Here is a 288358-nt window from a genome sequence, read left to right as displayed (position 1 = left end):
GACTCTTGGGTGGAGAGGACTGTCCTCTAGTGTAAGGCTGACGAAACTAGATCTCTGGCTACTGCCCACAAAATTGAAAAGTGAGCTCATTGAAACATTGAACATTGTGAAAGAGATTAACCAAATATTGGTCATTCTGATATAACACATCTCGTCAACATGAATTGGCTACGATTGACGAACTGTGGACACTGTTTGAATAACATGGTCTTTCCACTGAATCAGTCTAGCGATTTTCTACAGTGGTTTCCCATAACACAATTCTTTTATCGCATGAGATTGCAGAGGAATGCAACTGTTGTGTTATACCAGAATGTCCTGTAGAGAGAGGATTTTACAGCCAGCTGGGCAATTATCTGCAACACGGGGGTACAAACTCAGGATTGAGATAATGAACAATTTCATCACTTCATGGATTGTAAATGTTTGAAATCCCGGAGATCATTGGACTCTCAGGGAATCAAGGGATATGTAAAGTAGGCCATGAAAGGTCAACCACAATCATATTGATTAACAGAGCAACGTAAGAGTCAGCATGGTCTACTCTTGCTCTATTTATTATATTATTCACTTGTTTGTGTATGTTGGTTTTGGGGTGGGGAGTAGAGGCAGGGCAGTTATCTGGGCAGCTGGTTTGTAATGTAATGACAACATTGCAGATTCAATTCCCACTCTCATATTTGGAACACAATTTGCCACTACATGAGTGTGGTGACAGGAATGCATAACAAAGAACAATACAACACAAGAACAGGCCCTTTGGACCACCAAAACTAAGTCAACACATGATGCCTTTCCAAAGTAGAAAGCTTTTGCCTATTGTACATTAAGGGTGATGGACTTAGTGCCCATCTGCTTAATTCCAGATGGTGGAGTGCATTGAGGATTATTGAAGCTCTACTCGTGCAGGCAAGTGGGGGGAAATATTCCATCATACACCTGACTGTGCTGTGAAGGTGGACTAACATTGAAAGGCAGAAGGTGAGTGACATATCAATGAATTCTGAACCTCTGTGCTGCTCAGATAGCCAGTGTTTAAGGTTGTCGAAGTTCAGTTTCAGTTGACAATGGGAGAATTCACGATGGCAATGCTATTGAGTTTCAAGGGACTACTTAAACTCTCTCATTGGAAGAGGTTATTGCTAACCATTAGATGGCAAGCCTGAATGTTTTCCAGGTTATGCTGCAGCTGTTCACAGCCTGGTTTATCACATGAGTTGCAGCACAGTGGCTCAGTGGTTAGCACTGCTGCCTCACAGCAACAAGGAAGGGGGTTTGATTCTAGCCTCAGGCAACTGTCTGTGTGGAGTTTGCACATTCTCCCAGTGCCTGTTTGGGTTTCAGCGAATGCTCCGGTTTCCTCCCACAGTCCAAAGATGTGCAGATTAGGTGAATTGGCCATGCTAAATAGCCCATAGTGTTCAGGCATATGAAGGTTAGGTGAATTAGTCATGGGAAATGTAGAGTAATAGGGTAGGGGAATGGAATACTCCTCGGAGGGCCAGTATGGATCTGTTGGGATGAAGGGCCTGTTTCTGCAGCATAGGGATTCGATGAAAGAATACTGAACATTGATTGTGCAATGAATATCCCACTCCAACCTTATAACAGGATAGTCATTGAGGAAGCAGTTGAAGTGGGCCTAGTACACCCCCATGAAGAGTAGCTCCAACGATATCCAGGAACTTCCAACTAGCACTTTAGTGGCAGGTATGACTAACTAGTAGAGAGCTTTTCCTTTAATTCCTAATACTCAGAGTGGTAGAACGCGGGGGCCACATACTTGGTCAAATGGTGCTGTGATATCAAGGGCAGTCACTCTTACTTCTGGAATGTAGCTCTTAAAATTCATGTTTGACCAAGGCTGTGATGAGGCAAGGTGGTAAGCAGCTTTGGCAGACAAACACTGCTCATTACAGAGGAAGCATTGTGAGACAACACTGTTAATGACGCCTTGTATCACTTGGCTTGTGATCAAGAATAAACTGAGGATGCAGAATGGGCTGGGTTAGATTTATCTAACATTTCATGTACAGTACTGTGGAAAAGGATATGGAAGATATAGACTGTGGGGAAATAGATGGTGACATCGTACAACATGTCCATATTACAGAGGAAGAAGTGCTGGATGTCTTGAAATGGGTAAAGGTGGATAAATCCTCAGGCCCTGATCAGGTGTACCCTAGAACTCTGTGGGAAGCTAGGGAAGTGATTGCTGGGCCTCTTGCTGAGATATTTGTATCATCAATAGTCACAGGTGAGGTGCCGGAAGACTGGAGGTTGGCAAACGTGGTGCCACTGTTTAAAAAAAAAGATAGTAAGGACAAGCCAGGGAACTATAGACCAGTGAGCCGACGTCAGTGGTGGGCAAGTTGTTGGAGGGAATCCTGAGGGACAGGATGTACATGTATTTGGAAAGGCAAGGACTGATTAGGGATAGTCAACATGGCTTTGTATAGGGGAAATCACGTCTTAAAAACTTGATTGAGTTTTTTCACAAAGTAACAAAGAGGATTGATGAGGGCAGATGGTAGATATGATCGATATGGACTTCAGTATAGCGTTTGATTAGCAAGGTTAGATCTCATGGAATACAGGGAGAACTAGCCATTTGGATCCAGAACTGGCTCAAAGGTAGAAAAGAGAGGGTGGTAGTGGAGGGTTGTTTTTCCAGACTGGAGGCCTGTGACCAGTGGAGTGCCACAAGGTTCGGTGCTAGGTCCACTACTTTATGTCATTTATATAAATGATTTGGATGTGAGCATAAGAGGTACAGTTAGTAAGTTTGCAGATGACACCAAAATTGGAGGTGTAGTGGATAGCAAAGAGGGTTACCTCAGATTACAACAGGATCTTGACCAGATGGGCCAATGGGCTGAGAAGTGGCAGATGGAGTTTAATTCAGATAAATGAGAGGTGCTGCATTTTGGGAAAGCAAATCTTAGCAGTACTTATACACTAACTGGTAAGGTCCTAGGGAGTGTTGCTGAACAAAGAGACCTTGGAGTGCAGGTTCATAGCTCCATGAAAGTGGAGACGCATGTAGATAGGATAGCGAAGGTGACATTTGGTATGCTTTCCTTTATTGGTCAGAGTATTGAGTAGAGGAGTTGGAAGGTCATGTTGCGGCTGTACAGGACATTGGTTAGGCCACTGTTGGAATATTGCATGCAATTCTGGTCTCCTTCCTATTGGAAAGATGTTGTGAAACTTGAAAGGGTTCAGAAAAGATTTACAAGGATGTTGCCAGGGTTGGAGGATTTAAGCTATAGGGAGAGGCTGAACAGGCTGGGGCAGTTTTCCCTGGAGTTTCGGAGGCTGAGGGGTGATCTTATAAACGTTTACAACATTACAAGGGGCATGGATAGGGCAACTAGGCAAAGTCTTTGCTTTGGGGTCAGGGAGCCCAGAAGTAAAGGGCATAGGTATAGGGTGAGAGGGGAAAGATATAAAAGAGACCTAAGATGCAACATTTTAATTTAGAGGGTGGTACGTGTATGGAATGAGGTGCCAGAGAAAGTGGTAGAGGCTCGTACAATTGCAACATTTAACAGGCATTTGGATGGGTATATGAATAGGAAGGGTTTGGAGGGATATGGGCCCAGTGCTGGCAGGTGATACTAGATTGGGTTGGGATATCTGGTCGGCAAAGACTGGTTGGACCGAAGGATCTGTTTCCATGCTGTACATCTCTATGAATCTAGTACATACTTGGTAATTTTCCAGTGTACTGATGCCAGCGTTTAGTTATACTGGAACAGCTTCATTAAAGGCATGGTTTCATTTCTAGAACACAAGTCTACTGTACTATTGCTGTGATGTTATCTGGGTTCATATTGCTGTTGCAATTGTGCCAGCCTCCACCACTTTCTCTGGCACCTCACTCCATACACGTACCACCCTCTAAATGAAAACGTTTGCAGTAACCAGTGCTTTCAGCTGTTTCTTGATATCAGACAGTGAATTGAATCAGTTGAGAATGGCATCCAAGATAGTGGGGACAAGATGACTCCTCATTCAGCAAATAGATGCAAATAGTTCACTGATTTGTCTTTTGCACTGATTACTGAGCTTGCCACCATGTCAGCCAGTGATATTTAAGTTCAATTAATAAAACTGGAATGGAAAGGTACTGTCAGATATGCCAACCCTGACAATTACTGTAAAAACCCTAGTTCACAAGTGTCTTTTAGAAAATTTGCTATTTTTACAAATGCACAAGTAAAATCACATGTATACCATTCAGCCCCTGAAACCTGTTCCCTTGTTCAAATCCACAACCCTGCCTACTCCTGATAACTTTTCAACCCCTTGCTTATCAAGAATAAAATATATACAGTATAGTTCTACCACGTTTTCAGGATGACAGTTCCAAAGACATAAAACCTCTATTTTAAATCAGCAATTCTTGATTTTTGAACAGTGACCCCAAGCTGTAGATGCTGCTCCCTTAAGAGGAAACAATTTCTCAGTATCCACAGTCAAAAGCTTTCAGGATTTTGTATGTTTCCATCAAGCTGCCTTTTCCTCTTCCAAACTTCAATGATTACGAAAATAGATCACCCAACCATTCTTCATAACCAGTGCATTTGCAGCATTTCTGAAATAAGGCATCAATACTTCCTCTAATTCCTCGTGGCGTGTGAGTGTCAGAGAAAGGTGAGCAATGTGTTGCCCATTCCTAATTGCCCTTGACCTGAGTGGCCTTTCGGCCACTTCAGTGGACAATTAAGTCACTGCATTGCTGTGGGTCTTGCTTGCAGGCCAGATGAGGAAAAGACAGATTTTCATTCCCTAAAAGGATATTCATGAACCAGATAGATTTGTACAATGATTAACAACAGAAAAAGTTTTAAAAGTTCCAGATTTATTACATTTCAACACCTGCAATAGTGGAATTACTAGCCCAGTGGCATTATCACTATGCTAAAGCCTCTCTCAGACTACCATACTGTACACAGTATTCCAGATGTGTCCTCACTGTGTCCTGTAGAACTGAGGTATAATCTCTCTATATGTTTGGATTCAATTCCTCTCGAGATAATTAACATTCCACTAACTCTCCATAAATCTTTGCTGTACTTCTACTTTCAACCTTGTGATTCATGACAACCAGATCCTATTGCGACCTCTCACTGTTAAAAATTCATTTTTAATTTTCCCCTGACAAAATGGACAATTTGATTTTATCTATACCTACATACAATTCCAGACCATAGCAATGTCCTCTGAAGAGCCCTGAAAAGGTCCAGCAAGCGCCTTCATTAAAGGGTATTTGGGATGGGCAATGAATTCTGGCCTTGCCTGTGATGCCTACATTCCAGGAGAATGTAAATACTTATCTAGAAATCTGTTGATCTCTATCTAGAACATAGACCACAACTAAACTTCCACAGTTCTTTGGTGTAGACAATTTCAAAGATTCACCTTCCTGAGTGAAGAGGTTGCACATTTCCATCACTAATTCCATCTGATAACTTGGTTTGAAATGGGACAGGGATGGGAAATGAAGACAGGGAGCTGTTCACTTTCCTGGGAATCTATTCAGGAGGGGGGAACCCAATTCTGCTTTGGTCACACATTTTGAGTATGGGTCACATATTAAGATTCTTGTTCCTTACTCATTCTTGATGTCACCTACTGATGGTCACAGAAGCTGAAGTTTCTTTCAATAGATTTGAGAAATCATAGATAAAATTCATTTCTTTTCCCCTCAACATAGTCCATTCCCCACCTCGAACCACAGATCAGTAGGGTGCCAAGTTGACTTTCCCCCCATTATATATAACTAGAATTGACACCACCCCATCCATCTAACTTGCTCCAGTGGAGTATGTACATTGCAGGTACACGTTAAAGAGTTTGAGGATCAAACAAGTCAATTCAATAAGTTTGGTTGGGGATATGTGGGGAATGGGGTTGGGGGAACAAATGGATGTGGCATATTGGATTTTCAGAAGGCTCTTGACAGGGTCTTTGAAGGTTAGGAAGCAAAATTAGAAAACATGCAACCAGGAAGGGCCAATATATTTGGCATGGATTGAGGAAACAGTGGATATAAACTGATAACTTTCAGTTTGGCAGGTTGTGACAAGTGGGGTATAGTAAGGATCAATATTTAGGTCTCAGCCTTTTTACAATATACAATGATATTGGGGTTGAACAGAATATTTTAAACTTTGTGGATGACAAAACTGGTTGTAAGTATTGCTACGAGGAGGATGTGGAAAGATGAAAGGGATAAAAAGACTAAGTAGATAAGCACATGGCAGAGGCAATTTAATGTGGAAAAATATGAAGTTCTCACATTTGGTCAGAAAATCAGAAATACAGAGTATTTCTTAAATGGAAAATAGATTGGGAAGTATGAAGTCCAAAATAACATGGGTGTTCTTGTTCATAAGTTGCTGAAAGACAACACGTAGGTGTTGCAAGCAATTAGGAAGGCAAAGAGTATACAGGTATTGGTTTAAGTACAATAGCAAACAAGTCTCTGTAATGTGACACTACGCCTGGAATGTTGTGCAGCGTTTTGGGCTTCCAACCAGAGGAAGGTTATACTTAATGTACAGCAAGGTACAGAGGTTCATTAGGTTGATCCCTGGCACAACAATTAATCCATGAAAAGTGACTGAAGAGATGGAGCCTAAAATTTGGAGTTAGAAATGAGGGATGATCTCATTAAAGTACACAAAATTATTCCAAAGAGCATGCAAGCGCAGTCAAGAGCAAGTGGAGCCTGCCTGTCCAGAACAGGGGCACGGAACATGTTCTCAGAAATAAGGAGTCAGTCATTCAGAACTGAGATGAGCAAGTCTGACTTGATGAGTATAATTTTCTATCCCAGGAGGCTGTGAAACTCAGTCATTTCAGTATATTCAAGACAACAATCAATAACTTTTTAGATATTAGAGGGACATGGGTGCTAGGGGGAAAAAAAACAGTGCTGAGGTAGACTATCAGCAATGTTGAATGAGGCCTGAGGAGTTGAATAGCTGATTCCTGGTCCTATTTCTCATTACCTAGAGAAGGAATCAACAATTGCACAGCAACCACCACTAACATGCTTGAGAAATAAAATGGATCGAGAATACTGCCAAACTATGTAATTTTACCACATTCAAAAATCAACTAAAGAATTACTCCACTTTGTCAAGACAGCACAGCGACCTACAAGTACGAGTTACTACCATTTACAATTTAACGTTCAAGATTGATTTTCTAAGTCTCCATGCTCACTGCCACCATTTTATCTGAAGTGTGGTCGACCCCTTTGAGCATGAGGCTATAAGTTTCTGCTGGCTTTGGAATTACACTGGCAATGAACAACTTAAAAAATAGCATTTCAAATTTAATAAAAGCAAAATACAGTACAAAACAATCCATTTTAAGTAAAAAGCAAAGCCTTTTTGGAGATTGAGTTAAGGAGTTATATTACAACTTGTCTTTTTTGTAAAAATGTTACCAGTGCAGAATTCTGTAAAAAATATTTGTATGGATAATACTAGGCTGCCACTTGTTCCATTGACTTTGCTTTACATTGGTCCTGTGCAAGTTAATACAGTAAAAATATTAAACACCAATAACCGTAATTTAACTTACGGCCACCTTCCTTCAGTTCTGTTTCTACATTTCCATCCAGTTATCCATTCACTAATCAGAAAAGGTTACAGGAACTGACCAGCGGATGTTGGACTGAAACAATTTGGAATTGCACCAGTCAATCCGAAACAAAAAGCAGCAACATCCACTCTCTCTACCCTAAATTCCAGTTAGCCACATATTCCTGGTGCATCGATTCCTTCTCATTACCATCAGGAATGGAACAGAACTAGCTTCACGAAGTGGCATATGATGCCACAGGTCAGGCAAGCATCTTTAAATCAGGACTTTAGGCAAGTATTATAACGGAGCAAGACAGGGTTGCTCAAGGTGATCACCACCTCAATGTCTGTTCTCATCCTTTTTTGCTTGTAGTTTCCTTCTTCAAACAATCAATGTGCTTCAGGTTCCATTCTTTACCATCTCTAAACTGCTCCTGCCAAAGTGAGCAAGTGATCATTCCCGTCTGCTGGTGCACTGTTTCTGCCACTGGTTACAGTTATTAAGTATCAAAAAATGAGGTAAAACAGGTTTGGGAGGAAGAACAATACACTGAATTGTTCACATTAGTTTCCAATCCCTCCCCACCCCAAACCCCTCACTAGGCGTAGTTTTCCAGTCTGATTTTCCAGTTCCTTGCAGTGTAAGAGTGCAATTAATCAAAATGCAGAAAAGGCAGAGCATGTGACAACTGAGTACTACCCAATGAAAAGGGTGACACACAGGAACCGTCAATCAGATGGAAGAATGCACAGTATTTTCAACATGATAGAGGTCATTCAGACTTGTCGGGTGAGGGGCAGGGAAAGGAGAGGGGGGATGGAAGACATCAAACACCGTTGCTTCAAGCTTTCTTCAGTAAAGCAGTGCTTTAACGCAGAGCCAGCTTGCCTGGTTTCTGAATTTTTTTTTTAAAAAAAACAAGGTATTAAACACCAAACCATCCTGCCTTTGCAACAGCGATGCAACAAGGTGTGACCTCACAAAAAGTCGAAAGGGGGTGAAAGAAATTAAGGGAAAGAGCAAGGTCATGATGATAATCTAAAGCTGTAACAGTCCAAGAAACATCAGTTACTATTTAAAAGGTTTTTGTGACCATAAAATAAATTCTAATTGTTAATCAGCTGCTAAGCAAAGTTATTATAATCCTCAAGCTATTACCCACCGTATTGGCTGCAATCCCATGAGCAACTGCATTTAAGATTTAAAATTACTACAATTTTAACCCCAAAACCCGAATGAATAGAAATTTGTTTGACATCAGATAATAAAACATCCTCATACTTTAGCAATAGGGCTGCATATTACTAATTCAACTCAACCAAACAGGCTAAATATGTGTTTAAATCACTTTCCACCAACTTCCAAAACAAACATTACTTCAATAATATCAGAGTCATCAAGCTGGTTCATCGGAAAATAGTCAATATTTCACAGAGTTGGAGGGGAGAGAGAAAAAAAGGTGGGGGGGGGGGGGGGGGGGGGGGCGGGGGTAAAGGGTGGTGACTGGAGAGTTGTTTTGTGAGACCACACTTTCTTTTCCACACATTGACATTAAGCCTCGCTGTATAAGTTTGCGTTAAGCACTGTGCATCTCTTGAGCAATTCTGTAGCTCATAATCTTGTTCCAGTCGACCTTGGTGCGAGTAACTGGCAGGTTCCTCCTCAAGGCTTTGAACGTGGTGTCAGACATGGCGTTGTAATTTTCACAGATGGCAGTCTGAAACAACAAGACAATGCTGGCCAGAAAAATTTCAAACAAAGACAAATATCAACAAGGGAAGTTTAAAAGTGGTTTAATGACAACCAATTAACTTGTGTCAGAAATACACATCTGGTTCACTAATGTCCTTTAGGAAAGAAATAAACCATCCTACATGTAACTCTAGACGCACAGCAATGCAGTCATCTCTCAACTGTCCTCTGAAAAGACCTGACAAGTCTGATAGTTCAAGTGCGATTATGAATGGGAAATAAGTGCCAAAAACACCCATATCCCATCAACGAATAAAGAAATCATTGTACCAAGTTTGAAAAGGTAAAAAAAATCATTATTCGCAATCTTTAAATCATCTGTTCAGAGCAAAAAGAGCTGCGTTGCATTTTGGTATCATCTCCCAGACAGTCTGGTCAACACTTCCATCATGTTCCACACACATTAAATGAAAACTGTACTTCCACTCTCCCTGGGTCCCCCAGTTCAAAACTCTCTCGAGTTGCTGCTCCTCCAATATAAATGTTTGAGGTTTTAGTCTTGCAGCTTTCTGCCCTCCATACTCTTCAGAGAGGTTTTCTTGAGCTACAATGCACAGGATTACAGGGTCCTACTTTTGGGAAAAGGGATCAGCTATTTAAAGCTGAGGGAAAACTGTTTCATTCGTAATGTTGTGAATTTTGGAATGCTTAACCCAGAAAGCTGTGAATGGTTAGCTGATGAATATTCAGACAGAGGTTTTGACTTCATTTGTTCACAGATTGGTCACCTCATTTGAGAAAGGATGTACAGAACAACCTCTGTTATCCAAATGTCAATTATCCGAATTTCAGATTACCCAAAAAAGATCTCAAGGTCTCAAAGGTTGAGATCAGAAACTGGACTGTCATTACCTGCAGAAACTCTCTTTCCAAGACAGACTGCCCACCAGTGAACTCAGTAACTTCTCTCTCATGCTGTCTCTGTCATTTATTTTCTCTCTTTCTGCTTCTCGTTTTGAAATATAAAATGGTTGAGATAAATTTAACGGTAGAGGATATAGTTGTCTAGCTCCTGCAACGGGTTTCCAGAAGGGAGTCGAACTGTTGTGAGGGGAGCCGGAGATAGACGGCGTTGCACCTGCTTGGCCCTGGGAATGTTTGTGCAAGGCTGCAGTTTCCAACTGGTGGCAGTGAGGAAGCACAGGACTGGTGGTTGCTAAAGGGAGAGATTGGAAGGAGAAGGAACAAAGGAAAGGACAAGGTTGGAGACAGCAGCTCGGTGTGCACCCAAGCGTGGTCTTCCCACCAGATGAACTGTCTCTGTCCAGTCTAAGCATTTAAGTATTAAATTCATTCAACCTCCTGATCATTTTAACTTGATTTAAGATATTTACCTGATGCTGATCAGTTATCTGAACAATCAGTTATCCGAACAAAATACTCCCCACCCATCTCATTCGGATAATCAAGGTTATTCTGTACTGGCATTACAGGGGATGCAGAGATTACTAGATTGATTCCGGGGTTGAGAGGGTTGGCTGAAGAGAGGTTGAGTGGACTGGGTATAGTCATTAGAATTTAGAAGAATGGGAGTTTGGGGGATGTTATAGAAACATAAAATGAAGGGTGCAGATAAAATAGAACCAGGGAGGTTAGTTCCACTGGCCGGTGAAATACAACTAGGGACATAGCCTCAAAATAAAGAGGAGCAGATTTAAGACTGAGTTGAGGAGGAACTTCTTCATCCAAAGGGTTGTGAATCTGTGAAGGTCCCTCCCCAGTGAAGCAAGTTGAGGCTATCTTGTTGAATATTTTTAAAACAGATAATTCCTTTGCTGTTCATAAATCTAAGGGTTATGGTGAGCAAGCAAGTGGAACGCAGTCCACGAAAAGATCAGCCATGATCTTATTGAACGGCGGAGCAGGCTCAAAGAGCAAGATGGCATACTCCTACTCATATTTGTCATGTTCCTATTGAGGTCATTGCTGATCCCCAACTGTGGTCGCCAACTTCTTGAATCACTGCAGTCCAAATGGTGTAAGCACGCCCAGACAGTGAGGAAGGAAGTTCCAGGCTCTTTTAACACCAAGGCAATCAAGAGATGAGGTTGAAGGTGGACTTGGGACAGATCAGACATGGCCTTACTGAATGGCACTATGGGCTTGAGGGCAATATGGCTAATTCTTGCTTCTCTTTAACCCTCGTTAAAGAGAAGCAAGGATTGGCACTGACTGGAATTGCTCACAGTGATCCCAAACACATATAGGGTACATGATCAATAGAAAAATGTCTTTCATTCTTCTGGCTGTATACCAAGATTTTGTTTGCTTTTAAATTCATGTTCACTGAATAGATTTAACTGGCTAACCAAAATATCTCATTTGTGTTTCTCACATTAGTTCCTATTTGCTAACGCTAATCTTAAATTTCTAAAAATTAGCAGTTTGGATTTCCCCATATTAAAATAGCAGCTGAAATTGGATAGCCCATCACTCCAGACTTACTGTATTTGGTCTTCAATTTGTGGTCAGAGTTTTGTCTGACTAACAAAAGTGTCAATCGGAAGGGAGACAATATTAACCCTAACCAATGAGAGACACGTTTTCTACCTTCTATCATTGTGCAGCAGCTGAAAAACTTGTCTTTTCTGATTTAAACAAAATTCCCACACCAAACATCAACTGAACCAGTCTAACAGTAAGGGAAAGACAATCCACACAAAGACCATATCCCTACCTGGTAACTATGCTCTGCTGCTTCAATCAGTTTCACAAAGTCCTTTGCAGTCTGGGCTTCATTCTGAAGGGATGAAAGAAAGGTTGTGAATTTTAGAATTGTTTACCCAGAAAGCTGTGAATGCTTAGTTGATGAATATTGAGACAGAGGTTTTGACTTCATTTGTTCACAGATTTGGTCTCCTCATTTGAGAAAGGAGGTACTGGCATTCAAGGAATGCAGATAAAATTCACTAGATTGATTCCGGAGTTGGGAAGGTTAGTTGAGGTGAGTTTGAGTAGAGTGGTACAAACAGGCTAGTGCAAACTTTCTCAGCAATAAATAGATACCAACACATGTAGATTGAATATCTCACTGTCAGTCACGCAGTTACCGAGGTTATACCAGTGACTTCGTCAGTAATGAGCCATGAAGACCTGAAACGGCCCCAGAAAACACCTCTGATGTGCACAGTCACAATATTTTAGCTAAGTTCCAAAAATCATAGAATTTGTACAGTGTGGAAACAGGCCCTTCGGCTCAACAAGCCCACAATGACACTCTGAACACTATCCCACCCAGACCCAATTCCCTATCCCTATTACTCTACATTTACCTCTGACTAATGACCTAACCTTCACATCCCTGGACAGTATGGGCAATTACGCATGGCCAATCCACCTGACCTGCACATCTTTGGATTGGAGAAGGAAACCCACGCAGACATGGAGAGAACGTACAAACTCCACAGAGACAATCGTCCGAGGCCTGAATTGAACCCGGGTCTCTGGCGCAGCAAGGCAGCAGTACTAACCACTGAGCCACCGTGCCATTCTAAAAGCAGGAGACGAAGGCCAGGAACAGAGGTGGTGAGATTTGGGAGTTTACTGGTAAAAGTAGACTGAACTTATTTTTTAAAAAAATTAACGTCAGGCCAAAGTACAGCAAGAAATGTTTGACTAATAATCCAAGGAGTTCAGAGTTCACATCCCACTTGGGCAGTGTGAGCATCTGAATCAGTTTTTATACAAATCTTTGACATCGAACAAAAATTGGTCAAAGATGACCATGGAGCTGACTGTATATAAATACCAAATTAGTTCATGAGTGCTCTTTTGTGAAGGGAATCTGACGTCTGTTGCAAGTTCTGAAATGCATCCTGAAATGGTCACACTGATGTATCAAAATAATTGCCCAAAGTGTGCAAACTGGGTGGATTAACCATGGGATATGCATGGTTACAGGGATAGCATAGGGAGCGGTCTAGGTGGGATGGGCTTTGGAGCACTGGTATAAACCAAATGGCCTGATTCCATACTGTATGGATTCTATGAAAAAATGCCGACTTTGCTGGTGAAATCAATTCTTAAAGCAGAAAGAATGGACACCATCAAACTACTTCCAAAAAATCTCTCACCTGGAAGGACACATTTGAAAATACAAAGACAGAAGGGAAAATAAGTGGGGGCACAATGAGTCTGCAAAGGGATATAGATAGTCTAAGAAAGTGGTCAAAAATATGGCATATGGAGCAGAATGTGCTGAAGTGAGGTTATTCATTTCAATTGGAACAGTAGTAGTTTGGGAGGTCTCAGAGAATATAAACGCAGCTAAATCACCAGGACCTGATTTAATGTATTCCAGAACATTGTGGGAAGGAAGGAAGGAAATTGCGAAACCCCTTGCAGAAATGTTTGCATCATCTATAACTATGGATGGGGTGGGTGATTGTTTAAGAAAGGCTGTAAGGAGAAACCAAAGAACTATACACCTGAGTCTGACTTCAGTTGTGGGTAAATTGTTTGAGGCGATTATAAAAGATAGGGTTTATGGACATGTAGTGAGGCAAAAATTGATTAGGGATAGTCAGCAGGGTTTTGTGCCATGTAAGTCATGTCTCACAAACTTGATTCAGTAAGTTCCCAAAAAGATTGATGATGGCAGAGCAGTAGACATTGTTTATTTGGATTTGAGTAAAACCTTTGACAAGGTTTCACATGGTAGACTAATTAGTAAAGTTAGGTCACATGGGATTCAGAATGAGCTTGCCAACTGGATACATATTTGACTTTGATGGCAGGAGATAGAATGTTGGTGGAGGCATGCTTTTTGGACTGGAGACCTGTGACCAGCGGTGTTCCACAGGGATTGGTTCTCGGTCTTCTTTTGTTTGTCATTTGTCTCAATGATTTCAATAAGATGATAAAAGGCATGGTTATTAAATTTGCAGATGACACCAAAATTGGTGGCATAGTAGACAGTGAAGGAGGATTTCTAAGATCACAAAGGGATCTTGATCAAATGAGTCAAAGAGCTGAAAAATGGCAGATTGAGTTCAATCTGGATAAAAAGAAGGTATAGTTGGCAAGTTTGAAGATGACACCAAAATTAGAAGTGTAGCAGACAGCGAAGACAGAGTACAATGCGATCTTAATCAGATGGGACAATGGGCTGAGTGGTTGATGGAGTTTAATTTAGATAAATGAGAGGTGCTACATTTTGGGAAAGCAAATCTTAGCAGGACTTATACACTTAATGGTAAGGTCCTAGGGAGTGTTGCTGAACAAAGAGATCTTGGAGTGGAAGTTCATAGCTCCTTGAAAGTGGAGTCGCAGGTAGACAGGATAGTAAAGAAGGTGTTTGGTATGCTTGCCTTTATTGTTCACAGCATTGAATAAAGGAATTGGGAGGTCATGTTGCAGTTGTACAGGACATTAGTTAAGCCACTTTTGGAATAGTGTACACAATTCTGGTCTCCTTTCTATAAGAAGGATGTTGTGAAACTTGAAAGGGTTCAGAGAAGATTTTCAAGAATGCTGACAGTATTGAAAGGCTTGAGCAAGAGGGAGAGGCTGAATAGGCTGGGGCTATTTTCCCTGGAGTGTCAGAGGCTGAGGGGTGACCTTTAAGGATTTATAAAATCATGAGGGGCATGGATAGAACAAATAGACAAGGTCTTTTCCCTGAAATGGGGGAGTCCAGAACTGGGTGGCATAGGTTTAGGGCGAGTGGGGAAAGATTTAAAAGGGACCTAAGAGGCAACATTTTCACGCAGAGGGTGGTGCGTGCATGGAATGAACTGTCAGAGGAAGTGGTGGAGACTAGTACAATTATAACATTTAAAATGCAACTGGATGGGTATATGAATAGGAAGGGTTTAGAGGGATATGGGCCAACTGCTGGCAAATAGGACTGGATTAATTTAGGATATCTGGTCAGCATGGATGAGTTGGACCGAAGGATCTGTTTCTGTGTTGTACATCTCGGACTCCAAATGCAAGGTATTGCATTTTAGTGCAACAAACAGGGTCCGGCTTATACAGGTAAGGCCCTAGGTACAGAGGCATCTAAGAGTGCAGATACATAGTTCTTTGAAATTTGCATCACATATAGACAGGGTGGTTTAAAAAGACATGAGCCTTCATTGCTCAGTCCTTTGAGTATAGGAATTGGAAGTCATGTTGAAGTTGTACAGGACATTGGTAAGGCCTCTTATGGAATACTCTGTCCAGTTCTGGTCGCCAAATTATAGGAAGGACATTATCAAACTGGAGGGGGTTCAGAAGAGATTTATCAGGATGTTGCTTGGTCTGGAAATTTTGAGTTACAAAGAAAGGGTGGATGGGCTAGGACATTTTTCATTGGAATGTAAGAGGTTCAGAGGTTCAAAGGAGTTTATAAAATAATGAGAGGTATAGGTAGAGTTAAAGGCAGTTTTCCTCAGGATGAGGATTTCAAGACTAGGGGGATGTGAGGACAGAGATTTACAAAAGGTGAGACACAATTTTTTTTTCACACAGACGGTGATTCATGTGTGGAATGAACTTCCTGAGGAAGTGATGGATGAGATTACAATGCTTAAAAGACATTTGGATAGGTACATGAATTGGGAAGGTTTGGAAGGATATAGCCCAGGAGCACGCAGGTGGGACTAACTTTGTTTGGGATAATGTTTGGCATGGACTGGTTGGACTGAAGAGTATTTCCCTGTTAAATAACTCTATGACGATGACTCTAATAGAAAAACAATATTGTCTTTCATTGTTTAAATAATAGGGTGCAGTTGTGCAGAAGGATCTGGGTGTTCTTGTACATAAAAACAAACTTAATATGTAGTCACAACAAGCAATTAGGAGCTGAACAGTCATGCTGCCATTTTATGCAGGGTTTTGGAATATAAAGTTAATTAAATCTTTCCACAACTGTACATGACATTGGCAAGACTACAAGAATAGCTACACTTTCAAAAAAAAGTATTCACAGTTTGAGGGCATTGCTCCTGAAAGAATGCTCACAATCCAGATGGGTTTTTCCGATGGTCTGTAATGGATGCACTATTACACATTTCATTCCAAATTTTTATTAAATTCAAATGCCATCTGCTGAGGTGGGAATCAAACCAGGTCCCCAGGATATGACCTGGGTCTCTCGAATTATAGTCCAGCAAGAACACCATTCGGCCAATCCCTCCCCATGTCTAAAGACAGTTTTTGAGTTGAGATACATTCAGGGAAGGTTTACTTAATTCATTCCTGGGATGAAGGGGCTATCTTACGAGCAAAGGTGAGTAGGGTCAGCCCATTCACAGTTGTTTAGAAAATGGATGATTTTACTGAAATACAAGAGATTCTAAGGGGAACTGACAAGTAGCAACTGAGAGGATGCTCTCCCTCATGGAGGGATTTAAAATTATGAAACACTGGGTTAAAATATGGAATCACCTACTTAATCTAGGGATGAGTGGGAATTTCTTCAAAGACCTGTAAATTTTTGGAATTCTCTATCTCAGAGAGCTGCAGACACTGAATCATTGTGTATAGTCAAGGCTGAGATCAAGAGTTTTTTGAATTATACAGTGATCAAACAAGCAAAGTGAAATTGTGACCAAGATCAGATCAGCTGCAATCGTATTAATTAAGACAGATGACTCAGCTGTACAGAATAGAATCCCTATACTGTGGAAGGAGGCCATTCAGCCGGTGTCCATACTGACCCTCCGAAGAGCATCCCACCCAGACCCAACCCCCTTACCCTTTCCCTGTAATCCTGCATCTCCTCTGGCTAATCCATCTAGCCTGCATACCCAAGACATTATGGGCAACTTAGTAGGGCCAATTCACATAACCTGCACATCTTTGGATGTGAATCTGTGGGTGAGGAAGATGAAGCATATGATCTACCTTCGTCCTTATTCCCCATGGTGTTCTATTTATGTCCGATGACATAAACAGCATCAGTACAAGCAGGATAGAACCACTCTCTCACATGGAGAGAGAGAGGGGTGGGGTACTGGCAGAAAACTTGTTCTCGAGATTGTTTTAGCTTCAGTGTATCTAGAGGTAATGTCAGAAGTCAGGACGAAATGGACAGATAACGCAAACAACCTTTCCAATACATCTGACCTGACAGTGTTAGAAACACCTTGTAGATACAAAGCTCACTCCACACCACAGAACAAAATGCAACAGGTCCTCTTTGTACATTATGTTCCACTGCCATAATTTCAAACATTGTTCGTGTGGAAGTCTGTTCCAAACAACAAACTTTACACATCTTTTCTGCAAAATAACCAAATTACCATTTACAGATAGATTTGCTACCCACACCAGGACAGGTTTCAAAACAACCAGCTTGCTGACCTTCCCATATAAAATAATTTTTACTGATCTAAGCTACCTGATATTGTTCTCATACTTGGTCTCCAAATCATCTTGTGCCTGCCATGACCTTACTCTTCACTATGTTTACATCCAAATTCAATTACCTATCTCTTCTTGTAGACTTCATGAAATCTAACACCTCAAAAACTGGAATTTCCCTTCACCTCCCTCCACTTCTCTCTCTCTCTCCAGGTTTGTAGAACCTACATGCATGTAACCTCTACTTGACTTCAATTCACCGATTCCTGAATCTTGCTAGCACGTGCATTTCTTTTTTTAAGTTAAAACTTTTTAAAGTAGAACATGGGAGTATTAAATGAGACATCCGATTGTTTTGCCCTTATCATCTAGAAAGAAATAAGTTGAAGGATAAGTTGTGCCTCACCAACCTTATTGAGTTCTTTGATGTGGTGACCAAACAGGTGGATGAGGGAAAAGCAGTTGATGTGGTATAAATGGATTTCAGGAAGGCGTTTGATAAGGTTCCCCATGGTAGGCTTTTGCAGAAAATACAGAGGCATGGGATGGAGGGCTATTTAGCAGTGTGGGTCAGAAATTGGCTCGTTGAAAGAAGACAGAGGGTGGTGGTTGATGGGAAATGTTCATCCTGGAATTCAGTTACAAGGGGGGGTACTGCTAGGATCTGTTTTGGGGTCACTCCTGTTTGTCATTTTATAAATGACCTAGATGGAGGGCGTAGAAGGATGGGCGGTAAATTTGGAAGTAAATTTGTGGACGACACTAAGGTCAGTGGAGTTGTGGATAATGACGAAAGATGTTGCAGGATACAGAGGGACATAGATAAGCTGCAGAGCTGGGCTGAGAGGTGGCAAATGGAGTTTAATGTGGAAAAGTGCAAGGTGATTCACTTTGGAAGGAGCAACAGGAATGCAGAGTACTGGGCTAATGGTAAGATTGTTGGTAGTGTAGATGAGGAGAGAGATATCAGTGTACATGTACATAGATCCCTGAAAGTTGCCATGCAGGTTGATAGGGTTGTTAAGAAGGCATGCAGTGTGTTAGCATTTATTGGTAGAGGGACTGAGTTTTGGAGCCACAAGGGTCATGCGGCAGCTGTACAAAACTCTGGTGCGGCTGCATTGTGTACAATTCTGGTCATTGCATTATAGGAAGGATGTGGAAGTATTGGAAAGGTTCAGAGGAGATTTACCAGGATGGAGGGAAGGTCTTATGAGGAAAGGCTGAGAGACTTGAAGCTGTTTTCATTAGACAGAGGAAGGTTGAAAGGTGACTTAATTGAGGTATAAAATATTCAGAGGATTAAATAGGGTGGACAGTGAGAGCCATCCTCATCAGATGGTGATGGCTAGCATGAGGGGACATAGGACAGATGTCAGAGGTAGTTTCTTTACGCAGAGAGTAGTAGGGCTGTGGAACGCCGTGCCTGCAACAGTAGTAGACTTGCCAACTTTAAGAGCATTTAAATGGTAATTTGATAGACATATGGATGAAAATAGAATAGTGTAGATTAGATGGGTTTCAGATTGGTTTCACAGGTCGGCACAACACCAAGGACCGATATGCCTATACTGCACTGCAATGTTCTACGTTTCTTTACGCAGAAAAAAACAGATATTATTAGATATAATTTTGTCTTCCACAGGCCTCACTGTGTATATATAGTTCAGGGTATAGCAAGTAGAAAATGAACTTCATAGTGTCACCATGCTCGCCTGAGACTTTATGTCATTTAAGGTCAGTGGCTCCTTCACATGATTACATCAGTTTCTAACAATATTCAAGATTTTTCTAATAGCCAGTTAGGAATTTTTAATCCATTCAGACTTACTGTAATTGGCAAGGTTTCCTGAATGTCCTTCTGACTCATCAACTGAACATTACCGTCTTCATAATAATGGACCTTGAAAGACAGGACAATGTATTTAATGTGGATTGTGTTCTAGCGCTTTGTATGGAATTAGTCAAGTTACACAAGACAGCATGACACACCTGGATTTTCAGAACTCCAGTAAGCTGAGCTGATGATGAACCAATATTGAATTTCCACTCAGATCTCCAACGTCCATTCCTACAGAAAGTTGATAATTAGAAATAGATCAGTCGAAGTGCTTTTTGTTGACAAACTCACATAGCCTTGAAAATTGGTATGAGATGCTATGCAAAAGTTTTATTGATCAAATTGCTCTGTATCTTTCCCTTTCCTGTGATTGCTAAAATAACTTGACTCCCATCCCAGAGGTGTTGCAGTTAAAATGTGACATAAAACCACTAATGCTTCAATTGGCTGTAAGGCAATTCGGATGACCTGATATTGTGATGGATATGAGAGAACAGTAACTCATTCTTTCTTGCAACTGAGATTAAGTCCATGAGTATTAATTCTTGCAAAACAAAATCTAACAGATCATCATCTCAATGCAATTATGGAGTTTTAGAAACAGTAGGCACACTCATATTCCATAAGTGAATTATAAAAGTAGGTCATCTATCTGGCAGTCCATCGCCATTGCTCAAATATTGTGCATCTTACATGTAGAGAATGGTCTCAGAAGCAGAGGTAACAAGAGTTGATATAGAACATTCTAAATTGGCTGATAAACTAAATAGAACATAAATTGTGATGCAATAGCATCTAAACAACTAATTCTGTGTATGTAGTTTGATTTATCCTGTTGTGCAAACCTGAAATAATAACAACAGCTCCCAACACCTGCTAAAAACATAGGAACAGGAGGTAATTTTACCCCTTGAATGCCTCATTATTTCATACCTGTGGTTGACTAAAATCCGCCAATCTCAGTTTTAAAAGTGATTGATCAAATTCTTTTTAAAATGGCTGGTTTCCAACTCATACTACAGCATGTAGAAGTATTTTACAATTACACTCCTGAACAGTTTGACTTTGTCTTTTAGGACATTGGCCCTTAGTAGTGCACAGCCTAGAACGGAAAATTATTTTTCTATATACACTCGCCGTTCTGCTTAATATCTTGAAACCATTGATTAGATTAAATATTACTCTTTTAGCTTTATATTTCAAGAATTTAGTTTGTGTGATCACTCTCCATAAATAAACTCTTGGGAGTTCCAATATCAGTATATTTATCCTGCACTACCTATAATGCCAGTACATCCTTCTGGAGTTTTGCCCAGATCTACAGCTTACAGTACTTCATGTATCGTTTAAACAAAGCTTTGTATGGCTCAAGCAGATCTGAAGTTCAGTCATCAATGTAGGAAAATAAGACCGTCAATATGAATTCAGGAAATTCTCAAACAGAGCCTGTTGGTTATAAATGGTGTTGACAGGAATGCCTGGTAAAAGTTCTTTGCTCTTGGAAATTGTAATGTGGGATCCTTCTTGTCCACTGGAGAAAGCCAATGGAGCCTTGCATTAGCATCTAGTCTGCAAGACAGCACCACTGATGTCGTTCTCTCTTAATACCACATTTGTGTTACAGCCAGGGATTTTGTACTGGAAACTTGAGTCCATAATCATCTAATTCAGAAAGGCAGGCAAGCTACCCAACTAAGCAAAGGCTGACAACATTTGCTTCCTTCTTCTTAGCACCATTCAACTCATAAATCATTCTACTGGACCTCACTGTAAGTCAATTTGCTTGTTAAGCTTCAGTTGGTCATCCAACCACAACTGGCAATGGACACATTACCATCACTGAACAATAACTGGTCATGTGACTGATAATGACAGGGAACAACTGTAGACTGTGAATGTTAATGGATTGGTCAGATGGGCAGAAAAGTGGCAAAATGAATTCAGTTTGGAGAAGTGTGAGGATGTTTTTGAGGAAGTCAGATATGGCAAAGGAATACATAATTAATAGGAGGATATTGAGGGGTGTGAAGGAGTAAGGAAAGATTAGGGAGTAGATGAAGAATGTTTTGTTCACCCAAAGGGTGGCTAGATTCTGGAACTCACTGTCTGGGGCTAGTACAGGCAGAAACCCTTAAGTTATTAAAAAGCTGCCTGGAAATGCATTTCAAAAGTTGTAACCTGCAAGTCTATCAAATGAATGCCATGAAGTGGAATTAGGTAGAGTGGCTTATTTCTCAGGTGTTGCAGACACAAATGAGTTAAGTGACCACTTTGTAATAAACTATGATTCCATGATTAGGAGGACTGTGGGTTGATACTCCTTATTCGCTGACTTAGACATGAAAATCAATCACAGCACCATTACTGGTGGCTGACTAAGAGGTACCCAGTGCAGACCAAAGACCAAACACTTATGGGGATGAGGTTGTGATTAGGCCAACAGAATCAATTACATTTATAATGTTGGAAAGAATTGTAGTAGGCCTGAGAATTCAAGTGTTTTAGTAACTAGTACTGTGCAACCAAAAATAGTGGTATAAAAGGGACTGGGAGTAAATAAGTCAGGAATGCAAAACAGATTGCAAGAGCTTTTATAAATGTACAAAAAATGAAAGTGGCTGATTTAAACTTTGGTCTCTGAGACAGGACCAGGAGAAATAGGCTATGAAGGAATTGTTAAAGATATCGAACAAATATGGCGTCTACCTTGACAATAGAAGACGAATCGCAGAAGTTGCTGAGTGACATAATAAAAATGAAGAACTTAAAGTCATTAAAATCAGAAGATAAAAGAGGGACTAAAAATAAAAATGTGCAGAGCCTGATGGCCTAGCTCCTGGCACTCTAAAGGAGGTAGCTGCAAAGGCCACGATGTCTCCTGGTTCCAGCAGATGACAAGCTAGCTAATGTGACACCAAGATGAGGCAATGAGTCAATAGGGAACTACAGACCTATTAATCAAATATCAATGGTCAGGAAGGTACTCGAATATTACTGAGAAAGCTGCAACAGTACGGTTTTACGAAAAGGAAAATCGTATTTGCAAAAGTGGAGTTCTATGAAGCTATAAACAAGAGGATAAGTGGGAAGCTGATGTACTTTATTTTGGATTTCCAAACAAGCACGTGTTAAGGTGCCACACAAGTTTACTACAGTAGATGAGATTCCTTGGAGCAGGGGAAAAATAATAACATTATGTAAGAAGAATTGGTTCACAGACAGATAGCAGTAAGGATAAAGGGCTATTTTTAAATGACAGGATGGAACTAATGGAAGGTTGCAAAAATTAGAGCTGGAGAAAGGGAGATTGTGAGGCTCTTCACTTTGGCAGGGAGAACAGAACAGTAGAACACATTTCAAGGATATGAAAACATGTAAATGATGTTCAAAAAGACTTGTGTCTATTTGCACAAAACACAAGCTTAGAATGCAGGTATAGTAAGTAAATAGAAAGGTAAATTATCTGTTGGTCTTTAGTATAAGAACTAGGATACACAAGTAAGGATGTCTTGTTACAACTGAAGGCGTGTACTATACCTTTAAGAGAGTGAATGCTGTTCTGAATTGAGTGATTACAAGTACCTGTGTAAATAACTCTATGGCAGTCCCAGAGGGTACTGGAAAATTGAAAATATGTAACATTTGGCTATGAAATAGATACCTGCTGTTTTGACAAGAATTCAAATTTAACCAATCAGTTGAAATTATGTCCCTGGATACTAAAACTCAATTGAGTTTGAAATTATTGTTTTGCTAATATCGAACTAATGAGATGGCCTGATGTTGGGGAGATAAAAATGCAGACGTTTTGAAAATTGGAGAGACAGCAACTGTCAGATAGATCCAAGAAATTAGGAAACATTCTCAATCGAAGGGACCTTTTTGTATGAAACATACTCACAGTAAAAAGAAGGAAGACATCCCAGGGAGATCCTCAACTGGAATGGCTGATGGAATTCAACATGAACAAATGCGAGGTCTTGCACTTTGGCAAAAAGAATAAAAGCACAGACTACTTTCTAAACGGTGAGAAAATTTGTAAAGCCAAAGTACAAAGGGATCTGGGAGTGCTAGTCGAGGATTCTCTAAAGGTCAACATGCAGGTTGAGTCTGTGATTAAGAAAGTGAATGCGATGTTGTCACTTATCTCAAGGGGGTTGGAATATAAAAACACCGTTGTGCTACTGAGACTTTATAAAGCTCTGGTTAGGCCCCATTTGGAGTACTGTGTCCAGTTTTGGTCCCCACACCTCAGGAAGGACATAGTGGCACTGGAACGTGTCCAGCAGAGATTCACATGGATGATCCCTGGAATGGTAGGTCTAACATATGAGGAACGGCTGAGGATCTTGGGATTGTATTCATTGGAGTTTAGAAGATTAAGGGGAGACTTAATAGAGACGTACAAGATAATACATGGCTTGGAAAGGGTGGATGCTAGGAAATTGTTTCCGTTAGGTGAGGAGACTAGGACCCGTGGACACAGCCTTAGAATTAGAGGGAGTAAATTCAGAACAGAAACGCGGAGACATTTCTTCAGCCAGAGAGTGGTGGGTCTGTGGAATTCATTGCCGCAGAGTGCAGTGGAGGCCGGGACGCTGAATGTCTTCAAGGCAGAGATTGATAGATTCTTGTTGTCTCGGGAAATTAAGGGCTACGGGGAGAATGTGGGTAAGTGGAGTTGAAGTGCCCAGCAGCCATGATCGAATGGCGGAGTGGACTCGATGGGCCGAATGGCCTTACTTCCACTCCTATGTCTTATGGTCTTAAGAACGACACAGAAAGCGACATCGGCTGTGTGGTTTTGAAATTAAGTTGATGTAATTTTAGTATGTCTCTTATTGGAACAGCATATTGTTATAGAGTTGGAGGCAGGTAATAAGCAGTTAAGAGAAAGGGGCCTCAGAGTTGTGAATAGTTGTTGTCTAATGTTCACTTTTAGAGTGAAAAAAATAAATTGACTTTTTTTTAAGATTACTTGCAGTGTGGAAACAGGCCCTTCGACCCAATTAGTTCACACCAACCCTCCGAAGAGCAACCCAACCAGACCCATTCCCCTACATTTACCCCTTCACCTAACACTGCGGGCATTTAGCATGGCCAGTTCACCTAACCTGCACATTTTTGGACTATGGGAGGAAACCCACACAGACATGGGGAGAATGTGCAAACTCCACACAGACAGTTGCCTGAGGTGGGAATTGAACCTGGGTCTCTGGCGTTATGAGGCATCAGTGCTAACCACTGTGCCACCGTTAGTGGAAATTAGGAGTTCTCTGTCACTCATATTTTAACAGATTCCGAGGCAAGATGAGTTTTTCTTAGTGTTTAGTTTAATTAACAAAGGAGTTCACTTCCGTGTCATAACACAACAGTATAGGATATTGTTGAAAGCAAATATTGTATAGTTTTAGACTCCACATCTCAGATGACTATACATGATTTAGGACAGCAGAAGTTCATAACATTTTTTTTTCCCCTGGATAAGAAGCTTATTCCTTAAAGAGTGGCTGCATAAATGAGGTATTTATTCTCTGGACTCCAGAGATGATCTCACAAACAGATTATTTTGAAAAAGCTTGACGACGTGGACATTGGGAGGTTTCTTTCTCTGACTGAGGAGACTTGGGCACAGCTTCAGGATGAGAAGGTCAATCATTCAGGATTGATGTTAGGAGAAATTTTTTCACTTTAGGTTGTTTGTTTGGAATTGCATATCTCAAACTAATGAAGAGTGAGCAGAAAAATGAAAGAGCTAAAAGATCAGCCATAACCTTAAATGAATGGTAGAGCAAACCCAAGAGGTTACATAATCCACTTGCACTCTATTTATGTTCAACCAAGTTTAAAACACTAAATGAAGGGATGTCATTAAAAAGGCCAATATTGCAATATCTTTTCAACCAGACTGATTAACTAAAAAATGCATCAGGCTCTAGAGATGCTGCTCTGGCAGTTCAAATTGCATTTTAATTACCACTATGTACTCGGAGGCAAGCAAACACCTACCAAAAATTATGAGGCTGAAACTGATGGTTTTCAATACAAGCTATAATAGTTTGCTGTCCGTTGATAGTCTTACCATAGATCTACAAAATAAAAACTCAAATATTAGCACATAAAAAGAAAAACAGGTTTTTAATCATAATAACAACTTTTTAAAAATCTTTTACTCACATTGGTAAGTGCATAAAACTAAGCTACTATTGGCCTGGCAAATTCAATTAAAAATATCTCTATGTTTTAATACATCAAAAATTTGAGCAATGCTATTGCAGGAATACGAAACAAAAATTCTGGAAAAATGGTAGTTCACAGGGTGGACATAGTTAGGATATTTGGCTGTTGAGTATGCAACAGTGCTCCCTAAATTATGACCCCATTTCAAGGCTTGCACATTATCATGACCCTACAACTAAAAATCAAAAGAAGCTGAACTCTACTTATTCTCACTCTTCTTAACCTCAATAATACATTTCACACAACCTCGAAAGTGCAAGTCAGCAAGCCACTCAACTGAGACAATAACAGCCAAGTTAATTTTTGACCTTACCCGACATATGTAATGGTCAATGACCATTACTAGGAAGCTCTGGCCAATTATCATCCCATCAATACACAGCACAGCAGAGTCATCAGCTAATGATCTCAGATAAAACCCGTCACCAACAAAACTTGAACCATATAAAACAGAACAGGTCACAACAGCTTATCACAATACTTAACAGTGCAGATGCCATAGGGGTAGTGGTTTTTCACATACGCCCGCAGTGCATTATCACAGGCACTTCTCCAAGATTCTATCGCAGGCTCACCCTCCTGAGGGTGAACATCACTTCCTTCTTTCTTCACATGATCAAATTTGAATGACAGTTTATTCTTTGGATCCGTAAATCTTCCGTTACCCAGATTTCCATGCTCTGTAACCAAGACCTGTGCAAAAATGTCATAGCTTAACTCTTTCAACTGTAATTTATAGAAAAATGTACAAACATCTACATAATAAAAATGTAATTCTGCATGCACTTCTTGCCAACATTTCTCTTTAATTCCTCTGTCAGTTGTAACTGGACAACTCCTCTCACTGGAGTTTCTCTAAGTACACTCTCCTCCAGAGAGGGGAATAGGGGTTAATAATGAGAGAAGCAGAGGAAAGCAAGGTAAGGGCGCAGGAGTTCAGCAAGTAGTTCAAAGGAGAAGCTATTCGGAGTGATAATTGGATGGTAGGTACGTGAACAGGTAGCGATTAAAGTGACACAGTGGAACCGTCCAAGGGCGACATTCTTCTTGCAATCCTAAACTTGGTTGTTCTCTTCCTCATTCCAAAGGCAACTTGCAGAAGACAAAAACAGTGTGCACAAGCTCACCTGCAATTTTATATTGTCACCAAAAACTTTCATCAGAAGTTAAAAACTTCTGTGGAGCTTAAACCAGAGTTCCTTTACACTTGAAAATATTTCAGTTTTTTTCACTCAGCCAAGTAAATGAGACACTAGGTAGCGCCATGTTCAAAGAACTCCAAAATAATACAACTGAACTACATACCCTCAATATCATTTCTGTTTATCCAGTATGGGCGTTCTCTGTAGGGGTATACGATGGGTATTGCTTGATACGCCAGCATTTATTGCCTATCCCTAATTGGCCAGAGGTCAGATAAAAGTCAACATATTGTCTGTGTGTCAGGAGTCACATATAGGTCAGACCAGATAAGAATGGCATATTTTCTCCTCTAAAAGGAGATGGATAGACCAGATGAGTTTTTAAGCAGCATTAAGACAATCTTTATGTCCCTATGTTCCCAGAATGTTAGTCTGAGGTTCTGGATTGTTAACTAGTGACATTATCACTATGCCACTGCATCAAAAATATCACGGTTCAAGCTGACCTTTGAAGTTTAAGTCACAGAAACTGCAGAAATTGCCAGTCCTGTTTGCATCAGACACAATCCACAGGTACATCAGGCTGCAGATTTCTCTGCAGGCATGTGAAAGAATCCTAGTATTGTTAATAGATCTATTGCTCCAGAAGTACATTTGTGACCCATATTACCGGTCAACCATTAACAGGATGCTGAGGCATCATGGATCTCAGGCATCAGATTAGTCAATCTACCATTCTGGGTTGAACTGGTTCCAAGTGTCAATCGTCAGAGTCTTGGGACCACTGTCACAATTGATGAGATTCATCTATTGTTGTCAGACAACTACCATAAACACACTTGGGAAGGTTAGTTGCATGCCTGAAGCAAATTGAGTATGACGTGGCATGGCTTCCATCCTCCTGACCACAAAACATGCAGATTTTCTGCATCTTTGGGTGGGATACATTACTGCTATATTTTACTCCTCTTGATGGTGTTATTACCGATTCAGTGATATCAGTAACATACTGCTAACTTGTCTGTTATACCCAAAGCAGCTGCTAATTCACAGCTACAGCATCTTTAAAGCTTCCCCATAGCCCCAGTCCACTTAACAGATCCCAGGTTTCTTCCTTACCTGTTCATCATAGCCCTCTATCTTCACAGGAGTGAACTGGTCCATATTATACTGTGCAAATGCACTAAGGGAAGAAGAAGGTGAGTCAAGGTAAACATTACGCATACGAACTGCTGCACTTTGCTTCTCATCGCCTATCGGTTTCATCATACATCAACCTACCAATTGTATCATTAAACCTGGGGTCCAATGCCTTAATACTTTACTTACATACCAATCAACATCCTCCAAGCAATTTAGTTATGTTTCCAACTGACAGTACACTGTATTCACAGTAGCTGACTGGTTTGCTCCAGATGCTTTCAATGTATCTCATTTCCCTAAACCTCTAATCACAGAGAAGATTATATGTTCATTTTAAACATGAGCTTGAAAGATTGTTAATCAAAGGTATTAAGGGAAATAAGACGTTCAGCCACAGATTAACCATTATCTCAATGGAACAAGCTCAAGAGGCTGAATAGCTTCCTCCTATTCCTCTCCAATGTTGAGCTCCAAGGTCCTAGGGAAAGTTGCTGAACAAAGAGACCTTGGAGTGCAGGTTCATAGCTCCTTGAAAGTGAAGTTGCAGGGAGAGAGGATAGTGAAGGTGTTTGATATGCTTTCCTTTATTGGTCAGAGCACTGAGTACAGGAATTGAAAGGTCATGTTGCGGTTGTACAGGACATTGGTTAGGCCACTGTTGGAATATTGCGTGCAATTCCGGTCTCCTTCCTATCAGGAAGATGTTGTGAAACTTGAAAGGGTTCAGAAAAGATTTACAAGAATGTTGCCAGGGTTGGAGGATCTGAGCTACAGGGAGAGGCTGAACAGGCTGGGGCTGTTTTCCCTGGAGCATCGGAGGCTGAGGGGTGACGTTATAGAGGTTTACAAAATTATGAAGGGCATGGATAGGTCAGGGAGTCCAGAACTAGAGGGCATAGGTTTAGGGTGAGAGGGGAAAGATATAAAAGAGACTGAAAGGGCAACTTTTTCACGTAGAGGGTGGTACGTGTATGGAATGAGCTGCCAGAGGAAGTGGTGGGGGCTGATAAAATTGCAACATTCAAGAGGCATTTGGATGGGTATATGAATAGGAAGGGTTTGGAGGGATATGGGCCGGATGCTGGCAGGTGGGACTAGATTGGGTTGGGATATCTGGTCGGCATGGACGGGTTGGACTAAAGGGTCTGTTTCCATGCTGTACATGTCTATGACTCTATGGCTAGAAATTAATATTACATACACTGACAAATACTTCCTTGGAAAGCATCCCGTTTGAACTAAAATTAAACTTACTGTACAGTTGCATCCTTGAGGAGGGTATCATTATTCATTAATGAACGCACATCTGGAAATTAAGAACATTTACAAATCACAACAGTTGGTAATTTAAACCTGTAAACAAAAAATAAAGTTCAAAGAAAGATTTGTTATGTTAGTTAGGATTAATATGCAAATTATACATTGCCATTCACACCTGCTAATTCAAAGTGACTAGAATAATTGAATAGAATTTTTTTACTCCAAACTGGTGAACTAATGGATGATTCCACTGCTACCATCTTATAACTCATGGGCTCAGTGTAATTTGCTTGAAAACAATAAGAGAAATTGGGATATATCTCATACTGTCGATCACTGCTAAACACCCAACCCAAACAACTGAGTAAAGGATTGCTAAATGAACACCCATCAAATGGATATCAAGTTGTACAAGGATGATTTTTTTGTAGAATTACCTTAAGCAACTGTTTTCAGTACAGATGTGGTGTGTGCATGGACTGAGCTGCCAGAGGAAGTGGTGAAGGGCAGGTACAAATACAAAATTTAACAGGCATCTGGATGGGTATTTGAATAGGAAGGGTTGAGGGGGTTATGGGCCAAATGCTGGCAAATGGGACTAGATTAATTTAGGATACCTGGTCAGCATGGATCAAAGGACCTGTTCCAGTGCTGTACATCTCTATGACTCAAGTTAAAGATAATTGACTATTTTGACAACCACTAAAAAGCACAATTTGAATTTACAAAAAGCAGCTCACCATCTATAAAGTAAAAGGCATTTAAGTAACTTATTCTTGATAGTCAGTTCTGTCCAAAATAATTGTTCAAATATTTTAAAACAAACCTAATTAAACAGATCGTCTTTTAAGCTAAATTAAAATTACAATTGAGTAAGATACTATCCAAGGTCGATAGTGTGGTGCTGGAAAAGCACAGCAGTTCAGGCAGCATCCAAGAAGCAGGAGAAACAACGTTTCGTAAATAAGCCCTTCATCAGGAATGAGGCCTCATTTCTGACAAAGGGCTTATGTCTGACCTGCTGTGCTTTTCCAGCACCACACACTTGATTAAAAAGGCTGGCATGAGCAAACATTCAGGTAATGGAGCAGCAATTATTACACTCCATATTACCATACCAGAATGTGTGTGATGGCCTCTATCATTGCCAGGAGGTTACAGATAATACCAAAAGACTGGGCATCTTTCATTCACTTACCATTGAATACCTCGTTGAACTCTCCTGGTGGTGCATGCATGATGAAGTTGGTAGCTATATTCACCTAAAATGAAAGAAATAGACCTGTTTAGCAATACTGTACTATTCACACAATAGCTGAAAATGTGTTGCTGGAAAAGCGCAGCAGGTAAGGCAGCATCCAAGGAGCAGGAGAGTCAACGTTTCGGGCATGAGCCCTTCTTCAGGAATAAACAAGATGGCAAGCAGCTCATAAATCAGTTTACAACCACAGTGAAGACCTTCTGTGCCAGCAACCTTTCTGCATGCGCAGGTTGCTTTGAGGGAGAGGTTCCAGAATATAACCTTGTAAAAGAGCAGTTTTAAACTTTTTGCACGACGTGACTCCTCTCTCTCATAAACAGACAACTTTGTTCATCAGGATACAATCCCAAACTAAACCCACTCAACCTGCTATTCTTCCTCACAGAAAGCAAGGTAGTAAAATGTGGCATGAGAAAATGAGGACCAAACAGCAATTTTGCAAAAAGCAGCAATTACCAGTTGTTGATGATAATGATGCACATTTACATGGCTCCTTTCACATATTTAGGACATGCAAAAGCACATCACACCCAATTCATCACTGGAAACATCTAGTTTGGCAGGCGATTACAGTAAATTTACAAGTACAGAAAAAGAAACAGAATCCAAGACACTACTCAAAACCAGATTTTAAAAAAACTTGATGAACTTGCACTGCAGCTATCTCAGATCGAAAACTGTAGCACAGAAAATCTGGCACTCCCTCAATGGGGAGTACAATTGGTGAATGCAGGGTTTCAAAATGGGTTCATGAAAAATATTCTACAGCTATTTCCACTCATCTCAATTAGCTTGAGAAAGATTTGCTGTCATATGTGGAAGAGAACAATAGACTCCTGGATTGAGTCTGTTAAATTGAGCCAAGACACAAGGAAGCAATAGAAGTTATCTTGATCTGTGGCGTGGAAGAGGGGAAAATTACTTGCCAAATTAACACATAATAAGTAACATTTGCCAAAATGCTCACTGTTTAAAGGCAACATGAATGAGGCTGTCATTGGCTGCCAAGTCACTAAGTGGAAGTGGATCAGGTTTCAACAAAATAGGAATGGCTAGAGCTTATGATAAAAACAGCTGGTTAAATAAGTACTTCTCAAAAACTTAAACTATTTTTAACCAAAAAGCATCCCCTCCCACAAAGTGCTGGCAGGCAGGCAGGAACAGTAACTGATTTGCATTACATAAATTAAAATTAGTATTAGATTTATTGTCACTTGAGTGCAAGTTTACAAAGTTGCCACTTATGGTGCCATTTTAGGTACAAAATCTTAGGAATATATCAGAAAAATAAAGCAATAAAATGTTCAGCATTATAAACCTTCAAGTAGACCGTGCTGGGCCTCGCCTCCAAACTGTGTCAAACTCAACCTGGGGCTACCAACTCTCACCAACATACATGCCAAGTGGCTTCACTCACAGCCAGGTTGGGCTCACCAACCCTGCAATGGCTCGACTGTCGCACTGATCTTCTGTGTTACACAAATTCGCTCTCCAGGAGGCAAGTACATTAAAGACAAAAAGTGAAAGAGAAACAATTAAAAGCAGATGGAGTAGACAGACTCCGGGCAGGAGCCCACATGCTCCACTGCCATTTGATAGGTGGCGAGTTGGTAAACGGGAAGGAACTTGGGTATTGCAGAACTAAGAAAGCTTGTCTGGTGTCCACCTGATCATGAAGAGAAGGCTAAATGCAGGGCTGAGGAAAACAAAAGGGCAAAAGACTAGTAGAGTAGTTCTTGCACAGAGTTGGCACAATGATGGTGGCCTCCTTCTGTGCATTAACTATTCTATTCTAAACATTTCTTGAAAAGTGAGCAATGTTGCTTTATCCAAATTTAGCATCAATGTTTTAAAGTGAAAGTAATCAAAACTCAAATGCTGCAGATGCATGATCACAAGACACTTATGTGACATTTTGATGATTCCCAGGATGACCCAACTGTTTAAGAGGTAATGTAGTACACTTAGAGTCCAATCGATGGAGTAACATTGGAATTTGGGAAGCCGGTTTGCGCAAGAGGTCCTAGAAATAGCAATGTGACAATTACTAAATAGGGGTCTGAAAGGGTCAGCATGGAACAATGTCACAAGCACCACCCCCTATGATGTCTTATGGACAGATCAACTCAGGATCTTGAAAGAATATGACCCATCATCTGGTTGTCCTCAAAGACCCAGTAACAATGCCAATCATATAAATGTTTCCTGCCACTCGTTGCTGACATTCAATAACCTCAAGATCTAATGAAGAGAAACTCTTACTAGACCAGGAAATGTTTTTTTCTCAACTATACCTGCCTAAATAAGCCCTGTTGCGCCTCACGTTTTAAAGGGTTGATCAGCAACTTCCTCATGAACAGAAACTCAGTCAGGGTGGTGATCTGGTCTATCCATCTCATAGAAATAAACAGATAATCTATTTTGCACTACTGGATTACGGTTGAAGTTTGGTTTGGACAGAAAGGATAACATCGTTACTCTCTCAAATAGTGCCAATGGATGTTCTAGGGGCATGACTGAGTACTTTGTCTGAAGATTAGCACGCGAGGATCGAAATATATAATTTGGACTAACATTCCATGCTACACAATGAGGATATCATTTTCGTTTGAGATATTAATTCAAGTATTCAACAGCCTGCGCAAGATGCACAGAACAGCTCATACTGCAATACTCACCTTGACCAAGATTCCTCCTTCAGCCAGGCGAGAGGCTTTCAAACAATTCGTGTGGCACCATTTTAAACCTAACATGGTTGATGTGTTTGTCTACATAACACGAACTAGACTTAAAAATAATATATTGGCGTAGACCGTTTGGGACAGATGGGATTTTATCCGAATTCGAACCTACGTGCTCATTGCTGAAATCCATTCAACCCACTTCACTTTCATTTCATGGAAATGTTGACAAGGTATCATACAAAATAGCATAAAATGTTACCAGAAAATATTTGGTCTGCTAATTATTTAAATACAGCATTCTACTGTCAAAGTTACTTGTTGTTAAGGCCAGTGGTTGCCTTTGGCTACCTCATAGCGGTGATCATTGTACCTGTCCCACCAATACCGCCAAGCTGGGTGGCTGCTATAAAAGGCAGAACTCAAGATGATCTACTGTGAATACACATCCTGTTCACACAAGCCTAAACACACATCCATACTTAACAGTTATGCAGGAATGTGAATTCTTGGTATCGTCTTCTCATCCACCCCACAATCCCAGAGTTATCGCAGGCAAATATTACGTGGTCTATGCCTAGCCAGGTCATACTATATCATGCTTGTACTAACAGTAATTCAACACACCCTTTGAGATTTAAGGCAGTGTTTGAGGGATTATTTTTTGTAAATATGTTTATTAGCAATTTTTAACTTTACAAACATATAAAATTATTGAAAAAAATCACAAATATCAGTATAATAAAAAGAAAAAAAAAACACAAATTACAATACGAGTACTATCTACTAACTATTAACCTACTCTACAATACAAAGCAAACCCGAACACTGTGCAAAGCAACACCAAAAAAAAGCAAAAAAACACAATAAAAAACACAAAATACAAAACAGCTAAACTCGGCGCAAGGCTCCCAAACAAAGGAACAGGAGCATTGTATACATACCCGTATTAACTCGGGAGATCCCCTCCAGGTCCCAGAACTTGACAAGTCTAATCATGCTGGTTAAACAAACGCCCTAGTTAAGATAACTAATAAACCTATATTCAAATAACTCAAGTAGGGCTGCCAGGTCTTATAAAAATTGTCTGTTGGTGGTGCACCATGTTTGTGAAAAAGTCCAAGGGAATGTGCTCCATAATTAATTTCTGCCATCCCAGCAAGCCCGGCAGGTTCTCAGACACTCAGTTCATCAGACTCTCAGTTCATCAGACTATTCTTCTGTACGCAGTATGCAAGAATATTAAATAGTTTCTTCCCATGCCCATCAAAAGATGGTTAATTCAGCAGAACTAAGAGGAGCGAAATCGGGTTTACTTTGACCTTCCCTATCTCTCCCGCCACAGCGCTCCAATAAACATGGAGCCTATGGCACGTCCAGAAGCAATGGGTAAGAGTACCTACACTTATTTTACATTTGGGGCACACTGAAATTGCCCTTTATTTAAACTTTGCCAGACGGGCTGGTGCCGGATGAGTCTTGTGCAGAACTTTTAACGCATTGCACATATCCTGTTACAGATTGAGATCTTTCGAGCATTCTCCCATATGTTCTCCCATGTTTCAGAAGAGATCTTCACTCCCAGCTCCGGTTCCCAGACCCCACACAACCAGTCAACATCTTGCCAGGGCCTGCCACCCAGCAGGCGACAGAGGGCACCAACCGAAAGGGTGCTTGTGGAACGTAGCAACAACCTCTCTGCATCGGGCCCGGGCCCACAGGGCTTAGTGAGAAGCGCAGACCTCCTCTGGATGAAATCTCCAACCCGAGAAAAACGGAAAAGGTCCCCCGCTGGGTAACCCGTATTTGCGGCCCAGCCGCTCAAAAGACATCACAACCTCTTCCCCAAACAAGTCCCCCAAACTAGAAACTCCTCTCGCTGCCCATAGTTTGAATCCTGAGTCCATCATCCCTGGTCAGGACCCTGGCATGCCAACTATAGGTGTAAGTGGCAAAGTCTTGAATAAACAACCCTTACTGTGACGCATCGCCCTCCATGCCTTGACTGTCCTAATATCAATGGGGTTCCGGCAGTGGTCCATAACTGTCCTCATCTTATCCATGAACAATAGGTTAATAAGATGGCACTTTGCCTGGGAGGCCTCAATATCCAGCCATATTGAGTTTGGAACGTTATCTACCCAATCACAGACAAAGGACAGCAGGGAACTCAATTGATACCTCCTGATGTCTGGGAAATCAACTCCTCCCCCTCCCTGAGGCAACTGCAATTTAGTAAGTTTGATGAGGGGCCGCCCACGATGCCAGACAAAGGAACCAAACCACCCCATAAGCTTCCGCAGCGTTGACCTGGGAAACATTATAGGGAGCATACACATGGGATAAAGCAAATGAGGAAGAACATTCATCTTAATGAGAGATATTCGGCCCAGTCATGAAATTGGAAGAGCCTTCCATCTCTGGAGATCTTGCCTAATATTGTCGAGCAAGTGAGCAAAGTTAGTCCAAAATAACAATCAAACTTGGGGGTAATAAAAATGCCTAGGTACCGGAACGCTGCCCGTGACCACTTAAAAGGGATCTTGGAGCCACCTTCAACTTCTGGCACATCCTTAAGATTCCCCAAAGGCATAGCCTCCGATTTTACAAAGTTAATCTTATATCCTGAAATAGCCCCAAATGAATTGATACATTATATCAAATGGGGTACGGAGGTCATCGGGTTCGATAAAAACAGAAGGACATCATCCACATACAGCGTAATCTTGTGTGCCCTCGAACCCACTTCCGGAGCAGTTATGTGGACGTTCTGACAAATGGCCTCTGCCAGCGGCTCTATCACCAACATAAACAACAGCGGTGAGAGGGGGCAGCCTTGCCGACTACCCCGATCAATCATAAAATTCCCAGACTTCACCCCGTTGGTGATGACCGCGGCCAGAGTGGCGATATAAAATCTCCACCCACCTATCAAAGACTCCACCCAATCCGAACTGTTCTAAGACATAAAAAAGATACGGCCATTCCATCCTGTCAAATGCCTTCTCTGCATCTAAGGAAATCACAAACCCCAGGATCGATCATTGCTGACATACCTGGACTACATTCAGCAACCTTCTAATATTATTAGAGGACCTAAAGCCCCTTATAAAGCCTGTCTGGTCCTCCTTAATAATATGGGGCAACACCTTTTCCAATCTCAGCGCCAGGATCTTGGACAGAATATTGAAGTCTGAATTTAATACAGAGATGGGCCTGTATGAGGTACAATCCTTAGGAACATTCCCCTTCTTAAGAATTAAGGAAATATTAGCTTCTCTCAAAGATGATGGTAGGCATTCATGCATATAAGAGTGATTGTATCGACCCTGACAGAATCCCTATAAACTCCTTATAAAACTCACCCGGAAAACTGTCAGGGTCAGGTGCTTTCCCACTCTGAAGTTGCCTAACTGCCTCCTGTATTTCCTGAACTGTCAAGGGGGCATTAAGGAGAAAGGCTTATTCAAGGTTACCCCGGGAGGTCCAGGTTCTTAAAGAAAAGTCTCCATTTTAGCACTCCTGTCTTCGCAACCTTCAGACTGATACAATTCAGAATAAAAGCTCTGAAAAGCCTCATTAATCTTTTTAGCATTGTATGTAAGGACCCCAGCGCTGTCTCTGATTGCAGTAATGGATTGGGGAGCATGCTTTTTCCTAGTCAGGTACGCTAAATACTTCCGTGGCCTATCCCCATATTCAAACAGCCTTTGTCTAGCAAAAACAAGTTCTTTCTTTGCATTTTGTGTTAGTATTGAATTCAAGGCAGCATGGAGGGCAGTGATCCACTGCAGCTTAGTCACCGAAGGCTGAGCAAAATATGCTGCCTTTGCAGCTTTCAACCACGTCTCAAGTAGATGCTGCTGTTCCTCCTCCTGTCGTTTCTGGCTAGTTGAATAGGAAATAGCTAATCCCCTAGCAAAGGCCTTAGCAGTCTCCCATTGCATGGAGGGACTATTAGCTGTGCTTGAGTTGATAGTCAAGAATTCCTGAAACTCCTTCAAAAAGTATTCAAAAAATTTGGAATCCTTAAGGAGAAAAGGGTCCGAACGCCAGTGCCGCAAACCTAACCTTTCACTCTTGGCCTTAACCTCCAAATATACTGCGGCGTGATCAGAGATAGCTATATTTCCTATTTTACAACCCATAATCGAATCCAGAAGGGCAGAGGGAGCCAGAAAGAGGCCAATCCTCATGTGACATTTATGTGGGCTTGAAAAAAAGGTGAAGTCCCTGCCGGTAGGGTGAAGAAATCTCTAAATATCCACCAGCCCCAACTCCTCACATAAGTCAACCACCTGCTTGGCCTGCGAAGAAATCGCTGGGGGCCCACAAGGCATCCTGTCCACTGTCGGATGCAAAAGTTAATTAAAATCCCCCCCTATAATAATGAGCTGTGTTCCAAAAGCACTCAACTTAGAGAAAACACTAATCAAAAATTTGAGGGGATGCGCCGGAGGACAGTAGACATTTAAAATGCCATATTCCTCCCCATGTATCAGGGCCCCAAGTATCACAAACTGCCCCCGCTCATCTTTTACCTGCTCTAATAATGTGAATGGAAGATTTTTCTGGAAAAGTACCGCCACTCTCCTACTATTAGTTGTAAAGGATGAAAAGAATACCCAGTCATAACCCCCCTGTTGTAATTTCAGGTGTTCCCCATCATCAAGATGGGTTTCCTGCAACAGAGTGATATCGACCCCCTTCCTTCTTAAGGCTAGAAAGCACTTTTTTCCTTTTAATAGGCGAATGACTTCCCTCAATGTTCCAGGTGCACCATTTAATAAGACACTTAGCCATATCCCCTTTCAGACACCCTTGAACCCCTCGGAAGGAGAACCCTGCTTACAAAGCGCCAAGCATAATTAAATAAAGACTCAAAGAATCGAAAAACTATATATACAAAAACTACTCTATCATAACTATAAACAACTATTACTACCAAAAAACTACAAAGAAAACCAACTATAGAACTTTGAATGGAAGACTCTTCCCCCTGCCTATAGGAGACCTCTTCACTCTACCCATCCCCTCCTTGAAACCTCGACTGTGACCCAGTCTTAGGCCAAAAAAAAACAAGATGATCCTTAAATCAACAGAAAAACAGACAAAACCAGGATGAGCACTCCACCCATCCCTGGGTTCATGACACCCCTACTTGTTACTAAAAGAGCAGAACAAAAACAAAAAGGAGACAACCAAGAACATCCACAAATTTTCCCATCAGAACATCCAGCTATTAAAAAAAAGGAACAACTTATTCCAAAGTCTTTTCTTCCCTTTCCAAAAAGGAAATTATTACGGAGAAAGAAAGGAATAAAAAAAGGGAAGAAATAGGGAAAAATACAAAAAAGTACAAACATTAACCATATTCTTCAGGCCAATCTGTCAATTTTAAAGTGTCCACAAAGTTTTTAGCCTTATCCGCCGAGTCAAATGTATAAACTGAGTCCTCGTGGCGTGGGGTATCTCATGGAGTACTGGATGCCCAGGTTCCTCAGCCTCTTTTTAACTTCATCAAAGGACTTCCTCTTTCGGATTACAGCTGCAGAGAAATCCTGGAAAAACATGATTTTTGACTCATTGTACAGCAGCGCCTGCGGATGTTTTCCCAGGGATCTGGAAGCTTCTATGACTTTTTGCTTGTCCTTCCATGAGTGGAAGTGCACTAGGACCGAGCGGGGATGCTGCACCGGCCCTGACCTGTGCACTGTAACCCGATATGCCCTTTCAATCTGAAGCCTGCTGGACTCAATGTGAAGGCCCAAAAACTTTGGCAGCCAGTTTTCAAAGAAGCTGACTGGCTGCTCAGTTTCCTCACTTTCAGGGAGCCCGATAATTCAGAGATTTATCCCGAAGTCGTTGATATGGTTTTGCAAGGCCCGCACCTCTTGCTCCAGCACCTGGATCCGACTGGATGAGGACTGCATTGCAGCTTCGACCCTCCACCTCCTCCAGCCTCTCCCTGAGGCCCTGGATCTCCTGTTCATGCTTCTGTAGCATGGATGTGATAGGTTGGACCTGGGCACGAATCTCCCCACGGATCTCCGCAGCTGCAACTTTCTAGATAAGTCTCTCCATCGCCGCAGCCAATTTCTGAGAGTCGGTCAGTTCCCCAAGCAGTTCAGGAGAGGCTGCTGCGGCTGCAGTCTCTGGTGTTGTAGGTGCTGCAGGCGAGTGTCCTCCCTGCTGCTGTTTGCTTGCTCCTTTTCCCTTTGGCATCCTTCCCACTCCCAAATATTAACAGATATGTGTTCTGTAAGGGTTTAAACTAATATTTCCACCACATAAGTTGGCCAGGGATGGCAGGAAATGCAGGTATGCCTTGGCTGTTAGGCAGAGCTGTCCACAGCAGATCTGCAGAATCGCTGCCAACTTGCCGAGTCCCGAGGGAGTTTTTTTGAATAGGCTCCACTACAGTACCTTGCTGTGAAGACTTTGAATTAAGCGGCTTGCTGAAAATTGAGAAGTTACAATTTTTGCTGTTCTTGCAATAAAACTAACTACAAAAGCCACAGGAGTGGGGCTTGAACCAATAACATTTGGGATCAGATTCAGGGGACAGCTATTTAGTCTTGAGATGAAGACTTTTTTTTATATACAAGTCATATCCTAAACCTTTGGAGTTCCTATTCCAAAGGACTATAGATGTGTCATTGTTTAGTATGCTCAAATGATTGATATATTTTTATATAGTAAGGAAACTAATGGATTTAGTGATAGAACGAGAAGGTGCAACTGAATTTTGATTTTATTGAATGATGGAGATTGGAGACGACAAATGGCCTACTCTCAGCTCCTGTTTGAGTTTTTCTGACTCACAAGAGGAGTGTGCCACTAAATAAGTCAAAGTTAAGACCTCCAAGTAAGGCTTACAATGCAATGCAGTTGAGGTAAAGGACTCACTGCAAGATGCTGCACCCCCCACCAATAGGAGAGGAACTGGAAAGACTTCCCAACAATGGAGCAATCTGGTAACAGATTACCTGTACTCAGACTGGGATACCAGTCAATATTGTGACCACAGCCAAAACAAAATACTGGATTCCCAAATCTAAAAAAAAGTGCATGTTCCATCAATGAATCAGAAAGCAGGGGAACATTCACAGTTACAGAATTCTATCAGTCAAACAATTACGAAGTACTCTTCCATTTACAATAGAATACCTAAATTTATTGAAAATCAACATTAGATGTAATTGTAAATTAAGATGGTCAATATTCTACCATTTACAAATGAACAATTACAGAGGTCAAATTAACAATATCGTCTGGGGCTTTCTACCCACTGAAGTGAATGAATAGAGAGAAGTTAATAATCATTGGATGGAAGCTCAGCAGATGAAAAGGTCAGCCATCAAAGTACATTCAGGAATGAGAAGCTTTGGATAACCCAACTGTTTGTCAGTCTCTGTCTCACACACAGTTCCTATTGCCATAGGATGCCATATTCCTATTGCCATATCTCCCCAGGATGCTAATCGATGTGAACATCTTTATTTCAAAACCAAAACAGATCTTTCAATACTGAAGGTGGCATTTTGATTGAAATCCATTCCCATATTTCATCCACGCACCTGTAGTCTGAGCAGAGGTGGAACCAGTAGGAAAAGAAGACTATCAAAAGTTGGAGTAAGCACAAAACAAGCTAAACATTTTCACAAGGATCCAGACCCCCCTGCTACCAAATAAAAATTCAGTTAGAAAGTTTCAATTAGAGATGTTGAAGGGTGATTCACTAACTGTTTGTGTTTAGAATACCAAAATATCAAAGTTAACATTAGGCATCTTCAGCTGTGCAAAACTAGCACACTGGTCAGGGAATGCAATTACTAGGCTTAAGGCGGATTGTAATGAACCCTTCATTTTGGTGGCATTCTTTGTGCTAAGGCAGCTAGCATTCTGTGTAGATGAACATTCAGGGCATTCTTTTATTTCCAAGGGGTTATTGTTTTTGAATATTCAAAAACAAGTTCATTGAATGCATTTCTGCTTAGAAATTGTCACACCAGTAAAAGCATCCAATCTTGTTTCATCTGGGAGCTAAACAGACTAGAGCTTGGTTTGTTTTATGATTAGGGTGGAGTTAGTTACAGGGCTTTCAATGGGTCACTTCAGAGGAGCTCAAAGGTGAGAGATTGGAAGTCAGTTCACATAAGACAGAAATAGAAGCAAACTCTATGTTCTTAGTGCTGATATTAGCTGTTCTTCTGGGAAGAAATCTGAGCTATGTGGGTTTGTGCAGGAATGGCGCAGTGAGCAGTCAAATACAGTTGGATTACACTATGCAGAGGATAAAGTACGAGGTAAAAGTACTGTTGTCCCATTGCACCCCTCCTCGAAGCAAAACGCTCAGAGACTCAATAGTTTTACCTCCTTCATCTTTATTCTGGACCCTAGAGGGAGACAGAAAGATCACCCATGTGCACAGGGACATGACTTCATGGTCTTCTCTGGAAGAGCAGTTTCCTACTGAATTATATAGTCATTTCACAGGGAGGAGCATCCAGATACAGTAACATACATATTGATTGGACGACTGTTATAATCAGCGTGTGTGAATAGTAAAGGTTAGACCATCTGCTGTTACACAATGAATAACTGGCTTCACAATGAATACTTTTCACTTTGTTAAACTGACCTTACACACTGAAATATACCTCATCTTGTTAAATGGCTCTACATAATGAATGCTTTTCCACCTTGTTAACCTACTACCCTTGCCTCCAGCACTCTATTGTTAACTAAGTTTTTAACATGCTCAGCTGAATATCTCGTTTCACAAAACTCTGAACTTGACTCTTTCCCTGCTTGCTTATACTCTATCCACATTCTCATTCCCTCCTTTTATCATTTCATGATAACCACGTGGACGGCACTACCAGCTTTCATAAGACTCTGACAGCCAGTATTTAAGTTATTGATACACAGCATACAATGATTATAACAACAAAAAAACTAGTCTGTTATAGTAAATGGAATTTGAAGAATCCTCTCCAAGTGGGGGAAAAAATCTACCAGTAAAGTTCTTAAAACCACAGTCCTTCGTGACCACTCCAACCCCTCCAAGCAGAGTGGAAACGAGCCAGTTCTCCAAATGTTTAGTAAAGTCCAACCTGGAAACTAAATTCAGCCTGTCCTTGCATCACTCTTCAGAGAAATCTGAATTTTTGGATAAGGGCAGTTAAATGCTTCTCAAAACTGACGAGATTTCCATCCTTCCAGAAATGCTTGAGGTGGAGGATACCAGCACATCTGAGTGTGCAGTAGCTGCAGCAGCAGCATAGGTGAACGGAGCATTCTTTGCTGCTTCTGCTCGCGCTGTGTTAAACTGAACAAAGCCAACTGGCTGTTGTGATGTTAACTTGATCAGTGAACCTTCATATCACTTCAATGGTCGAAAGACAAGGTAAAGCTCACGTGGTTTAATGTCCAGAGGAAGGCCACTAACAGAAAGCATACTGACCTCCTCTTCACTGTTAACTTATTCACTTTTCATAGTCATGACAGGGGAGCTGATTGAATCCATTGGATCAGGTTGTGGAGGGATGGGCAGTGGTCCGAAGGCGTGCTTTACTTGTGAATGGAGAAATTCTAGAGAAGATGCTAGCTGCTGAAAGTATCTTTGCATTTCCTCTCTCATTCCTTCCTTGTCAATGTGGTTATCAGTATGAAGATAGTAACACATTTAACTACACTAAATTCTGCATGCCTATTTCAACATTCTTTGAATTCTTAAAGTCTGTTACTCTGGTCATTATTTATGACATTATCAAGTTTTATACAGGCCATAAACTTCTAACTTGTACTGCCTAAACAATTCAGTCAATTATAAACAACAATCAATGGTACTAAAATCAAACCCTCGGGTACCTCCATTCAGGTTATTCAAAAATTATTTTCCTTTGACAAATGAATACCAGGCTAATGTGAAAACTGTCAGGAAAAGTATTTAAAAAGTCTGGTACAGCAAGAAAAACAACAAAATGTTTTCCTATGCTTTAGCAATTGAAGAGGCAGCTGACAATTTTGGGAGAGATCAACATTCCTTGAATTTGCAATATGAATGGAGCCAATGAAGTCTTAACAATAATTAACAGAATTTAAGCAGCTCAGCCTCAAGTTATAGAGTCATAGTGTCATAGAGATGTACAGCATGGAAATGGACCCTTCGGTCCAACCTGTCCATGCCAACCAGATATCCCAACCCAATCTAGTCCCACCTGCCAGCACCTGGCCCATATCCCTCCCAACCCTTCCTATTCATATACCAATCCAAATGCCTCTTAAATGTCGCAATTATACCAGCCTCTACCATATCCTCTGGCAGCTCATTCCATACATGTACCACCCTCTGCGTGAAAAAGTTGCCCCTTAGGTCTCTTTTATATCTTTCCCCTCTCATCCTAAACCTATGCCCTCTAGTTCTGGACTCCCCGACCCCAGGGAAAAGTTCTGATATTCTCTAGAAAATCTTAACAAAACATCAAACTCAAAATGGACCCTTATTTTTGTAAACACTCTGTACAGCAGCAGCAGAGATATTTTAATACAAAACTCTCATCTGGCTAAAGCATGACCCAGCTGTTTTTTTTTCAAACAGGCATTGTAGAATTTCAAACAAATCAGGGGCTCAAGACACTCAATCAATTAGTTATAAGGTTACAAGCTTGATAATTTTAAAAGGACATAATGTTGTACAATTTCAATCTGAAAACAAAATCAGTCCCACTATACAGTCCACAAAATACACTGAATTGAGATCCTGATTCAAACAAGGCAAAACAATTACTTAAAAGGATTTTCTGAACCAGTATTTTAACAAACCAACATTTTTAAACATCAAACACTCTCAGCATGGCACAATTTACATTGAAGCTTTCCTTTTTCAACCCAAGTATAAGTACAACCTTAATTTCAGCTTTTTTTTGCATCTTCTCACTGAAACCACACTTATAAAAAGAGAAAGCCCTTGCAGTGGACCACATGGTGCACTCCAAGCCACTCTCCTCCCTCAGAACAAAGACTTGCAGAGTCTCAAATTTTGTCACGAGGGGATTTTAATCCCTTTCTCACTTTACTCCTCACTAGGGCTCAAACCCCACTTAAACACAGAGAGCTCAAACATCGCTTAAATACAGAGAGCTTGAACCCAAGTAACGCATAGAGGACTCTAACCTCAATCAGCAGCCCCACCCCCCCACCAAAGGGGACTCAAACTCCAGTACCGTGCAGAGGACTTGAACCTCAATCACACCCGCTCCCCCCTCCTTCCCCAATGCAGCGCGGAGGATTCAAATTTCTGCCTGCCAGCGCATTTGCAAAACTGTCTCTCTCGACTGAACTAATTACCAATCGAGGAATCCATAGAATAGAGAACAATTGAAGAAGCGGACTGTCTCCGGCATACAGGAATATTGAGAGGGATCAAGGTTTAAAACCTTATCTTGTGGGTCGGTCCATCTCAAGACACTAATATTCCGAGCACCCGCTAACACTGCCCGATCATAACTACCCATTTGGATCCTGCCGATTACACCAGCATTGCTGTCACGGGCATAAATCACAAAAGGTCTTACTAAAATGGAGGCACAAGTCAGACCATGACTGGAATACTGAAAGACTTTGGTCTCCTTATTTCAGGCAAGTTTTGTAGCAAACCTTTTATTAAATGGCACCTATGGGACCAGGAGGATGTGGGCTAATCAAATATTCTGGTTGATCAAGAAGTCTACATAATCAATGTAAAATCGCAAACACTAAGTAATAGAAACATAATGCAAGGAGTTTATACATCACTATAATACTTTATTTAATGCATAAATTACTTAAATAATAACGTAACTTTGCCTTAAATAAAAGTTACTGGTAGAGAATCTTCTCTCTTGGACCCTCAACTGACTAGTCTGTCAGTAAATGCAGTAAATTTCCTGTATTTGAAGAATATATTTTCCAGTTTATTGACTATAAATTCATATGGTGCCAGTTAGAGTTATAGAGATGAAGGAGGTAAAACTACACTATGTCTCTGAGCGTTTTGCTTCGAATGAGGGGGGAAGCAGGACGATAACATCCTCAGTTGAAGCAAAACGCTCAGAGACAGTGTGTAGTTTTACTTCCTTCATCTTTATTCTGAGCTCTGGAGGGAGTGAGAATGATTGCCCATGTGCACAGAAACATGATTTCTTGGTCTTCTCTGGAAGAGCAGTTTCTTAATGAATAATATAGTCGTTTTACTGGGATGAGCATCCAAATAAGGCAACATACTGTGGCTGTTACAATCAGCGAGTGTCAATAGCAAAGATTAAGCCATCTGTGTTACACAATGAATGTTTTTAATCTTAACTGGCTTCACATAATGAATACTTCTCACGTTGTTAAACTGACCTTACATACTGAATGTTTCCAAAGTTGTTAAATGGCTCTACATAATGATTGCTTCTCTACCTTGTTAACCTATTACCCTCACCTCCAGCACCCTATTGTTAACTACAAGTACTTATCTGATCTGAGTCATGCTCACCTGAACCTCTTGTTTTACAAAACTCAGAACTTGACTCTTTCCCTGCTTGCTTATGCACATCTCACATGGGGTCTCAAATCCCATTGTGCAGGCTTTCACCATTTAAACAACTCCTCTACTCTACCTGCCAAAATGCATAACTTCATTTTCCCATATTATATTGTCAAGTTTTCATGCATTACTTAACCTGTCTATATCCCTCTACAGTCAAGAGAAACTGAAGACTACAAATCAGAGATCAGAGTCAAAAAAATGTGGTGCTGGAAAAGCACAGCAGGTCAGGCAGCAGCTGAGAAGCAAGAGAATCTACATTTCAGACATAAGCCCTTGGGGGGAGGGGGGTGGCAGGTAAGTGGAAGGAAAATGGACAGGTAGGACATTTGAAGAGGGTGGTGCTGAGTTGGAGGGTTGGATCTGGGATGGAAGGGGAGGCGAGATGAGGAAACTGACTATATCCCTCGACAGATTCCTCACATCATGCTCACCATTTGTCTTTCCAAATATTTGTGTCATGTGCAAACGTGGTTATTGTACACTTTTCTTATCCAAGTCATTAAGACATACTTTAATGAATTATGGATCCAGCACTGATCCTTGTGGCAGTCTACTAGTTACAGGTTACCTTTCTGAAAATGACCCCTTATCCCAATTTTGAGTCTATTAAGTAGTTAATGCTCTGTCCATGCTGATACACTACCTCCAACACCATGGGTTCTGTTTTTCTGTTGCTTAATGTGAAACATTACTAAATTCCAGCCACTGCTACCCACTTATTTATCCTAGTTCTTACCTTAAAAGAATTTAATTTATTTGTCAATCATGATTTTCTCCTTGTGCTGACTCTGCTTGATCATTTACGTAATTCCAAATGCTCGGCTATTACATAATCTATAATAGATACCAACATTTTCCAAATAACAGACACAAAGTCTTCAAGATAACAGGAACACACAGGATAGATGAAGACAAACTACGCCTCAACCAGTGGAAATTCAGAAATTAAGAGGCGTATTCTGAGAATTTGGGACATACCATTCAGGAGAGATGTTAGGAAATAATTCTGCACGAAAGGTGGCAGGGGTTTGGAACTCTTCCACAAATGACAGTGGATTCTAGATCAATTGTTAGTTTTACATCTGAGAAAGATAATTTTGTAAGGGAAATGAGCCAAAGGCAGGTACATGGAGTTAGGCCACAGATCAGCCATTATTGCACAGAATGGCATAACAGGCTCTGAGGGACTGAATTCATATTCCTATGTTACTGTGTAATTGGCCTACTGTTATTTTTTTTTGTCTCGCTTTTAAAGTACAATGGTAGATTTCTAATTGTTTGGAACTTTGCCAGAATCTGAACATTCTTAGAGATTACTACAACTGTTTTTGTAGTTAATTCACTAAATATTCTAGGATGCCACCCAGCAGGCGGCCCAGAGACATCATAAATTTGGCAGTCAATATAACATCAACTTCATCATTATTACCATTTTGACCAGCTTTTATGACAAGTGAAACGTTGTGAAAATAATGTGAACAGTAGAGTGTCTTGGTATAGTTGGACACGTGCTGCACTTGAGAATCTTGCCCACTGCTTAGTTGCTGTCAGCCACTTTGGAGCTGAACTGTTTGAAGCCAGTGAGAAACAGTCTTATCTCAAAGTTAGGAAATGGAGGGTGATTTTTTCATTGCCACATAATCTGAAGCAGATTGAGCACAGGAAGTATCTGAAGGCATTCAAAACTAACAGCACATACAGACCACAGAGAGAGATGTGAGCAGCAAATTGACTCACTATTTGCTTTTTAATATATTTTTAAACTTCTTTCAAATCAAAAAGGGCTGAAGTACATAATCTAGTTTGACAAGTGAAAATGTTATTTAGTCCTTCACTGTCAGAGGTGCCATGTCAAAACAAAACCCCACCTGCTGTCTAGGCACATTTCAGACAGGAGCTGAGCAGATAATCTTGTGCAAACAATTCTCTTTCAATTGCTAAAGGAATACCACTGCCTGCAAGGTCCCCTCCAAACTACTCACCATCCTGACAGGGAAACCGCCATTCCTTTACTGTCATTGGATCAAAAATCCTGGAATTCTCTCATGGCAACTATAGGCCAAGGGAGCTCACCACCTTCAAGGGCAACTAAGGATGGGTAATAAATGCTGGCCAGCCAGCGACATCCATGACCCACGAATGAATTTTTAAAAAATTTACCAACGTGAACAGTCTATTCTCTCAGTCTGCTATTTACGAAGCTACACTCAAAGTTCATGGGTCAGGAAAGGATGAAGAAGATTGCCTCCAAAAGAGCCAGAATTGCCCATGAAAACTGAAACACAGGTAGGCAAAGAAATGCACTCCCGCACCTAATATCTGTGGAAGGCAGAACAGCTAAGTTACTGCTGCTCCTTTCAGAAACTCTCTTTCTCTTGCATAGGCTACTCCAGTTCAAAACCCATATTCTCCTCTCTTGTTCATGCTGCTCCTCAAGATACAAAATCTATGAAGGGCGGAGCTGCAAGAGCAGCAAAGAGGAACTGTCAACTGCCATGATGGTAATTAGCATACTGTCTGGAATACTTATCTGACATCCGAGTTACTAACCCACTAATTTAAGTACTCACTGCCCACAATCTACATATTTGTACTTTAAATGTTGAACTAGATGAAAGTACAGATACTGCTGACAGCTGCAATGCTGCTTCCCTAAATGGTGAATTTCATAATGCTGAGGTTCACTGAAGGCAACTTCAACCCGATGGCTAGATCTTGTCATTACAATACATTGCAAACATGGTTGTTTATTTGAACGATGGGAGTGCATGTTGGGGTAGAGCAGGGAGAATATGGGGAAAGAAGGTAATCGCATTGAGGGCAAGAAGAGCCCAGTGCAAATGTACAAGTGGCACATTCCAGTGCTTCTGTACACACAATGCACTTGTTTCTCACACAGGAAGTTTCACACAGTGTCACCAAAAACAGCCAGCAGTCAATATGAATTTACTGTGTTCTCTGCTCAACAATTTCTGTTCTTGCCTCAACTTGATTGATCACAGGCTTCAACTCCTAATGCTGAAAGTCAAAGTGGCTGTAAACACAATTTCAAACCTTTCAATTATACACTCACTCCTAGAGGGTCTGATCGATGAAGAAATTTGTTTCACAGAAATTTTACGACTCAACTGCCAGAAAAATACTTCTGCAGCTTGGTTCATGTTGTAAAGGTCAATCTGCTCATAACAATACCTCACAAATAAACATGATTTAGATCAGATAATTCGTTTAAAGGTTATTCTTTGAGTGATACATCTTGAACAGAATAGAATTTGTCTATTCTTCTTTCAAATAATCTCACTGGATGATTTAAGGTGATGCCTTGTGTTAAATATCATGTAAACACTATCCAATTTGTAAAATATCAGGTGAGAATATTGGTGGAAGATATACCATGTGCCCTACAATAACGAACATCTGGATGAGACAGACAAGGTAAAAACTAAAACAGCATAGAAGCAATGGACCCCTTTGGCTTGTTCAACATAATGGTGATATCTCCATTCTTGCCAGACCAACCAGTTCTTGAACAGAAAACGTCCCAGTGGCAGAGGGTGAAAATAGAAACTCATTTCTGCAATTCTAATTAAATTGTCACCATTGCCTTTAATAATCTAATGCAAAATCAGCAGTTCAACTTCCAGCTAGCATATGTTGTGAAAATTATATCGCTGTGTTTTTCTTTCTGACCTAGTCTTCTAACTGCATAGTGACAGCACACTGGATTATAGATTATATTGTATATTTACTTCAGAACAAGGTCTCTATTTTTTGTCTTCCTTTGAAGAACTTTGTTCAATACTTGCTAACTTTTAAGACAGCAGGAATAAATTTTGGGATTTAGAAAGTTAGGAATCGTACTTTAAAAAAACTAACCACCCCAATTCATAGTACTCATCAGCAACCCTGCCCAGGTGTGGAATTGTTTTTGAAGAAATCAAAGGATGTGGACATCACTGTCTTGGCCAGCATTCATTGCAAACACACACAACGCACTCTGGCTGGGGACTTTAATATTCACCAGCGAGTGCTTGGCAGCAGCATGACTGATTGAGCTGGTTGGGTCGTAAAAGACATTGCTGCTAGACTGGGTCTGCAGCAGGGGGTGAGAGAATCAAGAGGATAAAGCATATTTGACTACGTGGTTAGCAACCTGCCACCTGTAGATACATCTACCCATGACAGCTTCGATAAGAGTGACCACAGCACAGCCCACGTGGAGACGAAGTCTCACCATGACATTGAGAACACCCTCAATCGTGCTGTGTGGCACTAGCACTGTGCTAAATGGGACAGGCATTGAACAGATGTGGCAACTCAAGACTCTGCATCCACGAGCCACTGTGGGACATTAACAGCAGCAGATTTGTACTCCATCACAGTATGCAACCTCATGGCCTAGCATACCCCACACTCAACTATTACCATCAAGTCATGGGATCAATCCTGGTTCAATGGAGTGCCGGAGGGCATGACAGAATCAGCAGCAAGAATACCTAAAAATGAGATGTCAACCTGGAAACCAAACAGGACTACTCGCATGCCAAATAGCATAAATAGCAAATGATAGACAGAGCTGAGCATTCCACAACCAACAGATTGGAGCTCTGCAGCCTGCCACATCCAGTTGTGAGTGGTGGTGGACAGTTAAGCAATTCATTGGAGATGGCTCCACAAATATCCCCATCATCTTCAATGATGGTAGCCCAACACATCAGTCCAAAACATAAGCCTGAAGCATTTGCAGCAATCTTCAGCCAAGTGTCAAGAGGATGAGCCATCATAGCCTCCTCCAGTGGTCCTCAGCATTCCAGATACCAGGCTTCAGCCATTTGATTCACACCATGTGATACCAAGAAATGGTTGGAGGCACTGGATACTGCGAAGATTATGGGTTCTGAAAATTCTGGAAATAGTACTGAAGACTTGCACTCTGGAACTTGCCACTCCACGCAAAGCGTTCCAGTACATTTGCAACACTGGCATCTACAGTACTCAACGGTGGGGAAAACGTTCAGGTCATAGAGATGTACATCATGGAAAGACCCTTCAGTCCAACTCGTCCATGCCGACCAGATATCCTAAATTAATCTAGTCCCATTTGCCAGCACTTGGCCCATATCCCTCTAAAATCTTCATATTTGTATATCCATCCAGATGCCTTTTAAATGTTGTAATTGTACCAGCCTCCCCACTTCTGCTGGCATCTCATTCCATACATGCACCACCCTCTGCGTAAAGAAGTTGCCCCCGAGGTCCCTGTTAAATTTCTCCCCTCACCCTAAACCTATGCCCTCTAGTTCTGGACTGCCCCACCCCAGGGAAAACACCTTATCTATTTACCCTATCCACACCCCTCAGCCTCCAGTGCTACAGGAAAAACAGCCCCATCTATTCAGCCTCTCTACAGCTCAAACCCTCCAACCCTGGCAACATCCTTCTAAAACTTTTCTGAATTCTTTCAAGTTTCACAACATCCTTGCTCCAGCAGGGAGACCAGAGTTGCATGCTGTATTCCAACAGTGGCCTAACCAATGCCTTGTGCAGCCACGACATGACTTCCCAACTCCATTACTCAATGCACTGACCACTAAAGGCAAGGATACCAAACGACTTCTTTGTTATCCTATCTACCTGTGAGTCACTTTTAGGAAACAATGAACCTGTACTCCAAGGTCTCTTTGTATGCCCTGTACACACAAAACAGGACACTGTCCCAGTCTACTCGAGATCAATAACGTGATGTAAAGTGTCATCTACAGAGCTATCAAGCAGCACCTGCTCAGCATAACCTGCTCAGTGACTCTCAGTTCGGGTTCCAAGAGAGCTACTCAGTTCCTCACCTCATTATAGCCTTGGTTCAAACATGGACAAAAGAACTGAATTCCAGAGGGGAGGCGAGAGTGACAGCCCTTGGCGCTCGACCGAGTGTGGCAGCAAAGAGACCTTGCAAAACTGGAATCAATGGATATCAGGGAGTAAACTCTCCACTGGGTGTAGTCATACCTGGCATATAGGAAGGAGGTTGCGGGTGTTACAGGTCAGTCATCTCAGCTCCAGGACATCTCTGCACGAGTTTCTTAGTGTAGTGTCTTAGGCATAACCACCCTGAGCTGCTTCAATGACCTTCCCTCTATCAAAGTCTAAGTGGGGATGCCCACAACTGTTTGTGCAATGTTGCACTTTGGGGAAAGTTAGAAATCAGACAACAACAGGTTATAGTTCAACAGGTTTATTTGTAAGTACTAACTTTCAGATCGCTGCTCCTTCATCAGGTAGCTATGGAGCAGGATCATAAGACACAGAATTTATAACTGATGAAGGAACAGCGGTCTGAAAGCTAGTACTTCCAAATAAACTTGCTGGACTCTGACCTGGTGTTGTATGATTCTTTTAACTTTGCCCAGCCCAGTCCAACACCGGCATCTCCACACAACATGGCATTTTCGGGAGGCAACAGCTGAGTGGTATTATTGTTGAACTATTAATCCAGAGGTCATGTAATGACCTGATGTGAAGCCAGGTCCCAGGTCATAACAGGTAGTGGAATTTGCATTCAGTAAAATTGTGGAACGGAGAGTCTAAAGATGACAATGAATCCATGTCAATTATCTGGAAAAACCCATCTGGTTCACTAATACCCTTTTGGGAAGGAAATCTGCTGACCTTACCAGGTCTGGCTTACATGCAACTCAAGACCCACAGCAATGTGGTCAACTTTTAATTGCCCCCTAGGCAATTAGGCAAGGGCAATAAATGCTGATTTACGTGGCGATGCCCTCATCCTGTGAACGAATAGAAAAAGCATTCACAACTTCAGATACTCAATTAGCCCACGTTCAAATGCAACAAAACCTGGACAATGTGCTGACAAGTGGCAAGTAACTGCCTGGCATTTGTGTGCTGTGACTATGACATCTCAATAAAAGACAATCTAATCACTACTCCTTGACATGCAATGGTGTTACCATCACTGAATCCTCCACCCTACTTCCTAGGGGTTACCATTGACCAGAAACCTAACTGGACTCACCACATAAAAGAATGGCTGCAGGACCAAGTCAGAAGCTAGGAATACTGCAGCAAGTAACTCCTGACTCTCCAAAGATTGCCTAAGACTTGTAAGGCACAAGTCAGGAGAGTGATGGAATATTCCCCACTTGCCTGGATGGGTGCAGCTCCAACAACACGCAAGAAGCTTGACACCATCCAGGACAAAGCAGCCCACTTGACTGGTACCACATCAACAGACATTCATGCCATCCATCACCAACTATCAGGAGCATTAGTGTGTACCACCTACAAGACTCACCTTAAAAATGCAAAGATTCTTACAAAGCATCTTGCAAATCCAAGACCACTTCCACCTAGAAGAACAAAGGCAGCAGATACATGGGAATACCACTACTTTCAATTTCCCCTCGAAACCACTTGCCAACCTGATCTGGAAATAGATTTCCATTCCTTCACTGTTGCTGGGTCGAAATGCTGGAATTCCTTAACAGCTTTGTGGATCAACACAGCACGTAGACTGCAGTGGTTCAAGGCGGCAGTTCACCACCTTAGTCACCTTCTCAAAGACAACTTAGGTCAACAAATGCTGGCTCAACTAGTGATGCCCATATCCTACAAACGACAAAAAAAATGACAGCACGCAGCAAGAATTTGGTCTCCCAGTGCAAACTAACAAGAGTATGCAGCAAAACCCATGCTCCAGTTTAGAGTAAAGGGACAATACAGAGCAGCAGCTTCACTCCAATATTGACTAACAACAGCATGCAGCAATAACCCTGCTCCATTGCAGACTAACATACAGCATGGAGCAACAATCTTGCTTCAGTGCATAGAATAACTCTTATTAATATTATTCTATGTCATCTAGAATTGTAGCTTGCAAGTACAGTAGGTTTTAAGGAAGGCAAGTGGCATATTGTTTAATTCAAGGGGAGAGGAATATTATAGTTGGGATATTTTACTGTAGTTGTACAGGATATTTCTATTTCCTCAAGTTGTGGACTGAACAGCAACGTGACTATTTCTTTGGTAGCAAAATCATTTTCAGCGATATTAATAAAACTTGACTACAGCAATACTTTAATGCAAGGACAGCTGCATGAAACGACTTTGTTCTACAAGGCTGCCTGGCCATGCTTGTTCATGGAAGATAATACTTGAATCAATACTCAAATGAGTTTGAGCAACAACAATCGTAACTTCACTCAAAGCCTAACATAATTTCAAACATAATCTACATCAATACTGAGGTAGATTAGATCACCGATGAACAGACTTCCGGGAACACTTCAGTGAGACACACTTCTGCCTTGCATTACTGAGAATGTCTCATGGTACATGGATTCTAGTTCTCCTGTAGCTAAATCAGAAATTACATGACATTATTTTCAAAACCATCAATCAACCCACAGCCCAACAATCACTTCACAGATCATGATGCAGTCCACCTTGCACAAGGTAACGACCTGGGCAACATCCAAATTTGGGCTGAAAGTGGTGAATGATATTCAAATCAGATAAATGCCAGGCAGTAAATAACAAGAAAAATTGCTCATCATTGCCAGCATCACTGAATTCCCACCAAAGGCCATCACAAACCAGGAAATTTACTGGATCAGTCTCATAATTATTGGAAAGTCTCTGGGAGCCAGAGTATGGCAATCTGGCATAGTTCGAGAAAGTGCCAGTGCAGTCTCCACTTTTTGGAAAGGTACAATTGTAACTCAAGCTTGATGCAATCAAGGGCAAAATAAAGCACCTGTTTCTCATCCCCAACAGACACCTGGACGAGTGTTTCAAACTTTCCACTGCTATCTCCATAAAATTAGCTTTCAATCTTGATTTTATTCTATGTCCATTTTTATCTGATTATGCCACTTTGCAGTACTCTTGGAACTTCTAGGACAAGATGAACAGGAGGAAATTATTCACCCACCTGAGCCTGTTATGCTAGTGTACTGAATCATGACCAATCTGGCAGTCTCTGATTTGGAAGCCATTGGTAATCCTGTCTCAAAAGTCTCAGGTTTTACAAATGACTCAAAATACCAACAGCTTTTCAATGGCAAGGCCTCAGGCTCAATATCTTTGACACAAACAATTCAATTCTGATACCATTCTTGAAGCCCTAGCTTTAATTTTAATGCACACTATCCAATCCCTTAATGTTACAACGTGCAACCTTGTTTTTAAATCCATCTGTGGTCTGACTTCACCTAACTTTAATCTTCTATAGCCTTAATACTGTTCTCCAATTCTAGCCACTTGACCATCACTTTTTAAAAACTGCTCTTGCATTGGCAACCCAAAGTGTAACAATTGCAAGAGTGGGGATGATGGGGCTGAGGGACGAGGGGCCTGTTGGAGCAGGAATTCAGATATTATTGCCAAGGCCCCAATCCAAAGGATCTGTTTCCATGCTGTATGACTCTATGAATCTGGGATTATCTTCTTCAAATACCCCACTTCTTTCCTCTAAGTCACTTGAAACTTAGCTGACAGACCTTTTCAATATCGGTCTTAATATCTTGCATCTTCCTGCTAAATTTTATTTGTTAATCGTTCATAAACATCACTACAAGAAAAGTGTTATATAAATAAGTACAATCTGTTATTGCAGTACCAATGTGCCACGTTGTTCCTTCTGGTGGAGGCTCAGCACAGTTTGTGTCCCAGACTGCTTTCCACTGTGATCCCACAGAATTAAAAATTGTCACACCAACCTTTTCATGATGAGGGTGAGGATGGGCTGAGAGAACGAGCTTGTTAGAGCAGGAGTACAGATTTTAATCTGTTAGAGCCCACTCACATTCATTGCTGCCTCAGCCCTTACAATCTCAAAATTTCAGTTTGCAACATCACTTAAAGTTCTGACTCCCATTTTTGGAAGCTCTGAAACAGATGCTATGTACTCACTCATAGTAGACAAGCAAGAGGCTGGAAGGACACAGCAAGCCAGACAGCAACAGGTGGTGGTGAAGTCGATGTTTCGGGTGTAACCCTTCTTCAGGACTGAGTGTGGGTGGAGGGGGAGCTGCAGATAAAGGGGGTGGCAGGGGCAGTGTGGTGAAGTGGGGCGAGGTGAAGACAGGTAGAGGGTCTGACCTGTATGAGAGATATGAATCTGGTTGGTGGCAGGGAGGAGTGGAAGGAAAGGAGTGGGGCCGGGAAGGGAGTCGGGGATGGGAAGGGAGGTTATTTGAAATTGAAAAACTCAGTGTTGAGTTCTTTAGGCTGGAGGCTGTCCAGGCAGTAAATGACGTGCTGTTCCTCCAATTTACAGTTTGGTTTGTTGTGGCAATGGAGGCGGCCAAGGATGGTCATATCAGAAAGCGAGTGGAAAGGGGAATTAAAATGGGCAGTGATTGGGAGGTCCAGTCAGCCTCTGCAGGCCAGGCTGAGATGCTTGGCGAAATGTTCCCCGAGTTTACATTTGGTCTCCTCAATGTAGAGAAGACCACATCGGGAGCACTGGATACAGTAAACTAGGTTGCAGGAGAGTCAGGTGAACTGTTTGAAGGCCAGGATGTAAGTGAGGGGCGTGGTGTGCCAGCAGGTTTGCATCTTTCCTGGTTACAGGGGAAGGTACCTGGGGCTTGTGGGGGTCAGGGGGCAGCTCTTGGTAGTAGAGCTGGAGTTGGAGTTGGCAAAAATGTTTAAGGATGATGTGCTGGACACAGAGACTGGCAGGGTAGTAGGCGAGGACAAGGGGGCTTCTGTCTTTATTGCATTTGAGGGGGGGGGAATTTAGAGTAGTGGAACGGGGAATGGAGGTGCTGCAGTAGAGGAATGGCTGGATGACAGACGGAGGGAAAGCACGTTGTTCCAAATCGGTGAACATTTGGGCTGCTTGAGAATGGAATGTTCCTTCGTCCAAGCAGATGCAGTGGAGGCGGAGGAATTGGGAAAATGGGACAGAGTTCTTGCAAGGTACTAGGTGTAGTCCAAGTAGTAAACATTCATCTGGAGGCTGTCACTGGAGATGGAAACGGAGAGGTCAAAAAAGGAGAGGGGGGTATCTGAGATAGACAAAGTGAATTTGAGGGTGGAGTTGAAGTTATGGGCGAAGTCGATGAACTGCTCCAGTTCAGCCTGGTGGCAGGATGCTGCACCAATGCAGTCATCGATGTAACAGCAGAACAGTTGTGGCACAAAACTGTTCGACATGGCCAATAAAGAGGCAGATGTAGCTGGGGCCCATCCAGGTGCCCATGGCCAGCCCCTGGACTTGAAGGAAATGGGAGGAGTTAAAAGGAAGGGTGAGGACCAGTTCGGTGAGGAGGATATTGGTGTCGGGGGCCTGGATGGGTCTATTGAAGAGGAAGAAGCGGAGGGCCTGGAGGTCATCCTTGTGCACGTCCATAGTGAAGATAAAGCGCTTGGGGCTGGGGAACTGGAAGTTACTGAAGAGGTGGAGGGCATGGTTGGTGTCGCAGACGTAGGTGGAAGTGTCTGAACCAAGGGTGATAGGATGGAGTCGAGGTTGGTTGAGGTGTGTTCAGTGGGGCAGGAGCATCCTGAGATGATGGGTTGGCCAGGATAGTTGGGCTTGTAAATCTTGAGGATCAGGTAGGACCAGGCAGTGTGGGGCTGGATGACATGGTTTAGAGGCAGTGGGAGAGGAGATCACCAGAGGCAACGAGGGCACAGACAGTGCAAGTGATTTTGGCATGATGGGTCGCAGTGAGGTTGTGGGAGCTAGGATGTGGTGTCGGGGAGTTGGCATTCGGCCTCTGCGACAGAGATCTGTTCTCCAGACTACCACCGCCCCACCTCTGTCAGTGGGTTTAATGGTGAACCAGGGGTCGGTACGGAGAGAGTGAAGCACTGCATGTTCTGAGGGGGGTGAGTTGGAGTGGGTGAGGGGGTGGAGAAATCGAGGCAGCCGATGTTACGTCAGCAGTCTGCAATGAAGCATTTACCCGCTAATGTCCATTAAAAATAGAAACAGATCACATCTTGATAATCTTTGCAATGTTAGTTATAGAATTCTGCACCTCTGAGAACAAACCAGCTGCTACTAAGGGGTAATGCCATAGCTCCTTCAGCAGGTCTCGGAGGAGCATACAGAAGGGACAGGATCAGAAAAGTTTGAAAAATGCAGTTGCAATTTTCATTATTGCAGAATAAGCACATCTTCTAAGCTTTTCTTGCTTGAACACTTCTCGATCTGTACTTTTGGTTGTACTCAACTTCCTGCTATTGCCAGCGAGGCATTTGAATATTACCATTTCAGGTAAAAACATTGCATTTAGCAGAAACCAACTTCCTCTTGCTCACTGGTGCAGCTACTCACTAAAGCATCCGCATTACTTGACTGCAATTCACAATACACACACTACAAAAACCCACATCCAACAACTGTTGAAATGAATAATGAAACGATGCAGCATAGGAAATATCCATTTGGCTCATCATAACTTCACTGGCTCTATAAATGAGCTCTCAAATGAGTCCATTTCCTGTTTTCCTTTCCCACAGCTCTGAAAAAAGATAACCTCAAAGTTCCTACTTCATTATTATTTCAAAACCCTTCAATGATTGAATGCTTCTATAAACCAGGTGAACGATTACAAGTTTTAGAATGTCAGCCACAACTCAGTAGCCAACACTTGGACAAATCAAAAGGTAATGGGTTTGAGTCTGATTCCAGAGACAAGCATATAATCTACGCTGACACCACCTTTACACTATTGACAAGAGGCTGCAATGTTGAAAATGCTGTCAGTTTCAATAAGTTGACAAACTAAGGGGCCTATTTGGCTACATCAAACAGCCCACATGAATCCATCAACTGATAGGGTGAATTTGGTCACTACCTCTGTAGTGCAAACTGGCTGCTGTACTTCAAACACTGGAACAGTGACTACACTTCCAAAAAAATTTAGTTGAAAGGAACTTTGGGACGAATTGTGAAAGTTTCCACACAAGTGCATGTTCTTTGCAAAATTTATTTTAAAAACATTGTTCAATTAACCAACCATCTGACATCTGATCATCATGAAGCACTTCCTTCTAGGTTTTGGGATACTTGTTTTTACTGGCAGCAGCTAGTGACCCCAACATTACCAGTATCCACACAAAAAAATCAGATGATTTCGGATTTAATTTCAGTGCAAAGAAACAGAGGATCTGGAGTATATTGCCATTTTCTAAGCGGAAAAATACAGGCAATTTAACTGCAGCATCTTTATTAGTGTATGATGTAGTTTATTATGAAAATAGAGTGACAATGATTGCAGAGAAGACTTAGAGCAAGTACAATCAATTGAGTGTGCAATAGAAATTCCCTGCCTACTTGCAGAGAATTGTTATTCAAGTTTGTTCATGTGTCTCAACTTGAGAAAATACAACAGCAATTCTGCAGATAAGACACCTTTTGGAAAATCTTCTACTCCAACATGTTCTCATCTGAAATTCAAAGTATACAGAATCACAGAGATGTTCAGCACGGAAAGAGACCCTTCAGTCCAACTCGTCCTTGCGACCAGATATCCCAAATAAATCTAGTCCCATTTGCCAGCATTGGGCCCACATCCCTGTAAACTCTTCCTTTTGCCTTCTGATTCCCAAGCAGGTAATCATTTGGAATTCTCAAAATATTGTCCCATGACCTCCACTTAAAGAACTGAACTTGTCAGATAAATATTGTAATTACACCAGGTTAGAGGTTCAGAATCTCCTGAGTAAGTCACCTCCTGACTCCCCAAAGCCTAACCACCATCTCAATGTAGAAGTAAGACTATTCCCCAATTAACTGGATGACAGCATCTCCAACACTCAAGACACTTGGTACCCTCCAGGAGAAAGCAGCAATGTGTAACATCTACAGCTTCATCTTTTATCTGAAAGATAGCACCTCCAACACTGCATAATCTACTGGAAGGGGTGTTGCAATCAGGTCACAGAAGAGAGATTACTACCCTTGACCCGACTATGGACTTTGCTCGGTACCTAACTCATGCAGACTCAAGTCAGCCTGGGCTTGGACTCCAAATGGCCAAAGGTGACACTGAGATTGTAACATTTAACAAAATGACAGGTGATACTCAGTTCAACTGCTTGCAGACATTCCTGTTCAAGTTCATACATTGACAACTAAGATTTAGGCAATAGAGGGTAGCTGGTAACTAGTAATGAATCATGTAATAATGGGGGAAATTTAGTAATATGTTAAAGAGGAGATAAATCACCACATTTCTTTTTTTAAAAGTGCTCAAGCATCTGATATATCTACATGAAGTCCAAAGTAACGAGACAGATAACAGAAAAAGAGTTTTCCATTACGAGAGAAACTGGGATGAACGCTCTCATTTTTTTTCAAATTGAGATCCAGGACATTTCTGCAGGATTATTCTTTATATCCAGAACAGCTCATAAGCTCAACTCATGTTTTTTCCACCATCACCAAATCACTATAGATTTTTAAAAGTAAAATCAAGTAAATCATTGGTATTTTCCAAATAATTAATTGACATGCAAAGCCCACTAAGAGAAATGCTTCAGGATTGTGTCCTTGGCCTCATGATCTTGAGATGCTTCACTAATGACCTATCCTTCATCATTTGGTCAGGAATGAGGATGTTTCTGAATAAATTCACAACTCCTCAGATACTGAAGCAATCCAAGCCTAAATGGAACAAAACTAGACAATATACAGGTTTAGGCTGACAAGTCACAAGTAACATTCACAAGTGCCAGGCAATAACCATCTTTAAACAGGAAGATCTAACCATTGCCCCTTGACACGCGATAGCATATCCATCAGTGAACCGCCACCTCCCCCCCACTAAAAGTCTAGAGTTTACCAGTGACCAGAAACTGAATTGTCAGATAAATACCGTAACTGCACAAGGTCAGAGGTTAGGAATCTTTCAAGTAAGTTACCTCCTGACTCCCCACAGTCTAACTACCATCTACAAGGTTAAAGTCAAGAGTACTCCCCAATTAATTGGATGACAGCATCTCCAACACTCAAGAAGCTCGAAATCCTCCAGAAGAAAACAGTACACACAGCTGCTGAGTGGGTTATCTTCAAGACATACCGCCAAAAATTAACTAAGACTCCTTAGATAGCATCTTCCAAACCCATGACCATTTCCATCTACGAGGACAAGGACCATAAATACATGTGAACACCAAGTTCCCCTCCAAGCCACTCAGCATCCTGACGGAGAACTATATCAGCTGTTCCTTCAGTGCCACTGGGTCAAAATCCTCAAATTTCCACCCTATGGGTCTATATACACCAAATGGATCGCAGTGGTTGAAGAAAATGTTCCTTGACTGAAACACTTGGGATGAGCAATAAATTTTGGCCCAGCCAGCAGCAACCACATTCATGAATGAAATAATAACGTACACATCAGAATGATTGATGCAGAACTACTCAATTTTCAACTGGTATGCATATCACACATTCACATTTGAAATACCAGAAGGCATTCTAGGGCAGTTGAACAAAACTTATAAAGAGGGCAACACTGTGGGTCAGTGTTAGCACTGCTGCCTCACAAAACCAGAGATGTGGGTTCAATTCCAGCCTGGGTAACTGCATGGAGTTTGCATGTTCTCCCCAAATCTGCACAAGACCACCTCCAGGTGCTCCAGTTTACTCTTACAGTCCAAAGGCATGCAGGTTAGGTGGATTGGCTGTGTTAAGGTGCCCTGTCATGTCCAGGACAAATAGATTAAACACAGTAAAATGCAGAATAACTGGGGCAGGGGCTGGGTGGGATGCTGTTTGGACCATCTGCACAGGCTTGATGGACCAAATGGTCTCTATCTGTATTGTAGGGCTCTATGATTCCATTTGAGGAGAAGTACGTACAAAGGAAACGGAGTAAAAACCTGAGTAAAAGAGGGAAATGCTAGCTAGAGAATTGTCAGCTACTTCACTTTGTGACTTACAGTAATTATGATATCATACAACTAATCTTAAACTTAAATAAGGAAATCACTTCTGGCAACCAAGGCTATAAACATCCAGCTTTAATATGTACCAGACTCTTCAAATGAGAGCAGTAAAAAGGTGGTTTAAAACATTTCCAGCAAATTATATTTGAGCTGAAATACAAAGTGCACGTGCTATCAACAAACGTAAGCTAATTGGTCACCAAACAAGATCAACAGATGCTGTATTCATGGAGATGCCTTTAGCAGATCACAGCCATCAATGATATCATAATGTCCTTTAGCAAGACAGCATCAAGTCTCAGCTAAAGGAGCTCACTGGTAGCCAATAAACTGCAATAATATAGTGCCTTTAGTAGAACAAAAACATTCAAGGATCTTCAAAGGGCTACATGAAGGGAGCAGGTACAGGAGGAGATTCAAACTGGAAATGAGGCTAGAATTGGAGAATTGTAGAACTCACCAAGTCTTGTAATGCAGGAAGTGGCTAGTAACTTTTTTTTTGTTTTGGGGAGTAGGATACAGGTAGTGGGGGGATACGAAAGGGCAAAAATTTTTAAATGCAAGTGTTTCTAGAGGTTGGAGCCAATGCAGATATACAGAGATGATGGGCTCAAAGCTAGAATGCAAGCAGAGTATCAGTTAAACACATTAAATTAGAGAATAGATTGGAGGGTAGCCAGGAGATCATTGATCATAGACCTCTTTCAAATCGAAATTGGAAATTTTCAAGATGTAAAGAATATGGAACATGAGGGCACTTTACAACTGAAATCATTTCCTCTGAAAAACAGTAACGACAGCCACAGTAAAAATAAAGCCGATTCACTGACTGTGACAATAACTGAAACATTTCTCATTAACAAGCAAACAGTTGTGACTTCCTTTTAAAAAAGATGTACTTTCCACCTCAATTGTCAGCTATTCAATAATATTCTCAAAATTACTTTGAAGGCCTATTAATTGCAGTAGTGTGGAGTTAGCGGTCTACCATGGTCCTTGCATTGGAACATTTCATTTGCACTTTGATTTTTTTCAGTTTTCAAAGTGATTTTGCAAACCTTCTGCTGTTCATTTTCAAAAACCAAATGAATTAGACATGCTCACATGCCTCCTCTGTGCACCCCAATCTACACCACACCTACTGTTTGCAGTTTCAGTGTCATTGTTCTATTTTACAAGACAAGGAAGTAACCAAGTGCTAAATTTTAAGAATATGAAACTCCAAAATAATTCAAAGTCCACCACCCACAAGTTACAAGACCACAGATCACAAACAACTTGTGTCAATCTCTGGCTATACAGTTTACTGTGTTGAGTCAAAGCAGCTATAACCTGTGGAACTACAATCCATTTAAAAATTACATTTTGCCTCTATTGTTTATTGTTTCAATAAAAAAAAATGCTGTGTATATCTGGATCGTTTCATTACACTAACATTGAATAGGAGAAAGTGAGGACTGCAGATGCTGGAGATCAGAGCTGAAAATGTGTTGCTGGAAAAGCGCAGCAGGTCAGGCAGCATCCAAGGAACAGGAAAATCGACGTTTCAGGCATCAGCCCTTCTTCAGGAATTGAATAACCTGCATTTACTTCATGCCTTTAATGTAAAGCATACAATGTGGCTACAAGAATAGCCAAGAAAATCTCGAGGTAACAACATCAGTTTGTAAACAATATACACACAGCTCAAGTAAATGGACAATGTGAAACTCAGGAGAGACTTAGTAGAATGACTGCCACTGTAATATTGAAAGTTCACCTGGAAGGTGGCACTACATGGAACTTTCAAGTTTTGCTCCAGCCTCCTCAAGTGGTTAAGACTGTGATTGTTGGTCCTAGGAACTAACACAGCTCTCTACAAGTGAAAAGGAAACTACTGTATCTGCTGAAAATCAAGTAGAAACAAAATGCTGGAGAAACGCAGGTTTGCCACTGAGAGAGAGTAAAAGTTAACATTTCAAGTATGATATAACACTTGAGGAAGGGAGGGGCAGAGAAACTTTTCCCCCAGGGCACAAGCCCGGAGAAGCCCCCGTCAGCCTGAGGCAAGAGGAGACAAGCGATCCTCACCCAGCCTCAGGGAATCTGGTTACTACTCGAGCGGAGTTTACCACCTGTTCCTCCCCACCAAGCCTCGGAAGACTCGTGTTCTCACTTTCTTCTCAAATATGTCAGATTGGATTCTTAATCTTTGGCATGAAAGAGTTCATGATTTGTTTCCAAACTGAAGTTTGGAAGGGAAGTATGACATGACACTTCTTCATTACCTTACACTGAAAGACTGGAGCGACTGGGCTTGTATACCCTTGAGTTTAGAAGACTGAGAGGGGATATGATTGAGACATACAAGATTATTAAAGGATTGGACACGCTGGAACATGTTTCCGCTGATGGGTGAGTGCCGAACCAGAGGACACAGTTTAATGTGGATAAATGTATGGTCATCCACTTTGGTGGCAAGAACAGGAAGGCAGATTACTACCTAAATGGAATCAATTTAGGTAAAGGGGCAGTACAGAGAGATCTGGGAGTTCTTGTCCACCAGTCAATGAAGGTAAGCATGCAGGTACAACAAGTAGTGAAGAAAGCTAATAGCATGCTGGCCTTCATAACAAGAGGGATTGAGTACAGAAGCAAATAGGTTCTTTGGCAGCTGTACAGGGCCCTGGTGAGACCACACCTGGAGTACTGTGTGCAGTTCTGGTCTCCAAATTTGAGGAAAGACATTCTGGCTATTGAGGGAGTGCAGCGTAGGTTCACGAGGTCAATTCCCGGAATGGCGGGATTACCTTACACTGAAAGACTGGAGCGACTGGGCTTGTATACCCTTGAGTTTAGAAGACTGAGAGGGGATATGATTGAGACATACAAGATTATTAAAGGATTGGACACTCTGGAGGCAGGAAACATGTTTCCGCTGATGGGTGAGTGCTGAACCAGAGGACACAGCTTAAAAATACAGGGTAGACCATTTAGGACAGAGATCAGGAGAAACTTCTTCACCCAGAGAGCGGTGGGTGTGTGTAATGCTCTGCCCCAGAGGGCAGTGGAGGCCCAGTCTCTGGATTCATTTAAGAAAGAGTTGGATAGAGCTCTCAAGGATAGTGGAATCAAGGGTTATGGACATAAGGCAGGAACAGGATACCGATTAAAGGATGATGATCAGCCATGATCATATTGAATGGTGATGCAGGCTTGAAGGGCAGAATAGCCTACTCCTGCACCTACTGTAACTTCAGTTTGGAAACAAAACATGAGCTCTGTTTCTCTCTTCACACATACTGCCAAACCTGCTGAGTTGTCCCTGCACTTTGTTTTTATTTCATTTTGAATGTTGTTTGGGAATTCTAACCCTTCATACAGTCATTTGAAGTCACAAGCCAAGTTTGCCAAGTTACATAAAAAGTGACAAAATCAAAATTTCGTAGAAACTAACAGAGCAGGTGAGGGCATTAAAATAAACAAGCACCAAAAGCTAATCTCCAGGGCAATGACCAGTCCATTTACCAAACTTAGCTAATCATCTATATTTGCTGCACGTTTGGCTGCATCACAAAGTGTCAAATAGAACACTCCTTCAAAATGTCAATAAGGTTGCAAGCCCAGTCTTGCAAAAAGTTGCTCACAGACTGCAAACAAGGAAGAAGTTAATTAAGAGAATTCCACGCTCAAAAAAAAATCAAAACTGCAGCTTCATGTGCAACCAATAAGTAAAATCACAAACTTGATCAGGCTCCACGCTTTCCAATTGGAGTGGACAGGTTTGTATGTCGGGGGGGGGGGAGAGAGAAATAAGATGCAACAGTTAACATCGCCGACCTCTCTCATGATCCCAAAAAGGCTAACTTCCAACTCGTTACAACACGCCAAAAGATTAAGAATTCGATGTGACATATTTGAGAAGTGAGTGAGAACAGCAGTCTCCCGAGGCTTGTTGGGGACAACAGGTGGTAAACTCTGCTGGAGCAGTCACCGGATTCCCTGAGGCTGGGTGAGGATCGCTCAACCCCCCCCCATTGCCTCAGGCTGACGGGGGCTTCAGAGCCCGCGCCCCGGGGGGGGGGGGGGGGTCACTGTGTCCCTCCCATGGGGCTGGCCGTCCCTCGGTTTCTCCTCACTCCTCTGCGGGGAGAGGGGGAGGGAGTCTCTCGGTTACCCGAGGCCCGGGGGGGTGAGCTTGTCCCTGGGATGTTTTCCCCAGCCCGCGCCTCCGGTCCCCGGAACTGGCAGCAACGGCCCTGACAAATTCAGGCGTGAACTCCAGACCCGGGCCGGCCTTGGGGGAAACTCTGTCGCGTGATGGCGAGGTGAGACGGACGGACGGCCCGCCCTGTCAGTGAATGCCCGCTGCCAGGCCGCTCACCCTGTCGCGGTCCGAAAGCTGCTCCTCCGCCGCCGCCATCTTCAAGCGAGCGCCGTCCCCGCCTCGCGGCATCATGGGAGCTACCGGCTCACATGCGCCGCTCTACAGCCCAGCACCGGTACTGCAGGCACCAGGCTCTCAGAGGCGGGGAGGAGGACACTGCCCACTGTCAGCTCAGTGACCACTCCAATACTCCCTAGTGACCATTGCAACAACTCCCTCGGCCAGTGAGCAACGCAATAACCCCCAATGATCATTGCAGAAACTCCCCAAGCCAGTGAGCATTGCAACAAATCCCCTGGCCAGTGACCAGACCACTGCAATACTCCCCAATGATCATTCAGAAACTCCCCAATGAGCACTGCAACACTCCAATTTGATTATTGTAACAATTCCCCTACCAGAAAACACTGCCCAGTGAAGGGCAGTGCTTGTCACTGGCCACCTAGGTGTTTTTCATATCTTCCCGGTGGTGGAAGTTGAATAAAGATTCATGCACTTTGTGTCTTTCACTGTGTCTCACACCTGCACACACACCATGGGTGCTGGGGGAAAAAACAAGCACTACCGCAGTTAGGCAGTAGTGTGGGGGTTAAAAAAAAAGAAAAAAAAATATAAACAGTGCACTCACTGGTCACTCGGGTGTTTTGCCTGTCTTGGGAGTTGGGCACACGTGCAAGGACTCTCCAAGAAAAAGAAAAAAAAACACTGCCCAGTGAGCTTTGCCCATTGCTTACACAGAGCATATCATAAATAGCTAGTCGAGAGTGGGGTGCTGGAAAAGCACAGCAGGTCAGGCAGCATGCGAGGAGCAGGAGAATCGATGTTTCAATGAGGCCTTGGATATTGCCTGACCTGCTGTGCTTTTCCAGTACCCGACTCTCGACTTTGATCTCCGGCATCTGCTGTCCTCACTTTCTCCTATATTCCTGATGAAGGGCTTTTGCCCGAAACGTCGATTTTACTGCTCCTAGGATGCTGCCTGAACTGCTGTGCTCTTCCAGCACCACTATTCCAGAAACTATTGCAACACTGCCTATTGAGCACTTCAAGTCCCCCACCCCGTTCTTGGTAACATAACTGCTGACATATCCTACTAGCACTGTCCAACGGCCACTGAGTGCAGCAACACACTACCACATTGACAAGTCCAGAGAATCCTGGATGTCTCAGGATATTCAGGACTGGTTTGTAGATGGATCAAGGGTATGGGGACAGGGCAGGAGAATGTAGTTGAAAAAAATTTTGCCATAATCGAAGGGTGGAGCAGACTTGGTGGACTGAATAGTCAGAGTCATCGAGTGCTCCAATTTCTTATGGCTTTATGGAAAAGAAGGGCTTTTACAGGCACAAAAGGAGCAAATTAACAGATGCCCTTGTGAAGTATAGAAAGTGCAGAGGGAAACTTAAGAAAGCAAATCAAAGAGCAAAGTGTAAGTATCAGAAAACATTGGCCGGTAGAATCCCACAGATGAAGGGCTTTTGCCTGAAACGTCGATTTCGAAGCTACTTGGATGCTGCCTGAACTGCTGTGCTCTTCCAGCACCACTAATCCAGAAGGTAGAATCCCACGGCAATCAATGGGAACAGGGGTCAAGGAGACAACCTGTGCATGGAGCTGCAGGACATGGTTTAGGCATTAAACAAGTACCTTGCAGCTGTCTTCATTTTGGAGGAGGAAAATGTTGGTACAGAATTCAGGAAGTAGGACTGTGAGATTATTGAGCAGATTACTATCAGGTAGGAGGAGATATTGGGTGTTTTGGTGAGCTTAAGAGTGGACAGATCCCTTGGACCAGATAAATCGTATACCAGGCTGCTGTGAGAGAAGAGGGAGGAAGTTAGAGACTCCATAACAAATATTTGGCCATGGTGCTAGAGGACTGGGGGATGGCCAGTGTGGTTCCACATTTCAAGAAGGCAGGGGAGTAAATGAAGGAATTACAGATCACTGAGTCTGCAGAGGCATGATTTAATCAGGGAAAGTCAGTGGACCAAAATCACAGAGGGAAGTCATGCCGAACAAATTTGATTGACTATTTCAAACAAGTGCCCAGGTATGTAGGTGAGGGTAGTGAAGCCAATGTAATTTATATGGATTTCAATTGGCCTTTGACAAGTTTCCATATGGGAGACTGATAAAGAAGACAAAAACACACAGGATCCAGAGTAATTTGGTAAGTTGCATCCAAAATTGACTTCGAGGTAGAAGACAGAGGGTAGTGGTAGAAGGCGGTTTGTGTATATCTAATAATTACCAGTGTTGGGACCCTGACTGTTTGTGATATTTTTAGATGATAGAGAAGCCAGTTGGTGGGTTATGTGGGAGAGGTTGGAGGGAGAGTTAATAAGTAGGTTTGAAGATGACACGAAGGTTGGCCAGGAATTTAACAATGAGGAAGAAGATATTGTGTTACCTGTAGATATAGACAGTTTGGTCAGATGCTTGGATCAAAGCTGATGCATTCAATGGATGACAGGACACCAGGAAGCTCAGAGGACAAAGGGATCTTGGGATGCTTGAGTACAAATCCATGAAGGCAGCAAGACAGATTAATAGGGTAGTTAACAAGGCATTTGGGATACTTGTCTTTATCAGTCAAGACAGAGATTATAAGAGCAGGGAGGTTGTGTTGGAGCAGTACAGTGGTTCCCACTGCTCCCTCACAATGACAGGGTTCAATTCCAGCATTGGGTGACTATCTATATGGAGTTTGCTATGGTCTCTGATGTCTTCCTGGGTTTCTACTGGATGCTTCCTCCCACAGTCAAAAGATGTGCAAGTTAGATGAATTAGCCATGGTAAATGAAAGGTTATAAGGGTGCTGTGAGGAAGGTCAGTGCAGATTTGATGGGCCAAATGATCTCTATCTGCACTGTAGAGATTCTAGGAGCTATTTAAATCTTTGGTTCAGCCACAGCTGGAGTGCAGATCTCATCACCACACTAAAGGATGTGAATGCACTGAAGGGAGTGGAAGGAACTTCACCAGGATGTTGCCTGGGATAGCGCAGTTTAGCTATGAAGAGAGGCTGCATAATTGTGGATTGTTTTCTTTAGAGCAGAGAAGGCTGAGAGGGGACCTGATTTAGGCATATAATATTGAGGAGCATGGATTGGGTGGATACAAAAATAGCTGGTTCTCTTATTTGAATGGTCGATAACGAGTGGGCACTATTTTAAAGTTAAAGATAGGAGGTTTAAACAAGATTTGAAGAAATATTAGAGGGTGGTGGGAGTCTGGGCAACCTCTCAACCTCTGGAAAGTAAAGCTGGTGCAGATTTAGAGTAGTAATTTTCAATGCAGACTCAGTGGACCAGAGAGCCCCTGCTCTTCAGTAGCATTCTATGATTTAAATCCTGCAGCTTTGACAAAGGGTCAGTTAGACTTGAAATGTCAGCTCTTTTCTCTCCTTACAGATGCTGCCAGACCTGCTGAGATTTTCCAGCATTTTCTCTTTTGGTTTCAGATTCCAGCATCCACAGTAATTTGCTTTTGTCCAGGATATCAGCCAAAACTGACCGCAGTTCACCATTCAGTGCAGCAGCTCCTGCCATAAAACCTCCTAAGTAAAGGAAGGAATGGAGTTGCATTTATAAAGAGCTTTTCATGACCACCGGATGAGCCAAAGGTCATTACAGCCAATGAAGTAATTTTATGAAGTGCAATCACTGCTGCAATATAGGCAAAGTGGCAATCAATTTCTCCCCAAAAATCATGTGATAATGGCAGATGGTATGATTTTGTGGTAATGGTTGAACCAGAAACATGGACAGAACAAAGTGCAGGATATCACTGAGTGCTGCATCATTCAACCAAGAACTGGGAAATACTGAAACATTCCATTGAAGATAGCAGCATCCTTTTTAAACAAAGCATGACAGTAACTTACTGAAGAACTGACTACTCTAATCTTCACTAACATATACTAACAAGTACTGCTGCAAACACACAGTACAAAATCATCAAATCCAACCTCAAAGTTCAGTATGCTTTTGTCAGGAGAATGTATTTCACCTGGAGCTTCCTTGGACATGGCATGCCTGGCCAGCTCCCCGGGCAGCAGCAGGGGCACTATGGGCTGGATACCCTGGAGCTGATGGTGGTACATATGTAATGGGCCAGGCAGGAAACCTCCCCTGTGATGCGCTCAGAAGTATCGCTGAAGAGCGAGTTCATGACACTTATGACCTTGGAAGAGATGCCAGTGTTGGCGCCAACCTGCTTCATCACTTTGTAAATGTCAATGGAGTAACTTTCTTCCCTGATTTGCTCCCTTTTGCTGGTGCCCTCTTCACTGCTTTCTTAGCCCCCTTTTTGGCAACTTATCCTTTTTATTTCCTTAACCGTGGTCTTGGTCAGCTTTAGACACAGAATCATTATTGTCCTGAAATCTTATATGACAGCTCTACCAACCTATCTGCACAGTTAACTGTCACAATACCTAGCTGTACAAGTTTTCACAATGACAGTTAGAGATGGCTATCAATGTTAACCTTGCTGCAAATCTCACATTCTATGAAAGAAAAGGTACAACAGTATGACCCTACCAAATACAGTTTTTAAAAAATTTATTCACAGGATGAGACCGTTACTGACAAGGCCAGTGTTTATTGCCTAAAGAGCAGTTGAGAATTAACCACATTACTGTGGATCTGTAGTCACATGTAGGCCAGACCAGGTAAGGATGGCAGTTTCCTTCCCTAAAGGACATCTTCAAATCAAATGGGCTTTTATAACAGTTGACAACAGGTTCACAGTCATCATTACACTCTTTGTTTCCACATTTTTATTGAATTCAAATTCCACCATTTGTCATGGCAGGATTCCTGGGTCTCCACATTAACAGTAATGACAGCACTAGACTATTGTTCCCCCTATAGCTTGTAGAAAAGAACAATTAAAATGGCCAGACACATTGTCAAAGGAAATTAACGCAGAGAAATGTGAAGTGGTACGTTCTGGTTTGAAGAATCAAATGGTAGAATTTTAAATGGGGTTTAGAGAGCTGAGGCTGTATGCACTTGAAACTTTGAAAAAGCAGGATAGTGAGAAAGTTTATTGACAGGGAATAGAACACAAAGGAAGTTATGGTAAAGCATTAAAAAAACACTGGGTTTGGCCTCAGTTATGGTATTGTGTATAATCCAAGAAGCATGTCAAGGCCTTGGAGAGGATGCAGAGGAGATTTATTGGAATCATACTGAGGATTAGGGATTTTGCATCACGTAAGATGACTGGGGAAGTTGGTGCTGCTCTTCTTAGAGCACAGGAGGTTAAGAAGTTCAAAATCTGAGCTAAATCAAGAGAAAGCGGTTGCACTGACAGATGGTTTGGAAAGCAGAGATACAGATTTAAGGGGATTAGCAAAGAAAAAACAAGATGTGACACAAGGAAACATTCTTTGCACAGTGAGTTGTGACCTGAGATGCACTGTCTGAAAGGTTAGCAGAAGCAGGACCAATATCTACATTCAAAAGGGAATTTGCCAAATACTTGAAGGGAAGATAATTACAGCACTATAGGGAAATAGAAGGGACATCGGATAAATTAGGTCAACACAAGTATGACAGACTGAATAGTCTTCTAATATAGTATCAATCTGAGATATCAGGATAGACAGATAATTGATGAGATAGTGGACAATGAAGGTTATCTAAGATTACAAAGAAATCTTGATCAATTGTGTCAAAGGGCTGAGCAGTGACAGGTGAAATTTAATTTAGATAAATGTGACATATTGCATTTTGATAAAACAAAGAAGGGAAGGGCTTATACAGTTAATGATAGAGCCCTGGGTAGTGTGGTAGAACAGAGAGATCTATGTGTTCAGATATATAATTCTTTGAAATTTACATCCCAGGTAGACTGGGTGGTTAAGAAGGTATTTAGTATAGTACTTACCTTCATTGCTCTCAGCCCTTTGAGTATAGGTGTTGGGATGTCATGTTGAGATTGTACAGGATATTGGTGAGGCCTGTTCTGCAGCACGGTGTACAGTTCTGGCTGCCCTGTTATAAGAAGGATATTATTAAATTGCAGAACACTCAGAAAAGATTTAGAGGATATTGCTGGGAATGGAGAGTTTGAGTTATAAAAGTAGGCTGGGATTGTTTTCACGAGAGCATAGGAGGTTGACAGATAACCTTATAAAGGTATACAAAATCATGAGGTGTGTAGATAAGGTGAACGACAAGGGTCTTTTCCCTAGGGTGGGGGAGTATAAAAAAAGGGGGCATATTTTAAGATGAAAGGAGAAAGTTTTAAAAAGGACATGTGGGGCAACATTTCACACAGAGAGTGGTTTGTGTGTGGAATGAACTGCCAGAGGAAGTGGTGGACGCAGGTTCAGTTCCAATATTTACAAGACATTTGGATAAGTTCATGAGTAGAAAAGGTTTGGAAGGAAGTGGGCCAAGCACAGGCAGGTGGGACTAGTTGGGGAACATGGTCAGTGTGGACAAATTAGACCAAAAGGTCTGTTTCTGTGATGTATGATTCTATGACTCTATAAGTGAGGTAAAAACAATGACTGCAGATGCTAATTGAGCCCAATATACTATCCCTGAAACACACAGTTCTGTAGAGTTAAACCATACCAACCAGACCCATCCAAATCAAATACCCCTAACAACACAATACAGTCCAGACCCAACCAACGTCAACTGTTCATCACAACTCAATCCACAACTACACAGCAAAAAATCATTTTATACTTAACTATCAGATTTACAATGTCACCTAGCCAAATTACCTAGCACAACACAGTTGGGTGATAAACATAACATCGATGAAAACAATTAGTCATTACATTCCAATTCAGTGGTATTCAAAACTCCTACACAGCACAACCCAACTTCAGGCACACAGTTTAGATACACATGAAGGTGATAATTCAGTCAATGAAAGACAACTAAACGAGCCTAACCCCAGTTCAGCCTGGAGGCAAACCACATGTCCCAACACAGATATTTCTAGTCAAATTATAGAGATGTTCAGAGATAATATCCCTGAAGCAAGTGACCTTGAACCCATGCCTCCTGGTACTACAACAATCTTCACAACCCAATATATTCAATTTCAGTCACTCAAAGCACATAGCTCAGTTAATATGAAGATGTTCAGTCCCGATCCTAAAATCCCATAAACTAACCTAGCCCTTAATCCACACCACAGTTAGGCTCTCAGACACATGGCAGTTTCCAAAGGTTAGCCAGCTCATTTCAGTGTTGGTGTAAAAGTTTGGAAGAAATCGTGTTTTGTATTTATTTCACTGTTTTCATCACCAACAAATATTTCAAAGTCTTTTTAAATTCATTTGTGGGACGTGGGTGTTGCTGGCTGGGATTGCATTTATTGCCCATCCCTAGTTGCCCATTAAGTGGTGGTAGTGAGCTGCCTTCTTGAATCATTGCAGTCCACCTGTGATGGGTTGACCCACAATGCCCGTAGGGAGAGAATTCCGGGATTTTGATCCAGGGACAGTGATATATTTCCAGGCCAGGATAGTGAGTGACTTGGAGGGGAACTTGAAGGTGGTGGTGTTCTCGTACATCTGCTGTCCATGTTGTTCAAGATGGAAGTGGTCATGGATTTGGAAAGTGCTGTCTAAGCATCTTTGGTGAATGTTTGCAGTGCAACTTGTTGATAGTACACACTGCTGTTACTGAGTGTCAGTTGTGAAGGGACTGGATGCTTGTGGATGTATTGCCAATCAAGTGGGGGCTGCTTTATCCTGGATAGTATTAAGCTTCTTGAGTGTTGTTGGAGCCACACCCATCCAGGCAAGTGGGGAGTGTTCTATCACATTCTTGACTTGTGCCTTGTAGATGTTGGACAAGCTTTGGGAAATCAGGAGGTGAGTTACTTGCTGCAGTATTCCTACCATCTACACCCACTATGTTGATGTAGCAAGTCCAGTTGAGTTTCTGATCAATGATAACCCCCTAGGATGTTGTGAGTGGAGGATTCAGTGATGGTAACACCATTGAATGTCAAGGGATGGACATTAGATTGTCTCTTATTGGAGATGCTCATAGCCAGGCATTTGTGTGGCGTGAATGTTACTTGCCACTTGTCAGCCCAAGCCTAGATATTATCCAGACCTTGTTGCATTTGAACATCATCTGCTTCAGCATCTGATGAGTTGCAAATGATGCCGAATATTGTGAACCATTGGTGAATATATCCACTTCTGACGTTATGATGGAGGGAAGGCCATTGGTGAAGCAGCTCAAGATCGTTGGGCCCAGGACATTACCTGCAGAGACTCTTGGAGCTGAGCTGACTGACCTACAACAACTCGGAGAAAGTAAGGACTGCAGATGCTGGAGAGTCGGAATTGAAAAGTTGAGCACTGAAAAAGCACAGCAGGTCAGGCAGAATCCAAGGAGCAGGAGAGTTGACATAAGGGCTTATGCCCGAAAGATTGACTCTCCTGCTCCTTGGATGTTGCCTGACCTGCTTTGCTTTTCCAGCACCACACACTCGACTCTGACCTAATGACAACCACGACCAGCTTCCTATGTGCCAGGTATGACTCCAACCAGTGGAGATTTTGCCCCGATACTCATTGATTCCAGTTTTGCTGGGGCCCCTTGATGCCTCGCTGGTTGAATACAGCCTTGACGTCAAAGGCTGTCACTCTCTCACCTCACTAGACAGTTCAGTACTTTTGGAGTGGAGAACCTACTGTAATGTAGGAGTATGCTTGTTTGAATGTGTGTCTGTGTGTAGCAAATGCAACAAATGTCATCCTCAGCTGCAAATCCTTCTATTGCATCATCCATTTGACCCAAATAGAACCACCCCACTCGGACAGAGTTAAAATTAGCCCCCCAAGACGCAGTCACCTATTATCAAAATCTCAGTAATGCCTTCACTACATTGAATTCAAAGCACACATCCTCATTGATAAATCCATCTAAAGTGTCTCCATGTGCAGCCTTCACTAATCTCCTCTACCTCTATAATCCAGTCCCAGTTCATCTCCCTTGGGTTGCCTCCTCAGTAGCTATAGATGAATCCGCTTCCTGAACTGCTGATCTCAGCCCCATCCTGAAAATCCTTCTGATCATGAGGTCTGTTTCCATGCTGTATGACTCAATGACATGTCAGCTGTAATTGGTTGGTTGCATTCTTGTCTTTGAATGAGAAAACAGAGTTAAAGTTGTACTGCTGGGATTTGAACACAAACAGGAAGGCTGACATTTAAATGCAGGACTGAGAGAATGCTGTACTGCCAGAGGTACAGAGGGCAAAGCAATAAGCAGACGGCGCTTCTCGGCCTTTTGGCTTGGAATACGTGTAGTTCCTGAGGACCAGAAGAAGAGATTCTGCTCGAGTGTTGGAGGTTCGACGCAGCAGAAGCGTGCTGGCGGGGGAAGTACTGCGGGGGTCGTGTTGCGAGGCGTCGTAGCTGCTGGAGACCATCGCTGGATCGTGATTGGCCGTTGGAGGATCGTTTGGTTGTGCTGACCTGCTCTTGGTGGATCTTCATGCTGGCTTCGGCCTAACGCCAATTCAGGAACCAGCCAACCTCAGAGCTATGGCCTCAGCAGCCACTCGCCGCCCAGGCCAGGGCATTCGGAACACAGTCAGGGTGACTGTGAAGAAGGTGGAGGAGCACACACCGGTGGATCGGACGGTGTTTGTGAAGAAAGTTCTGCTGGAGTGTTGCGGCCTTGCAGCCGCAGACGTGTACTGCCTGCAGGATTTCCCTGGGGCAGGCTACTTCGATGTGACCTTCAGAAGCGTGAAGCAGTGCGAACAGCTCCTGAAGGTCTTCAAGGAGAAGGAAGGGGAGCCGCTGTTTTCCATCTTGTCGGCGACCCCATTGTGTGTGCTTCCTGCACAGAGGAACCGGGTTGTTACAATCCATATGTACAACCCCTACGTTCCAGCGGCTGATGTCCTGACCTTCCTGGGAAGGTACGTCCAAGTCGAGGGAGAAGCCACTGATGTGATCGACCCCTTTGGGATCTGGACCAGTAAGAGGCAGGTCAAGGTAACTCTGAGGGCCGATGACAGTGGGAACATCCTCCACCCACCCTCGAGCTTCGCAATCGGAGGGAGCAGAGGCTACCTGACATATGCAGGGCAGCCCAAAGTGTGCCGAACCTGCGGGAAGTCGGGACACGTGGCGGTGGATTGCAAAGTGACCATCTGCAGGAACTGCAAACAGGAGGGTCACTTGACAAAGGACTGTCGGGAGGAAAAGAGCTGCAACCTGTGCGGGGAGGCGGGCCACATGTACAAGGCCTGCCCAAGACGAGGAGCCGCCACCTACGCACAGATGGCCGGAGGTGGCAACACGAGCCGCGGACCGACAAAGTCCAACGAGGTACCGCGAATCAGCAAAGGAACGGTGCCTGGAGGCACCCAGAAGGAAGGGAAGGTTGTAGAGGAGCAGGCGGCAGACAGCGGGGAGATGCAGCAGCCGACCCAAGCTCCTGCAAGACAGACGGAGGAAATGGAAGAGGAGGGATCAAAGGAGGCAGAGCAGTGGATTATCGTTAAAAACAGGAAAAGGAAACCTCTCGAGGGCCCCAAAGCCACCAAGCGAAGGGGGAAGAGACACCTCCAAGAGGAGGATACAGGCAGCTCCTCCGAGGGTGAGGACGGGCGCAAGAAGGGTCGCCTCCGGAGGAAGAGGCAGAGCGCCGTGGGGAGAAAGGAGGGCAGCACCGCCCAAGAAGGAAAAGACGATCCCTCTGAGGGGATGGGTGAAGGCCTCCCCCTACCCGGTGAGAACCAAGGGGTACCCACCGGCCCACAGCTCCAGGGAACTGGGAGCAGTGTCCCAGTGACAGCCCTGCTGTCAGATGGAGAACGGGGCGATGCGGACCCTGGGTCTGACACGATGACACCAGAGCGGGGAAATGACTCCAGCGTGGAGCCGGACAACTACCTCAGCCCTGGGAAGGTCCAGCAGTTTGCTGTCACCACGGGGATGCACGCAGCTACCCCACTGGAGCAAGACCAGAAGAAAATGGACACTGGTAACCCCGTAAACTGTTAAAATGGGGTTTAAAATTGCCAGCATAAATGTGCGTAGCATTAAAGCGGCTACGCGATGTGTTTCAACGCTGGCCTTCCTGCCCAACGTCAAAGCCGATATCCTGTTTCTGCAGGAGTGTGGGATACCGCACCTCAGCAGTTACAGGAGATGGTCGAGCTTGTGGGCCCACGGGCCGTCAGTGTGGTCGGGGGGCAACGATAGCCGCGCCTCCGGCCTGGGTATCCTGTTGCGGGGAGGCAACTTCACCATCTCCGAGGTTAAGGAGGTGGTGGGCGGGCGCCTCCTCGTCGTGGACGTCAAATACAGAAACGCTCCCGTGAGACTAATCAACGTGTACGCCCCAGTGGGTAAGAGTGAACGGTTGGCCGTCCTGCAACAGCTTCCACTGCTGCTGGCTACGTCCAGGCCGGTCATTCTGGCTGGAGACTTCAACTGCATCATTGATGCTGATGGACGATCCGGCGGGGGGGACAGTAAACCGGACGCTACGTCCAGGGCCCTGATGGAAACGGTCAAAGACGCCAAGCTGCACGACGTCTTCAGCGCCCCTGCAGACGGAGCGCAGCGTAGATACACCTGGTCACGGGCAGACGGGTCTATCTGCTCAAGGATAGATTACCTGTTTGTGTCCCGAACGCTCTCGGTCAGATCCACCGACGTCAAGCCGGTGTTCTTCTCTGACCACTGCCTCCTGCTGGCCGACTGTCACCTACAGGACGAACAGCGGGCGGGCAAGGGAACGTGGAAACTGAACACTAAGCTGTTGACCCCGGGAAACATCGAAGAGCTCAAGAGGGATTACGCAGGTTGGAGAACCGTGAAGCCCCTCTTTGAGTCTCCAGCGGACTGGTGGGAAACGGTAAAAGGGAACATCAAGAGGTTCTTTATCCTCAAAGGGGTCCAGGAGGCGAGAGAGAGGCGGGGAAAACTGTCCCAGCTCCAGGAAAGTATGCAGAACCTGCTCCTGCTGCAGACGATGGGGGTCGATGTCACGGAGGACCTCAAGGAGGTGAAGGGCCAGCAAGCCTCGCTCTTTGCCTCGGAGGCCTCCAGGATAATCTTCCGGTCCAGGGTCCGCTCGGTGGAGCAGGACGAGACGTGCTCACGTTTCTTCTTCCAGAAGGTGCACAAAGAGAGCTCCGTGCTCAGCAGCCTGAAGAAAGAAGATGGCTCGGTAACGTCATCTCAGGCTGACGTCATGAGGATCAGCAAATCCTTCTACGCCAGCCTGTATGACTCGAAGCCGACCGACAGCGCGGCCTCCCAGTCGTTCCTGTCCTCTATCACGGAGGTCTTAGATGACGGAACACGAGAGAGGCTGGACCAGCCGCTATCTCTGGATGAACTGACCAAGGCCCTAGAGTCCTTCGAAAAGAATAAAACTCCCGGAAGCGACGGCTTACCGGTCGAGGTTTATTCCGCTCTTTGGGACTTGATCGGCCAGGACCTGCTGGAGGTGTATGTCAGTATGCTCCGGGCAGGTACCATGAGTGAATCCATGAGGAAAGGCATCATCACCCTCGTCTACAAGCGGAAGGGGGAGAGGGAGGAAATTAGAAATTGGAGACCGATCTCACTGTTAAATGCAGACTACAAAATCTTGTCAAAGGTCATCGCCAACCGGGTCAGGTCTGCTCTGGGATCGGTGATCCACCCGGACCAAACCTGTGCTGTACCGGGCAGGAAGATCTCTGAGAGTCTCGCACTCCTCAGGGATACGATCGCCTACGTGCAGGACAGGGGGGTGGACACATGCCTCATCAGCCTTGACCAGGAGAAAGCCTTTGACAGGATATCGCATACATATATGAGGGATGTCCTCTCCAAAATGGGCTTTGGGGAGGGAATCGGCAATTGGATCAGACTGCTCTACACCAACATTGTCAGTGCAGTCTCAGTCAATGGGTGGGAATCAGATAGCTTCCCTGTAAGATCTGGAGTCAGGCAGGGATGCCCCCTCTCACCCGCCTTGTTTGTGTGTTGCATAGAGCCATTTGCCGAATCCATCAGGAAGGATGCGAGCCTGAGAGGGGTGACTATTCCTGGCAGCGGGGGCCTGCAGGTTAAGGCCTCCCTGTACATGGATGACGTCGCTGTTTTCTGCTCGGATCCGCTGTCCGTGCACAGACTCGTGTGCATCTGCGACCAGTTCGAACGGGCCTCGGGGGCCAAGGTAAACCGAGGCAAGAGCGAGGCCATGCTCTTCGGGAACTGGGCCGACCAATCCTCTATCCCCTTCACCGTCAGGACTGACCACCTGAAGGTGCTGGGTATTTGGTTCGGGGGGGCTGGGGCGTGCGCCAAGACCTGGGAGGAGCGGATCAGGAAGATGAGACAGAAACTAGGCAGATGGGGGCAACGGTCGCTCTCCATCGCGGGAAAAAACCTGGTCATCAGGTGTGAGGTACTCTCAGTATTGCTATATGTGGCACAGGTCTGGCCTATTCCCAGGACCTGTGCCGCCGCAGTCACCCGGGCCATCTTCCAATTCATTTGGAGATCAAAGATGGACCGGGTCCGAAGAGACTCTATGTACAAAGACCGGTGCAATGGGGGAAAAAACACGCCCAATGCCACCCTCACCCTGATGGCCACCTTTGTGTGTTGCTGCATCAAGCTGTGCGTGGATCCCCGGTACGCAAACACCAAGTGTCACTACGTACTGAGGTTCTACCTGTCCCCGGTGTTGCGAAGGATGGGCCTGGCCTCGCTGCCGCGGAACGCTCCGAGTAGTTGGACCGTTCCGTATCACCTGTCCTTCGTGGAGAAATTTATGAGGAAAAACACCTTTGACCACAAGTCCATCAGGAAGTGGTCAGCACGTAGCGTCCTTGAGACCCTTCGGGAAAAGGAGAGGGCGGATCCTGTCGAGCGGTTCCCTGAGCAGACTGTCAAAGCCATTTGGCAGAATGCCTCATCGCCAGAACTTTCCAACAAGCACCAAGACGTGGCTTGGCTGGTGGTGAGAAGGGCTCTGCCTGTGAGATCCTTTATGCACGCCCGGACTCTCTGCCGCACCGCACGCTGCCCTCGAAGTGGCTGCGGGGGGGACGAGACTGTCACACACCTCCTTCTGGAATGTGCCTATGCAGAGGAAGTCTGGAGAGGAATGCAGTGGTGCTTGTCGAGGTTCGTCCCGAGCAGCGCCGTGACGCGGGACTCCGTGCTCTACGGCCTGTTCCCCGGGACTCACACCGAGACGAACATTAACTGCGCCTGGAGGATCATCAACTCGGTGAAGGACGCTCTCTGGGCGGTCCGAAACCTGTTGATCTTCCAGCTGAAGGAGTTGACCCCGACCGAGTGTTGCAGACTGGCACATTCCAAGATCCAAGACTACGTGTTGAGGGACGCGCTGAAGCTCGGGGCAGCTGCCGCCAAGGCGCGGTGGGGAAAGACCACCGTGTAAGATCGGCCTGCCTAAAGAACAACAGGGGGCCCATGCGGACGTTTTTTTGGGCTCTGCTGATGCCTCAGCCAAATAGATGTATATGTACAAGATTGAAAAATGCACAGGATTGTAAATGACATTGATAAATTCGAATCTGTGTTTGGAAATGTGGACATATGTATGGCATGATCAAATGTACAGACCATCAAATCCTTTTATGAATAAAGTATATTTTTGAAATAAAAAAAAAAGAATGTGGTGGCACCCAGAACTGGACAGTGAGGACCCTTGCCTTGGCTCAATGACACCAGAGTGGGTAAATGACCCCAGTGAGGAGCTGGATAGCTACCTCAGCCCAGCGAAGGTCCAGCAGTTCGTGCTTACCATGGGGATGTAGACAAGCTACCCCAGAGACAGGACAGTCAAATGGACAATGGTAACCCCATAAACTGGGGGTTAAAGAAGTTTCATTTGCTTTCATATAACAGGGCACCCACTCAGTAGGTGGGTTCCGCTGAAGTCACAGCCAAATACCAAGAGACTGGATAGTTAATAAAGGTAACTGTTAATAGGATAACTGTGAATTCGATTAATTCAATATGTTCTTTGTAACGTTAAGACATGCAATGTATATAACTATGAACAACATGGAAAATTGTACAAGTACCAGAGATTTATTTACATGAATAAAGTATATTTTGAAATAAAAAAAGAATGTGGTGGCAACCAGAAAGAATAACAGGCTGGAGTGGAGGAGGCGGCAGCCAGCGGAGAGACACAGCAGCTGATCCTAGCTCTAGCCGGGCAGATGGAAGAAATGGAGGAGGAGGTAATCGAGCAGGCAGCGGAGTGGATACCTGTTAAAAACAGGAAGAGGAAATCTTGCCAGGCTCCCAAAGCCTCCCAGCAAAAGGGGAAAAGACAGCTGCACGAGGGAGGGATGGCCAGCTCTTCGGAGGGTGAAGATGGACGCAGAGAAGGTCATCACCACCAGAAGAAGAGACAGAGCGCCGTCGGTAAAGAGGAGGGCATTTCCTCCCAACCAGGAAACAACGGACCCCCCGAAGTCCACCCTCCACCCAGTGAGAACCAGGAGGTACCCACTGGCCCACAACTACAGGCAACCGAGAGCTGTGATCCTCTGACAGTCCCATTGTCAGACACAGAACTGGACAGTGAGGACCCTTGCCTTGGCTCAATGACACCAGAGCGGGTAAATGACCCCAGTGAGGAGCTGGATAGCTACCTCAGCCCAGCGAAGGTCCAGCAGTTCGTGCTTACCATGGGGATGTAGACAGCCACCCCAGAGACAGGACAGTCAAATGGACAATGGTAACCCCATAAACTGGGGGTTAAAGAAGTTTCATTTGCTTTCATATAACAGGGCACCCACTCAGTAGGTGGGTTCCGCTGAAGCCACAACCAAATACCAAGAGACTGGATAGTTAATAAAGGTAACTGTTAATAGGATAACTATAAATTCGATGAATTCAATCTGTTCTTTGTAATGTTAAGACATGCAACGTATATAACTATGAACGACATGGAAAATTGTACAAGTACCAAAGATTTATTTATATGAATAAAGTATATTTTGAAATAAAAAAAAATGAATGTGTACAGCGCGGTCTCCCAGTCGTTCCTGTCCTCTATCACGGAGGTCCTAGATGACAGAACACGAGAAAGGCTGGACCAGCCGCTATCTCTGGATGAGCTGACCAAGGCCCTCGAGTTCTTCGAAAAGAATAAAACTCCCGGAAGCGACGGCTTACCGATCGAGATTTATTCCGCTCTTTGGGACTTGACCGGCCAGGACCTGCTGGAGGTGTATGTCAGTATGCTTCGGGTAGGTACCATGAGTGAATCCATGAGGAAAGGCATCATCACCCTCGTCTACAAGCGGAAGGGGGAGAGGGAGGAAATTAGAAATTGGAGACCGATTTCACTGTTAAACACAGACTACAAAATCTTGTCAAAGGCCATCGCCAACCGGGTCAGGTCTGCTCTGGGATCGGTGATCCACCCTGACCAAACCTGTGCTGTACCGGGCAGGAAGATCTCTGAGAGTCTTGCACTCCTCAGGGATACGATCGCCTACGTGCAGGACAGGGGGGTGGACACCTGCCTCATCAGCCTGGACCAGGAGAAAGCCTTTGACAGGATATCGCATACATATATGAGGGATGTCCTCTCCAAAATGGGCTTTGGGGAGAGAATCGGCAATTGGATCAGACTGCTCTACACCAACATTGTCAGTGCAGTCTCAATCAATGGGTGGGAATCAGATAGCTTCCCTGTAAGATCTGGAGTCAGGCAGGGCTGCCCTCTCTCACCCGCCTTGTTTGTGTGTTGCATAGAGCCATTTGCCGAGTCCATCAGGAAGGATGTGAGCCTGAGAGGGGTGACTATTCCTGGCAGCGGGGGCCTACAGGTTAAAGCCTCCCTGTACGTGGATGAAGTCGCCTTTTTCTGTTCGGATCAGCTGTCTGTGCACAGACTCATGTGCATCTGTGACCAGTTCGAACGGGCCTCGGGGGGCCAAGGTAAACCGAGGCAAGAGCGAGGCCATGCTCTTCGGGAACTGGGCCGACCAATCCTCTATCCCCGTCAGGACTGACCACCTGAAGGTGCTGGGTATTTGGTTCGAGGCGGCTGGGGCGTGCGCCAAGACCTGGGAGGAGCGGATCAGGAAGATGAGACAGAAACTAGGCAGATGGGGGCAACGGTCGCTCTCCATCGCGGGAAAAAAATTGGTCATCAGGTGTGAGGTACTCTCAGTATTACTATATGTGGCACAGGTCTGGCCTATTCCCAGAACCTGTGCCACCGCAGTCACCCGGGCCATTTTCCACTTCATGTGGAGATCAAAGATGGACCGGGTCCGTAGAGACACAATGTACAATGTGCAATGGGGGGAAAAAACACGCCCAATGCCACCCTCACCCTGATGGCCACCTTTGTGTGTGGCTGCATCAAGCTGTGCGTGGATCCCCAGTACGCAAACACCAAGTGTCACTATGTACTGAGGTTCTACCTGTCCCCGGTGTTGCGAAGGATGGGCCTGGCCTCGCTGCCACGGAATGCTCTGAGTCGTTGGACTGTTCCGTACCACCTGTCCTTCGTGGAGAAATTTATGAGGAAAAACACCTTTGACTACAAGTCCATCAGGAAGTGGTCAGCACGTAGTGTCCTTGAGACCCTTCGGGAAAAGGAGAGGGCGGATCCTGTCGAGCGGTTCCCTGAGCAGACTGTTAAAGCCATTTGGCAGAATGCCTCATCGCCAGAACTTTCCAACAAGCACCAAGACGTGGCTTGGCTGGTGGTGAGAAGGGCTCTGCCTGTGAGATCCTTCATGCAGACCCGGACTCTCAGCCGCACCACACGCTGCCCTCGAAGCAGCTGCGGGGGGGACGAGACTGTCACACACCTCCTTCTGGAATGTGCCTACGCAAGAAGTCTGGAGAGGAATGCAGTGGTGTTTGTTACGGTTCGTCCCGAGCAGCGCCCTGACGCGGGACTCCGTGCTCTACGGTCTGTTCCCCAGGAGGCACACCGAGACGAACATCAACTGCGCCTGGAGGATCATCAACTCGGTGAAGGACGCTCTCTGGGTGGTCCGAAACCTGTTGATCTTCCAGCTGAAGGAGTTGACCCCGACTGAGTGTTGCAGACTGGCACATTCCAAGGTCCAGGACTACGTGTTGAGGGATGCGCTGAAGCTTGGGGCAGCTGCCGCCAAGGCGCGGTGGGGAAAGACCACTGTGTAACATCTGCCTGCCTAAAGAAGAACAGGGGGCCCATGCAGTCATTTGGGCTCTGCTGACGCCTCAGCTAAATATATGGGCATATGATTGAAAAACGTACAGACCTGTATATAAAAATGATAAATTCTGATCTCTGTATGTAAATGTTTACGTATTTATGGCATGACCAATTGTACAGACCATCAAATTATTTTATGAATAAAGTAAATTTTTGAAATAAAGAAAAGTCCCTTCTGCTGTCTCAGGTATCTCACCGCACCATTTTGAAGGAAAGGGGAGCCCAATATTTATCCCTCAATCAATGCCGCAAAGATGGTGTTTTGAAGGAGCTTACTGTGTGTGAATTGATTGCTGTGTTTCCCATTCAGCAGCAGCCACACTTGAACTTCTTCAGTGATTGTAAAGCATTTTATAATGCCTTGAAATGTTATAGAAAGAAAGCTTTCTTTTCTTTATCTGTCCAGTTCTTCTGCTACCTCTCTCAGACTTATTTGCTGTGCCTGTCTCCTTGATCCATTTATATGTCAATGGTGCTACATTGGTCCTGTTGAATATTCTGCTGACATTGAATAGAAATGTTTTGTTGTGATGAATATTCAAGGAAAAGGCTCACGCTCCGAAGTTATGCTCCAGTGAACAGAGGAAGGAAATAAGGAAAGTATCATATTCATTTGCATGAAAGCAGCTAAATGAAGATTTCTTTGCATTATCTGCTGTTCTCCAGATGAAAAGGGGGCAGATTCAACAGGCAGAGTTTGACTATTCTCTCAGTTATTACACCTTTGCAGTCTGGAATTGCCAACTTTGGTTGGATATTTCATCACATGATATCCTGAATGACATTCACCACCATCAGTTGCCCAACAAATCCATCATGCCAGTGCCCCCTCTGACCATTTTCTCCACATTATACTTATAATTAATAAGTCAGTATTAAGGGGTGGCACGGTGGCTCAGTGGTTAGCACTGCTGCTTCACAGCGCCAGGAATCCGGATTCAACTCCAGCCTCAGGCGACTGTCTGTGTGGAGTTTGCACATTCTCCCCGTGTCTGCGTGGATTTCCTCTGGGTGCTCCGGTTTCCTCCCACATTCCAAAGATGTGCAGTTTAGGTGGATTGATCAAGCTAAATTGCCCATAGTGTTAGGTGCATTAGTCAGAGGGAAACGGGTCTGGGCGGATTATTCTTTGGAAGGTCAGTGTGGACTGGTTGGGCCAAAGTGTAGGGTAGCTAAGCTAATCTAAACTTTCAAAGAAAATAAAAGAAAGGTCGTGAATCTTTGGAACCCTCATTCTAAAAAGGCAGTGGAATCACATCTTGGAATATTTTAAAGAAAAGGTAGATAGATTCTTGTAAAGTAAGGGAGTGAAAGATTGTTGGCCTTTATGAAGGCTCAGTGTTGGAATGTAATTTGAGGTTCCAATCAGAGCAGCAAGTGGTAGAGCAAGTTCAAGGAACTGAATGATGTACTCCTGCTCTTTTTTTGGTATGTTGTTATCTGGGTTCTTTTTTGCAGGTATCAGTTAGAAATTAACCTTTACCTCCTGGACACACCAGGAAAATTCTGGATAGTTGGAAAGCACAATTCCATTCCCACACATACACACTTCTTGCTTACATTTGTTTCCCTGTCCTTGTTACTTCTGTGTTGGAACACAATAATAATAAATCATGCTGAACTCAGCATTATTTTGTTTTCCCTTTTGGAGGCTTGGGAGCCCCTCAGGCAGGAGGAGGATGGGAGAGAGAAAAGAAGCAAGTCTCTACAACACATTTAGTTCAAGCATTCTCAAGTTATGTTAGTTGAACACGTGTCAGAAACAGCTGTTGACAAAAGAATCCAAGGAGGTTTTTATTTTATGCAGCAAGTTGTTGAGATCATATATAGCTTGATAAGGCAACGGAAACAACTTTCAGAAGTGAATTGGCCAAATACTGAAAGGGGAACCATTGCAGAGTGAGCAAAGTGGGCAAAGTATGGGCAATGACCCTTACAGAGAGTAGATTTGGCAATGGTGGGCCAAACAGCCTGTTTCTGTGAAGTTTTAGTTTTATTCAGGCCTCACTAAGTATCCAGCAGTTAAAGCATTTTCTTTAACCAGTGCCTGTCTGTATGGGAGAGGAAGAAACAACACTCAGAGAAATAAGACTTCATCCATTTAAGTCATTTTTTCCACTTGTGCTGAATGTGGAGAGGCCGATCCTCCTTGTGGATGTCTTGGATCAGAAGGCATCAACTCAGAATCCCTGTCTGGACAGAAATTAGGAGGATTTTTTTTCTCTCAGTGAGGAATTTTTTACAACAAGGAGATGTAGGAGCTGGGTTGTTAAGGATAGTCAAGGCTGAGAGAGACACATTTTCAATTTGCAAGGGAATCAAGGGGACTCTGAAAGATTTTTTTATACTGAAGCTGTGTTTGTGCAAGTTGTATGTGCAATGACGCACTGATGAAATCGAGCTCAACAAACCATTTCTCAAATTGAATTTTGAAACATATTCATCATTATGTCAGTAGGCAGCTGGGGATATCTAGAAACACAATGCACAATATCTGTTTTACTTTGCAGTCTTGGTAAAGGGTGGGGCCCAAATAACAAACATATCAAGATTCCTTGATTTTTTTCTAGGAGAAAGGATGTGTCCAAACAGTGCATGAGGTAATGTGTGGGAGGTTTAAGTAAAAAAAAGGTTTCTTACTGAATTCTTATGTTCACTCAATTCCAAGATTACATTTATTTTTAGATATTAGCTGTGACCGTGAGTTCAAATGCCACACCAGAGACCTGGACACAGAACGATAGCGCGGGAGTGCTGCATTGTTCAAAGTGCTGTCTTTTAGGTGAGGCAGTCTCGCTCTACCTCCTCAGGTGAACATAAATAAAATCTCATGGCATATTTTTGAAGGAGGGCAGGGAAGTCATTTCTGGTGTTCTGGGCTAATATTTATCCCTCATACAGCACTCCCCAAAAATAAACAAGTTAGCAAGTCATTGTCATGTTGCTGCTTTGACAGACATGCTGCACTTCCTATATAATTAAAATGGCTACACTTCACAAGTACATTATTGCCTGAAACCAAGAGAACTGCTGTCAGCAATGGAAAAAATAAAATTGAAAACGTACAAGATGCTAGAACTGGGAGAAGAATGAGATTTGAATCAGAGATCAGAGGGGAGGGGAGGCCGAGAACGGAATCTCAAATTTTCTCCTTCACATTTAAAAGACATCTGTTTGGGTATATGAATAGGAAGGGTTTAGAGGGAGATGGGCCAAATGCTGGCATATAAGACGAGGAGAGATTAAATTGTCATAATATAACAGTAGAATTGGGCAAAATAAAAATTAATTAAAAGGAAACTGATTTTGAAAAACTCATTAATGAGTTTGATGACTTAACCAGCCAATTAGGTAAGGAGGGGGAACACTGGATATAACGTACTTGGGTTTTCAGAAAATTTTTGACAAGGTCTGCGCAGGTTAAGAAGCAAAATCAGAACACGTGAAATGGGGGCGGAGGGGCACAATATATGGGCATGGATTGAGGATTGGTTAACGGATATAAAACAGTGGATATAAACTGATTACTCTCAGATTGGCAGGTTGTGACAAGGGTTGTTACAAGTGGGGTATAGTAAGGATCAGTACTTGGGTCCCTGCCTTTTATAATATACAATGATCTTGGGGTTGAACGGAATATTTTAAACTTTGTGGATGATAAAACCAGGTGGAAGTATTGTTGAGGAGGATGTAGAAAGATTAAAAAGATTGAGTAGGTAAGAACATGGCAGATGTAGTATAATGTGGAAAAAAGTGAAGTTATCCAATTTGATAGGAAAATCAGTAATGCTCAGATTTTCCTTAAATGAGATTCCATTGAAAACCAACTTCAAAGGAGATGCTGGGAGTAGTGGTCAAAAGCTTGAAAGAAGAGGTGGGTCCTCTTGGATTTCCTAAAGGAATAGAGAGAGAGGTGGGAAAATGGATGGCTTTAGGAGTATACATTGAAGAGGCCAACAAAGCTGTAGTTGACAAAGCATAGGTTGTGGTATTGGCAATGGATAAACTGGGACAGATGAAGAAGTGGGTGTCATTACAGAGATGGAAGTAGTCAGTCTTTGTGCTGCATGTAGGATGGAGAACTGTGCACAGTGTGAACGAGAGGGCAGGTCATGCCAGCTGCACGGTTAGTTAGAGGCAGTGGCTAGAGAAGGGATTGGAATTTGCAGGATAGACAAAAGCTGAAGGTGGTATCAGTGGTTAACTAATGGAAATTGTGACCCGTTTTAGCCGAGGTTGACCGGGGTATACGGGGGAACTTGCAGCTGAACAGAAAGTTCAGATTAGCATGGGGTCAGGAAGGGTGACTAGGTGATTAGCAGTTTGCAGGGAATGAGGTAAAGAGCAGGAACTGGATCACATAAGCAAGTTGAAATGAGAAAGGATGGTTTGGTGTGATTCGAGAGAAACTAGAGAAAAATGCCAGCTCAGGGCGAGGGTGAGGTTAGGAAAGATGAACTTTAAGTGTGTGGGCTAGAAGGCTGAGAGGAAAACAGCAGGTACAACTAGATGGATGGTGTCAATCTTTGTCATGAAATAGTCCAGAAGCTCCTCATACCAACTTGTAGAAAAGAGGATGTTTAGGGCCAGGGGAAGGGGCCCTAAACAGGTTGTGACAAGGGTTGTTACAAGTGGGGTATAGTAAAGATCAGTACTTGGGTCCCAGCCTTTTATAATATACAATGATGTTGGGGTTGATCGGAATATTTTAAACTTTGTGGATGATAAAACCAGGTGGAAGTATTGTTGAGGAGGATGTAGAAAGATTAAAAAGATTGAGTAGGTAAGAACATGGCAGATGTAGTATAATGTGCCATCTTGGTAGTGAAGCAGAGAAATCAGGGGTTGTCTTTGCATTCCACGATCTCAGTGAGGGAGTGGAAGCTGGAATCTCACCACTTGTTAGATGCAAATACATGCCAGTGTTTAAATGATTCAGTAATTACATATTAACAGAAGACATTTCTTTGCAGAGAGGAGAATCAGAGTTTCTCTAACCAGTTCCCCTATGTACAGATTTGCTTTTGAAACCAGATGTTATCAGTGAGGTCAATCTCTCAAACAGGAGATTTAAGTACAAGGTCACGTTGTAGAAAAGGCACTCTGACTCCATTGAAGATTAATATATGTCCTGGCACCCTGGAACCGAAGGTACACCGGCTCTCAATAAGCCTGAAATTTTAAAGTATAACCAGACACTGGAATATTTGCAGTAAACATTCATCTAAAGCAGTATTTATGGTTATGTGTCATGACAATGGAATGTGTGCTCATGATCTCAATAGAGTTTTCAGCAACAGATCTACTTCCCAGGGGAAAAAACGCTATTTGATCCCCACAGGAATATGACACAATTTGCATTTATTTATAAACACCAAAAGACATTGGTGCAGACCCAGGCTATTTGGCCCATTGCATCTGCTCTGTCATTTAATGAGATCATGGCTGATCCGATAATCCTCAACTCCATTTTCATGCCTTTTTCTTAATTCCCTCAGTGATTAAAAATCTGTCAATCTCAGCTTTGAATATACTTAATGACTCAATCTCGAAGCCTTCGGTGCTCAAGAATGAACTACCCTCTGAGAGATAAAATTCCTCCTCATGGCTTTGTCAATAGGTGACCCATTACTCTGAGAATGAGGGTTCTGATATTTTCCTCTAGTCCTAGACTTTCCCACAAAGGGAACCTCTCCACATCAATTCCGTCAAGTCCCCTAAAAATCTTCTATGTTTCATAGAACATTACAGCATAGAACAGGCCCTTCGGCCCTTAATGTTGCACTGACCTGTGGAGGCATTCTGAACCTACACTATTCCATTCTCGTCCATATGCCTTTCCAAATGCCATTTCAAAGCCCTTAAATTTGCGAGTCTACTACTATCGCAGACAGTGCGCTCCACGCCCCTACTGCTCTCTGAGTAAAGAAACTACCTCTTACATCTATCACCTCTCGATTTAAAGCAATGTCCCCTCGTGCTAATCATCGCTATCCGAGGAAAAAGGCTCTCACTGTCCAACCCATCTAACCCTCTGATTATCTTATGTCTCAATTAAGTCATCTCTCAACCTTGTTCTAACAAAAACAGCCTCAAGTCCCTCGGCCTTTCCATGTAAGAGCAGAGGACTGGAGGATTGCAAATGTTGTGCCCTGGTTCAAGAAGGGCATAGAGATAACCCAGGTAATTATAGACCAGTGAGCCTTACGTCTGTTGTAGGAAAGGTTTTGGAAAGAATTATAAGAGATAGGATTTATAATCATTGAGCAAGCAACAATTTAATTGGAATTAGTCAACATAGATTCATCAAAAGCAGGTTGTGTCTCACAAACCCCATTGAGTTTTTGAGAAGGTGACCATGCATGTGAATGAGGGTAGGGAGGGCAGTTGACGTGGTGTCCATGGACTTCAGCAAAGCCTTTGATAAGGTTCCACATGGTAGGCTACTGGAGAAAATGCGGAGGCCTGGGATTGAAGGTGATTTTGCAGTTTGGATTAGAAACTGGCTTTATGTAAGAAGGCAATGAATGGTAGTTGATGGAAAATATTCAGCTTGGAACCAGTTACTAGTAGTGTGCCACAAGGATCTGTTTTGGGACCATTGCTGTTTGTTATTTTTATAAACTACTTGGACGCAGGCATAGGTGGATGGGTTAGTAAGTTTGCAGATGACACTAAAGTCGGTGGAGTGGTGGACAGTGTGGAAGAATTTTGCAGGTTGCAGGGAGACTTGGATAAACTGCAGGACTGAGCTGAAAGGTGGAAAATGGAGTTCAATGCAGATAAATGTGAGATGATTCAGTTTGGGAAGAATAACAGGAAGGCAGAATACTTTGTCAATGGAAAAATTCTTGGTAGTATGGATGTGCAGAGGGATTTTGGTGTCCATGTACATAGATCCCTGAAAGTTGTCATCCAGGTTGATAGTGCTGTTAAGGAGGCATACAGTGTGTTAGGTTTTATTGGTAAGGGGATTGAGTTCTGGAGCCAAGATATCATGGTGCAACTGTACAAAATACTAGTGCAGCTAGCATTGTGTGCAATTCTGGTCACCCTGTAAATCTAGACCGCCAGGAGGGGCCTCTCGGTTCTGTGATCAGTCAAATAAACACTCGCAGCTTGGTCTGATTTCAGCAAGATTTAACAATTTATTACGACGCTGGGCATAGGTTATCCAGCAATACTGGGGTTATGCACCTCTGTGTACTCTGGAAAAGTTGCTGCAATTAGCTTAAAACACAGACAACTTTTAGAGGTCTCTTAACAAACAGAGCAGCCTTAATTTCAAAGCTAATAAAGTGACAAATAGATATAAAGTTAAGCCAATGATATTTCCTGGGAGCTGACTTGTTTTGCATGCCCCTATCTCTGGCCACCTCTCTTCCAAAGCCAGTCTAGGATGCTTTAATAATGTCATATCTTACTTAGTTAATTTATACAATGAACAGGGCATTGTTTGCTAATTTCTTTCAATTAGTTCAAGGATGCGGTTTTCAGCAGAGTAGATGCCATTGCTCCTCGAAGCTATTTTCTTATGTTATTTTATGTTACTTGCATTAAGAAGCCATTTTGTAGTTAGTAAAAGCATGCATTAAATGGTTGCTCCTGACAACAGCCTAAATCCAGAATTTAGATCCTCAACCCCATTACAGGAAAGCTGTGAAAACATTGGAAACGGTGCAAAGGAGAATTACCAGGATATTGCCTGGTCTGAAGCAAATGTCTTATGAGGAAAGGCTGAGGGACTTGGGTCTGTTCTCATTAGAAAGAAGAAGACTAAGAAGCGATTTAATAGAGACACACAACATGATCAGAGGATAATATAGAATGGACAGTGAGAGTCTTTTTCCTAGGATGATGACACCCACTTGTATGAGGGGGCATAGCTGCAAATTGAAGGGTGATAGATTTAAGACAGATGTTAGAGGTAGGTTTTTCACTCAGAGTGGGAAGGGCATGGAATGCCCTGCCTGCCAATCTTCCTCTCCCAATATCCCCACCAGTACCTTTCCACTGACACTCTCATTTGTTTGGATGAACTGGTCCTCACCCTCAAAGATTTCTCCTTTGAATCCTCCCACTGCCTCCAGACAAAAGGGGTAACCAAGCCACCTGCAGGGGCCTCAGTTATGCTTGTATCTTTGTCGGTTACATGGAACAGTCCATCGTCCACAGTTACACCAACACCATTCCCTACCTTTTCCTCCGCTAGATTGATGACTGCATCGGCGCCACCTCATGCTCCCATGAGGACGTTGAACAGTTCATCAACATCACCAACACATTCCACCCCGACCTTATGTTCACCTGGACCATTTCAGACACCTCCCTCCACTTCCTGGACCTCTCCATCTCCATCAATGGTGACCAACTCAACACTGACATCTACTACAAACCCACCAACTCCCACAGCTACCTGGACTACACCTCCTCTGTTGCTTCTGATGCGGTCTCCTCTACACTGGGGAGACCGGGCTACTCGCAGAGTACTTCAGAGAACATCTCCGGGACATGCAACCCCACCGCCCCGTGGCCCAACATTTCAATTCCTCCTCCCACTCTGCCAAGGACATGCAGGTCCTAGGCCTCCTCCATCGCCACTCCCTAACCACCTGACGCCTGGAGAAAGGATGCCTTATCTTCCACCTTGGGACCCTCCAACCCCAGGGCATCAATGTGGATTTCACCAGTTTCCTCATTTCCCCTCCCTCAACATACTCCAGTTCCAACTTTCCAGCTCAGCACCATCCTCATGATCTGTTCCATCTGTCCATCTTCCTTCCCAACTATCTGCACCACCCTCCCCTCCGACCAATCACTCTTGTGGAATAATAGTAATGTCCCTGCCGCTGGAATGGGAGGACCAGAGATGAGATGGACCTAAGGGTCTGTTTCTATACGGTATAACTCTGTGACTCTACAAGTTCTACTCCAGAGTTGTGTGACAACATCTCTGAATAGTTTGATTAGTAAAATAGGTTAGGTTGACTGTACTATTGCAGGTTTCATGTAGGGTTCCACTGGGTGAGCTGAGACTGTTTGGTAGGGGAAAACAACTTAGTAGTCTAATGGGAATAAGCTCTTGTATTAAATATGAACATAGTTTAATGTATGTTAGGAACTACCGGTTACACTGGATATGGTAGACATCATTAATGAGAACATGAGGATGACCTGGATGTTAGGTCTCAGTCCTTTTAAACTCCTTTTAAACTATTAAACTCTGCTCCCACTAAGTCATCGTAGTCAGCAGTGCTAGAGGTACTTCATAGGATCAACTTTCAAACTCTCTCACAACAAAAGTACAGCCTGTCACAGGGGGTCAACGGTGCTGCATGTTGTCAGGGGGTCAATGTGTATTTTGACTACAAAGGAGTGGAATGTCCCAGGTTACTAAGAAATGCAAACTCACCTCTCCTTCCTTTGCTTGTATGTTTAGCATCCTCTCATGGGACATGGGTATCAGCTGTCAGAGGAAGTGGTGGAGGCTGGTACAATTACAACATTTGTTTCCCATCCTGAATTGCCCTTGAAATAAGTACTTGCCGTTTTGAGACTAGTTAACAGTTAACCACGGTGGTAAAGTCTAGAATCACATGTAGGGTAGGCTAGTGAGGACAGTTGATTTCCTGCCCTAGCGTCATAGAGATGTATACCACTGAAACAGACCCTTCGGTCCAACCCGTCCATGCCGATCGGATATCCCAACCCAATCTAGTTCCACCTGCCAGCACCTGGCCCATATCCCTCCAAACCCTTCCTAATCATATATCCATCCAAATGCCTTTTAATTGTTGAAATTGTACTAGCCTCCAGGTTTTTACATGAATTGTTGATAAGTTTCATGGTCTCTCACTAAGTAACTTGAGTTTCAGACTGGATGATCTACGTTTCCCCATGCTGATCTGCTATGTCTCGAATCCTCCCTCATTTTCAACTTAAAGCTAAAATTGTAATGTAGATGGTGAATTAAATCTGTGAGGACCTGAAAAGCAGATGCTAAAAGCAGTACTGAAAACTACATTGGATGTGTCAGACATGTTCTTACAAATTAAAAGATGGGAGCTTGGGTCTTGCGATAACACACTGGGCTCTAAATGAATTGTGGACATGAAACCTGTAGCACTGGGGAGGACCGAGTAATGAAAATCAGCAGCTTTGAAATGTAGTGCTTTAAAAGCATCTGAAGGGTAATTTGGGTGGAGAAAAGAACGAATGACAGACTAACAGAGGAAGAGCAAGAGGTTGACTGTGAAGGAAGCAACTAAACACAACCGCTGTTCCTATGATGGGAGAGATTGGAAGGCTGTGGCTGCCACTTGTCAAGGCACTTGGATGATAAGTTCCATGAGTTATAGAGATGTTACAGCCCAGAGGAAGGTTACAGCAAGTGTTTTTCTCATTCGGTTCCTCAGATTCAATGGGTGGGTTAAATGGATCAGGTCAGCTGAGATACCATGGTTAGGTTGGCTTTGTGCCCCTCTATCAGAAATAAAGCCTTCGGCCCATCAGATCAGTGTCAGCAAGAGCTCTTCAACCAGTTAATCATAGATTCTCTGTTCGTATTGTTTCCACTGTGTAAAGAATGTTAGGTGAGTGAATCCAGAGCTAGAGGGCATAGGTTTAAGCTGAGAGGGGAAAGATTTAAAGGGACCTAATGGGCAACTTTCTCATGCAGAGGATGGTGTGTATATGGAACGAGCTGCCAGAGGCTGGTACAATTACAACATTTAAAAGGCATCTGGATGGGTACACGAATAGGAAGGGTTGAGAGAGATATGGGCCAAATACTGGCAAATGGGACTAGATTTATATAGGATATCTGGTCAGCATGGATGAGTTGGACTGAAGAGCCTGTTTCCATGCCATATAGCTTTGACTGTATGACTTTCAAGTGCAGATTGTAACAATATGAACATTGTGCCCTCTAGTGGCTGGGAGATGTAGTGTTGGACATGGAGAATAATGGCTGCACTTCAGAGTAAAATAAATATCATTGGATGTTGAGCCCATGGACAACCCTTGATCACCTCTTGGGAACTGAATTTAATGATACAGCCTGTGAGCAGGACTTAACTCTGACTCTAGGACAGTTTCAAAATGACGATGTGGTTCTGAAGTGCATTATGCTATTTTTTTGTAGTTCTCTCCCACTTTCATATTGCTACCTTCTTCCCAGCCCAGTGGAGCGGATAGGTGGGAAGGGAGATTGGCAGGTAGGACAGGTCATGAGGATGGTGCTGAGCTGGAAGGTTGGAACTGGGGTAAGGTGGGGGGAGGGGAAATGAGGAAACTGGTGAAGTCTCGAACCTGCTCTGCCATTTAATGAGATTATGGTTGATTTCCTCCTTCAACGCCATTTTCCTGAACTCACTCTCTATCTGTCCCTTGACGTTGTCGATCTCAGACTTGAGCATCATCATCAATTGAGCCTCCACATCCCTCTGAGGTAAAGAATTCCCAAGATTCACCAGCCTGAGTGAAGAATACCTTGTCTGCAAATGTGCGTATTTAATAGTGTTTTTGACAAGGTTCTGCATGGTAGACTAATTAGTTTCTGGAGTACTGTGTGCAACTCTGGTCCCTGTTGCAGGGAAGATATTATTGGAGAGGGTCCAGAAAAGAATTACCAGGATGTTGCTGGGAATGGAGAGTTTGAGTGATAAGGAGAGGCTGGGACTTTTTTCAGTGGAGCATACGAGGTTGAAGGGTCATGTTATAGAGATTTATAAAATCATGAAGGGGATAGTTAAGGTGAATGGCGGGTGTCTTTTCACAAGGGTGGGGATGTCAAGACCAGAGGGTACATTTTTAAGATGAGAGGAGAAAGATTTAAAAACAACATGAGGGGCAATTTTTTTTACACAGAGTAGTTCATCTGTTGGATGAACTTCCAGAGGAAGTGGTGGATGCAGCTACAGTTACAATGCTTAAAAGACATGTGTGTAAGTACATGAATAAGAAATGGAAGAATATGGGCCAAGTACAGACAGACAGTTTGGGACTATGGTTAGCATAGAGTGTTTGGACCAAAGGGTCTGTTGTGTTCTGTATGACTCCATGATTGGAGACAAATGAAATTAAGGGATATGAAGATAGTTCAGGAAGTGGCATTGAGGAGATCATCAGCCATGGTTGAGAATGATGGGCAGGCTCGATGGCCTACTCCTGTTCCTGTGTTTCTTTTCTCAATCCTAAATGGCCGGCGCCTGTCATTTTTTTTGTCCCAGTCAAACACTGAATAGCAGGCAGTAGGAGCAGGAGAGAATCCTCTGTAGTCATGTAGTGGAAAGAAATTGCAGCCGAAAATCACAACTCAACTTACAAGTAAAAGTCTATATGGCCACACTAACTGTACTCTTTGGTGAGCCAGTTAGCTCAATTATCCCCAAGGGATCCTTCCATATCCGTCACAAATTCACCTGCACCTCCACACACATCATTTACTGCATCCGCTGTACCCGATGCGGCCTCCTCTATATTGGGGAGACAGACCGCCTACTTGCGGAATGTTTCAGAGAACACCTCTGGGACACCCGGACCAACCAACCCAACCGCCCCGTGGCTGAACACTTTAACTCCCCCTCCTACTCCTTCAAGGACATGCAGGTCCTCGTCCTCCTCCATCACCAGACCATGGCAACACGACGCCTGGAGGAAGAGCGTCTCATCTTCCGTCTAGGAACCCTCCAATCACAAGGGATGAATGCAGATTTCTCCAGCTTCCTCATTTCCCCTCCCCCCACCTTATCTCAGTCCCAACCCTCGGACTCAGCACTGCCTTCTTGACCTGCAATCTTTTTCCCGACCTCTCTGCCCCCACCTCGTCTCCGGCCTATCACCCTCACCTTAACCTCCTTCCACCTATCGCATTCCCAACTTTGCCCCCAATATCATGTGCCCTAATTTTGCTCACTAATATCCTATGTGGAACCTTATCAAAGGCTTTCTGAAAGTCCAAGTACACTACATCCACTGGCTCTCCCTTGTCTATCTTCATAGTTACATCATCAAAAAATTCCAGAAGATTAGTCAAGCATGATTTTCCCTTTGTAAATCCATGCTGACTCTGACCTAACCTTTTACTGCTATCCAAATGTGTCGTAATTTCATCTTTTATAATTGACTCCAGCATCTTTCCCACCATTAACGTCAGGCTAACTGATCTATAATTCCTTGTTTTCTCTCTCCCTCCCTTCTTGAAAAGTGGGACAACATTAGCCACCCTCCAATCCACAGGAACTGATCCTGAATCTATAGAACATTGGAAAATGATCACCAATGCATCCACGATTTCTAGAGCCACCTCCTTCAGTACCCTGGGATGCAGAACATCAGGTCCTGGGGACTTATCAGCCTTCAGACCTAACAGTCTCTCCAACACCATTTCCTGCCTAATATAAACTCCCTTCAGTTCATCCATTACCCTTGGTCCTTCAGTCACTATTACATCTGGGAGGTTGCTTGTGTCTTTCCCCGTGAAGTCAGATCCAAAGTACCTATTCAAATCTTCTGCTATTTCCTTGTTCCCCATAATAAATTCACTTATTTCTGTCTTCAAGGGCCCAATTTTAGCCTTAGCCTATTTTTTCTTTTCACATACCTAAAAAAGCCTTTACTATCCTCCTTTATACTTTTGGCCAGTTTGCCTTCGTACCTCATTTTCTTTCTCCGAGTATTGCCTTTTTAGTTATCCACTGTTGCTCTTTCCAAGTCCTCTGGCTTCCCCGCTCATCTTTGCTATGTCATACTTCTCTTTTATCTTTATACAGTCCTTAACTTCCCTCGTCAGCCAAGGACGCCCCTGCCTCCCCTTAGGATCTTTCTTCCTCTTTGGAATGAACTGATCCTGCACCTTCTGCATTATATCCAGAAATACCTGCCATCGTTGTTCCACTGCCATCCCTGCTAGGGTATTGAACCATTGAACTTTGGCCAGCTCCTCCCTCACAACTCCATAGTTCCCTTTGCTCAACTGCAATACTGACACTCCCGATTCTCCCTTCTTCTTCTCAAATTGCAGATTAAAACTGATCATATTATGGTCACTACCTCCTAATGGCTCCTTTATTTCGAGGTCCCTGATCAAATCCGGTTCGTTGCACAACACCAGATCCAGAATTGTCGTCTCCCTGATAGGCTCCAGTACAAACTGCTCTAAGAATCCATCTTTGAGGCAGTCCACAAACTCCCTTTCCTGGAGTCCAGTACCATCCTGATTCTTACAGTCTACCTGCATGTTGAAATCCCCCATAACAACTGCAGTAATACCTTTGCGACAGGTCAATTTCAAATCCTTATTCAACTTACACCCTACATCCAGACTACTGTTTGGGCGCCTGTAGATAACTCCCATTAGGGTCTTTCTACCCTTAGAATTTCTCAGCTCTATCCATACTGACTCTACATCTCCTGATTCTATGTCCCCCCGAGCAAGGGACTGAATATCATTCCTCAGCAACAGGGCCACCCCACCCCCTCTGCCCGTCAGTCTATCCTCTCGATAGCATGTATAGCCTTGAATATTCATTTCCCAGGCCCTGTCCACTTGAAGCCATGTCTCAGTTAGCCCCACAACATCGTACCTGCCAATTTCCAACTGAGCTTCAAGCTCATTACTTTATTTCTTGTTCATATATATTCTTAATTTGTTACTCCCCTCACCTTTCCTATCAACCCCTATTTTACTTGGCCATACGGTTTGATCCCTTCTTGAGTTTTCTGCTCCATTGATTCTGTTGTCTTTCTTAACTTCTCTTATTCTTACTTTCCCTTTAACTTCCTTCTTAAATTTCCAGTTTGACCCCTCCCTCCCCGCCACTACTTAGCTTAAACACACCTGTGTTGCAGTGGCAAACCTGCCTGCTAGAATGCTGGTCCCCCACCTATTAAGGTGCAACCCATCCCTCTTGTATAATTTATCCTTAACACAAAACATACCCCAGTGATCCAAACATCCTCATCAACTCCAACTTAATGTGACAGTCACTGTTTAGAACTGTGAGCAGAGGAGTGAAGAATGTCTACCCTCTCCAAACCAGACAGCTCCAAACATATAGAACTCATTAGCCTTGGTTGTCAGTTTGTCTAGCACTGGCCAATGAATGGCCCACAGCAGGTTGACAGTGTGGAAGAACACATAGCGCTAGTGGATCTAGGAGAAACAGAGTAAAAATCTGCACCCTTTCAGCTGCTGAATTTATGGTCGATATTGTACCAAAGAGAGAGGTTTTGCAAAACATCCTCACTCACTTAAACATATTCAACTTGCAGACTGATCAGCAAACATCAACCAACATATTACTGTGGAGATATACAACGTGAAGGGAGCCACACTAAATCAAACAGAGTCTTATCTTGAAGAAACAGCCACAGCTACACAATCTACAGGTTGACAAGTCCAAGACCGATCTTGAGAGTGAGGGCAGGCTTTCACTTTAAATCTAAGGTGGCATGCAAATTCCATTTATTTTCTAAAAATAATATTTTTAATGGGAATATTTCAATGAAACATTTTGAGATGTTTCAGGCACTTCAAGATAATTAGACAAAAGACATAGCAACAGAAGTAGGTTTTCAGTATATTGATTCTGTTCTCCCATTCAATGAGATAATGGCTGATCTGATAATGCTAAACTTTACTATTTTTGCTTTTTGGGCATAGAAAGTCGATTCCATTACTGATTAAAAACCTGATCAATGTTTTGATGAATTAACTTTTATGCAACGACAAATTTGGAGTGCAACGTATCTTGAGAAGATGTACGAGTATATATTTCAGAACCAAATTTCACATCTTTTGCTGCTAATTTCTGATTTCCAGCAACACTATTAACTTTTGGATGTAGGTTTGCTCACTGAGCTGGAAGGTTCATTTCCAGACATTTCGTTACCCTATTGGGTAACATCTTCAGTAGACCTGAAGCGAAGCAATGCTGAAACTTCCTGCTTTCTATTTATTTGTTTGGGTTTCTTTGGGTTGGTGATGTAATTTCCCGTGGTGATGTCACTTCCTGTTCCTTTTCTCAGGGGGGTGGTAGATGGGGTATAACTCGATGTATTTGTTGATAGAGTTCCAGTTGGACTGCTGTGCCTCTAGGAATTCTCGTGCATATCTTTGTTTGGCTTGTCCTAGGATGGATGCGTTGTCCCAGTTGAAGTGGTGTATTTCCTCATCCGTATGTGAGGATACTAGTGAGAGACGGTCATGTCTTTTTGTGGCTAGTTGGTGTTCATGTAACCTGGTGGCTAGTTTTCTGCCCGTTTTTCCAATGTAGTGTTTGTTACAGTCCCTGCACGGTATTTTGTAAATGATGTTAGTTTTGCTCGTTGTCTGTATCGGGTCTTTCAAGTTCATGAGCTGCTGTTTTAGTGTATTGGTGGGTGTGTGGGCTACCATGATGCCAAGGGATACGAGTAGTCTGCCAGCCATTTCAGAGATGTCTTTGATGTAGGGGAGAGTGGCTCGGGTTTCTGGACGTGTTTTGTTCACTTGTTTGGGTTTGTTGCTGAGGAATCAGTGGACTGTGTTCATTGGGTACCCATTCTTTTTGAATACATGGTATAGGTGATTTTCCTCTGCTCTGCGTAGTTCTTCTGTGCTGCAGTGTGTGTTGGCTCGTTGAAATAATGTTCTGATGCAGCTTAGTTTGTGGGTGTTCTAAATCTGATGCATCTCTGAAATGACTACCAGACTACTCTGAACTCCTGGCATCATGGTAGTCCACCAACACACTAAAACAGCGGCAAATGAACTTGAAAGACCCTGTACAGACAATGATTAAAACTAATGTTATTTACAAAATACCGTGCAAGGACTGTAACAAACACTACATTGGACAAACAGGCAGAAAACTAGCCACCAACTAGCCACAAAAAGACATGACCCTTTCTCACTAGTATCCTTACATATGGATGAGGAAGGACACTACTTCGACTGGGACAACACACCAATCCTAGGACAAGCCAAACAAAGACATGCACGGATATTCCTAGAAGCATGGCATTCCAACCGGAACTCTATCAACAAACACATCGAGTTAGATCCCATCTACCACCCCCTGAGAAAAGGTACCGGAAGTGACTTCACCACAGGAAATGACATCACCAACCCAAAGAAGCCCAAACATATAAATAGAAAGCAGGAATTTTCAGCACTGCTTCATCTGAGGCCCACTGAAGATGTTACCTAGTAAGGTAACAAAATATCTAGGAATGAACCTTCCAGCTCAGCGAGCAAACCTACATCCAAAGCCTCAACCTGAGCTACAAATCTTCTAAAAACTTGCTACTATTAACTTTCCAGTTCTGTGACCAGTCTCCTCTCTGCTGACTAACCTTCCTCCCTCAAGAGTGACTGCAACATTTTCATCATACCTTTTTATCCAATTGTTCATTTTGCCACAAGAATGCAGAATTTCTTAATCAGCCCGTTCAGAGGGACGTTGTTACACACCTCTGGAGCAGGTGGGACTTGAACCCATGCTCCTGGATAAGAGGTAGGGACCACCACATCACGAGAGTGCAGGTTTGAGGAACATGATTTGGAAATGCCAGTGTTGGACTGGGGTATACAAAGTTAAAAATCACATAACACCAGGTTATAGTCCAACAGGTTTAATTGGAAGCACTAGCTTTCAGAGCACCACTCCTTCATCAGGTGGTTGTGGAGAACACCATTATAAGACAGAATTTATAGCAAAAGTTTACAGTGTGATGTAACTGAAATTATACATTGAAAAATACCTTTGTTTGTTAAGTCTCTCACCTGTTAGTGACCATGTTACTTTCTTTCATATGTGAATCACAAAACTTTTTTTTTAAATTGGTGTCAACCCAGATAATATGTTAGCTCCCTGTGTGCTGTTTGATTAGATTAGATTCGCTACAGTGTAGAAACAGGCCCTTCGGCACAATGAGTCCACACGGACCCTCCAAAGAGTAACCCAATTTAGCATGGCCTATTCACCTGACCTGCACATCTTTGACTGTGGGAGGAAACTGGAGCACTGGGAGTGGGATCAGCTGGGAATGGGAAACCCGCGCAGACATGGGAAGAATGTGCAAACTCCATACTGTTTAGACTGATTCTAATCTTAAAAAAAAACGAGTTAACAATGTCTTACATGGATTCATGCAGTTTTTGGGCAAAGTAAAAATTCACCTCACAAATATATGTGTGTGTTTGTCTGAGGTGGGGAGTTGTGAGTATCTGTGTGATAGAGATTGTATGTATGAGTGAGTGTGAAAGGCTCCAAGTCTGTGAGAGTTTCTGTGCTGACAGCTGGGCTGATGGTTGAGTCTGCACCAGTCCCTGTGCCTGGAGGAGGACTCCTCCAGTATCCCACAATCCCTCAGACCGGCCGGCCGGGTAAACATGGCGGACGGCGGCTCGGCGGGAATTGTCGAGCGGTTAAAGCGGTGTGTCAGTTGGTCGTGGACCTACCTGTGGGCGCTCTGGTTCGTCCTCGTGCTGGGCCTCCTCTACATCCTGCGGGCGCCGCTCAAACTCCACGAGAACCTCAGCGCCGGTAAGAGGCAGCGGACAGCCCGGGTCCCGGTCAGTGTCCCTGCCGGCTCACTGTCACTCTCTCCCCGCCCACTCTCTCCTCTTCCCCCTCCCCCGGTGTCGGGCTCCGCGTTCACCACCTCCTGAGGGGGACGGCCGCGTACCTCCCCCCCCCGCCTCACCGACCGCCATCTTGGCTGGGCCAGTGACGTCAGCAAGACCCTTCCCATACCACTGGGTCTGGGACACACGGGGAATGGGATCCACTGGGTCTGGGACACACGGGGAATGGGATCCACTGGGACACACGGGGAATGGGATCCACTGGGTCTGGGACACACGGGGAATGGGATCCACTGGGTCTGGGACACACGGGGAATGGGATCCACTGGGACACACGGGGAATGGGATCCACTGGGTCTGGGACACACGGGGAATGGGATCCACTGGGTCTGGGACACACGGGGAATGGGATCCACTGGGACACACGGGGAATGGGATCCACTGGGTCTGGGACACACGGGGAATGGGATCCACTGGGTCTGGGACACACGGGGAATGGGATCCACTGGGACACACGGGGAATGGGATCCACTGGGTCTGGGACACACAGGGAATGGGATCCACTGGGTCTGGGACACACGGGGAATGGGATCCACTGGGACACACGGGGAATGGGATCCACTGGGTCTGGGACACACGGGGAATGGGATCCACTGGGACACACGGGGAATGGGATCCACTGGGTCTGGGACACACGGGGAATGGGATCCACTGGGTCTGGGACACACGGGGAATGGGATCCACTGGGACACACGGGGAATGGGATCCACTGGGTCTGGGACACACGGGGAATGGGATCCACTGGGTCTGGGACACACGGGGAATGGGATCCACTGGGACACACGGGGAATGGGATCCACTGGGTCTGGGACACACGGGGAATGGAATCCACTGGGACAGGGACTGCACAGGGAATGCGATCAGCTGGGAATGGGATCCACTGGGAGTGGGATCAGCTGGGAATGGGAACCACTGGGACCACACAGGGAATGGGACCCACTGGGTGTAGGACCACACACGGAATGGAATCCACTGGGTCTGGGACACACAGGGAATGGAATCCACTGGGACTGGGACTGCACAGGGAATGGGATCCACTGGGTGTGGGATCAGCCGGGAATGGGATCCTCTGGGACCACATGGGGAATGGGATCCACGGGGTCTGGGACCACATGGGGAATGGGATCCACGGGATCTGGGACACACGGGGAATGGAATCCACTGGGACTGGGACACACGGGGAATGGGATCCACTGGGACTGCGACACACAGGGAATGGAATCCACTTGGTCTGGGACACACAGGGAATGGAATCCACTGGGACTGGGACTGCACAGGGGATGGGATCAGCTGGGAATGGGAACTTCTGGGACCACACAGGGAATGGGACCCACTGGGTCTCGGACCACACTGGGAATGGGACCCACTGGGTCTAGGACCACACTGGGAATGGGACCCACTGGGTCTAGGATCACACAGGGAATGGAATCCACTGGGACTGGGATTGCACAGGGAATGGGATCCACTGGGAGTGGGATCAGCTGGGAATGGGATCCTCTGGGACCACATGGGGAATGGGATCCACTGCGAGTGGGATCAACTGGAAACGGGATCCACTGGGACCACACGGGGAATGGGATCCACTGGGTCTAGGACCACAGGGAATGGAATCCACTTGGACTGGGACTGCACAGGGAATGGTATCAATTGGGAGTGGGATCCACTGGGACTAGGACAACACAGGGAATGGAATCCATTGGGACTGGGACCACACGGGGAATGGGATCCACTGGCTCTGGGACCACACTGGGAATTGGATCCACTTGGACTTGGTCGACACAGGTAATGGGATCCACTGGGACTGGTACCACAAAGGGAATGGGATCCACTGGGACTGGGACCATACACAGAGAATGGGATCCACTGGGACTGGGACAACACAGGGAATGGGATCCAATGGCTCTGGGCCCACACAGGGAATGGAATTCGCTCGGACTGGGACCACACAGGGAATGGGACCCACTGGGACTGGGACCACATGGGGAATGGGATCCATTGGGACTAGGACCATATGAGAAATGGGATCCACTGGGACCATACGGGGAATGGGATCCACTTGGACCTCGTCGACACAGATAATGGGATCCACTGGGACTGGTACCACACAGGGAATGGGATCCACTGGGACTGGGACAACACAGGGAATGGGATACACTGGGACTGCACAGGGAATGGGATCCACTGGGACTGGGACCGCACAGAGAATGGGATCCACTGGGACTGGGACCGCACAGAGAATGGGATCCTCTGGGTCTGGGACCACACAGGGAATGGGATCCACTGGGACTGGGACCACACAGAGAATGGGATCCAGTAGGACTAGGACACAGAGTCGTAGAGTCATAGAAATGTACAGCACTGAAACAGACCCTTCAGTCGAACTTGTCCATTCCGACCAAATGATGAAGGGCTTTTGCCCGAAACATTGATTTTCCTGCTCCTCGGATGCTACCTGACCTGCTGTGCTTTTCCAGCACCACTGTAATCTTGACTCATTCCAACCAAATATCTGGACCTAATCTAGTCCTATTTGCCAGCACTTGGCCCATAGCTCTCTAAATCCTTCCTATTCATAAGCTCATCCAGATGCCTTTTAAATGCTGCAATTGTATCAGCCTCCACCACTTCCTTTGGCAGCTCATTCCATTTATGCACGACTCTCTGCGTGAAAAAGTTGCCCCTTAGGTCTCTTTTACATCTTTCCCCTCTCAGTCTAAACCTATTCACTATAGTTCTGGACTCTCCCATGCAAGTGAAAAGACTTTGTATGTTTATCCTATGCAAGCCCCATATGATTTCAAAAACCTCTATAAAGTCACCCCTTAGCCTCCAATACTCCAGGGAAAACAGCCCTGGCCTATTCAGCCTCTCCCCATAGCTCAAATCCTCCAACACTGGCAACATCCTTGTAAATCTTTTCTGAACCCTTTCACGTTTCACGACATCCTTCCGAGCAGAAGGAGACCAGAACTGTACACGATATTCCAAACTGGCCTAACCAATGTCCTCTACAGCCGTAACATGACCTCCCAATTCCTATACTCAATGCTGTGCCCAATAAAATAAAGCATACCAAATGCCTTCTTCACTATCCTATCCACCAACGACTCCACTTTCAAGGAACTATGAAACTGCACTCTAAGGTCTCTTTGTTCAGCAACATTCCCTAGGACTTTACCATTCAGTGTGTAAGTCCTGTTCTGATTTGCTATTCCAAAATGCAGCACCTCACATTTATCTAAATTAAACTCCATCTGCCACAGCTCAGCCCATTGGCTCATCTGATCAAGATCCCGTTGTAGTTTGAGGTAACCTTCTTCGCTGTCCACTACATCTCCCATTTTGGTGTCACCTGCAAACTTACTAACTATACCTCTTATGGTCACATCCAAATCATTTATATAAATGGCAAAAAGTAATAGATTCAGCGCTGGTGCATGTGGCACACCACTGTTCTCAGGCCTCCTATCTGAAAAGCAATCCTCCACCACCACCCTCTGTCTTCTACCTTTGAGCCAGTTCTGTATCCGGATGGCTAGTTCTCCCTGTATTCTGTGAGATCTAACCTTGCTAACCAGTCTCCCAAACGCCTTACTGAACTCCATATAAGTCACGTACACTGCTCTGCTTTCATCAATCCTCTTTGTTACTTTTTCAAAAAATTCAATCAAGTTTGTTTTCCCACCACAAAGCCATGCTGACTATCCCTAATCAGTCCTTGCCTTTCCAAATACTTGTAAATCCTGTCCCTCAGGATTCCCTCCAACAACTTGCCCATCACAGGTGTCAGGCTCACCGGTCTATGGTTCCCTGGCTTTTTCTTACCACCTTTCTTAAAAAGTGGTATCACATTAGCAGGCACACCTGATCAAGTCCTATATCCAGCATCTCCACCTCTGTAATATGGACATTTTTCATGGTGTCACCATCTATTTCCCCACATTCTATATCTTCCATGTCCTTCTTTCTCCTTTAATCCGTAAAATATCTGTCTCTTTGACTAACCTTTTGGTTATCTAGACGATAACATTGGAATCCACTGGGTTGGGACCACACAGGGAATGGGATCCACTGGGAGTGGGAACACAGAGAATGGGGAGCTCTGGGATTGGGACCACATAGAGAATGGGATCTACTAGGTCTGGGACCACTTGGGGAAATGGAATCCAATGGGAGTGCGGCCACACAGGGAATGGGATCCATTGGGACTGGGATAACACTACTGGTAGGATCCACTGGGACTGGGACCACACAGGGAGTGGGATCAAATGGGAGTGGGACCAGACCAGGAATGGGATCAAGTAGGACTGGGATCACATTAAGAGTAGTATCCACTCTTATGAATGGGGTCATTCTCCTGCCTTCTACCAGTAGCCTTTGATCCTCTTACTAATCAAGAACCTATCTATCTCTGTCTTGAATACACTCAATAACTTGCCCTCCACGTCCTTCTATGGCAGTAAGTTCCTCACATCAACCACCCTCTGGCTGAAGAAATTCCTCCTCATCTAGGGAAAAAGGGCCTTCCCTTTGCCCTGAGGTTGTGCCCTTGGGTTCTAGTCTCTCCTACTTGTGAAAACATCTTCTCCACACCAACTCTATCCAGGCCTCTCAGTAGGTTTCAATGAGATCACCCCTTATCCTTGTAAATTCCATTGAGTACACATTCAGAGTCCTCAACTGCCCCTCTTATGGCGAGCCCTTCATTCCTGGAATCATTTTTGCAAACCTCCTCTGTACCCTTTCTAAGGTCAGCACTTCCTTCCTTAAATATGGAGCTCAACTCTGCCCACTATTGGCATCTCCCCTCTCTGTCACACTGGGACACAGAGACTATACCTCCTGTCTTGCTTTCTCTTCATCCCATATACACATGGACAAAATGACTGAGCTGGGAGGCATTGAAGTGGGAGATAGTTGATGGGAGTTTGTGAGAAGATTTGTAGCTCGGGTGCTCGTTGTTGTGGTTCTGTTGACCGAGCTGGGAATTTGTGTTGCAGACGTTTTGTCCCCTGTCCAGGTGACATCCTCAGTGCTTGGGAGCCTCCTGTGAAGCGCTTCTGTGATGTTTCCTCTGGCATTTATAGTGGTTTGAATCTGCCGCTTCCTCTACAGCTGGAACTGACAACCGGAAGCAGCAGATACAAACCACTATAAATGCCGGAGGAAACATCACAGAAGCGCTTCACAGGAGGCTCCCAAGCACTGAGGATGTCACCTAGACAGGGGACGAAACGTCTGCAACACAAATTCCCAGCTCGGCGAACAGAACCACAACAATAGTTGATGGGATACAAAGACTTGGATTTAGTCATTCTGTTATATATAACTGGGAGACGATAACAGTGGAATTTTGCAACGTGGTGTGAGAATTGCTGTCAAACTTGACACTGGGATGTAGTTACACACTCATGCATTGTGATTTAGTTATTGGGATATCAGAAGTTTTGTTGTAATTCAGGAACTTGGATTTGGCAGCATCTCTTATGTACTCAGACTAGAGACAGGTTACACTAAGTTACAATCAGTATTCAAAGTTTGGGCGAAGATTTGTAGCTCGGGTGTTCATTGTTGTGGTTCTGTTCGCCAAGCTGGGAATTTGTGTTGCAGACGTTTCGTCCCCTGTCTAGGTGACATCCTCAGTGCTTGGGAGCCTCCTGTGAAGCGCTTCTGTGATGTTTCCTCCGGCATTTATAGTGATTTGTATCTGCTGCTTCCGGTTGTCAGTTCCAGCTGTCTGCTGCAGTGGTCGGTATATAGCCACACATTCAGATGACAAGCAACATGAGTTTGACTGGGACAACACTACTATCGTAGGACAAGCCAAACAGAGAACAGCCAGGGAATTCCTAGAGGCATGGCATTCATCCACAGATTCAATCAATAAGCACATCGACTTGGACCCAATATACTGGCCACTGCAGTGGACTGTTGGAATATTGCATGCAGTTCTGGTCTCCTTCCTATCGGAAAGATGTTGTGAAACTTGAAAGGGTTCACAAAAGATTTACAAGAATGTTGCCAGGGTTGGAGGATCTGAGCTACAGGGAGAGGCTGAACTGGCTGGGGCTGTTTTCCCTGGAGCGTCGGAGGCTGAGAGATGACTTTATAGAGGTTTACAAAATTATGAGGGGCATGGATAGGATAAATAGACAAAGTCTTTTCCCTGGGATCGGGGAGTCCAGAACTAGAGAGGGGAAAGATATAAAAGAGACCTAAGGGGCAACTTTTTCACACAGAGGATAGTATGTGTATGGAATGAGCTGCCAGAGGATGTGGTGGAGGCTGGTACAATTGCAACATTTAAGAGGCATTTGGATGGATATATGAATAGGAAGGGTTTGGAGGGATATGGGCTGGGTGCTGGCAGGTGGGACTAGATTGGGTTGGGATATCTGGTTGGCATGGACGAGTTGGACTGAAGGGTCTGTTTCCGTGCTGTACATCTCTATGACTCTATGAAGCAGAGTGTGAGAATGAATAGTCAAGGTAACTGTGGGAGTCACTGGATTTGTGGTGGATGTCGGTTGCTAGCCTATCCCCAGAAATGGAAACAGATGTCAAGGAAGGGAGGAGGCAGAGATGGGCCAGGTGAAGGTGAGAGTGGGGTCAAAATTAGAAACGAAATGATAAATGTTTCCAATTCTGAATGAGAGAGGGAAGCAGCATCAATGATATCATCAATATACTGGAGAAAGAATTGTATGTGGGACCCGAAATCGGACTGGAACATGGAATGTTCCAGGTATCCCACAGTGATACAGGCATGACTGGGGCCTGAGCAGATACCCACAGCCACCGCTTTGATCTGCAGAAAGTGAGAGGAGTTAAAAGAGAAATTGTTCAGTGTGTGGAGTGACTGATATACAGTCAATGCCTCGCAGTAGAATATAGACAGTGGCAATGTTGCACATCCTTTGAATATCTTTACTGGGATATAAATACTGGCACAAACACACTATTAGATGGATGCAGTCACTGCTGTCCACAATCAGTGGATTAACGGTACTGGCATACACATCCAAACACTTCAGTTCCTGGCCCATTGTAATATTCAGGGTTATGTGACTTTGAAATGATAGACAGGAAAGAAAGGGTGATGGAGATGTTTTGTAAGTAAGGGATAGAATAAATATGATATTAAGCAATGATCTTGGTTTGGAAGATATAGAATCCATATGAGTGGAGGTAAGAAATGACAAGAGAAGGAAGAAGCTGGTGGGAGTAGTCTAACGACCCCCTAATAGGGCCTATACAGTGGAATATAGAATAAATAAGAAGATAATGGCATGTAAAAAAGGCGAAATATTAATTATGGGTGACTCTCATCTTTATGCACATTGAAATAATCAAATTTGCAGAGGTTGCCAACAAGGAAGAATTAATTGTGTATTTGAGACAATTTCCTAGAACTATATGCCATGGCTTCAAGCAGGGCTTAGGTTATTTTGATCTTCTAGAATGTAACAAGACACGTTTAATTAATCATTTCTGATCAAAACTGTGACCACAACATGATAGAATTTAGAATTCGGTTTGAGAGTGAGAAACTTGGGTTGGAAACAACTGTGCTAAACTTAAATAAGTGGCATTAGAAAGAACTGAGGGCAGATCTAGCTGAAGTGGACTGGGAGAGGAAATTAACAAAGTGTTTGAGGAGCAATGGCAGACCGTTAAGAAAATAGATTCTGGATCAGTGGTGCTGGAAGAGCACAGCAATTCAGGCAGTATCCAACGAGCAGCGAAATCGACGTTTCGGGCAAAAGCCCTTCGTTGGATGCTGCCTGAATTGCTGTGTTCTTCCAGCACCACTGATCCAGAATTTGGTTTCCAGCATCTGCAGTTATTGTTTTTACCTCGTTAAGAAAATAGTACATGGCTGACAACAAAGGTCTATCCTAGTGAGTAAGAAGGAATCTCGGAAGGGGATAAACCTGTGATGGTTTATCAAACAAGTGAAGGATAGCTGAAACAAAAACAGAAATTATTGGAAAAGCTCAGCAGGTCTGGCAGCATCTGTGGAGAGAAATCAGAGTTAACATTTCCGGTCCAGTGACCCTTCAGTTCTGTGGAAGAGTCACTGCACCCAAAGTGTCAACTCTGATTTCTCTCCACAGAAGCTGACAGATCTGCTAAGCTTTTCCAGCCATTTCCGTTTTTGATTTCCAGCAGTTGCAGTTATTTCGATTCGTAAGTTAAGGATAGCTTCAAGTTGAAAGACAAATGTACAGTATGGTAAAGATTAATGGAAAAGCAGAGGATTGAGAAAGTTTTAATAACCAACATGAGATGACTAAATAAAATGGGAGTGCAGAATCAATGGGCCTGTTTCTGCTACTGCATTTTTTTAGTCTCGAACAAGTACTTATTGTGATTAAGTCATATTAAATGCTGGTTCAGGCAACAGTATTAATGCTGACAGATTATTTATGGTCCAGAATAATAAGATTATGCCTTATCTTGTGCTGTCAGTTCTACCTGTAACGGTGGATGTGATATGAAGTAGGGGTACTTTGGGAAGGTGAAGTGAAGGGTATGCATTGCCATCTTGTTCTCTTTTCTCTGCCAAACAACAAGAGATGATCAAAAAATAATGAAATGGGAGAAACCAACCTTAGTATGTGAACTTCCAAGTAATATCAAAATTGATAGCAAAACCTTTATTAAATGTGTGAAAAAGTAGAGAGAGGTAAAAATGAACATAGACCCCCTTAGGGAATGAGGCTTGGGAAATAATAATGGTGAATCAGGAAATGGCAAATGAATTGAATAAATACTTTGCATCAGTCTTCCGCATTGAAGATGCTAATAGCAATGTAATCAATGAGCAAAAGGGGGAGAGGAAATAAATACAGTAACTACCACTCCTGAAAATGTGCTGGGGAAACTAATGGGGCTGAAAGCCAATAAGTCTCCAAAACCTGATACAACAAAAAAATCACAAAAAGCTAGCATCCAGAAGGGAAATGTAATGTTGGTTTAATTTAAAATGGAATGGAGTATAAAAATACGGAAGTGTTGCTAAAGCCATACAAGGCATTAGTAAGACTACATATAGAAAATTGTGCACAGTTATGGTCTCCTAATCTAAAGAAAGATATACCTATATTGGAGGCAAGTTAGAGAAGATTCACTCGGTTGATCCTGGCTGTGGATTCATTACTGCAAAGGACTGTTGAGGCTCATTCGTTAAGTGTATTCAGGGCTGAGACAGACTGATTTTTAATAAGTGAGAGAATCATAGAGTCTGAGTACAAGGCAGTCAAGCAGGTGAGGATTATCACATCAGTCATGATCTCATTGAATGTTGGAGTTGATTCAAAGGCCCTATTTCTGTTCCTACATCCTATGTCCTCATTGCGAGCACATATATACTGTGATCTGGTGATATTAAATGCTGGTTGAGGCACCACTACTGATACTAAAAGATTATTTGTGGTCCGGAAAAGTGAGAAAAATAGTACCTTATCTTGTGATCTCAGCTCTGCCTCTGACTATGGACATGAAATGAAGGAAGGGTATTCTTGGAAGGTGGTCTGGAGGGTAGGCATTACCACCTGGGTGCTCTCATTTCTCTGCTTGTTTTAGCGCTGGATATTTTTTATACAAAATTTACCTTGGGATCTAATTGTTTTATACCTCCTGGCACTTATAAAGTATTCATCAGATAAATGCATAACTCGTTACATTACTCATTTAATACAGTGCTGCCTAGTTTTTTCATCTCTTGCGTATTGTGCCTAAATTGCTTTTTAATATTTAATTTCCCCACCAATTGCATGCAGTAGTTCCCAGGTGATTTGAGAACAGATGGAAATGAAACCGTTTCCTCTCCATTGCAGATGGGAATGGGTACAGTCAGCACAAAGGTTAACTTGGATCAAGTACTTATTATCCTGATGTGAACTCCATCTAATGAAATTTGTGTGCAATAAAGGTTGTGATGAACAAGTTGGAATGTTTTTACTCTGGTGGAGTGTGGGCTTTGCTGACTCAACCAGCATTTATTGCTTAAGTTCAATCAAGAACATTCCTGTGCTCACCCAGGTAGGGAAGGCAGATTTACTTCATAGAACATAGAACAGAACAGCACAGGAACAACAGCACAATGTTGTGCCAAACATCACGTCAAATTAAACTAATCCCTTCTGCATATCCTTGTCCCGATCCCTCCATTCCATGTTTATCTAAAAGGTCCTTAAGCTCCCCCATCATATCTGCCTTCACCACCACACCCGCCCAGTTTGTTCCAGACTCCTACCACTGTGTTTAAAAAAACTTGACCCTCACATCTCCTTTGAAATTTCTCCCTCTCACCTTAAATGTATGTCTCCTTTGCTCAAGGACATTAATGAACCTGATGACAATTGACAATAATTTCGAATGATCATTAGACTGTAATTCCAGATATTTTTTCCCCTAAACTTTGGTGAGATTTGAATACAAAGGTCCCCAGAGCATTACCTCAGTCTCTGATTATCCAGTGACAATACTGCTACACAATCTCCTCCCATTATTGACACACATACTTAGGTTTCACTTCTGCTGCTATTTTGTGATTTTTTTTTCATCCTGATTTGAATATCTGTTTGTTTGTATGCCAGGCTGTAGTCGTACAAACAGTGACACTGTATTGCAATATATTTTCTCAATTGTCAAAAGTTGATTTTTAAATCATTATCTTGATCTTTTACATATACATAGTTTTGGGACATGTAGTTTCAAACAAAAGTGTGTGTGTGTTGGTACACAACCAATATTCTGTCATGATGTGGATATCAAGTTCCTACGATGCTGAGATCATTGTCAGTGGTTTGCTAAGGCCAAGCTCTCTTGAGCATTGGTGGCCTTCTATTATCTGTTCAGAACTATTACTGCACTTGCATTGTGGTAGAAGTTCACTACTCTTATACGAGTAGTAGTTAATGCTCAGAATACTGTTAATTACAGTCTGAACCAGGTTTGCCAATATCTTTGAAAGCTTTTAAAAGATAAGGAAAAAAAATTTGGTATGTGGAGTTAGGTTGCCTTGATTATAGGAGTGGAATGGCCTGAATGCTCTTAACCTATCCCTGTGTCTTTTGGTGTTCAATTATTTTGTCTCCACACGTGATGCATAAATACCTGAAATTGTCAGTTGATTTCTATGTGGTGGTTTACTACTATGCAATATCTGATGAAGGGCTTATGCCTGAAACATTGATTTTCCTGCTCTTCGGAAGCTGCCTGACCTGCTGTGCTTTTCCAGCACCATATTCTTGACTATGCAATATCTGCCCTTCTTAATTTCCATCCATTGATCTGTGCATTCTTTTATTCCGGTCTAAAAGAGAGGCAAATTTTGAATGTGTTATTCTGGCGAGGGGCTAGAATAACACATTGGAAATCAAGTCCCACTATTTCCAATGTTATTACGGGAGTTGAAGATTTTTACAAGTAGGATTGTTTTGTTTTGTTTCTTTTCCATATTTAAGAGTAAATTAAGAGAGTGTTTTGGTGAGAAGGAATGAAAGAGCTGAGGACTGAAATCAAGAATTAGGGTGGAGATACAGCCGGGTCAGTAAGTTACAAGTGTATACCTCAGTCAAACAGAGTGCTGAATTGGTTGCCCTAGTTGAGTTAGATTAGTTAAGGCAGCACTAGCAGGTTGTATCTTGTAAAAGTGAGACAAACATTCTGATTCTCAGTCAAGAGAAAGATAATTTAGGATTTGTTTCTTTTTGAAATTTATTCATTCAAGGGGTGCAGTTGTCATTCACTTTGTTAACATCGATTGTTTGTGCCTAATTTATCTTGAGGTAGTGATGAGCCACTTTGTGAACTCCTGCAGTCTTTGAAATCTCGGGATACCCACAGTGCAATTGGCAGAGAATTCCACATTTTTAAGCCAATGACTGTAAGGGAATGATCACATACTGTGGTTCTAAGTCAGGATGGTGTGTGACTTGGAGGGGAACTTGTAGGAGGTGATGTTGAGGTTGTCGTTTTGAAAGTGCTTTCAAAGGAATCTTGGTGAGCTTCTGCAGTGTATCTTGCAGACGGTACATGATACTGTCATTGTGCATTGGTGATGAAAGGGATTAATATGGAAGGTGGCAAACATGAAGCTAATTAGGTGAGCTGCTTTGTTTTGGATGCTGTTAAGCTTCAAGTGTTGCTGGATCTGTGCCTATTTTACTGAATGAAGAATATTCCATTACATTCCTGATTTGTGTTTTGTAGATGGTGGACAGACATTGAGGAAGTAGGTAAGCTACTTACTACAGAATTTCTAACCTCTGACTTGAACCTGTTGCTGTTATAGAGAGGTCAGTCATCTCAGCTCCAGGTCATCTCTGCAGGTGTTCCTCAGGGTAGTGTCCTCATCCCAACTATCTTAAGCTGCTTTATCAATGACCTTTCCTCGATCATAAGGTCAGAAGTGGGGATGTTCGCTGATGGTTGCACAACGTTCAGCACAATTTGCGATTCCTCAGATACTGAAGCAGTCCATGTTCAAATGCACCAAACCTGGACACCTTTGCACCACAAAAATGCCAGGCTATGATCATCATGAATAGGAGACAATCTAACCACTGCCCCATGGCAATCACTGGTATTACCATCACTGAATCCCTCAACATCAATATCCTTGGGGTTATTATTGACTAGAAACTCAACTGGACTCACCACATAAATGAAGTAGCTACGAGAGCAGGTCAGAAGCTAGGAATACTGTGACAAGCAACTCACCTCCTGACTCCTCAAAGCCTGTCCACTATCTATAAGGCACAAATCAGGAGTGTGATGGAATACTCCCCACTTGTCTGGATGAGTGCAGCCCCAACAACATTCAAGGAGCTTGACACCATACACTTCCTCCTCCACCAACGCTCAGTAGCAGCAGTGTGTACTATCTACTGCAGAAATTCACCAAAGATCCTCAGACAGCACCTTCCAAACCCACGACCAGTTCCATCTAAAAGGACGAGGGCAGCAGACATATGAGACCACCACCACCTTCAACTTCCCCTCCAAGTCACTCACCATCCTGACTTGGAAATATATCGCCGTTCTTTCACTGTTGCTGGGTCAAAATCCTGGAATTCCCTCCCTAATGACATTGTTGGTCTATCTACAGCAAGTGGATTGCAGTGGTTAGAGATGTACAGCACGGAAACAGACTCTTGGGTCCAACCCTCCATGCTAACCAGACATCCCAACCCAATCTAGTCCCACCTGCCAGCATCCGGCCCACATCCCTCCAAACCCTATATATACCCATCATATACCCATCCAAATGCTTTTTAAATGTTGCAGTTGTACCAGACTTCAGCACTTCCTCTGGCAGCTCATTCCATATACGTACCACCCTCTGTGTGAAAAAGTTGCCCCTTAGGTCTCTTTTTTATATCTTTCCCCTCTCACCCTAAACCTATGCCCTCTAGTTCTGGACTCCCCAACCCAAGGGAAAAAACTTTGCCTATTTATCCTATCCATGCCTCTCATAATTTTGTAAACCTCTATAAGGTCACCCCTAAGCCTCCGACACTCCAGGGAAAACAGCCCCAGCCTGTTCAGCCTCTCCCTATAGCTCAAATTCCCCAACCCTGACAACATCCTTGTAAATCTTTTCTGAACCCTTTCAAGTTTCACAACATCTTGCCAATAGGAAGAAGACCAAAAGTGCAAGCAATATTCCAACAGTGGTCTAACCAATGTCCTGTACAGCCGCAACATGACCTCTCAACTCCTGTACTCAATACTCTGACCAATAAAGGAAAGCATACCAAACGCCTTCTTCACTATCCTATCTAACTGCGACTCCACTTTCAAGGAGCTATGAACCTGCACTCCAAAATCTTTGTTCAGCAACATTCCCTAGGACCTTACCATTAAGTGTACAAGTCCTGCTAAGATTTGCTTTCCGAAAATACAGCACCTCGCATTTATCTGAATTAAACTCCATCTGCCACTTCTCAGCCTATTGGCTCATCTGGTCCAGATCCTGTTGTACTCTAGGTAACCTTCTTCACTGTCCACTACACCTCCAATTTTGGTGTCATCTGCAAACTTACTGACTATACCTCTTATGCTCACATCCAAATCATTTATATAAATGACAAAAAGTAGTGGACCAAGCACCAATCCTTGTGGCACTCCACTGGTCACAGGCCTCCAGTCTGAAAAACAACCCTCTACCACCACCCTCTGTCTTCTACCTTTGAGCCAGTTCTGTATCCAAATGGCTAGTTCTCCCTGTATTCCGTGAGATCTAACCTTGCTAATCAGTCTCCCATGGGGAACCTTGTCGAACGCCTTACTGAAGTCCATATAGATTACATCTACCGCTCTGCCCTCGTCAATCCTCTGTGTTACTTCTTCAAAAAACTCAATCAAATTTGTGAGACATGATTTCCCACGCACAAAACCATGTTGACTATCCCTAATCAGTCCTTGCCTTTCCAAGTACATCTACATCCTGTCCCTCAGGATTCCCTCCAACAACTTGCCCATGACCGATGTCAGTAGTTCAAGAAAGCAGCTCACCATCACCTTCTCAAGGGCAGCGAGGGATGGACAATAAATTCTGGCCAGCCAGCCAATGACATTCACATCCCACTAAATGAATAAAAAAACTTTGCATTACCAACCAGGTGTCCAACTAAATGAGCTACCCCTGCCCCATTCAAAGATGAGATTGGTGTTACCACATGTAGGTGAGAAGCAATATATGCTATGTTGCATTTCTTGTTCTGAACAGGCATTGAAGACATGATCAAAGGTGAAAAGCAGGTCACAAAACAGTTTCATGCATAATGGCCTTGGCTTGAAGCCTCCTCACATTGAAGACTTTGCCATTTCTGGGACGTCTAATCTGGGTGCCACTCAATGCTTTTGAAAGTATGTCAGAGAACATTACATAGAACATAGAACATAGAACAATACAGCACAGAACAGGCCCTTCGGCCCACGATGTTGTGCCGAACTTCTAACCTAGATTAAGCACCCATCCATGTACCTATCCAAATGCCGCTTAAAGGTCGCCAATGATTCTGCCTCTCCCACTCCCACGGGCAGCGCATTCCATGCCCCCACCACACTCTGGGTAAAGAACCCACCCCTGACATCTCCCCTATACCTTCCACCCTTCACCTTAAATTTATGTCCCCTTGTAACACTCTGTTGTACCCGGGGAAAAAGTTTCTGACTGGCTACTCTATCTATTCCTCTGATCATCTTATAAACCTCTATCAAGTCACCCCTCATCCTTCGCCGTTCCAACGAGAAAAAGGCCGAGAACTCTCAACCTATCCTCGTACGACCTACTCTCCATTCCAGGCAACATCCTGGTAAATCTTCTCTGCACCCTCTCCAAAGCTTCCACATCTTTCCTAAAGTGAGGCGACCAGAACTGCACACAGTACTCCAACTGTGGCCTAACCAAAGTCCTGTACAGCTGCAACATCACTTCACGACTCTTGAATTCAATCCCTCTGCTAATGAACGATAATACTCCATAGGCCTTCTTACAAACTCTATCCACCTGAGTGGCAACCTTCAAAGATCTATGTACATAGACCCCAAGATCCCTCTGTTCCTCCGCCTGACTAAGAACCCTACCATTAACCCTGTATTCCGCATTCTTATTTGTTCTTCCAAAATGGACAACCTCACACTTGGCAGGGTTGAACTCCATCTGCCACTCCTCAGCCCAGCTCTGCATCATATCTAAGTCCCTCTGCAGCCGACAACAGCCCTCCTCACTGTCCACAACTCCACCTATCTTCGTATCATCTGCAAATTTACTGACCCACCCTTCGACTCCCTCATCTAAGTCATTAATAAAAATTACAAACAGCAGAGGACCCAGAACTGATCCCTGCGGAACTCCACTTGTAACTGGGCTCCAGGCTGAATATTTACCATCTACCACCACTCTCTGCCTTCGACCGGTTAGCCAGTTTTCTATCCAATTGGCCAAATTTCCCTCTATCCCATGCCTCCTGACTTTCTGCATAAGCCTACCATGGGGAACCTTATCAAATGCCTTACTAAAATCCATGTACACTACATCCACTGCTCTACCCTCATCCACATGCTTGGTCACCTCCTCGAAGAATTCAATAAGACTTGTAAGGCAAGACCTACCCTTCACAAATCCGTGCTGGCTGTCCCTAATCAAGCAGTGTCTTTCCAGATACTCGTAAATCCTATCCCTCAGTACCCTTTCCATTACTTTGCCTACCACAGAAGTAAGACTAACTGGCCTGTAATTCCCGGGGTTATCCCTATTCCCTTTTTTGAACAGGGGCACAACATTCGCTACTCTCCAGTCCCCTGGTACCACCCCCGTTGCCAGTGAAGACGAGAAGATCATTGCCAACGGTACTGCAATTTCCTCTCTTGCTTCCCACATAATCCTAGGATATATCCCGTCAGGCCCGGGGGACTTGTCTATCCTCAAGTTGTTCAAAATGTCCAACACATCTTCCTTCCTAACAGGTATCTCTTCTAGCTTATCAGTCCGTTTCACACTCTCCTCTTCAACAATACGTTCCCTCTCGTTCGTAAATACTGAAGAGAAGTACTTGTTCAAGACCTCTCCTATCTCTTCCGACTCAATACACAGTCTCCCACTACTGTCCTTGATCGGACCTACCCTCGTTCTCGTCATTCTCAGGTTTCTGACATACGCATAGAATGCCTTGGGGTTATCCTTGATCCTATCCGCCAAGGATTTTTCATGCCCTCTCTTAGCTCTCCTAATCCCTTTCTTCAGGTCCCTTCTGGCTATCCTGTATCCCTCCACTGCTCTGTCTGAACCCTGTTTCCTCAACCTTATGTAAGCCTCCTTCTTTCTCTTTACTAGACATTCAACCTCCCTCGTCAACCAAGGCTCCCTCACACGACCATTTCTTTCCTGCCTGATCGGTACATACATATCAAGGACACGTCGTATCTGCTCCTTGAAAAAGTTCCACATTTCCACCACATCCTTCCCTGACAGCCTATGCTCCCAACGTATGCTCCTCAAATCCTGTCTTACAGCATCGTAATTTCCCTTCCCCCAATTGTAAACTCTTCCTTGTTGTGCGCACCTATCTCTCTCCATAACCAAGGTGAAAGTCACAGAATTGTGGTCACCATCACCAAAATGTTCACCCACTAACAAGCCCACCACTTGTCCCGGTTCATTACCGAGTACCAAATCCAATATGGCCTCCCCTCTGGTTGGACACTCTACATACTGCGTTAGAAAAGCTTCCTGGACACACTGCACAAACACCGCCCCATCCAATCTACTTGATCTAAAGAGCTTCCAATCAATATTTGGGAAGTTGAAGTCGCCCATGACTACGACCCTGTGGCTTCTGCACCTTTCCAAAATCTGTTTCCCAATCTGTTTCTCCACATCTCTGCTGCTATTGGGGGGCCTATAGTAAACACCCAACAAGGTGACTGCACCTTTCCTATTTCTGACTTCAGCCCATACTACCTCCAGAGGCAGATCCCCCTCAAACTTCCTTTCTGCAGCCATTATACCATTTCTAATTAGCAATGCCACCCCCCCTCCTTTTTTACCACCCTCCCTAATCTTACTGAAAGATCTGTAACCAGGAACCTCCAACAGCCATTCCTGTCCCTCATCTATCCATGTTTCCGTGATGGCCAGAACATCGTAGTCCCAGGTACCGATCCACGCCTTACGTTCACCCACCTTATTTCTGATACTCCTTGCGTTGAAGTATACGCACTTGAGCCCATCTCTGTGTCCGCAAGTAGTCCCTGTCAGTGCTACCTTCTCCACAGCCTCCCTACAGTCTTGGGCATCCTGACACACAGCTAGCTTACTTGCTGGACTACAAGTCCGGATCCCATCCCCCTGCCAAATTAGTTTAAACCCCCCCGAAGAGCGCTAGCAAACCTACCCCCCAGGATATTGGTGCCCTTCTGGTTCAGGTGCAACCCGTCCTGTTTATACAGGTCCCACCTTCCCCAGAATGCAGTCCAATTGTCCAAATATTGGAAGCCCTCCCTCCTACACCATCCTTGCAGCCACGTGTTCAACTGCACTCTCTCCCTATTCTTTGCCTCACTGTCACGTGGCACCGGCAACAACCCAGAGATGACGACTCTGTCTGTCCTAGCTTTTAGCTTCCAGCCTAACTCCTTGAGCTCTTGAATGACCTCCCCACCCCTCTTCCTACCTATGTCGTTGGTGCCAATGTGCACCACGACTTCTGGCTGCACACCCTCCCCCTTAAGGATTCTGAAGACACGGTCCAAGACGTCTCGGACCCTAGCACCCGGGAGGCAACAAACCATCCGAGAGTCTCGCCCATGTCCACAGAACCGCCTGTCCGTCCCTCTAACTAGAGAGTCCCCTATAACTAGCGCTCTCCTCCTCTCCCCCTTTCCCTTCTGAGTCTCAGAGCCACAGACCCCTTCACTGCAGCTTACACCTGCAAGGCTGTCCCCCCCAACAGTTTCCAAAGCTGTATACCTATTGTTTAGGGGAACGACCACAGGGGAACCCTGCACTGCCTGCTTCTTCCCCTTCCCACCTCTAACTGTTACCCAGCTACCTCTGTTCTCCGGCGTAACTATGTCCCTGTAGCTTCTGTCGATCACCCTCTCAGCCTCTCGAATAATCCTCAGCTCATCCAGCTCCAGTTCCAGTTCCCTAACTCGTTCGGTGAGGATCAGGATCTGACTGCATTTCCTGCAGACGAAGTCGGCAGGAGTATCGGTGGTCACCCCTACCTCAAACATCCTGCAGGAGGAACATTCCACCGCCTGCGCTGTCATGACTGTACACTTTGTCTCCAAAAAACAAGAACACTGAGTCAATAACCTGTGGACTTTAAAGTTAGGTTAGAGGAGGCCCTACGAAAGTAGGACCTGGGGCCTAGAACACACCCACTCAAATACTAATCACTTACCTTCCCGCCCAGCTATGCGCTCCAACCTCACTTCCGCTGCCCGCTACAGGTAAGTAATTTTGAAACAAACTGTCTTACCTTAGCTGTAGTCTCCCGGGTTCGCTTTTCCTCGGCCGCTGCTCCCACTCAAATGCATTGTGCTGAATTGGATAGGAGCCCAACACATGGCCTCACTTCATTCACTTTGTGACTGGGAGTGTGTTAGAAAACTCTCCATCATCCAGGACATGATCAGGCATTCTATCATGGTGATACATTCATCAGCATTGGAGAATAAATACAACACTCAGCAATATGGGATTGCATAAACATTGGAAACTTTTTATCATGGTCCCCATTTCAGCAAGCAATTAAGAGTTAAATGCATTACTCAGAGTCTGGAGTAACATGTAGGCCAGACCACAATGATAGTGGATTTCTTTCCCTGAATGATGTTGGTGAACCAGATAAGTTTTACGATCAACATTACTGAAACTAGCTTTTAATTTCAGATTTTTAAACTCAGTTTCTAACAACTGCAGTGATGGGATTTGAATCCATGTTCGTTGAGCATTCTCAACCATCTCTGGATTACTTGTCCATTATGCCATGTTTCCCCAGAGACTTGAGCATATACTTTGAATGAACATTTCAGTTCAGTATGGAGGAAATGTCTTTTTGTTGGAGGTGTTGTCTTTTGAATGAAGAATTAAATCCAAGATGCTGCCTTTCTCTGTGAGTGGATATCAAAGATTCAATGGTGTTATTTGAGGAAGAGCAGGAACGTTCTTCCACTGTCTTCAACATTAGAACAGATCAACTCATCTTATTACATAGGCCTAAATAATAGTGAATATACTTACTCAGGAGTAATTATTTGGTTGTGAAATATTTATAATATTAAGAAATGAAACGTGTTACGTAATGAAACTGTCTGACTTTGAAATTAATGACGTGCCTGAAATTTTTAAATGGGACAGCTGTCTTTAATCAGCTGTTCTTTCATCGGCCTCCTCAGCTCACAAGCCCGTATAGTTTACCAATAAAAGGTTGACCAATGAAACTATGTGATCAACACTGAGCACAGTGGAGTAGTAACTCAATCACTGTGTTTTCATTTTCCCTGAAGATGCTGTGTGGAATTATGTATTATTGCAATTCTTGTACTTTAGTTGTTTCTCGTGAACTAATGTTGTTTTATTTCAAATCTGTTGGCTCGAAAAACTGAAACATGAAAAAAATCTGTCATGTTGAATGTCATGTAACTTGTATTGAAGAGTTTTTTTATTAGTCATTTTCTGATTCTCTCCTTTGTGGATGACGTTGACCTATGCTCAGGTCTGAATTTGTGTATACTATTTTCCAAAGGTCCTTCACATTCAATGAGTGGAAAGTATAGAAACAAAGTTTCACTAGACTTGTTCCTGGGATGGCAGGGACTATTCAGACAGTGAGAGTGAGGAAACTGGACATGTATTCTCTAGAGTTTTGAAGAATGAGAAATGATCTCATTTGAAACTGACAAATTGCTTCAAGGTACAAATAAGGTAGATGCAAGAAAAATATTTCCCCTGTTGGTTATAAAACCAAGGGAGACAGTTTCAGAATCAAAGGGTACCTACTCTGGATCAAGATGAGAATGTTTGTTTACTCAGAGGGTCTTGAATCTTTGGAATTCTCTGCTGTAGAGGACTGTGGCGACTCAGTCACTGAGTCTGTTTAAAGTAGAGATTGTAATTGGTATTAAGAATCTGTCAAAAGAGTATGTGGATAGAGTGGGGAGATAATGGCATTGAAATGGATGATCATCACAATAGAATGGCATGGCCTAATCCTGTTTATATGTATTGTTTCCAGTAAGTATTCATTTGGGTCACTGAACCTGTTATTTATGGGAGTTCATCCTTTTGACCCTAAACTTCAGAGTATGTATCTTCTTTCAATTCTCATTCGTCAACTTCTTCAAACTAAACATTAGCTGCTGATTTTTTTGTTCTGCTCCATGCAAGGCAAGTGTATTCTTCTTAAGGTGACCTGCCAGATCTGGTCTCACAACTCAACAAGATGTGTTAATAGCATGAAATGTTTGAATTTACTTCCCATTTCTGATGGGAAGTGCAACTGTGAGCACAGTATTTTTTATTTCTTTCACTTTCCTCTTCAGGAGGGCTCATTTTTCTTTGTTCTCGGTTCTCCTGCTGGGAGAAAGATTCCATGTGTCCATAATTGCGCAATTTACTTATCCTGTACCACCTCCCCTCAAAAAAAGTTATTTTTAGACTGACGAAACACGCACTGGTGATCACAGAATATCAGCCAGAGGTCTACTGTAGTGTGGTTACGGGAGGGTGCGTTTTGTTGTCAATAGGTAATTGACATTCTTCTTTGAAAAGCAAGGAGCTACTGGATCTTGGACAACAGACTTGCCAATCATTAAAAGTAGCAACACAAATTAACAAGACAGTACAGATGACAGAAAATATTGGACAGAAACCCAGTTAACATTTCAGATCAATTATTCTTTATCAGAACAGATGACAACAAGTATAGGGCTTACTTCCTGAGGAGTTGAATTGAAAAGCAGAGAAATTCTTAATCTCGTACAAAACTACAATTAGATCAACACTTAGAAATTTGTCAATTGGGATTGTGAACAGTTCTGTCCCCATATTACAACCACAAGGGATGAATGCAGATTTCTCCAGCTTCCTCAGTTCCCCTCCCCCCACCTTTCCTCAGTCCCAACCATTGGACTCAGCACCACATTCTTGACCTGCAATCTTCTTCCCGACCTCTCCGGCCTATCACCCTCACCTTAACCTCCTTCCACCTATCGCATTCCCAACACCCCTCCCCCAAGTCCTTCCTCCCTACCTTTTATCTTAACCTGCTTGGCACACCTTCCTCATTCCTGAAGAAGGGTTTATGCCTGAAACGTCGATTCTCCTGCTCCTTGGATGCTGCCTGACCTGCTGCCCTTTTCCAGCAACACATTTTTCAGCTCTGATCTCCAGCATCTGCAGTCCTCACTTTCTCCTGTCCCCATATTACATAAGGATATACAGTAGTTGAGAAGATAGATTCAAATAAGATTGACAAAGGTGATACCAGGACCAAGAATGCTGAGGGCTGACCGAAAGATTCATAGCATCCCTACAATGTGGAAGCAGGCCATTCAGTCCATCAAGTCCATACAGACCTACCCTCCTACCTTATCCCTGTAATCTTGCATTTCCCTCTGCCAGTCCACCCAACTTTCACATCTTTGAACTCTGGGAGGAAACTGGAGCACCTGGAGGAAACCCCCATAGACATGGGGAAAATGCGCAAACTCCACATATACAGACACCCAAGGGTGGAATCACACCCTGGTCCCTGGTATTGTGATGCAGCAATGCTAACCACTGAACCACCATGCTGCCCCAAACAAATTTTTAAAATGCAGACAGAGAGGATGATATTTCTACATCAAGAAATGTCCAAAACCGGAGATCATGTGTATAAGACAGATAGGAATAAGTTTAATGAATTTCCAGGGAAATGTTTTTACCCAGAAAGTGGTGGCAATGTGGAACGTTGTACCATGCAGTGGCTGAATTATAGGGCTCTTGTACACTTAAGCTAGATAAGTATGTGGTGAAAGGAATAAAAAGTTACATTGACAGAAAAACAAAACATTGGTTGTTGGACAAATGAAAGTAAAACAGACAATGCTAGAAATACTCCGGTCAGGCAACATCTGTGAAGTGAAAACCAAAATTGACTTTACAGATTAATAATGTAAGATTTCCAGCCCGGGGAGTTAACCTGTGTGTCAAATCTGCCAAATCACTTCAAGTTCTCACATATTTCAATGAGATCACCTTTCATTCTTCTAAATTGCAGAGAGTATAGACCCAATTTGCTATTGGGGGGCATATGTGGAACATATCATCAGCATAGATCACGTGAGCTAAATGAGCTGATCCTTTGTAAATCCTGTGCAGGTATTTTGGTCTTGAGATTGGAATTAAACTCAACTTTGATGTTATTCATGGCGAGTGCAGTTCCATTGTGTATTATTATTGGGAATGTGTTGATTTTGAAAACCATCTCTGAACCTTGACGTACCAATCTGTTCAGCATTGCCAATATATAGCATTTTTTACAACTGCTGGACATGTCAGGTCAGTTCTGAGAAAGGGTCATTGAACTTGAAATGTTCACTGTTTTCCTCTCCAGATGTGCTGCATTTTTCCAGCACTTTGTTTTATGCCAATGCACTTTATGTTGTAATCTAGGAAGCTAAGTTCCAAATTGATTAATTGCGCAGAGACTATGATGTAGCTGATCATGCATAAAACCTGTAACCATGAACATCTTTCTTTGGAAATATTTATCCCCTACATTTTATTCATTTAGCCTCGTTGAGAAGCTTCAGTCCTGAAACTAATGGAGCGTTTGCTCTTTCTCACTGAAGTCAGTCTGTGTAGTAGTCTGGCCACAATCTCTGATTCTAATAACCACAGAATGTCTCATAAATTAGTGTGTGAAAGGTTCTTCTAAATCACCATAGAGGTGTATCACTGAGAAGGAAAGCTTTTGGCCGTTTGGTTTGTGCTAGCTCTTTAGAATCAACCTCAGTGCCCTGCCTTGTAGCCTTGAATATTTCTATACTTCAAATCACTCCACTTTGCATTAATCATGGAGTCAACTCTGCACAATACAGTGATGTGCTCATTCTGCACTTCATTTGAATTTTGATTTTTGCTCATTTTTATTTCAAAAGGGGTTTTGATAGGATGAATTGGGAAACAAGGATGACCGAAGCATGAAATGCTTTCCCTCAGAAAATGATTAACAGAGTGTCAAACAAAGTTGAATAAATATTTGGAGCAGGGAGAGATTCTGGTGCTGTGACTGGAGAGAGAAGGCAGTTAAGATTAGTGCTAACTTACTCGAGCAAAGAGTTGGCATAGGTACAGTGAGCTGAATGTGGTGGGCTTTTGTAATTCTAAGATTTGCTGTGCTGGTGAAATGAGAAATTATTGATTCCAAATTTAGCAGTTTTGCTCTAACAGACCCTCCTCTTTCTCCAACATCAGCTCGCTCTCAACCTCCTGTGTGTTTGTGACTCTGCTTCTTCTGTAAAGTAAGAGCGCAAAGTAACAACGCCCCCCCGCCCCTTTTCCTTCCCTCCCTTTTCCTTCCCTCCCTTTTCCTTCCCTCCCTTTTCCTTCCCTCCCTTTTCCTTCCCTCCCTTTCTCTTTATCCAATCTCACTTGGTTTCATTTCCATTGCCATTCAGAGGAGAGGCATGGACCGCGGTTCTGTGCCTGCCTGAGAGATCGCAGAGGCTCCTGTGGCTCTAATTTTCTCCCTTTGTCTGGATCTTCCGACTTATTTGGTTCTTGCAACAACACCAGACGATGTTCAACATCGACTCTTCCTGTAGGTGTCCAAAAAGCAAAATAATTGAGGAACTGGTGATGAAACGGATTGTGAAACTTCTGTGTATTGCAATTCTTATCCTGTCCTAGTCAGTATATCTTAGTTAGACTACAGTTTGCTAATTCTCAGTAGTTAGCTAATTTATCAACAGGCACAGGTTCTCCGTGTCAGTGTCCCAATTACTGTGTGCACTAACAAGATGGTATGCTCATAAATATCTTCCATGAAACCATGAAAGCCAGCAACATTAATATTTCAATAGAGATTGTAACTTTGCCACCATCCACCCAGCATGTACATAATTCAAACAAAGTATCAAATTAACTTAAAAAAATGAAAGAACTTTGGTTGCTGGAAATCAGAAACAAAACGAAAATTGCTGGAAAACCTCAGCAGAAACTCTTTCTTTCCACAGATGCTGACGGACCTGAGTTTTGCCAGCAATTTCTGTTTTTGAATCAAACTAAATTGGTTTCCCTGTTTAATTTTTCCCGTTCCTCGAGATGGCAAGTCACGCATTGGCTAATAGTGCTGCAGATATTGCCTGTCTGGCTTCTCATTCCGTATACTTTATACTGGTTTCTTTAACAGCTTGTGGGCGTCGCTAGCTAGGCAGAATTTATTGTCTAGAGGGCAGTTGAGAGTCAACCAGTTTGTTGTGGGTTTGGAGTCACATGTAGACTAGGCCACGTAAAGATGGCAGTTTCCTTCCCTAAAGGACATTTAGTGAACTAAATGGGTTTTTCTGACAATTGGCAATGAATTTATAGTGGTCATTAGAATCTTAATTACAGATATTTATTGAATTCAAATTCCACCATCTGCCATGGTGGTATTCAAACCAGGTTCCCAGAACATTACCTGGTCTCTGGATTAACAGACTAGTGATAATGCCACTCAGCCATCGCCTCCCCCTGAAGGGTTGGGCAGGTTGGCTGCCTGTTCCTCTGTGGAGCTATCACACTAGGGTTTGGGCTAACCATCAGCCAGTGTTCACACATCAACTTTCCATGGAATCACTTATGCAGATTGGTTTGGAAATGTTGACTGATAATTTTCCCTCTTTGGTCTCAGTGCAAATTATACTGTTGAAACTGTGATCAGCATCCTCAACTTCCCTTGGAGAGGGAAAAACTTCAGAGTCACACAAATGTTGCAGTGCAGAAGGAGGCCATTGGCCTGTCATATTTGCACTGGCTCTCTGAATGCACAGTTCACCAAGAGCCAGTTCCCTGTGGCCTTCTCTGTCTCGACTCCTCACGCATTTGTAAACATACTATGAAATCTGTTCTAAGCTTCTTTTTTCTCCAAGCAAAACAGTTTTAACTTTTCCTATTTTAGTAACTGAAGTTCCTCACCCCTGGAATGATTCTCATGGATCTTTTCTCCATCCTGTCCAGTGCCTTTACATCTTCCCTAAAGTCCAGCATCAGAAGTTGGATGTAACATTCCAGCTGAGGCTGATTATTATGTGTTACAAGTTCAACATGACTAACTTGGTCTTGTACTCTAACCTAATTAATAAAGTTCAGAATTAAGAATTAATGAAGCTTTGTTAACCATTCAACTAACTCCTCTACTCTCTTTAATAACCTTGAATGTACACCCAGGACCCTTTTCTCCTTTGAATTGTGTCCTTTACTTTTTATTGTCTCTCCATTTTCTTTCTATCAAAATAATCACTTCCCACTCAACTGCCATACATGCCAATTTGATCAACTTGCTTAACCCCTGTCAAAGTTGTATACTGTCCTCCTCACAGTTCAGAATGCTTCTGCCTTTTGTATACTTTGCATATTTTGAAATTGTGCCCTGCACCCCTAGCTGTAGTTCATGAATCAGGAACAGCAATGTTTTCAACATCGAACAATGGGGATCTCCATGATGCACGTTCTTCCAAAGTGGGAAAAAAAATCCTTTTAACTGCTGCTGTTTCCTGGTATTAAACCTATTTTGTAGTCATGTGACTGCTGTCCCTTTTATTTCATGAACTCTAACTTTGCTCACAATTCCATTATGCAACATCGTATTAACTGTCTTTTTGAAGTCTATGTAAACCACATCAACATTACCCTCAACAACTGTTACCTCATCAAAAAAACTCCATCAAATGAATTAGTTTTTTTTCCATCAGCGATCTGTACTATTTAATATTTTTGACCAAGTGATGATTCATTTTGTCCCAAATTATTGGTTTTGAAAGTTGTCCTATCACTTCAATTAAATTACTTCAAGACTACGAAGCTGATGTCCTACTTGGAGCAAGGATGATTTTAGAGATTTTCAAAATTTCTAGTATTTGAGTCACTGGTGGGAGTGTTTGTAACTAGGATAGCCAGATTGAAGATTAAAAAAAGGGAAGTTGAGAATTGTTTTTGAAGTCAATAATTCGTTATTGTAGAACCATAGAAAAAGTCTGTTGAGCTGAGTGTGTCTGGACGAGCTAAATAAACTAGTCGCCCATTGTAATTCACTTTCCAACTCCTGTTTCATAGCCTTGCATGTTCCATTGCTTTAGGTACAGATCCAGGTTCTTTTAGATGAGGTGCTGGTTTGTGCCTCAACACCAAACTGGCAGTAAATTCCAGACATGTCCCATTCTCTAGATAAACATTTTTTACCTGATGTACTCGCTCATCTTTCTACCAATCACCTTATACCCTTGTAATTGACCTGTTTACTCGATCCGAACCTTAATTATCATGTGCACTTCAATTAAATCACCGCTGGGCTTCCTCTGTTCGAAGGAAAATAATCCTCGACTCATCCCATTTTTCCCCATAACTGCAATTCAAACAATTCTTGTAAAGCAACATTCTTCAGTACTCTCTAGAGCAATTATGTTCTGCTGTAATGTGGTAACCAGATCTGAAACGTGTTGTCTGACAAGATAATGGAAACATATTCAATATTAACTCGATTGGATAAATAGTTGAAAAGGAACAGAACAGCAGGGCAGTGGGATGAATTGATCGGCTGGCCATAGACACCAAGAGTCGACTGATTATCTTTGCTGTAAGAATATGTGATTCAGGTCAGTAAACTCGGAAGAGATCTGAAATACGAGATTCCGCAAACTCTAAATGGCTAACTAACTGTTGCCTATCGTCCAGCTGAGAGACTGTGAAGCAAAAGAGCTTGAGCACCTTGCTACGTGTGGCTCAGTACCGCATTTCATCGACCACTTCAACCTTTAGGGATAGCAACACAAAAGTTATTTTCAACTATGTTTCGTTTTATTTTTGTATTGAGATAGCTTGGTGGAAGAGTGTTTTGTCTATAAGCAGACAGCAAACGTGGCTGTAGTCTCCCTTCCTCCCTCCTGTGCGTTTTGCGTCATGCGCTGCCCAGAGAGTTTGTGTTTCCTATCAGTTTTAGATATTTGGCTGTCTGTACGTGTCATTGCCTCGGTCTGCTCGAACAGACCCTCCTCTTCCTCCAACATCAGCTCGCTCTCAACCTCCTGTGTGTTTGTGACTCTGCTTCTTCTGTAAAGTAAGAGCGCAAAGTAACAACGCCCCCCTTTTCCTTCCCTCCCTTTCTCTTTATCCAATCTCACTCGGTTTCATTTCCATCGCCATTCAGAAAAGAGACATAGACCCCTCCGCAGTTCTGTGCCTGCCCGAGAGAGTTCGGAGACTCCAGTGGCTCAGAAATAGAGCGTCTACTAAGGTCTAATCTTCTCCCTTTGCCTGGATTTTCTGACTTGTTTGGTTTTTGCACCTACGCCAGACGATGTTCAACGCCGACTCTTCCTGTAGGTATTGTCCCCGCGGCAAACGGAACGTTTCTTGGCTTTACATTTTATATGTACACATGAATATAATTTTAAAAAGAGTCATCTGATCGATTGGAAGGACTGCATTTTTGTTACGCATAATTAATTTACACAGAATGACGTATCTGTTCAAAATGGTTTCACTGAAAGCTAGGGAAATGTGCAAGCCATGTGCTTCTCTTTTGCAGGTCTCTTAGGCTGGGAGTCTTGGATTAAAACCGTGCCCGTCCCTGACTGAAACGCTTCCATTTTGTGGCAAGCCATTATGGCTTGGTGCATTGCTCGCCAGTTTTAGTTGCTAGTTGTCGTTTGTGGAAGGCGCCGATCTTTGTTCCTGCGCCACGCCTCCTTCCTAAAAGCTGGCAGAAATGACTGGGGTGAAAAAGAAGTGTGGGAGAAAGCTGTGTTCGCTTTTGATTTGCTCCTGGAAAACAAGTGGAGAAAGCAGAACGAGAATCTGCTTTTGCTTAGTTACAGGAAATCCTTTTTAAGAGCGTTGATATATAGCCACAAGGTTGGCTGCTCATATTTCTGAACGTACTGCGATTATTCTATTTTGATTTTATTGCTGTCTGCTATTCTAGCGTTGCCCTTCCATGACGACGCTATTTCAACAGAATTTGCTGATGCAGTATGAAAATATGAAAAGGAAAAAGTAAATATACTGTCTGAACAGGCAGCACTTTCGGAAAGAAACAGTTAACGTTTCAGGTCGAGGGGTCACGGAACCCATAACTCTCACCATAGATGCTGCCTGACTGGCTAGAGGTTTTACAGCCTTTTCTGTTCTTCAGAAGTACTTGGCGCTATGAAGTGCTTTGGGATATCCTGAATTCAGGGAAGGCATTTTATAGATACAAGCTTCATCACTCTTGGTGTCTACATTCCAGTTTCCTTTCTGAAAAACAAATGATTGTTTATGAGAATAGAATAGAAATCACAATAGAGACAGAGAATTGCACTTGAAGTGTGTATAGTTGCTGAATGAACATTTACCACGATTCATTAGATGAATTGGCCATTCAATATGATCAGAGCTGATCCTGTATTTTAACACCATGCTCCCATATCCCCATACCCCTTGACACCTTTATATTGAAGAAATAGATTTTTATTGGCTATTCAGTGATGCTATCCACATCTTTAGAGAATTCGACAGATTATTCACACTGTGTGAAGAGATTTCTCTCCATTTCAATCCTACTGACTTATCACAATTGTTTTCTTAACCCTATCTATTGCTCCCGATGCGGTCTCCTCTACATTGGGGAGACTGGACGCCTCCTCGCAGAACACTTTAGGGAACATCTCCGGGACACCCACAACAATCAACCCCACCGCCCTGTGACCCAACATTTCAACTCCCCCTCCCACTCTGTCGAGGACATGCAGGGCCTGGGCCACCTCCACCGCTGCTCCCTCACCACCCGACGCCTGGAAGAAGAATGCCTCATCTTCCGCCTTGGAACACTTCAACCCCAGGGCATCAATGTGGACTTGACCAGTTTCCTCCCTTCCCCTTTCCCCACCTCACCCCAGTTCCAACCTTCCAGCTCAGCCCTGTCCTACCTGCCTACTTCCTTTCCACCTATCCACTCCACCTTCCTCTCTGACCTATCACCTTCATCCCCACCCATTTTACTCTTTGCTACCCTCCCCTCTATCACCTCCATTCACCTATTGTACTCTATGCTACTTTCTCCCCACCCCCACCCCCCTCTCATTTATCTCTCCACTCTGCAGGCACCCTGCCTCTATTCTTAATGAAGGGCTTTTGCCCAAAACGTTGATTTTTCTTGCTCCTCGGATGGTGCCTGACCTGCTGTGCTTTTCCAGTACCACTCTAATCTAAACTCTGGTTTCCATCATCTGCAGTCCTCACGTTTGCCTAGAGGAGACTTCATGCCCCCATTGAATCCATTCAGTCTTGTCAGAATTTTGAATACATTTCAATGTGATCTCCTCTCATTGTTCTAAACACTAGTGAATGCAATTTCTTCATGACAAACCTACCATCTCAGGAATCAGTGTGGTGAACCTTTGCTGAACTCTGTGTGAAGTAAATTTTTTTCTTTCACAAGGAGACCAAAACTGCGTCCAATACTCTGCTATTCTGAATCATGGCTGATTATCTTCCTCAACATCCGGTTTCTGAGTTTTCTCCATATCCCTTGAAGTCATTATTATTTAGAAATCAATTGCTCTCTGTCTTGAGCAGACTTTTAACTGTGAGCTTCCCCAGCTCTTTGGGGTAGAGAATTTTAAAACTTTGTGACTGGCCCTCAGTCTTAAGTGATTGTCTCAGAAGACGACAATGTTCATGGTTCTGGAAACCCCACCTCTTCCAATCGTACCAGATGAAGCATGTTTGAATTATCAGCAACTCTCAACGATCACCTTATCAGCTCATTTTCAGGCAGCCAGTATATAATAAATTTATTCTCATGGGATATGTCACAGAACTATTAACATTGAGATCATGAAGCCCAAAACCAGTCTATTTCTGAATTTTTAACTTACTGGTCAGAAAAGAACATTCTCAATTGTGCTTCACAAGTTGCTATGGATATTAGACACGTAATTTCGGAATGCTCTGCTTACCATTCCCTGTGATTTTTCTGGCAAAATATTTTGCTAATTTGTATGTAGTCATACCCCAAGGCTTTTGCAACTCTGTTCTGCTGCATGTTGCAACTGTTTAATTAGAAAGCAGCTGTTCATGCACTAATGTGAGCCCGTTTCCTACAAGGATTTTTAAAGGGTGAATTCTTGAATCTGTTGTGTTTTTTCGCTGGTATTTGTGTATTGTTGATTAACCTGCTATGCTCCTTGTTTTTGGGTCATTAGTTCTATTGGCTAAAATTAAATATAACTGGTGAAGTTGTGCACCCGTGATGAGTTAACTTGTTCAGGATGTGCCTGAATGTTTATTTGAAGAGTATGTCTGCAGATTAATTTCCCCCAGAATCTGTGATTGATCAGTAGGATTGCTACAGATGTCTGCAACAAAGCATCATATTTTATTTTGAGAGTGGCTTGAATAATTTTGGTCTCTTTCATAGGTAATATTTGTCACTAAGAGTCAGAGAGTCATCAAGCTGTACAGCATGGAAGCAGACCGTTCGGTCTAACTCATCCATGCTGACCACATCTCAACCAACCTAGCTTCACCTGGCAGCACTCAGCCTGTATCCCTCCAAACCCTTCCTATTCATATACCCATCCAGATGCCTTTTAAATATTGAAATTGTACAAGCCATTACCACTTCCTCTGGCAGTCCATTCCATACACTCACCACTCTCTGCATGAAAAAGTTACCCATTAGCTCTTTTTTTTTACATATCTTTCTCCTCTCGCCCTAAACCTATGCCCTCTAGTTCTGGACTCGTTCACCTTGGAGAAAAGACCTTGTCTATTAATCCTATCCATGCTCCTCATGATTTTATAAACCTCTATAAGGTCATCCCTCAACCTCCGACGCTCCAGGGAAAACAGCCCCAGCCTGTTCAACCTCTCCCTATAGCTCAAACCCTCCGACCCTGGCAATATCCTTGTAAATCTTTTCTGAACCCTTTCAAGTTTCACAACGTCTTTTCAGATAGGAAGGGGACCAGAATTGCATGCAATATTCCAACAGTGGCCTAACCAATGTCCTGTACAGCCGCAACATGACCTCCCAACTCCTGTACTCCATATTCTGACCAATAAAGGAAAGCATACCAAACGCCGCCTTCACTATCCTATCTACCTGCAACTCCACTTTCAAGGAGCTATGAACCTGCACTCCAAGGTCTCTTTGTTCAGCAACATTTCTTACGACCTTATCATTAAGTGTATAAGTCCTGCTAAGATTTTCTTTCCCAAAATACAGCACCTCGCATTTATCTAAATTAAACTTCCCATGCCACTTCTCAGCCCCTTGGCCCATCTGATCAAGATCCTGTTGTAGTCTGAGGTAATCCTCTTTGCTGTCCACTACACCTCCAGTTTTGGTGTCATCTGCAAACTTGCTAACTATGCCTCCTATGTTCATATCCAAATCATTTTATATAAATAACAAAAAGTAGAGGACCCCGCACCGATCCTTGTGGCACTCCACTGGTCACAGGCCTCCACTCTGAAAACAACCCTCCACCACCATCCTGTCTTCTACCTTTGAACCAGTTCTGTATCCAAATGGCTTGTTCTCCCTGTATTCCGTGAGCTCTAACCTTGCTAAGCAGCCTCCCATGGGAGACCTTGTCATACACTTTTACTGAAGTCCATATAGATCACGTCTACCGCACTGCTCTCATCAATCCTCTTGTTACTTCTTCACAAAACTCCAATCAAGTTTGTGTGCATGGGATATCATGCCTCAAAGCCTTGTTGACTATTCCTAATCATTCCATGCTTTTCCAAATACATGTGCATCCTGTTCCTCAGGATTCCATCAAACAACTTGCCCACCACTCCGTCAGGCTCACTGGTCTATAGTTCTCTAGCTTGTCCTTAACCATCTTTCTTAAACAGTGGCACCACGTTAGCCAACCTCCAGTCTTCCGGCACTTCAGCTGTGACTATCAATGATTCAAAAATCTAGATTATTTGAACTTTGCCTTATAGTTTGCTCACTGCCTTTCTGTATATTCTTATTTGAGACACATCTGGGACTTGTGATGCACGTGTGCAACTCTTGGAATTTTGTGTTTTATGCATTTGGGAATTCTTTTCTGTTCTGCTGTCCCTCAGGATATATTAGTGGCTTGTGAATTTCTATGTTGTACCTGTTAATGTTTATGGTATGACAGTGCTGCAGGTGCTTTTGTAGTCTGACACTGTCATAGGAAACAGCATATATTGTCATTGAATAAGTGTCAGTGAATAGATTATATCAGTATTCCTCAATCACTGAAAGAACAGAGCAGTTGGTGTTAGACTAAATATTCTTCTCTTTCATGCCTTAAGGTATATGAGATTTACAAAGCACATGCAAGTGTCCGTTTCCATGGCCATGATATTCTTGGGACAGATGACTAGCCTGTTGTTAGAGGCTGTCCCTTGAGATGTATCACTGCATCAACTGTGGCTAAACAGACGTCATTTCCCTCTCTTACAGCCTGCCATTGACGTTTCAGAAAGGCTTGCCAGGTTGATCATCAACCTGCTTGAAAGCATTATGAATGCGACTTGTGACTATCAAGGCTTGAAGTAAGACTTGAATGCAGAGCTTCTGGCTTTGAGACAGGGGCACAGTTACTGCACCACAACGCGTGCAAGACTAAATATTCGCAGATTATTTAGGCAGTTGTTGCAATTCGCATTTTACTAAGCTAATTGAAAACATAATTGGTTTCCTATATTTTGATTAACTGTCAAACAGGCAATTTCTAAATTGTATTTGAAGAAAGAAGTGAGAAGTTTGCTGTTAGTAATTTGCCTATTGCATTTGATCGTTACAACATGATATTGTTTCACAAGGTGCTTGCCTAAGCTGGGAAGCATATTGCATTGTGAGCACCAACATTTTCATTACTTTTATTTATTATTAGCTAGCTCCATTGTTTTATTCTGAACAATGTTCCCATCTCTCTCTTCTTGGGATTGCAGAAAGTATGAGTAGGGTGAAGAATTAGTTCTGAGAGCTAACTCTTGGTAGATCAAGGGTGCCTCCTACTCCTCCTTTACCACGACTTATCCCATACTTTGTTCTTTTGTAGTACAGCTTTTCAATGTTGACTTGCTGCCCCTTGCTCACTGAGATCTTCAGAATATCATGTCTAGTGGATTATAAGCCTGCTACCAGATATTATCACACTCATCAATCATCAGTACTTCAGCATGTGGCTAAAGTATCTCATGTTCCTCTGGTATTAGGATGAACAATCTCTCCCCACAATCCTGGGCAGAACTAATGGTTATGGTTAGACTGTTCGATCTTGTGACCCTGTTTGTGAGAATCTTGTCAAAACTTTGCCGTGTCAATGACAGGCTGCAATATGCCTGTATGGCTACGCTCTCCAGCACAACGAAGGGCTTACTTTGAGACAAATTGTCAGCATGTTTCAGTTTTAGAAGAGTGCTGGTAGATTTTTTTTTAAATTACTAGAATGTGAAGCATTGAAATCAATTTGAGTAATGGAATTGTGTGGGTTTGGAACAAGTGCTGGAAGAAATCTGCATTGAGTCGCTACTTGGAAAAAAAGTCTTTTAAGCCAGAGGAGGATTTCGGTTGAATTGACTTGACAACTTCTTTATGGCTAGCCAACTAATACATAAATGAGTTTGAAAGGAATTCTTCTAAATGGTGAACTCAGCCTCTGTACAGGCACTGGATCTGTAGATAGCATAGTGCATCTGGGTAATAAAAGGCAAATACTGCTGGAAATGTGAAACAAACTGAGAATCCTGGCAGGTTGCATGGCTGCATCTGTGGAGAGAGAAACAGAATGAAGTTCAGTGACCTACTTTAGAACTGAACTGAAGAGTCAGACCTACTTGCTGATTTTCTCAAATTCTGATTGCTTGCTTCTATAAGGACTTGCATGTATGTAGACTTTGCAGTGAAATATTCCTTCGCCCTTCACAGGAATATTATCCAATACGTTTTGATGCTGTATAGGTATTTGGACACTGACCAGAATCTTGGCCAAAGTGAGGTGGGTTGGAGGTGTGCTTTGATTTGAGGTGTTGAAAAATTTAGAGCAAAAGTTGTGTAGTTGTAGATTAGGACAACTGAACTTCAAATGCCAAAAGATTTTTGGGTATGCTACATAGAGATGAAAAAGAGCGGATGACACTAGTTTTGCATGGGTACTCTGTTATTTTGTGTGATGGACCTCCCGTAATGTTTGGGAGTTCAGTTCAAATGTAATCTTAGAATGCAGATATCATTTTCTCTCTGTTCTGACTCCCAGTGTTAACACTGTTTCTCTCTGCAAATTGTTAAACCTGCTCAGTTTCTACGGCACTTTGTTTCTGTTTCCTTCTTTCTCCATTTGAATCTTTAAGTTTCTATTATAATTTTGAACATCCACATTATACTTTTTATGTTATGATCTATGTGAACTTGTTTAAATACAGCTGCATTGTGGCAGCATTGTGAAATCTCTCCGAGGAATGCAGTGTGTATTTCCAGTGTGACACATTTACTTCGGACGTGCCCATAATAAATATAGCTGTAATTTATAATGGGAATCTTCATTTATATGGAGACATGGGCTTTCTAATACTTTGATATAGATAATCTGGGAACTATTTTCCTTTATCTCATAAGGTTTTAAAGGATGGCAAGAAATAGCATAAAAATTCCTTTTTCTTAGGTGACTGAATTAGGTTGGACAATCTGAACAAGATTCATTGTCAATGAATTATCCCCAACTTGGTGCTATCTTAACACTATTGCTTAAGAGTTTGGAAGTGTTATATCAGTGGAATGGATGGTGCTATTTTGAGTTTTGGAGCTGTTATGTTGTGGGAAATTTAAATTTTACTGTGTATCGTAACTGTGGTGCAGATCCCTTGAATAGCTTGACATTTCAACAAAAGTGTGGAATTTAAAACTTGTCTATTCTCCCCACAGTTCTACGATTGAGTATTTTCAGTGAAGGTAAATTAGTGCAGCTTGAGATAGCAGGGTCTACAACTGATAATTGGAATTCCTCTTTGCTAGGAAATTATAAGTATTTGGATGGAGTACCATTGGACATGTAGATTTTCCAGATTTGTTTGTCTTTTGAATCTATATACAGTATTGCAGAACATTGTTTTTCCATTAAATGTGTGAGGGTTTCTTAAATGAGATAAAGGACTTGATGATTATAATCCATCTAGATGGACAAGGGCAGAAAATGGATGAAATACTACTGCCTCCCATTTCCCTCCAAGCCATCTATTGTTGAATCTTGCAACTGTTGCCATTCCTATATTGTATCTGTACATAAATCCTGGAGCTGCCTTGCTAACTGCACTATTGGCCAACATACCATTTGTCGTCTGCGTTGTCTTCGCTGTCTATCTGCATGCTTACTTTCAGTGATTGGTGCAGATCCCATTACACATGCTCTTTTCCCAATCTGTCGCCATTCAAACAATAATCTACCTACCTCTTTTGCTGCCAAAGTGGATGACCTCTCTTTTATTCACATTTATGCTTCATTTGCCATGCATTTGCCCACTCTCTCGACTTGTCCAAATCACACTGAGCCATCTCAGCATTCTGCTCATGGTTCACCCTCTCACTCAGCTAAATATCAAATGTAAACTTGGAGATTGTGTGTGTAAAGATATATCTGTTTGTATCCTACTTTGCTGTCTTGCGCTCTCTCTCTCTCTCTCTCTCTCTCTCTCTCTCTCTCTCTCTCTCTCTCTCTCTCTCTCTCTCTCTCTCTCTCTCTCTCTCTCTCTCTCTCTCTCTCTCTCTCTCTCTCTCTCTCTCTCTCTCTCTCTCTCTCTCTCTCTACCTGCGATATGATAGTGTATTCTCTGAAAGTTTTTTTTCTTTGGGAATATACATGTGGATCTGTGTTGCATTATGTATATATGGGATAGGAGGTGTGTGCTTGCTGTCCTTGGATTGTTGCACTAGGGATACAGGATTTCATTTCGTTGGAGCAATGAGAGAATTTGACATTATTCTCCATAGAACAGACAAAGAAAAGATTTAAAAATCGTTCAAAGTTATGAAGGATTTTGATAGAGTAGTATGCAGGTATTGTTATTGATAGTAGAATGATCAGTCTTATAATCGGAGGGAGCAAATATATTTTCTGCAGTTTGCCTGTTAGTAGTTGAAAATACTGATCAAAATTGCCACTGTTTGTGGGTCCTCTGTCATATCTCACCACTGCCAGCAGCACATCCTGAGTTATTTGCACTTTTGATAGTCATAGAGCATGGAAACGGACCCTTTGTCAGCATGGATGAGTTAGACCAATGTTCCCAAACTAAACTAGTCCAATTTGACTGCATTTGGCCCATTTCCCTCCCAACCTTTCCTATTCATGTACTTGAATGCATCCTGTCTCAATGCTGTCTTTGTCATAAAATTACCTTGTGTTCTCATTTGTCATGAGTGGAGGACAAACTGTTAGGACACTGAGTTGTTCAAAGGTTTTGTTTTTTAAAGGTCATCAAGTGCAGAACCTGGGTTCGTTTACCACTGTATTTAATCCCAAAAACTGACCCAACTCATTTGTCATGATGAAGTTAATATCTATTTCTTTAGCTTCTGAAGCACATTAAAATTGGCATTTTTGGAAAGAAAATTAAGACTTTATTGTCAGCATTGCTTTAATATAAATAAGGCAGTATTGAGGTTATCACTTGGACATGGTTCTTCTACAAGGTAAAAACAATGACTGCAGATGCTGGAAATCAGATTCTACACACTGTTAAGACTCAACTGCAGGGGCTGAGTATGAATAACTCCACCCAATGACATGCATCTACAAGTCACAATTGCTGTTGTCAGGTGGATCTTGATGCTCATTAATCTCTCTTTACCCCTCTCCTCTTGTCTGCTTTTAGAGAACTTGTGCAGATATCTCCAATTTCTCCCCATTCAGGAAAAATGAAAGAGATGATCATGACCTTGGAGTTGTATCTGTGCACTGATCTTGTGTTGCCAATGTACTACATTCTGCCATGTAAATTTGATTGACTTTCTGAGCACTAGTGACCACTTAACTTCTCAAATTTATCCTTCATTAAATGGCCACTTTGAAGTTGAGCTTGAACAGTTATTGGGTAAAAATCTCATTGGAGAGATCAGACCATTTCTTCTGGGCCAGGAAGTCTCATGTCTTTGATAGCAGCCACCTCCTCCTTCAAGATTAGTTTACTGCTGCTGCTTATACTGTGTAGTCAATTATTTATGTATGTATTTATATCATCACTGTCACCATACACACTGGCTTTCTGAATCACTGATGTTTAAAAACAAATGAAACAGCTTGACTAACTCCAAGCACACCTTCCTTTTTGAGGTTAAGAACATGGGGGTAAAATGATAGTTTTGAAGTCCTTAGAAAGGCTGAGTTGATCAGCTGTGGCTAATGGAGTAGTTGTCAAGTCAAAGGTTGTGAATTCAAGGCCCCCTCCAAAGACCTAGCCCAAAATCTAGACTGACAATCTCTGTGCACAAAGATAACATTGCGGTGTCAGAACTCGATCATGCTTTCTTTCAGATGACATCTTAAACAGAAACATTTCGTTTTCTGCCTTAGTGGTATTTTGAATATTGCAGAAACAGTGCCACAGTGCGACCAAGACTAGAAATCGAATATTAAAGGATATTTGACATCACAAAGGACAGGAGAAAATGAAATGTATGTGGTGTTGCTTGATGGTAAAGGATGGAATATGCCCATTGGGAAGGGAGAATTTTGGATTTGATGTAAAACTGTGTAGTCTGGGTGGAGCTGAGAAATAGCTAGGGACAGCAAATGTTGGTTGGAGTTGGTTATAGGTTACCAACAATCATGATATATTGAGTGTGGTGTCACTGAGGAGATTAAAGAAATGTGCAGCATGGATGCTGCAGTAATGATGGGTTATTTCAATCTGCAGACAATTTAGTTAAACTGAATGAGCACTTGTCCTTTCGAAAGTGTTAAGAAGGGTTTTCTAGAGCAGAATGTGAGTAACTGATTGGAAAAGTACATCAGGCGATGGCAGTACACAAACAAAGGATAATACTTATTTCCAGCAAGTATACACTCCTTCAAGGCACAACAACCCAAGCAAGTCAACCATAACTAATGAAGGAAGTTCAGAATCGACTATGATTGAAAGAAGAGGTGTATACATTTGCCACTAATAGTCCCAAACCTGAGATTTGGGAGGATTTTAAAATACAGCAAAGGAGGAAAAATAATCGGAGTGTGAGAACAGGATACATGTGGAGACTAGCAAAGAAAATAATAGACTTTAAAAGCATCAATAAGTATTTCAACAGTAAGTTTGGCTAAGACAAATGTGGTCGCCAACAGGCAGTGTTGGGAACACCTATGGAGAGAAAAAGAGAAATAGCAGAGGAGTTAAGTTATTAGTTTTGTATCTGTCTTGTGTATGGAAGGTATAAGAAATCTCCTAGATTTGGAGATAAAAGGGACTTGGTAGAATCAGGAATTGAAGTAAATTGGTATTGTTTTGTTGGAGAAATAAATGGGAATAAAAGTCAACAAGTCCTCACAATCTGGCATCCCACAGTGTTGAAAGAGAGCGCTTTGGAATATTTCTATCTGTCTTAGAAAATTCTATTGATTTTGGAATAGTTCTTTCAGATTAGAAGGTACATAATGTCACTACACCTTTAAAAAAGGAAGGAGAGATAAAACTGGTACTGTATACCTATTACTTTTATGTTGCAGGTGTGAAAATGTTTGTGTATAAATGTGATTAAGCGTCATCAGCATGGATTTGTGAACTGGAAATGAATGATATTTGATGAACAGATTTGAGCCTTCCGAGGGTGTTAGTTACAGAATTGATAAGTGTTAGTAGACATTAGGTATTCGGAATTTTGATAAAGGTTCTCCGGTGATGTTAGCAAAATAAAAAGCACGTGGGCTGGAGATAACATGCTGGCATGGATTAAGGAATGGCCTAACAGGCAGAAAACAGGAGGAATAAACAGGTCAAAGGCTCCTGTGACTGCACTTCCAAACCCATGGCCAACACCATCGAGTAGGACAAAGGCTGTGAATGCATGAGAACACTACCACCTCTCCAAGCTTTGCACCATCCTGTCTTGGAAATATATCATGGTTCCTCCATATTGTGAACAGCAGTTTGGGTGTGTCAACACCAAATGGACAGCAACAGTTTAAGAAGGCAACTTGCCACTATCTTCTAATGGCACTTTGGGAAGGGTAATAAATGCTGAATATTTCTTGTTTTTTAAAGAACCTCTTGTGGTGGCAAGCTCTGACTATTGGGATACAGCAAAGGTCAGTGCTTTGGTTCCAGCTGTTCACAACACAATTCTCTGTATTCACATTATCCATGTCAAAAAGGTAGTTGCAACAGAATTCACACACTATTTGTAATCTATTTTTAACCTGTATCTTTAATGGTGTGGCACGGTGGCTCAGTACTGCTGCCTCTCAGTACCAGGGTCTCCGGTTTGATTCTCAGACTTGGGTGACTGTCTGCCTGTGTGGGTTTCCTCTGGGTGCTCCGGTTTCCTCCCACAGTCCAAAGATGTGCAGGTCAGGTGAATTGGCTGTGGTAAGTTGCCCATAGTGTTAGGTGCATTAGACGGAGGGAAATGGATCTGGGTGGGTTACTCTTCGGAGGGTCGATGTGGACTTGTTGGGCCGAAGGGCCTGTTTCCGCACTGTAGGGAATCTAATCTAACGAGCTCCGCACTCACGAATTTCATCATTCAAGAGAGTTTTCAGGAATGGCACCCTTGCGCATATGGAGGATGATTTGGAGATGCTGGTGTTGGACTGGGGTGTACATTGTTAAAAATCACACAGCACCAGGTTATAGTCCAACAGGTTTAATTGGAAGCACGAGCTTTCGGAGCGCCACTCCTTCGGGTTCATATGGAGGATGCCTTTGATATATCAATGTTATGGAATCGGAGCCCGTGTGTAATATTTGCAGAATGGTGCTGCGGGGAAGATGCAAATTGGGTTCGAGAGGCTTTTGACTGACTTGGTGAGTAAGAACATGACAGATGTACAACATGGAATATCATGCAGAAAAATGACGATCTCCACTTTGTTCAGAGAGAGACAAAGGTGCAGAGTGTTTCGTAGTAAGTGGTTTGAAAGTCTAAATGTGTACTGGGTGTCCTCATCAGGAAAGCAAACATGCAAGTAAACTGCATTAAAAGACCTAAGCTTGGCCTTTATTGCAAGAGGGTTTGAGTCCATGATTAGTGAATTCTTGCTTAAATTATAGACTCAATATAACTTTGTTTAGACTGTTTAGAGTTTGGTGTGCAGTTTGTACCTCCTTTTCTGAAGAAAATTATTGTTGTGGAAAAATATAATGCAAGTTCACTAGATTTCTTCCTGAGATGGTAGACCTATCCTCTGAAGAGACAGTGGGGAAACTGGGCCTGTTTTTCTAGCGTTCTGAGGAACAGATGATTTCATTGAAACTTCTAAAATACGTAAAAGAGGAGGAAAGGTAAATGCAGTTAAGATATTTCTCCTGCTTAGAAGTCTAGAACAAGCAGATATAAATGCAAAATAATAGGTAAGTCACTTATGACCCTAATGAGAATTTTCTCCTATTCCAAAGGTTGTAAACCTACCCCGAGAAGACAGTGTACGCTCAGTCATTGACTATGTTTAAAATAGAAATCAAACTACCAAAGATAAAGGGATGTATGGATGATCAGCCATGATTGCATTGACTAATGGAACAGGCTGAATGACTCCTACTTCAAAATTTGTTCACACTTCACAATTGCTGACATTGTGGAATAAAAGGCATTGAGAAATGTTGAGACTGAGCTCTGGAAAAATTCAGTGCTGTTTTTCTGCTTGGTGGGTTTGCCATGTTCTCGATGTAGTTGAATATGTTTTCGTTCTTCCATGTTGCAGTGTGAAATTCTTGGGAGTATTATTACAATTCAGCTAGCCAAACAACGAACCAGCATGCTGCATTCATTAAATCTTCAGGGTCATAAGGATGAAAACAGTTTTCTTCAGTGAATATATTTTGACCACTTTTTCTGATCCTTGCCTCAAAATACTGGAAGCCATCAAGTAGCTTTGTCAGTCTCACGCATCAGGAGTCATGTCTTGATATTCACAAAGCAGTGTGGCTTCTTGTACTTTGCTACCACAAGAACGGGCAGCTTTTAGGTGCTGTCCATTGATGCTTACCATAAGAGTGGTGCATTTCTTGTTTTGCTTTCAGTTATAAAGAACAATCTTATAAACGACAATAAAGTAATCTAATTTCTTTTGTGTTAAAATGTCTGTGTTCCTAAGGAGATGGGTAAGTCTACCTTGTAGCAGTACTGCAGGGTTGCTTGTGATTTCGGGCTTGAGCATGGCTGAACTCTGCTCTGATTGGTTGGCATACCATAGATATCCATGTATTGGATTTCCTGTTCTGTCCCTGGGAGCGGCTAACATCTTTGCAAGACAGGTCGTCCTGCTGTAACTCAAAAGTGAGTTCCTCTGCAGCCTTGTCAGATAGAAAATTGCACTATGGAAAATGGCCTTGTAGAAAATTGCTGTAGAAAGTCGCTATACCCGTTTAATAGAAAGTTAATGTTACCCAAACAGCGTCCACAATTCATCAAATCGTGTTAGTTAATTCGCATTGATGAAATGCGTGTTATACCAGAATGACCTGAACAGGGATTTTGGGTCATCCGAATTTGACTCGTGACAACTTCACTGAGTTACTATCTTCTGGATTTCGGTAGAATCATTGCAGTGGTCTTGACGTCAACGAATCAAGTATGCAGAGGAAGCAGATTTCGTAAGGATTTTAGTAAAGGTGTTTGATAAGGTTCCCCATGGTAGGCTGATGAAGAAGTTGAAGTCACATGGGGTCCGGGGTGTTCTAGCTCGATTGATAGAGAACTGGTTCGGCAACAGGAGACAGAGTAGTGGTGGAAGGGAGCTTCTCTAAATAGGCACTGTGACCAGTGGTGTCCCACAGGGATTCATGTTGGGACCATTTTATTGTTTGTGATATCCATAAATGATTTGGAAGAAGGTGTAGATTGCCTCATGCGTAAGTTTGCAGATGACACTAAGATAGGTGGAGTAGTAGATAGTGAAGGGGACTGTCCGAGAATACAGCAGAACATAGATTCAAGAGTTGAGCAGAGAAATGGCAGGTGGCGTTCAATCCGGACAAATGTGAGGTAATGCATTTTGGAAGATGCAATTCCAGAGTGAACTAGACAGTAAATGGAAAAGTCCTGGGGAAAATTGATGTACAGAGAGATCTGGGTGGTCCATTGGTCCCTGAAAGTGGCAACGCAGGTCCAATAGAGTGGTCAAGAAGGCATATGCATGTTTTCTTTCCATTGGACGGGGTATTGAGTACAAGAGTTGGCAGGTCATGTTATGGTTGCACAAGGCTTTGGTTTGGCCGCCTTTTGGAATACTGTGTACAGTTCTGATGGCTACACTACCAAAAGTGTGGCTTTTGAGAGGGTGCATAGGATGTTCCCCAGGATGTTGCCTGGAATGGAGGGTGCTAGCTATGAGGAGAGGAGCAGTTTGAGGAGGAAACCTGATTTAAGTTGACAAAATCATGCGAGGTGTAGACAGGGTGGATAGGAAGGAACTTTTTCCCAGAGTGGAGGGCTCAATTACTAGGAGTCACGAATTCAAAGTGAGAGGTGAAAAGTTTAGGGGAGATATGCTTGGAAACCTCCTCATGCAGAGGGTGGTGAGTGCCTGGAATGGGGTGGGAACGATAGCGTCATTAAAGATCTATCTAGACAGGTACATGAATGGGCAGGGAATAAAGGAATACCGATCCTTAGAAAATAGGCAACAGGTTTAGATAGAGGATGTGGAGTGGTGCAGGCTTGGAGGGCTGAAGGGCTTGTTCCTGTGTTGTAATGTTCTTTGTTCTTAAAGCCTTGCACAGTCTCCAGATGTTCCAAAATGCTTTGCATGACCTGATCAGGTGTACATAGAACTCTGTGGGAAGCTAGGGAAGTGATTGCTGGGCCTCTTGCTGAGATATTTGTAACATCGATAGCCACAGGTGATGTGCTAGAAGACTGGAGGTTACCTAACGTGGTGCCACTGTTTAAGAAGGGCGGTAAGGACCAGCCAGGGAACTATAGACCAGTGAGCCTGATATTGGTGATGGGCAAGTTGTTGGAGGGAATCCTGAGGGACAGGATGTACCTTTATTTGGAAAGGTGAGGACTGATTAGGGATAGTCAGTATGGCGCTGTGCGTGGGAATTCATGTCTCACAAACTTGATTGAGTTTTTTGAAGAAGTAACAAAGAAGATTGAGGGCAGAGCAGTAGATGAGATCTACATTGACTTCAGTAAGGTATATGACAAGGTTCCCCATGGGAGACTGATTAGCAAGGTTAGATCTCATGGAATAAAGGGAGAACTAGCCGTTTGGATACTGAACTGGCTCAAGGTAGAAGACAGAGGGTGGTGATAGAGGGTTGTTTTTCAGACTGGAGGCCTGTGACCAGTGGAGTGACACAAGGATCGGTGCTGGGTCCACTACTTTTTGTCATTTACATAAATGATTTGGATGCGAGCATAAGAGGTACAGTTAGTAAGTTTGCAGATGACACCAAAATTGGAGGTGTAGTGGACAGCGAAGAAGGTTACCTCAGATTACAACAGGATCTTTATCAGATGGGCCAATGGGCTGAGAAGTGGCAGATGGAGTTTAATTCAGATAAATGTGAGGTACTGTATTTTGGGAAAGCAAATCTTAGCGGGACTTATACACCTTAATGGTAAGGTCTTAGGGAGTGTTGCTGAACAAAGAGACCTTGGAGCACAGGTTCATAGCTCCTTGAAAGTGGAGTCGCAGATAGATAGGATAGTGAAGAAGGTGTTTGGTATGCTTTTCTTTATTGGTCAGAGTATTGAGTACAGGAGTTGGAAGGTCATGTTGCGGCTGTACAGGACATTGGTTAGGCCACTGTTGGAATATTGTGTGCAATTCTGGTCTCCTTCCTATCGGAAAGATGTTGTGAAACTTGAAAGGGTTCCAAAAAGATTTACAAGGATGTTACCAGGATTGGAGAATTTGAGCTAGAGGGAGAGGTTGAATGGGCTTGGTCTGTTTTTCCCTGGAGAGCCGGAGGCTGAGGGGTGACATTAAAGAGGTTTATAAAGTGATGAGGGGCTTGGATAGAATAAATAGACAAATTCTTTTCTCCGGGGTAGGGGAATCCAGAACTAGAGGGCATAAGTTTAGGGGGAAGAGGGGAAAGATATAAAAGAGACCTAAGGGGCAACATTTTCAAGCAGAGGGTGGGTACGTGTTTGGAATGAGCTGCCAGAAGATGTGGTGGAGGCCGATACAATTGCAGCATTTAAGAGGCCTCTGGATGGGTATATGAATAGGAAGGGTTTGGAGGGGCATGGGCTAGCTGCTGGCAGGTGGGACTAGATTGGGTCGGGATATCTGGTCGGCATGGACAGGTTGGATTGAAGGGGCTGTTTCCGTACTGTACATCTGATTCCATAACTAATAAAATGCTTTGGAGACCTAATCAGTGTTGTGGTGTTGGAAGTGTGGTATTTAACCTATCAACAACAAGGTCCTACAAAAGGCATTGTGATAATGAAGAAATAATATGTAGTCGGGGTGTTAATTGAGGGGTAAGTATTGTTTGGGATAGTGAATACTTTCTCTTGTTTTATTTCAAGATTGGTTCGGAGGATTTTTACATTGACCTCCGAGGGCAGACAAGGAACTTAGTTTCACTTATCAAAAAGACTACTTTCTACAGGACAGCACATCTGTATTGAACTAGTGTCACCCTTGACCTCTGTTTCTCTGGAATGGGACTTGAATGTGGTGACTTGTAACTTGGAGTTGGGAATTTTATCAAATAAGCCATGGGCTGACACAGCGTAACTGAAGAGTAAATTTAATGAGAATCCAAGGATGAAGAGCAGTCTTTTGTTTTTGATGCACTTTCTATGTAAAATGTAGAACATTACAGCGCAGTATGAGCCTTTTGGCCCTCGATGTTGCACCGATTTGTGGAAGCACTCTGAAGCCCATCTGACCTACCCTATTCCATTCTTGTCCATATGCCTATCCAATGACCATTTAAATGCCCTTAATGATGGCGAGTCTCTTACTGTTGCAGGCAGTGCTTTCTACGCCCCTACTACTCTGAGTAAAGTAACTACCTCTGACATCTGTCCTATATCTATCGCCCCTCAATTTAAAGCTGTCCCCATGTGCTAGCCATTACTATCCGAGGGAAAAGGGCTCTCACTGTCCATCCTATCTATGTCTCTCTGTAACCTATAACATCCTTCGTCACTAGCCACAGCTCCACCGACCTTGCTGTAATCCGCAAATTTACTAACCCATCCTTCTCTGCCCTCCTTCAGGTCATTTATATAAATGGCAAACAACAGTGGACCCTAAACTGATCCTTGTGGTACACTGCTAATAACCGAACTCCGGGATGAATATTTCCCATCATTCACCATCCTCTGTTTTCTTTCAGCTAGCCAATTTCTGATACAAACCGCTAAATCGCCCTCAATCGTGTACCTCCGTATTTTGTGCAATAGCCTATAGTGGGAAACCTAATCAAATGCTTTACTGAAATCCATATACACCACATCAACCGCTTTACCCTCGTCCACCTGTTTGGTCACCTTCTCAAAAGAACTCCATGAGGTTTGTGAGTAACTATCCCTAATCAATTTATTCCTCTCAATGATTATAAATCCTATCTCTCATAACCTTTTCCAACACTTTAACCACAACCGAAGTAAGGCTCACAGACCTATAATGTCCAGGGTTGTCTCTACTTACCTTCTTGAACAAGGGAACAACATTAGCTGTCCTCCAGTCTTGTGGCACTATTCCTGTAGACACTGATGATATAAAGATAAAACTGTATTATCTGAAGCAGTGGTGGAGGTAGATTGAATACTGATTTAGAACAGGAATTTGGATGAGTGTGATAATAGGAACTTTAGTAGGCCCAAAGAGAAAGAGCAATGGATAGTTTCCAACAGTTAGCACGGGCTTGATTAGGTAAATAGACTTCCTTAATGTGCTGTAAGATTGTGAGGAAAACGTTTAAGAGAATAGCAGTTAAATTTGTAAAATAGTTATGCAAAATTTGTGTTGGAGGGTGGAGAACTATTTAAAGGTCATAGTGAGAGAATAATGTATCGTACAGGAAGATTAGTAATGGCACTGATTTAGCAATTACATTGGGTTAAAAGAGTGTTTGACTCATGAGATTTCATTAAAATTACTTTGTTAAAATTTGTTTTTGCATCACAGAATCCTAACATAATGGAATAGATTGTTCATCAGTCAACAAGCTCATTATCAAGATATCATGCGACAAGCTGATGATAGAAGGCAAACTACTTGTTAAGTAATTTCTATAGTGTGTAAGTCACAAGGCAGTTGCAGATGAGGGTCATTTGTTCAACTCGCCCATCTGGACGGGATCCTAAAATTCAGTTGCTTTGTTTATTTGTTTTAGAATGATTCCGTAGTAGTCCCCTCCATTGTTCTATTAGTTTGTGATGGGTTGGATGGGACGTGGGGTGAACTGTTCATTCTTAATATTAACAACCCTGAAGAAATTCCTCAGATCAGTCTAGTATTTGCTCCTTTAGTAGATCAAAGTGATTGAAAGCCTTGCATAAAATAACAATTTTAGTTTAAAATAAAATGGAACAGAAGTTGGTGCAGAATGTAATGAATATGGAACAGGGCATGTGTGAAGGTAGCTCCATACTCAATTGTCTTAACTGATGGCATTTATGATGTCCCATACCCGGAATTAGGTTAAATTTATTTTTTGGTACTGAATGCATATATAAAATAAGGTGCTCAACTGAGGTCCTTCTCATGACTAGGCAACCTACTTGCACTCATCATCTTGCCTTCTGCCAAGTTACTTGCGTCTACTTCTGAAGTCTAGCACATGGAAGTGTAGCCCAGTAGAAATGAATGTTGCTTCAATTCTTCCTTCATAACTTAGACAAGGAGCTTTTCTTCTTGTATGTCCATCCTGTCAACAGTATTCCTAGAAACAAGGGGTGCAAAGAGCTGTATCCATCCTGTTCAGCCCCACATAATTGCCACTTTACATAACATTACATTTGCTCGTATAAATAAGTGCATTGTAAATTGGGTGTGGACTATTCAGGAGCTTTGCAAACTGGTACCAAGGCATAGATGTTTAATCATAAATCAGAGCAGTGGGTCAGCAGCAGTATTCTCTTTTGAGTCCCGGGTTTGCATTTCAAATCTTATTCCAGAGGATTTCAGTATGGCACTGTTCCAAGTCTTTGACTTTAGACATGAAGTCTAAATCCCCTCTGCCCTGCGTTTAGGGACTGTTTCAGAGAATAGGAGATGTTTTTCCTGAGTTATATTCAACATTTGTACTTCAACCAGTGACTGTCTTCACCATTATTACATTGCAGTAGTTGGAGTTTGAGTGCCACATTTCCTACATTGCAATGATGACCACGCCTCAAAGGTTATTTTCTTTGGCATAATCCTATAGTGTCCTTGCAATCACTAGATGTGCATTAGATCATGCCTTATGCCAGGAACACAGAGTTCTCGACACTTAGAATGTAGAACAGTCCTGGCCCTCGAAGATCCTGCTCTAAGATCAAACTAACCTACATAATGTACATTTTAATGTGATCCATGTGCCTGTCCAAGAATCACTTAAATGTCCCTAACGTACATGACTCTACTTTCACTGCTAGCAGTGCATTCCTCCCACCCACCACTCTCTGTAAAGAACCTACCTCTGACATCTTCCCTACATTTTCATCCAAATAATTTGTTTAAAATTTTGCCCCTTTGTGATAGACATCTCTGCCATGGGAAAAAGTCTCTGGCTATCCACTCTATCTATACTTCTCATCATCTTGTACGTCCTCTATCAAGTCACCTCTCATCCTCCTTCACTCCAATGAAAAAAGCCCTAGCTCTCTCAACCTTTCTTCATAAGATATGCCCTCCGGTCCAGGCAGCATCCTGGTAAATCTCCTCTGCACCTCTCTAAAACTTCCACATCTTTCCTATAATAAGGCGACCAGAACTGAGTACAGCATTCCAAGTGTGGTCTAACCAGGGCTTTATAGAGCTGCAGCATAACCTCGTGGCTTTTAAACTCAATCCCCCTGCTAATGGGAATTAGCATATGTCTTCTTAACAACCCTATCAACTTGGATGGCAGCTTTGAGGGATCTATGTACATGGACCCCAAGGTCCCTCAGTTCTTCCACACTGCCAAGAATCCAGCCTTTAACCCTGTTTTCAAATTCAAAATTCACTTCCAAAGTAAATCACTTTACATTTTTTCCAGGTTGAACTAAATCTGCCATTTCTGAGCCCAGTTCTGCATCCTGTCAATGTCCAGTTGCAACCTACAACAACCCTCCACATTATCCACAACCACTCCAACCTTTGTGTCATCGGCAAACTTGCTAACCCACCTTTCCACTTCCTCATCCGAATCATCTATAAAAATCACAGAGCAGAGGTCCCCTGTGGCATGCCACTGCTTGCAAGTTTCAGGCTGAATACTTTACATCTACCACTTGTCCTATGTTTCCTATGGGCTAGGCAATTCTGTATTCAGACAGCCAAATTTCCCTTTGTTCCATGCTTCCTTCCTTTCTGAATGAGCCTTTCATGGGGAACCTTTTCAAAAGCCTTGCTAAAATCCATGTACACCACACCCACTGCTCTATGTCACATTCTCAAAGAATTCAATAAGGCTTGTGAGGCATGACTTGCCCCTCACAAAGCCACGCTGGCTATCTCTAATCAGCTCTGTTTTTCCAAATAATCATCAATTCTGTCTATTAGAATCTTCTCCAATAATTTGCCCACCACACACGTACAACTGACTGCTCTATAATTCCCAGGATTATCTCTATTCCCTTTGAGCAATGGGATGACATTTTCCACCCTCCAATCATCTGGTACTACAGTGGGTAGTGAAAGCGCAAAGATCATTGCCAAAGGGTAACAATATCTTCCCTTGCTTCCTGTACGAACCTATGGTATATCCTGTCTTGCTCAGGGGACCTATCTATCCTGATGTTGTTCAAAATTTCCAGCACATCCTCCTTCTCAACGTCAACCTGTTTGAGCACGTCAGACTGTTTGTTTCATGCTGTCCTCACAAACTACAAGGTCCCTCTCAGTAGTGAAAACTGAAGCAAAGTATTCATTTAAAGACCTTCTCTACCTTCCCTTATCCCCAGGCACAAGTTCCCTCCACTATCCCTGATCGGGGCCCAGCCCTCTGACCATCCTCTTGTTCCTTAGATAAATATAGAATGTCTTGGGGTTTTCCTTAATCCTACCCGCCAAGGCTTTTTCATGCCTCTTACTAGCTCGAAGTCCATTCTTCAGTTCCTTCCTGGCTACCTTGTAACCCTCTAGAGCCCTGTCTGATCCTTGCCTCCTCAACCTTCAGTAGGCTTCCTTCTTCCCCTTGACTAGATATTTTGCATCCCTTTTCATCCCGAGGTTCCTTCACCCTACCATCCCTTCCTTGCCTTAATGGAACAAATCTATCCAGCACTTGCAGCTAGTGCTCTCACAACAACCTCCGCATTTCTGTTGTGCATTTCCCTGAGAATACTAGTTTGCAATTTATATTCCACAGTTCCTTCCTCGTAGCATTGTAATTCCCCCTCCCCCAATTAAATACTTTGCCAAACGGTCTGCTCCTATCCTTCTCCTTGACTATAGTAAAGTTTAGATGTTCTTTTTTGAGGTTCTTACACACTTGATGCAACTGCAACTTTTGTGAACAAGCAATATTTTATTAAGCACAGTACAATACAAGCTTTCGAGAAACCCTGAACACCCTTCGCCATGCTTGTGAGCCGTGTCCAGGGAAGCTCCCCAAACAAAGGAAACAGTCCTTCCTTTCTACAAAATCTTTACATTAGTCAGTAATACTCACAAGACAGCCCTCAGAGTCACCTGCCACTCAAGACAATGCAGTGACCACCTCCCCTCCAGGGGCAGTGTAATGCAAATCATCCTTAATGGCCAGATCTGGTGTGAATTGTATTTTTTTTAATTACAGGGAGTAGTCAAATTCCAACTGTAATGTTCTTATTGATTTCTGAATAGGGGATGAAAATGTAAATCTGCTTTTCAATGGCAAGGAAATGGCATTGTAAATGGGTCTGAATAGTAAGAGATAATGCAAATTTCTTACAATCTACCTGTAAGTCAGAGGCATGCCACCCTAGCCACAGGATATTCAATTTCCTGCAGGTCAACAGAGCAAGTTAACTCTTTAATATCATACAGGGAGTTGTGATCACTATCACAGAAATGTTCTCCCACCAATAGCATTCTGTGCTTGTTTTTCTCATAGCATCTTGTGGTTTTCTTTGAGTAGCCAACATTGTCATTTTCAAACTTGGACAGGATCATGGCGAATGCACCATATTTGCAGGGAATTCCCTGAACAGAATTTTTTTCTTAAGCCTGATGTTCTAACATAGATGTGTTGGGGTGTTTTCCTGAGTGACTAAACCAGTTCCTTTCTTGCCAGAGCAGATTTCTGTGCAGTCTCCATGTTGGTGGTAATAATTGGAGGTTGGTCAAACTGGAATTGTTCAGCTGGGCCATAAACTTGTGTGGCTCATAAACCCCAATATAGCATGTTAAGTTGGACAGCCTGTTTCTGTTTCCAAAAAAGGGATCTAATTAATGTTATGGAATATATTGCAAAACCTTCCCACATGTCTGCAATGTGTAGTCTTCCCTTGCCATCTTACTTGTATTTACAGCTGAAAAGTATTTAATTAGCTGTGTGGTGCTTTATGATATCTCAATTGTGAAATACATTGTACAAATTTGAACTTAGTTTTTCTATCCAACTGTGTAAAATTACCAAAGAACTTTTGGGGCACAGGAGGAGGGAATTTGGCCTGTGTGTCTGGACAGGCTTGCCAAATTCCCTTAGTGCCTTTTTCCTGTCTTCCCCTGTAGCCCTGCATATCTTTTTAGATAATTGTTGAATTCATTTTTGAACTGGGCTTCCCACACACTCGGGTCATGCATTCTCAACCTTAAACACTTGGTGCACAACAGTGATGTGTGTGGAATTATAGTGATATGTTCAGTTTGTAGTGGGCACTCTGGCAATTCAAAAATGCAGATATTGTACATGTATCATTCGTTTAGTTATTAAGAGTTTATATTGGGAAATTGACTCAGTAATATACCTTAGCGAAGGTAATTTACTAACAAATACAATTATGTGGAGGCATGTAGTAAGATCTGGAGTGTGTTGGTGATAAATTGAGTCCAGTTCTGATGGAGTTTTTTTTTGATTCATTCACGGATATTGGCATCACAGACTAGGACCAGCATTTACTGCCCATCCCTGATTGTCTAGAAGGCAGATAACAGCCACCCACCTTGCAGTGGGTCTGGAGTCACATGTCGGTAGACCAGGTGAAGTTGGCCTTTTTCTTCCCAAAGGATATTAATGAACCAAATGTTTTTTTTTTCAACAATCAACAGCAATTTCCTGGTCAGTGCTAATGGATGAACCATTGGGAGAGCAACCCTTAGCTAGAAACTTACATGTCATTCTAGCTTATAAATTTAAGACTGACCAGTTAACACATTAAATACAAATCTTCACTATAAGATTGAATCAATTACTGACGCAGGTAGCGATAAATGGGTTGATCTAGTCACTACTTTGTTCGTTATGTAATTGCAAGGAAACTAAGATTGTGAACTAAGTATTCCAGGAGCGCTGACCTTTTAAGAATTATAGGTCAAATGGAAAAGGAGGTAACGTAACTCTGAAGTAAACAAATGAGATAAAGGTAATAGACAATAGGTGCAGGAGTAGGCCATTCTGCCCTTTGAGCTAGCACCACCATTCATTATGATCATGGCTGATCATCCACAATCAGTATCCTGTTCCTGCCTTATCTCCATAACCCTTGATCCCACTATCCTTGAGAGCTCTATCCAACTCTTTCTTGCAAGTATCCAGAGACTTGGCCTCCACAACTTTCTGGGGCAGAGCATTCCACACACACACACACCACTCCCTGGGTGAAGAAGTTTCTCCTCAACTCTGTTCTAAATGGCCTACCCCTTATTTTTAAACTGTGTCCTCTGGTATGGGACTCACCCATTAGCGGAAACATGTTTCCTGCCTCCAGAGTGTCCAATCCTTTAATAATCTTATATGTCTCAATCAGATCCCCTCTCAGTCTTCTAAATTCAAGTGTATACAAGCCCAGTCGCTCCAGTCTTTCAACATAAGATAGTCCCGCCATTCCGAGAATTGACCTCGTGAACCTACGCTGCACTCCCTCAATAGCCAGAATGTCTTTCCTCAAATTTGGAGACCAAAACTGTGTACAATATTCCATGTGCGGTCTCACCAGGACCCTGTACAGCTGCAGAAGAACCTCTTTGCTCCTAAACTCAATTCCTCTTGTTATGAAGGCCAGCATGCCATTAGCTTTCTTCACAGCCTGCTGTACCTGCATGCTTGCTTTCATTGACTGATGACAAGAACACCTAGATCTTATTGTACTTCCCCATTACCTAACTTGTCTCCATTTAAATAATAATCTGCCTTCCTGTTCTTGCCACCAAAGTGGATAACAGCACATTTATCCACATTAAACTGCATCTGCCATGCGTCTGTCCACTCACCTAGCCTGTCCAGGTCACCCTGTAATCTCCTAACATCCTCCTCACATTTCACCCTGCCATCCAGCTTTGTATCATCAGCAAATTTGCTAATATTACTTTTAATACCATCATCTATATCATTAATGTATATCTTAAAAAGCTGCGGTCCCAGCACTGATCCCTGCGGTAACCCACTGGTCACCGCCTGCCATTCCAAAAGGGAGCCGTTTATCACTACTCTTTGTTTCCTGTCAGCTAACCAATTTTCAATCCAAGTCAGTACTTTGCCCCCAATGCCATGTGCCCTAATCACTAACCCCCTGTGTGGGACTTTATCAAAAGCTTTCTGAAGGTCCAGGTACACTACATCCACTGGTTTTCCCTTGTTCATCTTCAGAGTTATATCCTCAAAAAATTCCAGAAGATTAGTCAAGCATGATTTCCCCTTCATAAATCCATGCTGACTCTGACCTATCCTATTACTACTATCCAGATGTGTCGTAATTTCATTCTTTATAATTGACTCCAGCATCTTTCCCACCACTGAGGTCAGACTAACTGGTCTATAATTCCCTGCTTTCTCTCACACCTTTCTTAAAAAGTGGGACAACATTAGCCACCCTCCGATCTGCAGGAACTGATCCTGAATCTATAGAACACTGGAAAATGATCACCAATGCATCCACGATTTCTAGAGCCACCTCCTTCAATACCCTGGGATGCAGAACATCAGGTCCTGGGGACTTATCAACCTTCAGACCTAACACCATTTCCGGGCAAAATAAATTCCCATCAGTTCAGGTCCTTCAGCCACTATTACCTCTGGGAGATTGCTTGTATTTTCCCCAGTGAACACAGATCTGAAGTACCAATTCAACTCTTCTGCCATTTCTTGGTTCCCCGTAATATATTCACCTGCTTCTGTCTTCAAGGGCCCAATTTTAGTCTTAACCATTTTTTTTCCTTTCACATACCTAAAAAAGCTTTTACTATCCTCCTTTTATATTTTTGGCCAGTTTACCTTCATACCTCTTTTTTTTATTCCTCTGCGTATTTCCTTCTTAGTTATCCTCTGTTCTTTAAAAGCTTCCCAGTCTGCTGTTTTCCCACCCCTCTTTGCTATGTTATACTTTTTCTCTTTTGACTTAACTTCCCTTGTCAGCCACGGCCACCCCTGCCTCCTCTTAGGATCTTTCTTCCTTTTTGGAATGAACTGATCCTGCCATTGTTGCTCCACTGCCATCCCTGCTAGGGTACTGCACCATTGAACTTTGGCCAGCTCCTCCCTCATAGCTCCATCGTTCCCTTTATTCAACAGAAATATTGTCACTTCCGATTGTACCCTCTCCGTCTCAAATTGCAGATTGAAGCTTATTGTATTATGGTCACTACTTCCTAATGGCTCCTTCACTTCGAGGTCCCTGATCAAATCCAGTTCGTTGCACAACACCAGATCTAGAATTGCCTTCTCCCTGGTAGGCTCCAGCACCAGCTGTTCTAAGAATCCACAGACTCCCTTTCTTGGGGTCCAGTACCATCCTGATTCTTCCAGTCTACGTGCATGTTGAAATCCCCCATAACAACTGTAGTAATATCTTTGCGACAGGCCAGTTTCAAATCCTTATTCAACTTACACCCTACATCCAGACTACTGTTTGGGGGCCTGTAGATAACTCCCATTAGGGTCTTTCTACCCTTAGAATTTCTCAGCTCTATCCATACTGACTCTACATCTCCTGATTCTAGGTCCCCCTGAGCAAGGGACTGAATATCATTCCTTACCGACAGGGCCACCCCACCCCCTCTGCCCGTCAGTCTGTCCTTACGATAGCATGTATAGCTTTGAATATTCATTTCCTGTCCACTTGAAGCCATGTCTCTGTTATCCCCACAACATCATCGTAACTGCCAATTTCCAAATGAGCCTGAAGCTCATCCATATTATTTCTAATGCTTCGTGCATTCATATATAATATTTTTAATTTGAGTAAGAGTTTTAATAAGAGTGAGGTGGGAAGTTAACTTCGTAAATCAGGATGGAATAATTGTGCATAAATTAGGAAATTAAAGCAACTTGTTGTAAAGACATGCAGTTGCAGAAGTTATTAATCTGTGGGCAAATCAAGCATTTTTGGTAATGTATACATCACAGTTAGGACAGTTTTTTATAGATCAATATGTTGAGAACCTAGACTAATTTAGATCAAGTTACGTGTAATAAGATGCAGTTCATTAGTGTTCTTTTTATAGTTAAATATCCTTGAGGGAAGACTGATCATAATGTGGAATTTCAAGTTCAAGTGGGTGTGGGTCAGTCTGAAGCTAGGGTCTTACATCTAACAAAGCCAATTGCAGGATTTGGAGGGAGGAGTTATCTCCAATAACAGTTAGATTCAAAGATATGACTGCAGATAAGCAATCATAAACATTTTATTAAATTCACAGTTCTCAACAAATATGCATTACCTTGAATAATAAAAACATTCCACTGGAAAACTTTTTTTTGAGTTGTAGGACACTGGCATTGTTGGCTGGCCAGCACTTAACATTTGTCTCTAGTTGTCCTTGAGAAGGTGGTCGTGAGCTGTTTCCTTGAACTGTTGTAACCTATGTGCTGTAGGTAGATCCACAATGCCATTAGGAAGGAATTCCAGGATTTTGACCCAATGCCACTGAAGGAATAGAACATGGAACAGTACAGCACAGTACAGGCCCTTCAGGCCCCCGATGTTGTGCAGACCTTTTATCCTACTCGAAGATCCAACTAACCTACGTGCCTTTCATTGTACTACTTTCCATGTACTTATCCAAGAGTCATTTAAATGTTTGTAATGTATCTGACTCTACTACTACTGCTGGCACTGCATTCCACACACCCACCATTCCCTGTGTAAACAACCTACCTCTGACATGTCTAAACCTTCCTCCAATCACTTTTAAAAATTATGTCCCCTCGTGATAGACATCTCGGCCATGGGGAAAAGTAGCCTCTGGCTATTCAGTCTATCTATGCCCTTCATCAGGTACACCTCTCTCAAGTCACCTCTCATCCTCCTTCACTCTAATGAGAAAAGCCCGAGCTTCCTCAACCTTTCTTCATAAGATATGCCCTCCAGTCCGGGCAGCATTTTGGTAAATCTCCTCTGCACCCTCTCTAAAGCTTCCACATCCTTCCTATAATGAGGCAACCAGAACTGAGTACAATATTCCAAGGGTGGCCTAACCAGGGCTTTATAGAGCTGCAGCATAACCTCGTGGCTCTTAAACTCAATCCCCCTGCTAATGGGGATTAGCATACGCCTTCTTAACAACCCTATCAACTTGGGTGGCAGCTTTGAGGGATTTATGTACATGGACCCCAAGACCCCTCCGTTCTTCCACACTGCCAAGAATCCTGTCTTTAACCCTGTATTCAAATTCCAAATTCTCTTCCAAAGTGAATCACTTCATGCTTGAAAAATGTGTTGCTGGAAAGACTCAGCAGGTCAGGCAGCATCAAAGGAGCAGGAGAATCGACGTTTCGGGCATAACCCCCCTTCTTCAGGAATGAGGAGGGTGTGCCAAGCAGGAGAAGATAAAAGGGAGGAGGGACTTGGGGGGAGGGGGTTGGGGGCTGGGGGCTGGGGGCTGGGGGCTGGGGGCGGAGAGGTCGGGAAGAAGATTGCAGGTCAAACGGCGGTGCTGAGTCCGAGGCTTGGGTCTGAGAAAAGGTGGGGGGAGGGGGAATGAGGAAGATGGAGAAATCTGCATTTATCCCTTGTGATTGGAGGGTACCTAGGTAGAAGATGAGGCACTGTTCCTCCAGGCGTCATGTTGCCATGGTCTGGCAATGGAGGAGGCCAAGGACCTGCATGTCCTTGGCGGAGGGGGAGTTAGTGTTCAGCCACGGGGTGGTTGGGTTGGTTCGTGCGGGTGTCCCAGAGGTGGTCTCTGAAACGTTCCGCAAGTAGGCGGCCTGTCTCCCCAATGCATAGGAGGCCACATTGGATGCAGCGGATGCAGTAAATGATGTGTGTGGATGTGCAGGTGAATTTGTGATGGATATAGAAGGATCCCGCGGGGCCTTGGAGGGAAGTGAGGGGGGAGGTGTAGGTGCAAGTTTTGCATTTCTTGTGGTTGCAAGGGAAGGTGCCGGGAGTGGAGGTTGGGTTGGTGGGGGGTGTGGACCTGACGAGGGAGTCGCGGAGGGAGTGGTCTTTCCGGAACGCTGATAGGGGAGGGGAGGGAAATTATATCCTTGGTGGTGGGGTCTGTTTGGAGGTGGCAGAAATGACGAAGGATGATATGATGTATCTAGAGGTTGGTGGGGTGGTAGGTGAGGACCAGTGGGGTTCTGTCCTGGTGGCGATTGGAGGGGCGGAGTTCAAGGGCCTAGGAGCGGGAAGTGGAGGACATTATCAAGGGCGGAGGAGCGGGAAGTGGAGTCAGGTCCACACCACCCACCAACCCAACCTCCACTCCTGGCACCTTCCCCTGCAACCGCAAGAAATGCAAAACTTGCGCCCATACCTCCCCCCTCACTTCCCTCCAAGGCCCCAAGGGATCCTTCCATATCTGCCACAAATTCACCTGAACCTCCACACACATCATCCGCTGCACCCGATGTGGCCTCCTATGCATTGGGGAGACAGGTCGCCTACTTGCGGAACGTTTCAGAGAACACCTCTGGGTCACCCGGACCAACCAACCCAACCGCCTCGTGGCTGAACACTTTAGCTCCCCTTCCCACTCGGCCAACGACATGCAGATCTTTGGCCTCTTCCATCGCCAGACCATGGCAACATGACGCCTGGAAGAAGAGCGCCTCATCTTCCGCTTAGGAACCCTCCAACTACTAGGGATGAATGCAGATTTCTCCAGTTTCTTCTTTTTCCCTCCCCCCACCTTTTCTCAGTCCCAACCCTCTGACTCAGTACCACCTTCTTGACATGCAATCATCTTCCCGACCTCTCCGCCCCCACCCCCTCTCCGGCCGATCACCCTCACCTTAACCTCCTTCCACCTATCTATCGCATTCCCAACGCCCCTCCCCCAAGTCCCTCCTCCCTACCTTTTATCTTATCCTGCTTGGCACACCCTCCTTATTCCTGAAGAAGGGCTTATGCCCGAAACATTGATTCTCTTGCTCCTTTGATACTGCCTGACCTGCTGCGCTTTTCCAGAAACACATCTTTCAGCTCTGATCTCCAACATCTGCAGTCCTCACTTTCTCCCACTTCATGCTTGCCAGGTTCACCTCCATCTGCCACTTCTCAGCCCAGTTCTGCATCCTGTCAATGTCCCGTTGCAACCTACAACAACCCCCCACACTATCCACAACTCCTCCAACCTTTGTCTCATCGGCAAACTTGTGAACCCACTCTTCCATTTCCTCATCCAAATCATTTATAAAAATCACAGAGCAGATGTCCCAGAACAGTTTCTTGTGGAACACCACTGTTCGCAAGCTCCAGGCTGAATAATTTACATCTAACACCACTTCTGTCTTCTATGGGCCCGTCAATTCTGTGTTCCAGACAGCCACATTTCCCTTTGTTCCATGCTTCCTTCCTTTTTTGAATAAGCCTTTCGTGGGGAACCTTTTGAAACACCTTGTTAAAATTCATGTACACTGCATCTACTGCTCCTACTTTCAATGTGTTTTGTCACATCCTCAAAGTATTCAGCAAGGCTTGTGGGGTATGGCCTGCCCCTCTCAATGCCATGCTGACTATCTGTAATCAAGCTATGGTTTTCCAAGTAATCATATTTCCTGTTTCTCAGAATCCTCTACAATACTTTGACCACCACAGACATAAGACTGACTGGTCCGTAATTCCTTGGATTATCCATGTTCCCTTGAATAACCTTTGCTACCCTCCAATTGTCTGGCATTACTTCAATGGAAAGTGAGGATGCAAAGATCATCATCTTCCTTCGCATCCTGTAGTAACCTAGGGTATATCCTGTCTGGCCCAGGGGATTTATCTATTGTTACATTGTTCAAAATTTTCAGCATACCCTCCTTCCTCACATCAACCTGTTCGAGCATATCAGTCTGTTTCATGCTGCCCTCAGAAATGTTAAGGACCCCAAAGGTTGAGGAGGCAATATCAGTCAGGGCTCTAGAGGGTTACAAGGTAACCAGGAAGGAACTGGCTACTTGCTAAGTTTGGATTAGTGGTGCTGGAAGAGCACAGCAGTTCAGGCAGCATCCAACGAGCAGCGAAATCGACGTTTCGGACAAAAGAAGGGCTTTTGTCCGAAACGTCGATTTCGCTGCTCGTTGGATGCTGCCTGAACTGCTGTGCTCTTCCAGCACCACTAATCCAGTATTTGGTTTTCAGCATCTGCAGTCATTGTTTTTACCTTACTTATTAAGTTTGCCAAGGGCATGAAGGTTGTTGGAGGGCTGTTGTAAGTTGTAATGGAACTATGACAAGATGCAGAACTGGGCTGAGAGGTGGAAGATGGAGTTGAACCTGGCAAGTGTGAAGCAATTCTCTTTGGAAGGCTGAATTTGAGTGCATAGTTAGATTACTAGATTACTTACAGTGTGGAAACAGGCCCTTCGGCCCAACAAGTCCACACCGACCCGCCGAAGCGCAACCCATCCATACCCCTACATCTACCCCTTACCTAACACTACGGGCAATTTAGCATGGCCAATTCACCTGTGGGAGGAAACCGGAGCACCCGGAGGAAACCCACGCAGACACTGGGAGAATGTGCAAACTCCACACAGACAGTTGCCTGAGGTGGGAATTGAACCCGGGTCTCCAGCGCTGTGAGGAAGCAGTGCTAACCACTATACCACCGTGCCGCCCACTAATACAGGGTTAAAGTGAAAACTGAAGCAAAATATTCATGAAGGACCTCCTCCGACTTGAGGCACAAGTTCTCTCCACTATCCTTGATTGGTCCTACCCTCACTCCTGCCATCCTTGTGCACTTTGGTGAGGAACAAAATGCCTAAATCCTACCCGCTAAAGCTTTCTCATGCCCCCTTCTAGCTCTCCTAAGTCCATCCTTCAGTTCCTTCCTGGCTACCTTGTAACCCTCCAGTCCTGTCTGATCCTTGCTCTCTCAGCCTTAAGTTACCTTCCTTCTTCCTCTTGACCAGATGTTCCACATCTCAGTTACCCAAGGTTCCTTCACCCTATCATCCCTTCCTTGCCTCCGTGTGACAAACCTGTCCAGCATTATCGTCAACTGCTTCCTAAACAACCTCCACATTGCTGTCGTGCATTTCTGTGAGAACATCTGTTCCCAATTTAGGTTCCCTAGTTCCTGCCTAATAGCATTGTAATTCCACCCCCCCCCCCCCCCCCCCCCTCCATTTAAATACTTCCCCATACTCTCTGCTCCTTTCCCTCCCCATGAATATAATAAAGGTTAGGGAGTTGTGATCAATATCACCAAAATGCTCTCCCACTGAGATCTGACACCTGGCATGGTTCGTTGCCAATTACCAAATCCAATATGGCTTCCCCTCGAGTCAGCCTATTGACATATTGAGTCAGAAACCCTTGGACACACCTGACAAAAATTGTTCCATCCAAACTATTTGAACGAAGTAGGTTTCAGTTAATATTTGGAAAGTTAAAGTAACCCATGACAACAACCCTATTACTTCTGCACCTTTCCAAACTCTGCCTCCCAATCCACTCCTCCATGTCTTTGTTGCTTTTGGAGGATCTGTAGAAAACTCCCCAGTATATTGACTGTGTTCCTTGCCTATTTCTGACTTCCACTCATACTGACGACTGTGTGTAGACAAACCTTCCTTGACGACTTCCATTTCTGCAGCTGTAATACTATCCCCAATCAGTATCCAACAATCTCTCCTGCCCCTGTGATGTCCAAGTCTCCATAATGGCCCCAACATCTTGTTCTAAGTACTGATCCATGCTCTAAATTCATCATCCTTATTTCTGATATTTATTGCATTTGAGTGGAAATACATTTCCAAGTTAGGATGGTGAGTGGCTTGGATGGCAACTTGGAGGGTGTGGTGTTCCCATGTATCTACTACTCTTGTCCTTCTAGATGGAAGTAGTCATGGGTTTGGAAAATACTGTCTGAGGATCTTTGAATTTTTGCAGTGCATCTTGTAGATAATACATACTGCTGCTTCTGACCATTGGTGATGGAGGGAGTGGATGTTGGCAAATGTGGTGCCAATCAAACGGGCTGCTTGGTCCTGGATGGTGTCAAGCTTCGTGAGTTTTTGGAGACCTGAACTCATCCAGGTAAGTATAAACAGCGATAACTTCAAGGAATTAAAAATAGTATCAGCTTAAAAGAAAGGGGTTACAGTGCCAAAGCAGCTGTAAGCTTGATGGAGCGAATTTTGGTATTAGCAAAGCTGACTAAAATATTGGTAAAAGGAGGAAACAATATCTAAAACAGATCTTAAAAGCTTTCACAAATGTGTAAGCTAAGAGATTTCTAAAAGTGTACATTTGATCACTTAGAGACAGACAAGACAAATTGCAATTGAGAATGAAATAAACGGCAGACACTCAATGTTTTGTATCAGTCCCCACAGTATGAGACACCGAACATACTTGAAATTGTGGGGAAGCAAGGACCTAATGTCACGACTGAACGAGGAATGCACAGTCCTTCACAAAATAAGTGTGTAAGTTAGTTCACTGAGTTTGAAGGTTTGCTTTCAGATGATTTGTCACCATTCTGGGTAGTATCAGTGCGAGTCTCTGGTGAAGCGTTGGTGGTACGTCCCGCCTCTGTTTATAGATCTTAGTTTCTTAAGGTGGGTGATGTCATTTCTGGTTAGAGAGGCAGGATATACCACCGATGCTTCACCAGAGACACTCACTGATAATGTTACCTAGTATGGTGACTAAACATCTAGAAACAAACCTTCAAGCTCAGCGAGCTAACTTACATACTTATCGTCAACCTGAGCTACAAATCTTCTTAAAAATCTCCTCCTTCACAAAATGTATAAAATCGAAATGAGATCACCAGAATGACCAACTTTCCTGACTTGTCCAGAGGAACACAAAGCAATTCACAACAGGGTTTATCAAAACAGTAAAACAAATAGTCATAAAGATGTCCAGCATAGAAACAGACCCTTTGGTCCAACCTGTCCATACAGACTAGATATCCTAAATTAATCTAGTTCCATTTGCCATCAGTTGGCCCATATCCCTCTAAACCCTTTATATTCATATATCCATCCAGATACCTTTTTTAAATGTTGTGATTGTACCAGCCTCCTCCACTTCCTCTGGCAGCTCATTCCATGACTCATCACCCTCTGCATGAAAGCGTTGCCCCTTAGCTCCCTTTTTATATCTTTCACTTCTCACCCTCAACCTATGCCCTCCAGTTCTGGGTTCCCTGACCTCAGGAAAAAGACTTTCTGTTTACCCTATCCATGCCCCTCATAAACCTCTGAGGTCGCCTTCGCTCCAGGGAAAAAAGCCCTAGTCCATTCAGCCTCTCCTTACAGCTCAAAACCTCCAACACTGGGGTTGTCCTGCTCCTCCCCACCCACCCTGTCAACCCACATACACACGCAAACGCACCTCCAACAAGGCAAAGCACTCCGATATAGTATAGTTTTACCTGCTTCACCTTTTATTCCTGGCCCTGGAGGGAGAGAAAACAATCGCCCACTTGCACAGAGACATGAGTTCATGGTCTTCTCTAGAACAGTAGTTTCTCAATGAACTATATAATAATTTTACAGGGATGAGTGTCCAGGCAACATATATATTGATTGGGTGACCGTTTACAATCGGCGTGTGCCAGTAGTAAAGATGAAGCCATCTGCTGTTAGACAATGAATAACTGGCTTCACATGAATCCTTTCCACCTTGTTAACTGACGTTACAAGCTGAATGCTATCTCATCCTGTTGAATGGCTTCACGTAGTGACTGCTTTTCCACCTTGTTAATCCATTACCCTTGCCTCCACCACCCCATTGTTAACTGTAAGTTCTTATCTGATCTGAGTCATGCTCAGCTGAACCTTTTGTTTCACAAAACTCAGAATTTGATTCTTTCCCTGCCTGCATCTATTCTATACACATTTTCACTGACAACATCCTTGTAAATCGGTTTTTGAACTCTTTCAAGTTTCACAGCATCGGAGACCAGAATTGCAATATTCCAAAAGTGGCCTAACCAACGTTCTGTACAGCTGCAACATGACCTCCTAACTCCTGTAACCAATACTCTGATCAATAGAGGATAGCATACCAAATGCTGCCTTCACTATCCTATCTACCTGCGACTCTGCTTTCAAGGAGCTATGAACCTGCTCTCTAAGGTCTATTTGTTCAGCAACACTCCCTAGGACCTTACCATTAAGTGTATAAGTCCTGCTAAGGTTTGCTTTCCCAAAATGCAGCACCTCGCATTTATCTGAATTAAACTCCATCTGCCACTTCTCAGCCCATTGGCCCATCTGATCAATTGTCAGACACTTGAACAAGAGCCATGAAAATAGAGGATATGCAGTTTACGTAACTTAAACTGCACCCACCCCACCCTTCAAGTACTCCATCCTACTCCAGCATGTACATGAAAAGTCATGATGAAGACAGATGTCAAACAATTTACCAATGCACTATGAATCGTGAAAGATCACCGGCAGGGTAGACAAAATTCTGAGGATCAAAAATCCAAACCATTAGGTGGAAAGTTTATTTTATCATCAGAGTCGTCGCAGCATGGGAACTGACCCTTTGAGTCCAATTCATCCATGCGGACCAAGTGTCCCATACTAAACTAGTCCCACTTGCCTTCGTTTGGCCGATATCGCTCTCCATCTTTTTTATTCATGTATCCAAATATCTTTTAAATGTTGTAACTGTACCTGCATCTACCCACTTCCTTTGGCAGTTCATTCCACTCTGTGTGAAAATGTTGCCCCTCGGGTCCCTTTAAATCTTTCTCCCCTCATCTTAAAAATATGTGCCCTAGTTCTGAGCTGCATAACGCTAGGCCCTTTTTTGATTTTTACTATGCTACCCTCTGTAGGGGAGTGAACGTTATTTTAAGTCGATGGTCGATTAGGTCACCTTGGGTCTTCTGTGAGTTCGTTCGTGCTTTCTTGGTCTTTCTGCTTTTATTCCACATGAGAAATGCATGCTTCCTGTCTGCAGGCTCTAGATGTTTCTTCTCATTTCAATGCTTGGTTATTACAGTGTCTTATATTGTGACACAACCAATCGGGCAGTTGTCAGGCAATATTTCCTTAACTTGAAAAGTTCGTTTGTGCTGTTAAATCTTGATTCCTCAGTCTTAGTGCTTCCAAAACGCCGCGTTTTACACAGCTCAATAATGTGCCACACTTTTATTTCCAATTTACGAAGCTTTCCTGGTATTCTGTATACATGTTTAGCTTTCATTCTCATTTTATTGTTCCATAAAAAGAAAATATGCAATCACTTGTGAGAGTTGTGGAAGTTTAGAGGTTTTTTTAATATTGGCTGCATCTGTGGCTAATGCTACCACTACAACATGTTTACAAGTAAGGCTTGCTGTGTTTGCACCTTATTTACTGCATACAGTTAGTCCGCTCAACTTAAAAAAAAGTTTGCACTTTGTGTCGAGGAAATGCAACCAAGTTAAAACTGGATTGATATCTGGGATGCAAGGTTTGTTCTATAATGAGAGAGAGAGCTTGTACATTCTTGGGAGTTGAGAAGCATGCAAAGTGATCTCACTGAAGTGAATCACCTTTTTTACAGAGCTACACAGGCTTGATGGTTTCCAGTGCTGGGAGGTCTAGCATTAAGCAATAATCTCAAGGTAAAAACTGGAACTATTTGGTACTAAGATGAGAATGTTTTCACCAAGCTAGAGTGATTCTATTTCTTTACTCCGAGAGCTGTAAATACTATCTGTATTGAATGTAATGTCAGCTGAGAGTTTTTTGGGTACCACGGAATTAAGTCATGTGTGAATAGGCAGTAAAATTGACCTGGTATTGAAGATCTTTCACAATCTTTTTGAATGACAGAACAAGTTAAAGGATTGTATGGCTTACTCCTGTTCCAAACTGTTGGGTTCTTAGTATGTTCTTTTTGAGTTATTGATTGTAAATCTCTGTTCTTAAACCACAGCTGTTTCACACCGCTTTTTAGTGAATGAACAGTTTATATTTCACTCAGGATCTATTTGAGCAGTAAGTATACAGGAGACGTTGGCTGTGGTCTCACAGGAGAAAAGAACCTGTACTGGCTGTTGGCATTGGACACCCTTTCATTTCGTTCCTCGTTCTTTGATAAGAAGTAATTTTGCTTTGGGTCTTCGTAGAATCCTAGAAAGCTACAATGTGGAAACAGGCCATTTGACCGAAGAAGTCCACACTGACCTCGAAGAGTAACCCATCCAGACCCATTCCCCTAGTGTATTACTCTATATTTACCCCTGACTAATGCACCCTAACCTACACATTCCTGAACACTATGGGCAATTTAGCATGACCAAATCACCTGACCTGCAAATGTTGGATTGGGGGAGAAAACCAGAGTACCCAGAAGAAACCCACGCAGACAGTGGGGGAATGTGCACATTCCACACAGATTGTCACCCAAGGCTGGAATTGAACCTGGATTCCTGGTGCTGTGAGGCTGCAGTGCTACCTGCTCTCTCACAGAATAGTGCTCAGCTGACTGAATTGAAACCGTCTGAATTGGAATATTTTACCTCCAAAGGGCTATAGATGCCTCGTCATTGGGCATATTCAGGGCTGACATCGCTAGATGTTTGCATTCCTGGAGAGTCAAGTTTCAAAGTGATATTGAGATAGAAGTTCAGCCATGATTTGGAGATGCCAGTGTTGGACTAGGGTGTACAAAGTTTAAAAAATCACACAACGCCAGGTTATAGTCCAACAGTACCCACAACCACCTGATGAAGGAGCTGCGCTCCAAAAGCTTCCAATTAAACCTGTTATACTATAGGAGAAAGTGAGGACTGCAGATGCTGGAGATCAGAGCTGAAAATGTGTTGCTGGAAAAGTGCAGCAGGTCAAGCAGCATCCAAGGAGCAGGAGAATCGATGTTTCGGGCATGACGTTTCGGTTCCTGAAGAAGGGCTCATGCCCGAAACGTCGATTCTCCTCCTTGGATGCTGCCTGACCTGCTGCGCTTTTCCAGCAACACATTTTCAGCTGTTATACTATCACCAGGTTCAGCCATGGTCTTGTTGAATATGGACCAGATTTGAGGCAATAAATGGCTGTTCCTGTAGGCGTTTTGACTCCAAACGTCAACAGAGTTTCTGTCCCCACAGATGCTGCCAGACCTGCTCAGTTTCTTCAGCCTTCTCTGTTTGTTCTGATTTCTTCTGTTCAGTTCCAACTACCAGTGTGTCCATTCCAGATGGAGAGGAACACCAGCCTTCTCCTTGCTTCCACTTTGGCATAAATTAAACCTTTATGATAAGTGCGCAAATAAATGGCCACTTTGTTACCCAGGTTTTCATCAGCATTTCCATAATACGCAGCCTGAAGGGAATAGACTCACTTATTAGAGTGTTGACATTCTGAAAATACTCCAGACTGTTTGACACTCAGCCAACACCCTGAAGGGAGTGATTTGCACAACATTAGAGAAATGTGTTTGGAGAAAGGGCATGCGAGAAGACTGAGTTATTAGGGTAGTTCTTGTTCTGCATTCTTTGTTTATAGTTCCACTCTGAAAACAGTATTTTAATCTGCGCACACATAAAACTTCTGTTCTCTGACCAGTTCTCTCAAGATTCTCCATTCTTGGAGCTGAGGTGTAGTGTGAATTTTAAGGCAACTGGGGACAGATATGTCACTCATACACTAGTGGAGAAAATTCTGTACATGTATAACATTGGGGTACTAGCTTGTTCCTGGCTAGCATTAAGAGTTCAGCGCTGGTGGCTGCAGGTACCCACCGATTATAATACAGAAAAGGATACATTTGGGTACAAGTGCATTTAGTGAAAATTATAGGTAGGTTAGGTTGCAGATTTTGAATGAGAAAGTTTAAGCCTTGTCTTGATTTAAATTTATGTCTTTTTAAATGTATTTACTTTCAAAATTGCAAATCATTCAACTAATACCTCACTGTACTCATGTTGTAGGAAAACACAAATGTTTCTGGTCTTGATAGATAGAGATTAAATAAATCCAGCTTGCTGCTCCAGGCTGCTTCCTCTACAGTATCTTGTGCAATGACAGAATCCGTGACTTCTTAGGACCATAAGAACTATCAGCAGACTTCCTGATGTGGAGGTGCTTTTGTTGGACTGGGGTGGAAAAAAATCAGAAGTTTCATCACAACAGGTTATAGACCAACAGATTTGGAGATAGTAAGGACTGCAGATGCTGGACGTCGAAGTTGATTAGAAGTGAATCTGGAAAGGTACAGCGGGTCAGGCAGCATCAGGGGAACAGGAAAGTTGACTGAATGGTCCCGATCTGAAACATCGACTTTCCTGCTCCTCCGATGCTGCCTGAACAGCTGTGCCTTTTCCTGCTCCATTTTTTATCGATTATAGTCCAGCAAGTTTATTTGAAATCCTAAGGTTTCAGAGCACTCCTCTTCCACCAGATGAAGTCATTTCATTTGATGGGGGAAGAGCACTCCAAAACCTTGTGATTTCAGCTAAACTTTTTGGACTGTAACCTGGTGTTGTATGACTTCTGACTTCAACATACTTAGCAGAATCTAGCAAACTTAAGCTACTCCAGTGTATTACTGTAATTCAGTGGGTAACACTAACCTTTTGCAGTCAGATAGATTATGGGTTGAAGTCCTCCTTGAGAGACTTGAGCAAGAAATCTAGAGTAATGTCATCCAGTAGTACTGAGTGTGTTCCACACTGTTAGGAATGTGGTCGCTAATATTAGACACCATTTGGATGTGCAAGATCCCATGGCACTCTCTTTCAAAAAAGGTGCGGGGAGTGGGGTTTCTCTCTATTCTCCTGCCCTGTATTTACCTGGCAACTAACCAGCAAAAACAAATCGTCTTGGTCAATATCTCAGTGCTTCTTTGCGAGAGCTTGCTGAGGTGCAAATAGATGCTATATTCACACTTGGTCGGATGGGGGTGGTTAAGCTCAGTTGGCTAGACAGCTGGCAGAGTAATGCCAACATTGTGGTGTCAATTCCTGCACCAGCTGAGGTTACCATGAAGGACTCTCCTCCTTAACTACTTCCTTTGCCTGAGATATGGTGATCTTCAGGTTAAATCACTACCAGTTGAGTCTCGCTAATGAGAGAGCAGCTTTATGCTATGAATTATGGCAGTTTTAGCTTTATTATAATAGTGACTCCACTTCAGAAGTACTTGCCTAGCTGTGAAGCAGTTGGGACATCGGAGGTTGTGAAAGATACTGCAGGAATCAGTCTGTCATTCCTTTCACTGTGCATTGTATTCAGCACATTTCTGATCCTTAATCTGCTTGGATTGAGGTTTGAGATTAATACCTTACTTTTGAAGTGTTTACTGAGATTACCCCCAATTAGTTATATGTACACTAAATCCATATTCCGTGGTTCAATGTCAGTCAGTTGATCATATATGTTTGCAAAGTATCCTGGATTGCTGACTGAGTTTTAAAATTTATAAGGACACTAAAAAGCCTATTGAAGGATCTCTACTGCCACCTTCTGATATTCTAATGTTATTGAGGATTGCAGTTGCATTTTTTTAAAGATACTTTAAGTTAGTTCAGAAACAATTTATGCCTTTTGACATCTTCTGCACATCCCAAAGTGCTTCAGAAACAATGCTTTATTTCTGGAGTGTAGTCACTGCTTTCTCACAAAGTATAGCTACCGATAGCAAGGTTCCGCCAACAGCTTTATAATAAAAATTCAGTTGATTCGCTTCTTCCATGCTTGTGGGTCAAATGTCCGAGACCGAGAAATTGCCCTATTGATTTGTGAACAGTGCCACGGGATCCTTCAGCATCAACCTGGCTTAATAATATTTCATCTGAGACATCTCTTCAGACAGTACTGCACTGCCTCCATGTAACACTGCCAGCCTCTGTCATGGGCTCAGATTTCTGGAATGGACTATGAATGCACAATTATCTGACTCTGAAATGAGAGTTCTAACTGACATTCAGAGAATGATGAAAAAAAATGTAATTGTTAGCTGATATGAAAGTGATTTTTATTTCATCCAGTTTAGTTTTACAACAGTGACCCAAAAAAGCTGCAAGTCTATTTCCTTTGATTTTTTTTTATGTGTGCGCTTGTGTGGCTGTCTGTTTCCTTGGTTACATGTGAATATTTTCTCTTCCTTTAGTAACTGCGTTTCTGAACACATTGACTCCAAAGTTCTATGTGGCATTAACAGGAACGTCTTCTCTCATATCAGGACTCATATTAGTAAGTATTATTCCTCTGTATTTGGAAAAATGTTTTTTTCATTGAATTCTAGAATTCTGCACCTGGTTACTTTACACTATTCCCTGTTGGCTGTAGTCTCCAGCAAGGAGTGATTCCCTTAGCAATTTCTCCAAAAAAACTTGTTCTTTTCAAATGTGTTTCCCATTTTGCTGAAAACGGTAATCATACATGATTTATTTTATTTCTAATTCTGCTAACTCATTAGCTTATCTCCTAGATTAAATTTGATTGAGGTGTAGTTTTGGGTTGGAGTTGATGGGCAGATTATATTTCATCTAGTGACAAAATTGAGATGGGAGAAGTAAAATAAAAGTAGGAAGCATTTCTCACTGAAGCTTACTACACTATCCTCCAATAGATTGTGAATGAAAGGTGTCACTTTGGTTTTTCCAAAACTGAGATTGGTAAATTTCTGTCAGACATGGTCTTATGGGTCTAAGTCAGTATGGCATTTTCCAAACCCACAACTTCTACTAACTAGTAGGACAAGGACAGTAGGTGAATGGGAACACTATCATCTGTAAATTCCCCTCCGAGCTAATCACCGTCCTGACTTGGTACAAATTGCTGTTCCTGCAGTGTCACTGGGTCAAAGTAATGAACTCCCACCCTAACAGACTTGTCTGTACAACTATGAACATTTATAATATTTGGAAGCTTGAGTTCTAAAGTGGAGGAACAATTCATTATTTTTATTTTGTGTATTCAGGGAAGAATGTAGTTTAAATTTCATTTTTGAATTCAGAGTGTGGCTATGGTATGTATGAAGTTTGTTTTATATCCATCTAAATGAGGTATTTAATACCCTTGGTGGGGACTATTTCACTGCATTAACAGCAAAGGTCAGTGTGGATTTGTTGGGCCGACGGGCCTGTTTCCACACTGTTGGGGTTCTATGATTTTTGGAACCTGCCAAAAACTCCCCTCCTTTCCCAATATCGTCTCAAACCCACTGTCCCTGATTACTCACCACGTGCAATATCCGAGTGTTGTATTGAGCTTTACATTCTGTATGTTGTTTACTGCCAAGAAAACATTGACAGTGTCATTTATATAGAACCTGGTGCTTTGCAGGAACATTATCAAACAGACTTTGGCTCCAAGTCATGTGAGGATAAAAATGTAAACCAAGAGCTTGGATTTCAAGAGCACCAGAAGAGGACAAAGAATAGAGAGGCACAAGAGATTTTGGGCGGAAATTCTATGGAGTATAGGGGCTGGACAAATGAAGGCAGCTTCCCCCCCCACCCGTTACAATGCGCACTCACACACCTCCCACATTAAAACTAGGGTGTGCAAAAATTCATGGATGTTTCTAGCTCTGGTAAAAAAATTTTGGCAGGAGCTGTGGCTGATCCATGACTTGAAGGACCAGATTTTGCAGAAATCGTATCAGTGAAAACATCAAGGCCTGCTGTCATTATTCCTCTAAATTGGAGTGCAACTTGAGGGATTGACATGTGCACAGTTCAACATCAATCTCTGATTTCCATGTCAGTGATACAAATGTAATTGTTTAGAAATTATTAAACTGACGAGCTGTTTATGCTCTTCATATTGCTATGAAAACCCTTGCAAGATTGCTTATTGTTGAATAGATTTTTAATGATTACTAAGTTCATAATTATTAGTCTTACTATTGTGGTGTCATAAGGACACTACCTCTCTACCGGGAGGCCAGGTTTCAAGTCCCATCTGCTCCAGAGGTGTATCATAACATGCATCAACAGATTGATGATTAGATTAGATTAGATTCCCTACAGTGTGGAAACAGACCCTTCAGCCCAACAAGTCCACACTGACCCTCCGAAGAGTAACCCACCCAGTCCCATTTCCCTTTGACTAATGCACCGAACACTATGGGCGATTTAGCACGGCCAATTCACCTGACGCGCACATCTTTAGACTGTGGGAGGAAACTGGAGCACCCGGAGGAAACCCACGCAGACATGGGGAGAACGTGCAAACTCCACACAGACTGTCGCCCGAGGCTGGAATCGAAACTGGTACCCTAGTGCTGAGAGGCAGCAGTGCTAACCACTGAGCATTAATTAAAGATATCTGTAAATGTGATTAGTCTCTTGGTCATCCAAAACTTAAATATTGGTAGTTATAGGGTAAGGGTGACAGATTTCCTTCCTGAAAGGACGTTGGTAAGTCAGATAGGTTTTCAATGCCAATTGACAGAGTCAGCGAAACATGGTCGTCATTTGGCCAGCTTTTTATTCCAGGTTTTTGTTGAATTCAAATTTCACCATCTGGTGTAGTGTGCTTTGAATCATGTCCCTGGAGCATTAGCTTGGGCTTCTGGATTACCAGTCCAGATATTACCACGACTCAATTGGTCTCACTTCAATGAGGTGCAAGCCACCACAGCCATTCTTTCATTTCAGGTTGAAACTAATTGGAAAGTTCTGTCTGCTGTCAGTGAGGGGTTAGATTCAGGCAGATGAAGTAACCTATCTAGTTAGAGATGTTAGGTACTCCAAATACATTGTCAGAGAAGTTTAAACACAATTCTTCTCCTCAGGCCTGGTAATCATTGCAAATTTCAAACCAGCCAGGAAGTGGCGCCTGTTGCCTGTAGATTGAGGCAGAGAACACAACTCTTCAGAAGCACTGGCTGCTCCCTTCCCCACCATGTAGCACGCTGACTGCTCAAACAGATTCATTGGAGTCATGTTTTCAAATTATCTACTTAAATTCTTCTGAAAGCAATCATAGGCTAATTGTTCCCATGCGCATTAGCTGGAGCATATTACCTCATAATTTATATAATCTTCCACAGCTATTTTAAAAAATTCACTCTTTTTAAACCATGCCAGATGCATTTTATTTCAGTGATGATGATGTACAGATTCACTGCAAAAGTCACAAGAAGCTGAAAGTTCAGCCGGTGAATCAATGCCAAGCGTGAGGAATGTGGGGTGTAACAGCGCTGGTCACAGCTGTGATGCCCTGTCCCTCTCTAAAGCTACACTGTGTGCCTAATTCCATGGATTTACAAATTAATGTGAATGAGTTTGAAGTATGTGGTTGGTGGCTTGTGAGCCCACTTTTCAGCAGTGCTGTGGGTTGTTGAAGTGGTGGAGTCCGGTGAATGAAAAAGGCAGCAGCGGCAAAAAGAAGGTTTTGTTCACTCGTAAATTGATGCAAGGAGGTTAAATACAAACCACTGCTTACTGTTTTCTGACATTGATAAAAGTAATGGAAATATAATGCTTAATTCTGTGACCAAATGAGGATGCAAACTGGATTTCATCTTTTTTTTAAAAAAGCAACAGAAATTTGTATTTCCAGAGTGACCTAACCTCAAAACATCTCCAAAGCTCTATGCAATCAGTAAGAAATTATTAAAGTTTAGTCATTGTTGTAGGAAATGTTGTGACCAATCTAAGCACATCTACCTCTTAATAACAGTTTGTAACAGGGCTGTTGGTGAAGGGATAATTGTTAGCGAGAATGCCCTCATACCAGGTGCTGTTTAAGACTGATCTTTGTGCTTTGAGAGGGCAAGTATTGGCTTCAGTTTTAACATCTGATTAAAAGACCGCACCTAAAAAAAGTCCAGCCCCTCAGTGCTACACTGGGAGTGTCAGATGAATGTAGGAAATAGGAGAAGGAGTAAAGCCCCAGTCAGGCTGTTCTAGCACAGCTATAACACTGGTATCATCTAATACCGTGTAAAACTGCCCAGGTATGTCCTGCACACAAAATGCAGAACAAATTCAACCCAGTCAATTACCATCCCATTTGGATGACTCTTTATCTTCAGTAAAGTGATTGAAGGGATCATCAAGACTGCTATTTAATAGCAGGAGAAAGCGAGGATTGCAGATGCTGGAGATCAGAGTGAAGAGTGTGTTGCTGGGAAAGCACAGGTCAGGCAGTATCTGAGGAGCAGGCGAGCGATGTTTCAGGCATAAGCCCTTCATCGTTTAATAGAACTTGCTTAGCAGCAGTCTGCTCACTGACATTCCCCTGGTCTTCTGTCAGGACCACTCAACTCTTCATAGGGCTCGTTACAGCCTTGGTTCAAATGTGTACTAAAGAGCTAAATACCAGAGGTGAGGTGCAAGTGAATGCCCTTGACATCAAGGTTACATTTAACAGAATCTGGCATCAAGGAAACTTAGCAAGACCAGAGACATTCAAGAGAGGAAGCCTCCCTGCTGGTCAGTGTCATTACTTTACACGCAAGATGGTTGTGATTGTTGAAGATCAGTAATTTCAGCTCCAGGATGTGTCTGCAGGAGTTCTTCAAGATAGTGTCCTCGACTCTGGCATTTTAAAGTGTTTCATTTAGTGACCACCTCTCCATTATAAGATCAGCAATGAGTATGCTTCCTGTTTACACTATGTTCAGCACCATTTGTGACTCTTGAGGTACTGAAAAGTTCATGTCCAAACGCAGCAAGACCTGAACAATGCCAAGGCTTGAGCTGACAATTAGCAAGTGACATTAGTTCCGTACAACTGCTACGTAATGACCGTCTCCAACAAGAGAGAATTGAACCATTATCTTTTGACATTCAGTGCCATTGCTTCTGTTGAATTCTCCCAAGATCAATGTCCTGGGGCTTATCATCGATCAGAAACTGAACTGGACTAACCATCGAAATACTGTGGCAACAAGAGCATGTCAGAGGCTAGGAAATCTTGCTGTGAGAAACTCACCTCCAGTATCTTCAAAGCTTGTCTACCACCTACAAAACTCAAGTCAGAATGGAATGGAATATTCATTGGTCTGGATGGATGCAGTTGCAACTGCAGTCAAGAAGATTGACACCATCTAGGACAAAGCCGACTTGAATGGCCCTACACCCACAAACAACCACTCCTTATGCCACAACTCAATGGCAACAGCATCTCCCATAGACATGCATTGCTGAAATACACCAAGGTTCCTACGACAGTACCTTCCAAACCTGTGATCCCTTATGTCTAAAAGGACAAGTGCAGCAGATACATGGGAATACCATCATTTGCAAGTTCCTCTCAAAGCCACTCACCATCCTGAGTTGGAAAGAAATACCATTCCTTTTAGTGTTGCTGGGTCAAAATCCTGGAGCCCAGTCTCTAACAGCATTGTGGGTCTACCTACAACTAACAGATTGCAGTGGTTTAAGGAGGTAGCTCACTGCTACCTTTTCAAGGGCAAATAGAGATGGACAGTAAATGCTGGTTCAACCACTGAAACCAATATCCCTTGAATTAATTTTTAAAAAAGCCCTCAAACTACTCCACCATTTAACCAGATGATGCCTAATCTTCTACCGCCGTGCTATTTTCCTGCATTATTCCCAAATCCTCTGATACCTTTTTCTAGGACTCTGTCAATCTCTGTTGTGAATATCCAAATTCCCTCCTAGAGGTAGAGATTTCATCCTGTTGAGTAAAGAAATCCCTGTTTATCTCCATCTGAAATGACCTACTTCATAGTTCCCTGGTTCTAGACCCACTCCAGCTGGGGAAATATCCACCATCCATCCAGTGGAGCCCTGTAAGAATTCTGTACGCTTCCGTGAGATCACCTAGACCTTTGAGAACAAAGGGCAATTCCACCATCTCTAGATCCAGCTTGATGAACTGTCATTGATTTCTTTGTGGCATGTGCATCCTTCCTTGAATAAGGAGACCAAAATTGAATACAGTATGCCAGATGAGATTTCACCACTGTTCCATACAGTTGCAATCTGGGTTAAGTGCTCTGGAGTATCGTTTGAATTCTGTTCTGCATCTGAGGTGACAGAGCCAGAACTGATAAATTTGCATTTACTGTGCAGAATGAGTCTGTTTTGTTGTCGTATGGAGGAAGGATAATCATTTCCAGTAATATTTTTCGGACCCTGTATATCTGCTTTCCTGTTTCAGATATTTGAGTGGTGGTATTTTCGAAAGTACGGCACATCATTCATTGAGCAAGTCTCCGTGAGCCACTTGCGGCCACTGCTTGGCGCGGTGGATAATAATCTGCCTTCGGTTAATTTTACTGCCAGCAATGGAGAAGCTGAATCGAACAGGCAAAATGTGTCAGGTAATCCCTTCTGTTGATATTCTTGATCATGTTGATCTAGCATGCTCTATCTATTATGACTTCCAATTTGCAAATGTGAGTTAGTGATATCTTCCCAAATTTTGTGTACCAAAGTTATAAACCATATTCAGGTGGATTCTCATTCTCATAATTAAAAACAACATACTGCAGATGCTGGAAATCTGAAACAAAAATAGAATGCTGGAGAAACTCAGCAGGTCTGCAACACCTGTGAAGAGAGAAACCGATTTGCTGCTTAACCCAGACTCCATACAATTTTCAGTCTGGATTAAGTACTCAAGTCTGTGGACTGGCTTGAACCCTTATCTTTCTGAATCTGGATTTGATAAAGCTACCACTGATGCCTTTGCATGTGTGTGTGAAATAAATGGAGTTCTGAAGAACAGTCACATCTCACTCAAAAAAGGCTAAATGTCTCCACAAACACAGTCAAACCTGAATTTCTCTCGCAGTTTGTTTTGAATTCTGCACTTAAAGAGAACATTTTTGATGGCAACTACTTTTAGTTAAATTTAGAAATAGCAAACTTTGAATAGTATGTAACCATATACCTGGATTAGAGATAACTGAAGGTGAAGTAATGTTACTTCATCTATTCTGTTATTGAAATTAAATATGCCGTTATACCCAAAATGCCTTTTATTACCAGATCTATCTGTCCAGTTCATTTCAGATGTTTTGCTCCAGTGGACTTCACATTGAATTATTCCATGGTTTAGTCCCTTTCGTGAGGTGGTTACACCTGGCTCCCACTCTGCCTTGGCCCTGATTCCCTGCCCTGTTCCTCTACCTGGAAGGACAAGGAGGTGTGGTTAGACAAACAAGAGACTGGAAGAACAAGGCAAATCAGGCACCAAGTCAACTTCTCCACCTCCTGATGCTGCCTGGCTTGCTGTGTTCTTCCAACCTCCCGTTTGTCTACTTTGGATTCCAGCATCTGCAGTTTTTTTTAATCCCTAAGGACGTGTGGGAAATTGGAAAAGTCCTGGTTTATTTTAATTTAGCATTGACTATTGAAACAGAAAATTATTTTCAAAGCTTGCTTTTAGAGAGATGGTAATTAATATTTAAGGGCAATTAAGAGAAGGGTATGTAAATAGAGTTTATGGAGCATCCTATTACTACAGTCTTGATAGGCTGAATGGCCAGTTTCTCTGTTATTCACAACTATTTGTTAACTCTGTCCATCAAAGGACTGATACACTGTTAGATGAACTTTTACTTTTGCTTTTATCTTTGTTTCTGCCCCTTTCAAAACAAATAATGCACGAATTGTGTGAAATTATATCTGTATACTGGGATTCCGGTCACAGAATCGGATAATGTACTCTGGTGTGAATTTTACCATTGAAAAAGATATGAGGTTTCTGTCATTATAAACTGCTTTTAACCATGAATAAGATGTGAATAGGGGAGCTAACATGCACTTAGCTGTTTGTGCAGTGTATATTGCAGCTCTTGAACAAGAGTACTGGGGGAGACATTCTGTTCCTAAAACAATTGTTGATGTCACATTACTTGTTGGTTTTTGGCATCAATCCAGAGAACAACCTTAGCAAGCATTAGTTTAAGTACTCGGATGAGACTTATTGAACAAGGACACTCAGCAAGCAAAGTGTCAAAGCTTCTGAAAGATATGATTGATTATGGATCTACTGGCATAAAATAAACTGCTTGGAGTTTGAAAAATCGATTGAATGGCCAAGCTGTAGCTTTTAAGCTGTTGAATCAATCTGCCTGCCCTCACTTATGGCCTTAAGTACATTTTCTGTCCTCATTTGTTAATCTTCTCTGAGTGCAGAGTGGCAATCAGGCAGCTCTCAATCAGTACCATCACTTTTACCTCCTCTTCCTGTTTGAAAGAAATGACGAAGCCTTGAGAAATTGACCTCTTCTCATGGAGATGAGATGAGAAGCTCAGTTTTGTGGCTGTTGTCCTTTTTAAGATGCTCACTGCATTTTTTCTAATAGTTGCTAGAATAAGGAACCTTTAAAGTTTTCTAACAAATTAATAGAACTGAGGTTGAATTGTTTGTCCATTGAATGTACACCTGTACTGTGCTTACTTTGACACTTGATGAATACCAATCTGACCAAGATACAGTGATCATTAGCATTCTAAAACCTCGTTTATGCATTTTGTCTGTTTTTGTCATTGTGCTTTTGTGAATATTTAGTGACATTAAAGGTGCTATAGAAATTGTTTTTATGACTAAGGCACTTCAGTCCATTTAGACATTGGACTACATTTGACCAAATTCTAGTCACATTGGGCCCTTGCAGTCATCAGAGAAATTAGGTTTTCATCTGATAGGAGCTGGATTTCAACTCAAATTTTAGTGATGGAAAGTTCATCTGCTGCTCTGGCCAATCACGGCTGGAGAATATTTTTAAGAATTACAATTATAAGCACCTTGGACTAATTTCTAGCTCAACATTTGATTCTTTTATCATGCATCATCTCAAAATTTGTATTGGCAGAATGTAAGGTGTGGCGAAACCCACTGAATCTCTTCAGGGGAGCAGAGTACAGCAGGTATGTGTTCTGGTAATTATGTCCAAGTAAATTAAGCCTGCACAGGTGTTGAGTCGGGGAAGCATGATGAGAAAAAGAGGTTTAAATCACCATAACTTCAAGCTGTTAAAACATTCCCAAAGAGTTAATTGGAGTTCAGTTCCAAGTTTGGATTGTGTACAAAAAGGAAGGTTGTTGTTTTGTTTATTTAACAATGCAAGTTAATGTGGACGTGGTGGCTCACGGTATCCAGCCTATTGCAAATATTGAAAGAGCATAACTGCACAATTTAATGTCAGTAATGGGATTCTTGCCAGATAGTTGTACAGCACAGAAACAGACCCTTTTTGGCCCAACTCGTCCATGCTAACCAGATGTCCTGAATTAAGGTAGTCCCACTTCCAGCATTTGGCCCATATCTCTCTCAATCCTTCCTATTCATGTACCAATCCAGATGCCTTTTAGATGTTGTAATCATACCAGCCTCCTCCCCTTCCTTTGGCAGTTTATTCCATACACTCACCACCCTCTGTGTGAAATCGTTGCCCCTTTGGTCCTTTTAAGTCTTTCCCCTCTCACCTTAAAACTATGCCCTCTCGTTTTGGACTGCTCTCCCCTGGGGAGAAAGATCTTGGCTATCCATCCCATCCATACCGCTCATGATTTTATAAACCTCTATAAGGTCACCTCTCAGCCACTGATGCTCCAGGGAAAATAGCACCAGCCTATTCAGCCTCTCCCTATAGCTTAAACCCTCCAACCCTGGCAACATCCTTGTAAATCTTTTCTGCACCTTTTCACATCTTTCCTATAGAAGGGTGACTAGCGTTGAATGTAGTATTCTAAAAGTGGCTTAATCAATATCCTGTACAGTTGTAGCATAACCGCATAACCTCCCAATTCCTAGATTCAAAGGATCATGCATTTTCCAGTAGAACCCGTTGTCATGGGTTGAACTGTGCAGCAGCATGTTTTCCCTGGAATGAAGGAACCCGGAATCAGGAGTCCTCACCCTCGCTGCTGAAGCTGGTAGCCAGTGGCATTAGGGCAGCAGTGACTCTTGCAACCACTCAAAATTCAAGATATTGCTGAGGGATCCAAGCCTCCAATCAATGATGTGGGTTTGGGAAAAGGTTAGTGAGATGCAGATTGTAGAGGAAGGGTGTGATTCTCAGCAACCCTTTTTCCATACCCAACCTGGGGAATCAGTTATTGAGTGCCTTTGAATGATGGCCTTCCTGTAGAAGCCTGTGAGCAACCCCAACAAGATTTGCTTTCCAGATTTGTTGCATGGCAAATGCCCAACCTGCTACTCGGGCTTTACCCAAATTGCGGTTGGGAGCAGGGTGAGGCCTTTAAGTGGGCATTAATTGTTAACCTAAGGGCCTGAATTTCAGATGCAGTCAAAGAACTTTCCTGCTACAGACCAATGGAAAGGAGTTTGGGAAGCAGCAGGGGCCAAGTAACTACCCTCTGACTCAATTAATTGACCGTTCACCAGAAAATATGCTGTGCTAGAGGCCACTAAATTTTGCTTGAGAAGCTTCGTATGAAAAAACGAAACCGTCCACTTTGGCATGACAAATTAAAAGCATATTATATAGAAGGTGAGAGGTTGCAGGGCTCTTTGGTGCAGAGGGATCCAGGTCTCCCTGTGCATTAGTCACAAAAGTCTATTATGCTGGAACAAGTAATTAGAAAAACTATTAAAATGTTATAATTTATTTGCAAGAGAAATTTAATACGAAAATATGCTTCAGTGATCAAATCAGAGGGAATAGGAGCGGGTAAGCCATTCGGCCCCTCGAGCCAGCTCCACCATTCAGTAGGATCATGGGATCTGACATTGCTCATATCCACCTTCCTGTAACAGCGTAACATCCGGAATACTATTGGTCATTTTCTTTAAGGAAGTAAATGTATTGGCAACAGCTCAGAGAAGGTTTGCAAGATTCATATGGAATGGGCATGTTGTCTTATGACAAAAGTTACACAGCCTAGGTTTGTATCCCACAGAGCCGAGATGAGTAAGGCAGATTAATTGCACCTTACAAGATCCTGAGGTATCTTGACAGGTTGCATGGGGCGAAGATGTTTTCTTTTTCAGAGAATCCGCAACTAAGGGTTGCTGTTTGTAAATAAGGAGTCACACATTTAAAACAGACATGAGTTGAAATTGTTTCTCTGAGGGCCATGTCTTTGGAACTAATCCTGAAAAGGAAGTAGAAGCACATCCTTTGAAGAATTTTAAGGTAGATGGACTTTTGTTAAGCAACAGAGTGAAAGGTTACCATGGGAAAGTAGGAATGTCCATTTGAGGTTACAATCCGATCAGTCATGGCCTGATTAATTAGCAGATCGAAGGCTGATAGCCTACTCCTGTTTCTTGATTGTAAACAGGAAGGTGAGCCTTCCCCTATTCCTAACAATTCCTCGCGTTGCACTTGTAAGAGCTTTGACCATGAATCGACCAGCAACCCACTGTGGAACAGATGCAATCAAACCATGAATTTTAAAACTGTTCAGTGATTCTGTTAACTCTGAAATATGAAAGGTTTAATCTGACCTGTGACCAATTGATGGGGACAATGTAGAGGCAGCTTTACACTGTTTAACCCTGTGCTGTACTGTCCTGGCATTGTTGGATGGGAACAGTGTATGGAAACTTTTACAGTGTAATTAACCCCAACTGTACCAGCACTTGGAGTGTTTGAGTCAGTGTAGAGAGAGGGAGCTTAAGTTTGCACCTGTACTTGATATTGCAAACACTAAATGCTTTTGTGGGTTATTCAAAATGCATGAATCTTTTGCTCAGAAATGCTGTTTTAACTCAATAAGTAAAAAATTAATTAATGACAAAACAAAACATTTGTTTCATTGATGCAAACATTGCACTAATACAATTTCAATGGTTTTCTTGAAAAAACAAGGATCAAGCATACTGAATGTTAAATATTATGTAGTGCTGTTATTCACTGAAAAGAGTTATTCAGATTTTCTGTAACAAATAGTTTGATAAAGCTTAGGAGTTACTCAAAGAAAGCAGGACAGAAGTATATGCCTGTGTATTTTTATTGTTTCTTAAGAAAAGAAGTCTGGTGTAATTGGGTTTCAACCAAATACATTAATGGCACAGATATCTTTACTGCAGCTCAATCCGTGTCAGATTTAATAGGTTTGTTGTTTGTGTAACTGTGCATTTTGTTACTTTTTGAAGGTACACATGGGTCACAGGGAGAGAGCCCCTTACATATTATGACATGAATCTGTCAGCACAGGATCATCAAACATTTTTCACATGTGACACAGATCATGTCAGACCTGCAGATGCTGGTAAGTTCAAACTTGGAATCCTAGAGAAATCTGTTGGGAATTGTGATGAAATTATATTACAGTTGCGAAACACTTCCTTTGTGGTTTGTTGATGCAGATGTAATTTTTTAAAAAAAATTGAATGGGATGTGTCATCTGAGAGGTAATGATTAAAATATTTGCGTCTGAGAACTTTAAAAGCTTAACAAATGCGAGACTAGCTCTGCACACCTGTGCAGGCTTACCTTTCGCATGAAAATTTGGTTGCAAGTCAGACTGCTGATCTCCGATAGCTACAGTATGAAAGTGCTGTTGGAGTATTACAATGCAGAGGTTACCAAGGCTTTCAGGTATGTAATTACCAGGCTTCGTTCCTGTTGGATTAACTTGTTATTGCATTCTTGTGTTAATATCCCCATTGCAATTATACACAGTTCATTTGAAGCTTTATGATTTGAACATATTTATATGTTTTACTGGAGAAAAAGTAAAACTGTCAGACGAAATTTGAAAGGTATTTAGTCCATTTCTTTATTACATAAGTATCATTTCTCAACACACTTCTAACCAGGAGTATGGTGTCAGTTATCACAACTTTGGAGATACAGTGTCAAGCTAGATCACTGTTCACCCTGAGGGAAAGCTCTGGGCTTTACATTGCTCTTTTTCTCATTTGTAGTTTAATTCATCTACTTTGAGGTGGAGTGAAATTTACACCCTTTCTTTGACTGTTTTGTTTGACATTTATATCATTAACTTTTATACACTGTCCTCTGCATAACACACTTCAGCTTGTCTGTCTCATAGTGTTGTATTCACTGAGGCTTTTTCCAATATGAATTGGAGACTGTACTTAATCAAATAGTGGATTAGACCCATTATATGAACTGGCAACCAGACAAATTATCTTTTTGCCTTGTACAATACAAATTCACAGAAGTTGCTTAATTCTTGCAGTTTGTTGCATTACCTTTTATGTACTGCTCAGGACCTTAGCAACCTAGTTCAAGAGTTGAAAATCAGCCACAGCTTGATACTGTTTCCTACCACTTTCCAGCAGTTCTACTGCTAAGGTTGAATGTGAGTCTTGGTGGAAAGGGCTGGATTGAATGAGTTGGACAAAATATGAAAGTGGGGTAAAAAGTGTCAGCTAAACAATGTAGACAAATATGACATGCTGCTCATAGGAAAGAAGTATAGGCCCCTGTTCACTCCATGACTCTGCTTTTGAAGTAGCCAAGAATGAATAGCATGAGACCTGACAATCCTAGTGGCCTCAATACTAAACATGTCTTACAAATGCAATATTAAATAGGCAAGCAACATTGCTAGTTGAATATTGAACTCATTGAATCCTGAAATTTTGTTTGAGGTGGTACCAATCAAACTCCATGCTGCTTTACTCCCATTATATTTTGAATGGTACATCCATTTCTGATCCCAAAGATGGAGAGATCCTCAATTGCTGGAGTTGCATGCAAGATTCACGTTTTCATCGATCTGAATTATAGGTGTTGGAGAAAAATAACAACACAACCTTGCATTTGTATAGCAAAGTTTAATATAATTAAATGTCTCAAAGGTATGTCAGAGAAATTGCTATCAAGCCAAAAAGGGAGACGTTGGGACAGGTAACCAATTACTTAGTCAAAGAAGTGGTTTTACACATTGTACTAAAGAAGACAGAGGAGGAGTTGTAAAGGAATTCTGGACCTTAGCATCGTTATGGTGAAAGATACGGTTGACAGGAGGTAAGGGAACTGGGGATTGTACAAGAGGCCAGATACAGCAAAGTGTCGTATTTTGGGAGACTTGCAAAGCTGGGATCACCTGAGCCTTTGAAGAGTGAAAGCAAAATTGAATTTAATGTTCATTACATCTACAGTATATTAACAATCTTGCATCTGCATGCACAGCCTGCTATTCTGTTAGAAATTCCTATGCCTACACTTGAAATGGAAACTGTTTGTAAATATGTCACAATATAACTATACCTGTCTGTCAAGGAATCAGCAGGAGAATGTTGATGTGGTTTGATGATGCACAGCTCTGAAATATGAGAATACAAACGAAAATAAAAAATAAATCCGCAAGTGGCAATTAAAATAGTTCAATTATGTTTGCACATCCTAAGGAAATTATACAAGATGCTGTTTCAGGTGAAGACTGTGTGCATCCATGTATAGCCGCTATAAGGTAGCACACTGGCTCAGTGGTTACCATTGCTACCTCAGCACCAGGAACCCAGCTTCAATTCCACCCTCAGATGACTGTCTGTGTGGAGTTTGCACATTCTCCCCATGTCTGAGTCGGTTTCCTCCCCCAGTCCAAGGATTAGCTAGGTAAATATGGGGTTACAAGGATAAGGCAGGAGGGGGTTTGGGTGGGATGCTCTTTGGAAGGTCAGTGTGGACTCGATTAGCCAAATAGGAGAAAATGAAGACTGCAGATGCTGGAGATCAGAGTCAAAAAAAGTGGTGCTGGAAAGGCATAGCAGGCCAGGCAGCACATAGGACAGGAGAATCTATGTTTCGGGCATGAGACCTTCATCAGGAATGTGCTGGCCAAGAGGAAGTTTGGCGAAATAACCTACTTACGCACTGTAGGGATTCTGTGATAAGAAAATCCAAATCAGGAGCCACAAGCTGACCAGATTTTGTTCTCTCTAGCATCCATGGGACTTGGAAGGCAGCTTGAAGTATGCGTGCTACTCCTGTGGTGGAGTTTTACAGATTCGGAGCAGGAGTTTGGAGTTGAGAAACTTCCTGGTTTGCAAGGCGTTTTACTGCACTAGACTGTATTAGGAGCGAGAAGAGCCAGTAGGGATGATACAATAGCTAGCACTCTTTAAATCTGTTTGCAACCCTGCCGTACCTTTTGTCAGAGGAAGTTTGAGGCTCTCACTTATTCAGTGACGTTTTGGTTGAGCTTTTCACAGCACCACATGTAGAATTGTAGGTTTGACCCTTGACCCATGACCCAGCACTGTGATATTGGAATGCAGAAGGCTTTGGCACAGCAGTATTGTTTTTATTGCTGTGTTTAATATTCACATTACGCTCTGTCTGTTGACAGCAGATGTGCTATTATAACTCATCTGCCATTTTTTATAGCTGGACAAGTTTAATGGCTTTTTAGCTAAATGTGGATTTGAATATCATGACTCCTTTTTCTCTGACTAGCATTTCTGCTGCTATGCTGGGGTATGTCAGATATAAACACCTGCTGTCACTTTTTTTTTGTTCTCTTAACAGTGATGCAGAAAGCCTGGCGGGAGAGGCATGCTCAAGCAAGAATGAAGGCAGCATACCAAGCTTTAGAATTAAACAATGAGTATGTTCTGTTCTGCTGATTTGAGATTCTGTGTAACAAACCCGTGCTTGCTCCACTGTCTTCTACATCAGCCTGAAGGTTTCTGACACACTCATTGCTTGACCATTTTGTGCCTTTTGAAACTTCCTAGTGCTAGATCTCCTGTTTTGTGTATTTCTAGCATGTTTTAATGTCAAAGTATTGAACAGGCTAACAAAAATAGTCCAGGATACGTTATTATTTTGATGTGTTAAAATGTTGATTTTTCTTGATTACAATTATTTTATTACTGGCTTTACTGGGCATTCTGCTTCTCAAATAACATTTTTGCCAAGTTGGAATCTTTAACATGATTCGAAGGATGCCTGTTTGAAAGGGGACGATTAACAGGGTTGTGCGATTCATTGGGTAGTCCTTTCAGGGTGATACCACAGGCACAGTGGCCAAGTAGCATCTCCCTGTGCTGTATGCCTTGGTACTATTTATCAAGTGCATCTGCCCAAGCCTGCCTTTCCATTTATGGTGAAGCAATTTAAATGCACCTGTTGATTTTTGACTGCAGGCTTTCATCTTAAATCTGCATCGACAATCTCATTTGGGCTGTTAAAGTAGATCTTCTGTCTTCATATGTGGGATGAGTTGGTGCAGACAGTATCTGTCAACCTTACTATTCTGGATCACAATCCAGTACTAGTTGCTGGACCTTGGCTCCATGTCCCTCTGTTATACCAATGGTAGCACCTGCTGATGTATGGAGGATGGCATTTTGACAAAGCAGCAGAGAGGATTTGCAGTATCTATAGGGTATAATTTAAAGAATCTAACTTCAGGAGAGGAAAAGAAATACTTAGCACAAATAAAAGAAGGTTAAGAGATGAAACTTCAATTTGAGAGGCTTTTGAAACTTCCGAGTTGTGACCTATTGAATTCAATAGTTGAATTTAAAGGATCATAAAATATTTGTAGAGGAGGAGGACATTTGCCCATCATTTCCATGCTAGGTCTGTGCAAGGACAGCTGAGCTCATCCCTCCTGTTATTAAAACTACTTGATTTGCTTTCAGTTATTTCTCATGTTTATCTGCAATAGAAAGGACAATAGTGTGAAGGGAACTTTACTCTGTCCTTTGCTCTGTGTTTGACCAGGGCAGTGCAGAGAGAGCTTCACACCATATAACTGACCATGTGCTGTACCTGTCTTGAGTGTGTTTGCTGGAGATGCTTTCAAGAAAGCTTTACTGTATCTACCCCAAATTGTATTTACTCTGGCAATCTCTGATGGGTTGGTGACTTCAGGATCTTGTAGAAAGCAGCTTGACATATGAAAGGCACTGTATAAATGCAGTAGAGCCTGTTTGTGCCCGAACCCATCTTACTGTCACTTATGATCAAAACTTTAATGTGGTATCTCATTACAACCATTTGTCCAGGTGTATTAAGTATTTGGCTTAAATTGACAAACAGGTGCAGAAAGCAGGGTAATTGTACTGCAATTTCTGCAGGTTGGGACTGGTGGAAAAATGTTAGTTCATTGTCCAAGGCTTGGCTTTTTCAGAGTGCAATGAATATGTGGTTTATTGTGCATGACTGTTTGAATAGTAGTTGGATTGGTATTTAAGTTGCTATTCCTAACAACCTGCCGTATTCAGCTGGAAAAAATTTGTGTGCTGTATTGATATTTACTTCTGACTTAAAAATCAGAAAGTGCTCCCTGTATTTAGGGACATAGGATTGCTACCTGATCTGGATTAGAGGAAAGTTTTACAGATTTCATGAATTATCTTATCTGTGATTATATGTGCAACTTCGAGGCAAACTCCTGAACAGATTTTAACACACATTTTGTCTGTCACAAGATGCATCATTGCATATAACCAAGGTTTCTTTGTGAGTATTTCCCAAAACTGGCAGTTAGAAGGGCAAGGACAGGAGACACCCTCCTAGATTAGATTACATTACAGTGTGGAAACAGGCCCTTCAGCCCAACAAGTCCTCACCGACCCGCCGAAGCGCAACCCACCCATACCCCAACATTTACCCCTTACCTAACACTACGTGCAATTTGGCATATCCAATTCACCCGGCCTGCACATCTTTGGACTGTGGGAGGAAACCGGAGCACCCGGAGGAAACCCACGCAGACACTGGGAGAATGTGCAAACTCCACACAGTCAGTCGCCTGAGGCGGGAATTGAACCCAGGTCTCTGGCGCTGTGAGGCAGCAGTGTTAACCACTGTGACTTCGCCAGATCACAACAGTCTGAACTTGGGAATTTATTTCCTCATCCTTCATAGTCAATTGAGTCCAGATCCTGCAATTGTCTCTGACCAACATAGAGTACCGTCACCACATAGGTCATGAAAGTTGCTCATCACCAACTTGGGGATGCCAGTATGTGTTTGTTTTCACTGAAGCTTATAGTTAAGTATTGCTTTGATGTGCTCAGCTTTAGCATATCCCAGCAAGAAATTATAAATTGTAAGAGTATTTTGTTTACTTAAACTGTATGCAGAAATGAATTGTTTGCTGTTCTTTTGTGGTAGTGTAATATTTTTAAAGGTCTGATATTTAACAGGGGAGCAGAATCAGTCATAACCTTGAAAAGGAAATTCAAGAGAAAACATTTGTAAGGCTGTGGGAAAGAATGGGGAGAGGAACAATTCAGGCAGATCTTTCAAATGGCCAGCGAAGGTGCGATGTGCTGAATAGCCTTATCTCATGTTATATGATTTTGAGGTTATTTTGTTAAGGAAAATATCTATGGTCCCAAATGAGAGGAGTGTTGGGACTTAGAGAGCTGAGCAAATTGGTGGAGGTTATACTAATAGGCATGTCCCTTTGGATGGCACCTTAAATCCCTCCACTGATGTTCTACAGAAGAACACAAGGAGGCATCATGATGTCGACAGTCACTTCTTTCTCACTCAAGTCCAGCATAGGTCAGAATGTTACAATGCCTAAAGAGTTGGACGTAAGAATATTTTTAAAAGTACAGTTTACTAACCTCATTCTCTGTGCAGCTTGCCAACTGATTTGGTGCATAGCAGCATCTTGTTTTCTTTGTAATCTTTAAGGTGTGCAACGGCATACGTCCTCTTAGCCGAGGAAGAGACCACCACAATTCTCGAAGCTGAGAAGTTATTTAAACAGGCACTGAAAGCAGGCGAGTTGTGCTATAGGAGGAGTCAGCAGCTTCAGCACCACAGTCCACAACAGGAAGCACAGCACAGTAAGTCACGTAACTAATGTGAATATTGATGTATCTTCTGCTCAAAAGATTAAGGGGAAAGTATGCAACTCTTGGCTCCTTGGGTCAGCCTTTTAATAACGAACCTTTTGCGAATTGTTTTGCAGGGAGTCACCACATTTATCAAAGGAATTTAATTTAATTGTTGGATAAGAATTAAAACTGCAAGTGGTGGAATCACAGCTGATTTAGGAAGGGCAGGTTTACAGTTTTGAGTGGTGTCTTCCAGTTTCTTTCTCTCAAAATATTAAACTGTTTGACTGCTGCACTCTTGAGTGGAGATCAAAGATCCCATAGTGCACTTCGAAGAAAAGAAGGGAAACTCTTCCCAAATGCCTGGATGATCTTGATTACTCAACCACCTTTTTAAATTAACAGATTATGTGGTCATTATCACATTGCTGTTTGTATGACCTTTTTGTCTACACACTGGCTGCTACCTTTCCGACATCACATCATTGATTGCATTTTAAAATAACTTATTTGGCTGTTAGTCACTTTAGGATGTGTTTTTCTTACCTTTTTATACAGGACCCTTTGTGTTGAGTTTTAGCAATAATCTTTTATTAGCTTGATTTCATTGGTGGTGCCCTTTGCTTGACATAGTCATCGGGATGTACAGCAAGGAAACAGACCCTTCAGTCCAACCTGTCCATGCCGACCAGATATCCCAACATGATCTAGTCCCACCTGCCAGCACCTGGCCCATATCCCTCCAAACGCTTCCTATTCATATACCTATCCAAATGCCTCTTAAATGTTGCAATTGTACCAGCTTCCACCACATCCTCTGGCAGCTCATTCCATACACGTACCACCCTCTGCATGTAAAAGTTGCCCCGTAGGTCTCTTTTTTTTATATCTTTCCCCTCTCACCCTAAACCTATGCCCTCTAGTTCTGGACTCCCCCACCCTAGGGAAGAGGCTTTGCCGACTTACCCTATCCATGCCCCTCATAATTTTGTAAACCTCTATAAGGTCACCCCTCAGCTTCCGACACTCCAGGGAAAACAGCCCCAGCCTGTTCAGCCTCTCCCTATAGCTCAAATCCTCCAACCCTGGCAACATCCTTGTAAATCTTTTGTGAACCCTTTCAAGTTTCACAACATCTTGCCAATAGGAAGGAGACCAGAATTGCACGCAATATTCCGACAGTGGTCTAACCAATGTCCTGTACAGCTGCAACATGACCTCCCAATTCCTGTACTCAATACTCTGACCAATAAAGAAAAGCATACCAAACGCCGCCTTCACTATCCTATCTACCTGCGACTCCACTTTCAAGGAGCTACGAACCTGTACTCCAAGGTCTCTTTGTTCAGTAACACTCCCTAGGACCTGACCATTAAGTGTATAAGTCCTGCTAAGATTTGCTTTCCCAAAATGCAGCACCCCTCATTTATCTGAATTAAACTCCATCTGCCACTTCTCAGCCCATTGGCCCATCTGGTCCAGATCCTGTTGTAATCTGAGGTAACCCTCTTCGTTGTCCACTACACCTCCGATTTTGGTGTCATCTGCAAACTTACTAACTATACCTCTTATGCTCGCATCCAAATCATTTATGTAAATGACAAAAAGTAGAGGGCCCAGCACCGATCCTTGTGGCACTCCACTGGTCATAGGCCTCCAGTCTGAAAAGCAATCCTCCACCACCACCCTCTGTCTTCTACCTTTGAGCCAATTCTGTATCCAAATGGCTAGTTCTCCCTGTATTCCATAAGATCTAACCTTGCTAATCAGTCTCCCATGGGGAACCTTGTCGAACGCCTTACTGAAGTCCATATAGATCACATCTACTGTTCTGTCCTCATCAATCTTCTTTGTTACTTCCTCAAAAAACTCATTCAAGTTTGTGAGACATGATTTCCCACGCACAAAGCCATGTTGACTATCCCTAATCAGTCCTTGCCTTTCCAAGTACACGTACATCCTGTCCCTTGATTCCCTCCAACAACCTGCCCACCACCGAGGTCAGGCTCACTGGTCTATAGTTCCTTGGCTTGTCTTTATCGCCCTTCTTAAACAGTGACTCCACATTTGCCAACCTCCAGTCTTCCGGCACCTCACCTGTGACTATCAATGATACAAATATCTCAGCAAGAGGCCCAGCAATCACTTCTCTAGCTTCCCACCGAGTTCTGGGGTACACCTGATCAGGTCCTGGGGATTTATCCACCTTTAACCATTTCAAGACATCCAGCACTTCCTCCTCTGTAACCTGGACATTTTGCAAGATGTCAACATCTATTTCCCTACAGTCTATATCTTCCATATCCTTTTCCACAGTAAATACTGATACTAAATGAATATTTTGCATCTTCCCCATTTCTGTGGCTCCACACAAAGGCTGCCTTGCTGATCTTTGAGGGGCCCTATCCTCTCCCTAGTTTCCCTTTTGTCTTCAATGTATTTGTAAAAACTCTTTGGATTCTCCTTAATTCTATTTGCCGAAGCTATCTCATGTCCCCTTTTTTTTTGGCCTCCTGATTTCCCTCTTAAGTATACTCCTCCTTCCTTTATACTCTTCTAAGGATTCACTCAATCTATCCAGTCTGTACCTGACATATGCTTCCTTCTTTTTCTTAACCAAACCCTCAATTTCTTTAGTCATCCAGCGTTCCCTATACCTACCAGCCTTCCCTTTCACCCTGACAGGAATATACTTTCTCTGGATTCTTGTTATCTCATTTCTGAAGGCTTCCCATTTTCTAGCCATCCCTTTACCTGTGAACATCTGCCTCCAATCAGCTTTCAAAAGTTCTTGCCTAATACGTCAAAATTGACCTTTCTCCAATTTAGAACTTCAACTTTTAGATTGGGTCTATCCTTTTCCATCACTATTTTAAAACGAATAGAATTATGGTCGCTGGCCCCAAAGTGCTCCCCCACTGACACCTCAGTCACCTGCCCTGCCTTATTTCCCAAGAGAAGGTGCAAAATTTGACCTATTCCAGTAGGTACATCCACATACTGAATCAGAAAATTGTCTTGTACACACTTAACAAATTCCTCTCCATCTAAACCTTTAACACTATGGCAGTCCCAGTCGATGTTTGGAAAGTTAAAATCCCCTACCATAACTACCCTATTATTCTTACAGATAGCTGACATCTCCCTATAAGTTTGTTTCTCAATTTCCCTCTGACTATTCGGGGGTCTATAATACAATCCCAATAAGGTGATCATCTCTTTCTTATTTCTCAGTTCCACCCAAATAATTTCCCTTGATGTATTTCCGGGAATATCCTCCCTCAGCACAGCTCTAATGCTATCCCTGATCAAAAACGCCACACCCCTCCTCTCTTGCCTTCCTTTCTATCCTTCCTGTAGCATTTGTATCCTGGAACATTAAGCTGCCAGTCCTGCCCATATTTCTGTAATCGCTTTGATATCCCAGTCCCATGTTCCTAACCATGCCCTGAGTTCATCTGCCTTCCCTGTTAGGCCCCTTGCATTGAAATAAATGTAGCTTAATTTATTAGTTCTACCTTGTTCCTGCCTGCCCTGACTGTGTTTGACTCTCACACACCTTACTAGTTTAAATCCTCCCAAGCAGTTCTAGCAAATTTCCCTGCCAGTATATTAGTCCCCTTCCAATTTAGGTGTAACCTGTCCTTCTTGTACAGGTCACTTCTACCCCAAAAGAGATTCCAGTGATCCAAAAATGTGAATCCCTCTCCCATACACTAGCTCCTCAGCCATGCATTAATCTGCTCTATCCTCCTATTCCTGCCCTCACTAGCTCGTAGCACTGGGAGTAATCCAGATATTGCTACGCTTGAGGACCTCCTTTTTAAATTTTTGCCTAACTCTCTGTAATCTCCCTTCAGAATCTCAACCTTTTCCCTTCCTATATCGTTGGTTTCAATGTGGACAATGATCTCTTGCTGGCCCCTCTCCCCTGTGAGAACATTCTGCACCCTCTCTGAGACATCCTTGATCCTGGCACCAGGGAAACAACCCACCATTCTGCTTTTTCTCTGCTGGCCACAGAAATATCTGTCTGTACCTTGGACTACAGAATCCCCTAACACAATTGATCTCTTGGAAGCCGATGTACCCCTCGTTGCATTAGAGCCAGTCTCAATACTAGAAACTTGGCTGTTCGTGCTATGTTCCCCTGGGAATCCATCACCCCCTACATTTTCCAAAACAGCATACATGTTTGAAATGGGTATATCCACAAAAGACTTCTGCACTAGCTGCCTACCTCTCTTACCCTTCATGGAGTTAACATCATCTATGTGACTGTATCTGAGATTTTCCCCCTTCCTATAACTGCCATCCATCACATACTGTTGCTGTTGCAAATTCCTCATCACGTCTATCTGTCTTTCCAACTGATCCACTCGATCTGATCAGATTCGCATCCAACAGCACTTATGGCAAATATAATCCGCAGTAACCCTTAAACTCTCTTTTAATCTCCCACGTCTGACAAGAAGTACATTAGATGACATTACAGTGTGGAAACAGGACCTTCGGCCCAACAAGTCCACACCGACCCGCCGAAACGCAACCCACCCATACCCCTACATTTACCCCTGCCCCTAACACTACTGGCAATTTAGTATGGATTAGTGGTGCTGGAAGAGCACAGCAGTTCAGGCAGCATCCAAGTAGCTTCGAAATCGACGTTTCGGGCAAAAGCCCTTCATCAGGAGTAAAGGCAGTGAGCCTGAAGCCTACTCTATGCTACTTTCTCCCCACCCCCACCACCCTCTAGCTTATCTCTCCATGCTTCAGGCTCACTGCCTTTATTCCTGATGAAGGGCTTTTGCCCAAAACGTCGATTTCGAAGCTACTTGGATCCTGCCTGAACTGCTGTGTTCTTCCAGCACCACTAATCCAGAATCTGGTTTCCAGCATCTGCAGTCATTGTTTTTACCTCCTTGGCAATTTAGCATGGCCAATTCACCTGACCTACACATCTTTGGACTGTGGGAGGAAACCGGAGCACCCAGAGGAAACCCACACAGACACAGGGAGAACGTGCAAACTCCACACAGTCAGTCGCCTGAGGTGGGAATTCAACTCGGAGTCTCTGGCGCTGTGAGGCAGAAGTGCTTGCCACTGTGCCACCCACAGTGTAATGTAATCTAATCTAATCTAATCTAAAGTACATATCACTGCAAAGGCCATTTTTGCTCCTTCACAATCTACAGACCCAGAAAATAACACTCTTATTCCTCTACCAAACACTGCACCAGGTTAAATTAAGAGCTATGGCTTATATTTTAAGTTTAATCAAGAGACTTATCTCCAAAAACACACAGTCAAGAAAGAACCCACTGTACTCACTAATACAGCATTTCTCTTGGACAGACTTAAAACAACAATTAACTTATCTGATTCTATGTTGTGAACTTCGCTCAAACCGGTTCCTCCAAGATTAGTCATGAAATTCACTGTTTGTTAATTTTCCCAGATGCACTCCGATGTCCAGCGAAACATGAATTCAAAAACAGCAAAGGCAGTAACTGTGCAGGTTTTCTCACGCTCTCTTTTGGCTATCTAAGTTGGCTTTACTGCCTTGTATTGCTGAGAGGCAAGGGAAAGTCAGTCAAGGTTCCTGCTGCTAGTTACTGTTAAGTGATCCCTGTGTTATGAAGTTTAAGGTGTGTACTATACCTTTGAGAGAAAGCAACTGCCGTAGAGCCAGAGAGCTAATTGCCCATCTAACATCTTGCTCTCAAAATTAGAAAAAACGCTCACCAGCAATGGTACCTTTTTCATATGAAACATACTCATAGTAAAAAGAGTGAAGACGACCCAAGGACATCAGTACCCGGCAGAGTGAAGACAGTGACTGTGTGGTTTTGAAATTAAGTTGATGTAATTTTAATAAGTGTCTTATTAGAACAGCATATTGTTTTAGAGTTGGAGGCAGATAGTAAGCAGTTAAGAGAAGGGGGGAGCTTAGAGTTGTGAATTGTGATTTAATGTTTTCGAGTTAAAAATAAGTTGATATTTTTAAATAGTGGAATTTGGCAGTTCTGTTCTTCATATTTTAACATTATGCGGCGATGCAAGGTTTTTTGGTTGTTTGGTTTAATCAACAGAGGAGTTCACCTCTGTGTGGTAACACCTATTTATAGCAGGTGAGGTTAGGATTGACAGTAACTAGCAGCAGGAACCTTGACTGTTTTCCCTCCCATCTTGAACAGCTTAAAGAAATTCATTATCTGGACTTGCAAGAAATGATCACCAGGGCAAGTTATCTGAAGGTTGTATTTCAGAGGAGGGGTGATTATTAGAAATGTGGAAATTATCTTGATCAGACACTCCATTAAAATTTTGAGAGCAGTGGTTTACAAATTGTAAAATCCTGCCTTGAATCCAGTGATGATTTGGGAAAGATACAAACCAAGGGGGTAAGCTGCTTTTCTGTGTAAGACTTACCCAAGCAAAGCACAAGACTATAGTAATCTAGTTGATTGGGTTGACTCTTTCCGTACACTAGTTTCAACCTTGCATCAGTGACTCCATGCTTGTCCGAGTCAGATGTTTGAAGATTTAAGTTCCACTCCAGGGACCCAACATACAATCCAGACTGGCACACTCCGTGCAGCACTGTTGAGTTCACTGTCTTTTGTCCAAGATTCGATGTACTCTTTCAAAGAGTGTGTTAAATCCTATTGTTCTGTTTCAGAGATGTCCTGATGAATGTTTATTTCTTAGCCACCCCAAAAACCAAATAAAAGAAAATTTATCTACCTGCTAGTTTTGGAACTTGCTGCACATAATTTGGCTGTGGAGTTTGCCTGCAGCAACTACTCTTCCAAGTGGTATCCATCTTGAGGATAGAGAGTTGGAGAGGGTTATGGAGAAAACTCTCGAGTTTAAGGCCCTGGCACCAAGGGATGGATTGATGGAAACTGGGGTTTGCAAAATTCTAGGACTGATGGAGCTGGAGGAGGTTGCAGGTATGGAGCTGGGATGAAGCTTGGAAGAATTTGAAAACTGAGAGTGACAATTTTGAGTGATTTGCTGTATAGCCATTTACTTATCATGTTTTGAATACTGAAGCTGAATTTTTCACCTGTGTGCCTGACATCCTTTATCATGCATGCTTTTGAGAGTGTTTTGAATTTCCACTTGATCTATTTTCTCTTGACAGGACGAGACACAAACGTATTAGTTTATATAAAACGAAGGCTTGCAATGTGTGCAAGAAAACTGGGGCGAATACGAGAAGCAGTAAAACTGATGAGAGATGTGAGTAAAAAGGTGCCAGTTAGACTTCAGCTGCAGCTGGAGAGACTGCGTCACCTTTATATTTTGACTAATTTGTTCTTTCCTACCCATAATCGTTGGTCATAATCTGAATTATAATTAAATAAAGCAAGTTTTCGAGTTTGACTGTGTGTTTCCACTTCAGCACAAAATTTCATCTGATATTCCCAATACATGGGGTGGTATTCTGCTGCCTCCTTTTGGATGAGATGTTAAACCAATAGTCTCTCTGATCAGATACACATAAGATATCCAATTTACTGTTTCAAAAGATAAGGGAGTTCTTTTAGATGTCCTGCATCAATACCAGTGCGGGTATGAGCTCTCAAATTAGCTACCTGGTCATTGTCCTATCATTGTTTGTGGGATCTTGGAATGTGCAAATTAACATTCAAACTGAATGATAACAGTTCAAAAGTCTTTCATTGGCTGGAAAGCTTTGGGATAACCTGAAGATGTGAAATATAAATGCTTGTATTTACTAACTTTATATATGGAGATAACTGCAACATCATATCATATCTTTGGAAATTAGCATGTTGGGATTTAAATGTAAACTGGTGTTATCTCTACCTATCCAGTCTATTTTTTTAAAAGAAAAGATATAACTACTAGGAGAAGAAAACAGTTTGCAATCTGAAATTCTTGGGTAACATTTTTCATACTGATTGTTTACAGACTTTTTGTAGGGGTTAGAACTGCTTGGATTCTACTTCCCCACAACTGACCCTTAGGTGGAAGGAAAACTTAGAAGATTTTTATGATCGGAGTGTGACCGTGGCTGTTGGATTTTCCTTTTGGTAGTTTTTGAAATTTTTAGAATTATGGTTACTGTTCAGTACAGAATTAAATGATGTTTCTGTAGAAGCTGTGATAAACGATGTAAGTTTTATTTTGTATTTTCAGCACTTCACGTTCGATAAAATCTTTAAACTGAATGTCTTTTCTTTCTCAGTTGATGAAAGAGTTTCCACTCCTTAGTATGCTGAATATACATGAAAATTTGTTAGAGGCTCTTTTGGAGTTACAAGCTTATGCTGATGTACAAGTGGTCTTGGCCAAATATGATGGTTAGTGTGCTTGTTAATATTAGCACTATAATTACAAGGTTTCTACCAAGGGATGGGATCTATCATAGGATGAGTTGTTCAGTCCTTAAAATGTGATTTTTATTGTAATCTATTTTGTATGTTGGATCGTCTGGAAGGTTCAACCTACAGTCTAACAGAAAATTGTAATAGATCATTCCTGGTGATATACCAAAGACTTAATCTTGCCTATACTTCTAAGACTTGCCCATTCTAAGCAAATGCACAAAAACTGGCATGGAGAGTTTTGTCTACATTCCCATACAAACTTTTGCCCCCTCCAACTCCATGTAACTTTTTGTTTTCCACCTGCAAATATAAAACTACCAATTATGTACAGATGAACCTCAATTATCCAAAGGACGTGGGTGGGTAGCATTTCGGTCGGTTTATTGAATGTCAGGTAATGGAATGCCGGATTACATAGTTAATCAAGTATCAGAACCTTGCGATCTTGTTTGGATAATCCGAAATTCGGTTCATCTAATGCTGGGTAATCAAGGTTCCTCTGTACCTTTTTTATCTGGGCCAAAGCATCCTGCTTGATTAACACCCCATCCACCAACTTTAGCATTCACTCCTTTCACAACTGATGCACAAAGTTTGCAGTGTGTACTATCCACAAGATAAACGGCAGTAACTCCCCCAGCATCAACCCAACATCTACCATGTAGAAGAGCAAGGGCTCATGGGTATCCATTGTCTATAGATTTCTCCTTGAGCCCCACACCATCCTGACTAGGGACTATATTGGCTATTTGCTCAGTCATTTTGTCAAAATCCTGGAAGTTCTTTCACAGCATTGTAGATGACCCTTAAGTTCTGGATCTGCAGCAGTTCAAGAAGGCAGCTCATCACCACCTTCTCAAAGGCAATTAGGAATGGAAATTACCCAGTGATACTGACATTCCAAACAGAAATACCGAAATAGGTATGAAGAAGAGCTGAGCTTCCCAGTTCAGGTACTTGGGAAACAATAGTCTTTACTATTTAGACACTCTATCCTTTATCCCCACTTTGTCTCGAACTTCCAAAGCTCTGAAGAGAATTCATGCTTAACAGCTTTTTCCGAAGTGTTGGCTTTATTGTTTTAATTTAAAAACTTAGAACCGCAGGGAGCACATTCATGTGTTGTGTGCAGTTTTTTTTTCCAACAAGGTATTGTTTCAATTGCTTTTTAATTTCTTTAAGGTATTATTCGGTGGCAGTCTTCCCTGACCCATTTGAAGTTTATAGTTAGGGCTTTGGGTAGTCTCTGTACATTGTTTTTCAGACACTGACTATGCCAGCGTAATATTTGATATTGTGAATTAGAGTGCTGCTGTATGAAGCTAAATCCTTTTGGATATATTTCCAAGATTTTTTTGGCCAGAGAGAAAATAGCTCCATACAGTGCAATGAAAATAAAGACACGAACCCTTCAATTAGAACGGGGAGATTATTAAGAGGTAAATGAGAAGCACCAGGAATAAATAAAAAACCGAACAAGAGAAGGCAAATACTGTTAAGGTGAAGGGAGTATCTTTGAGTAATCAGAAAAGTTAGCAAATAAGACTAAGTTCAAGTCATGGCAGATGTAGTCAGCCAGGTGAATATATGACCTGTTATATGTGGGGAGTTATGGTCACTACCAGCATCTTAGATGACCACCTGTGCACAAAGTGCTCCCAACTTGAATTTCGCGTTACTGATCTTAAGCAGTGGCCAGAGACACTCTGGCGTGGACACACTGCTGAGAGTTTCATGGATAACGGCTCAAGGAACTAGAAGATAGAAGGGACTATGTGACCACCAGGCATCTGCAGTCTTCACTTTCTCCTGATCAAAGAAAATGAGGCAGGAATCTCCTGGGGTCCTGCACACCAATCAGTTTTCCATTTTAGAAGCTGAAGAGGGCATTGGTTCCTCAAGGAAGTGCAGACAGAGCCAGGCTTCTGGCACCACAAGTAGCCTGACTTTACAGGAGGGGAGGACTAAGAAAGCAAGAGTGATAGTGATGGTGGATTCAGTTTTTTTGGCAAACAAGCATTTCAGCAGCTGTATACATGACTGCAAGATGGAGTGTTGCCTCCTTGCTTCCAGCGTCAGGGTTTCACTGAGCAGTTGTTGGGATTGAAGGGGGAGGATGTCAAGACAGGGCCATGGTACATATTGGTACCAGTGATATAGGGATGAGGTCTTGCATCCAAGAATTTAGGGAGCCAGATGGGAGACAAAAGAGCAGGATCTGAAAGGTTGTAATCTTCGGATTACTTTCCATGCTGCGTGCTAATGTGTACAGAAATAGGAGAATAAGAATCGAATAAGTGGTTAGGGTTGCTTCAGGACGGACAGTTTTAGATTCCTGGGTCACTGAGACCATTTCGGGGGAAGATGGGATCTGGTCCAGCGTGATGATCTGCACCTGAACCAGAATGGCACCAATATCCTTGCAGGTGGATTTTTCTGGTTCTGTTGGGAGGGATTTAAACCAACTCAGTATGGGGAGGGGACACAATGTTAGTGCAGTAGGGCCACCGCATACTTCATCAAAGGAACCAAGGCAGATGGGAGTTTATCCATGTTCAGTTTCAAAGGAGAATGACAAGATTGGATAGCCTCTACCTATGAGGATTATTAGTAAGACAGATGAGTTAAGGACAAATGAAATTGTGATGATATTGCTCTAATAGACATGATGAGAGGAGACCAGGCCGGGCCAATCAACATTCCAAGGTAGAGCACCCTCCAGGCAGGAGGGGAGTGTATAAAGAGTAGGTAGTGTCTCATTGTTTACGAACTCAGTGACTGGATTAGTGAGTCAGCAATAATGATGGATGCTGTCTTGAAAGGATCTTCAAATGAGGCTTTGTAAACAGAAGGCAGTCATACTGCTGGGAGTGTATTATCAAACCTCAAATAGTGGGCAGTAGAGGAGCAGGTATGTAGACAATTCACTCAGTTATGTAAAAACAATAATAGGGTAATTACGTTAAGGAATTTCAACTTCCCCAGCATTAATTATGATAGTCATGGTGTAAAAGGTTTAGAGGAAGGAGGTTTCTTTGTATTCAGGAGAGTTCTTCCATATAGCAAAACCAACAAGGGCTGGTGTGATGCTGCACCTCATTGTGGAAGGTGTTCGAGGTGGCAGTGTAATTTACTGATGGTAACATCAGTAGTTTTAAGTTTGTTGTGGAAAGGAAAAAGATAGTCTGCAAAAACGGGTAGGGTTTTGGATTGGGGGAAGGTGGATTTTATCAAAAATAAAGCTGGATCTGGCTAATGTAGATTGCGAACAGCTACTTCTGTGGAAATCAACAGTAGTACAGTGGCATAGCATTCAAAATGGAATTGGCAAGAGTAGAGGCCCAACATCCTTTAGAATGCAATGTAGGAGCACCAAGCCCAGAGAACCCTGGATGTTTAGGAGCATTCAGGACTGACTAAAAAGAGAAAGAGTGACTTTTAACAAAGGAAGCAAATCAACAGAGGCCCTAATGGAGTGTCGGGGTTGACTTAAGAATGTATAGGAGAGCAAAGAGGGACATGACAAAATCCTGACAGGTAAGATTTGGGACAATCCAGATATTCTGTATCCAGGGGAAGAGTACTTGATGGCAGGACAGTAGAGAGCTGAAAGGGACAGCAGGATCTTGGGGTGCCTGTCCACCGATTCCTGAAGCTGGCAGGACAAGTTAATAGGGTAGTTAAAGTATATGGGACATTTTGGCTTTATCAGCCGTGACATGGATTACAAGAGCAGGGTGGTTATTTTGTAGTTGTATGCATTTTGCTTCAGCCACAGCTGGACAAATGTGTGCATGCTTGGTTATTGCAGGGGATGCAGAGGGGTTCATCAGGATGTTGCCTGGGATGGAGCAGTTTAACTATGAAGAGAAGTTGGGTAAGCTTGGGTTTTTTTTTTAAAAGGCTTAGAGGAAACCTGATTGAAGTGTATAAGGTTATGAAGGGCATGGACCTGGTGGATAGAAAATAGCTGTTCCCCTTAATTGAAAAGTCGTAAAGGGCATTATTTCAGTTGAAAGGTTGGAGGTTTAGAGAGGATTGGAGAAAATCTTTCCCCCCCACACAGAGGTTGGTGGGATTCTGGAATGCTGAAAGGTAGTTGAGGCAGGAAATCAATAATCTTTTATGAAAAAAAACTTGGATGAGCACTTGAAAGGTCATAACATTCACATCCATAGGCCACATGCTGGTAAGTGGGACTGGTGTAGCTTTAGAGCAGATTTTAATCGGTGCAGCCTCAATGGACTCAAGGGATTCTACTGTATGATTCTGAGAATATAAATACTAAAATAGGCCATTCAGCCTTTTGGTTATGGCTGGTCATAATGGCACTGCCTCCATATCCTTTTTAATGTGACTAACAGCATAAATCTGCTTGGGTGGCGGGGTGTATTTGGGATGCTGCTGATCATTTTCCTGTTAAGTATTCATTAGAATGTATACCCTAATCTATCGTGCTTTTTGATTACAGATATCAGCTTGCCAAAATCAGCGACGATATGCTACACAGCTGCATTGCTGAAAGCGCGTGCTGTATCAGACAAGTAAGCACCTCATCCCTCCTTCCTGCCATAATCTCCTTCAGCCCTCCCTCCTTGTAATATGCCTGATATCTCTGCACCTACAATATGGCTGCTTCTGCATCCTAGATTTCATAGTTTCTCTTTTAGTTCTGGTACCTTAAGCTCCCTGGCTCTTACTTTTTGGAATTTCCCATCTGTCTGCAGTTCAACGTCTCTCTTATCTTTTAACATGTTCCTTAAAATTACTTTTGTGACTGACCATTTGTTTATTTGTCCTAACAACTCCTTATGTGCCTCAGTTTCAGAATGCATTTTACAGTCACGTTATGATAGCAAATGAGATGTTTGCTACTCTAATGCTGTCCGAATATAATGTTGCTACTGTTGGGACTTGGAATTTTAAGAAAAAAGTAGCCTACCTTGTTTTGGAAAAAGTTCAAATGAAGACCATTTGTAGGAATGAACACCATCAAAATTGGAAAAAGCAAATGAGAACTCGGTGTCTGCAGGACATTATCCTGAGAGTTCTGGATCACAAGTCCAGTGACATAACCACTGTACTAACCACACCCTGAGGAACCTCAAAAATATTGAAAGTACTTCACAGCCAATTACCTGCTTTTTGAAGTTATTGTATTGCTTCCTGTAGGGAAAAAGTAATCAATTTGTGCACAGCAAGGTCCCATGAACTGCAATTAGAAATTGACTAGAGTATCTATGCTCACTGAGATTGTTTGAGGTGCCTAGGACATTTTATTGTCGTGGTAACTTTTACACCACTCAAAAGATTTAGCTGGTGCTAGCAAGTTTTGTAGCTCAAGTTGAAGTTTTGGATATAGGTTTGCTCGCTGGGCTGAAAGGTTCATTTCCAGACGTTTCATTATCTTACTAGATAACATCTTCAGTGGGCCTCATGCGAAGCAATGCTGAAAAATTCCTGCTTTCTATTTATATGTTTGGGTTTCTTTGGGGTGGTGATGTTATTTCCTGTGGTGAAGTGACTTCCTGCTCCTTTTCTCAGGGGGTGGTAGATGGGGTCTAACCTGATGTTTGTTGATAGAGTTCTGGTTGGAATGCCATGCGTCTAGGAATTCTCATGCGTGTCTTTGTTTGGCTTGTCCTAGGATGGATGTATTGTCCCAGTCGAAGTGGTGTCATTCTTCATCCATATGTGAGGATACTAGTGAGATACTAGACCGTTTAGCTGCTGCCTTGTTTTAATGTTTTATCCAACATCACTCACTCATTATTGCACTGTAGGGTCAGACTTGATTAAATGCTTGCATTTCTGAAGTACTACTCAAATCCACTTCTGATTTGAGATGTGATTGCTACCAATCAGGCACAGCTAATATTCTTGATAGGAAAAGATAAATTATTAAACAGTTTAGCTGTGGGAGAACTTGCTTTGTGACTTTGGTCTACCTCGAGAGAAAAATTGCCACCTGGAGATGGTGATCGTGTGGAATTCTCTGCCATAAAGTGGTTGGGGCCAAAACATTGAATGTTTTCAGGATGATGTTAGATATGGTTCTTAGGGTAAGAAGAATAAAAGGGTATGGGGGAGAAAGCATGAGCAGGTTACTAAGTTGGATGATCAGCCATGATCATATTAAATGGCAGGGCAGGCTCAAAAGAGCTGAAATGCCTACTTCTCTTCCTAGTTCCTACGTTTGTGTTTCTCAGGATGCTGAAAATGTGCCTAACAGGCACCCCCACCATGTTCACCAAAGAACTTGTAGCCAGGTAATCTGTGTTCTGTGTGTGAGGGATGAATAATGGCTTAGGCACCAGGGGCAATTCTGATGTTTGAAATAATGCAGGAAGAGCTTTTTTCGGTCCACCTTGGAGCAGACAGACTTTGGTTCGTTGTCCTCTCTAAAAGCTGACATGTCCAACAGTGTGAAGTGCTGTCATTCATCCCTGGGAGCATAGTTGGAGGCTGTGGATACGCAATTTAGAGTGTTGTGTAGGGTGGGTGCTCAGTCCAAAAGGAAAATGCAGGCACCCATATGCATCTGTGCACCTGTAAGTTCAAACAAGGACTTGACCTCCAATCTCTGTGCTCTGTGACAATGAAAGGCAAACTAAGGAAACTTGCAGAGGATTGGTAGGTGGTACTACAGTGCATCTTTGAGGCTGGGTGTTATGTGGATAGTACATTTTTAGACGTGGTGACCCCTCCTCTTCTCATCTTTATTCCACTGTGTGGGCTTCTGACTTCTGCACGCAGAATTCAGTGTATTGGCATGCTGATTGGTATGCACTGGACCTCTGAAAAGCTGTGTGACCATTGATCAGCTTGCAGCTTCAGGAAGGGCTGCCATGGGAGGAACAAAGGGAGGTAGGTAGGTGATCAGGAAAGCCTTACAGTTCATCTCACTTGACAGCAGGTTTTCTGCCTTAGAAAGCAATGAGAGTGATGGTTCATGCACTGAAAGGAACAGAAAGTGTAGTGGTGGAACACTTAATGAGGAGGTCACACAGGTGTTTCTGGTGCCCCAGAAGTGACTCTGTGGGGCCAGGGCCACGGATATCACTGGCCACAGGGTCCTCTGAACTGGAATGATCAGCGGTTGTGATTCACACTGGTACTTACGGCATTGGGTAGAATCCTGTGACAAGAATTTAGACAAATAGATAGCTCATTGAAAAAAAGGATCTCTGGATGCATAGTGATGAGTGTAGAAATAGGTGAGTTGAGCAGATGAATACGAGGCTGAAGAATTGATGAAGGAGGGATGGCTTTACATTCCTGAGTTGCTGGGTCCACTTTGGGAAAGATGGAATCAAGGCATCATCGTCGTCTATGGTCCCTCGCAGACAACGACGACTCGCTTCCACTCTCAGGGCGAGTCCATAGGTCACTGTCTGGTCTAAAGCTTCTGCAGACTCTGCGATACATGGGGCAGAAGGTGGTCGTCTGGAGGGTTGGGTTGGTGTGCCAACGGATTCCTTGTACTGTTTTCTCCTGGCTTCCACTTTTTCCTGATAGCAGGTCTTGAGATACTCTATGCTTTCTCAGATGCTGTTCCTCCACTTTAGACCGTCTTGGGCCAGTGATTTTCAGGTGTCAGTAGGAATGCTGCACTTCACCAGTGAGGCCTTGACGATATTCCTGAAGTGTTTCCTCTGTTCACCTGGGACTTACCTGGTGTTTCGAAGCTGGGAGTAAAGTATCGGTCATGGGGACACTGTGCCTTGGCCATTGCAGATGATCAAGGAGGGGGGCAGTGCTTCAATGCTAGGGATGTTGTTCTGGTCGAGGACGTGGGTGTTGGTGCATTTGTTTTCCCAGCATCTTGTGCAGGCAGTATTGGTGACACTGCTCCAGTACCTTGAGGTATCTATACAAGGGAGCTCGGCACAGTTGGATGACAGTTTAGTGCGTGTAGTCTTGCAGATGAATTGAGGATGTTGTTTAATGCATTGGGATATGACAGCATAACTGCCATTGAGGTATGGTTAAGCGAGGGTCAGGAATTGCAGCTTGGTGATCTGGGCTATCAAATCTTCAAGTGCAGTGGGAAGGGATGTAAAAGAGATAATCAACGAGCCAATTACAACTGTAAGAAGGGATGATATCCTAGCAGACTTCTCAATTAAGCCCGTATGAGCAGAACTTAAAAATAGAAAAAAAGGGGGGCAGTAGTATTGTTGGGAATGTACTATTGACTGCCAAACTGTCAGAAGCAGACAGAAGGGTAAGTTTGTTGGCTAACTGAGGATTTCAATTTCTTGAATATTAATTATGATAGACAAAAGCGGGAAAGGCTTAGACGAAGCAGAATTCTTAATATATCCAGAAGAGCTTTTTAAGACAGCACATGTGATATTGTACAAGAGGTAGACAAAGTTAACAATCACGCAACACCAGGTTAGAGTCCAACAGGTTTATTTGGCCAAATAAACCTGTTGGACTATAACCTGGTGCTGCGTGATTGTTAACTTTGTCCACCCCAGTCCAACACCGGCCCCTCCAAATACAAGAAATTGGACCTAATACTAGAGAAAATAACTGAGCAAGTAGTAGAAGTGTTACTAGGAGAACATTTCAGTCATTGAGACTGGATTATATTATTAGTTACTTGTAGTCATGGAAAAGGACATACCAGAAAGAGAGGTTCTGATTAATTGTGATTTGATTCTATCCGACAACATTCTTTCTAATTTTTACTCACTACTGAGGTTAGACTGGTCTGTAATTTCCCTTTTTAAATAATGTGACGATGTTAGCAGTCCTCTGGCAGATCACCTGTGGCTAGAGAGGATTTGAAAATTACTGCTATAAGCCCCTGATACCACCACCTTTGCCCCTCTCAACAGCCTAGGAAGCATCTTATTCAAGTTTGCAGATTTATCCACTTTCAAGTCCTCTTTATTATCTCTTAATGTTAATTTATTCTAATATTTCACAGTCCTTCACCCTGAAACATTTGAGGGTATTTTAATATGAAATGCATAGGTGATTTATGATATTAAATTTTGTTCATTCTGATTATGTACTGGCTCAGAAACGAACAAAGCTTTTTGAACTGATAAGAATTATTTTTGAATGGTTTATTCTGCTGATCTTGTGGAGTGTTGCAAGTTAGTCACAACATGAATAGTCCAAAGGGCCTAAGACTTGTGTGTGTTTATAATTTGAGTCTTTCCCTGCATGTATTCATCTCTCCTTATTATCATGTGATTTTATTTCTTAATAAAAAGAGGAAATGTTGGAGAAGCTCAGCAGGTCTGGCAGTATCTGTGGAAGCGAAACAGAATTCATGTTTTGGCACCAAAGACTATTCCGTATACCTCATACTCCATGTGCCAGTGTTCTCACTGGGCATCAGAATTTATTTTTTCCTTGAAGATGAATTGCTCGAAAGTGGAACAAGAATTAGTGACTAATTTTTAAATGTTTTTTCTTTTACTGCCATGCAGAAATTCTGGACTGAAATGTTGACTTTCTGTGTTGTAAACTTGCAGTGATCCTATAGTTCCTTGCCATGCGACTTCCTTTTCTAGTCTAGATTAGAGTGGTGCTGGAAAAGCACAGCAGGTCAGGCAGCATTCCGAGGAGCAGGAAAATAGACGTTTTGGCAAAAGTCATTCCTGATGAAAAACTGGAATAATAATAAACAGGGCATAAACAGTGTTTTGCAGGTTATACTATTACTCACTAGTCAAAAGCAACATAACTTTAATCAAAGAAGCACCACAGGCAATTTTCAAACAATGGTGTAGACTTAGGGATATGTGTTACAGACAATAATGTTCAATGTATTACTCTGAGTTGACTTCTGTGGCAAAACCATGAAGACAGCACTTATAGATTTGATTTTATACATCCTTGATGTTGGAAGAAAAAGGAGTTCTGAATCAAGGATTCAGTAGGGTATATACAGAATAAAACTTCGTCCAGTGAAATCAAGAATCCAGAGAACATAATAAAATTAGAGCAGTTCAGAAATATGATCAAGAACCCTTTTCAAAACAATAGGGGGGGAAGAAGTGTTCCTTCTCCCACTCCCCTGCAGATAAAACAATGGATCCTGGGTTGGAACAGCAATTGTTGGGTCGATGGGGGAAACTGAGGTATTGTTCGACCTTTCAAAACTAAGGGCATTACGTTTTTAGTAAGGATTTAAAGACATGGAGGCAAGGGACTGCATGGCTTCTGTCTCAACCTACTATTTTAATTCATATTTACTGATCCAATCTTTTAAAACCTCTCTATACGTTATGTATTGTAATGTCTGCCACTGGTTTCATACAAATTATACTGTGTATGTTATCTGACTGATACTGGAAGAATTAACATAGGAATATAAAGTTGAGAAACCATTTGCCCTGTCTGGGTTTCAGAATGCAAATGTTAGCTGTGCAGTGTAAATGGCTTGGAGCCAGTTCAAGGCTGATGCACATTCCTGGCCTTCAAATGCTGGTTATAAATAACTGGAGCTCACTTTCTCAGTTTCTGACCTCAGCTGAATGCTCTGGATAGTTTGGAGTATCTTAAGCTACCTATATTTTCCATATTATTATAACACTGTTAATGATGGTACAGATGGTCATATGACAACAATAATTTCCATTTATGTAGCACCTTTAATTCAAAAAGGCATAATTCAAACAATGTGGCATCAGTGGCCAGTCCAGCATTTATTGCCCATCCCTAATTGCCATTGAGAAGCACTGCTGCTCTCCTTTGGATGTACGCGTATGTGTCATCTTGTTGGAAATGGTGTGGGGGATGTTCCAGAACTGTTATCTGGCGACTCTTTTTGAAGAAATGGCAAAGTAGTTCTGGTCATGACTTTCCCATCTGTGTAGCTGCCTCAGCTGTGTACTTTGTACAGGACCCTTTGAATGCTTGATGAGTAATCTAGTGTAATGGGAGGAGTGAAAACAAAAGAAGAATAAAGAATAATTAAGTCAGAGATGGTCATCTGCTACATGTGTGAAAGACAATGTCCTGCTTTGTGACAGTAAGTTGCTATCTGTCAGATTTGGACAATGTTCAAAATCACTTGGGTTCAACTCTCTTATTGTGTACTGAGTCCCTAGTTAAATTATTGCTGTGTAATTTCATTCCAGGCATCCATTATCTTTATGTGACCTGTCCAAATTCCACCATTTTACATGTCACACAAAAGCCATTAACCATGGAGGATCATTTAGGATGCGATGACTGAAATTATGATCAAGATGATGAAACATACTTTGAAGGGAAAGAGAGAACTTGTCTTTTATCCAATGTGGGTTTCGTAATCTTGCCAACATTTTTTTTGCCCGTCCCTAGTTGTCCTTGGTGGTGAGCTGCCATCTTGAGCCATTGCAGTTCATGTGGTGTTGGTACACCCACAGTGCTAATGGGCAGAAAGTTACATGATTTGCCCCAGTTATGTTGATTTGTTCCGTAGTCAGGGTGGTGTGTGATTTGGACGGGAACCTGCAGTTGGTTGAATTCCTATGTAGCTGTTGCCCTTGGCCTTCTGACTGGGAGAGGTAATTTGCTGAGAAAATGCTATTCAAAGAGCCCTGAGGGTTCACATTGCCACTGCATCACTGGTGGAGGAGGTGAGTGTTGATAGTGTATCGGTGTCAGTCATGTGGGTTGCATTTTTTTGAATGCTGTTGGGCTTCTTGGATACTGTTGAAACATTGTTCATTCAGGCAAGTGGAGAGTATTCCATCATTCTTCTGACTTGTGCCTTGTAGTTGGTGGGCAACGGTTGGCCAGTTAAGAGGTCCTCCTAATTCTTAGCCTCTTGATTTCCTGTTATATATATATATGACTTGTCAAGTTCTGCTTCTGATCAATGCAAGCCCCCAGAATATCAATAACTTATGCTTTTGAGAATGGTAATGCTATTTAATGTCAAGGGACAAGGATTAGTTTTCCTGTTTTTGGAGATTGTCATTAGTCTGCATTTGTGTCCCATGACTTTGTTTGTTGCTACTGATCAGTTCAAGTCTGAATATTATCCAGGTCTTGCTATGTTTGGACGTATGCTGTTTCAGTATCTGAAGGTAAATGAATGCTGCTGAACATAGTGCAATTATCAGCAAGCATCCCCACTTCTGACCTTTATAACAAAGTCTTTGAAGCAGCTGAAGATGTTTTGACCTCGGACACTCCCCTGAGGAACTCTTGTAATGATGTTCTTTGACTGAAATGATTGCAAAAATCCAAGGTCCTAGATTCGGTGATGAGGTAAATTAGAACTGAACGAAATACCACTGAGCCTGTGGCATTGGCATGAGCTCCAATGATAATCAATGGTTGCAGTGATTTGGCCAACACCAAAAACACCATCCGAAAACAATTTCTGATAACCATCTCGTACGTGGTCCTTGTGGCAGAATTGGTCTTTTGTGTCAGTGTCTGTGGAGACCAATACACGAATGTAACATAAATCTGTCCCATCTCAAATAAATTTATTGCATTATCTTCAGAGTAACTAGGATGGTTGAACACTCCTTCACTAGTCTTACCCATATCCGAAGAACAATTAACATTACTGGAGAAGACTTTAATCAGCAATCTTAGCAAATATCTGTGGGAAAGATTTTATGAAGGCCAAGAAAACCCAACAAAACAAGATATGGAACATTGAAAGTGTTTTGTGCGACACTATGAAGTGCTGTGATTTGCGACATTGTGATGAAGCTGCTAAGTCAATTTGACATCAGCAAGAACAGCTATTTGTTAGTCAATATGGTGTTTCCTTGTGTTCTCTCCTGCTTCCTCTTTTTCAAGTGTTAACTTCTGTTTTTAATATAAGATTCTTTCTCTTGGTGTAATGGGATGTTGTGCAATTACACTCTCCAACTTCATGGCATGAGGCCTTGGTTTTAGGCTTACTCTTGTCTGCACATCTGTTGAAGTGATAATAGACTTGCATTCAGTTTTATGATGGAGAAAACTGGCCATTTGGCCCACAGGTTCATGTTTGATTAGATTAGATTCCCTACAGTGTAGAAACAGACCTTTTTGGCCCAGCAAGTCCACGTATGGAGTCAGCTATTACGAGGGGGCATAGCTTTAAATTAAGGGGTGGTAGGTATAGGACAGATGTTAGGGGTAGATTCTTTACTCAGCGAGTCGTGAGTTCATGGAATGCCCTGCCAGTAGCTGTAGTGGACTCTCCCTCTTTATGGGCATTTAAACGGGCATTGGATAGGCATTTGGAGGATAGTGGGCTAGTGTAGGTTAGGTGGGCTTGGATCGGTGCAACATCGAGGGCCAAAGGGCCTGTACTGCGCTGTATTTATCTATGTTCTAAGTCCACACTGACCCTCCTGATGAGTAACCCACGCAGACCCATTTCCCTCTGTCTAATGCACTGAATACATGGGCAATTTAGCATGGCCAATTCACCTGACATGCACGCCTTTAGACTGAAGGGGGGAAACCGGAGTAAACCCACACAGACATGGGGAGTATGTGCAAACTCCACACAGACAGTCACCTGAAACTGGAATCGAACCTGAGTTCCTGGCGCTGTAAGGCAGCAGTGCTAGCCACTGTGGCACCTTTTGTTATGCTGCACATGATCCTCTTTCTACCATACATCATCTAATTCTATGGCAATACTTTTATTTCTTTCTACCCTGTACCTTGGGTTCCCTTAAATTCATTTCTGTTATTCATCTTAACATGTGGCATCGTGTTCACAATTGTCCTTTTGTATATGAAATTTCTTTTAAATTCTGTTGGGTTTATCAATGGCAATATTTTATTTATGTTTTCTGGTGTTGTGAGGAGGAGTCATATTTGACTTGAAGCACTAACTGTTTCTGTCTCCACAGATGCTGCTATACCTGCTGAGTATTTCCAATGCTTTATTTGTAGTCTCTGGTTTTAGTGGCAACCTCGTCCTTCAAACTTTAAAGACGTTGGTTCATTGTTCAGCCTTCACTTCTTTTTCTAAAGAAAACTGCCCCAACCTGTTCAGTCAGTCATGGACATGGGAAGGGAGAGGAATGTTCATTTATGAGGGCGGCATTTTGAGTTGTACAACCTTGGTCACCATCAAGAGGAGTGGCCTTTCCGTTAAAGTTCTTATTTGTTTTTGCCTGAATGTAGGTTCTCCCCAGAGGCAGCCTCCCGGCGAGGGCTCAGTACAGCAGAAATGAATGCTGTGGAAGCAATACACAGAGCAGTAGAGTTCAATCCACATGTGCCAAAGGTAAGTGTCTCAAATGTAGTTAGTTCAAATTTAAATTATTTAGTTTTATAGCACCCTCACATCCAGAGCATTGTGGGTTCAAGATCATTTCTAGAGATATGAGTGCACAGTTTTAACTGCGGTGGGAGTGCAGCATTGTAGAGGTACTATTTATGTAACTGAGACATGAAATTTTAGCCCTGTCTGCCTATTGAGATTTGCTAAAAAAAAATCCTGTGGTGCAGTCAGAAAAAAAACTGTCAAGATCATTACACATCAGTTGGTGGGTTACATTGTCTCCTCCTACCATCTTAAACATCAGTGCTGGGAAAAACTGGACCATAAGTCAAATAAAACTACCTCTAACCTCCACGGTGTATGCACTCCTTTCCTGATAAATTAGCTTGTGAATAAAAAAATGGATTGATCAAAAAATTTGGATTAAACAATATGCATAAAATAACACGAAGGGATGTGGTGTTAAGAAGTTTAAATATCAGATGATTTGACTTTTAAAAAATGATGCCAAGAATGACGGATATCCAGAAGAGATTATATGGTTGTAATATAATCTCTGAATTTAGTGATGTATTAAATTGTGCAACTTCATGAGATTACTGTCATCTTTAATCATTTGCATCTGCCATAGTTTGTTCTCTGTGTTAGTAGACAGGTACTCAAGGATTAAAGAGCTGGAGTCCCACTGAGAGCAAGGGATTATTTTCCATTTTCCATTGGATAGTCCCAAGTTCAAATCCTGTATTAGACAAATAGTTGAATTCAGCTATCCTTTTCATGTGGTATATGTTGGTTTATGCGCAAATTGTGAGAGTGGAGCACAATAGTGCCGACTGGAGTGAAGGAGGAACCGTCCTCTTTGTCATATACTGCTGAAGGACAGCCTAGAAATGGGAGTCAAACTTGGAGAGACAATAAATTGACAAGTAGAATTGACGTAAAATAAATGAAGAATGCTGCTGGAACTGAAATTGCAGAAGAAACTCCGGTAGTCTGGTAAGCTCTATGGAAAGAAAACTGAGCTAATATTTCAAGTCCAATGACCCATCTTCAGTAATATTGACAGTAGGCTCTGAGTGTGTACTTTCTGGCAAAGTACAGCTACTGCATGACGTAAATGCTCCAGTGTAGTGGCTCCTTGTATTTCTTTGACTACTTGTTGCTATTGACTGTCAGATTCTTAGTGTGGATTGGGTAATTTTGATCCATGTAGCTACTTGGTTACCTGGGGGAATAAACTGCTTTAATTGCAATCCATACAAAACACGAGTGCATGGAAAAACTTTATCAATGAAGACCTGATAATATAATCATCACCAGTCTCATAACATCCTTCTGTACTGTATTACTTTATATGCACATTTAAAAACAAACTGCTTGTCTAAGTGTGCTCACACAAATAATAGAGGTAGGCTGGAACTTCCCCAAAAACCAGAGAGGGTGGGGAAAAAGCTGCCTACCAGAAATCTAGCAAAGGTTTTAAACGTAAAGGAATTAGTGTCAGCAAGTGGAGTTCAGATGAGACATGATCAAATTAAATAAGGGAAAAGACAAGTGCTGAATGATATACACTTACTTTGACTTGCCTAAATAATACATTAGTTTGACAGCTTAACAACAAGTTTGTGTAGTTTATAAGAGAGGTCACTGGGTGAAGAGTTGGTCACATGAGGATCCGTTCAGGACTATGGGTCCGTATTTGATTGAGTTCAAAGGATGAGGGGGGTCTTTTAATGAAAGCATACAGAATTCTGAGAGGCCTGGATAGGGTGGACATAGAGGTAAAAACCTGCTGTGCTTTTCCAGCACCACTCTAATCTAGACTAGGGTGGACATAGAGAAGATGTTTCCACTAATAGGAGAGACTAGAACCTGAGGGCATAACCTCTGAGTGAAGGGACAACCCTATAATGAAATGAGGAAGAATTTCTTCAGCTAAAGAGTGGTTAAACCTGTGGAACTCAGTGCCAAAGAGGGCTGTGGAGGCCAAGTCATTGAGCACATTTAAGACAGAGCTAGATGGAGTTTTGATTGGTAAACAGATCAGAGTTTACAGGAAGGAAGCAGGAGAATCGTTTTGAGAAACATATCAGCCATGATCAAATGGTGGAGCAGACTGGATAAGCTGAATGGCCGAATTTTGCTCCTGTATTATAAATGTGGATACAAGTTAACAGAGAGGTACAACAATAAAGAGAGAGAGTTCACTGATTTACTTTCAGGCTTGGTTCCATGTTATCCCCTTTGCAGTAAAACTCACTTCACTCGAAGACCACACATGCTGTTTCCCTATATGTCCTGGCCAACATTACTCCCTCAATCAATATCACTGATACTGGTTATATGATCACTATCATGTTGCTGATTGTGGGATCTTGCGGTGTGAAAATTAGCTGTTGCATTTCCTATATTGCAAGAAAGCTTACACTTCAAAATGGGTTGTAGAGTGCTATTGTATGCTGAGGTTGAAGGCACTTTGGAAATGCAAGTCTCTTTCTGTCGAAGGTGAATATTCTCATTCATTCTTTGACTTTTTGACTGTTAGGAGTTTTTATTACTTTATTTTGTATAAACTTGAATACTCGCAAAAACATTTTTGTCAGCGTTCACAATATCTTATTCCACATTATTGGTAAAGCTCTGACCAATGTATTTCAATTAAACTGACATTTATGGTCACTGTCTATGCTTTCCATCTTTCTCTGTTTTTCCTATTCCCTCGGGTTTATTACGCAATAATGGACAAATGAAATTTCACAATTGAAAAATCCACAAAATGCAAATCAAATTATTAGCTGATATGGTGCCACCCCTTTTACAGACCCTGTTGATAGTAACAAACATTGCTGCTGTTTTGAATTGCGAAGCTGACTGACTGAAAATTATTCAGTGCAGGTATTTCAGCAATAACGTTAAGTGTGTGTGGTGTGCACCCAGGGAAACTGGATGAGCTGGCACCTCAACTGTTTCTCTGTGGTTCATGCAGGCATTGTGCTTCATTTTCAATCATGCTTGTGCATAGTTTAAAACCTGCTGCCTCAAGGAAAGAACAGGGTGTTTTTAACTGAGGCTTTCACCTCCAAGAACAATACGTCCTGTAAGAGAAAAGACTAAAATGAAGAATTATGTAATTGTTGACCCAAGTTGTCATCTGCTAAATTCAAACTGGAATGTCAATCTCTTTTTAATTTTAGGAGGACCAGGTTTAAACTGAAATGACATTTTGAACTGAAACAGTGGTCCTGGTTTTGTGGACTCTGTGGCAAAATTGAGACAGAATGCTAAATCCTAATTTTCGGTCAAGTTCCAGTTTATCCATTCTCTGGCTTTTACCAAATTGAGAGGAAATATTAAAATGAATTTTTGAACCCTTTTCATTCATTAAAATGAAAGTATGGGAATAAAATATGGAACTTTTGACATGGAATTCCCTGCCTAAACTCCTCCTCTTCCTCATAAAAGCAAAATACTGCAGATGCTGGAAATCTGAAACTTACAGAATGCTGGAGAAACTCAGCAGGTCCAGCAGATTCTGTGGCTCTTGCTGTCTCTCTACAGATGCTGTCAGACTTGATTATTTTCTCCAGCATTCTCTGTGGTTCTTCCTCCTTTTGTGAAATAATTTTCAAGAATGCACCTGTATGACTAAATCTTTAGTCATCCCTTCCAATACCCCTTTGACTGAGTGTCCATCTTTTGTAAGAATACATCTCTGTGAAACACAGTAAAGGTTTTTTTAATATTCACAGTGCTACATAAGTGTAATTTTAGATTATACACTATGACAGCCCAGATTCAAAATTCTAAGCTAAGGCTTAGAAAACAAAGTAGTAGGGAACATTTGGTCTGTAGACTAAAGGAAAGTATCTAGTTTTGGGGTACCAGCCATGGGCATTGAGGTACTTTGTTGCTAGTAAGGGAGTCTTAACAAGACGAAGACTTTGATTTGTTTGTTGCATGATAGCAATCGGGTACAAGTTAACATCATTGAACTAATCATAGTTACTAAGACTATGAGGAGACCCATGGAGAAATAATTCATCAGATTAGCCCTCACTTCCACTAAAGCTTGTGTGACATTATCAAATTGAATGGAACGTAATGCAACATTGACCCCCTCAGAATCATGACTTCACACAACAGAAAGTATATTGTGGGTTCTCCCGGGGATGGCATTTCAAAATTTGACAAAACTGGGAATTGTAGTGAACAACGAGAATAATAAAAGATTTCAGGAGGTCACAAACACTGGTGAAATGGGTGATGGAATTTGCACTGAATGACATTGCATTAAAATTTTGGAAAAAGGTTGAAATGAAAGTCAGTGGAAAAAAGCTCAGATAAACTAAAACATGACTTTGATAGATTTCTACATTCCAGTCACAACCAGATCAGGAAATCCAGTGCCTCAAATACTGCCCCGTTCCCTGATTACTGCAAGCTGTGCCTTCAACGTGATTTTTCAAATTTAAAGATATTTGTTGATCTGATAAGTAATTTTAGAAAGCATGTGTTTCCTGGCGTGCAAACATGTTTAGACCATTTGTAAGAACATGAAACAACTTGTAGCTTTATTGATTGCTTGTTATGTTGTCCAGTTCACTTGTGGTTTAAATATAGTGTCACATGGGAATCCATGTGCTTTTGTTCCTTATTATAATTCAAATAACCAAGCATTGCAAATTGATTAAGTTCAAACTTGAAAGCTGATAAACATTTAATGGTACAGATATGAATCATTTATCAAGTGTAAAAACATTTTAAACAAGATAGAAATAACATTCTCTGGCTTTACACTGGAATAATATTGGTGGAAATATTCTGCCTTCTGTCATTTGTGACATTGACTTTTGAATCTACATGATCCAATTTTAGGAGTAGGAATTTGGGTGATTGTCATTGAACGGACGATGGTTGACATATTCATTGTCCTTGGGGAAACTGGATGTAAGAGTGGACCTTGTATCTTTTCCATTTCTGTTATCCTCCATATTAGAACACAGAACATAGAAAAGTATAGCACAGAACAAGCCCTTCGGCCCACTATGTTGTGCTGAGGGTTAATCCTAATATAAAATAACCAAACCTATGCGCCCCTCAATTCGCTGTTGTCCATGTGCATGTCCAGCAGTCACTTAAATGTCCCCAATGACTCTGCTTCCACCACCACTGCTGGCAACGCATTCCATGCGTTCACAACTCTCTGCATAAAGAACCTACCTCTGTTTTCTCCTCCATACCTTCCTCCTAGCACCTTAAAACTATGACTTCTTGTGGCAATCACTCCTGCCTTGGAGAAAAGTCTCTGACTATTGACTCTATCCATGCCTCTCATTACCTTGTACACCTCGATCAGGCCACCTCTTTTCCTCCTCCTCTCCAGAGAGAAAAGTCTGAGCTTAGTCAACCTCTCTTCATAAGGGAAGTCCTCCAGTCCAGGCAGCATCCTGGTAAACCTTCTTTGCACCCTCCAAAATTTCTGCATCTTTCCTACAATAGGGTGATCAGAACTGGACACAATATTCCAAGTGTGGTCTCACTTTTGTAGAGCTGCAGCAAAACCTCGTAGCTCTTAAACTCGATCCCCCTGTTAATGAAAGTCAAAACACCATATGCTTTCTTAACAACCCTATCCACTTGGGTGGCAACTTTTGAGGCATCTGTGTACTTGAACACCAAGATCCCTCTGTTCCACCACACTGCATTTATCCAGATTGAACTCCTCCATCTGCTATTTCTCAGCCCAGCTCTGCATCCTGTCAATGTCGCCCTGCGGCTTGCAATAGCCCTTGATACTATCAGCGGTAAACTAACTAACCCACCCCTCAACCTCCTCATCCAAGTCATTCATGAAACCTACAAAGAGCAAAGGCCCAAGAACAGAACCCTGCGGGACACCACTCACCACTGACCTCCAGGCAGAATATTTCCCATCTACAACCATTCTGCCTTCTGTCAGCCAGCCAATTCTGAATCCAGAGAGCCAAACCTCCCTGTATCCCATACCTCCTGACTTTATGAATGAGCCTACCATGGGGAACCTTATCAAATGCCTTCCTGAAGTCCATATACACCACATCCAGTGCTCGACTTTCGTCGACCTGTCTTGACACTTCCTCAAAGAACTGAATAAGATTTGTGAAGCATGACCTGCCCCTCTCAAAGCCATGTTGACTGCTTTTAATCATGCTATGCTTTACCAAATAATCATAAATCCTATCCCTCAGAATTCTTTTCAAAACCTTGCTGACCATAAATGTAAGGTTGACTGGTTTGTAATTGCCAGAGATTTCCTTATTATCCTTCTTGGAGGAAGTGAGGACTGCAGATGCTGGAGATCAGAGCTTAAAAATGTGTTGCTGGAAAAGCGCAGCAGGTCAGGCAGCATCAAAGGAGCAGGAGAATCGATGTTTCGGGCATGGGCATAAGCATGCCTGAAACGTTGATTCTCCTGTCCCTTTGATGTTGACTGACCTGCGCTTTTCCAGCAACACATTTTTAAGTTTATTATCCTTCTTGCAAAGAGGAACAATATGTACCTCCCTCCCATCCTCTGGTACAACTCCCTTGGAGAGTGAGGAAGCAAAGATCTACACCAGCGGCTTAGCAATCTCCTTTCTCACTTCCCAGAGCAACCTAGGATAAACCTGTTCTGGCCCTGTGGCCTTATCAATCTTAACGTTTGCCAAAATTTCCAGCACATCAACTTCCTTAATCTTGATCTGTTCAAGCCTTTTCCCTGCTCCTCAAAGTTCTCTAATCACAACAAGGTCCCTTTCCTGAATGAAAACCGAAGCAAAAGGTCTCATTTAGGGCTTCCTGTATCTGCTCAGACTCCACGCACAAGTTCCTTATGCTATCCCCGATCAGCCTTACCTTCTCCCTGCTCATTCTCTTAATCCTCATGTATGAGTAAAATGCTTTTTGGGTTCTCCCTAATTCTTCCTGCCAAGCCCTTTTTAAGCTCCCTCCTGGCTCTCCTCAGTCCATTTTTGAGCTCCTTTCTAGTAAGCCTGTAATCCTCTAAAGCTGTGCTAGATCCTTGCTTTCACCACCTTACGTAAGCTGCCTTCCTCCTTTTGATGAGAAGCTCCTCTGTTCTCCTCATCCAAGGCTCCTTAATGTTACCCCTTGCTTGTCTCTGAGGAACAAATTTAAGCATCATTCACAACATCTACTCCTTAAACAGTTTCTCGCGCCCCCCCCCCCCTCCTGTGCCACAGTGCTGGGCTCAATGCCAGAGACCTGATAACTATGGCTTCCCCTGGTAGGCTGTCCCCACCAGCAGTATCCAAAATGGTATACTTATTGCTGAGGAGAATGGCCATAAGGGATCCCTGCTCTGACCATCTGTTCCCTTTCCTCCCCCTGACTGTAACCCAGCTGTCCTTATCCTGTGTCTGAGGAGTGACCACCTCCCTGTACATCCCCTCAATTTCTCCCTCAGCCTCCCAGATAATCCGCAGTTCATCCAGCTCCAGTTCCCTAACTCAGGTTTTTAAGGCGTTGGAGTTGGGTGCACTTCCCACGGATGTGGCCAGCAGAGACATGTGAAGTCTCTCTCGCCTGCTACATTCTGCAGGAGGGACATGCAACTGTCCTATCAGCCATAACCCACTACTCTGAAAGCCCACACAAGACTGAACAACAAAAAGAAAAAAAGAAATCCTGAACTTACTGAGTTTACAGACTCTTAAGGTTAGAGGAGATGGATGGGAGGGAGACCCTATGGTGTAGGGTCTCAGGTTTAGATCTCACCCACTTTAAAAAAAAATCACTATCTTCTTGGCAGCCCTTGGTTTTGTCCATCCTCTTTCCTCACCGCTCTTTTTGTTTGGGTGATATGCCTCATTGTTACATACATTCCAATTATGCATTTATAGCAGCATGGATTGATTTCTCTGTTTGCTGTGGTGTGTTTAGATTTCTTAGTCTACCATATCTGCAAGTGTCTCAGATTGCCCTAGTTTGACAGTTGGCACCTTTAAAGCATGTGCGCGCTCGCTCTCTCGCTTGCTCTCTCTTGCGCGCGCTCTCGCTCTCGCTTGCTCTCTCTTGCGCGCTCTCGCTCTCGCTCTTTCTCTTGTGCACACGCACACGCACATCCATCCTTGGCACAATTAGCGAAACTAAGATGAAAAACGAGGTGTCTTGTTCAGGACCATTTGGCACCCGAGGTGGAAATATTGAATGATCCCACTAATGGAGGTTATGACTCGTTCCGTTATGACTGTTTTCACTTCCCTGGCTATCACTTACAAACTTAATGATGCAGTTTCATCCTGTCTCTTTGTGGTTATAAACTTCTTGATTAACTTTAATCCTGGTAACATCCTTGTAAATTTTTTTTCCACCCTCTCCAATTTAATAATAGCCTTCCTATAGTAGGGTGACCAGAACTGTACATAGTACTTCAGAAGAAGCCTCATCAATGTTCTGTACAACCTCAACATGATTTCCCAACTCCTTTACTCTATGATCTGAGCAATGGAGGCAAGCATGCCAAATGCCTCTTTAGCGCCCTGTCTATTTGTGATGTAACTTACAAGGAATTATGCACCTGTTGGACAACACTCCCCACAGCCCTCCCGTTAATTGTGTAAGGCCTTCCATGGTTGGTCTTGCCCAAATGTAACATCAGGTTTTCATCTGAATTAAACTTTGTCTGCCACCCCTCAGCCCATTGGCTCAATTCATCAAGATCCCTTTGTAATCTTAGACAACCTTTTGTACTGTCTACCACAAATTTTAATGTCATCTGCAAACTTATTAACCATGCTTTCTATATTATCACCCAATCGTTTATTTAAATGACAAACTCACTGCACTGTTTAGAATCAAAGGTCTGATGCTTTCACCTGATTTCATTTTCCAATTTCCCCTTGTGAAACTGGTGAACTTGGACCCGCACCCCTCATTTGACAAGCTAGATCATTTTCAAAGATGTTTTGAAAAAATTAATCAAAGTATGGATTTAACCATGCTGTTTCAGCACAATAAACGAGGTTCTTAACACTGGGCTACGTTGCTACATTGTGGGAATAAGATTTTTAATAGCTCTCTTCTTTGAAGATGAAGGACTCTCCCCTCATCCCCTCCCCTTCCCTGAGGCATGGTGACCCTCTGGTTAAACCACCTCCAGTTGCGTGTCTCTGTCCATATGGTCTGGTAAGACCATGGCAACATTAAAATTTGAATATAATGATCGTGCCCAAGTTGAAACTCAGTTCTGAGGCTCTTAAACTGATTTCCCGGAATGGACCGTGCCAATGAGAAGTCTTGTCCATTTGGGGACCATTCAGCCATTTGGAGCTTCTTCCATCATTCAATTACATCAAAGCTAATTGGAATCTCAATTTTATTCACCTGGTACCTTTGTACAACAGTTAAGATTTTTGTTCAACAAGGGTATTATCAGTTTCCATTTTGAGTATTTCTGATACTTTGCCTTAGTAGCTTTTTAAGAGACTGTTCTGGTTTTCCACTACCCTTTTGAAGACAAATGCCCTGGCATGAGCTTTGTAACCCAGCTGTATTTTTAATTTAGGGTCCTCCCATGTGGACCACTACCACCATAATTTCTCTCTCTGTCTACGCTGTGGTAGTCTTGCAACACATGCAATAGCATCTATGCCTCGAAACCAGGAGCTTCAAGTTGAAGTCTTACTATATCAGAATGCTTGGCCAGCAAAGGGCTATTCTTGACATAGCCAAGCAGTTTGATTTATCTGTAAATTGTTCTGATGGTAAGAGCAAGAGAACCTGGTCAGCCAGAACTGTGTGGGAACTGAAGTGCAGTAACTACCACCACCATTAAAGAAGGACTCTTTTTACAGGCTGTACTCCATGCAAATGCTTGCGTCGAGGGACTACCAAGACAAAGATCTGTTTTCTAAATATTTTAAACACTGTCAATTCGATCATCCTTTAACTTTCAGCTTTAAGGTAGTAAAACCTAATCATAATTGGATGAGTTGGTTAGCACAGTTGGCTGGATAGCTGGTTTGCAATGCAAAGTGATAGCACCAGAGTGGGTTCACTTCCCGCACCAGCTGCGGTTACCATGAAGGATTCCTCTTCTCATATTTTCCCCTTGTCTGAGGCATGGTGACCCTCTGGATAAAACTCACAGTTGTCTCTCTAATGAGAGCATGGAGCTACAGTCCAACAGATCTACAGCTATTTAACATATAATCTGTCCTAATAATTTAACTTCTTTGCTTCAGGCATAAACTTGCCCTCTAGGTGATTTCATTAAAAACAGCTAGTTACAGTGCATAGATTAAGTGTATGCATAAAATAAAATAAAGCAGAAAATTAGTTCCTAGAAGGTTTTCTAGATGTGTGCAAAATCTCTTCTCAAGGGCAACATTGGTAAGTGTATTCACAGTCCAGCAGATGTCAGTCTTGAGCTGTTCAAGTGAATTAAAACTAAGGTATTAACTAGACTGACATATCATTTAGTACTTGAACCTCCACAGTGTCAGCGGGGAAAGTCAGGTCAAGATTTATGAAAGCTTTTAACCGTTGCAACGCACTCTGATACTTTTTCCTACTTTTAGAGAAAAATATCTTTTAATTGCCGGTATGTGTGGGATTTTTTTTAAAAAGATCTGTTCAGGCAGAACTCTGCAGGGGCCAGTTTCAGGGCATCCAGCATACAGAGGCCATAGAGTCAGGGTAGTTTTTAAATATTTTTTTCCGTGCAAAGATTTTTATCGAAACAAATAAAAATTCCATGTATTCTTGGGTTATGCAATGCTTTACAGGGCACATTTTCAAGGCATGCTGGAAAGCCAGTTGCTCCTATTAGCACAGTTTGCTGAGGCAGGTTTTGAGTTAGTTATAGTGGGCCAAGGACTGTCTTGGGGACTGTCCACAATATGATAAAATCATCTTTAGTATTATTAAAAATATTGTAATGTAGTCAAATCCAATCAGAGTTCCCTATTTGGAAGGTATGAATGTAGGGTCAGAGAAGCTTTGTAACTGAAAATTCAGCTCAACTTTAACACCAGATCAATAGAATGGGATTCACCTTTACTTTGAATTTGGGACATCCTCAATGTACAAAAGGATGGGAATGTGAACTCTCTATGAACTTCCCATTATAACTTCAACCTGTTTTCCATAAAATTGCATCTGCATGTTAGGAATCCATTCCTAAAATGGAATTTATAGAAATGATAATTATTCATAGTATTATTGGCATTGTGTATAAAGTGCTCAAGATACACATTCCTTTGGGAAATTAAATATACAATCGCAGGATACATGGGAATGATTGCTGCTACATAATCTAATCAAGCCATTTCGATGTTGTCATGAACGGCCACTTGATCCCCTCCCTTGGATTATTGGTCTAAAGTCACTCTGTCACAGCTTTTGTTGTTTAATTATGTTGTCTTAATTTTACATTCTTTCTTTTTGGCGACAGTGGTTCATTAGACTGGACGCCAGCTGAACGGCCTCTCAGTCTTACTGTTGGCATTGGTTCAAGAGAAAGTCTCGCTCAGACTGCAGTGAAGGAAAGATATACTGGTGTAGTGCAAGATATTTTTCTGTACCGTGGTTGCAACACTTTGCTACACTCGTAATTGCATGTAACACTCTACTGATGTTATAGTCAGCATAAACATTTCTGTTATTTAAAAGTTGTAAATCTGGTTGTTAAAGCCTAGCTGAACAATCCAGAAACTGACCTGTCGATGTTTTGTGTGTGTGAGATTGCATGCATCCCCATTGAAAGTCAACTAAGTTGAGATGGAGGAAATGGCCTCATCTGCATATATTAAGTAATGTAAGTTGAGGCAATTGGAATAAATTCAACACACAAAGTTCATCATACTCAGCAATGTTTTAACTGCAAATGATAGCCTGTCCTCTGTAAATTATTGCTGCTTTGTTACATTGCATTGAGCTGAGTGGTGATTTTTACTTCTTGGACCTTTTAAGAATTTGAAATGTTTTTTAAAGATTTCTCCCAATTATAATAAGGAAGACTGCAGTGCCATGTGCCATCCTATGGTACTCTAGCTCAGGTTTTAATCCAGAGGAAGGTACAGACCTCTTGAGTGAATAGGACAGTCGGAGTAGTTTTGGACTGACCATGAGCTGGCATGATTGAACTACATGGCTCTTTGGGAATGTTTTCTACAGTCACTAGATGTATCTACATCAATTCAACCACTGTCTGCACTGACTGTCACAAATACACAATGTATATAGCTTGTTTGACCAAAAGGTTAGTATTAAAAGTTCTGTTCTGCCATAGATATCAATTCCAGTTGATACAACCTGACAATAAATGAAGGAATTGAGTACCCCACATTAGGATCGCTTCATGTGCAGAAGACTCTGTACTTCTGCTGGTGATTCTAGAACCAGGGAACACACCCTAAACATTAGGATCAGACCATTCAGGAAAGATATTATGCAGCACTTCTACGCACATAGCGTGGTAGAGATTTGGAGCTCTCCTCTCCAACTGGTAGGTGATGCTTAATGAGTTGTTAGTCTTAAACCTGAGAGTGTGTGATTTATGTTAAGCAATGGCATTAAGGGATACGGGTCCAAGGCTGGTAATATGGAGTTAGACCGTGGCTGTTCTGTGGCCTGATTGAATCGTGGAGCAAGTTCGGGGGGCCGAATGGTGTGCTGCTGTTCCTATGTCGAAAGTGCGCCACTGGAAAAGCACAGCAGGTCAGGCAGCATCTGAGGAGCAGGAGAATGTGAGGAAGCGAGGGGCTCTCTCACCTTTACCTACCTATTGTTTTCTCAGCTACCTGCCCCCCCCCCCCACCACACCCTGCCCCCCTCCCATTTATCTCTCAACCTTCCTCCACCCCCTCACACCACCTCCCCCCCCCCCCCCCCCCATGCCCGAAATGTCGATTCTCCTGCTCCTTAGATGCTGCCCGACTTGATGTGCTTTTCCAGCACCACATTCTCGACCCTGATCTCCAGCATCTGCATTTCTTACTGCTTTCCTATGGACAAGTATCTTCAATTGTACCTGGTAAGAAGTAGAAGACCTGTTTTTTTTGTCTGCATTAGAAGGTGGTGATGCAGTGACTGTGAGATCTTAGGCCACACTTGGAATAATGGAACAATTATGAGTATCCTACTTGTGGCAAGCATGAAGATGGTGAAGAAGTGACTATGCCAAGGATAAATGCTTTGTTCTTGGGAGAAATGAGAGAAACTGGATCCACTTTCTTTTGGAAGAGTGAAAGTTAACAAAAGGTATTTTTAAGGTATTAAAATTGAGGGGCTTGGATAAAGCAAATTTCTCAAAATACTTTCCACAGATCCATGAGTCTATAAATTCAGTAAAAGTATTCAGGCAAATGACAAACTAAGAAACAGAAAAACCTACATTTCCTCAGTTATTAGAAAGATCATTAGGAGTAGATCATGTGGAAGTTCAAGCCAGCACTATCGTTAAAGTTATAATAGCTGATCTGTGGCTTCAGCTCCACTTTTCCATTCACTTGACATATCTTTTCTATTTCCTTAGACTCCAGGATCCAGCAAGTCTGCTTTCCTGATGGTTAGAGATGGGGCATGCCCTGAAAGATGTGCATCCGGACCCCTCCAATGTCCTGGCGCACAGATTTACTGGGAAGTCTGAACCTTCCATGATAATGTGTGTCTGGAACTATCTCAGAAAGAGTCTGACTCTGATTTCGGGTTGGAGACTTGAGAGTTCTGACTAACTTAATTGGATAGTTACGCTGGAAATGTTGAGTAAAAAATCCTACTCCTACTCTTGGTTAGCTCTGCAACTGATCCACTCATCCACCCCTGCTGGTTTACCCACTCATACCTCTTGACAACCTCATCACCCCACAAATCAATCCAACAGCTCCCTTGTACTCACTCCCAACTGTAGAATTGACTGTAATCTAGGAAATAAGTAATCTGATATTGATTGGGAAATTTGGAACAAACATCTACTTATTTCAACATCAAGTGTAGTCAATGTTGGAGTATTCACAACTTGGGTGGAAAATTCCAAAGAGACTCCATTTCTTAGAAGTAATTCTTTCTCATGCCCCTCCTAAATATTCGTCCCCTTATCCTGAGACACTCTGCCCCAACCAGCAGAAACAATTATTGTGTCATACTTTTTAAGCCCCGACAGAATTGTTTATGTTCTAGTGAGATCATCTCTCATTCTTTCAAGCCCAGAGAACACAGAGCCAGTTGATGCATCCTAGGATAACCCCTGGCCCAAGGACCCATTTAATGAACATTCACTGTACCATCTCCAATGCAAGCACATCCTGTTTGAATTTAGAAACTAAAACAATTTATAGGCATGGAGTGGAAATGCATTATCTTTTTAAAAGGAAGTATGTGAATACTTAAGCAAGAAAAAAAAATGACAAGATTATAATTGAATGAGAATAGACTTGAAGAAAGTGGATAACTCTGACAGCAAGCCCAGGAACAGCGGGCTGAATGGTCTCCTGTGCTATAAACCTCCTTAATTTTTATCAAGGCTGACATTTGCACAATCCCTTAACCCTTTTCTTAGTTTCGAAAATTCTGCAGTAGCTGCCTTTGCAAAGCTGATTTGAGTCCTCCTCTCCCCCCCCCCCCCCCCCCCCAGTCATTTGTTCCTGTAACTGCCTCGCCACTTGGTTTCTTGGAATAGCTTCTGTGGAATAGGCAGGAATGAATGCAGCTGGACATTTGCAAAGAGTTGCTCAGTAACTTAACAGCAAAATACCATCACCGCAACTGTTTTTGATGAAAAGGATTTTGTCTCCACGTGGTTCCAAGGTGCTTTAGTTAATCCAGCTGTGAAACGGTTTGGGGAAAGCAGTGCTGCTTTCATGATACTGCTGGTGGCAGGTATTCATTCCGTGGTGATGGTTTTTCTTCCATTCGTTGTGAATGACAAATCCTTTGCATGATGTGCCTTATTTTTGAAGTGGGTGGAGTAATCCGCTATGTGGTGGTCACAGCAGGAGTTGGGGCTCAGCATCAATAGGGTTGCCAGCACCTGTGCGTCAGATTAAGCTGGTCTCTGCCCCTCCACAGCTAGTGCAGTGACCATCAGCAAATTGATAGTCTGAAGAGAATTATTTGATCTTTATCCATCCAGCCACAAATAGCTTCCAGCTTTAGTCTGTGCTACGCAAGCAAGCACTGAATCATCCATCAGCTTTCAAGTTACACCATGAAAAAGCCAGCTGAATTAATCTTTAGGGATTTCATTAACCTATTCCGCCTTGTGCAATAATATGTTTGGTTATTTTTGTGCATTGCAAAACTTGGGGGAAACATGGGCAATATCTGAACACATCAGGAAAGATTTAATTTTACAAGCCTCAACTTTTTGGTAGGCCCTCTGGTCTTGCAAGCTACATGTCCTATGGTAAAATATGTAGACTTACTTGCAGGGCACCAAAGTGTGTTTGTCAGCTTAATGTGAACAGAGCATTTTCTGCAGCAGTTAGTTTAGGACGTCATCCCGCCTGACTTAAAATTCTGCCGAGTAAATAATAACAAAGATTGGTTAATTTGTGTCTCACAGTGCTGTCTGCAGAATTAACTGCAAAGTTGGTCTCCTGCTTTCCGTCCGGTTGATAAAATGAACATTTAATGCTCAAAAGTCATAATTGCCCAAAGATAGGAGGAGATAATTTTTTCAAATACAGTGAGTTGTTATAACTGAAACACAGTGTGGAAATGGATTCAACAGGAACTTTCAAAGAGCAATTGGAATTAAAAACATGAAGGTCTACAAGGAAATAACAGTGTGGCACAGGTCTTTATTGAACTAACACAGGCCTGATGGCCGAATGCTGTCAGATGCTATGATTCTAACATCAATTCAGCATCACATACTGTTTGAGAAATTATGGATTTTGGTTATGTTCATAATGACAAAAAGGAAAAACAGGAGGTAAACTGTTCCCCAGGGTTATGTCTCTCTTGCTCTCTCGCAAACAGTCCCATGGAGGAACCAGGGTTGGGAAGTAATGGAAGCCTGCATTACTGTGAAGAGTGGGAAGGAAAAGTCTCTATTAGTTGAAGATAACTGTTCTGCTGACACCATGACCTCCTGGTGTGGGTTATCAGTTTTTAAGAAAGGATTTGATTCAAACCACACTGCAGAATGGACAGATTTTGACCATCATTAGATTCCAAATAGTAAGCCAAGAGATTGCAACAAAGTCCAGTTCAGTTATTGAATTATGTCTCCAATTTCTGCATCAGAACAGCAGCTGATTCTAATTGACATTCAAGGGGTCCTTTTTCCCAGCGTTCCTGTGGCTAAGTAAGAACACTAAGCCAAGTAGAAAACAAAAGGTCCAGGCTTGTAAAACTCAATTCCCTCCTAATGTGTTTGGATATTAATTATTTTTTACACTTTGCGAAAACATCTGTGTTTGTAAAATTCTGCATGAGCTGCAATTGTTTCGATCTGTGCACTGTAAGTATGTTCACTGCGTTTTCGCAGTGGACCATCAAAGCTGATGGATCATAGCCCTTGCCTCTATAGCCAAAGCTGGAAGCTATTAGTGACTGGATGGATAAAGATCAAATAATTCTCTTTAGGCTGTCAATTTGCTGCTGTGCATTGCACTAGTATTGATTGCTTTGTAGATGATAGTTGTGGATGCTTTGATCTCTCGCCTGACTTAAAAACCTCAACAATTGCATAAAATTTGAATGCATTTTAATCGAAGGTCATGTAGAAAGAATTAAATGTGAGGTGTTTCCAGTGTTCCTACTATTTCTGTCACTTTCTGTAGTTATGGCAGAAGGGTAAGAAATATATTCTCTCTCTTTCTTTTTTTCCTTTACTGCCGTTTATGCTTAGGGCAGCTCTTGTGCAAGCCTGGATGAGCATGCGTTGGCAGGTTGATCAAAGTTTTACCTGCACATCGACCAATATTACTTATTGTATCTGTTGCTCCTGATGCGGTCCCCTCTACATTGGGGAGACTGGACGCTTCCTAGCAGAGCGCTTTAGGGAACATCTCTGGGACACCCGCACCAATCAATCCCACCGCTCTGTGGCCCAACATTTCAACTCCCCCTCCCATTCTGCCGAGGACATGCAGGTCCTGGGCCTCCTCCATTGCTGCTCCCTCACCACCCGATGCTCTGGAGGAGGAATGCCTCATCTTCTGCTTCTGAAAACTTCAACCCCATGGCATCAATGTGGACTTCACCACTTTCCTCCTTTTCCTGTTCCCCCACCTCACCCCAACTCCAACCTTCCAGCTCAGCACCACCCTCATGACTTGTCCTACCTGTCTATCTTTCTTTCCACCTATTCACACCACCCTCCTCTCTGACCTATTCCCTTCATCCCCACCTCCATTCACCCATCTTACTCTTTGCTACCTTCCCCCACCCTCCTTTCTGACCTATCACCTCCATCCCCACCCCCACTCACCTATTGTACTCTATGCTACTTTCTCCCCACCCCCACCCCCCTCTCCTTTATCTCTCCACTCTGCAGGCACCCTGCCTCTACTCCTGATGAAGGGCTTTTGCCCGAAACGTTGATTTTCCTGCTCCTCGGATGCTGCCTGAGCTGTGCTTTTCCGGCACCACTCTAATCTAGACTCTGGTTTCCAGCATCTGCAGTCCTTGTTTTTACCCAGTTGTAAGAGAAGCTAACAGAGACCAATTTTTAAAATTTTGGGAGTGTGGACATCAGGACCAGCGATTATTGCGTATCACTAATTGTGCTGATTTTGTGTCGATTGATATCTGGACTTGCATGTAGGCCAGTCTTGGTCAGGACAGAGAATTCCAGCCTTGTGTGACACTAGTTCTTTTTGAGCTGAATCCATATTCTCAGGTTGCCATATTGGGATTTGAACTCACTTTCTCTGGATTGTCCAGCAACGTAGCCACTGCCATGGTACCTGTTCTGTCCTCATCTAGTGTTTACCTGGGTAGCCCTGAGGTAGTCATTAAGAATGGGGCTCTGGGCTGATTTTTAAACTCCATCCAAGCCCACAGTGTATTTATCTGTCTATACTCTTCTATGCATTCTTGGTACTGTAGAGAAATCCTCACGCTGTACTTGCCACTGAGGATTATATAAGATGACAGGTATATTGAAAACAATCACAGCGGCGAGTATTATGAAACTGTCACGATTGTTCACTAATAGGAAATCCATTGTCTTTACCTGGATTGGTCTGCATTTCTGGCTAGTCTATATATACTGTTAGAGGAATCCTCCAAGTGTCAGTCCGTGTTGTTAGAGGAATTCTTACAGCATTAGTTTGGCAGATTGAAGGGATTTGACATGTTCAGGTGTGTTTAGAGAGCAGCAAAACCTGGAAATAGATGGTGTGTTTTTTCTGTATTAGTTCTGTTAATATGTTCAATCTTCACCTGTCTTTTTCGGAAATCTAATATTAACAACCTGTAATATTTTATGTCAGATTTACAGCATCCATATTTTTCCTGGCATCACTTCTGAAAGAGTTCATGAATATATTATTCTACTGATTAACTTGCCTTATTTTTCATATCCTAGGGATTAAAGCAGAGAAAGAGGCTCCAGAGAGTCTATTTTATGTTCATCATAAAACTTGTACCTAAAGTTACTACTGTAACTTGAAGGCTGGGATCAGGGCTATCGTTGATATTTACTAATTTTAGAAATCATATTTCACTAGCGTTGTCTTAAGCAAGGTCTCCTTTTATAAAGTAAGATGCACTCAGTTTAATTCCTTTAACATGGCAGCAATGCAGTAGCTGTTTATTTTTGAATTTTAATTAATATCTGTTAGAACATTGACCCAAGCTGTTATGTGTTTTTGTGTCTTTTACTTTTTTCAATTTTTTTTCTAGTATTGTACTCTTCTTACATGTTGGGATTTGCTTTCAGGACTCATTGCATAGAATGTGCAGCATGTAAACATGCCATTCAACCCATCCACTCAATCCTGGTGTTTCGTTCCACATGAGCCATCTCCCATTCCTCTTCATCTAAACAGTGTATTTCTCCATTCTTCCTCATGTGTGTAATTAGTTTTCCCTGAGATGCATTAACTAACAAATGGAGTTATTTGTCTCCATTACTCCATGTGGTAGCACTTTCCACCACTCAATTCCCTGTTGGATTTATTAGTAACTATGAGCTCTAGTTCTATTCTTCCCCGCAAGAGCAAACATTTCTCTACGTTTACCCCATCAAAATTTCTGAAAGTTCTCCATCAGGTCATCCCTCAACCCTCTCTTTTTGAGAGGAAAGAACTCCAGCCTGCTGGTCTTTGCTCATGCATGTATCCTTTCAGCTCTGATACCATCCTTGAAATTCGTTTTGCACCTTCTGTAATGATTCAGTATCCTTTCTATAAAATAGTGCCTTGCTCCTTACCACAAATCAGTGTGATCAGTTTGTACTTGAGCCCTTGCAAGTTGCAATAATGTGTGTTTGAACCAGTTTAATCCACCATAGAGTGCAAGTCAGTATTTCAGTGGGTCGGGAAATTTGGTCCGATTGGATGTGGGTCAGAGTATGTTTTGTGCAACTGGAAAAATATCAGTTTCATGATCCCTACCCCGCCTTGCACATATTATATATTACCTGTCACTGTACCCTTTTTAATGGAATGAAAGTCAGCTATGAAGGGACGCGTAATGATACACCCTACTGCTCACAGGCAGCAGAAGAATACTACTTAGTCAAACACTATCTTGCCTGGTGTTCCTTCAGTTTTTTCTCCTCCTAAAGTAAATGTCTGTTTATTCCTGACTTTTCAAGGATGTGAAAATAACACTGTCTGTAGGAGGTCAGAAGAAGTGGCCTTTAGAAGCCTCATTTAGTGGCTTTAGCCATCTGTGGTAATAAGGCATAAAATAATGGAAGCAGCAGCCTTGAGAGTCAGTGAGGATTTGAGTGTCTCTAATCTTTAACAAATACAGCTGTTTCATTAAGTAGATATGAATGACTGTAACCTTGAAGGATCTATGTTTATACCAATGTTGTACTGTGTGTGCTCGTCTCTCTCAATTACAGTGTAAGCAGAGAAAGCTAATTGCAGAGCAGAATTTCTGTGTGCATGACTGATCAAGCACTGCACGTCTTTAGCCAAAAACAGGCTCAGACAGTGTCCCACCTCTCTGCGCCTTTAGGGGAAAAGGAGCTTATGTGAGGGAGATGTTTTAAATTGCTTGCTTTTTAAGAAAAAATATTTCTTGCATATACATGTGTATACACAATATTGTAAGACTTATAAGTGTTTCCAGTTGAAACCCCTTTTGTCAAATGATCTCAGTGAATGTGTTTTCTTTTGCTTCTAATCAAATTGGTCACTGTAAAATTGACATTTTTGTAGTATTACAAATTCCGAGATTGAAGTACATCTTTCTCCTATGAAAGGACTCTTGAGGGAGAACTAGTATTTTGGAAATAAGTTCCAAAATTGCCTCACTCGGGTGCTGTATTTTCTTTTTGCACAATTGTGCCTAATTAACCAAATCTGAGTTTTCTTTGGCTTCCGTTCACAAGAAAATGGCATAATACAGTCAAAGCCACAAGCACTGGAGAGCAGGTGAGGAGTCAGACCAGAGGTCAGGCATTCAGGAGAGCTTTCCCACAACAACTTAATGTCCGCCAGTGATCCTTGCTCTGTAAAACAGACTGAAGGGGGATTAGCCAGGATTAGTGTCAGTATTAGCCACCAGAGTGTAGGTCTTAATGCTCCAAGGGAACCTACTGAGGCAGTAAATCTACTTTATCTAAAGGGGATCTAAGAAACCTTGAGTGCATTCCTTCAGAAAATGAATCTGAAAACTTCTCAGTGTGAAAAACGGATTAGTAAATAATCCTATCGTTTGTGACATTTCCCAAAACAAGACGTATGGCTCAGAGCTGAAGTATCTGTTCCCCCTTGCCTCCCCCATTCCCTGGAGCAACTATTTGACAAATGTGTTCAGGTGAGCATCCCTCTAACTCAGCTGCATCTCTACCATGTTTGGAGTTGGTATCAAGAAACTTTGCAAATTGAAACAGCTAATTATCGGAATTAAGCCTGAAATGTGGTGCTTTGTTGTGCCATCCTGTGCAACTAATATCCTTTTATGGGAATGAAAGGCTTCTTGAAAGGATCAGGGTAGAATTTTATTCTTAAAATAAGTTAGTTATATGATGAACAGTGGAATTCCTCCCAAAACTTCTGTCTCCCTCCCACCCCCCTCTAAAACCAACCTCTGACCACCAATCCCAATGCCTTCCAACCTAAGGAGAATCAGGAGAACAGGATTGAGCAACATTGCACATTGAATCTGCTGTGTCGGTCAGGACTATACCTCAGTCATCAACTCTGGAAATCCTCCCCTGCTCTCTCTTTCCTTTTAGAACCTACCTTTTGGCAAAATGTTTGTTTAACTGGTCCAGCATTTCATCATGTGACTTGAACTTTACATTGACTCAATTTCAATGTTGACCATTCCTTATATAGCACCTTTTAATATAGTCGAAGTTGCACCCTTAATTTGGTTCATCATCCCAAGAAACCTGATGAAGCATGACCAAATACCATTAACACCAATAATCCAGAGGACGACAGTTCAATTTGCTACTGTATTAGGCTCCATGGCAGTGTAAGAATTTGAATTTGGTTTAAAAATAATTAAATGATACGTGCAATAAAAACTGGTCTCTTAAATAGAGTCTGTTAAATTGCTACAGAAGCTCTCTAATATCCATTAGAGATTGAAACCTGGTGTCCTTACCTGGTCTGCCCTGCAGGTGGACTCTAATCCAGTGTTAAAACTTCTCCAAAGAATAACATCTGATGTAAGGAGCAGGCCCAAAGAAGATCATCTTGGGGCAACTGTGGGTGAGCAATAAATCCCAGCCTTGCTGATGTTACCCTATCCTGAGTACAACTGTACATATAATGATTTGGAACTTGTAGGTAGTGAATAGTTCTTCACAGTTGCTATTTCCAGCATTGCCCATCACTGTTAAAATTTGTCTGTGTTTAGTGTTCTTATTGTGGAAGAATTTTGTTGACCCTGCTTTGTCGGTTTCTTCTGAGAGTTTGGGTACCAACTGCCTTTCAGGCTCTTTGTGTTCCTTTGGTTTGGAAATATGTGAATTTGCTAAGGGTTCAATTTGTTCCTCATTTCTGACAATGTTGTGTGAAATCTGCATAAGGCAAGGTAGGCCAGATTGGGAATACGTTGATGTATGGATTGTTCATGACCTGGTGATGTAAAAAGAGACTTGACAGAAGCCTTCAAAATTATGGAAGGGTTTGATTGGGTGAAGAAGCATTTCATTGCATGCATTAAAGGAGAAGATTGGTGCAGTTTGGAGGATGCCTGTCAAAAAAGACAAAGGCTCTTTGGGACGATAAATCAATAATATATTGTGGTTAAGGTGAATGACCCTTTTTCTGTACTGTGCTTTCTTTGTAAATGTAATCCAGTAATGAGCTGTAGGATATTGAATTGCAGACCAGGCTTGAAGGGGTAAATGGTTGCCTTCTGCTCCAATTTTCAATATCTCTATGAAGGCAGCAAAATTATCTTAGTGACTACTGTCCTCCCTATCTCAAACTATTGATGGTTTTGAAGGAAACATTGTATCAGACAATGCTGCAGGTATCTTGTAACTTTAATAGTGGCCTCCAAACTAATGATGTCATGGTATCCTTGGAGTTTGCCTTCTGCATGGACCCCTTTTTAATGAGGCAGTTGCTGGTGTGGATTTGACATCAGGCCTGTGTTTGCCCATTGGTATTCCTGCACAGCTGAAATCTTTCAGCAACTTCCAAAGTGCAGTTGGTGAGAGGGTTGTCCTTTTCACAGACCCTACACTCTGATTGGAACCTAATATAGTGGAACCTCGAGTATCTGAATGAGATGGGTGGGGTGTGTTTTATTTGAATAACTGGTTCGGGTAACTGATCTGATCGTAAACGAGCAGTAGTTTGTGTGCCGGTTATCCGAACATTTGTCAGTTATCCGATTCTTGGCTTTAAAAGGGGCGGCATGGTGGTTCAGTGGTTAGCACTGCTGCCTCAGGGCACCAAGGTCCCAGGTTCAATTCCAGCCTTGGGCAACTGTCTGTGTGGAGTTTGCACATTCTCTCCGTGTCTGTATGGGTTTTCTCCAGGTGCACTGGTTTCCTCCCACAGTCCAAAGACGTACAGGTCAGGTGAATCGGCCATGCTAAATTGCCATAGGTTAGGTGTGTTAGTCAGAGGGAAAAAGGGTCTGGGTGGGTTACTCTTTGGAGGATCAGTGTGGACTTGCTGGGCCGAAGGGAACCTAATCTAATCTAATCAATGCAAGCCACAATGCATTTTAATTGATAACTGAATGCTGAGTTGCCTAATGCCGTTTTTACGGGACCTTGAGATCTTGTTTGGATAATTGATGTTTGGATAATCAAGGTTGTACTGTGCAACAGCAACATAATATTAACAATTGCTTAGTTGTCAGAAGGGTGTGGATTCAAGCCACAGTCTTGAGGACATAATCTGGCCTGACACTTGAGGGCAGTACTGCGGGAGTTGTGCACTCAGAGGGCCATCCTTCCAATTCTCCCATGTCACTGCTATTTAAAGAAAAGCTGGAGAGTTCTCCTAATGTCCTGGTCAACTTTTAATCCTTTACTGATATCAGTAAAAGAAATTATTTTCTCATTTATCTTGGTGAAACACTTCTGCAACTGTTAGCTTGTGTGTTTCCTAAATTACAACTGAGGCAAGAGTTCAAGCGTGGCTCATTTATTGTGAAGTGATTTGGGGCTTGCACAGTATTCTCTAAATGCATGTTTACTGTCTCAATCCTCCTGGTTTGACCTGCAGTATTTCTTCTGTACCTCCTTTGAAATTGTCGCTCTGCAGAACCTCTGCAGCATGTTGAAAGGAAGTTTGTATTGTTTCACTTACAAAAATAAAGAACACCCAGATCAATAACCTTTTTTTTTCTCTTCACTGAAGCTGACTAATAATCTGTTCATGTTACAGATTTGCAACTTTGTCAGTTTTATTATTCCGTTTAGATTATTGTAACAGTTTTGGGACAGAGAGTATAATTTTCTGGTCTCCTTCCTATCAGAAAGATGTTGTGAAACTTGAACTATAGGGAGAGGTTGAACAGGCTGGGGCTGTTTTCCCTGGAGAGTTGGAGGCTGAGGATTGACCTAAAGGTTTGTAAAATCATGAGGGGTGTGGTGGGGGCATCCAGAACTAGAGAGCATAGGTTTAAGGTGAGAGGGGAAAGATATTTTCTAATTAGAATTAGAGACCTAAGGGGCATCTTTTTCACACAGAGGATGGTACGTGTATGGAATGAGCTGCCAGAGAAAGTGGTGGAGACTAGTACAATTGCATAATTTAAAAGGCATCTGGATGAGTATATGAATAGGAAGGGTTTAGAGGGATATGGGCCGGGTGCTGGCAGGTGGGACTAGATTGGGTAGGGATATTTGGTCGGCATGGACAAGTTGGACTGAAGAGTCTGTTTCCATGCTGTACATCTCTATGACTCTCTGAATCAGATTTTGTGATGACATTTGATGGTATCAACAAGGAGAAGTTATCTTCAACTTGTAGAATTATTGATAACGTGGGAGTCAAATTAAAATGTTTCCTGAGAGTATGGAATTGAGGTCAGAAAAATGCTGTGTATATTCTACAAGTTTAGAACCTTTCTTGACAAAGGGAGTGCAAGATGGAGAGATTACCCCAAAAAGAAAAATCTGCCTGACATTCTGATACAGACTTGGCCGACAGAAGGACCGCATCAGAGCATTCAATGTTTAACTGCAAAAATTAAATTGCTGGTACATTACTGTCATTTAAAGCACAGTAAGGATATTTATAGTGTTTGCGGTGATTTAGATGGTAGTGCTCTCATCTCTAAGCCTTCAGTTTCTGATCAAGTGGGCCGAAGAATGGCAGATGGAGATTAATTCGGATAAATGCAAAATGCTACATTTCGGTAAGACGAACCAGGGACAAGACTTAGACAGGTAGTGCCCCTGAGTGTGTTGTCGAGCCACAAGATTTAGGGCTGCAGGTATGTAGTTCCTTGGAAGCAGCATCACAGGCAGCAAAATGGTGAAGAAAGCATTTAGTACGCTTGGCTTCATCAGTCAGAGCATTGAGTGCAGGAGTTGGGACATGTTGTAGCAGTAGACGACATTTGGAGTACTGTGTACAATTCTTCTGGTCGCTCTGCTATAGTAAGGATGTTATTAAACTGGAAAGAGTACACAGAAGATTTACAACGATGTGACCAAGACAGGAGTGTGTAAGTTATAATGCAAGACTGGATAGGCTGGGACATTATTCCCTGGATCATAGGTGGCTGATGAGTGACCTTGTAGAGGCTTGTAAAATCATGAGGGACATAGATAAGGTAAATAGGCAAAATCTTTTTCCCAGGATGGGGGAGTCCAAATCTAGAGGGCATAGGTTTCAGGTGAGAGGGAGCATGTTTAAAAAGGACTGAGGGACAACCTTTTCACACAGAAGGTGGTGCATATAACAGGCAGCTGAAGGAAGTGATAACAGTGAGTACAATTACAGCATTTAAAAAATCTTTGGGCTGGTACGTGGATAGGAAACATTAAGAGAGATATAGGCCAAATGCGCGCAAATGGGACTAGATCAAGAAACTTGGCCGAGTTGGGCCAAAGGGTCTGTTTCTGTGCTGTATGACTCTGATTCAAGCCTCCCTGCAGGACAGAAATCAAGGCTAATGCTCCCTGTGCTGTATTGAGGGAGTTCTGCACAGTCTGAAGGGTCGTTTTTCAAATGAGCAGAAGCACCATGTGCCTGCTACAATGGATGCAAAAGATTCCTTAGCACTGTTTTCAAGAGCAGAGGAATTATCATGAGTGCTAGACAATTGTTATCCCTCTTAGCTTAAAAATGTGTTGCTAGAAAAGCGCAGCAGGTCAGGCAGCATCAAAGGAGCAGGAGAATTGACGTTTCGGGCATAAGCCCTTCTTCAGGAATGAGGAGGGACACCCAGCAATACATTTTTAAGCTCTGATCTCCAGCATCTGCAGTCCTCTCTTCCTCCTAGTTGATTTTAACCTACTGCGAATCCTCTTGCACGGATGCCTTCCTTGAAGAAGCTCTCCTCCTCCCTCTACAAGGATCTCAGTGAGTCCCCCTCTCACTGCACCCCCCAGGTCAAAAACACACCTTCCTCATTCCTGATAAAGGGCTTTTGCCCAAAACGTCGATTCTCCTGCTCCTTTGATGCTGTCTGACCTGCGTTTTTCCAGCAACACATTTTTAAGCTCTGATCTCCAGCATCTGCAGTCCTCACTTTCTCCTAATTGTTATCCCTCAGCAACGTCATAAATACAGATTACCTGATCATTGTCAGATAGACTGGGAGCTTGCTGTGCACAAATTGACTGTTGTTTCTGACATTACAACAGTGACTGCACTTTTTGAAAGTATTGGTTTTAAAGAATCGAGATATCCAAAGTTGTGAAAAGCGCAGTGTAAATGCAAGCTTTTTTAAATACATGAACTTGCATGTATATATATCATACCCTAAACACATTGCACTACTCTGCATTCCCACATGTATATAATTTGTAAAGTTTATAAGCCTTGAGGTCTTCGCTCCAGTGTGGAAATTGGCAACGCATTTGCAATCTCTTAAATATTTAGGTTTGGGATCGTTGCCCATACCTTGTTACCTGTTTTTTAACTTGTATCCAAAGGTTATAGGATTAGTCAAATGTAGATCCACTGTCTTGTAGTTCTTTTGTGATAGAAATTTAACTTAATAATTACTTGTGAACAAGAAAATCTGGGTTGTGCAGCGAAAATCAAGTTTGCAGGGCTTTATAGCTCTTCTTGTTGGTGCTGTGTTGTTTCATGAGGCCAGAGACATTCATTGTGAAAATTACCAGTTCTAGCTGGCATTCCAGAGCACCTTTGGAGGGAAGAGCAAGAGCTTCTAAAACAAGCGAAGCAGGAGAAATGGGATAGATCGAAGAATACAAGAGGAGGGAGGAATAATGGGTCATGAATGGGAGAGGTCCAAAGGCAAAAGGGTGAGAGTTTCGCAACTACAAAATTGATTTTGTATTGCACGACATTTCTGATCATATAATAAATAACTAATTTGTGTGCAAGTTGGTCATTGCACACCGGCATGGTGTGAGAAATTAGAAAAAGTAAACTTTTAACCTTAATGCTCTTTGACACCTGAAATTACGCTGCTTCCTGTTTGGAAAAATAATTCTGCTGTCCCCAAATTTGTAAAACTTGTCGTACTCATTTATATTATCTATCTTTTGTTCTTCTCAACAACTAATCAGTTTTTAAAAATCTTTTCCCATTTTTTTTCCTTCAGTATTTACTAGAAATGAAAAGTTTAATTTTACCACCAGAACACATTCTGAAGCGGGGAGACAGTGAAGCAATAGCATATGCTTTCTTTCACCTTCAACACTGGAAGAGGGTAGAGGGGGCCCTTAACCTATTGCACTGTACGTGGGAAGGCAGTAAGTATCCTTTTGCTGTTCATGTCAAAGCTCACTAACCTAATTCAAAGTGATTTTCGAGTGATCTTGTTTAATTGGATGGTCTGAACACTCTGAGTCTCATGCTGTTTTTGTAATGAAGATTAACAAGAATGTGAAGGGTTTCCCTGAGTTTTAGACCTCTAGCTGATGTGATTATTTTCTAGCATGTGATTCTTTATTGGGAGATTTGTTGAGAATAATCTTGGATCAAGGCTTCTGAGATCTTTATTTGTCTTAAAAGAAAGTATTGAGCAGCATTTTACTTTTCACACTGCTCTTGTTGGTTGTTTACATTTTAATGGCAATATTTATGAGGTTGCAGTTGATCTGAGGATTTGTATATGCTGTCTTTGAGCTAGGAATAAAAGCATAGATAAAATCAACATAGTGTCTTGATAGAAATGTTTGGTCAATTATGCCTTTGCCAGTGGTCGTTCCATGTTGAACGTTACTAACTTCAGCCCTGCTTTCCGTGTTGTACTCTCAGTCTCTAGTTTGCAAATCTAGTAGAATAACCATTAACCTACTGTTACCCAGAAGGTGATAGAATTGTCAAATACACTGAGATCCCACCCTGTCATTTAGCTGCTTCGAGAAGTACAAATAATATCCAGTGAAGTCTTTGCTAGGATTTGGGAGAGGAGTGGGTGAGGAATGTGTGAACCTCTTGTCCAGTGATTCTTGGTAATAAATCTTTGTTACGAGGATGAATGTATGGGTATTGTAATGTATTAGTTACATTACTGAATTAATAGGACTAATAATCTGGATGTTTTGAGTTCAAAACCTATTCCAGTCTGAGAATTTCAATTTTACTTATTTTCCCTGCCCAGGGTTTGAAATGTAAAAGTGACTGTGATTGTTATAAGACCCATGGTTTTCTACATATATAAAGATAACAAAGCTGTCTTCCTTAGTTAGACTTGCCTATATATGAATGTCGTTCGAAATTAGTGTGGTTGACATTTTGCTATCTGAAATTTTTAGAGTACATGCATAGGACCAGAATTTAAAAAGAAAGAACTCGAATTTATATAATGATTTTGGGCCTCAGCAGACTTTACAACAAATGAAGTAATTCAGAATTGCAGTGAAACATGTCTGCTAATTTGCACACCAAAAGGTCCCAGTGACAATAATGAGCAGATGAAACTGTTTCAGAGATGTTAATTTTAACAAAATTACTGGCTGGCGCAACTTCCCTGCTTTTTTTTCTTTTTGAATAGCATGAATCATTGGAGGTGAAATTGGACGTCACACTACGTGTTTTCTCAGCCTGTGACGACTTATGTCATCAGATAGGAAGTGAATTTCAACTGAATCCTACTTTACTCAATGTTGAATGAACCCTCTTTTTAAAGTGTGATCTGATGGCATTAGCAGGATGGAAAAACTGTGACAATACAATACTTAAAAGCTGGTTTCACAATCTCTCCAATTACTTAGCTCTCCCCTTTCTTCATTGCAAATAAATCATCGTAAACCAGTGTTGGTTATTTGGTCCCATCAGCACCTCAACATTCTTTTACCACTCTTCTTCACATAAACACACTCTGTTTCCTTCCTGTACACAAAGCCCAAGGGCACTGTAAACATGGGCCTCAGAAATTTCATTAAAGGCAGTTTCAGCTGGCTGGGTGATGGGAGGGTGCATAATTGTGTCTTGGAGGATGGTGAGTTGTTTTAGAATGCGAATTTCATTGCCGTTTCTTCTCAATCTTAATGACTGGTAATCAGGCGCTGTAAAAGCTGGAGGGATTTCTTTAGGATAGATTAGGTTTATTGGGTGGTATTTAGTACATGCTACAGATGCATTTTGTCTGATGTGCATTTGTTGCCATTTTGTTATAATCGCATAAATTTATTTCAGTCAATACATGTTCAGTGAATAAATTAGAAAGGTGTGTTTTGCATTCTGATTGATCTAAAACATAACCAAGCAATTGAGTCCAGATTTTTCCTCTACTGAGAAACCACTAAATACTTGCTCAGGGTAAAACCTGTTTCCATAAATATCGGTCATTGTAATCTGCAGATGATGTATTAGCTGGGTTTTATTTGGGATACAGAGACTTGGAAATTTAAAACAATTTCTTCAGTTTCTTTACAGTATATTCTGAACAGTGCAAAGTAGACTCTTAACAGATGTACAGAGAAAAGAAAGATAACTGAAAATATGCAGCAAGTCAGCCTGAAAGAAGAAGAAACTATTTTGACTGAGGAAACCTTTCTGTTTAATTTGTGTTCAACATTGGCTCCTTTTATCCGAGTGCCTCAAACTTCTTGACCTTATTTTTAAAGCCCTCCAAGGTTTTTCCTTCCTCCAACCCCCATAACCCCCCCTCCTAACGTTTGCATTATTGGTAAGGAGAGTGTTCCAGGACTTGGGATTGATGATATCAGGTTCCCAGTGTGGACTGTGTGTGATTTTGAAGGGCATCTCGCCAGTGGCAGTATTCGCTTGTGTCTGCTGAGATTGTAGGATTGGAAGTTGCTAGTTGCATCTGGTTGTAGAACTGCTTAAGTTAATGTGTGAAAGGAGAGAAGTTTATGCTTCCTCTGCACAGTTTGTACCCATTAGTTCAATTGTTCTGTTTATTAAGTGAGATCATTAGTGCTAGGGGTTTGTGTGCTTTTCTAATGTGGCCCCTCAAACATTCCCAAGCAAGAACAGCTCGTGTTAACACCTGTCTGATGGAATTCAGAGAGGGTGGGGGAGGGGGGGCATTCTTTGGCTGTATCATTTGACTAAATTACATGGGTAATGTTAAATAAACTCATCATTTGACAAGAAGAGGATAGGTTCTTCTGCCCTGGCTAAAACCATTCCTCAACAAATGTCACCTAATAAACCAGACTGTGGGATCTTGCTGTTTGGAAAATAACAACTTTGGAAGTAAGGTCATTGTTATGATGGTTTCTGTCGATGGGCCTACCTTGAATGAGCTGCCGAATGGTCCTTTAGGTATGAAGTAAAGGAAGCAGCTGGGGCTTGGGCAGTGTATACATAGGTCACATAAAATTGGAGTAGACATAGAGAAGCTGCAAAACAATTTCGGGCAGTGATAAAATTAACAAGATTTATAATTGATTTTAACGTTGAGTTAAGGTCCTGGGGAGTGTTGCCAAACAAAGTGACCTTGGGGTGCAGGTTCATAGTTCCTTGCAAGTGTAGTTGCAAGTAGACAGGAAGGTGAAGAAGGCGTTTGGTACGCTTGCCTTTATTGGTCAGTGCATTTAACTATAGGCATTGGGAGGTTTTGGTTAGGCTACTTTTGGAATACTGTGTTCAGTTCTGGTCTCCCTACTATAGGAAAGATGTGAAACCTGAAAGGGTTCAGAAAAGATTTAGGGTTAGAGCGTTTGAGCCATAGGGGGAGGCTGAATAGGCTGGGGCTATTTTCTCTGGAGCATCAGAGGCTGAGGGGTGACTTTATAGAAGTTTATAAAATCATGAGGGGCATGGATAGGGTGAATGGACAAGGTTTTTTTCGTAAGGTAGGGAAATCTAAAACTAGAGGTTTTAAGAGGAGTGGGAAAAGATTTAAAAGGGACCAAAGGGGCAACTTTTTCACAGAGGATGGTGCGTACATGGAAGAACTGCCTAGGGAGGTACAGTTACAATATTTAAAATACATCTGGATGGGTAGATGAATGAGAACGATTTAGAGGGATATGGCCCAAATGCTGGCAAATGGGACTGGATTAATTTAGGATACCTGATCGGCATGGATGCCACAAAAGGTCAATGTCCATACTATACATCTCTATGACTGTCCAATTTCACCCAGATATGTAGATGCTATTCCTTCAGCACCTCTCAGACATATGTAGCACTTACACAGCTTACATTGTCTGACGGTCAGTTATTTAAAGCTAGAACCATTTATTTGGCTATAATTGCTAGTATGTAGGATCTCACATGGAGTGAACCATTCACTGTGGAGACCTCTGCATTGCTGGAACATCTGTGGTTTATTACAGTGAATACCGTGTATCTTATCTGTGTTACTGTTCTCCTTTCAGCTTTTCGAATGATCCCCTATCCCTTGGAGAAAGGTCATCTTTTCTATCCATATCCCAGCTGCACAGAAACAGCAGATCGAGAATTACTACCATGTATGTTCCATGATCCAATCTTTTTTACCTTGATGACAAATGTTTCTTTTCTATTCCGTTAAATTAAACCTTGAATAAAGTTTGTAAAAAGTAACTGACATGCTTTCTTAGAAGATGTTATGTTTCTACTCCACCTGCTGTTACCTCTGCTTCTGCCCTACTAAACGTGATTCATGCTTGTATAATCTCAAGGCTCAATTTATCAAATATTCCCCAGCTACTTCCACTTCTGCAAGCTGCTGCTCATCCAGAATGCTCCAAACTCTCTTTTTTTTCTCATCTCTGAAATGCCCAACTGTCCTATCACTCATCCTTCCCACTGCCACATGTGCAGAATGTGTATGTAATCCTGGTCAGTGCTTCCAGTGTGATACTAAGTGAATGGTACACTGTTGAAGGTGCTAGCTTTTGAATTAAATGTTGAAGACTCTTTCTCTCTTTTTTTCTCTCTCTCTCTCTCTCTCTGCCTTTTTCAATCCAATGGTGCTGGTTCGGAGAAAAAGCAGGAAAGTTCACCATTCTTTCAAATGGCATCTTCCCCTAAACCAGCACCAAAAACTAAATGCAAATTAGCTGGTCATTCATCTCTTGGTTATTTGTGGTATCTTGAGTGCAAATTGACTGCTGTGTTTGCTTGCCTAACATTAAAAACTACACTTTTTGATAGTAATTAGTTAGCTGCAAAGGAAATCTGTGGATACGAATAGAGTTCTGTAAATGAAAATTCTTTGTGTTTGTGAGTTGCACTTTTCTTTTCTGATGATTTTTGTCCCCCAGTAACTCATGAATAAATGCCTTGTCTCCTGAGTTGCATCACTGGCAGTCTACATTGTTAAACATGGCATCCCTGTCCTCTGATACTTTATTATTTACTCCCCCTAGCTTTGCCACCTTTCTTTTTGCTTTTACAAGTCTTTTCCAGCTCAGTATTTGAGTCTTTGCTACAACCTTTCCACTCCAACCCCTGCCCCTCCATTAGAGAGACACACTCACTCTACAATTTTGTAATATTGAAATATAAAATTGTTTTGATTAAAATTTAAAATTAGGATTATAGGCTCATAATTTCCTGAAGAAATGACTGAAAGGCAAAGAAAAATGGTTTACTTTTGCAGGTTTTAGCTTTGAACTTTTCTCCTGTAATTAGGTCAAAAATGTGCAGACAATTCCCATTGAAAATTCCTGGCATACTGCAGAGTAAAATGGTTCACAGTTTTACTGTTGTGCAAATAAATTTAAAATTACAATCAGTCAAGCTAAGTGATAATTTTAATCACTCATTGAGTAAGGTAAGATTCAGGTGCCCTTCATAATACTTAAGTTATTTTAATGGCTTATTGTATTATTATGAAGCTTAAAATCTGTGCCTTATCAGTGTGGGAGCTTTGGTTCTGTGCTTCAGCTTGGAAAGGAATTGCTTCAGGGCACAGGTACAAATTCCAACAGAGACCAGGAGGCCTTGGTATTCAGTTTGCTGAATTTGCTTAACTCTCCAGCTCGGCATACAAGGTTTCTATTTGGTTTTACTTGTATGTCGTAATCCTAGTTAAGGTCTGTTTTCCCCCTGTTTGTGTATGATGGTTGGAAGAATGCATGTGTTTGTCTGTTGAAGTGGTTTGATGTGTCTGAGGGTGATCCTTGCAGGCATCTACAGAAGTGCATCATGGGATTGTGATTTCCCATTTCTGAGCAGTTGATGCTTCAGGGAGAAGTAAATTCCTACCTGAGACATTTGGGTCAAACGGTCACTCGATTAAGATGATCTCATTGCTCAGATGAAGCACCCCAAGGGGGCTGATTGCTTTAGAAAAGAACCGCCCCAGCTCTTTACAGTTTAATTAATTCCATAAAGGAGCATTGCTTCTCAGCTTGTCAATTCTGCCCAGCATGTGGGAATTGCGTCCGATTTACAGCTCTGCAGCAGTTCTGCTCTACTGGTGTTTCTGCTCCATGCACAGCTCCTCTCACCCTACCTCACTTTTTACAATCAGCATGACACCCTACTCTTTCCTTCCGGGGGCAGATGGTGGTGTAGTTCCTATGTCACAATGAGTTAACAAGAAGCTCAGGTTAATGCTCTGGGGTTATGAGTTCAAATCCCACCACAGATGCTAATGAAAGTTCAAGTTAAGAAATAAAATCTGGAATACAAAGGTAGTTTCAGTAATGATGACCGCAACAGCTATTATCAGTAATTGTGAGAACTTGTCTTGTTCACTCACTGATGCCCTTTAGGGAGGGAAATCTTCTATCCTTACCTAATGACAGCAGTGTGATTAACTCTGAACTGTCATCTGAAATGGCCCAGTAAGCCCCTCAGTTCAAGGGCCTTTAGGGATGGATAATGCACATGTGCCCATGTCGAAGTTTTAAAGCCCCCCTTAAATGCATCCCTATCTGACTTGAGTACGAAGCTGAAAATGCGTTGCTGGAAAAGCGCAGCAGGTCAGGCAGCATCCAAGGAGCAGGAGAATCGACGTTTCTGGCATGAGCCCTTCTTCAGGAATGAGGAAAGTGTGCCAAGCAGGTTAAAATGAAAGGTGGGGAGGGGCGTTGCAAATGCGATAGGTGGAGGGAGGTTAAGGTGAGGGTGATAGGCCGAAGTGAGGGTGGGGGCGGAGAGGTCAGGAAGAAGATTGCAGGTTAGGAAGGTGGTGCTGAGTTAGAGGGTTGGGACTGAACTCAGTCATAAGCTAGGTTCACAGCAACACATTTTCAGCTCTGATCTCCAGCATCTGCAGTCCTCACTTTCTCCTATATCCATACGAAACAGAGTTCCATATTTTAACCACAGCCTGAGTGAAGAAAATTGGAAATGTGGCAGGCTACCACCCAGTTTAAAAAAAATACCAACAATTCTGGCAGCTGTATTGCTTCCTCCTGCTCTTCTGTACACAATTACAGTCATAAGCTGGGTTGAAAATTTGAAATTATAATGTAGATCACTTCATCCTGTTATTTTCAACATAAGAACAACACTTAAAAGAACTGAAAGGGAAGTGTCCAACCTTTTTTAGGTTAGATTACCTACAGTGTGGAAACTGGCCCTTCAGCCCAACAATTCCACACCGACCCTCCGAAGAGGGACCCATCCCTCTCTGACTAATGTACCTATCACTATTTGCAGTTTAGCATGGCCAATTCACCTGACCTGCACATCTTTGGACTGTGGGAGGAAACTGGAGCACCCAGAGGAAACCCACACAGACACGGGGACAATGTGCAAACTCCACACAGACAGTCTCCCGAGGCTGGAATTGAACATGGGACCCTGGTGCTGTGAGGCAGCAGTGCTAACCACTGAGCCACCGTGCCACTTTTGATTGAATGGATGGGGAAATGACAGTAAAACATTTCAGTTTCTTCTTGATGGATCTGAACACCACTGTCTTCTGTCTAAGTTTCCCCAATTGCTTAGGAAGATAGGATGCCCTATCACAGAATGGGACCAGTTACGGTGCCTGTGTCTGCTCATTGAAGAGTTTGACCACTCGCTTCTTGGAAAAAAAAACAAGTAAACTATTCAAGCTTGGGTTTTTGCTCTTCTCTCTTTTTAAAAAAAAATCAGATCTCGATAACCTGGTAGAAGTCACTAATGTTAAGACTGTGCTTGATAAGTTTGGCATTGAGGTGATCTTTCCACTTCAAGGAGTTCAGAATTAGTAGTAGTAAATATAAAACAATTAGTAATAAATCAAACCAGGAATTTAAGAGCAATTCTTTATTTGAGGAATGGTGAGAATGTGAAACTTGTTACCATGTGTAATTGTTAGGTTAGTGCATTAAATGGAAAGCCCAATTCTACATGTTGGGGAAGTGAATAGAATAGGGTGAGAGGAAGTTAAGTAGGTTCTGTATCGTAAATTCCAGATAATTAATCCATTTCCTTTTTTTTTAACCTCCATTGTTATTCTGACCAAGTTTCTATTCATGCCAAAATAACTATATTAAACAAAATATGCACGACCTTTGTTGATTTATCTTAAATTTATGTGATATAGCTACTGACGAGAGGAAATTATCCCTATTCATCTTATCAAAGCCCTTCATTATCGACCAATAGCACAATAATAGGTGGATGGGCAGGTAGTGTTGGGGAAACAGGGAAGCTGCAGAAGGACTTGTAGGCTAGGAGAACGGGCAAAGGAATGACAGATGGAATACATTGTGGGGAAAGTGGAAGGTAATGCTCTTTATTAGGAAGAATAAAGGTGTAGACTGTTTTCTGAACTAGGAAGGGCTTCAGAAATCTGAAGCACAAAGAGATTTGAGAGTCCTCAGGATTTTCTTAAGGTTAACATGCAGGTTCAACTGACCATTACGAAAGCAAATGCAATGTTTGCATTCCTTCCAAGAGAACTAGAAATCAAGAGCAGAGGTGTACTGTGGAGGCTGTATAAGGCTCTGGTCAGACAGCATTTGGAGTATTGGGAGCAATTTGAGCTCCATATCTAAGAAACGATGAGCTGGCCTTGGAGGGAATCCAGAGGAGGTTTATAAAAATGATCTCAGGGGTGACAGACTTGACATCTGAGGATGGTTGAAGATTCTGGGTCTGTACTCGTGGAGTTTAGAAAAATGGAGGGAGAATCTGCTTGAAACTTTCCGAATACTGAGGGGCCCAGGTAGAGTGGATGTGGTCAAGATGTTTCTAGTAGTTGGAGAGACTAGGACCTGAGGACATATTCTGAGTGAAGGCATGACCCTATAGAACTGAGATGAGGAGGAATTTCTTCAGCCAGAGCATGGTTAGTCCGTGGAATTCACTGCCACAGCAGGCTGTGGAGGTCAAGTTATTTACTGTATTTAAGATAGATTTTTGATTAGTAAGGCGATGAAGGGTTACAGGGAAAAGGCAGGAGAATGGGATTACGAAATAGGTCAGTCATGATCAAATGGCAGATCTAATGGAGGGGTCGAATGACCTCATTCTGCTGTACCTTATGGTCTTTTATTAGGGTTGGTGGTGGTGACTAACTTGCTCTCTGCATAGGTGGATTTCTGATACAGATTTTAATGAAGCTGTACACCTCCACATTACAGCTACACAATTCCTTAAGTTTTAGAATACTCACAGACAAAGACAAGCATGATCCTAAAGGAAGGGTGCTAAATTGGGAGAAGGCCAACTGTACCAAAATTCAGCAGGAGCTGGGGAATAGAGATTGGGAGCAGCTGTTTTTAGGGAAATCCACATTGGATATGTGGGAGGCTTTTAAAGAGAGGTTGATTAGCATGCAGGAGAGGCCTGTTCCTGTGAAAATGAGGGATAGAAAAGGCAAGATTAGGGAACCAAGGATGACCGGTGAAATTGAAAGTAGCTAAGAGGAAAAATAAGGTCTAGGTGACTGAAGACAGCTGAAGCCTTGGAAGAATATCAGGACTGTAGGACCGATCTGAAACAAGGAATTAAGAGGACTAAAAGGGGTCATGAGATATCCTTAGCAAGCTAGGTTAAGGAAAACCCCAAAGCCTTTTATTCATATATAAGGAGCAAGAAGGTAACTAGGGAAAAGGCTGGCACACTCCAGGACAAAGGAGGGAAGATTTGCATGGAATCAGCGAAAATGGGTGAAATTCTTAATGAGTACTTTGCATCGTTATTCACAGAGGAGAGGAACATAGCAGCCTTTGAGGTTAGGGATAGATCTTTAATTATTCTATATGAGGTCTGCATAAGGAGGGAGGAAGTGTTGTGTATTCAAAAAGACATTAACGTGGACAAGTCCTCAGGTCTGGATGAGATCTATCCCAGGTTACTGAGGGAAGCAAGAGAGGAAACAATTGGGACTTTAACAGATATGTTTGCAGCATCTTTGAACATGGGGGGAGGTCTCAGAGCACTGGAGAATTGCTAATGTTGTCCCCTTGTTTAAGAAGGGTACCAGGGATAATCCTGGTAGGGAAGCTACTGGAGAAGATACTAAAGGATATGATGTATATCCATTTGGAAGAAAATGGGCTTATCAGTGATAGGCAGCATGGTTTGTGCAGGGAAGGTCATGTCTTACAAACCTAATAGAATTCTTTGAAGAGGTGACAAAGTTGATTGTTGAGGAAAGGGATATAGATGTCATATACATGGACTTTAGTAAGGCATTTGATAAAGTTCTCCATGTAGGCTGATGAAGAAGGTGAAGTTGCATGGGGCCCAGGGTGTTCTAGCTAAATGCATAGAGAACTGGTTGGGCAATAGGAGACAGTAGTAGTATAAGGGAGCTTCTCAAAATGGAGACCTGTGACCAGTGGTGTCCCACAGGAATCCGTGCTAGTGTGTATGATAAATGATTTGGAAGAAGGTGTAGGTTGCCTCATAAGCAAGTTTGCAGATGACACTAAGATTGGTGGAGTAGCAGATAGTGAAGGGCACCTTCAGAGAATACAGCAGAATATAGATAGATTAAAGAGTTGGGCAGAGAAATGGCAGATGGCGTTCAATCTGGACAAATGTGAGGTGATGCATTTTGGAAAATACAGTTCCAGAGCAAACTGTCATAAATGGAAAAGTCCTGGGGGAAATTGATGTACAAAGAGATCTGGGTGTTCAGGTCCATTGGTCCCTGAAAGTGGCAATGCAGGTCAGTAGTGTGGTCATGAAAGCATATGGCATGCTTTCCTTCATCGGATGGGGTATTGAGTACAAGAGTTGGCAGGTCATGTTACAGTTGTATAAACTTTGGTTCAGCTACATTTGGAATACTGCATACAGTTCTTGTCGCCACATTAACAAAAGGATGTGGATGCTTTGGAGAGAGTACAGAGGGTGTTCACCAGGATGTTACCTGGTATGGAGGGTGCTAGCTATGAGGAGAGGTTGAGTAGTTTAGGATTATTTTCATTGGAAAGACTGAAGTTGAGGGGGAGCCTGAATGAAGCCTACAAAATCATAAGAAGAGGTGTAGACAGGGTGGATAGCAAGAAACCTTTTTTTCCTAGTGTTGAGAGCTCAATTACTAGGGGTCAGTTACTAAAGTAAGAGGGGAAACGTTTAGGGGAGATATGCATAGAAAACTCTTTATGCAGAGGGTGGTGGGTGCCTGGAATGTGTTACCAGTGGAGGTGGCATCATTTAAGATGTATCTGGACAGATACACGAATGAGCAGGGAGCAAAGGGACACAGATCCTTAGAAAATAGGTGGAAGATTTAGATAGAGGATCTGGATCAGTGCAGGCTTGGAGGGCTGAAGGGCCTGTTCCTGTGCTGTAAGGTTATTTGTTCTACAGTTTTGTTTGAAGCTCCATGACTATCGGTAGGTTTCCCAGATTCACCGAGACCCATCAACTGAAGGACCAAGAAATGAGAGGTAGTTGAATCCAAGTGTTGTAAATACCTGAGGGAGCAGGAGAATTTCCTTGTTAACCCCCGCAGGTGTCTCACTCTCTCCTCCCACCACCCCACAAATGCACGCACCCACCCCACCCCACCCCACCCCACCCCACCCCACCCCTGCCCACAGCAAGCCTGTTGGACACTCACTGCAGTCAGATACTTATAAGCTACCTAAGTGCCTTCTCTTTCAGTACAATTTCACCTCCCCACCTTGCCCCACTCCCCCCTCTCACTTTCCGTCTGTGGCCAAGGGTGTAATAGTCATTCCTGCCTGGCAGTTTGTCAGTCAACCCTTCTCAGTGGCTGCTGACCAGGAAGCAAAAAATGTTAAATGGATCATGCCGTTAACTTTGGCATTTCCTAACTTTTCCATAAATATCGGGCTGAAAAGAAAAATGAGAAAGAAAGCAATTTGTGAGTAATTTGCAATATTATGTGAGATTATTGAGCAATGTTTACAAGCAAGCAAGAAAAATGAGAGTCAGAACTAATCACCCTTGAAAATAATTAATCAGTTCATCAGTGTCTGAAACAGAACTTGCAGGTTAAAGTTTCAGGTGTAACCATTTATTAGAACAGAAGGTAAAAGATTGGAAACTGTTTGTTCCTGATTGAGTGTTCTCTCAGCCAAAATGATTAACGAGATTATGATCTTGATATGGTAATACTCCAGATGAGAACACAACTATAGCCACACAAGGAGTCAGGCCTTTACTTTCTTTGACCAATTAAGTTCTCTGAAAAAAATGCCTTGTTTCAGGAATTTTGGCGCAATGACTGCAGTCAAGCAGCGCCTTGGTTTTGATTTTCTCATCTTTCTTGAGAGACGCAGCAACTATTGGAGAAGAAATAGATTTCTCTTTGTCTGTTTAGACTCAGCTTGACCTTGTGTCTGAGAGATCGTAGGGTAGCAGTTGTCTGCTAGTTTGTGCAAATCTTCACCTAAGTTTTGTCCTGAATTCTATATTATTTTTACAAAAATGGCAACACCTTTGGATCAAGACTGTTGCAATTTAGATGAACACAAAGCTTATGTTGCACTTACATGCACTTGCAATGGAACAGAATGGTTTTGGTTCAAATTACTGACTACATTGTATGGAACTGTTTTACAATTTAGGGAGGTCAAAATAACAAGGATTAAGACTTTAGTCTGCCTGCTAAATCATTAAGAATCATTTAAAACTTCACTGGGCTGAGACTGAGGTACCGGGTTATCTGCTTAAACTCAACATTGCAAGCAGTTAGCAATTTGAACCAGCTAGCTCTTGGTCAAAGGCACAAGAAATATAAATATGCTTAATAATAAACAAGAACAGAAAAAAATCAAAAAGCTACCAGAATGTTAAGCACTTTAAAGGGCAGGAAGTTTACCTACAGCTTTACAAAACCCATGTTTAGACATGATATGTGACCAGTTCTGACTACTGTCCCTTGGAATATAATTGGCTTGAAAAGGAGTGTGCTGTGGATTCACCAGTATGTTACCAGGTCTCCCAAGTATTAGGTTATGTGGAGTGATTACACAAATTCCCTGAAATAGAAGGTTAAGTTAGAAGCCATGGAGTGGTTTAATTGAGATTTTTAGAATTTTGAAAGCAATTAATAGAACAGGAAGATGACTTTTTTCCCATGTGGACAACAGAATTTCAAAACCTTAATTTCAAAACCAGGCCATTTTGGAGGGATTTTGAAAACTGTCAAATAATTCCAGAAGTGTGAAACTCTGTGCTATAACAAGCTGTGGATGCAACCTGACTTAAGATTTTCAGTCTCACATAAATTTTCACCAGACAAAAGATGTTAAAAAAAAAATGATGTTAGGCTTTTAGAGTTCAAACACCGATCAACTATGAAAGAGGGACTAAATGGGCTGTGTAGGCGAATGTTATCCAAATGGATCCATATATGAATAGATGAATTAGATGAAGGATGTAGCCATTTGGAGACCCCTCTCCCACAAACTTCACTGTTCAACTAGATGGTTTTTATTCCACATTTCTGGCTGTCTCCGATAACCATTGACTGCCTCAGTTAAGATTCCACCTACCTCTTCCTTAAAGATGTTCAATAATCCTGCTTTCACTGCTCTTTGGAAGAGAGTTCCAAAGACTTATGACCCTGTCAGAAGAAAAAAAAATCTTCCTCATCTCCAACTTAAGTGCGAAGTCCTTGATCTTTTAAACTGTATCCATTATTTAGTTTTGGACTCTCCCACGAGGAAACATTCTTGCAGCATCAACCCTGTCAAGCCCCCTCAAGATCTTATATGTTTCAATAAGATTACCTCTCATTCTAAACCCTCGATTGAAATAAAGGACCACCATGTTCACATTTTCCTCATAAAGATAACCGGCAATAAACGTAGCCATGTCAATGTTACTTGTGATATGTGAACAAAGTCTATGCTATTGATCAAGTTGTAAGGCACTTTTTAAAATGAAGGGCTATGCTTTGTTCTTGTCTAGCTTTCCATGAAGTGTCAGTTTATCCAAAGAAGGAGCTCCCATTCTTCATCTTGTTCACAGCTGGACTGTGTTCGTTTACTGCGATGCTGGCGCTCCTCACACATCAGTTTCCAGAACTCATGGGCGTTTTTGCTAAGGCTGTAAGTATTGGTAGTGAAATTTCCAGGTACTCACTTGAGTCTAATCTGTTTTGTAACCAGCATAAATAAATAAATTTAATAATGCCAGAAACTGGAATTGAGAAAAACACCATTGATCTTTATGATGGGATCGGAAGGAGTACGCATTCAGGCTGATGGATTTTGTTTTTGGATTGGGGAGGTCCCTCAGTCACTTGAGCCTATTTTCATTATTTGTTAAGATCATGGTCAATCAGTACCTTAACCCCATAGAACTGTCTTGGCTCTACAACATCTCCTGCTGTTATTTACCCTGAGACGTAGTTTCTCTGATTGGAGACTCAAGAATTCTGGAATCATTGTTTCACTTAGGACATGGATAAGGAGAAATTTCTTCACTCGGGGATCCTGAAGCTTTGGAATGATTCTGGGTGCCGAGTCGGTGAATACATTGAAGACTGATATAAGAGCGTAAGAAGTAGGAACTGGAATAGGCCATTCATCCCCTCAAACCTGCTTGCTCCACCTGTTTCTGCTATTGTCTTTTCCGCTGCCGAGGATGATGTCAGATGATCTGTCCAATTTCATTCCTTTTGAAATTTGATTGATACAACTGAATGGCTTGCTAGGTCATTTCGGAGGGCAGGTGAGAGTCAACCATGTTGCTGTGGGTTTGGAGTTACATATCATCCAGACCAGATGAGAATGGTGGGTTTCCTTCCCTGAAGAACAGTGGGATTTGATGTAGAAAGTGAGCCATGATTCTATTGAATGGGGAAATGGGCTTGAAAAGCTTTTTTTTATCCATTAATACACATGATGGGGCTTCATTATATCAGACCTTGTTTAGACCTATAACTATTATGGGAATTAATTTAACAAAAGGTGAACAGGGAACTAACAGTCATGCATTCGATTTGTGAATATGATTATGGTGGAAACCTTCTGAATAGCTCCATGAAAGGAAAACAATAAAAGGATGTAATCTAAATGTTTAAGCTGCCTTTTTATGAAGAATGTTTATACACACCGCTTTCTTTTCTTGAATTTTTAACCACTATGGTGGCTGTATGAATCTGATCTGAGATGTATGTGGATTGGTATGGAGCTTCAAATCAGCTGCGGCTCTAACTTTCTGCATCAAAACGGTTAATGCAATTTTTTGGATTTGAGAACTGTCGCCACATTAGAAAATAACACTCTGTCATATACGTGGTTGCACAAATCACCGTCTGTGTTTATGCAAAAGCAGCTCGCCTTCTCTGAGAAGCTGGCAGACAGTTGATAAACCTTGTAGCATTTATGTTGAGGTAATCCTGGGACATAATTCCAACTGCAGTTAGTTTTCTTCTCTTCTAAACTCTCTGTGACTGAATTAGAGGACCACTTCCTTATCTGAATTTGCATTTGCATTAGTTGGCTGAGTTGTTGCTTGGTATGATTTTTGCAAGGTTTGTGAAGGTTTGTTTGTATGTTTGTGAAGACAGAACCTGCATTTATGTAGTGCCTTTCATAACCTCAGTACACCACCAAACCGATGAACGTTTGGACTGTTGTTGCAGTTTTAATGATAAGAACAGGACACACAACAAGAATACAATAGGATCTTAAAAGCTGCAGTGTAGTAAATAATCAGAAACTAACTCTTGTGTTTTTTTTTGAGAGTTAAACGTAAACCAGGGCAGTAGGGGAACTCCACTTTTTGGCCATAGCAGTACGCCTTGAAGTCTAGTCACTGCTGCAACCTCGGATTTACTATTCTTAAAACCCCCCCCAAGATGCTTTGAAATAGACCAACTTGACCTCCATAATTGGTAGTCACAAAGATTGTGATCTCTCGGGCATGTGGACAGGCATTGATTGAATTAATGAGCAAAATGACATACATATAACAATGAAACAGCAGTGCAGCAGGCCACTGTAGTAGTGCCCATGTGTAGAAGGCTAGAAGCCCCCACAATGAGGCATGACTGTTCCCTGCAGTAAGGAAATCTAAAGCGAAGGAATGTACCATTGATTCCGGAATAGGATCAGTTGAAAAACAAATCCAGAACGCATTAATTCTCTTGGAATGTGGAGCACTTTGTCTGAAAGCTCTGCATGCAGAAACAATTTGAATGTTTAAGTGTAATAAACAGAAGGGAGGCAAGATTTTTGATATTTAATTGAAGAATGATGGGAAAAGAATTATGTGGAATATAAAAGCTGCCACATAATCTTTGGCCCAAATGGCCTGATTCTGATCCGTGTATTGGATCAAGATCCATGATGATACCTTTCCTCTCTTTACCAAATTACTTGTTAGCCGTGCTCAATGGGTAGCACTTGCACCTGTGAATTGCAAGGTTGTGGGTTGAAGTTCCTCTCTAGAGCCTTGAGCACAAAATCCCAGCTGACAATTCAGTGTTGTTAGTAAGGGTTCTCCATGTCGAAAACTAGCAAAGAGGGAAAGATTGGATAAAAGATTAAACTGAAGGAGAATGTGAAACATTATTTCAAAGAAGTGACAGGCTTTTAAATATTCCCATGATTCGCTGAGAGCAGAAAATAATGTGTGTGGGACATGAGGGAAGAGAGAGAAAAATAAACAGTTTGTCCGTGAACAGATGAGTTGGGGTAGCCAATATAGCCGGAATAAGCCCCGCACTGGAAGGAAGTGGTCTCTTGAGTGGTCCATCTGATTAGAAGGCAGTTCCTGTCAGCACCATAGCTCTCTAATGGGCACATGCAGGACTGCTACCAGTCCCAGGATGAAGGTCCCACTGAGCCTTATACCCAGGAGTGTCAGGCAGTGAAAGGAAACGTAGAGTTAAAGCTTTATGTTCTAAATAGGGACAAACCTCATCATACCTTCTGGTGTGAACAAGCATTTTGGTGCCACTTAGTAGCAAGGTACCATTCAGCTTGCTGGATGTGTGGATGACAGCAGTCAGATTTTGTCCGTGCTCAGCACATGTTTGTAACGTGCATTGGCGTGTGAAATAAAGCAGAGGGACAGTGTCTGTGGGGCCGCTGGTAATTCTGTAATAAATCTTATCTTCTCAAAGATTGGTCGAAGCGGGGAGATAGTTAATGGCCCAAGTCCCACAATCCCAAAGAGAATGAGTTGTTGTGGGGTGGGGGAAGAGGTTAGAAATGAACTCTCTTGAATGTGCTGACTCCACTTGTTGGCCAATGTGAAACTAACCAGAGCAGCCTCCGGAACCAGATCCATGTAACTTTCTCCTCGTCTTCAGTGCTGGTTTGTTGTGTGGAAAAAAAACCAATTCTGCTCATGCTGTAGTACAAAATAATTGCTATATCTCTGCACGGCTTGGGTTTGAGACCTTGTATGATTAATGGGAAAACACAGGGTTTTTTTTGCACTCTGCCATTAGAGATTAGATTTTTATCAAAATGAGACAATAAGTGTAAGACATGCCCTGCGTGAAAATACTGGGTCAGGAGATGAGAACAGTGAATAATTTAAATGAGGCCATCTGTGTTTTATAACAGAATTCCACCCCATCGGGAAAATTACAATACAAGTAGCAGTATTGTTCCAGTTATAATCGTCCTCTGTCTTATTATCTTTTATTTTGAAGGAATGAAATCTTCCACCTGGCAGCCCTAAGTTTCATTTCTAGTCTTAAGTGGTTATAAATCTTGGCAGTAAGTACTACTTTCAGTGGCTGTTCTCTCAGGAGCAGCTTGAAAATCCAGAACTGGCACAATGGGCCAAATGGTTGCCTCCTGCAGTGTATCATTCATAGACTGGCGCATCACATACTACTTTATTTTCTAATCAACCTATTCAGAGATAGTCCTTACGCACCTCTGGAACAGGTGAGACTAGAATCTGGGCCTCCTGGTCCAGAAGTAGAGGCACAACCACTCTGCCTCAACAGCCCTGGGGAGTCAAATCCTCAAAGATGGCCTAATTCAGGACAGATGTCAGGAGATAATAATCTGGGCAAAGGCTGATCACAATCGGGTCTAACAAACCGCTCAGAGTAGTGTTGGGAAGGCAGGAGAGTTGCTATTTTGCTGAGGAAAAAAAATACAAAGTTCATTTAATAGCTGTGTCATCAGTAGTCACAAGATTATTAAGCAAAAAACTCCATTTTTTTTCTGTTTTATGTTCATCTACTTCTTTCTCTGGGCAAGAACCTGCTTTACCAACATGAACAAAAACGTTGCAGCTTTTCCCCCAAAACGCTTTGATCACTCATTGAGTCCAGTAGGGACATAGGATTATCGGACCCAATGCATTGACTCTGTTTTGCTTTTGCAGTTGTTGCCATACCTGCTGAGTTTCTCCAGCTCTTTGTTTTTGTTTCAGATTTCCAGTATCCTTTTTTTTTGTTTTTACATTAACCTGTTGGAACATTTGACTTGACGTAGATTCAAGTTTTATTGGCTGGGAGAAAGAGAAAAGATGAAAGCAGCAAATGTTACGGACGGCAAAGGAAGTGTTCTTGGTAATAGAGCAGACAAGGGGGAAGTGTGCAGAATTTTTTATATCTGGAATTTTCAGCACAGAACCAACTAGTTTGCAATGCTCGCTCATTGTGCAGATTCCTGAAGTTCATGCACATTATCAACTTTTGAAAGTCAATGCATTGGTACACCAGTTGGAATGCACAGCCTCAGCGACTAATTTAGAAGGAGTGTTGCTGGTCTGTACTCGGCACATTGGCACCTCACACACTTCCTTGTCTCAACCTGTGCTATTCCTTTCTCCCTTTTGTTTATTTAACTTCCCATTAAATGCATCCAAACTACACACCTCAGTATTTCTAGTGGAAACTCAATCACTGACTCTATTCAAGATGTGCATCAATAGATTTCTGAATACTAGTAATATTAATTGATGCAGGGTAGCACAGGAAAATGTATTGAGATGGATGATCAGCCATGATCAAATTAAATTGTAGAGCAGACTGCTCCTACGTCTATGTTCTTGCAGTTTTTGCAGCAAGTTTCACCATCTCGTTTTGAGTAGCGATGTTTTTTCCTGAATTTCTGAGTGATCTTTCATCTGTGGCAGCTAATTTGGACTCTGTACAAATGAAAACATATTTTTATCACTTCCTTATTGAACAATTGCATCATATCTGGTTTATAATAACACAAGCATTTAATTATATAGACACAACATATGGAAGTTCCACTCTGTTAAAATCTTAAATCTATTTTAAGTTGAATCCTGCAGATCTCATTTAGTGGTTGAAATGTCTTTCCAGGATTTTGAATATCAGTGTTAAATATAGATGTTTCCAACTGAATAACTAAGTGCAGATATACTGAACCTTTCTAAATCACTGGTTTAGAACCCCTGCCTAAAAGAAGAACTTGAGTTTAGTGTCTGTTTCTGGGTACTACATCTTGGGAAGCATTGCCAAAGCCGTTGAGGTGCTGAGGAGATTTAGCTGGAAGATAGCAGGAATGAGGGACTTCAATACTCTGAAGCCACTGCAGCAGCTGGCACTGTTCTCCCCTCGAATCTATAGATTCAATGGGCACTTGAAATAATGAATTTTTTTTTTGTGGATCAAGTAGGAAGAGACTGTTTCCATTAATAATATGGTCTGAAACCAGAGAACACATTTAAAATGATAGCCTGGGGGAGACAGTTATTTATTTAACGGGGCATGTTGTGTGATGTGGAATGCCATGCTTGAAAGGTGGTGTAATCTAATTCCATAATAATTTTCAAAAGGGGCTTGAGTGACTCCCCTCCTGACTCCCCAGTGCTTATACATTATCTACAAGGCACAATTTAGGAGTGTGATGGAACAGACTCCACTTCCCTGAATGGGTGCAGCTCCAGTAACACTCGAGAGGTTTGACACCATCCAAGATAGAGAAAATGTATTGATAGGCATCCCTTGTACCATTTGGATCATTCACTCCCTTCACCAGTGCACAGTGCAAGAGTATGTGCCATCTAGAAGATGCACTGTAGCAACTTGCCAAAGCTCCTTCATCGAACCTTCCAAATCCATAATCTCTATCATTAGGACAAGGGTAGCAGATACATGGGAACACCACCGCCAAATCTCCCTTCAAGTCAAACACCATCCTGACTTGGACCTAAATAACACTTCCTTCAATGTTGCTGAGTAAAAATCCTGGAACTCCCTTTCTAATAGTACTGTGCATGTCCCTACATCGGATGAATTGCAGTGGTTCAAGAAAGTAGCTCACCACCATTTTCTCCAGGGTAGCTACCCTGGTCTAGCCAGTGACACCCAAGGAAGGGAATATTTTGAGTGGAAAAAATAGTAGATCTTCAGAGAGAGACCAAAGGGAAGAAACTAATTGGGGGTCTCTTCTAAAGAGCCAGTGCAGACAGTGGGCCAGAAGGTCTTCTGCTGTTCCTTATTAACTGTGATGTGACCTTTTTCATTACTTTATGATGTGCCTGCGTATGAGTGTGTGTGTGAAACTAAATTTATCTGGCATTGATTTCAGCTGTAAAGTTGCCAAGATTGCAAAGAGTTAATACCAAGGCAAGACAGTAGTTTCATTTAAAATAATGATCACACTTCACTGTGATTCACAACCTATCAGGGTCAGAAAATATCAGTCTCAAATCAAAATGTTACTTATGCTTTAGCTCACTAAAGGAAATTGTTCTTGTTTCTACTGAAATATTTCCTCAGAAACAAAGTACTGCAATCCAAAATTAGTCGTCTTGCCCCATGTTCTTCCTTTGAAAATATTTATCCACATTTTCCTTACAAGAAACATTGGCCTCTACATGAACTGCTCTCCATAGCAAAGCATTTCAGCCTTAAAATAAAAAAAAACACCCCTGATGAGTGGGTGGTGATTTTGGTCTATACTTGTAGCATGAAATGAGTTCCTAATATTTAGCAGCCTATTTTATACCATGCCCATTGACTTTTAATGAGTCAATGATTTATAAATTTCATGTGATATTTATGCAGCACAAAATGCCATGTCTTCATCTCCCCTTGCTTGCTCTTTCATTTCATGACCTTTCTAAAAGGTATTACTTCACATTTATTCACTTGAATTGTACATGTCACCTATCTGTCCTTTCTGCTGGTGTGTTGAGTCTTCCTGGACTCCTTAACAGTCTGCTTACTATTTCAAGATCATCTAGGTACCTGGACCTGGAGTTTGCTGTCCATCTGAGTCCAGATAAAGTAGAGTTGGAACCCTATTGTTTTCTTGACTTGTTTAAAGCATTTGTAGCAGTGTCCTGTTTTTGCAAAATGAATGAACAAGTCGGTGTGTCGCTCTCCCTTTAATCAAAACCTGAATGGTTAACTGTTCCTTATTGCAATCTCAATAGCAATAACTCGACTAGTAGAGAGACCATTTCCCAACCAATCAGCACTCTCTTCTCACACAATATAAATTGTTGTTCTGAGATTTAGAATTCTTGTGATCCTGTCCAGACAAATGCAAATAAAAAACTTCATGTCTTTAAATCAGGATTGCTCAAATTCTGTACGACCAAATGACCAATTATTTTGGTGTTTGCCTTTGTCAATGAAACTTTTGAAAAATTTCTTAGCTTTGCATTCTAATTCTGGACAAGTTTTTGTTTGCAGCCAGCATGTATAGATGCTACGCTGTGTCGATGCAAGGTAGTTGAGTATTGCTGAAAAAGACATGTTTGTAGCTTTTTGTCTTGAACTTAGCAGGGTATTTCGCAAGAATACTATTTTAAAGCAAAAATTAGCATTTAAACAAAGGCCTCACCTCTGTAATACCAAATGACAAGTAATTGCAAATAAATCAGTTGGCTTTCATTAGCAGGGAGTTTGAGTTTAAGAGCAGTGAGGTTATGCTGCAGCTCTATAGACCCCTGGTAAGACAACATTGGAATATTGTGTTCCGTTCTGGTTATCGCATTACAGGAAGGGTGTGGAAGCTTTAGAGAGGGTGCAGAGGGATTTACCAGGATGCTGCCTGGACTGGAGGGTATGTCTTATGAAGAAAGGGAACTAGGGCTTTTCTCATTGGAGCAAAGAAGAATGAGAGGTGACTTGATAGAGGTGTATGTAATGGTGAGAGGCGTAGATAGAGTGGATAACCAGAGACTTTTTTCCATGGCAGAAATGTCTGTCATGAGGAGGCATAATTTTAAGGTGCTGGAAGAGCACAGCAGTTCAGGCAGCATCCAAGTAGCTTCGAAATCGACGTTTCGGGCAAAAGCCCTTCCTGATGAAGGGCTTTTGCCCGAAACGTCGATTTCGAAGCTACTTGGATGCTGCCTGAACTGCTGTGCTCTTCCAGCACCACTAATCCAGAATCTGGTTTCCAGCATCTGCAGTCATTGTTTTTACCTCATAATTTTAAGGTGATTGTAGGAAGGTTAAAGGGGGGTGTCAGAGGATGGTTGTTTACACAGAGAGGTGGGTGTGTGGAATGTAGTGCCAACAGTGGTAGTAGAATCAGACAAATTAGGGACATTTAAGTGATTCTTGGATTGGCACATGGGTGATATTAAAATATACGTTATGTAGGTTAGTTTGATCTTAGAGTAGGATAAAAAGCCAGCACAACATCGAGAGCTGAAGGGCCTGTACTGTTCTATGTCTGTGTTCTAGAATGAGGAGAAATTTCTTCACTCTGAGTATCTAGTAGGTGGAACTCACTATCACAAATAGTACTTGAGGGAAATAGCTTTAACTTTCTCAAAGAAAATTAAATAAGTATAAGAGCAAAAAAGGAAAAGGAAGGAAGATTGGAAAGTGGAGATGCTGTACATGGAATGGGGCAGAAGCTTGCACAGAGTTTAGACACCAGCACAGACTAGTTGGGTCAAATGGCCTGTTTCTGTGTAGTATATTGTGTATAATCAGCCTGCTCTAGTTTTGTTTTTAATTAAAGTCAAACTTATGATTGGTCTAAGCAATCCTCATTAAGATGTTAGCATTACCACGAAAATCATGAAGGAAACTGACTCATGATCGAAAATCTGGTGTCAGTTGTCAACTGCATGGACTGTTCGTTACAGGTTTTGAGCTGTGAAAAAGTCTGAAACATTTCTTTAGAGTAAAAGGTTGCGATGTTTACATTCTGAGGAAAATGTTCAATACTCCCTTAATAGTTCATTGAGAACATCAGTAGAGATTTGTGTACTGATGCAGGATTAAAACCCTCTGCTTTCTAATTCTGACAAACATACCACCACCTGACCAGGGTTGAAATCAAGGACAGAAAGTTAATCTTGAATTGCCCGTGATTGTTAGCTGTTCTTATTTGCATGATTCTAAAAACTGCTAAAGTATTTCAAGGAAAGTAAATTTGTTCTTTTATCCAAACGTCTGGGTTCTAAAAAGACCTTCTGCTCAATCTGACACGTGTTGTCAATTCTGGCTCTTAAGCATTTAAGAAAGGCTGGGTGACTTTATTTTAATCTGTAACTCAGAAGATAAAATGCATTCATTTAGAAATCTAGGATTCCACCTGCTGCTGCCATAGAATGCAACTGTCTCAAATAACCTTGGAATCATTTAAATCTCCTTCTATGGATGTCTTAGTACAAAAAAAATGTGATATTGAGCAGAGTAGCTATTGGTTACTGTCTAACATTTATTTTCATAACTTGTGGAAAAAAAACCATAATAATGCTTGAAATTCTTTTGTTTGCTAATATGTAGATGAACAGAGCAATAATACTCTCAGCCTTCATTTGCAGATTACTAGAAACCATTGAATGTAGACTGCAGTTTTCTTTACTACATTTTAATTCTCTCGTTAATTTATTCCAGGGCAGCCCAGGCACAGTGTCAGTAGACAAAACAGGAATCAAATAGTTTTGCAAATAAAACAATGTTTCCCTTGAAGGTTTGGTGGGATATGCCTTTGGGAGAGGAAAAATGTGGATTTGTAATGAAGCTCCTGTATGTTACTCCAGTGAAAAAATATGCCTCTAACTTGCTTCCTTGCTGTTTAATGTCTTGCAGTTCTTCAGCACACTGTTTGCACCCTTCAACTTTGTGATGGAGAAGATTGAGAGTGTCTTACCCTCTAGCTTCTGGCACCTGCTGACCCGAATCTGACACAAATGGTTCACAGAAAACAGACCCAACACTCTTTCTTTCCCTATCCCTCCCTCCAACCCCTTTCCAGGATCTGTCAGTGTAGAACAAAACACTGCCCAGACGATTGAAGTGAGGGAGGGAAAGGCTGAGGGGAACACCACTACTGCAAGTCGGAGACACTGTCGCTGCTGCCAAGTCTGGGTGTTTTAACCTTGTAACAAAGAACTGAGGAATTTATTTCAGTTTCTCTTCGTCAGATGGAGAAACAGACAAAAAAAAATCAAAAGGGAAAAAATAAAGTTAAATTTTGTGCATTGTTTGTGTAGCTCAACGTCCTTTTTATTTCCATTCACAAATCTTGTCTGTGCTCGCTCAGAAGTTCATGCCATGCAGAAGATCATTCAACTCAACGCACCTGCCCAGCGAATTCCAATTGTTCCCAATCATTGTGCTCATTTTGTTGTTAAATGGGTTGAGTATTGTCAACTCATCTACTCCATCTGGTTGTTTGTTCTGTAAGTTGGTCACTCATTGTGTCAAGAGAAGTTTTTTGTAACATTAGTTCTTGTCCTACTTCAGCCTGTTTCTTTGACTCGTACCCACAGTCATGTTTAAAGTTTCTCATGCCTTCAACAGTATTGCTGACTTCTCTAATGGGGGCTTAGAAGTTGATTCCAATGGTAACTTTCTAAAAGAATTGTCAAACTGCTTGAATGGATAGAAAACATTGCAAGTCTTTGGGGGAGGAGGAAGGCACTGGGACTAATTTGAGAGTCTGGATATCCTCTTTCTGTGAATTATATGGTCAAATACCCAAGCCTATTTTCATAGCTCCGATCTTACAAGGACAAGTCTGACTCTTCCTCTAGATATGCAGTTATTCATGATTGATATTGATTGGTGTGATATGTCGCTACCTGGCTGAGATTTACATTAAAACATACTGTGAATGTTCCATGCAGTATTTTTAAAGCGTGTTGTCCTTGTGTATTTAAAATTCCTTGAGCTGAAAAATTAGCTACAGTTGGGAGAAGATTTAGGGCTGAGGATCTTCAGATGGTGCACTCAGAATTAAAGAATGATACCTCCCTAAAATTAATGCGTGAACTTGCTTAAAGTTTTCTCAACAGGCAAGACGACTGGCTGTTTGCCCATCAGGGTGTAAAGTAGCTGAGTAGCAGCTAGCGCCAATACCAGTGGTGCAGGGAATGTGATGTGTTTTTATGCTTTAATCGGTGGATGCATTTTTGCTCCTCCTGTCCCATAGGTGGTACAATAAAGGCATTTGGTGCATGAGTCCAGTCCATCTTGCCATGTTTCATTGACCGGTGTCACAAATAAAAGCAAGTTAAAATGGAAGCATGCAGCTTAGTTTTTAAAAAATTCCAAGACAAATCTACCTCCTAAGTGTTGATTCACCCCCACCCCAATCTGTGTCTATTATGTAGCTTCCCAATTTTTTTTTAATCTAACTTCCATCCCAAACTGTGCTTGGGATGGGAGGTTAAAGTCATCTCTCTCATAAGTTTTGCAGATACCAAGGGTAACAGTCTTCAGTTCCCTGAAGAGGTGGTTGGCCTTGGATCAGAGATAATTTTGAGGCGATTTACTAGAGATGTTCAAAACAAAATGCAAGATGTGTATCTGTGATTGGGTATCACTTACTGAATAATCCATTGCACAAGTAGCTACAATAGCAAGTATTTTAAAATAATCAAGCTCATAACATAACACATTTAAACATGACATAAGGGACAGACATTTGTATGATTAACCTGTTTTCTGCAAATGAAATTTGTTCAAGCCTTGCACCTTTTGATTTGCTCTTGCTTTCTCAATGATGACATCTTGACCATGCGAAGTCTGCTTGCCCTATCATCAGCACTCTTTTCCTTAGTATAAAATGTTATGTTTGTTTGAAATTTAGCAATCTTGTGTATGTCCCTAACGCGTGCAAGGTGAGAAGCTTTTGGCAATATGTCTTACATTTTAGAAATATTTGAGTTTAAAGAAAAAATGCTGCTAATGACTTGGATTGATTCTACATCTATAAAATTTATGATATGACACAGCTTTTGCTGAAGAAATAATCCTGCTTTCAACAGGAGACTTAATACGGACTGTTTGTTGCAGTTTGCAGAAACTGTTTAAATTTACACTGCAATATTTTTTTTCAAAAAACTGTTTACTGTGACCCTTTCCCTAAATCCTACTTTGTCTCTAACTCATTGCCTGACAGTGCTGTTAATACTCACTCAAAGGGAGTGTAGAGACTGCTAGAAGTGGGAGCTATCTCAACATTTTAGGAAGTATTTCGACGATTACTTGAAGCACAAGGCTATGGGACAAAAGCTGGAAAATGAGACTACAGTAGTCGTAGACTCATGGTCATTGAGGTATACAGCACAAAAAGAAAGTATCATAGAGTCTGCACCAATCAAAAACCATGACCCAACTATTCTAATCTCATTTTCCAGCATTTGGTCCGTAATTTTGGTCACTTATCATCCAATGAAGGTGAATGATGATAAGGGGTACGTGATGAGCCAAAGGGCCTCATTCTGTGCTGTAAAATTTTATGACTGAATAATATTAACATTCAGGTCCTAACATTTACTATTTACTCTCTTTCTAAAGGCACCTATCAGTAATGCAGTATGAAGGTACTGCAGTGAGTGTCAGGAACACCTTCTGGTATCGTGTAGTGGCTCTGTTGCTAGGACTGCTTAGATTGAAGGTTCAAAACCCACTCCAGAAACTTGAGAAAATACTGAAACTAAAAATCCATTTTCTCATATTTATATTCACTTGTTTCCCAGCTTGGCTTGCGAATGTTACATTTTTGTAATGATTGGTCCTATTGTTTTGAATTTTCAATCTGAACCTCTAAATCTTGATTTGTCCTAGTTGCATCATCAGCTTTCTTTTTTTCCCTCTCCTGCCACATTTGTTTAGCCTCAGTGTCACAATACTTGTTCCTTTATGACCGGTAATAAAGCAGTACTATTTGAAAGTGTGCCAGTGTTGGTCAGGTGTATTCTACAGCCAATCTCTCTAATATAGACTAATCTAGTCTAATGCTTCATTTTCTGGTTGTAGCTTTTAGATTTCTCTTCTTTCAGTGTTTGGTTTTGCTCTTTAAAGTTACTCTTCCTTACATTAACAAGTGAATGTGACTGTCTGTAACTCCGTACCTTCTCCAGGCGAAAATTGATCACACATTGAGTGAAAGATAAGCGTGCCAGGAGATGAATGACACTCCCCCAGTCATTAATCTTTTGTAATTTACATTGATAATTGGAGTTTAGAAACTCAGGGTTAATTGTATCATCTGCAAATCTAATTGCCATATTGTAATATTGTTGGCAGAATAATCCTATTGCACCTTGTTGATTATGTCCGATCTGTTCATAGTCATGTGAACTTCTCCATAACATCTGCATCTGTTCCTGTGCATGCTTTCTTCATGAATGTTCTTTTGTTCCCAATCCTTTTTCCTTACCTGATGCCCCAGAGTAGGTGTTTGGTTTTTTCCTTCCTGTCAAATGTCTTTTCTAACAAAATCCATTCAAACCTCCGCCATCTCTCTTACAAAGTTCTCGCCTTCCCTTGGCTCCACTAAGTTTTGAAGTAGTCTGTAGGGTCTGTAATGTTGTATATCTAAAGCAGTGTTCGTTCAGCTGGTTCTCTGATGCATATATCACATAACTACATCTTGGAAAATGCTCTTGATCATTCATTTTATTCTTATTACTCCTGGCATTAATGTACTGAACCTTCTTAGGTGTGCTTGCTTTAGTTATTGTTCCTTTGTGATCGTATCCTTGTCCAGGACACATTTACTTATTCCTACAGTTGACCCTGTTCTAAATCATAATGTGTAGCGTCAGCCTTTAGCGCACACTTATTTTCCTCTGGACATTTCTGCTGTTTATCCTTTCCAGACTTCCTTTGTCCCCCCCACTTTTTCTGCTAGTGACTCTGATTTGCCTGATCTGATTCCTGTCTCTATTCTGTTCCACCTTTTCGATTACACCATCTGCTTCATTCCTATACATGGCAGTGTGGATAATCCTGAAACTATTACTCTCAAGATCTTGTAGATAATAGCTTTGAAAGATTTGTAGATCAATGATGTACCAGATCAAACAAGTTACACACAAGTTACTTAGCTTTTGATGATGCTGTCCTGGGCAAAAGTGAGGACCGCAGATGCTGGAAACCAGAGTTTAGATCAGAGTGGTGCTGGAAAAGCACAGCAGGTCAGGCAGCATACAAGGAGCAGGAAAATCAATGTTTCGGGCAAAAGCCCTTCATCAGGAATAGAGGCAGGGAGTCTCCAGGGTGGAGAGATAAATGGGGGCTTTCCCATTTATCTCTGCACTCTGGAGGCTCCCTGCCTCAATCCCTGATAAAGGGCTTTTGTCCAAAATGCCTATTTTCCTGACCCTTGGATGCTGTCTGACCTGCTGTGCTTTTCCAACACCACTCTAATTCTAAACAATTTATGCTGCTCTGGGCTATTCTCATTTTAATTGTCCAGTTATAGTCTGATCAACGTTCATGCTACAGTGGAATCTCTCTCTGATCATTGGGTGATTCCTACAATGCAGAAAGAGGCCATTTAGCCCCTCTTGTCTGCACTGACCCTCTGAAGAGCATCCCACCCAGACCGGGTCCTTGGTGTTGTGAGGCAGCACTGCAAACTATTGAGCCATCAATCCACCCCCTACTACAAAGGAGTCTCAGTATGATCAACACTCTCACTACAGGGGAGTCATAGATTTGTCAGCGCTTGCACTTCCAGCTGCACTGGAACCAATTTGTTAAGGATTAGAGAGTTCCAGCAAAACACAACCATCTATTTAGCAGATGTTTAAAAACTAATATGGTAAAATACAATGTATTATGAAGGCCCCTGGGATGTGATTTATGTTCTTTTGTGGATCCAACTGTAACTCCCGCAACTTCAATGATCATGAGGTATCCGGTCAGTTCACTTGTGGGAGATAAATTATATTCTCTGGGTCTTTGTAACATACTGTTCGTTCACAGCCATTGATCGACTCTGCTCCAGGACATGCTTACCTCAAAAGCACAACAGGCTCTAAACAAAAGGTTACTTTCAGCAAGTGGAGTAATTAAGTATTCATTGACTATTTTCAGAAGAGGTGGCAGAGAATTTAAATCTTTTAAGTTTTGTGTTATTTGGCAGGCTATAGACCCTGGAAAATCCAGATCATCTCCATTGTCACTAAGGGCTATTCCATTTTTGTAGAATTCATCCTTCGGATGTGGGTATTGGCTGGCAAAACCAGAGTTTATTACGCATCCCTAAGTATGGCTTGAGAAGGTGACACTGAGCTGCAGTGTGGAGTGAGGGCAGAGCCACAGTGCTACTAGGGATGAGATTCCAAGACTTACACCAATTATTAGTGAAGTGACTGCAAGACAGCCCAGGGTTGGCTTGTGGATGATGATGTTCCATGTGCCTATTGTACTTGGCCTTCTAAATGGGTTTGCAGGTTTAGGAGATGCTGTCAAAGGAAGCTTGGTTGCTGCAGTAAATCTTACAGCTAAATCACAGTTGCCACTGCACATTAGTAATGGAAAACATTGTAAATGCAACATTTAAAACTTAACAGTTAAATTTAGAAAAGAAGATGCCATCCCTCTTCCTGCCTTCCTTCCCACCACTGAACTTCCCAGTTTAAAAAAAAAAGTTCAGATCAATAACCACGAGGCCAGGATATCATTGTGTTTCTCAGCATCTAAATTTGAAATTTAGTCACTGCTCCCAGGTAGGTCAATGTGAAGACCAGTTTGTGCTCAGTTACACTGAATTGATGCTACTGAGTGATGCATGTCAACCAGGAGCTGAAGTTAAAATCCATGCTTTCAGCCACTCCTGTTTTCAAATTTCTTAATTGGTCTTATTCTTCTCCATAACCCTTTGAAATGTCACTGTTGCTAGTCCCTTGTAGAATATCTACAGCACAGGAAGAGGCCATTTGACCCGTGGAGTCTGCATTGACCTTCTGAAGAGCATCCTACCCTATAACCCCACATGGGGGTTTTACCATGGCTAACCCATTTAGGCAACACATCCCTGGATGCAATGGGCAATTTAGTATGGTCAATCCATCTAACCTGCACATTTTTGGACTGTGGGAGGAAGCCCATGCAGTCTTGAGGAGAATGTGCAAATTCCATACAGTCACCCATGCCTGGAATCAAGCCCAAGTCCTTGGTTCTGTGAGGTAGCAGTACTAATCACAAAGCCAATGTGCTGCACTAATTGTGCACCCTATTTTAACTACTGCGCCATTGGTGTCCAGGCATTCAGTTGCCTGGGCCCTGAGTGCTCAAATATGTTTTTTCACCTTTCTACCTTGCCTTCCTCCTTTTGAGGTACTGCTGAAAGTGTCCTGCTTGTGAAAGCATTATTATTATTTAAGTAAACTGTCCAAAAACTACAAGATTTTGAATAGTTCTGTTACATCTTGCAATAATCTTCTGTCCTCTAAGGAGACCAATACCAGCTTCCCTAGCCCCTGCATATCACTGAATTACCTGATACTTCATGCTCATTCTCGTAAAATCTCCTGCACTATCTCTAATGCTTTGACAACCTTAATATTATTGTTGATGAAAATTGAGCATGATGCACCAGCTGAGGCTTAAAATGTGATTTATAACGATTTAGCATAATTCCATTACTCTGTTAATAAAGTGAAGGATCCCATCTGTTTTTTTTAAATAGAACTTCTCACCTTCATAGATTTATGTACAGACGATTCAAGGTTTCTCTGTTCCTGCATAAACTGTCTTAAACTGTACCAATTGGTCGAAATTGCCTCCTCTCTTCCTTCCAAAATGAATCATTTCACACTTATTTGCATTAACTTTTCATCTGATGCACATTAGCATATTTCACCAACCTCCCTGAAGTCTGCTATCATCTCCCTCACTGCTTATCACGTTTTTGGAGCAGTCCTTTGTTCTTTGTTCATTAATGCTTCCTTAACTTTTAATATACATCTTGTTAGAGAGATCAGGCCTTTTCAGTTTGATGGCTCATCCAAATACTGAGCCCCTCCTGTATCGTATTGCAGCATCTGCTCAAGAGCTCTTAATCTCCTAACTTGGCAATAGGATGACCACTGAGCTGACCTTGTGTGACTTGTGGTCAACATTGGGAATCCCAACTGCTTTCCCCACCCTACTTCAGGAGCGCTTGGAACAGCTCAATTTTAATTAGCTAATTTGGGCTAAATTTTGATTGTAATCTCACTCTCAGTCTTTCCTCCAATCTTGTGTGCTGTATTGAATTCACTGTACTCAATGTGGCCTCCTCTACACTGGTGAAACCAAACGCAGACTGGGTGACCGCTTTGCGGGACACCTTTGGTCTGTGCACAAGTCTGATCCCGACCTTCCTTCTAGTAGCCACTCATTTTAACAGCGTCCTGTTCCTGTGCCCACTTGTCTATCCTAGTCATTCTGCAGTACCCTATCGAATCACAGCCCAAACTAGAGGAATAACATCTCCTCTTCAGACTAGGACTTTATGCCCTTCTGGACTTAATATTGAGTTCAACACCTTTTTCAGATTGTGAACTGACTCCCATTCTTTCCTTTTCTTTTAGCTTGCTACGTTTGCTGTCACCGTGCCCCCCCCCCAACCCCCAACCCCCAACCCCAGCGCTGCCTGTTCTTTCTAGTCTGGCAGTTGGCCACACCATTATTCTGCCATTCTTACATCCCAATTACTTAATCTGAACTATCAAACTATCAATATCCTTTCCCTCCCAGTACTCTACACTCGACCCCCAACTATAGCCTAAATGATGCCCCTTTCACAATTCATGTCAGTTCATTTAGACTCGGCGTTAGCTTGCTCTCTCCGTGGATGTTGCCTGACCCGCTGTGATCTCCAGCATGTGTTTGTTTTCAGTACAGTAATTTGCTCCTATTAGTAAATTTAGTCTCTTATCCAGCAGAGCTCCAAAGGGAAAGTTAACATCCTTCAGTCAATGCAACCATTGAAAACTGCAAAGCTAGATATGCAACACCAGGTTATAGTCCAATAGGTCTATTTGGAAACACTAGCTTTCAGAGCACAGCACCTTCAGGTGGCTGTGGAGTACAAAATGATACAGCACAGAATTAACACTGCAAGTATTAATGAATCAGATAATCTGGGCTGACACTGCAGTATTGTAAGTGGCTTAATCTCTAGAAAGTGGTAAACATCCATCTCCTTGTTCACTCTGTTAATGTAACATTAGAATGAAATCTGGGCTATCTGATCCGTGTGCAAACTCTTGCTGAATCACAGGGAAAAATGATGTACTTACCAATATTAATGCTGAAGTCAATGTGACTAATCAAGTCTGTTGATCATTTGACTTACTGTTTATGGGAGCTTGCTGTGCATACATTTACAGCTGTGTTTGCTAATGAGCAGTGAATAAACATCAGAAATTCACTGGTTGGGTAGTGGGTTAGGATGGGAAAAGTGTTACGTAAATGCATGCACGTTCTTATGAGTACACCTTGGAGCTACAATGCGAAAAATAAGGACTCTTTTTATGTTTGAAGCCTCTCACTGCCCTATATTTATACTTTACACTTTCCCAGTGTTGGGTTTGACAGCTATCTGTTACCCATTATTTGTCAAAGCACTGCTGTGATTAATTGCCCTGTTGTACTCATTGTGGAAAAACTAAAAGATTTTCCTCGTAATATGCAACTCCAATGGTTTTGTAGATGTTTTCTATATTAGGTGACTTCCAAGAGTAATCTGCAGAATTATTAACTGAAAGATCCAGCCATGTAGTGATCAAGTTTGCTGGGACATTTCTGTTGTCTGATATGACAGAGATGCTGCAATAAAACAGACCACTTTCAGCAGTTTTCCCCAATGTCAGTCCTTATCCAATGACTGAATAGCTCACAAGTATCAGTGTGGGTGACTCACAGCCTTAGGTCTATTTGATGGACTGTTCTCGTGTTAACATTACACTGCACTGCAACAGTTTCTTTGTCTTTAAACATTTTAGCCAGGTTGGAGTAAAGCCATTATGGTAACATACCCTGAAAGTTGCATTACAGATCCCTCTGATGTTACAATGCCCTAACAACCCAGGAGTTGCCCACAGGGAGTTTAAACTTCTGATGTGTGATTAACTAGCACCTGGAACCTTTTGAAAATCTTTCAAACTCTGAGTTAGTCTATGAAGAATTCTGACTGAATTACCTGAGCATTTATTCAAAAATGTTAGGCAAATTAAAAGCAGTTCTCATTTCTGACCCATGGTAAATTAACCTTGCCACACCCTCTCCCCGACAATTCACTCACCCCCCCCAGTCACCTTACACATCAGTAGACCATATCCTCCTCAGAATCTGACACCCAACATCGCTCAATCTGACTTCATTTCTCATACCTCTGCCACAAACCAGCCTACCCTCCCTTACTCTTGATCAGATGCCCCTCACTTTTCTCAGGATGTTGAATGAGATGTTCAGAGTCAGCAATGTGGACTGTGGGTCAGGATCAGAGAAATGCAGTGGGTGGCAATTTGATTGTGATGGATATTCCTTGGAAAATTCAGCACACTATTTCCAAGAAGCTACATTGACAGAATTAAAGTTTTACAAATTGAAACCGGTAAACTGGTCAGTCTTAACAATTAATGTTTTGGGTAAGATCACAACCACATGCTTTCAACATCTATTATTTTGATCCCTCTCTTCCACTCAATTATTCGGGGGGGGGGGGGGGGTCACAAATTCAAAGGGAGAGGGAAAATGTTTAAGGGCGATATGCGTGGAAAGTTCTTCATGCAGAGAGTGGTGGGTGCCTGGAATGTGTTGCCAGTGAAGGTAGTAGGGGCAGGAACGATAGTGTCATTTAAGATTTATCTCGACAGATACGTGATTAGGCAGGGAGCAAAGGGCTACTGATCCTTAGAAAATCCTTCGATAGAGGATGTGGATCTCTGTAGGCTTGGAGGGCCAAAGGGATTGTTCCTGTCCTGTAATTATCTTTGTTCTACCTTTCAATTGTCTTATTCTGAGGGGAGTATGATGTTAATTTGGAATGCCATACACCGTAGTAGTTAATAGGCAGAGAACTGCACACAGTAATCCAAAGTACGTGTTCAGATTTTTGCATTCAATTCCTGTTAGTATAAGTCTACTTGGTTCCTTCATGACCTTTCTCTCTCCACTCACTTTGAAGGATTTTGTATTCACGCTACCTCCTCGCTCCTGCACTACTGTTGATCGTATCTGTTAAATGGTATATGTTCAGCAGAATTAGGCCAATTAGCTCATTGAATCTGCTCCACCATTCAATGACGACATGACTGATTTGATCTACTTTCCTGCTTCTAGCCCTTAACAGTTGATTCCCTTTCTGATTCTAGGCTGAGGGAGACATTTTTAATGTACTTAACAACCCAGCCCTGGCAGCACTCTGCGCTAAAGAACTCCACTGAATCACTACCCTGTGAGTGAAGGATCTCCTCAATTTTGTCTTAAATGGGCAAGCCTTTATTCGGAGGTGATGCCCTCTGATCTTGTGGACTCGCATCTACCCTGTAAACTCCACAAAGAAACTTGTACATTTGACTGAAGACTCTGCTCAATCTTTTATATTCCAATGACTACAAGAACAATTCCCTGAACCTCTCCTTCTAAGACAGTCCCTCAGTACTTGGTCAGCTTTGGGGACCTTCTCTGCACTGCCTCTGATGCAAATATAGCTTTCCTTAAATAAAATGCCTAAAACTGTTCAGTCTTCAAGGTGTGGTCTGACTCGTGCCTTCTATAGTTTTATAGTTTTAGCAAAACCTCCCTATTTTTAAACATCATTCCCTTTGCAATAATGATCACTTTTGTAATGCATCACTTCACACTAAACTGCAACTGCCAGATATCTGCCCGTTCTCCCATTTTTCACTTCCTCCCAACATTTTACTATCAGCAAGTAAACGGGTAGGCTATGACAAATTCTTTACCAAAATACACTACTAGTTAGCCACTGCCTGGTATCTGAAAATAAACCTCTGCTGTGAATTTCACTGTCCACTTGCACTGTGTGCTTATCCCTTACTCCTCAAATTTCACTGACAACACTGCACCAAATGATTCAAGTCAAAAAGTATGGCGCTCGAAAAGTACAGCAGGTCAGGCAGCATCTGAGGAGCCAGAGAGTCAACATTTTGAGCATAAGCCCTTCATCAGGAATGATGAAGTGATTTAATCTTTTGGGTAAGATCACAACCTCATGCTTTCAATATCTATTACTTTGTTCCCTCTCTCCCCTTCAATTGTCTTATTCTGAGTATAACGTTAGTCTGGATTACAGTGTGCAGCTCTGGGTCCATAAACTATTCCCTTGAATGACATGCCTAACTAAGTACATGTTCAGCTGATTTTTGCATTCTCTTCCTGCCAAATGATGAAAAGATCAGGCGTTCCTGATGAAGAGCTTATGCTCGACCCGTGGACTCTCCTGTTGCTCGGATGCTGCCTGACTGGCTATGCTTTTTCAGCGCCACACTTTTGACTGACTCTACAGCATCTGCAGTCCTCCCTGAATCAAGTGCTGGAGCATGGTTTCTCCATCTCAATGGGACAGAGGTGAAATTGGAATTGTGATAAGAGTGGGAAATTTACTGCGTCATTGCAACACCGGCTCAAGTTATCTGCCTGATCCATCTCCACAAACCCCGGCGGCAGGGAGTCCAGTACAATGCTAAACCCATCAGAACCACTTCCTGCATAGCATGACCACAGTGGAAATCCTGGTGGGACAGTGAAGGTTCTAACAAACAAAGGGAATGCTATGGGCTGGTGTCACCCACCCCCCCCTTGACTCGCATCACTGCTTCCCCTGGATAGGGAATAAACCCAATTCTATAGGTCGTGGGATGCAGCTCAAAGCAAAGCTATCAACAGCCTCTGAAAATCTAGTCTGTCTCTGGAATGAACCCATCTGGAGTCAACCTTGATCCCATTGTTGCACTATTCCTGGTTTTGAAAATGACCACAGCCAGCGGGGGGAGCTTGGTGGGGCAGACTGGCTGGAGATTTGTTAGTAAATTCCAAAAGGAGTTTGAGTAAGCACTCAAATGAGAAACGAGACAGCCAGGGCTGTGAGGAAAAGGGAAGAGGAATAATTCAGTGGTGTTTCAAAGAGCTAGCATATACATGATGGACCAAAAGGCTGCCTGGAGTCTCCGTCTCTAATTCTCTAACTGAGGAAAGAGATAGGTTCTTGTATAGAGCAGACACTCACTATTCTGTCACCTGACTCACATGCCAGTGGAAGTCTGTCTGTCTATTGTATGGAAATGGCCTATGTGATGACAGTGCATTCATGCCAAAAATAATCAGCTATGTCACATTACCACTGCCTACTCAGATCTGTGGATTACAAATCACCTGTCAGTGCACTGCTTATTATATTTCCTATTTCACAGACCAGCGCTCTGTATCCTCTGTGACTTTGTGCATTGTGTTCAGGAAAGGCCCCATCTCATGTTCGAGGCAAATGTTATAATCACCACCTTAAAGCTCTGACATCATGAATAAAGCATTGGAGCTACATTTTGACAGTGAGGGATAGTGTAAAAGGAATGATAGTGAATTGGGAGTTAATTTTATATCTCTCTCAATTTTCTTTCAGTCGAATTCAACAGCTTCCAGATAACTGGAGCCCCACACTGACTGAATCACATTCGTCTTGACACCATGAACTCCCAACACGTTCCAAGTTACTGATTCCAAATCACGAAAAATCCCAGTGCAATCCAAACACTGATTTCAATTCACCAAAGATTCCAATACATTTCAAGTCACCAATTCCAAATCCCAATGTTTTCTGAATCACCAATAATCCCAGAAATAACTATTAATGCTGACTGCAGTCTCACTCATGGATCAGCCCTGTACACCTTTCCCTACCCCAGCTATACAATACAGGGGGAAAAAGGATGATGTAGCCAAATCATCCAACACAGACTGGACTGACAGTGAAACCTTACCTGCCTAAATAGCCCAGACTTCCATTAAACCAATCTCAACAGTGACTATGTTACTGGCCTAATAAACCAGACACCTGGGCGAGTGATTTAGAGTTGCAAATGCCAATCCTGCCAAGGTGGCTTAAGTACATCCAGAATGAGAAATTATTGTCAGCAATAATGATGAGATTTTCCTCTAAAGTCAGAAGAGGTAGAGTCTCTTTTGAGGTGGTTTTCTTGATAAGCAAGGAGAGGTGAAAGGTCAAAGGAACTGGGAAGAAATGTGGAGCCTTCAGGTCAGCCATGATTGTACTGAATGATGGAACAGCTTTGAAGGGCAGAGTGGTCTCCCCCTATTCCTCATGTCACTAAAGCCCATCTGGTTCACTGATGTCCTTCAGGGAAAGAAATCTGCCATCCTTACTCAGTCTGGCCTATATGGGACTTCAGACCAACAGCAATGGGGTTGGTTCTTAACTGTCCTCTGAAATGGTGAAATGCCAGACTAACAAGTTTCAGGTGTCCTTGTCAAGACCAATTAGAAAAGATGTTGGCTTTACCAGTTGTTTCCTCATTCCACGGTGAACTGAGAAAAAAAACACAGTATTTTTTAGTAGGAGGGCATTGGTGGAGAGTGGGGATGGGAGGGGTGTGGGGGAGGGGGTAGTGGTGAGATAGCATTGGGGAATGGATGACATAGTTGGGGGAACATATTGTGCGTGTCCTTCTCATGCAATGAGCTTAAAACACACAAGAATAGTAGCACGGCCGACTGTTTTGGTTCATACTAGGGACCTGAGCAATGACACTGCCAGTAATAGGTTAGGCTAAATGGAAGGGGGATAAGCTGCTGCTTTATCTTATTTATTGCAACGCCATTGTCTCCTACATTATCTTGACATCTGCTTGTCTCCCACACACCACTCAAAGATTTCAATTAGCTCATTAAATAAAGGATGGTGATAATAACTTGCATTGGGTTCCATGCTATTCAGCAGAGTTCTTCAACTCCAGTTAATCAGATTCAAAACCAAAGAATCAATAAATAACACTTGCATTTATGTAGCACCTTTCCCAGTCTCAGCATATCCCAAATCCCTCACAGACAACGAAGTACCTTTGAAGCTCTGTTGCATTGTCTTCAATGTCATGTGGAGATGGTGATGTTGGACTGGGGTGGACAAAGTCAGATGTCATACAACACCAGGTTATAGTCCAACAGGTTTGTTTGGAATTGTAAGCAAACTGAAGTGTCATTCACCTGACAAAGGAGCAGCATCCGAAAGCTTGTGATTTTAAATAAGCCTGTTAGACTCTAACCTGGTGTTGTGTGTTTTTTAACTTTGTCTTAAATGTGACAGCACATTAAAGGACAGTTAAGCTCCCACAAGCATCAAAAGGTAATAACTGTATCATCCAGGTTGTTTTTAGTGATATTAGTTCAGGGATGCATTTCTTACCAGAATCATACTCCTGTCTGAATAGTCCCACAGTCAGCTGTTAGTCGATTTGAACAATGGAAGATCCAGCCCAAAGAGCCTTGTTGAGTTGCTGCAATGTTTGTTCATACATTAGACCCTGCTGCCACTGTGTGCAGCGGTGCAAGGAGTGAATGTTGAAGATTGTGGATGTGATGCCAGTTCAGTGGGTTGCTTCGTCCTGGATGGTGTCAAGCTTCTTGAGTGTTGTTGGAGCTGCACGCATCCAGGCAAGTGGGGAATATTCCATCACCCTCCTGACTTGTGCCTTCTGGCAGAAGATGGTTTCTTTTTTTACACTGATTTGTTGAGCTGCCTCATCATCCTCCATTAGTTAGGAGTTTAATGATTCACTGCTGTCATAATGGGAAGAGGCAAGACTGAAGATATTGATCTGATCCAATGGTTATGGAGTTATTTCTCATTGTTTATTGCTTGTTATTGCAGGAGTTTGGCACACTTTGCAGCTTCACTAGGTTGATACGTCATTTTCAGGTTTGCATTCTCTTTGCTATTCCTCATTGAGACAGTGTTGTTTCCTTCATCTCCTGTCTTGATGGTCGTGGTAGAGTGGGGAATATGTGGCACCACAAGGTTACCAATTGTGTCTGAACATAATTCTGCTGATGGCCCACAGAGGCCATGAGATCTATTCTGAGACTACCCATTTATCATTGCACATTGTACAATTATAATCAAGATTTCATTAATGACAGCATTGGAAAGGAAATCTTGGTGGATTGTTTAAAGGTGGATATACAAGGGAACTGGAGAGAAAGCAGGAAATGGAGATCATGTAAAATCAGCCCCTTCTCATTCAGAGAGATTGGGAGTGTAGGGGTGGTTCCATTTAATGGAACCATAAAAGGACAGCACCTTCCAAACCCATGACCATTTCCATCCAGGAGGGCAGCAGGTACATGGGAACACCGCGTCCCGCCCCTGCAAGTTTCCCTCCAAGTCACTCACCATCCTGACTTGGAAATATATCGCCATTACCTTAAGTGTCGTTGGGTCAAAATCCTGGAATTCCTTCCCTAAGGGTATTGTGCGTGTACCTACCTCACATGGACTGCAGCAATTCAAGAAGGCAGCTCACCCCCACCTTGTCAAGGGACAGGTAATAAATACTGGCCCAGCCAGCGATGCGCATGACTCATCAGTGAATAAAACATTGATTGGCGTCTTCCTGATGTAAGGATTTCTAAGCCACATAAGAGCTTCCTAGCTTATAAAAGTTATCTTAGTGACAAATAGTGGCAGTTTGTCACAAATATAAATTTGAAATGTAAAGGTGTCAGGAGATGCTCCCTGTCCATTAGAGAGAATTCCATGTGTGTTGAAGAATGTTGAACATACTGATATGTTGCGCTGGTCAGGGGTTTTCCTGAGGCTGTGTAGGCTGGAGCTGGGGTTTAGATATTCATTAACAAGCTGAACCATCTTCCTTGGAGTATGCGTCCAGTTCCCATCGACGATCTTTTCAGTATCACTTGGAAGCAAATAATTGGAAACTAGAACAGGACCAATGGGTTCAGTAGGTTTCTGATTCCCTGATTAATGTGCACCAGCAGACTCATCCTCTGTGTTAAACATTGCATTGAAATCTCCAAAGCTTAAACATCCCCATAAATCTGCAGCTGCAGCATTCCCTGATGTTTGATTTGTCTGCTCCATCAGCTCAGGAATATCCTCCCAAAACCTCTTTGCTTCTCTACCTCTCTCTCTCACTTAAAATCACTGACTGAAAATGACCAATTACACACATACTTAGCTCATATGTCCTGGTACATAACACTATGGCTTGCTACAATATTTTACTCCGTAGACCATCTTGTGAAACAGCATGTGACATTGTCAAAGGTGCTACAAAAATGCAAGTGAGTATTTGGTCCTCGCATTTGGTGAGGTGGGTCTAGTGTTTGTGTATCTAACGCTGTATTAGCAGAATCTGCCGCTCTCTGTCCTTATGTAGTGCATTCCTTGTTCTGTCAGATTTCCAGAACTGGCTCTACTCATTACAGTTAGCCCAAAGATAACCAACTACAGGAGCTGGCAGTAAGGTAGGCAGTGAATTATTTGTCCTGCACATTATTGCTTTGCCCATGGATATGAAATATGTGCTGGAACATTTGTGCCTCAATTTGATGCCAGAGTTTGATACAATAGATTTTCTGGTCTTGTGCTGTTACTGTTTTTGTCTGGGAGCTTAGTGTGGTTCAGTAGATTGTATTTGATTTCACGAGTCATTACGTGTGCAACATGAAACAAGGTCCCTTTTCAGACAACTATTTGTTCCAAATTTTCAACATGAAATGTGACGGGTTTTCACGACAAATATTTGCTGAAAACGTTCCGCATTGTCTATGGTTGCTACTTTGGGTTTTTTGTTTTGGATCCATTCTTGCCTTTATCTCCCAGAGGAATCCTGTTCCCTCCTGGTGTTGTCTGTGCTGCCTGGATTGTGCAGTGCAGGAGGGAAGGAGGAGGGGAGGTGAGGGGAAGGGAGCTGCGGTCGGGAGAATGGGGGGGGGGGGGGGTGGGCTGGGGAGGGGGCATGGGCATGGGGAAAGGAAATGGAAAAATGATTCCGTCATAAAAGCATGTGTAATGCCGCCAATCTGCCCCAACTCCCTCAGCACCTCCAGAGGTCAGACTGCAGTCAAAGCCTTGGATTGGTAGGCCTTCCTGATGATGCAGTGTATGGCGAAACGCACAGACGTAAGAAGCATCTGCTCAGCAAGGTCTGAAGCCAGGAAGCCGTCTGGGGGATAGTGTCTGTTCTGGTTGGCTCCGTGAACCATCATTGTCTGATCACAGTGGCCACTTGTTCACTCACATCCACCAGGACTCCAATTAATGTAGACCCAAGCTGCTAGTTACACTATAGCATCTTTTGTGTGTTTTGACAGAGAGATAATCTTTATTCCAGATTACACACCACGCTGAAATACAACAACGAAAGGAATTTATCTGCATCACCAACTGGCAATAGGATCAGCTTTTGCGCAGCCTCGAGTCTTCCTTTCTCCAATGGTCGCACAATTCCCAGCTCTATTTTCAGAGCTGAAAACTGGGCGCCTCCAATCCTATTCAATGCTGACTCTGAGACAATGGGCACTGCCAATTTCGGGCAGTTTACATCCTGGCTTTACCACTCTGGCCCAGAACCCCAACTCTTGCTTGATGTGTTTCTGCTAGTGTTACCTCCCAATGCAGCACTCTCCCCATTGGTCAGTTTGTCACCCACTGTGTCCATGGATTGGAATGTTAACAGTCTGACATAGTGCAGCAACCTTTCCCCCCCTTCTTCAAAAACTATTCCAAACATTCTGTATTTTAAAAAAAAATGCCTCGCTGATTATTTTCCAAGATTTGCATTCAGTCGTGTCCAATAGAATTCCTCTAGCAGCTCCTGGATTAATTTTGGAGACCTGGTAACATTACCAGGGATTGAAAAAAATTCAGAGTATGGCAGCTTGAGACAGGATAAAGACAGAGTGAAAAAAGTTTCTAAAAAAATACAAAAGAATTGCGAATGCTGGAAATCAGAAGTAGAAACCAAAATTGCTGGAAAAATTCAGCAGGTCTAGCAGTGTCTGTGGAGAAAAAGCAGAGGTCATGTTTCGGGGTCCAGTGTTCCTTCCTCAGAACGTTAACTTTGTTTCTCTCTCTATAGATGCTGTCAGATATGCTGAGTTTTCCAGCAATTTCTGTTTTTGTTTCTGAAAAAGGTTTAATCCCATTTGATCCCGGGTGTGGATAGTTGAAGGAGGTTATCCAACTACTGCATACCCCTGTGCGATTTCTCAATTAGCAGTTTGAAAGGTGACTACAACTGAGCTACAAGGATAAGGTTGGTGGATACAAGAACCCCTGCAAGTTTCCCCCCCGAGCCACTCACCATCCTGACCTGGAAAAATATCACCGTTCGTTCACTGTCACTGGTTCAAAATCCTGGAATTCCCTCCTTAAGGGCATTGTGGGTAAACTCACAGCAGGCGGACTGCAGTGGTTCAGGAAAGCAGCTCACCCCCACCTTTTCCAGGGGGCAACTAGGGACGAGTAATAAATGCTGACCCAGCCAGTGACACCCTCATCCTGTGAATGAATAAAAAGTAAGCAGTGTCTGAGTTACAAACGGATCCGTCCCTGAGTGCCCAGGGATTTGTAAACAAGTTGGAAAACAATACAGGAAAATATAAAGCTGCGTTCAAAAATACAGGAAATGTTTGTTTGTTAGATCTTTAAAATTGCAGCCCTGTTTGTAAGTATTAGCATTTGTAGCTACAGATGTTCATAATTCAAGCACCCCTTGCACCTCGTGGCACAAACTTTGTGCAAACTACTTCCATTGTCCTTCTATTTATAAATTCTAAAATTATTAGATTTGGAAATACTACGAGACCAATGGCACCACTACTACCCAGTCAGACACAAAGAACATCTTTATTGCAATGGGGAGGAGTAATTGTTGGGGAGGGGCCTCTCGTGGTGCAGTGTTTGTGTCCCTACTCCTGGACCAGGAGCCTTGAGTTCAAGACCCACCTGCTCCATGGATCTGTAATAACATCTCTGAACAGGTCCTTTGGAAAATACCTGAGAGGGAATATTGCACCAAGATTGGTGTGCTACATGACTCATGATAGAGCAGGAGAAAGTGAGGACTGCAGATGTCTGGAGATCAGAGTCAAGAATGTGGTGCTGGAAAAGCACAGCCGATCAGGCGGCATCCGAGGAGCAGGAGAATCGACGTTTCGGGCATAAGCCTTTCATCAGGAATGAGGCTTGTGGGCCGGGAGGCTGAGAGATAAATGGAAGGGGGAGGGGGTGGGGAAGGTAGCTGAGACTGCGATATGGAGGTGGGGGTAATGGCAATAGGTTGGAGAGGAGGGTGGAGCGGAGAGGTGGTGAGGAAGTAGGACAGGTCATGAGGATGGTGCTGAGTTGGAAGGTTGGATCTGGGATAAGGTGGAGGGAGGGGAGATGAGAAAACTGTTGAAGTCCACATTGATCCTGTGCGGTTGGAGGGTCCCAAGGTGGAAAATGAGGAGTGAGAGGGAGGACAGGCAGGTGCTGGGCCTCTTCCATCGCCAAACCCCAACCACCCAAAGCCTTGAGGAGGAACGCCTCATTGTGTGCCTTGAGACCTTCCAACAATACAGCATTAATGTGGACTTCAACAGTTCCCTCATTTCCCCTCCCCCCATCTTAGACCAGATCCATCCTTCCAACTCAGCACCACCCTCATGACCTGTCCTACTTTCCATCTTCCTTCTCCGCTCCACCCTCCTCTCTGAGTTATCAATATTACCCCCACCTCCATCGACCTATCGCACTCTCAGCTACCTTCACCTGTCTACCCCCCAACACCCCTCCCACATCTCTCAGACCCCCAGCCCACAAGCCTCATTGGCTTATGCCCGAAACGTTGATTCTCCTGCTCCTCAGATGCTGCGTGACCTGCTGTGCTTTTCCAGCACCATACTGTCAACTGATGATAGAGCAGGGGTACTCATAACCAAAATTGTCAACTCTGTTAGCAACACAAAGTTATCAATGGGGGTAGGGCAATGAACCCTAAATCAGTGGAGATGAGGAATCCACTATAAAAGCAAGCTTTTACCAGACCATGGGATTACTTTCCTCACCGGTGGTCTAATTTGAGGGTCATCACGCCTCACTGAGGAGCATACCTCACAGTAACCTCTGCTGGATCAAGAATTGAACCCTGTTTCAGTTAACATCACTCTGCATTGTAAACTAGCCAACCAGCTAACTGGATTAACCTAGCCCACTCGACAGATGTGCTGAATAACTGGCCAGAATCACAGCTCAAATCTCAGAACAATGACAGAAAATAGATAATAAAATTCCAGTCCAATGTGTCTGATGGTCCTGTGAAAGCGTTCTCCGATAGTGGAATGCCACACCCGCTTGCCCCTGAGCCCTGCCATTGATGTTCCCCCATTCATTTATTGGAAAGTTATTATTAAACCTGTTTCCATTTCTCTTTTCAGCCCACACATTGCAGCTCAGAACAGGCCAGTCTTTTGAATGACTTGTGCTGTAGTTGAGTGTTATACCCCGAAGGGAGTCTCAGACAAATTCTGTTTATGTTTGCTTTGCCCTGGGTAAGAGTTGAACCTGGGAGAATGCGATTAATGGATTTCTTTCAGGTTAAGTGGGGGACGGTCAGTGAGCTCTGTGATGTGTCGCTGACCTAGCAGGGAATCCTGTTTCATAGTTTACCCAGTGGTCTGGTCCAGCAACAAAGATATGTCTCACTAACAGTCATTTGCTATTCACTAATCTTCATCAAATCACTACCTTCCAGCCAAAGACTAGCCCATTTGGGAGGGTCTGAGAATGGACTGAATTTAAAAAAAAACAGAGTAGGTCTCTGCCCCTGGGGAGTCCATGTACAAACAATATGTTTTGTTGTTGAAAACATTTCAGACCTCCAGAAAAGCTCACACCCAGCTACCCCCCCTCGCCACCTGTGTCCACCCTCCCACCTCCCACATATCCTCCGGCAGAAATATTTAATAGGTTTAGGTACAAATGATGAATGAAAGCCACCCCGTCCTCCACCTTCTTCATCAATCATTATCAGAGGACTGATTGCCTGGAGCTGCCTGTATCAGTAAGAGATGAGCTGAGGCAAAGTTGTAAAGGTGTCAGCTTCCACTTCTTTCTTTAATTCCTTCAAATATCACAGGATTTTTTTTTTAAAATCGCCCTTTCTCACTCGGAGGCGTTGCCCTCCTGCTGCTTGTGCCTTTTGATGGCAGCTCCCCTCCGGAACCCAACACAAACTGACCGTTTGTCTACTGTGGGTCCTGCCTTCTGGCTGTGTTTGCCAAACTGGCAACGCTCTGGTTGAATTTCTCACCCTTGTGCCCGATCTCTGTGACTTACTCCTGACAGACAATCCTCTGAGATCTTTGTTCTTCTCCAGTTCAGCCTTTTGTGCCTCCCTGTTTTTCCTTAACCCTCGAGAGACCATCAGTCCTTCACCTGCCTGGGTTGTAAGCTTGGGAACTCCCTCCCATCAGTCCATCTCTCTCCTCCTGAGATTCTTCCCCTTAATTCAGTTAAAAATCACACAACACCAGGTTATTGCACAACAGATTTAATTAGACGCACTAGCTTTGGGAGTGCTGCTCCTTCATCGGGTGTTGTAGAGTATAAGGTTGTAAGACACAGAATTTATAGCAAAAGTTTACAGTGTGATGTAACTGAAATTATATATTGAAAAAGACCTGGATTGTTTGGAGCGGCAAACTAGTGCTTCTAATTAAACCTGTTGGACTATAACCTGGTGTTGTGTGATTTTTAACTTTGTACACCCCAGTCCAACACCAACATCTCCAAATCATGACCCCTTCATTCAAGCCCCTTGCTACCCTAATATCTCCTTATGTGCCTTGGGGTATCAAATTTTGTTTGATAATTGCCCTGGGGAGTGCCTTGAGTTGTTTTATTATATTAACAGCACTATGTAAACACAATATATTGTTGTTGTAAATACTTTGAACATCTCAACTAGATTGCAGTGTATAACTCTATCTCAGGTACCTGCTTTTCTATATTAACCATCTGAATCCCATGACAAGATGAAAATTCATCTCTGTGTTGTTCATACCTTCTCTAATTCTTCCACAGTGAATCAATCCCTCTTAAAACTGAAAGCTGCTTAATTTAGATGTTCTAATTATTCAACATATATTCCTAATTTAATTTAAATTGTTGGGTAAGTCAACCATTTGGACAATCAAAATCCTTCGAATAATAGGGGTTGACTGACCTGGTGAAGGAGCAGCGCTCCGAAAGCTAGTGCTTCCAAATAAAACTGTTGGACTATAACCTGGTGTTGTGTGATTTTTAACTTTGTACACCCCAGTCAAGATCAGGCTAATTTTGAGTGAGATCAGGTCCTAACTCAGAGGTTAGAGGAACTCTCTAATCTTCGGTGCCTGGAGAGGCCTGGGGTATTCATGACAGCGAACAATATATCTTTATTTACTAGTGATCTGTGAATAATGTGGGTAAATGGCACTGAGGTAGGTGATCAGCCATGACCTGAAATAATAGCAACTTGAGAGACCGAATGGCCTTGTAATAATAGAAGTGTTGATTTTTTGCCATAATACATGTGACCTTTCTTAACTTTCAGATTAACACCTTTCTTTGATAATTCTCATCTCGCCCTGGCTTCACCTGTCCCTATTGCTGTTAAGGGTAACACGGTGGCTCAGTGGTTATAACGGATCCCTCACTGCACCAGGGTCCCAGGTTCGATTCCAGCCTTGGGCGACTCTATGTGGAGTTTGCACGTTCTCCCAGTCTCTGAGTGGGTTTCCTCCCACAATCCAAAGATGTGCAGGTTAGGTGGATTGGCTGTGCTAAATTGCCACGTAGTGTCCAGGGCTGTGTTGGCTGAGTGGATTAACCATGGTGAATGTGGGGTTATGGGGATAATGGGGTGCTGTTCAGAGGGTCAGTGCAGCTGAATGGCT

General features: G+C 42.4%; 2 protein-coding genes across 5 annotated transcripts; one reads left to right on the top strand and one right to left on the bottom strand.

The window, feature by feature from the left end:
• Window positions 1-4847: 4847 nt before the first annotated feature.
• On the bottom strand, window positions 4848-72089 carry capza1b (capping actin protein of muscle Z-line subunit alpha 1b). Of its 2 annotated transcripts, none has more exons than XM_072563899.1 (10): window positions 71998-72089; window positions 30476-30539; window positions 29272-29323; window positions 27994-28057; window positions 26219-26425; window positions 25502-25581; window positions 19645-19723; window positions 19484-19555; window positions 12035-12097; window positions 4848-9322 (listed from the first exon to the last, which is right to left on the bottom strand). In XM_072563899.1, exons 1-10 carry the CDS (start codon window positions 72001-72003, stop codon window positions 9182-9184), a joined length of 828 nt encoding a protein of 275 aa, XP_072420000.1. In that variant the 5' UTR covers window positions 72004-72089; the 3' UTR covers window positions 4848-9181. The 2 variants fall into 2 exon arrangements, with proteins under 2 accessions (XP_072420000.1, XP_072419999.1); XM_072563898.1 differs by lacking the exon at window positions 71998-72089 and adding an exon at window positions 66093-66178.
• A 30601-nt stretch (window positions 72090-102690) lies between these two features.
• On the top strand, window positions 102691-266273 carry LOC140467484 (suppressor of tumorigenicity 7 protein homolog). 3 transcript variants are annotated; one of them, XM_072563895.1, is made up of 15 exons: window positions 102691-102856; window positions 172674-172756; window positions 178652-178814; window positions 181317-181371; window positions 184568-184683; window positions 187917-187995; window positions 191049-191203; window positions 198345-198442; window positions 199416-199530; window positions 204029-204101; window positions 213661-213763; window positions 241100-241250; window positions 245298-245390; window positions 255190-255329; window positions 265241-266273. In XM_072563895.1, exons 1-15 carry the CDS (start codon window positions 102703-102705, stop codon window positions 265334-265336), a joined length of 1674 nt encoding a protein of 557 aa, XP_072419996.1. In that variant the 5' UTR covers window positions 102691-102702; the 3' UTR covers window positions 265337-266273. The 3 variants fall into 3 exon arrangements, with proteins under 3 accessions (XP_072419996.1, XP_072419997.1, XP_072419998.1); XM_072563897.1 differs by lacking the exon at window positions 102691-102856 and adding an exon at window positions 130710-131049; XM_072563896.1 differs by lacking the exon at window positions 245298-245390.
• Window positions 266274-288358: the final 22085 nt, after the last annotated feature.

Source organism: Chiloscyllium punctatum, chromosome 45 (assembly GCF_047496795.1).
Source record: "Chiloscyllium punctatum isolate Juve2018m chromosome 45, sChiPun1.3, whole genome shotgun sequence".
NCBI lineage: Eukaryota > Metazoa > Chordata > Chondrichthyes > Orectolobiformes > Hemiscylliidae > Chiloscyllium > Chiloscyllium punctatum.
The sequence above is the reverse complement of the archived record's forward strand: the minus strand, read 5'-3'. Positions and strand labels throughout refer to the sequence as shown.

Excerpts from the sequence above, each read along its gene's own strand:
- capza1b (XM_072563898.1), bottom strand. The coding sequence starts at position 66,167 with ATGATGCCGCGAGGCGGGGACGGCGCTCGCTTGAAGATGGCGGCGGCG. Across the intron at positions 30,540-66,092 it reads AGCTTTCGGACCGCGACAGG|GTGAATATAGCTACCAACTT; the intron begins GTGAGCGGCCTG and ends CTTTCATTTTAG. Across the intron at positions 19,724-25,501 it reads TTTCAGCCTCATAATTTTTG|GAATGGACGTTGGAGATCTG; the intron begins GTAGGTGTTTGC and ends AACTTTCTGTAG.
- LOC140467484 (XM_072563895.1), top strand. The coding sequence starts at position 102,703 with ATGGCGGACGGCGGCTCGGCGGGAATTGTCGAGCGGTTAAAGCGGTGT. Across the intron at positions 184,684-187,916 it reads TGTCAGACCTGCAGATGCTG|TGATGCAGAAAGCCTGGCGG; the intron begins GTAAGTTCAAAC and ends TTCTCTTAACAG. Across the intron at positions 199,531-204,028 it reads GGTCTTGGCCAAATATGATG|ATATCAGCTTGCCAAAATCA; the intron begins GTTAGTGTGCTT and ends TTTTGATTACAG.